General features: G+C 41.2%; 4 protein-coding genes across 17 annotated transcripts; 1 reads left to right on the forward strand and 3 right to left on the reverse strand.

Annotated features, from left to right (window-relative positions):
• Window positions 1-4,170: 4,170 nt before the first annotated feature.
• Window positions 4,171-15,625, reverse strand: LOC119479502 (annexin A4-like). 5 transcript variants are annotated; one of them, XM_037755180.1, is made up of 16 exons: window positions 15,478-15,625; window positions 11,268-11,450; window positions 11,042-11,225; window positions 10,902-10,939; window positions 10,582-10,725; window positions 10,377-10,464; window positions 10,170-10,264; window positions 9,927-10,040; window positions 9,587-9,677; window positions 8,550-8,629; window positions 8,346-8,402; window positions 8,149-8,242; window positions 7,885-7,980; window positions 6,113-6,171; window positions 5,847-5,969; window positions 5,698-5,757 (listed from the first exon to the last, which is right to left on the reverse strand). In XM_037755180.1, exons 2-16 carry the CDS (start codon window positions 11,439-11,441, stop codon window positions 5,698-5,700), a joined length of 1,497 nt encoding a protein of 498 aa, XP_037611108.1. In that variant the 5' UTR covers window positions 11,442-11,450; window positions 15,478-15,625. The 5 variants fall into 5 exon arrangements, with proteins under 5 accessions (XP_037611104.1, XP_037611108.1, XP_037611107.1 ...); XM_037755179.1 differs by having other exon boundaries at window positions 11,042-11,221; window positions 11,264-11,450; XM_037755177.1 differs by having other exon boundaries at window positions 11,042-11,450; window positions 15,478-15,624.
• Window positions 15,626-17,102: 1,477 nt separating this feature from the next.
• Window positions 17,103-33,250, forward strand: LOC119478870 (zinc finger CCHC domain-containing protein 24-like). Its single transcript, XM_037753874.1, has 4 exons — window positions 17,103-17,529; window positions 19,645-19,845; window positions 30,370-30,534; window positions 32,253-33,250. The coding sequence occupies exons 1-4, from the start codon at window positions 17,314-17,316 to the stop codon at window positions 32,364-32,366; spliced, it is 696 nt and encodes a 231-aa protein (XP_037609802.1). The 5' UTR covers window positions 17,103-17,313; the 3' UTR covers window positions 32,367-33,250.
• Window positions 33,251-34,734: 1,484 nt separating this feature from the next.
• ppifb (peptidylprolyl isomerase Fb) lies at window positions 34,735-40,489 on the reverse strand. The gene is made up of 6 exons (XM_037755862.1): window positions 40,202-40,489; window positions 39,473-39,503; window positions 38,324-38,412; window positions 38,125-38,221; window positions 36,761-36,836; window positions 34,735-35,237 (listed from the first exon to the last, which is right to left on the reverse strand). Exons 1-6 carry the CDS (start codon window positions 40,352-40,354, stop codon window positions 35,102-35,104), a joined length of 582 nt encoding a protein of 193 aa, XP_037611790.1. The 5' UTR covers window positions 40,355-40,489; the 3' UTR covers window positions 34,735-35,101.
• Window positions 40,490-41,679: 1,190 nt separating this feature from the next.
• Window positions 41,680-174,772, reverse strand: LOC119479220 (zinc finger MIZ domain-containing protein 1-like). Of its 10 annotated transcripts, none has more exons than XM_037754578.1 (24): window positions 174,623-174,772; window positions 137,350-137,448; window positions 89,538-89,657; window positions 81,386-81,499; window positions 75,689-75,794; window positions 64,520-64,555; window positions 52,483-52,618; window positions 51,948-52,062; window positions 51,590-51,807; window positions 51,255-51,459; window positions 50,690-50,965; window positions 50,424-50,606; window positions 50,198-50,275; window positions 49,928-50,096; window positions 49,683-49,824; window positions 48,149-48,359; window positions 47,776-47,881; window positions 47,518-47,678; window positions 47,357-47,424; window positions 47,183-47,251; window positions 46,852-47,093; window positions 46,594-46,757; window positions 45,789-46,085; window positions 41,680-45,148 (listed from the first exon to the last, which is right to left on the reverse strand). In XM_037754578.1, exons 3-24 carry the CDS (start codon window positions 89,604-89,606, stop codon window positions 45,041-45,043), a joined length of 3,273 nt encoding a protein of 1,090 aa, XP_037610506.1. In that variant the 5' UTR covers window positions 89,607-89,657; window positions 137,350-137,448; window positions 174,623-174,772; the 3' UTR covers window positions 41,680-45,040. The 10 variants fall into 10 exon arrangements, with proteins under 10 accessions (XP_037610506.1, XP_037610504.1, XP_037610505.1 ...); XM_037754576.1 differs by having other exon boundaries at window positions 48,116-48,359; XM_037754577.1 differs by having other exon boundaries at window positions 51,948-52,065.
• Between the last annotated feature and the right edge of the window lie 47,125 nt (window positions 174,773-221,897).

Raw genomic sequence — 221,897 nt, forward strand, 5'->3', positions numbered from 1 at the left:
TGCTTCTCAGAAATACAGTGTTTTCTTTCATTTGGTGAGTCTTGAAAATGGAGCGAACCGTGTTTAGAGTTAAGCAGTTGTATAAATATTACAGCATTACAAACCATGCATTTATTGATTTGGACTTAGCTTCCCAAAGCCTCATCTGTTCAGTGAATCCAGGTATTGATACAGCACTGAACAGATTGTTATCTTTTATTTCATGATTTGATCTCTCATTTCAGAGCAGATTGTATACCTCCAGAACGTATAGCTGCCTGTTCCTCATCTGGATCGTCCCTTGACACATCTGCCCCGCTCTGTGAGCTTTCTTCTGCTCCACATAATCCATCAGATCTCTAAGGAGACCGGCGTCACGTAAGACTGATATCCTTAAGAAGCAAATGATCTAAAAGCAGACAATGGCATCATATAGAAGATTATACATATGTGTGCTTATCTGCAGCCTCAGTGCAGACAGCTGAACTGCAGAGATGCTGAATGCTCGTTCGCCATAACTGCTGACAGTGCTCTCTATTATTAAGGGGCTTCAGTGCCTTTATGAGGATTGTGAGTCTCATCTGGAGCTATAGCGCACACAGGGTCTGGCTTTAAAGCTTAATACGGTACACACTGTGCCTATACATTTTCCCCACTTAAGTTTAGCACAGCTTTAACAATAAGTGGTTATGTAACAACTCAACTAATTTATTTTTCCTGCAGGGGAAATCCATTTGGCGCTCACCAAGAAAACTATAGTTGGAATTATGTAAATTCCTAAAACCATCACACTGGATTGAAATGACACCCTTAAAACCTCAAACTCATGCAGTGAAAGCACAAAGTTGAAGCCATTTATAGAGCAATATGTCACTTGTAGCAGACGGTGTGCTGCTCTTCTTCCGCCGGACGTCTGCAGAGTGCACACACAAATGAAAGGAACAGGTCAGACGGGTTTTATTGTCCTATTTTGTCAAATATCAGAGGATGAGCCTCGAGCCGTGCAGCTCTGCAGCTCTGCAGGCTGGATAGTGATATCTGCTGCTGCATCTCATTATGTGTTGTTCATCTAATCCTCGGGTTTGTAATTTGCTTATATGCACTCATGAAGTTTAAAGCGGGATTACGTCCCTGGCAACCAAATGTCTCCTTACAGTCCATTCCTCATTGGACAGCTGGAGAAAATCCACTGCAAAAATCAACAATTTGGTCAATGCTTACTTTGACTGATTGTCTATGAGACAGTATTAATTATTATTATTATTATTAGAGGCCAGTGATGGGGATGGGGATTAAGGTAAAACATGGACTAATCTCAATAGATCACAAAATTAGATTTTTCATTCAGATTATGGTTAAATCTATTTGTGAAACTCTACACTCTACGTGGGTCAGTGACACTTTGTTCTCCCTCCAGTTGGAGTAAATTAAATACGCCCTCAAAAGGTCGACAGACTCATCCTATAAGAGGTGTCAAACGCATTTGATTTATTTTCAGAACTTTTCTGTAACCCCACCAGATTAGGATTTATAAGATTTAAACTGTCTAATATCAGTTGCATGTGCCAGGACTTTTGGAATTTATCATATATGTATGTAAATTTTGGTGATTTTACAATGTCTTGATGGTCAGTTGGGTTTATTTATTGATCTTTTTTTTTTTTTTGTATAAATTTAATTCAACTTTTTTATTTTAATCAATTTATTTGTTTTTTTTCTTTCTTTTTATTTATTTATTTTATTTATTTATATATTTTAAAGTATTTATTTAGTATTTTTATTTTATTTAGATTTATGTAATTTCTGGGGCTTTTTAATGCCACTACATACTTTATCGCAATAACGCAATTGATCTTTCGGAGGTTGTAGCAGGCTCAGCGAGAAGATACTGTTATCATATGAAACTAAGTAAACCTAAGGAATCCATTGGTACCAACCATGTCATACTAGCTTGTCACGAAGGAGGTTAAACTACGCTCCAAACTTAGGCAAAATTTTGGCGAGGAAAAACTGGCATGGCCATATTCAAAGGGGTTCCTTGACCTCTGACCTCAAGATATGTGAATGAAAATGGGTTCTATGGGTACCCACGAGTCTCCCCTTTACAGACATGCCCACTTTATGATAATCACATGCAGTTTGGGGCAAAGCATAGTCAAGTCAGCACACTGACACACTGACAGCTGTTGTTGCCTGTTGGGCTGCAGTTTGCCATGTTGTGATTTGAGCATATTTTTTATGCTAAATGCAGTACCTGTGAGGATTTCTGGACAATATTTGTCATTGTTTTGTGTTGTTAATTGATTTCCAATAATAAGTATATGCAGACATTTGCATAAAGCAAGCATATTTGCCCACTCCCATTTTGATAAGAGTATTAAATACTTGACAAATCTCCCTTTAAGGTACATTTTGAACAGATAAAAATGTGAGATTAATTTACGATTAATCGTGATTAATCATGGACAGTCGTGCGATTAAGTATTTTTAATCTATTGACAGCCCTAGTAATTTCATTTATATATTTATTTACATCTTTTTTTTAAATCACTGTCTTTCTTGGTTATTGTTATTATTATATCTACAGGGGGAATTTAGGTATCTTTTCATTTTTCCTTCATGTTAGTAGGAGTTTTTTCTTTAAAATTACCATATAAAACAAGAAAATTACTAATAAAACACGGGTCACCTGGCATCCAAGTATTTAAAAACCCTTCAAGTGAAACATACCATTGTTATTGTTTGATTTCTTTTTGTGATATGAGATTAAGAGTCCCATTTTCTTGCGATGAGTCACTCAAAAGTCAAACCAAAATCCTTCATATTGTCATTTATGAGAAGAGAAAGTTCCAGGGCTGTGATGGGAAGTGGCTAATTTAAAGGCAGACCTTCACAGCTCTCATGTATCACTAATACCGATGATGCAGCAAGATGCTATCGATTGACACGACTCCTGTACGCATATGTGTCTGACATCTCCAGTAAGACAGTGCATCCCCTGCATGTGTGTGTGTGTATCTAAGTGTGTATCAAGCCCCTGAAAGGGTGCAGCAAGTCCACATGTAAATAATTAAAGCACTTTTTCTAGAAATCAGGGAAGTGTTCTGTTTTGTCTCTAAAAGTAAAAGCGAACCAAATGGGAGGCCCCCACTGATTTCCTTTTGACCTATATATTTCAGGAGGTATCACGGCAAACAGTCTCGGCTGGAAAGAAAATACACAAATACCGACATCAAATATTCATCCCTCTTTGTCCCCCGGCTGGTGGGGGGCTTTTCATTTTGAGTGTGCATGAGAAGTAGTCAAGTGAGAAAAGGTGTAGAAGAAGTGAAGCCATTTGTCTCCCTCTGAGGCAGCACTTTGAGGACACAACAGAAAGAAGACTTTAGGACATCCGCATCTCCAATATGGACACTATTTATAGCCTTGAGAAAAGCTCTCTGTGCCATATCACTGGAGCTGCAAAGCCAACCTGGACATGTTCTCCCCCCTCTCAGATTATACAGCAAACGACAGAGACTTCACTTATGTAAGCCACATTACTCGCACCTTTAAGCAAAACATGCAGCTTGTGATGCTCTGAGGATGGAAAGGGGGGATGTTGGCGCACTCGTCGTAATACAGACCAAGGTGGTGAAAATGAGGCTGCCTTTGAAATGCAAATTGCTCATTGTGCGCCGGCTCAAAGCAGAAAATCCACAGTAAATTTTTCATGCAAAACACATGATCCCGTTTCACAAAGACAATCCAGATATGCTAAAATGTGTTTTTTTTTAATGAAATGAGAAGTGGCTTTTTGTAAGTCTCAGACTATCACATGGCAACATGTTAGAAAACTAAAAAAGCATCCATTGAATTTCAATCATTATCATGTTACAGGGATGGTTGCAAAGTAGAGTTAGTAGTGCAATAGATATTCAGTTCAAAGCCAAACTCTCAGGCAGCAGACACTTCATGTGAATCAAGAGCCCTCTACTGGCAGTAAAATATGGAGTTATAGGAGTGCCATAAAAAAAAGAATACATCTGTAAAAGAATTAGAAAATAAATGTGGAAACATAGAGCGGAATAAAAAAAAAAGAATAAGTAAATGTGGAAATATAAAGACAAATAACAAAATATAAAAGAACAATTATAAGGATTTTCATTTATTTGTTCATTTATTTTGTATATATTTATATATTTTAAAATATATATATTTATCTAATTTTTGCATATAAATTGCTCTTTTTTTCTGAAAAAACAAAAGATGTATTTATTTTTATTTAATATTATTTATTTATTTTTATCCCTTTACTTTTCCCTATTGCTTTTGCTATTCGTTGAAGGGCCAAGCTGTCAATCAACGAGCTTTGGGCGGGACTTCCTGTTCAGATTGAGTTGTCAATTCATGCGCACATATACTCTATCTTATATTTTAAAAAAAACAGTAATTTGTATGCAATGAATAAATAAATGTTTTTAAATATTTAAATAAATATATACGGAAATAAATTAACAAATAAAAATGCTTTCTTTAATTTATATTTTATTATTTATCTTTATATTTCCATTTATTTATTTATTCTTTTATTTATTCCTCTTTATATTTCCATTCATATTTTTATTTTCTTATTCTTTTACAGATTTATACTTTTTTAATGGCACTATGATTCCACAGTAAAACATACAAACTAGTAAAAGACACTATGAAAATACAATTAAACAAAATATTGAGACCTACACAACGTACTGATTACATTTCTGCAGCCGTGCAAGTATGATTATAGATTGTTTGCAAGATAAACCACAGTGAAACATCGACGGCAGCCCCGACAAAAAGGCACAAAATGATCTGTCTTTCGGCTTTGGCTTTTCAGCATTCGGGAGAAAAAAGGCAACGTTGTCTCTGTCAATATTGAGCAATGACGACATTTCAAGAACAACACACTCTAGTTTTGTAAAGCTGATATAAAGTGAAAAGCTAATTTGCATAGACTTGCAAGCAGGAGTAAAACTCCGGTTAGTTTACATGAACACTTTAAAGATAGAGGAGATGCCTTTTTGCAGATTGTTATTTCCTACATTCAAAAATAAACTGGAATTTAATTGTGGCCAGTTTAATAAGCATTAAATGATCATATAGTATATATTAACTTGAACACAATTGAAATGCTTGGCGGGGAGGTAAACTTTACCTCAGCAACACAGAAATAATGCATGTAAAAAGTAATAATGTGCTAAATATTTCCTTGTATATGTAGTTTTTTTGTATATTAGATAATTGAGACACTCGCCTTGTTCTGCAACTTTACTGTTTCTGAAACTTCCAAATAAGGTTTTCTTTAATTATAATTACAATTTAGCAGTTTATTGGACATTTTGAATACTATTCTATAATATAGTTAGTATAGTTATATAATATAGTTCATTTCTTAATCACGTATTAGACTTTCAAAAACACGCTTTTGGCTTTAGGACTCCACCTTTTACCTAATAATGACAAAACCATCTAATGCATCTTTAAAAAAAAAAAAATCTTCTTCATATTAATTTACTATTTGGCAATCATCTACTACAAGACAGTGGCAAAAAAATAATCTATTATGACACTGAAGACAATACAAAAGTATTAATGACTAACTTCATCTGCATGCATCAGAGGTGATATATGGTCCTATAACATTGTTTCAGTGTGGACATACATTTTGTCCTTATTAAGGGTGATCTTCCTCTCCTTTTAGTCGTTACCTCCGCACAGCTTCATCAGCAGCTTCTTGTAATCCCCAGAGGTATCACCCTGAGAAACGAAGCAAAACCAACATGAATTTGTATCCTATAAAAAGGGAAAACTGTGACTGTCATCATAACAGTGTTCGTGGGACTTACTGAGATGTGGGTGTACAGTGATTTCCCATAAGCCTGCACATACGCCTGTCTGATGTCCAACATGTCTATCTCAGAGCGAGACACCATGATGCGGATGAGAGTCGTGTCCATGGTCCCTGCTCCCTGTCAACACATCACAACGAGACACTTTTCATTGACTGCAGCAGTGAAATCTTCTCCTCCGTCTCACTACGACGACGTCAGAGAAGGAAGCAGTCGGTTTGTGATAATTAGAATAAAATGTGATGATAGACGACAAAGTGTACCTGCATGGACTTGTGGAGCCTTTCTGCAAAGTAGGCAGGGGTGTTCCTGATGCATTTCACTAGAAAAAAAAAGGAGCAGATGTAAACAGATGAGTCTTGTGTGAATCTGCAAAACCAGACAAACGTTCCACTTTTGTTTTACTAAGGGGACAAGATACAAGAGACACTATCCCCTTTAACACTGCCTGTTCAAGGTGGGAATGTTGCGCCGACATGCCGCCTCGTTGTTCTATATGAAAGGTACGGAGACGGAATGGAGGGACAGAGTCAGCTCGGCTCTGTGACTACCTACGCTGCTGAGCCGGTAGCGGTGGTAGTCACAGAGCTAAGCCGATGTCTGTGTGAAAGGGACAGCCGGCACGGAGGGACTACAGGCACACTCACTAGACACCGACGCTACTGTGTTCAACATCATGCCCCTTTTGTTCCTGCGACGCCGGCGTGCTATCTAAAATCACACACCGGGCAGGATTATGCCGCCGTTGTTTCGTTCAGTGTGAAAAAGCAAAGCCGGTGTTACAGTGAATCTTCTTTGCTGAGCCTCTGTGTGAAATGGGCTATTGTAAAGAGGTAAATGAAAAGACAAGAAGAGTGAAAAGCTGATTGCTTGCTGCTGACCGCATTAGACACTAACGTTTAAATTAATACAGCCGAATAATAAGGGGTGAAAGATGCATTGCTATATTATAATTCATGTGTATTTATGTTATTGCCTCTGCCAAAAGATTTTATTCCTCAGCCTTATTTTTTAGTTAGCAACATATTTGCAAAAACTTTTTCCACAATTTCTGACATTTAAAATTTTTGTACCACTCCAACTACACTTTTTCATCCACTCTTCACTACATTTAAATAGTTGTATGCTTGTTTTCAGGTTCATACTTGTATTTTGAGTTTCTACTAGAACATGTTTACATGCTTTAATGTTCAAAAAACACTTTACTTTTCTCAAACCGGCTGTGCTGCAGCACCTCTTTTCACCCTCTGTCTGAAACACTCTGAGCTCTGTTTGTATTGTGACCGGTTAATCATACCAAACTCTTTGGACTCTGTTCCAGTTTCGCTCTAACTGGCTTTGTTTGAGGGCGTGCCAAACTAGCCGCTAGGCAGGTATTATGCAAACATGTTACTTGGTGTCATCACCACGTTAAGGAAGAAAAGGCGGGACTTCAAGCGAGGCGTTTCAGGCAGTTCAGGAGCAGTGTTTCTGTGGCATTGACTTTGGGCTTTGTAACTTTACAGACCTTTTACATGCACAAAAAAACTATATAACACACTACAGGAAAGGGAAAAAGCACCAAAGCTTAATAGGTCCTCTATAAGACAACATATCTGGCTGAACCCCAACATTTATTTTAAGACATTCAAGACTGGTTTCCTGTAATTGGGTGCCAAATTATTTTAGGTGTGAACTATTTGAAATAAAGTGAATGCATTGCGCAACTGCAACCAAATCTTTTGGTATCTCATCTGCAACATGATAAACTCAAATGGCTGCAACTCTGTGGTTTTTAATCTGACTATGATCTGATTTTATAAAGCCCCCCAAATTGTCTATCAATAACTGTTCAACTGATCAATCATTAAGTGTTAAAAAGGTATTTAGGTCAAACAGCAGCCTGTTTGCATCAGCAAGATATTTTTAGTCTATCCAGGAAAGCCTTCCCAAACAAACATCTTGACGAGTGACTTCAATATATACTTAAAGCTTCAACATGTTTTCTGAAAAGCCACTCTGGTTGAGGTTTGGAAAATAGACCCAAAAGACGTACCCACAGCCACCATGCCAGACTCCACATTGCCAGACATTTCCCTGCAGATGCTCTTCTCAATGTCTCTCCCACACATCTGCTGGTACTCCTGGAAGACTAGTGAAGACAAGAATCACAGGCGAGACAGTTACAGTCATAATATTTGAAAGCATATGTGAAAAATGTGTATTAAAAAGGTCAAAACATGTGCGGTTATGACACTGGAGAAGCAGAAGTCATGTGGTGAACTTCAATAACGGAAGGGAAAGGAAATAAAGTACACACCTGTCCGAAGGTGAGGCCTGCTGCGAGCGCACAGGATGGCATTAAACTGAGACTCATCAGTTCCTACTTTATTCTCCCCAGCAGCATACAATTTCTGTCGCCCACACAGAGACACACAAATTAAAAGAGGAACATGATCAGACTTGCTAATTACTTTCCAAGAGTGTTACCACAGCAAACCAACTTAAAACCAGTACCTGTGCGTCCTGTTTGGCCAGGGCGACGTCAACAGTCTCTCTTTCATCACGATTTCCCTAGACAGAGTAAAGCATGTTGTGTTCATTAATAAATACACATTACGTGGGCGGAGTACAATGGCTGAGTCAACACTTTAAAGTTCAGCTGAAATCTGTTTTGAGAGAGCTCATTAGGGAAACAGGTGTTTAAGGTGCAGCAGCTACCTGACAGAGAGAGACCAGGAGTCTGCGGAAGTGACCGGAGGTGTCGCTGCTGATGGCGTCCTCCAGGCTCTTCCCGTAATCTGAAAGGAAGGTGTGGCTTTTTTTAGGAAAATACATTCATTTGCATCATATTTACATTTTGTTTAGACACCACTCTTCCACAATCTATTTTCCAAGTGCAAATAAAAGAGTAGTTGCACTACCTAAACTCAAAACACTATAACTTTCAAACCTAGATGAGTTGCAGTTTTTTTTTTAATACTAGAATGACTAACACTAGACCATCAGTAATTTGACAATGGATGACTCAAGCCCCGACAGGCAGCAACAGCTGTCAGTGTGTCAGTGTGCTGACTTGACTATGATTCGCCCCAAACTGCATGGGATTATAATAAAGTGGGTGTGTCTGTAAAGGAGAGACTCGTGGAAACCCATAGAACCAATTTTCATTCACATATCTTGAGGTCAGAGGTCAAGGGACCCCTTTCATGCAAGTTTTCCTTGCCAAAATTTAGTGCAAGTTTGGAGCATTTTTTGGCCTCCTTCACGACAAGCTACTATGACATGGTTGGTACCAAATCACCAAATCACCAAATCATTCTATTATTAAAAAACTGTACCATGGTTGGCTTTCCAATACTAAATATATACATATATTTGCATAAAGCAAACATATTTACCCCCCTCCCATGTAGATAAGAGTATGAACTACTTGACAAATCTCCCTTTAAGGTACATTTTGAACAGATACAAAATTTGTGATTAACTATGGACAATCATGCGATTAAGTATTTTAATCGATTTACAGCCCTAGTAATTTCATTTATATATTTACTTACTTTTTTTTGTTTTAATCTCTGTCTTTCTTGGTTATTGTTATTATTATTTCCATGGGGGAATTTTAAGTATCTTTTCATTTTCATTCTTTGTGTTAGTAGTTTTCTTCAAAATTACCATGTAAAACAAGAAAATTACCAGAAAATGACATATACATACTGTATATACAGTATATATATTAAGACAAGAACTCAACTCACCAGCTTTGTAGATTCTGGTGATTTCATGAATATCTGCATTGGAGCGTGATGAAAGAATCTCAATCAGACAGGCTTCATCAGTTCCTGCACCCTGTGAAAACATAGAAAAGCCTCAGTAAGTCATTCAAAGACACACCTGCTTCATAGAGTAGAAATGGTGAACAGTCAAAGGTCATCAGCCATGACTCAAGTCCCAACTCGTCTGGCCTTCACTTGTTTTTCGAGAATTTTTTTTTTTTGCTCTTATTTTCCTGTTATTACATGATGAGCCACAGAATGCGGTTTGGACTACAAAACCAAAATTGAAACATCTGCTGAGACAACAAGTCGAGCTTCCAACCTTTATAGCCTCTCTGCATTCAGATGCATCAAACTGTGCAGGGCTCTTCATCATAGCAAGAACCAGTTTCTCAAAGTTTCCAGTGAGCTCAGACTTCAGATCGTGGAATAAATCCTAAGAGGGAAAAACACAAAACGGAAAATCATGAGAGCGAGGTCGGCATAGATATACTGTAGTTGCAATTACGGAATGAATCTCAACTGTAAAAAACAAACAAAAGAACCTGTAACAAAATATTAGTACCTTTCCATAAGTTGTTTTATAGCCTGCTACCATTGGAACCCTCTGCTTGTTGGTACGACTTCCCAGAAGCTCAATGATGGCGTTCTCATCAGTGCCTGTACCAAAATATTTTTCAGAATGAATATATGATGTGTTTTTCAACATCAATATTGAAAAACAATACTTTTGGGGGGGTTTAGCATATTCAAATGAACTACATTTACTGACCAAAACCCTTCATAGCTTTTCGCAGAACCTCAACATCCCTCAGTGGATCAGCCCCTGGAAAGTCTTTCAAAGAACCCCTGTAGCCTTTCTAGAAAATAGATAAATAAAAAAACATTAGATGATAAAATACAGCAGAGTTACAAAGGTGTTTTAGCTGATATGTATAGCTCAGAAGTCCTAGGGATGTAGACACATGGCATCTTACATGAACAGCCGGTGCATGCTGGTTGGACGGAACTCCACTTCCATATCCAGGCATGGAGGGGTTAGTCGCGGGGGCTCCGGGGTAACTTGGCATGGGCTGGCCTGGAGCGGGGCCCCCTGGGTATCCCTGCTGAGCCCCTCCTGGCTGCAAACAGAGGACAGCTGTAAGTTCTAAGACCACGGCAACAAACTTACTTCATATAGAGCAAATAAGGTTTAAGTAGGAGATAAGGTGATTTAATCAAACAAGAGATTTAGCTGAAGTCAGTCCATATGTTATTAGTCATGTGACACTGCAGAGTGAGATAAGAATGTATGTACCGCTCCCTGGCCTCCTGGTGCTGCACCCCAGCCTCCACCTGCAAAGGAAATATTGACATAACACTCAGGATGCAATTCATTTTAAAGAACAAATCTGATATACTGCAAGTGAATCCTCACAACTCCTCTTGGAGTCTCACCTCCTCCTGCAGGCATGGAGGGATAGCCTCCTGCTCCGGACTGTGCTTGGTATCCTCCTGCCTGAGGGAAGCCTCCAGCTGGGGCAGGGTAGCCACCGGCCTGGGCAGGGTAGCCACCGGCCTGGGGAGGGTAACCGCCTGCCTGTGGGGGGTATCCGCCTGCTTGAGGTGGGTATCCGCCTTGCTGGGGGGGGTATCCGCCTTGCTGTGGGGGGTAACCACCTGCCTGTGGGGGGTAGCCGCCTTGCTGTGGTGGGTAGCCGCCTTGCTGTGGTGGGTAGCCACCTTGCTGTGGGGGGTAGCCACCTTGCTGCGGGGGGTAGCCGCCTTGTTGAGGTGGGTAGCCGCCTTGTTGAGGTGGGTATCCACCGGACTGAGGAGGGTATCCTGGGTAGCTCATCTTCACAACCTGGAGGTGACATGAAGTTGTGGCTTGTTACTGTGATGTATGAGGGCCATCATAAAGCTCTTTTTAGACCACAACACCGTTTCCAGGAACCTTCTCAAATAGGGGTGTCAAACATACAGCCCGAGGGCCAGAACAGCCCCGCCAAAGGGTCCAATCTGGCCCACTGGATGACTTTGAAAAGTGTGAAAAGTTATTAATTCCATAATTCTTTTCAATAAAATACAATGCTGTTCCTATTTGTCCATTGGGGGTTGCATTGTCTTAACAAGATTAGCAGGCCCTTATAGATCCCACGTGTTTACGTACAGGCTACGTGACACAACACTGTCAAGCGTAGCCTACTATTCATGCAGGAGCCGATGGTAGAAAATGTCTTTGTCAAAAAGGTGAAAAGTGGACACAGAGTGTCAGCTTTTCCAAAAATAAAAATTGACCAGTTCCTATTTCTTCACAGAGTTAAAGGGGAAGCCAGTGTGCTTGGTGTGTTCACAGCACCTTTCAGTGCTCAGGGAATGCAGTATAATATTTGGCGCCACTATCAGACTCATCATGACTCATCATGGGAAAATAAAAGAACTAGCAAGTTTGAGGAAACAGCAGTCTGTTTTTAGTCTTAGCTGTGACATCTCAGGCTTTTCATCATCTGTTTTGTTAATGGATTGTTCATTATTTAAAGTTTTCAGAATGAACTTGTATTTCTTTACACTAAAAGAAAGGGAAAATTAGGAAATGTTGTTATTTATAGGCTGTTATGCAATGGTTTTACTGGTCTGAGCCACTTGAGATCGAATTGAGCTGTATGTGGCCCATGAACTAAAATTAGTTTGACACTCCTGTTCTAAAAGGATCACAAGATGGGTTTTTTTTATCGATGTAGTTCCTAATTTGATCAGTTTTCTGATGTGGTAACACAGACATGAACGTTTAGTTCCTGGAGTAGTTACCCAACTATTTGGTCAAAAAGACCAACCTACAAACACTGAACTGGGAACTATCCAGTATCAGTAAAAATACCATTAATAATCCATCTACCCAACCCCTGACCTTGCACCTGTTTGGTGTCATATATAATAAAATGCTCTACCCTCCACCCACAACTTCTTTAAGTTAATAAATAAGCTGCAACTTGAGACAAGGGCCTCACTTCAGGCTTGTAAATTATATTCCACAAGTCATATGACCACATCTCTCCATTATGACGACAGAAACTCACCACTTCCATCTGCCTATATCCCTAACATATGATGTCTCAAGATGACACAAGAGCATGCTCATTGTTTTTGACAGAGATCAAGTTTCCATTTCCCTTTTCTCAATAACACCAAAGCAAACACTGTATAATGAGCAGTTGCTGTTGGAATTACACAACTGTTTAGGTGACTCCACGTCATCTCGTAACCAAGCAAAATACTAATTAAGTCTGTCAACTAGAATGAGCTTTAATCCAGCAGACTGTAAATACTCTTGGTTTACATGCACACTGTGGTACACAATGAGACCAACAGGCTGTGCAGGACCAGTTTTGTCCTTACAGTGTAAAAGGTACCTGAAGGTCACAAATAGTCCACTGTTTGGCTCTATAAACACGACTTATTTACAGCCAAACGATGAGCTATTGAGTTTAGTTTTGCTAAAAATGTAGATTTAGTTATTCTGAGTTAAAAAATGCACCATTTGGTTCTTTAGACGGACACAAACACACTGTGTCAGAGGTGACTTCGGGAAGGGCGTCTGATTGTTGATACAGTACTTCCTTCCTTTGGGACTCCTGTATGCACGGGATGAGGCTTTTATGTGTTATCGTAAATACCAGTATTTCCACCACACTACACATTTACGACCCAAGGATGGGATATATATGAGTATAGACATATATGTCTATGTATAGGAGTATCATATGAGTTATGATATGACATAAGAATCATTCCAGCAGTTAAAGACATTTTAGTAACAATTTAGTATTTTGGTCGTTGTATTTGTTTTTTTATTATTATTATTTCATTTCATTTTTTCATTTCAAAATTTATTTCGACATGTAGAATACAAAAAAAAAGAAAAGAAAAAAATAAAGAAAAAGAATGATCATACCAACAAGTGGACTGTCAGAAACAAGTAGTATTTAAATACAATGAAAAGCCTAAGAAAAATAATTTGTCAATACTTGATTTACATATTCGAAAAGGAGTGAGAAGAAGTATAAACTTATTTAATCCCACCCCTTCTCTCCATAAGTCAATTATTAATTATTAACCAGCTTCCTTATTGAGCCATACATATACTCTAATTAAATTTTCTTAAATTTGTCTAACTATAATTATTATTATTTATAATTATTCTAACTATAATTATTACCTTTTATCTCTGTCATAGAGAAATATAAATTAATTACTGATATAATTATCCTTGTTAAAATATAAATATATAATATATTTTATAATATATATATATTTTATAATATATATAAATATATATTATTAAGAACGAGTATGGGCTTTTAATGATGTCCGTTACAGACTTCTTGATTTTTCTAAAGCAAATTAGCAACAAATATATTGCTACTATCATTCCAGTAGTTAAAGACATCTAACAATTTTGTATTTTGTTAAGATAAGATAAGATATTCCTTTATTAGTCCCGCATGGGGAAATTTGCAGTGTACAGCAGCAAAGGGGATAGTGCAAAAAACAAGATGCATCAGCTAAAAAAAGTGTAACAAAATAGGAACCATTGAAATAGAGGGAAGTATAAAAATAGGAGCAGTATATACAGTGTTGAAAATAAACAGACTTTTAACAAAATTGCAAAAGTGAGAATGAAATGAAATGAAATGAATGAATGAATGAATGAAATTCCACCTGAAAACATCAGGTTATTGTCAGTTTTTTTGGTGTGTAAGTTGTATTTATTTGCTTTTTTTAAAAATTATTATTAAGAACAAGTATGGGCTTTTTAATGATGTCCAAGAAACTTCTTGATTTCTAAAGCAAACTAGCAATAAATTGTTATAACCTATTGTTCATAATGTTTACACAGTAGCCTATGTGCATGTTTCACTTCCTGCTTATTTTAAGAAGCACACTTGAAACATCTAACAATTTAGTATTTTGTTCGTTTGTATTTGTTTTTTTATTATGATTTCATTTCATTTTTTAAAATACAAAAAAAAAAAAATAGGAGCAGTATATATAGTATTGACAAAAAACAGATTATTAACAAAATTGCACAAGTGGAAAAATGATATTGCACACTGAGAATGAAATGAAATGAATAATATAATATAATATAATGATATTTCTTTATTATTAAGAAATAGTATAGGCTTTTTAATTATGTCCTTTACAGATTTCTTGATTTTTCTAAAGCAAATTAGCAAATAAATTGTTATAGCCTACTGTTCATAATGTTTACACAGTTTGCACAGTTTCACTTCCTCCTTATTTTTACGAAGCGTACTTGAAAGCAGCAGCAAAAATCCCCACAAAAATCAGCTATCAGAGGATTAGCTGCACACAGGCCTGTGTTTTCCTCAACTAGACCAACTAACATTAGCTGTAACGCTAAAAATAACATTTCACAGTACTCCTTTATCTGTCAGTAACACATTTATACACGCCCATAATGCTACGCTAATGTGAAACAGCACGCCAACACATCTTTGATGAGAGTTTGTACCAGCCCTGCTGCGGTCCTTTAACGTTACATAATACTCCCAAACGAGTAAAGCGGCTTTAACATTAAGCATCCAGTGTAAACACATACAGGGAGGGGGCAATTAGATAGTTAGTTAGATACAGCTGAAATTAGAGGTTAAAAAGTATAAGTGCGCCATTTTGTGTCTTTTAAAATGAAGAAACGTTGTTGTTGAGCAACGTTTTATACAGCTCAACCTCTAATTTCCTACATTCCACACCAAGATAACAGACAGGATACGATGCATTCAAGTACTTTGTTGACTAAAACGCAGTAAGACTCATATTTAACAGGTATTTACAGTCCAAAACTAAAAGATTTAGGGTTATATACTTACTTATCGGCTATACGGACTTCTTGTCCAAGAAGGGAAGAGCAGAGAGAGAGAGAGAGAGAGTAGCCCCGCCGGATAGTGGGTGGGTCCTCTCAGCATTGTTTCCGTCCTGCAGCAACAACCTTTGCTCCGTTATTAGGATATAAAGCCTGATGACGTCAGCGGGCCGTTAAGGTGTCATTGTCACCACAGAGAAGACACTGAGGTGTTTGTCATGACGTTATTAGATTTGTTTCCATGGTGATACCACAAGGCACGACATTGTGGACAATTACTGCACAATTTTGTTTACAAAAAATATTTTAAATACCTAGATTTTTATATTATATTTTTATATTATATTATATATTATATATTATAATATTTTCAAATATTTAATGTGTTAATATGCAGTTGTTCCTGATATTTGATTTATTTTAAAACACTCAGTATAAACAATAAAACACTAGATGGCAGCAGTCTACTTGTGGTCAAGAAGAGCATGGGCAGGCTGCAGCCTTGTGATTGTCAGTGTTGACATCCTCAGTATAACCCCTTTTGTTATTTAATTTAATTTAATTTAATTTATTTAATTTTAATTTAATTTATTTAATTTATTTAATTTATTTAATTTATTTTATTTTATTTTATTTTATTTTATTTTATTTCATATGATGAATCTTAAATCTAATAAGGGAAACACCCATGTCTTTCTCCCTTTACCTCTACTCAATGTAATTTATCAATGCAATCAAAACAAAAACAAAATAATAATAAAAAAACAACCTTAATTTTCCTTAAAAACACAATATTGTGCATACAATTTTGGCAATACAATCTATACAATAATCTATACAATAGACCGAGAAGTGTCAGAAAAAAACTGTACATTTTACAAGTAAATTGCACCATATATATATATATATATATATATACAATATACATATATATAAGTACAATAAGTAATAAGTAAATATATAAAGTAATATATATTTACTTATTACTTATTATACTTATTGTACTTATTCTAAGTACTTATTTACTTAAATATTTTATATAAATATGTGTATATGTTATGTATATATCTATGTGTGTGTGTGTATATATATATATATACACACACACACACACACACACACACACATAGATTATTAAATCATAATTATTGATGCATTATTGTGTTCAGCACTTTAATTTTGCCGCTGGTAAAGGTGGAGCTCATTTTAAGTACTTTACTGCTGGGTAACCTAACCTGTGATAATACCTCATGATGTATTAGTTATTTCATTTTTTTTTTCATTTTCTATTAATAATCTGTAAAGTATACTGTATAGTAACAAAAGCTGTCAAATAAATGTAATGGAGTAAAAGCATAAAGTAACATAAAATACTCAAGTAAAGTACAAGTACCTCATAATTGTACTCATAATTATAATTGTACTTGAGTAAATGTACATTCCAACACTGGGAATAACTAATTAAAAAAATAAATCTATATATCATTTTCACTTTTTCCCTTCCCCTAGTTTGAGATCATACTGTACAATGAGTGTCCCCTCTCAGCTGGTACACTGGAGCTAAACATGTGAATAAAAGTGCAGCAGAAAGATGCAAACTCATGTTGCATGGACCTCCTATAAGCTGTGACGCAGCAGCAGAGAGAGACTCCTGCAGCTGCTTCACTGCTTCCACACTGGAACTGGCATTCAGGCTTGTGCTCTTCATGCTTCCACACTGCGTCCTCCTGTCCGGTTACCGGGGTCCTGCAGGACTCCCCAGGTGAACACAAGGATCACACCCATCCAGCAGGAGCAAAAAGGGGGATGACTGAAAGAAGCTGTGCAAAACAAAAAAGCCAATATGATGTCTGCTATGGAGACTGGTGCTCCTGCAGTGTACCAACCTGCACAGCTGCTCAACTGGGTCTACATGTCTCTGCAAGACACCCAGAGCAGCACTTTTGATGCGTTCAAAGCCGAGTCGGACACTTCTCCTCAGGACTTGAACATCTCCAAGCGAAGTGCAGCTGATCTGAGCGCCAACTATCTCAACAACTTCTTCCATCTGAGGAGTGAGGTATATGTCATAGTAATGATGATTAACATGTTGCATGGCATAGTTTAGAAACTTTCTTCCACTCATTCACTGACTTTTATGTTTGTTTGTGTGCACTGTTAAGAATTTCCCAGTAAAATAATAACAGTAAAGAAGTGGCAGCCTTTATGTTACTGTAAAATTAACATTATTATACTGTCGCTGAAATTTACAGCTTTGTACTGTTAATGAAAAATACAGTTTGAACTTTTTTTTTATTTATTAATTTCACAGTATTTTACAGTTAATTTACTGTTTAAAGATACATTATATAGCTGTTTTTCAACCATCTTTTACATTATCTTCCTGTTTTGTTTTAATGCACTATTTAGGTTGTATTTTTTACATACATTTTAATAAACATTATTTTTTGCCTAGATGAATAGACTTAGGAATAGTCACACTAAATACAATTAAAGGCACTTGTTAGGAAAAAGGCTATAATAGACTTGTTGACACTTTTCCCAAAAATGTCTGTCTATAGCTGGCTACAAGCACAGAATGCAAACCATAACAACATGTGAGTGAAGAACAATAAAGCTAATTCACTGTTTTTACAATCATGTACAATGTACAAGCCTCACATGTGCAGATCAGGTCCCAGAATACAAAAAATACTGCATGAAACTGTTACTGATGATACTTTAGACAGTTGATCAGCAGTAAAGTGCTGTTTTTTAAGAAATTATAGTTCAGTTAAATGAGCGTAATTTAACAAGTTTTCTTTTGTATTAACAATAAAGCACTGTTTTTAGCAATAACAGGTTAATACTGTTGAAATCCTGCTGTAAATTAACAGCAATTGTTTACAGTGTGTCGTCTTCATTATGTGGTCTGACAGGATGTAGTGTTTTGTTCTCTGTTTGTTGGTCATGATAACTTCTATCACTGTTTTCTCCTAGTGTGCAAGAGCCCATAGACACGAGTGTTTGCTTTCAGCACTGCAGGTGACCACCGTTTTACCTGAGTGTGTGAAAATCATAGACTCTGAACCATAGAGTGTACAAAAAGAGACTTAATCAATATACAACACAGACATAAAACATAAAAAAAACATGACCTTTTACACAGTATTTTTCAGTGTGTGTTTGTCTTGGCTGCTGTGTGACAATAACATTGAAATTAAGCAATCAAAAATGATGTTTCATTGACCGAATGCCACCTTTTTGGGTGTTTTGAGGCTTGCAGGTGACGTCTGAGGGTAAAAATAAAGAGTCAAAATGAGAGGGGAAATTGTCCAGGACTGCATTGTGTACATGCATGTAAAAAAAAAAAACTCTCTCCAAAGATGAATATTATGCACACAGGTTATTTTTGTTGCCCATACTGTAAACCTCACCTGCATGCCTGCATTGGGTCGCACTCTGGTGAGTGGGTAGGACATGAATATGTGTTTTGTACCCTGGTATAGTGCCTGAGTGTGTTCAGAATGTTTCTGGTGTCAGTGTGCAGCTGCAGGGGGAATGGCAGGTTGAGAAAGACCTCTCACAAGGATTTTTAAAAAATGTTCAGAGTTCACCCTGGCTGGCCTCTGCCTGGTCAGAGGAGTGTGCTGTGTTCACTCAGTGGGGCAATTTTAAAACTGACCCATTTAGGAAAAGTAGGAAAAATTGACTAAAAAAATAGTTTTTGGTTAAAATATTGGCATAAAAAATCACTTTCTGAAACAAGTAACTGCACACAAGCCACAAACATGCAGCGGTTTGATGTCTCATGCTGAACATCACCAGTGCAATGTACATGTGCATCTGATCACAATTCTGTGTCTGTGATGCCTTCAGAGTAAACAACCAGTGTCTGCAGACTGCTCTTCATGTCTCCCTCCCTGCGGTGCCATAGCGCCCGTCTCCTCCAGAGACACAATGATGCTGATTGTTGCCTGCCAATAGTACAAGTTGGGAAAAACGCACGACAAAGGCATTTTGTTCCGATGAGGAAATGGACACTATTGGCCCACAGTGTAAATGCAGTAAAAAGGCAGCACATCTGCAGAATTGGAAATAAAGTCGGCTACTGTCAGAGGCACAAAACAGGAGAATCAATCAGGGTGATGGACTGACATTGCCTCACAACAATACTCTTCTTTTTCTCTGACAGGCCTTGAACAACAATTTCTACAAGAGCTCCTCGCCCTACGGGTCCCTCAACAATATCGTGGACGGACTGAGCTCTCTGGCGGACCATTTCTCAGACCTCTCCCTGTCCCCAGAGTCACGCAAACCCAGCAAAAGGCCGCCACCCAACTACCTGTGCCACCTTTGCTTCAACAAAGGCCACTACATCAAAGATTGCCCTCAGGTGAGCCAGCCAGTGATGCTCAGTCAGGTGCAGAGGTGTGATTCTCGCTTCAAATCCACAAACTTCCTCCTAGTTGTAGGACTACTTTCACCCCATTAAATAATAATGGTGTTAAAACTATAAATTCCAAGTGAGAATATGATGTTTGTACTCTTTTTTCCCAGTGTGAAATAGATTCCTCAGCACATATTTGCGTTAGATGTACCACCACAGGTTGGTAATGAGCAGCAGATGCCAGATTGGATCTGGGGAGCAGGCCCTTAATGAAAGATGATAGGTTTCTTTGTGGAACTAGGCACGACCTCTACTCCAAACACAAGAGAAATATTACCACTGCTTTATGCGCAGCTGCGGTTCCCCATTGATCATGTTCAGAGGGAAATGCCTGACATTTGTTAGGTGGAAATAATAAAATGGGAATAATCACATGACTGATGGACAGGATGTGTCCAACAAGTGAGGTATGGACAAAAAGTAGAAATTCAAAAAAGCTGGTAAACTTTGACAGGTCAATTATATGAAGAAGTCTTGTGAAGTATAATTGCTTCCTTTTGTGAGGCAAACAGAGGATTGGTTAGCGTGAAAGCAACATCCATAGATAATAATACTGAGTGATCTTCTAGCAATTTAACTCTTTTCTATAAGTTCCAGTTTTTGTCATTTGTGCCAGAGGTCTTAAGACATACTATCCTAATTAATATGTCAGAAAAGAGAGTCAAACGTCACAATAAGGGAGTAACATCTAGAACACAAGACATTGTTAGTGCAAGAGATCAATTAATTATCTATAACATTCAAAATATTCCATTTAAAACACAGGTATGATTTTGGGAGATACACTCTTTTTGCTTTCTTGCTGAGAGTTAAATGAGAAGATTGAGATTGAAGATTAGTTTAGCATAAAGACTGGAAACAGCTAGTCTGGCTCTGTTCAAAGACCCCCCCTAACCCCCACAAAACCCAGTACGGCGGATTGTGTTACCTTTGAACAGAGCTATGTTAGCTGTTTCCAACTGTTTCAAGTCTTTATGCTAAGCTAAGCTACAAAGCTATTGACTGTAGAGACGTGAGTGGTGTCAATCGTCTCATCTAACTCCCTGCAAGCAATTGAATAAGTCTATATCGCAAAAGATTCCTTTAACAAGGAAGAACAAGGAGCAAAAAGTCTGTCTATCAGCTCACATCTGTTCTGGCCATGGATGGATTACACACAGGCCCAGGGGCCCAAAGTGTCAGGGGCCCCCCTTCACCTGCAAAATGTCACTCGAAGAGACACGTACCAACCAAGACCTACTGAAGGAGGCTGGGACACGGGCGTTGCGATTGGCTCAATTTGACCAGATTTTACTGCGCATGTGATACACCCCAAAGATATGACGCATTGATGATGAGTGACCCAGCCTCTTTCAATAGGCCTTGGTACCAACCAGGAAGAGAAGCAAAATTACCACAAAGAAACATAAAAAGACTACAAAAGAGACACAAAGTAACTGCAAAGAGACACTAAATAACTACAAATAGGGGCAAAACAATCACAAAGACACACAAACGACCACAATATAACCACAAAGACTCACTAAACAACTACAAAGAGACACAAAACAACCACAAAGAGACACAAAACAGCCACAAAGAGACACAAAACAGCCACAAAGACTCACACAGCACCCACAAAAAGACACAAAACAACCACAAAGAGACACAAAACAACTACAGAGACACAAAAAGACCACAGAGAGACAAAGTGGCCACAGAGAGACAAAAAACAACCACAAAGAGACACAAAACAGCCACAAAGAGACACAAAACAGCCACAAAGAGACACAAAACAACCACAAAGTGACACCTAACAACCATAAAGTGACACAAAACAACTACAGAGACACGTAAAGAGCACACAGGGACAAAGTGGCCACAAAGAGAGACAAAAAGAGCACACAGAGACAAAGTTGCCAAAAAAGAGACACAAAACAGCCACAAATCATCACAAAACAACCGCAAAGAGACACAAAATGACCACAAAGACTGTCTGTCTGAAGTCTGTGTCTTGCTCCAATGTAGGAAAGACGATGGGGCCTTTTGACATTTTGATCACTTTCTCCCTTAGCCTCGTCTCTGAGAGCTTGTCACCTCCATCACTGCCAACACAGAGGAGGTTGGTGCAGATCAGCAGTGAAAACAGATAGTTGGGGAATGTGAGGAATGTAGGGAAAATAATTTGCAGTGAGCTTATAGCTCATTTTCACATCTGTGCACACCTGGACTAACGCAGCGGCAGAAAGCGTGTGCTACTGTCGGTTCGTCAGGTTCATGTCTAAAAAAATGTTGGAAAGAAGCCTTACAACCAACACACTGACACTTAGCTTTGAGTATATATCAGTGTTTATGTATAACCTGACCAGAAGGGAAACTGTTCATCCTTTTAGCACAGCATGTTTCTTTCAAATGGAGAACAGAGAGGCATAAATCAAAGCATTGCAAAATCACTTGTTCAAAAGCTGTTTTTCATGGAGTGGCATAAAACGTCTTATTAGCCGTTTCTTTGGACTGTTTGTTGCGGGCTTCCATAGCTGACTGGTTTGCACTGGAGCTGCGGCGGACAGGAATCAAAGAATGTCACGGCTCAGTAAGATGAGAGAAGAAGCACACAGGAAGTGGGTGTGCGGGGCCTTTAACAGCCTCTCTCTGGGTGGAGTGGGGCCCATGTCAACTCTAAAAGTCTGCTGCTTTGATAAAGAAACACATGGTACCTCAGTGGAGGCCTTAGGTGATGAAAAATAATGTGCCAGTTAAGGTGGAGCCCATGCGTTTGAGCTGCAGCCTCACTGAAAGGTATTAGATATGCTATCCACGTTGTGCTCGGCATGTAAGTGGCAAACATCCTGTTGACAGCGTGAGCGGAGAGTTGGGTTACGTGCTTCACCAGAGGGTTAAGACGTCTAAGGATTACCCTGAGATATTTACGATTCTTCTTCACAGCCACGCCCCTTAAAATGTGCAAAATCTGGAAACCATTTCTGCTGGCTGGCTCTCTGCCACTCGCGCTCTGCTTCAGAAAGATGATGTCAGATTTTATCATGTGTTGCTAATATTTCAGACCCGTAGCGGTGATTACGGAGCCGTTGTCATGACAAAAGGCCTCTTCAGTTCTTCCCGAAGCTGTAACTAATGAACAAAACTGCTTTTTGTTCTTGTTGGCTGGAATCTGAGGCATTTTTAGCACTTTTGATGTCTTACTATGTGTCGGGTTACAGAAAAAACTCTTTGATTCCAACTTGCCATAGTGTCATCATGTGAAAATCATCTCTCTGTACAGTTTTGATTGCAAAAACTGTTTCTATTTTAGACCAAATTTGTTACAGGTTTAACACCTTTCACCCCTTAACCCGGGGTCACAACATTTTAATGACCCCTTGCCAATTAAGTAGCTGAGCCCGGTTACTGTAAAGAGAGTACACTAGTGACAGTGTGCTGACAGTACATGGGGTGTATGGTGGGAAGAGCCTGAGCTAAATAAGGAGAGCATTGTTTCTCCAGAGGGGCTGTGGAACCAGAGGTCAGGAAGTCAGGCTGTATTGTTCGCTCAGCTCTGCTTGGCTGCAGTCATCTCCGTCCCTCTCTGTCTCTGTCTGTGCAGAGGAGCGGCTGTCGGTCGGACACTCGTTTAAAGGGCCAGCGAGCGGCTGCCCAGAGATGTGTGCATCCACAATGTGTTTTTGGAAACAGTGGGTAGCACAGGAAGTGGGTGTATGTCCCTACAGTTAGTGTTTAATCAGGTTTGAATGGAAGGAAAACGTCTGCTTTGATAATTACTTTGGAAAGAGGGACTTTTGATAGAAGGGAGCTCTTGATTTATATTTGGTCTTTGAAGGCTGGAACAGATATTTTTAGTTCATCCTATAATTCAATGTCCTTACAGTAACTCTATTTTGTTGCTTATCATTAAAGGAAAAGTTCTCGTTTTTACACTTCTATTTTGTACGAATTAAACAGACAAAATAGGTCGACAAAGTGTTAATTTTTGAGCTTTGGAATGAGTCCAGATAGCTGTTTCCAGTCTTTGTGCTAAGCTAAACTAGCTGGCTGCTGGCATTAGCTTCAAATTTAGCATATCATTAAAGGAAAAGTTCAACATTTTCCCTAAAATAGCAATTTGTCGTTTTTTTACACTTCTTTTTTCTGTACGGATTAAACAGACAAGATACAAAGTGTTAATTTGTGAGCTTTGGAAGGAGTCCAGCAAGCTGTTAAAATAGATATTTGCGTCTTTACACTCTCTATTTTTTGTAGCCTACGGATTAAACAGACAAAATACAAAGTGTAAATTTGTTAGTTTTGTACGGAGTCAGGCTAGTTGTTTCCCCCTGTTTCCAGTCTTTGTACTAAGCTAATCTAGCTGGCTGCTGGCAGTATAGTTTCATATTTAGTGTATCATTTAAGGAAAAGTTTTCCTATTACTAGCAATTTGTCATTTTTACATTTCTTTTTTTGCGCGAATTAAACATATAAGATACAAAGTGTTCATTTTTGAGCTTTGGAAGGAGTCCAGCAAGCTGTTAAAATAGATACTTGCGTCTTTACACTCTCTATTTTTTGTAGCCTACGGATTAAACAGACAAAATACAAAGTGTAAATTTGTTAGTTTTGTACGGAGTCAGGCTAGTTGTTTCCCCCTGTTTCCAGTCTTTGAGCTAGCTGGCTGCTGGGAGTAGCTTCAAATTTAGCGTATCATTAAAGGAAAAGTTCAACATTTTGGGAAATACGGATATTCACCTTCTTGCCGAGAGTTAGATGAGAAGATTGATACCGCTCTCATATCAGTCTGTTAAACATTAAGCAACATAAAGACTGGAAACAGGGAAACATCTAGCCTGGATCTGTCCAAAAGTACCAGCACCTCTAAAGCTGACATAACACCCTATATCTTGTATGTTTAATCCATAGTAAAAGTTTAGAACGTGTTTTTCTGCTGATATCTTGGTTCAAATACTGATAAAGACATTAGGGTTGTTTTGTGGCGGAGCAATATAGTTCATCGCCGAGTGTGTAACTGGTGAATCTCAAGCAACACTGTCTGATTCCTGTTGCTTTGGTCCTTTTGTTTTCATTGCTGATAAAACGTCTTATCTGTCCTCAGTAGGCTGTCTGTTGCTTTTGGCCGGATCATCTGCTGAGGAGGATGAGCGAGATAGAGGAAACCCTGGTATGTGGGGCAGATAGACTCCTGCTGATAAACTAGTGGCTGTCATCTACTCTAAGGCCAATGAACATATAGGAAAAGAATGCTGTGTAGAGCTCAGTCTGTATGTGGCTGCGTGTTTTCAGGATAAATCACTTTTGTTGCCGGAGGATTGTGTCATCGTGGGTTACAGAGGTGAAGGAAAGGGAAATGAGGGTGAAATGTTAAGTTTCCCTCTCTGTGGCTCTAAATATACTTCACATCTTTAGCTATACGTTATCATTTGGCAGTACTATACCAAATTTGGGGATTTGAGTTGTTATCAAATCCTGTTTATGGCCCTAAAAAGATGCGGATGAGCCCTGCTGTTGAAGTTACTCATGGACTATTAGGGAGGATTAATGCCAGAAAGTTTTTTGAAGGATTTATATCCTTAAAGGGCGGGTCCATCTGCGTTCTTTTCTGTTTTTTTCCAATGGAAACGCCACTCAGACGTTAGCAAATAGCAGTGAAATATAGGTTACCAAAGTAAGCTAATCATAGCGAACCAGTAAGGTTATGAATAATCAGAACGCTAGCACTAGCTGAGTCAATGTTAACTGTTTGGAAATAACTAAAAGGGTTAGATCGGATTTTTAGAAGTGGGGTTGTGTGTGTACTCCCGCGTTGTGCGAGGTAAAATTACTGTTTTTGTGAATGGAGTCTGGTGGCTTTGAAGAGAGCAATACAACGAGGCAAAGCGGGTGTGAACGGGAGCAGCAGAAAAACATATTTTTACATACGTACTTCTACAAAAATGTTAATGTTCGGGTTTGAATACATAAGGAACACCACTGGGAAGCTACAGAATTAAATAAAAACTTAAACCAAAATAATGGACCCACACTTTAATAGACTCCATTTCAAACTTATTGCTAGCAAGTAGTCTATATTTGGTTAAGTATGGGGTGGTATGAAGGTAGATAGCGATTTGCTCTTTAACAGATGCTGTGAAATGCTGTCAGGCCTCCTGTACAACAACTTCAAGATGTGACTGCAGAGTAGTATGCTCATGATAATAAAATCAAACTGTTGGCTTGTTAGCCTAACGAGACCCACATTCATACGATTTTGCCTTCATGAATCTTGCTCAGCTGTGTTTAGACGTGAAGTTGGGAATATTGTGCTGTTGCATTTCTTGTTTGTCTGCCAGCCCACCTGCCCCTGTCAATCACCCTTTGTGAAACATAACGCCAGTTTACAGCTGTGCATGTCGTCAACTTGCCCACAGCCAGGAATCGAGCTCAGTCACACTCTGGACGCGTATTGGTCGATAATCCTCCCTCTGTGAAAGCAGCACTGTGTGCGTGATATAGATGCTGAGGGGAATAATGTCTGTGAATATGTGTGTGGAAATCATTCTGCTAGTTTAAAGGCTCTGCGTGCTCTGAACAATAATGGGATTGATGCAAATTTAAAATCTGGAGAGCTATGTAGGAAAATAGAAAACCAATCATTTGCTGTTTGGCCTCCAGTTGTTTCTATCTAATCATATTTGTTTTGGAGAGGGGGACGGTTAATCCATTCAGTATTTCAGATGTGCAAGATTTGCAGAAAGGCTGCGTGGAAGGATTACAGCTTCATATACAGGAACTGTGACTTCACTGTCATCATTATCTAATATGTCTGTCAAAGTAATACTTCAGATAAAGATACATGGGTTGGATTTCCTGAGTATTTTCAGTTATGACAACTGTGACATATAATCCAAGGGGCATTTTTCTAATGTATTCTGAATACTTTCTGCATTATATTTGAAGTATATCATCAGGCAAACATAGTAGTATATGTCACATCATGACAAAGACTTCTGAGTCTCTTACCTTTAAAAGTATCTACACCATAGTCTACTTTGAAATCAACAGATGCTTAACAAAGTAAACATATTTTAATCATACTTGGATGTAGGACAACAACTATTATTCAAAATGACGTCTTCAAATAGCTTGTTTTGTCCGACCATCACTTCAAAACCCAACAGATATGTATGTTGCAATGATATAAAACAGAGAAAAGCAGTAAATCCTTATCTTGTAAAAGCAGGAGCCAGAGAATATTTGGCATTTCTGCCTCATAAATAACTAGTAATTAACGTATTATTGTTGTTTTTTTTCCCCACACTTTGTTTATTGGATTTTGCATGAACATATAATGGCGTCATAAAAGTGTAAAGATATACATTCCCCTTATACAAACACATCGTAAAAAGTGACACCAAAACAGCTTACAAGAAAACTAAATTAACGCAACCATAAACAGATAAGAAATACAAAATACTCTTTAGATACTCTTTAAGTGAAAAAGGAAAGTCATCCATTTGTTGCTTTAAACCCTCCCGGAGATAATTAATTTCACAAGATAATGAAAAGTATCACTTGCGTCGACACAGGAGTCTTTAAAACATAGGAGACCTATTGCTGTGGGTTTCAGTCCGGGCAGTAATGTGTTGTTTTGCTTTGGTAACAGCTGGTCTTCTCCCCGGTGATGTGGGGGACTGATACAAATTAAACCCAGCGAGGGAGAGAGAGCACTGCGGGTTTGTTAGTGTGGAGTAATTGACCACATGGTATCCAATAGGCTTGGTGTTGCTGTGTTCTCCAGGATGAGTGTCTCATGGGGCTGTGGAAGTGGGGGAGAGAGTGAATGAGGAGGAGGAGGAGGGGGGATTTGGAGTAGTCCATTGTTTATCCTGATGGTTTCCAGATGATGGCAGAGGGAGGCAGCCAACCTCCTGGGCCTCTCTCACCAGGCTGCAAGGATCTGGGCCAAGCTTATCTGCTGCAGCCTTTAAAATCTGGCTTTACATCGCTCTGCGCACTCTGGGGATGATTTAAGTTACACAACTGGAGTTATGGCTTTTGGATTGGGATGAGTTGTAATGCACATAATAAATGAATTCAACATCTATTTATCTTAGAACAAAACACTTTCTCACATACGGTTTCAGGCTGAAAAGGTTCTTCCGTCAAATATGAAAAATCTGTTTAGGGAGAAAATGGGCGGTTGATTCTCTTTACTGTGTGAAAACAGAAGGGGGGCCAAAAATGGAAAATGGTAGTTAAAAAACAATCTATTTACCAAGTTTAAAACATCTTCATGATTTTAGCCATGCTAGCAGCGTGGCTTCGGGGATGACATTCGTGGTCCTCACCCATCATACATTCTGATGACTTTTCTTCCTTATGTTGGCGGTACCAAGAGGTTCCCACCATGGATGTATAAAGAGAACTGAATACAGCGTTGGTGGAGGGCTCCCGTTCATTCCTATGACAGTTGCTCAGTGGCGCATGAAGCCAAAATGGCTCGACTGCTGAGTGATAAAGTAAAGTATCTTCCGCATCCATTGGGCCCATCACAATATCAGATTTTCACCACACGATTATTGTGGCCAAAAAAATTCACAATAACCATGTTATCGCGATATATCTATAGAAAATAATAATAAAAAAAGAAATGCTATCAATCCCTTTTTTTCACTTTATTGTGCGCTTTTTTTTTTTGGCAAATGAATTACACTAAAAATATCACTAGGGAGGTGGAGAGAGTCTGTAACTATAACTGTTTATATGAAATGATTTAAGAGGCGATGGATTATTTAAACAATATTATCATATACTTATTAACATCAATATTTCATCCTTAAATATCACAAATATTATTGTAAATACCGGTAAATCGAGAAACGTCTAGATCAAATACTTGCAAAACTAATAACATTACCGGCAACCTCAGCTGCTCTTTGTCTTTAGTGCTAATTAGCAAATGTTAGCATGTTGACACACTAAACTATGATGATGAACATGGTAAACATTACAGTGTCTTAGTTCAAATTATATTTATTTAAACCCAAATGCATCTTCAAGGCAGACAATGAAAACTATTCTTAGGTGTGTTAAATGAACTGGTTGTGTCACGAGTGCAGAAGGCTTGATGATAGATTTGTGCATTTTTCTGCATTCACTCAAACTTTCCTGCTTTCCATAAGAGCATCCAGTCACCGTCGGGTCACGAGTGTGAGTTTCATTTGTCGGTTGTCAGTGCCACATCTTTGATGGGACCGGTGGAAACTCGGGACTGTGCCATGCCCTTTGCTGCCCTGTGGGCTCCAGACTTTAGGTAGAGTTTGTTTTGCTTGTTCTGCAGAATGAAAGCTGTTTCCTCCCTCAGGAAGATGATGCTCCGTCTGCTCTCCCTGTATAGGCGCTTGGGAAACGGGGCTGCCATCAAAAGTGACCTCCCACAGTGCCTCATGGTGGCTAAATGATGCAAACACAGGCCTCAAAATTGCTTCACAGTCAGGGACTTGACTGCTGGAACCTTAAACATATTTTGTTAAACACACGTCGTCTTGGAAATGAATAAAATGATCCGTAAGACGTTTTTGAACCTGACATATGTTCCTGCTGTGAAATCAAAACACCATTTGACGTTTAGCTCCTCTGGTGGTGCGGATTCAGTCTTAATTTGGTCTTGCCCTACTTTGCTGCAGAGGTGCTTTTTAATTTAAACCAGTCTTGTCGATATGATTTCGTTGTGATGGGTTTAGGATTTTGTCATGTTATACAAGTGCAGAGTTCATCTGGGTTTTATTTCCTCTCCGCTAAGATCTTTGTGTCGTGATTGGTGGGTCGGAGCCAGCTGGGAGGGATGACTGAGAGCTTGAGGTATTTGTCCTATAGCGGGGAGGCCTCTCCCATTGGTCCCCCCACAGGCCGGGGCCTCCTTTATGGTCCCTCGGGAACACAGCTGGAGGGAGGCAGTTCATTTCTAATGGGAAAGCTGAGACTCCTTATTTTCTGTCCAACAAATAACTTAAACATTACAATATATTCCAACTTCCCAAATCTTCTGTTTTTCTTCTAAAGCACACAAGGGGTCTTCTAGATTCTTACACTTTCTATAGTTCAGATAAGATAAGAAAGGTCCCTTTGAAATGTATAAGGCTCACTCTTCCAGGACCGCATTAATCAAGCATCAAAGCAAGTGAGCTCTTTAACTTGCATTGACAGAAACCATAAATAATCATCTCATTCCTGAGACAAAACCACTCCATAAAGTCAACTCTCTTGACCACCAACAGGGCTGCTATCACTTCCCGTTCTAATCACGCAGAGCTTTGAGTTGGCTGCCGTCCAAAGAAACCAAATAGGCCTCCTCCAGTCGAAGGTGGTGAGAGGCAAAAGCCAAAATGTTTGCAAAGCTGTCGACATTTATGCGTTGAGAAACGTCTCATTTTTAAGCTGCAGTAAGCTTCAAGTGGGCTGCAGACAAGGTCAGTAATGTAGGAATTGTGTGTTTCTTTTCAGGCTCGACCCAAAGGTGAAGGCCTGACCCCGTATCAGGGAAAGAAGAGGTGTTTCGGTGAATATAAATGCCCTAAATGCAAGAGGAAGTGGATGAGCGGGAACTCCTGGGCCAACATGGGACAAGAATGTATCAAGTGCCACATCAACGTTTACCCTCATAAGCAGGTAACAGCAAATCCCAACTACACACAGAAGATATCAGCAAACTAGGACCGCTTGTTCGTACATACTCAAAGTTTGGAACGGACCCTACTCGCTATTTTCAGTTGCATTCTCACAGAGGAAACACTGCTTCGCTGCACACAACATGGCAGAAAACCAATTTCTAACTGCACGTTGTTAAAGTATATTTCCTTGTAGTTTGACCCTTGAGGCCAAGAGCTGCTTTATGTTTTCTCCATGGCCCAAACTAACCAGTTTAAGTGTAGAAATCAAATCCTGTGTAACTGTAGAACAGCAATACTGTTGCAGGTTAAACATTTTCAACTGCAAAAATACCCGAACATGCATTTATATATAGTTATAGTCATAACATTTGATTTTTATCTCTTTCGTATGATAATACTAGACTGAAACGTTCAACCTAAAACTTCTACTTCTGCCAAGGTTAACTCTGTCGGTCCCATTTGTCTGTTTGTTATTTAGATAGCAGGATATCTTTAACACATGTGTGACCTGATTTCAGGGAAGTTTGCTGGAAAGTTAATCCATGGGCCAAAAGAACAAGTGGTTCGTTTTTGGTGTAAATAGTGCCACCATGTGTCACTTTATAAACAACTTTAGAAACCATGAGTTTTAAGGGTAAACATTTATGTTTTGATATTTCATACCATTTTCCTATAATTGTTGCCAAATTATTGTAAGCGTGGCTTATTTGATATAAACTCCATAACTATTGAACAAACTGAGATGACACATGCAAATATCAGCTCTGAGTAATGCTGCAAAATGTCATGGCATATCATCCAAAGGTGATTTTTTCTCCAGTCAACCAACCACCATGATTGTCCCTGATGCAGATTATAAATGGCAAAACAATACTATACAATCTAATCAAAATTGAATTATTAACCAAATAATAATTCAAAGGTAGTTAGAATTAGAATTCGGAGGATTGTGCAGCTTTGGTACTCTCTGTGTTTTCTAGTTTGTTGCACAATCTGTGACTCTAGCTGTAGCCAAGTATTGAGGACATGAGTCTAAATTCCCCTTACTTTTTTATGAGTAGCCATAAAGATATATGCCAATAATATAATTCAGTTGGAAAAACACAATATCACTTTATTTTATTGAAATTAGATTATATGTACTTGTTTTTTGTGCCAGAAATAGACACATTTTGAATATAGAGTCCACAAAAAAATATTTAAAGGAGACATATCATGCTCATTTTCAGGGTCATACTTGTATTTTGGGTTTCTACTTGAACGTGTTTACATGTTTTAATGTTCAAAAAACACATTATTTTTCCTCATACTGTCTGTCTGAATATACCTGTATTCACCCTCTGTCTGAAACGCTCCGTTTAAGCGCCTCTCTCTTAAAGACCCCCTCCTGAAAAAGCCCAGTCTGCTCTGATTGGCTGACAGGGTTGTCTTATTTCACAGTTTGTGGGTTGGTAGGCACTCCAGATACCCAAATGTATGTACACAAGCACTGAAAAAAGTGAGTTTTTCATGCTATGTCCCCTTTACATGAAATACCATATATAATTTATGTGTAATTATAGAACGTAAACTCCACCACAAGTCATTATAACCCATAAATACCCAGAAACAACCCTTAGGAAGCCAAGGTTATGTCCTCACTGTTGTTTCTGGGAATTTAAGGGTTATACTAACAGCTCTTTCTGTGATGAGTAATTCTCTGTTTCTTTGTTCCAGCGACCTCTGGAGAAACCGGACGGGTTAGACGTATCAGACCAGAGCAAGGAGCATCCACAACATCTGTGTGAGAAATGCAAAGTCCTCGGCTACTACTGCCGCCGTGTGCAATAACACACTCTACTCGTTGCCTTACGTATTCTTCCAAAGCTTTGAAAAAAAGGGAGTTATATTTGAATTACTAAAATACACGATAATTAACTTTATTGTACTGTAATGCATCTAACAGTTTATTCTCTTTGGCACTGTGACTCTCAGTATAAGAGGATCATTTTTCTAAAGTATCCCTCAGCGGAGACGAGTTCTTTGCATCTGCTGGGTTCTTGTAACTTACTCAGTTATTCATTATGTGAATATTCATTTTGAAAGTCTTAACTATGAATCTTACCGACTGTGAATTAAGAAACTTTAGCTCTGTGTCTGTCTTCACTCGCGTCCACAACATGTTGGAACAAAAGAGAAGTTTCCAGATGAAGATTCTCTTTTACATGTTTGTATATTCCAGAAAATAACTTAAATGCAATGATGTTTTCTGTATAAAATATGCAACAAGTCTTTACTAAGAAGGATATACAGCATTAGTGTGTATCTGCATTATTATTGTCTGTATTATCAGTACTGGAGGGTACATAATGTTTGGATATATTTTTAAGCCATTACTGTTTTGTTGATTATTACACTTTGTGAAGGAATATATTAGCCAACTAACATTTATTCTTTATAAGTATGTGCCTGTATATCTGAAGACACCTTTTAGGAAGTTTGTCATTACAACTTTTAAACCAATGCAATATGATAGAAACATTTTGTTTCCTGAGAATTTTAATAAGTTACAGCACAATTATATTTTGGCACCCAGTGCCAAGAAAGACTCACCGAAGTGCTTTTTTATGGGTCAGAGGTCATAATGTATGGAGTCAGAGGAGTGCCATGAAAAAAAGTAAATCTGTAAAAAAAAAAAAAAAAAAAAAAAAAGTGTAAATCTAAAAAGAAATAAATAAAAGAATATATAAATGCGAAAATATTAAGACATATAAAAAATAAAGAATTATAGGCATTTTCATATTTATTTCTGTATATATTTATTTATACTTTTTTTAAAAAATATGTATTTATTTATTTATTGCATATAAATTACTCTTTTAAAAAAAATGTAAATAGAGTATTTGACTGGAATTGACGACTCAGCCTGGAAAGGAAGGCTCGCCCAAAGCCAGTTGATTGATAGTTTGGCCCTTCAAGGAATAGCAAAAGCAATAGGGAAAAGAATAAGGAAAAGTAAAGGGATAAAAATAAATAAATTACATTATATAAAAATAAATACATTTTTTTGTAAATACACAGAAAGAGTCATTTATATGCAAAAAAATTATGTTTTTTAAAAATATATATAAATATATACAGAAATAAATGTGGAAATAAATGAAAATGCTTATAATTGTACTTTTATATTTTATTTGTCCACATTTATTTATTATTTTATTTATTCATCTTTATATTTCCACATTCTTTTACAAATGTATTATTTTTTATGGCACAACTCCATAGTAATGTCTCATATGTAACATGAGGCAAAAAAGGAGTACAAATGTGAAAGTACCAAAGATCGTGAAGGATTAAGTGGAAGGTTGCATGTGCATGTTGCTTTAGAGGCTTTTTGTATTCCAATGAAATTGTGATAAATGAATATGGAGCAGAAATACACTCTGACTTTGTTTAAGATGTGTGAAACACCATTTAATGTGCCTTAGTTTGAGTGACCCATGATCTCTTAAAATGTTTTTGTATTAAAATGTATTTGAAAGTGTTTCTGATTCTGTTCTGCAAAATATTGTTTTTGTCTCTATTAACAATATAAGATCGTTTTTAACATATCCATGTGTGGATTTGGGGGGTATGTGATGGGAAAGTCCACCTGGGGCTGTATAGCCGTCAACTGATAAAAATCTAACTCCGTCTTCAACATTAACTGATCCAGATGTTACACATTTTTATCTCCCCACAACATAAGAACAACAGAATCTCCATCTCTTAATATTTTTTCCAGCATCTGGTAAAATTTACTTATGGCAAAGCAACATCAGATTTGGCTCCATCAGACTCTCATATACCATCGCTGGCAGAACCTTCAGTCAAACGCCATGCGGTGAATCCAAGCTGACCCCCCCTCCTCCCACACACCAAAAGAAACATTTCCCTATGCAGAAGCAATTAGCTCTGACATTTTAGACCTTAATTCTTCTGGACAGATGTCAGCAGAATAAATACTTAGAGGAATAAGATCATTAGTCAACTGAGGCTGATGAGGAAAACAGAAGACACTGATCTCATCCCCCAGCTGGTGATAAAACATTCGCCTTCCCCCCAATAAACGGACACACCTTCGACTCGAAACAGTTGTTAAAGTGAAAGTTTTTAAAAGCATTTTTGTAATACTTTGACATCTGAGGTCATGTAGTATAAAAAAATGGCATGAACAAGCTCATATTTAGAAAAACAATGACTTTATTTTTTCAAATAATGCCTCTTTTCTACACCAGTTTCACTATATGTTCATGTATTAATATCTCTTCAAATACAATAGAACCCGTAATTTTGTGTTGTATAATACAAGTTCACATTTTATACCATACCAGTTAAGTTAGTTGCTAACTGAACTAATAGTATCTGTAGTGGCATGATGTAATCCAGTTTAAAAACGTTAACTGAACACATTGTGGCTCATACAGTATCTATTGCCAGCAAAGAGAGGTAGCCCTCTCTGTGCCATGGTGACTGAAGACAGAGCTTCTTTCACTCGGATCCTCACATTGAAATTACAGCAGGAGATGAGACTACGACCGTGTCCACTACTCTAGCTCTCCGCAGTCTGTGACAGTGATCCTCTTGGAGGTTCGCCCAGACTGCGAACCGTAAGTCTCCACTTTCTTGACCACGTCCAATCCCTCCTTCACGCTGCCAAAGACAACATGCTTGCCATCCAGCCTACATGAAGAAAGAAGAAGAAGAGGTTTGTTATCACTGCCCCGGACTGTGAGACAATCCAGGATGCACCCAGTGGGGTTTGACTGGTGGGTGATGCCACTATTTCTGCAATAATTCTGCTATTTTAGGCCGTCATTCAAATCCTCACAAATCATGTTTCGTGTCAAAACATTACAAGAAATCACAGCTTTCACCAAGAATTTTTATTCTCAGCAGGGTGGAAAAAACCCCTCTGAAACAGCATTTTAACAATAACCGGACATTACTAAATACACATTTCAAAAAGCTGCAATAACAGAAGCCTTCCAAAGGCAGCAGCATTTTAAGGTTGGATGGTATGCCAAAGCTCTTCAACTATTTTAGAAATAGTGTATATTTATTTAAAGACACTTTTTTTGTGTAGCTGAGGTGAACGAGGAGCTACTGACACACCACAACTACTTGTTGATACCTGGACTATAAAGAGTGTGGTGGTGAATTGGAGTGATTTTATGTTTAGATCCTGGCGAAGCAACAATACTCAACATGAAATATATACAAATGCTGGTCTCTTTGTCCATGGTGTGTGGGACTCAAACTCACATTTTACTAAATGTCTCAAAGTGTGCGGTGTCCAAACTGCACACTGCCACCACAAGCACCCACAGAATTTAGGCAAAATGGTTATGTTTTTTTTCTTTTATTTCCCTAATTATGAAGTCATTTAAAGTTTAAAAGGGGCAGAATCACACATTTCTCATGATCTGTACGTTAAAGGTGCTAAATTCAAGATCCAGGGCATTAATATAGCAGTAAACAACTGTTTGTTATGTAATGATATAGAGGAGTAATGTCTACCTGAGCAGAGAATGAAGTCTCTCTCCCCCTGTGTGTGTTGTAATCTAAGCTTCTCTGTGCTTTGTTGACATAGCCGGGCCGGCCGCGCGTGCTTTTAGTGCATGTGAGCGTGCCCCACTGGCTCGCTCACAGTCGCCGCCGCTCTGCACTGCTCTCACACGGCGGTTACAGCTGATAACAGCGCCCGTGGCCTAGCACCCACCCTTCCGGCTCCCCCTCAGGTAAACACTATTCGCTCCGTCAGCACCTTCCACTTTGTTAGCACCGTTAGCTCTGAGCCACCGGCTCAGCTGTCGCCAAGTCAAGAGCCGTGCGGAGGCATATAGAAATGCTCCCGATCTTGCATTTAGCACCTTTAAGTCACCGTAAAAGTTTAAAAAGGGCCAGGAACGCACACAATTCTCATGATCTGTACTTTAAAAAGGCAAATCTATAGATGCTTTTACACTTGTAGTGTTCAGTTAAATTCTTGAAAATGTGAACTAAAAGTTGTTTTGTGAAACTCACACTGTAAAATATGTAAAAAGTATTGATGTGGCGGTTTTTGTTCAGTTTTGCATCACTTTTCCAGACAGCTAATGATCAGAGCTCTGTACAGATGTAAGACTTTAAATAAGGCCATTAACAATGAAATGTAATAGAATAACTACAGTAGCATCAACCCTTATAATCTGTCAGAAACGTACCATTCTGTTTTACTGGTGCAGATGAAGAACTGGGATCCGTTGGTGTTGGCTCCAGCGTTGGCCATAGACAAGATGCCTACAATGCAGCAAATTAAAACGTTACTATGTTTTAAAACACGTCATGCATTTAGCTTAAAAGTAACAGAAAATGCATGCAGAGCTCACCGTCACATGAGCTACAAATAAACTCGATGTTGAGTCACAGTTGAGGAAAAACAACGGATCAATATGATTCATGGTTCACTTCTTACATACATACACAAATTCAAACCTCATGGCCACAGAAGACATTTTGACATGTCACAGTAGGGAAAACACAGCCGTAAATAATACAATGAATGATTCAGGGTCCTGGTATTCTGCATGCTGGCTCACTGGGACACTTTAATAGAAAAAGAGCCATTGTTAATGTTATTGCTGTGCTTGACCTATTATGACAAGTCAAAATGTTTGTTGTGAAAAAGGCACATTGAGGGAAACAAATTTCATCATCATCTAAAACTTCAGTAAATTAATTTATAACAGATCCCACAATAACTATTTGCATAATGCTGCCACCTGGTGGTGAAAATGAGTAACACAACCTATGTTACAAAGAGGAACAGTATGTACTATGTTCATTTACATTAAATTAATTCATTCTAAACATTTAAGTCGACATGTAATTTATTTAATACACTTAATATGTTCCTCGTCTTTGTTTTTTTTTGGCTCAGGACAATTCTAATATATTTATTTTTCAGTAGGGCTGCAACAAACTATTATTTTCATTTGTTGATTAATCTGTCGATTATTTTCTCGATTAATCGATTAGTTGTTTGGTCTATAAAATGTCAGAAAATGGTGAAAAGTGTCCATCAAGCCCAAGATGACGTTCCTCAAATGTCTTGTTTTGTCCACAACTCAAAGATACACAGTTTATGGTCATAGAGGAGTGAAGAAACCAGAAAATATTCATATTTAAGAAGCTGCAATCCGAGAATTTTAACTTTTGTTTTCTTAAAAAAAATGACTCAAACCAATTAATCGATTATCAAAATAGTTGGTAATTGATTTAATAGTTGAAAACTAATCGGTTAATTGCTGCAGCTCTATTTATCACTCTAGTTTCCAACTTTACTGTAGAGAAGACTTCCTGAAAAACGCCAGCTTATCTATCTGCCACAAATACTGCAGCTTCTCGAGTGTGACGTTTGATGCATTTGCACTGTCCTGTGTAGTGTCACACTGCCCCGTGTATCCCACTGTGCTGTTAAATCTCATTATACTCTGTAGTGATCTAGTCGACTATCTTAATCCTGCAGTTTGTGCAGCCCTGTGCTTTCTGTTGCATTATAGGAAATACTGAGTTATGAGATGATTACCAGGTCCAGTGTGCTTCAGCTTGAAGTTCTCATCAGGAAACTTCCATCCATAGATAGACTTCCCTCCAGTTCCGTTGTGGTTAGTGAAGTCTCCACCCTGAAGAAAAAAAAATAACAAATCACTGTCATCGCACTGGAGAACAGCTGTAATGCCGGATAACAAAAGAGATGCTAAAGAAAAAAAATAGAAAAGACCTACCTGGCACATGAAGTTAGGGATCACCCTGTGGAAAATTGATCCCTTGTAACCAAAGCCCTGCTCGCCCGTGCACAGCGCTCTGAAGTTCTCTACGAGAAAGATTTATGTCAGATTCTCTCTCTTACAATCCACACAGGTCAGCAACTTCCTCAAGTATTTTGCAGAAACACTAATCGATCCCAGCAAAAGATGATATTTGAATGTGCGACTGACTCCCTCTTATTTAAAAATGATCAACTAACTAGTCATTTCTTGTAGTGTCCATAACCCTGGGTATATTGAACATCTGGTGAGATTCTAAATGAACTTCTGTTTGCATCATTTAGCCACCGTCAAAGTCCTGCATTCAAAACTCTACTTAAGTAAAAGTATGTCAGTATTATCTTGTGTTTCTACGTGCTGTGCCGAGGGGTTTGGAGCGTGTTGAGTAATCCAGGGAGTTTTCTGTGGAGCGCATAATCGAGGTTGAGATCATCGATGACGCCCAAAGCCGAAACACATTTGAGAAATTATTCCTCTGCTCGGTTAAACCACTGCCACTTTCCAGTTTAAGAACATTAATATTGCCCCTTCTGCCATTATTATGAGACAATTATTGTCCAAAGGATTAATTTACTGGTACACACATTTGATGCATTACTCACAAGACAATTATAGTTTATTATACAGTTATGTTATATGATGATAATATAGGCTACTTACAAGAAAATACACCCTATATTAATATAAATGAGATGTGATTATTTGTCATTATTCCTGAGCCTTTACTGGTGCAAAATACAACAGCCCATATCACAGATCACATGGTTGAGATCATCTGTTATATATCTGCCTGTTTTACACTCTTTGACCAACAGGTGGGTTTTTGTGCACATGAAGCCTCGAATAATGAATTTGCATGAAGCTTCATCTCACCATCACTGGTATTATCAGCAAATCAAAGTACTCAATATGCAGAAAAATGAATCTTTAAATCTTGTGTTTACCAGATGTGCTCATAAGTTCCTTGGAAATGAATCATTCAGTATAAAAAAAATGACTGACTAAGAGGTGGAAGCCCTTCTACAAATGAAATGTGGTGTAGTGGAGTGGAAGTGTGAAGTTGCATAACATGGAGATATTCAATTAAAATGCATAACATGTACTTACCTGCAGTCTTTGGCACAACTTCAGCATTGAGCTAGAAAAGAAGAAAAAAAAGCCTCAGGGTCAAATGTTGTTCAGCTTGTTCTCTCTATACAGCCATGATAAGGACAAAGGACACATTTTAGGTGTTTAGCTGCAGTCGTTTTCGTACTCATTCAAAATGAATTATCTAATTATCTTTTGATATGTTTAGATATATTTTCTTTTCTTCTGTACTGTTTTTTGTATGTATTTCATTGTTTTTATTGGATTGTTTTCCACTGTTTGGTTAGGTTTTCCTGCACATTTTGTGTACTTCTAACTGTTGTTGTATTTTTTAAATTATGTTGGTTTAGATCTTTCTTTCTTTTTTGTTATAGTTTTTTCTCTCCTGGGGTTAGGGGGAGGTCATTTGTATAAGCCTGTGGCTTCTTGACCTTTCCTGACACATTTCTTTTTCTTTTTTCTCATTGACTTGATTTTGTGCAGTTTTATATATATGTGCAAATAAATACATAAATAAAAATAAATTAGAAAAATACAAATAATGTTAGTTAAATCATGCCCAGAGTACTTTTTTTTTTTTTTTTTTTTCATTGACTGGATTTTGTGCAGTATTATATATATGTGCAAATAAATAAATAAACAAATAAAAATTAAAAAATTAAAAAATTAAAAATTAAAAGCAAACATTACCAAACAGAGAGAGTAAAAAGCCACATGTGTGTTAGTTAGTAGTGGTTAGTGTCTCACCTCGAAGGTGACTCTGCCGAGCGGCTGGTTGTCTGCAGAGAGGTCAAAGTAAACGGTGGGGTTCTTGTTGGCCGCCGCCGGGCCGCTGCTGTACATGCGGGCGGCGGTGAACGCCAGAGAACATAACTTTATCCGGTTGGATATGATCAACATTGTTTTAAAGGCTAATGCAGCTCCAGGTAGTTCGCTATGGTCGGCAATGAGCAAGTGTCACGCTTGTCACGCTGACATAATGTGCGTGAGAAGGAGGAGAGGAAGTTTTTCTCACACAACCGGAAGTACTCCGAGCGCCGCCGGTTGAAATCTCGCGAGATTTTAAACGTAATCATGTGTCACTAGTGCAAAACGGGGCTTTTTTTATTTACATAATTAATTTGTTTAATATCTTAGTAAAATATTATATCCATAAAATGATATGGCTTAAAAGAATACCCTCATTTTATATTTTTAAAGATACTGATTTTAAAATATATCTGACTACGATTGAAAACTTAAAATTCTAAATTGACAAAAACTATTATTATTAATAGTATACTATTATTATTATTATATATATTATATATTATATAATAATAGTATATGTTTATATTATATATAGTATATTATTATAATTTTCTATATTACATTATTATATACTATTATTATATACTATTACTGGATTATTTAGACATTTCAAATTTATTCCATTTGTTTAACAGACCCTGATTTTTTTTGTTATTCATCTTTTCCTTTCCTTACATTTTATTTGCTGTATAATTTATTTTATTTTTTTATTATTTTTATACTGTGAAATATATAATATATAATTTTGTAATGAAAAATCTGACCATGTTTATGTAACTACTAAATTGAACTTTCTAAATAAAGTACGGAAAATAAATGATTTAGATTTTTTAAAATATCATCAACATATAAGTACATGGCAAAAACATATATATATATATATATATATATATATATATAAGTATATATATATATATATATATATATATATATATATATGAATGTTTTAATAAAATATAATAAAATAAAAAGGTGTCACAAAATCAAATTAAACATAATTTAATGAGTGTAAATGGAGTTTTTTGTATGTAATAGCAGACCTCTAGGTTGGGAACCACTGGACTAAACTTGCTAACTGTATAAAGTAGTATAAACTAGCTCCACCTCCTGCAGCTACACAGTTAACTTCTGCTCAAACATCAATGCATCAGTATTAACAATAAAATGTATTATAATAGTCATATAATAACTGCTGAACTCCTCAAAGTCATTCCAATGATCAGGTTTACTTGTCTCCCTTATTATGTTGTGTTAATTAACGTGGGCTCATATAATTTCCACATACATTCAAGCTGGCCTTTAGCTATATTAATAAAAATGTGATAGCCATAATTTACACCTTCTGCTTGCATAAACAACCCGTGGGTGCTAGGCAGGTGTGTAATCCTCAGACAAAAGACAAGACCACAGCGACATACAGGTATCATCTGAATACATATTTATTAGATAAATATTAGGTTGTCACATCATCTAACTACATACAGTTCTGCAAGACTAAAAATCACAATTAGTTCCTTTTATTTTCTGACCAGTTTAGAATATGAAATGATTGTACATACAATGTACACAATAGAGACAATGGCCACATTGCATGAATCACCTTAGATTGTAGCATTTTTCCAACTGCTCATGATATCAAAAAATTGTACAAACTATGGATTTGGTTACAATCTTCTGGACCCGTCCCTCCCACCATCTTCCTCCCACGATTTTCTTTGTAACCTTGTTTTTTCTCTTTTTATTTTTTAGCTTTAGCACCTCAGAGTATGCAGGTGACAGACTAGAACATTTAGGCTAAATATTACATGTAAAACATAGCTGTCCCAGTTCCCCTATAACAAAAGAGGTGAAAGTATATTACAGAGGGGGAACAAAAAATGCCGGAGAGATACCCACAGACACTAACTAACAAGTTTTTCCATATTCAGCCACTTCCAGTAGAGGGGTTGCAAGCTTTTTATTATTCTGAAGAAACAATGCACATTCCCAGGGAAAATGAATACATTTCTGTTCACATGTCTCTATATTCATTTACATATATACAGGCATCCTTGGGACGTTTGATCTAGCCTTGCCCTCGACATCTTTTCCAGGCCAGAATGATGAACGCGCCCTTCCTCTCTGTATTTTTTTTAATTTTTATTTATTTTTTTAAAACAACTTCCCCCACAGAAATGGCCCTTTATTGTGATTGTGCAACTACAGATTTTTGGGGTGCTGTCTTGTACACCGAATTGGCTCAAAAATATGAAATGATGACCACGGAGATTGATCGAAAGTTTCAATTCAGATCGTGAAAATATGAAAATGTGGCAGTGTAAAGAGGGATTATTTGATGTCTCTTTGTGACATAAATATGAAACAACATGTCAGTGTGCTGAACTGGAACAAATAATATTTCTTTTAAAAATGACGTTTAAAATTATGTTTACATAAAACCAGGGTGGTTAAATCAGCACAATGCTACAGTTGAAAGAAATTGGATTTCTAGCCTTACAGATTAATAAGAAAACCAGTACAAAATAATTTACCAAAAAACAAAAAAAGGGGATAAAAATGTATATGGTCTCGTGCTTTTTTAAAAAAGCCACATTTTTCTATAACAAAAATATAAACAATATCATGGATTTCTTTAAAATATGGTTGTGATATATCTTTAAAATACCACTGTGTATTGACAATTAGCAACAATTATGATATTCACATAGCTCACTAATTACACTGAAAGCCAGCTGATACCACATCTTTTTAAAAACCGTTACTGTTCAGTATCACTGATGAAATGTTAACATAAATTCAACGTTTTTCAATCAATAAACATCCGAGCGTGAAAGAAAATATTGCGTCAAACGTGTCAAAACTGAAATGATGCTACACAATCACTGTGAGCTGATGCTGGGAAGAGAGGGGGACACATAAAAAGGTGACACCTGTCAATAAACGACAGGTTTGCAACAGAGTGCACTGGGAGGAAAGTGACTAGAAAGCACGGCGACCTGCAGGAAATAGCTTATGAGACATTTGGACTGTCCTCCCCATGACGAGGACGCGAGACAGCCGTCTGTATGCTGGTTACAAACAAAGTCAGTGGTTAGATGGGAGTCTGGGAGCGTATATGTTGTTAGGTCGGACGACTAATGATCAAAAAGGACAAACATTATCAAGATGATACAAAAATATTCACAATGATATTTACAGTACAATAGCATTTCTTAAAAAATAATACATTTGCATACTGAACAGCACTCTCCTCAAAAAAGTGAAACTGAAAACAAACGTGGCAAAAAAAGGTCTGCAACAATACTGCTTTTTAAAAACCACTTCTTGAACAGCAGTGATGGATAAACTGTATTTTTCCTCCCCCTATATCTTTGAAATCAATATTTCCTCCCATCACACTAATAGAAACACACACACACACACACACACAGTCTCACACACACACACACACACACACTCGCAGTCTCACACAGGACCAAGCAAACACAAACCTCTCCGTTCTCATCCCTCCAACTTTGGTGAGCAGTTTCCCCCAAAAAGATTTACGGATAGTTTAATTATGCAGCGACACAAAAAATAAGAAAACAAAACATAATACAGTATATCCAGCAAATACATGATAAATGTATCGCTGATATCGGCATTATCCCTTCAATGTTAGTGTTAAATAAATCATACTAAATCTGACAGAAACAAACAATAAAAAGAGCCGTGGGAACAGCAACTGATAAAAACCACACTATCTTCTTTTTTCGTTTTTTTACCACTTGGAACAGCACTAGACAAGGGCTTGGCACACATGCACTTTGTAGACTACTTTAACAGCACATCATTTAACAGGGAGAGAGATGCAACGTTGCAAAAACGCCCGACACGAGCGACACCGCAGAGCAAACGGCGTGGAAGGGAGTCGTAGCAGGAAGCAATAAACGCAGCGGGATCTTTACAGGATCTCTTATATTGTACCTTTAAAATCGCTCCTCTGCACAGGAGAACTATATAGTGTGTAGAAGCACAGGTATGCTGTATAAACTTGTTTTAGTGGGGCCAAAATCTTCGTTCAAGCAGTCAACCCTCAGAGGACTGTAGAAGCAGGATATCTCTTTTTGACAAAAATATGTATGTATCACAATCGTAGACAAAGTGGAAGCCGATCATTCCCAAAAAATCTTTGAGCAAAAAATTATTTAAAAAACATTTTGTCAAGGACAGACATACGCTGATCTGATCTTGTTTTTTCTTTTTCTCAAAGACAGATTTTTCCTTTTTGCATTGCCAAAATCTCTTGTGCTTTTAAATGATGTGTGGTGGGACAGAAACAGTGCGGCTAACCGGAACCAGTCAGGGAATGGAGCTGTGACACCAGGAAGCTGTGGCCTCTCAGTTTGGAATAACAATATGGACGTAGCGCAACACTGGCCAGATAGCGCAGGGTTTTTTTTATACAGTGAATTCCTTTTTTTTCTTCTCAAAAAGGAAACAAAACATGAATAAAAAATGCTACAACACGTTCCTAAATGTGCACACATAACACCTGTGTGTGGCGTAAAAAAAACAACTGAGTATAGCTGCACAGTTCAAAAAGTATCGCCGCGCCGCGTCTTGGGAGTTTGAACCTCTTTCAGTCAATCTGTGCTGGCCGATGAAAACTGTACAAGAGGAAGAAGAGAAAGGGAGTGCATCTTTGTGTTTATCAAGTACTGAGCGACCGCCCCCGGGTTCTCGGGGGGGAAACTGCAGGCAGTCAGAAAAGTTCATGGTGTGTCTGAATTTGCCTCAGTTGTTTTCGAAGAGCGATAGAAGGTCGTCGTTGCTATTGCTGGGGAGGTCTGGCGGATCCAGGTACGACAACAGCTCGTCTGGGTTGGCGAGCTCTGGAAGAAGCTGCAAAAGAAAAGAGGAATGATCTGGTTAGTGAAGTGAACACAGATTATTTAAAGGTCCCATATTATAAAAAAGTGAGATTTTCAAGTTTTTTTTTATTATAAAGCAGGCTTAAGTCCTATATAAATACTGTGAAAGTATCGAAACACTCAATCCACAGGGAAATACACACAGCTCGCATTCAGAAACACTGCATTTGAAACAAGCTGTCAGGATTTCTGCCCATTTGTGATGTCACGAAAATACAATATTTAGACCCTTGACACAATTATAAACTTAAACATTCTAAATGTGTCCCAGTTTATTCCTGGTTGCAGTGTATGTGAATGTCGTCAGCTGACAGGAAGTACACATGGACCCAAGCTGTTGCCTAGCAACGCAATTCTGTTGCAATTCCGTTGCAATTCCGTTGCAATTCCGTCAAAATGCGCTAAAACGGAGCGTTTCAGACAGAGAGTATATACAGGCATATTCAGGTCAACAGTATGAGGCAAATAAAGGATTTTTTGAACATTACAGCATGTAAACATGTTCTAGTAGAAACACAAAATACGTATGAATAAGTATGAACCTGAAAATGAGCATAATATGGGACCTTTAAGATCACTTTTAAATCATTCTGCTGTGTGTCAGGACTCACGTCTAATGATGGCTCGGGCATGTCCGACCCCGCTTGGCTGTCCAAGCTGCTGGAGGGGTTGAAGGATAGGTCGCCGTGGGGATGGTTGTTGGGGCCGGGCGGTTGTTGCTGTTGTTGTTGTTGCTGTTGCTGCTGTTGTTGTTGCTGCTGCTGCTGAGGAGGCGGTGCTTGTCGTGACGGCTGAGGAGGCCCGCTGTGGTGTAGCTGCTGCTGCCCTGATTGGCTCCCAGGGTGCGGAGATGGGTGTAAGCTCTGCAGAGGACCGTGCAACTGGTCGTTGCCTGCAGAGTGAGGTATCTGTAGAGAAACGGGGGAAATCTTCAGACTAACTAATACTTATTTTAATTAAGGATGAATCTGTCTTAATGGATTAATCAGAAAATAGAGAAAAAGGCCCATCACAATCATGATGACATCTTGAAATTACTTGTTTTGTGAGTGAATACAAACTCGGGACAAAAAATAGATAGAGCTGAAGCTAAGCCTTTGCTTTCAAATGTCTCCTTATAGCCATAAAATCTATTTTAGGGTTATTTCCTATCATCACTCTGCATGGTAGTTCACTTGAAACTTATATTTTCAGGTGTCTCAGTGTGCTTCTTTGGTGTATATCCTCTGCTCTCACCTGCCCAAATGAAGCTAACTGAGGAAGTAAACACTCAAACCTGATTTATAAAGCACACTTAGAAATAGTTCAACGGATAAACAAGAAAGCAAAACAGAGAGAAACAGTGAAATATGCAGAAAAAAATGTGATAGAAAGACAAAGAGAGGCTGAAATGCAGAGTTGATAAAGTCAACTCACTGAGTCAGGCATGTTGTGTGAGAGTGGCTTGTCTTGGGACATCAGGCTGTTGGGTATGTCCGGTGGGTGAGACAGCTGGGGACCGTGCATGAAGTCATTCATCGACGTACCGCCAGGGGTGCCGTGAGGGAAGTCAAAGTTCCCGTGCCCCTGGTAACTGTTGCCTATATTGCACACAAAATAAAAGCAGTAAATACATTTTATGCTCCTTTTGTAGTGTGACTGAGGTATAATGACTTTGTATGTTTTGCATCCTACCTTGGTTGCCGTATTCGCTGTTGCCCCCTTGCTGCGACGATAACAACGGGTACGGCGACGGTCCGGGGCCGAGCTGAGCTATCATCTCCATCACATTGGGCATGATCATCTGGCTGGGGCTCATAGTCTTAAACCTCTTGGCGAGCGGTCCATCTGGATCCTCCTTGATGTGGATATCAGATTTAATAGCCACCGGCCGCCAACTACACGTCGGGTCAATGGTCACCTCCTCAAACTCCGAGCTGGTGAAATGCAGATGAAATTGTTAAGATACAAGAAAATAATGAAGACAAATACATTATATTTATTGCGTTACAAATTTCCAACTTACTTTTGAATGGCGTTCAAAATTCCCCACATGTACTGGTCCACTTCGAGTCCTTCTAACAATGCTGTTTTACTGGGAAGAGAAGAGAGACGGGGCTTAAAATGCTGACTACGTAGATTACAGTCAAAACTATAGACAGGGCAAATACTGTTATGTATTCAAGCTGGATGAACTTACTTGCATACAGGACATCGCCAAGTCCCCCGCTCACAGTTGAGTTGTAAATATGATTCCAAATCAAAACACTGAAAGAGAAAGAAAATAAAAATCACATTTGTTATACACTATTTTCCCTGAAAGGAATCAGAATTTTTGACTCTCGGTGCGTTTGTTTGTACCTGAACGTGTTTGCAGTCGTGTCCTCTTGCTGGAAGCTGTATTCGCCGGAAGGTGATTGGACATTTGAGGGAAACCTTAATGGCCGTCTGCTCCACGCCGTCCTCTCCGTTGAGCGTCTGGTTCCCCGACGACGCCGCTACGCTGCTGAAGTTCCTCTTAACTTTTGAGGCAGGAGGAGGAGAAATGTAGTGTGTAAGCAAGGACTCTGATCAGGATATTAGGGTGCAAAATGTGACTGTGTTGTTCTGTATATATACCTTTGGTGATGCAGTGCTCTGCAGGCAGTAGCCTCTTCTTCAGTAAGCCCTGGAGGACGGAGCGAACTGAGGGCCTGTGGACGAGCTGCAGCACAAACAAGTGCGACTGCAAGAGGAAACATCAAAGTCACTATCACAAACATCCTCAGAAGGGCGTATTAGTTTCAACATGTGTATCCACAGGAATAAAAAGATCTGACAGATCATATTGTTATTTTGTTCCAAGCTTTAGCATTAAATATCATCTGCAGGTAGATTTTTTTTTTTTATGTCTGACTTTTATTTATCTGGCATCTACTTTTTTTGTGTCTGGATTTGCATAAACCTCTTAACCTTTCACCTTTTTGTTAGTTCTGCAGATTTGTGTACTCACACAGCAGCAGGCCGTGACTGTGATCTGGATCGTGTTCCTTCCCGGCTGGCATACGTGTTTCAAGTGCAGGGGTTTGTGGGAGGTCTTGTTGTCGCCTCGCTCGATGGTGAGCGGCGTGGCGTTTACGCTGACTTGCACCGACGCCGGCCAGTTGGTGTTCATCTGACGGTCTTCGTGGTGGTAGCACTTAAACTGCAGCTCCAGGTCCGATCTGAACAGACAAGCGAAGAAAAGAATCCTCATTGATTCGCTCCAGACGGGAGAGTGAGAGCGGAGTAAAGGGAATTACAATAATCTAAATCAGAGGAAATTAATGCTGAATGACCTTCTCCACGTTAGCTGGGAATAGTAGTGGTTTGATTCTTTTTTTTTTATAATTCTCCGCCAGACATGAGTGCACAACCTTTTCAATCTGCTTGCCAAAGGTTAAGAGGAATTGAAGAATACCCATTGGTTCTTTACTCTTATATGAAGCTTAATGTCCCTGTTGACTGAGAATCAAATGATCACAGAGGCTAAAAAGAAGAATTCAAGAAAATTAGATTCTTGAAACCTTTATCCGTCTGTTCTAACTGTTGTTGTGCTGTTTTGGGGTTACGGCAGGCCTGGAAGATCAGGCTGTGCAAGATAATAATAGTCATACTAGGGTTGCTCGATTATGGCAAAAATCCTAATCACAATTATTTGGTCAATATTGAGAACACAATTATTTAACATGATTACTCATCGACTTTGGAAACCTCACACATATAGAAAGAACTTTTTGTAGCCTACATTTTAAAATGAAATGCATCAATCTGGTGCACTTTGAGGGCAAAATTAAGAGGTGAGGTCTATTAAGAGCTTTGTTCTCTTGTAAACAATTTAATTATAAACACACTGGTTGTATAGATATGAATGGTGATGACACGAAAAAATAAGTCACAGCCAAAAAGCATGGTAAACAAGACGGGGTCCGTGTTTCAGGACGAAAGCGAAAGCGCACCGCTGTAAAGGAAAGGGGTGTGCTGGATATATAAAACAAGACGAAACGAGAGCGTCATTACAAAATGGAATAATAATAATAGTTTTATGATGATTATCTTTCTTTTATAACCGTTTTGAAGCCAAAATTGTAATTTTAATTTGATTAATTGCACAGTACTAAGTCATAGGATGAAGGTATACTGTATATTTGTATTAAGAATACTCCTGCAATATGTATTGAGTCTTCTCTCTTCCTTAACTCAGCCAAGTAATCTATTGAGTGTCCTTTTTCGATTTTGCTTTATTGAACTACCTTATCAGCCCTATGAACACTGTGGGACAAATTCAACATTGTGTGGCATTCACTTCACCATCTAGACTAGTTTTCAAGACTATCCCTACTCAAAACTTGTAGAATATCTTTTGTTATTTGACACACAACCTTTTTAAATGAAATGACACCGAATAATAATCAACAGTAATATTCAGGGCGGTAAGGGACTTGGATAATGGTCTAAAAAAGGTTGAGAACCACTGCTGTATGTTGATTCAGTGCATGATGTCTTACCTCCACATGAGCGTCTGGTGTACGGAGGGCCGTAAGTGGAAGACGTGGTTGCTGACAGCCAGGTTATGCTCTAGCCTGAAGGGCTCCAGGACGACCCCGTCCCGCACTGGAAACGTCAGGCGCAGCTCCTCGTTGTGGTTGGCTACAAGGGGTTGAAGAAGAGCCACGGTCAGATAAATCATGAACTTTAAAAGGAATAATTCACCGTTAAGATATCTTCATTGGACTTTTTTCCAGTTACTAACCTGGAGGGGGAGGGAGAGCGGTGATATTTGGTTTGATGTCAGGAGGGAAGGGTGGCTTCACGTCCTGGTTTGGCGACAGGTATGGAGGGATGTTACTTCCTGGGGTCATCGGAGGGGTGGGGTTGCCTGGCACTGGGGAGTGAGGGTAGTTACCCACCGGTCTGGGCGGCTATATGGAAGAAAATCACTAAGTAAATCAAATGTTCATGGGACTAAAAACAGCACAACAAAGAGAAAGATAATGTGATGAAACAAAAGTGGTGGACTTACCCCATTCATGTTACCCTGGCTGTACTGATATCCACTCCCAGAGAAGTTATTTGTTTGGCCATTAAAAGGTGGTTCTTGCTGCAATGTGATTAAAAACAAACTCAAAATGAGTTTTTGCACCAAATTAACCTCTATTATTTGAACCAAAAAAGCTTGCTAAATGTTTTTTGGTATGATATCATGCAAATAATCATCACATTTTTGGTGAATAGCAGTATTACTGCACCTTGTAGTACTGGCCCATGGCACCACTGGGTGGCGGGTATTGGCCCTGCAGCTGCTGTCCTGGCATCCTCTGGCCCGGGTAGTTGGGGGACGGGAGCGGCCTCGAGGGGTTGGGTGTGGGGTACGGCCCCTGCTGGTTAGGGAACTGGCCGTTTGGTCCATACTGCTGCCCACCATAGCTTGGCTGTGGATGACAAACATATATTCCAACATACAGCAAACAAGCTAAACCTTGAAAGTGAAAGTGTTGATTTCACATCCACTCACCTCCCCCGGGTACGGCCTTTTCATGCCCTGCATCCCCATGCCCTGAGGCCGGGGCCCTGCGTAGCCTTGCTGGGGCATCCTCTGGCCGTGGGCCCCGAAAGGCGCCATGCCTGGGCCTCTGGGCTGGTTCATTCCCATGGGGGGCCCGCTCATGCTTGACGCATTCATGCCAGTGCCCATGTTCCCAGGGATGGACGGAGGGCCGCGGGGTCCTGGCTGGTTCATGAACTGGCTGTTGTACGCCTGGTTTGGTCCCATCTGGAAAGAGGAACTCATCTGGAAGACAACATGGGTCCAATCAACCATCGAGTTGACAGTCAATGTGGCAAATTTTGCAAGTGAAAAGAGTCTATTAAAAGTCACAAAAGAAGAAAAATATGTGCGCCTGTTAGCTTTTGTTAAAGCTAAATGTGCCATTTGGCTCCATTACTACTTCAGCTAATTACTCACCCTTAACATTGATTTAACCTTGTTCACCAATAACCTTAAATCAACTCCTCTCAGCTTCCTGTTCTCGTACTACTGCTAGTATTGAAAGGCAGAGTCAGTGTTTGTTTTATCCTACCGGTCCGTATTGGTTCATGTCCTTGTTCTGGGTTTCCTGCTGCAGGGCAGCTACTGTCGCTGTGGCAGTGGCGGTTGCTGTGGCGGCGGCGGCAGCAACTGCGGCGGCGGCGGCAGCAGCGGCAGGCTGGGTGAAGTCCGACTGAGGGCGGGAGTGTTGAGGGATGCCCATTCCTCCAGGTCCAGCGTTCGGCCCTCCAGGGTAACTACGACAAAGAGACAATATAGGAAATGACCTCATGCCGGAGGAGTGTGACCATTTCAACTGTCAGAATTACTTCTTAGGAAGCAATTTTAATCATCATAACAACCGGTATTAATCCAACATCCACTTACTTGCCACCAAAGCCTCCTCCACCGGGGTAGTTGGGTCGTCCGTACATGCCCTGCTGCATGTAGGCCTGGTTGGAGTTGCCCTTGTTGGGGAACTGCTGCTGAGGACCGGGGAACTGAGGAGAGTTCATCCCTTGGTTGTTACCAGACATACCCGAGCCCATAGGGTTGCCTCCAGGGTTCATGGGATTGTTGTTGTTCACCATGGGATTCCCCAACACCTGTTGAACGAAGACAAACAGAGAGATATACACGCGTAAATGTAGGAGGCTTTAACATAAAGACAGTAGCACTTTAAAACTACAGAAATGCGATCCTATCAGAAACACTTCTCCTCTGTCGTACAGGTACGGGATCTCACCTGGCTCTGCGACGTGTTGGTCACGCCCCAGACGGTAGTCACCACCGACAACGAACCTGGAGGCTGATTGGTGTTCTGTTGCCAGGGAACCGAGTCGTATGGAAAAGACCCATCTCTGCTGAGGGCGGATAAAAACACATTGAGTCGACAAATCAAAATGTGCCCTGCGTCACTGCACAAATATTTGCCCGGCACAATAGCACAGTCATAGTAAGTATATTTGCATTTGCTGAACGATAGGGACAGAAAGTTTTTATTGTCAGGATTACACAATATAAGCATGTTCTTCCTCTCGAAATGCACAAACACTGCGTTGTAATTATTAACTACATGTACTCGGGGCTGTGAGGTGCTTTTTGTCCCTATTGACTGTGCTACAAGCAGTTAGTCTGGCCACTGATCCATAAGGAACACCGGGCTTCATGTGGAGAGGAAGGGCTTTCCCCGAGGGCCCGGTCTGTCTGTTCACACACCCGACACACACATAAACACGCCTCGCGCACAAGCCAAAAAGCGCAGCAGTGCGAACACTGACCCGTGCGAGAGGCCGGGCTTCATGGAGCTCATGGGGGGCTGCATGGGCACTTTTCCCGGAGGCTCGTTCTGCCTGTTCTTCTGGTGACGGAGGAGGAGGAGGCGTCCCAGCTCTTCGCACCACGAGGACAGGAGAGCTGGAGAGAGAGCGAGAGAGCAGAGGAATGAGTGAGAATCGGTGGACTCCTGTGAGAAATAACTGCAGAGGTTAACAGCCCTCTACTGCAAGCGCTGCAAAAACAACCCCTGCAAAAACTGATTATGTGAGGAGAGGAGGGCAGACGAAACAAAAAACAGAAGCTTCTGGGAAAAAAGCAATGGCCTGACTGACAAAATGATGTGTAAGGTCTTTGTGCAAAATACACCAAATCAAGGAGTCCTGTCTGTGCAACGGGCTTCCAAAACAAGAATAGCTGTACAGTCTGTAAGGCCACGTAGCTCTGCAACAACATGAAACATTTAAGCATCCTATTAGATGAGAAAAATAAGAAATGTTACTGAAAACATTTAAAACAAATTTTAAAATGTGAGGACAATTCTCTGCTGGGTAAAAGTAAGATTTCAGTATTATTTTTTTAGTTTTTAGTTTGTTTATATGAACTGTTGAAGGGTCATTTTTAGTTTAGTTTAGTCAAATAAGAACTTTTATTCTGCTCATTGACTACTTTATGTTTAATGGACTTTAAGAATGAAGCTTTCCACATATTCAGAGGAGGTTAAATGTAGTACTTATATCCGTGCTCGCAGCAAATTACACATTATCTTCTGTTGTGTTCATCACCGTTCAATTATTCAATTAAATCCACCACCATTTACTGGAAAAAACAACGTGAAGACTCTGTATGGAGGATGAATGCAAACACTGAAGAGAGATACATAACCTTCATGAAAGTGACATTATAGAGGAACTTCTACAGATGAATCAAACTGAATAAAAGAACAGTAAATGCATTTGCTTGTACACTTTTGTGCCACTTTATCCGACTGAATGACTGATTCCTGCTCTTCTTTTAATAGTTAATTGCTCTATAAATAATAATTATTCTATAATGTCTTGCAGTCTTTTAAAGTTGGTCGTTGTATCCACTCATGTGCACTGCCACTCTCTTCAGGCTAATCTAATGGATAAAGGAATCCATTGGTACCAACCATGTCATACTAGCTAAACGCGAATGAGGTTAAATAACGCTCCAAACTTGCGCTACAATTTTGGCGAGGAAAAACTGTCATGGCCATCTTCAAAGGGGTCCCTTGACCTCTGACCTCCAGATATGTGAATGAAAATGTGTTCTATGGGTACCCACGAGTCTCCCCTTTACGGACATGCCCACTTTATAATAATCACATGCAGTTTCGAGGCAAACATAGTCAAGTCAGCACACTGACACACTGACAGCTGTTGTTGCCTGTTGGGCTTGAGTTTGCCATGTTATGATTTGAGCATATTTTTGATGCTAAATGCAGTACCTGTGAGGGTTTCTGGACAATATTTCTCATTGTTTTGTGTTGGTAATTGATTTACAATAATAAATATGTACATATGTTTGCATAAAGCAAGCATATTTGCCCACTCCCTTGTTGATAAGAGTATTAAATCTCCCTTTAAGGTACATTTTGAACAGATAAAAATGTGCGATTAATCATGATTAACTGTGGACAATCATGAGATTAATCGCGACAAAATATTTTAATTAATTGCCAGCCCTAGTAAGAAACAAAAGGAGGCACCTTTATGTTGCAATATAAAAGATCAGCTTCAAATCCAGCATGTCACTGCAGCTCTCGGCCACTAGAGTTCACTCTGAGCCTGCAGATAGACTCCAACCCTTCCCTCCTCTCCACCTTCCTACCTACCTACCTACTGCTCGGTTAGGTAGCCACCACAGAGCGTGTTTGATCGAATCATATGCTTCTCATCTGCAGTGCATGTTTTTGTACTGTGCCAACTACAAAAGACTCACTTTTCCTTATTCTCTCCCTGCACTCCTTCTTGCCTCTCTCTGCGGCGTCAGAAGGAGAAAAGGGAATGTGGATTCAATCAAAGAGCAGGGGCAGCCACCTCCTCTTATGATTCACAGCACTTCTAGGCTGACTAAGGAGCGAGGGAGGACGAGGAGGAGGAGGGGGGGAGGAGGGTGAAACAGAGCGCTTGGTGATTTCAGCAAAAAAAGCCACGTCAATATGACAGCAGACAACGCAGGCTGTCCTCGCAGGCAGATCCACCCTGCTGCCACATGCAAGGACGGGCCGCCACAGCGCATATTACACAGAGAGGGAGAGAGGGAGAGATAAAAAAAAAAAAAAGGTTGAGTGAGTCAGTGAGAGAGGAGGCATCAGGCTAATGGGGCTGATGGGAGGGAGGAACAAACAAAAGCTTCTGACTCCCATCACAAACATGGCAACCCAGAGATTTGCCCACACATGAGTGCTTGCAAACACATAAGGAGAGACGCCACATTATAAGACGAGATGTCCTCTGAATTTTTTCTGAGAGGACAAAACAGAATCTCAGCGTCGACACACACACACACACCTCTCTCCTCTCCTCTCTCCGAGCATCGCACCCCCAAAAGGCACGTCCTCTCCTTTCATTCGAACACTGAGCACACCAGCCTCGCTCTGTGTAAAGATGAGGGCTGGAATACAAAAGACATGTACAGATGGTGCCAGCAGTCTCTCTCCTCTTCCCTCTCCCCTCCCTCCCGTGCTCCTTTAAAAAGCAGCACGGGGCTCAGACGCAGAGGAGGCAGCTGGGTTTTTCCTCCTTCCCCACCCGCTCATGCTCCCTCTCTCTTTCCCTCCTCCTCCTTCCTGCCTCCTGTTCTTGGCGAGGCAGGTGCCAGGAGACAGGCTGTGCTGTTCCTCCTGAGGATTGATCTGACTTTACTGTGCTTTGGGTTGACAGGAAAAGGGGCCTCTCAGGTGCTCTCTCTCCTCCTGAAAACATCACACTCACAGGTAGATTTTTGTAGGTTAGTTTTGATTAAATATCACCGGGGTCCAAGTGCGGCTAATAGGTTTACGAGTTTCACATCTATGCAGTGTTTTCAGCAGCAAACCCTCCCTCTCTCCTCCAGAACCCCCTTCTGATGGAGAGGAGTTTTCAATTCAAGGGCCTGGCGACCAGCCAGCATGTTACAGCTCAATTAGGTCCCATTATTCTCTTCCAACAAGGGGTAACTTGCACTTCTTCTATGTTGATAAACATGTCTCCGCAATTTATCCCATAACTGTGGCACCGTGAGGCCGTCTGGCTGAGGAGGACGGTATCCTCGCTTCACACCGAGGCTGACATCAACAGCCGCAGGACAAAAACAACAACAGCGCTGAGCCTCGCAGCGAAAATGACAATCCATATCTAAAGGAAAAAAGAGGAAAAAAGAGGAGAAGCAGCGCTGCCACTTAAAGAGGAATTATTCTACCCCACCGTTAGATAAAGAGCTTATCGCCACACAAAATTATCACCTCCGCTGAGCACCAACCTGTTTAAAAGGAGAGGCTCTCTGTCATTGACTCATAGGATAAACTTCAGGTTTCATATGACAGGAGGAGGAACAGCCAACTCTGTTACTCTTCACATTCTCTCCCTCCTCCTCCTTCACCCAAGCATCTCTCAGGACAGTGCGGATGATGAACAAAAGGATTACTGTTTTTCTTCTCCTCTCCTCCCACAGACGGTCCTTCAATAGACTCATCTGTTTCCCTCCCTGAGAAGAGCCAAATCTGGAGATAATCGTCTCAGGTGTAGCTCTTCCAAGTGGCTATTCTGGAGTGAATCAAACTGCCGTTTGGTGCTTACAGAGCATCTTTTTTGTTGTTGCTCTGTTTACATTGGTCTCCCTGGCGGCTATGGGTCTCTGTCTTCCATAAGGAGAGGAGCCTATGCTGTTTGCCTTGTAGATGGTCCCAGGGGCCCGGGCCGAGTCTGAGCCGTATTGATATTCTGGTGCTCAGCTGCGCAGCCTGATGGTCAGCCACGGCGAAGGGCGGTAAAACGCGTCTGCTGGGACTAGATGGGTGGTTCGGTGGCTGGGCCCTGCAGCCTCCAGCTTTCCACCGTCTCTCTCTGTCATAAAGCCCCGGGGAGACATGACAAACGACACGGACTGCATCCCTGACAGTTGTTCAATGCTCTTTCCAATGATAATGCTCCCCCCACCCTGACTTTCACCACACACTCAGACAGGAGGCGCAGAGATAAACTGTGCTGATTAAATACCTTGATTCTGCCTCCTTTTGCTCTACCAAAAAGAAAAAACGCCTCTAGATTAAAGGGTCAGTTCACCCAAATTACACGCTGTCTAGCCATTGTGGTTCGCCCAAGTTTCTGTCTCTACCCAGATACAATGGAAGTGAACAGAATTTCATTGGTGCTGCTCAAAATTCAATTTATTAAAGACAAAAATCAAGGAATGTGTCTTTCCAGAAACAAAGTCATTTTTACTAAAATTTAAACAGTTTTGTTGAACAGTCTTCAATGGAGCTACAGCCTGTGCGTAGGCTCCGTAGCCGACATGCACCTCCTCAAAAATGTAACTACATGGCGTAAACATATCCTTATACAACGTATGACGTATAACATCCAGCAACACGTGTCAATTTACGCTTGTTTCATGCAAACGGTCTTCACAGGAAACAACTCAGTTAGGTTTAGGAAAAGATCGTGGGTTAAAGTAACTCAGGAAGTGGCGTAACTTAAAGAAACAGTGTGTGACAATTAGGTGGATCTATTGGCAGAAATGGAATATAATATTAATAAGTATGTTTTCTTTAGTGTTTAATCTAAGAATGATTGTGTTTTCGTTACCTTAGAATGAGCCGTTTTTATCCAGTAGTCCACCATGTTTCTACAGTAGTCCAGAACGGAAAAAAAACAAACACTGTTAACTTTTCCTGCTTGGGCCGGAGTCGATAACGTTACTCGCTCCCGTTGCCGCCGCTCTCTCTCTCTCTTCTTCACAACTCACTTCCCACGTACACACACTCTACGCACTGGCTCTGCTCCAAATGGCTCTATGAGCCTTTCACGTTTTCTTGACGGCCACCGTAGCTCTCCAACACACAGGAGAGGCTTCAGTTGGTTGCAATCTCTACACCTCACCGCTAGATATCGCCAGAACCTACACACTGGACCTTTAAGTACGGAAGTTATGTGACAAATAAATCAACGTTGACTTCTGGTTTCACACGGGGTACGAACACCGGTCTCCTGGGCAAAAGTAAGGTGTTTTTCGACCCACCCATCTACCTCAACCTCCTCCCTACGCACCGTTTGTCGCTCTTTATACTTCCTGGTTCACAATTACGTGGAATACATACAAATTGATTTGGTGGATTATATACGAATTCCAGTGCATTACTTTTCGTAGGTATAGCTATGAACGGTGTATGAGAACAGCAAGAACTGTGACTGGTCACTTTGGGCTGCTTGTGTGTTCAAGTTTCTGATGCCGGTAAAGATAGTTGAGAGTGAATACAACATGAAGCAAGTTGAAAGAAAAGGCTCAGCAGTCTTTTTAGTCAAGAAACAAGGCAGACGTTCCCAACGTCACTCATAACACAGTAACTGAAAGAATGTAAACACAGTGACAGTAAGCTTCGCTAAGAAATATTCGAAGGTATCTGCTGCGCAACTCAGCAGGCTAACAGGTTCTTCTGTCCATCGTTCTCCATCTCCTCCAGTTTCAGTGCACGCTGCCGCACTACTGTACACACATTCACCTCTACACACAACAAACAGCGATATCCGTCTGAGAATAACTAATAATAATTAATGTTGAATATGAATAATGTTGTGGGACTATTCCTTATTTCATGGGCTATTATAATAAAGAAACGAACAAAAACGAAGCATTCAAATACTGATTCAGAGGCCGATTACCATGGTAACGGTCGAAGCTTTGAATGGTCAGCTCTAGGCTTATTAACGATAAATCTGTCTACTGTTGCAGTGGAGCAGCAGTATAAATCAAAACACATACTCCAGCTATCGACAGTTATCACCCTCGCATCACCTATAAATCCATCTTACCAAAGGAATGATCCCTATAAAAACTGTTGACAACATGTTCCATTCACCTCCATTGTATCATAGGGTGGAGGCAGAAGTAAAATAAACGTGTTTTTGTAACTTGGGTGACCCTTTAAAACAGCAGCAAACCCCACCACGATGAACAGTGACTACCAGGTGCTGCACGAGCAACCTGTGGGAGAGGATAACCCCACAAACATGACATAAATGGCTTCTATTAAAAAGGTTGCTGCCTCCTCCAAAACAATTTTTCTCTACTCTTCATCTTGTTTCCTGTCCTCCCTCCCTCTTTCCCTGCGTTTTCCTGGCAGGGTGGACTGTGGGGGAGGCAGCAGGTGAGGCAGATGCCAAGACCCCCCTCCCTCTCTGCTCGGTATCTAATAGACACCTGCTCCCTTGTCAACCCTGGACTCCCACCTGGCGTCGTCCCACTTGGTCACGAACGTCCACACAAACATCCAGTCGTCACATCACACTTCCTCACTTATTCCCACACTAACCATAAGTCCAATCTTTTCGCTATAAACCTGTCGGAGAGAATCACAACCCCCAAACGGCTTGTTTGAAGACATTTAGCCAGAAGGGCTGAAAGGAGAACAAAGACCACGAGCAAACTAACAAGAACGGCTCTAGTGGGCTGCACTCTTTAGTTTCTGAGGGAGCTCTATTCACATTCAGTTCCTCCCTCCCTTCTCTCTCCCTCTCTCTCTCTGCCCAGAAAGGTTTGAATGGACACAAGCCTCCTGCAGGCCAAAGTCAATTAAAATAAGAGAGAGTCTAGGGAGCCCTAGTATCCCTGGTTACTGAGAGCGCCCAAGAGGCCATGCAAAACAGCCATGTTTAGTTTCAGCCAAAGAATTCCTCGCTTATAGGCTTTCCCGGAACTGTAAAATTCTGGGATTTACCTCGTAATATACGGAAAACTGCACGAATAAGTGGTTGCTATGACATTGCTTACACCCGGTTGCCAAACTATAAACTACCGGCTGGATCGTAAATCATCTCGCTCTCTCGCCTCGCGGCACTCCACGCCACAGAGCCACGGATGCCCGCCTGGCAGCCATCAAACCTCTCTTTTGTCTTCTCACAGATGCCACCAATTATTCATCAATGCCAATTTGATAATGAAATGGAAGCGACTCATCCATCATGTGGTCTTTTTGAAGAGCGGGGTATAACAGGTTACGCACCTGTCAACCCGTGACAACCCATGAGTTAGATCGAATCTCACAGGTGGATCGCCTTTAAACACATATTTTACCTCTCCGGTCACCCTCTCAGCTCCGCAACACTTCGGCGCACGGAAGCGAGCGCGAACTCGTAAAAAGCCGAGTCTGTAAACTGACTTCATTAGCTCAGTTACTTAAGACTTTAATTTCAGGGTGAGTGATGTTTTCAGAAAGCTGATGGAGGATGTGTGAAGTGGGAACATGTGAATGTCATGGCTGCCATGTGGCATCAAAATGTGACATATTTCCCCTGAGGTCCCCCTTAAACATATGCAGTCAAGGAGCTGTTTCATTAAGTGAAAATGAGCTGCAAGACAAATTAAAGAAAAAAACATAATGACAGTGAGTGTGCAGCTGTGGAAAAGTATGAGGAAGCAGCTACATATTGTGGATTGAAAGCGCTAATGGTTATAAAACAGCCCGTCTATATAGGCCAGACAACCGCCTCCTGTCTGCACCTCATCTTTGTCTGCTGCCTTTTTTTTTTCTTGCATTATTTCCTCTCTCTCTCTCTCTCTCTCTCTCTCTCTCTGGGAAGTCAGTGATGTTGGAGTCTTGTCAATGAGTACTTAGGCCCGTTGCCTCATGGGGAGCCAGACTTGCTGGCTAGGTTTTATGGCCCATTTCAGAGCTGCCCCGGCTTAAATACAGCCTCCTGCTGGCCACATGGCCGCAATGTCGTGCCATGTCCATCCGGCGAAGGGAACGTGGGGAGGGGGGGACGCTTGGATTCGTGCCAAAAAGGTTTTAGTGAGGCCACAAGCATGTGTGGCCATGTGGAGGCCAAGCGGCATGAGGAGAAGAAGAAAATGCGGCAGATTTCTGGGTTGCTGTGTTTTGACATCCTGCGTTCTTTGTCGCAACATCAAAAACCTCACTGACCGATAGAAAAGCTGTCCCTTATTCCTCTTAACTTCCCACTCCTGCTGTCGTAAGAACTCAGTATCCAGCTTTTTCGAGGCAAATTTCTATCTATTTACATGTAAAAAATGCAGGATTTCTAAATAAAAATGTCAACAATAAGACATGTCTTCAAAGCTACCAGACTCCATTCACAAAAACAGTAATTTTACCTCGCAGAACACGTGAGTTGTTGGTCTACCGCTACATCGATCGGTTAGTTTGTTTGTGTTATTGTGTGATGTTTAAATCTGAACTAACGTGGCGTCCACATTGCTTAACTTCCGTGCCGGTAATCCATATTCCGTCCATCAGAAAATGCAAATAAAAATGTCAACAATAAAACAATTAAATAAAATCTGTGTTCACAGATTCAAGATAAAGATTATAGTGTGTATCTATAAAGAAATCCACTTGGCTCTAACTGAACTGGAACATGATACAATACGCGCCACGATCTCAAGATGATTTATGCAGATCTCATCGCTCTGACTGGTCATGGTTACACACAAACCAAACCTTCGCCTAAGCAGGCCAGTGTTTTAAATGATAATCTCTTCTGGCACATGCAACAAATCTCTTCATTAAAAACAGGGCACGCCATTCAGGGTCCCAGTAAAGCACGGAGGTGGAAATCTATAGCGTTCCTTCGCCCCCTGGTGAGAATTAATTCCTTGTGCATTAAAGCCAAACCAACATTCAATCTTCAATCTGTTACTGTGTGTCGCTGCAGTAAGCTGATTGGGAGCAAACCTACATCCGTATGTCTTAATTCAGGAGCTAAAATCTGTCCACAGTGTGTTAAAAGTGTCTGAGGTCAAGTTTCCTCAAACAGCCATAACAGTGGTTTTGCATGTTTTAAAACGTTTACTAAAAATCATATTTATACTTAACAGCTAACCATTTTGCAAAGCATGCTATTGTGTTTTGGTGTATTTCAGTTTCATGCAACCGTTCATTTAATTTTGTACCGTATGAAAATAAACTCTATAAAAGAGACTCTATAAACTTGCTGGAGTTGTGTAACACATCACAGCAAACATCAAGTGAGCTTTCTTTGTCACATTATCATAGCGTTGAAATGCAATTAAAGTGCAGCTTTTATTGAAAAGTTGGGACTGTATTACCACGTAGTCGAGTAATTTGATGACTTTATCACAAAATCTGTTTTGTCTTTGACTTGCAGCTCGACTTGGACTTTAACACCAGCGACTCATGACTTTACTTGTACTTGAGCCTTTTGACTCGAAAAGACCTTCCGTCCAAGTGCAAAGCTTAAAAAAGGATGTTAATTAAAAAGTATGCCATGAATCAATTCTACTTTTTTATGATAAAGTTCAGTCGCACTTGTTTTAAAAAAATAAATAAAAACAAAATACAAAGTTTAGAAAGCATTCATGATTTTTGTAAATTGAATATATTATTATTCTGTTGTTAAAATTACATTATATTTGGTTAAGAGCGCATTATGACTTGTTTCGGACTCAAAACTCAAAGTTTAGGACTTGGGACTTGAGTGCAAAGACTTGAGACTTGGTCCCACCTCTGATCATTTCCTCATTTTTAATTTTCAAGTTTTACTAATTTTCTTGTTTTCTGTTGCTTTTCTGGAGGTTTTAAAAGTGCAATATGAATACACTTTATTATGTGATTAATATGATTTACTGTTAATTACTCAACCAAAGTCCCAAGAGTTCGCTGTTAACTGATTTTCATACTGTGCAGAAATGAGTGGAAATTAATGGAAATAATATTACAAAAAATCAGTACAGCATGCGTTTGAAAACAGTCAGCAAAAAATATCATGCATACATGATTTGTAAATAAGGAGCTAAAACTTGCAAAAAATACTGCCTTTAAAAAAGGGAAAAAGCACTTTTATTGACTAGTAAAAGATGAAGCTAAATCTTTGTGTGACACAAGACAATCACGTTTTGCTTGGATAAGACAAATCTTCACTAAACCCAACTAACTGACGACCCTTTCACCTGACACACTGCCCAGTGAGGCCGACTGTGTTTTTAAGCGTGTACTTCTGCAGCAGATTATCAGATGAGCAGACCCGCAAAGAAGCTGCTTACAGGAGCCAGACTGTTTCCCCGAGCAACAGGCTGCTATTATCGAAGGCCCGGCCTTAAGCCCTCGTCCACAATGATACTAATTAGGCACGGAGCAGATGTGCCCGGGCTAGTGCCCACCTCGGGGTGCTGGGCAGGGCCGGCGGTGTCGCGGCGGCATACACTGGTGGCTGATTCACCTGCGACCTTTTCACAGTGGGCCTGGGGTCAGGGCCTCCCTTTAGAGGTACAGTAGGAGCCGACACTGGAGGAGCCTGGGTCGGGTCCCGGCACCCCTCCAGGCTCATTAGAGTCATCCATATGTGCAACAGAGGAGCATTTGGATAAAAAGCTTCCTCGTGATAAACACTCGGGGCAAATGGAAACAATGAAACTCAAACCGTATCCATTTTAAACAAACCTTTCTGTACATATAGTACATATGGCCTCAGGCATGATTTAAAAAATCACTACATTTGGCAAATAATGTGCATTTTTTATTGTCACATATTCATCCAATTGCTTCAAATTGAATTCTTGCATTTCTATTAATATTTTAATAATTTTAAAATACATTTTATACTGCAATAAATAATGAATTTCACACTGTAGTTGTCTTTTTTAAAATGTTTTTTTTTTTCAGTTTCATTTTATACATTCTTATTGTCTAAGTTAAGTTTCTGGTATTTTGTCCACATACAAATAATCATATACACATAATACCATTTCATTTTGCCCTTCTATATGTGTCCCAGTACCAAGTATAGCAATTTTGGATTTTTATTTTATTTTTGTTTTGACTTTTCCGATTTAATTTTAGTTTTGGTTCATTTTCAGAGTGTTTTTGCTAGTTTTCGTTTAGTTTCAGTTTTTATATATTTAGTTTTATATAAGTTTTAGTTTGTTTTTGTTAGCGCCAGGTATGTTTCAGAAGTATGTAGCTACATATAGATACAAAATACATGGTTGGAGAACTGTGTAGAAATGGCCATAATGTAAAATTGTTGCGCTACTTTAGTGAAGCATTTGCGTTCAGTTTCTGTGGTTCAATGTTACGAGACTTGATGGAAATTCATGCTGTCTCCTTTTTTTGGTAGTGATATATTATAGCTAAAAAACTAAAACTGAAGTGAATTTACGTTCATTTTTATTTTATTTTTGTTCGTTTTTTAAGGTGCTATCGTTTCAGTTTAGTTTTAATTTTTCTTAAAGGATATAGTTTTTATTTATTTTCAGTTCACTAATAATACGTTTCTGCTTATTTACTGCTTATTTTACTATAATAACCCTGCCCAGTACAGAAATGCTGTTGCACACGTTTACTGTATCTAACATCTAATTTGCTATATTCTCCTTTATGCTTGTTGTCCCAGTTTCCTTAGAGCAATCATTAAAGTTTCATGACATTATTCTGATGTAAAAGCTCTGTTCACAACTCTTACTAACCAAAGTGTGTAGTGTGTTTAATTAACATACAAACCACCAGAAAGAACAAGGCATAAACTTAGGTTGTTAATGGCTTCAATGAACAGCCGAGAACACAAGTGTGAACTGTGAACGCAGGCAGGATGATAAAAACAACATGTGTGACATGCTTCATACTGTAAAACTCCGACAGACAACACAACAGCAGCCATGGAGCTTTTTCTAAATGAACCAACCAAAAAAAAAAAGAAGAAAAAAGCACATCTGATGTCATTCCACGTACAGTATGTCGACACGGCCCAGTGTGAGGACATAATGTAAGGACTGTGGTGATGAGGATGGTTGGTTGGATTCAGCCAATGTGCATGAGTTTCCTGTGCGACAAACAGTAAGTACCTGAGTCAGACTGACACCTCCTGCAGCAGTTGGTTTCTGTAGGGTTCAAATTTTACATTTTACTGGACTTTACACACATGTCTAAGATATTCAGTAAATGACAAGACATTTGATTAATGAGTCGCTCCCTTATTCAAACACAAACCTATGAGGTGACGGAGTCATTGACCTACTAAGGAGAGGAGAGAATGATTGAACATACTATACTTCAAATGAGAAAAAATTATGGACGGAATTGCAAAAAAATGTAAATTAATCATCTGCGTTCTTTTTCATTCCCACTAAAAGCAGTGACGTTACGTGCATAAGTTTGGAAATAACTAAAAATGGTTAGTTTAGATTTTTTGGACTGGGGTTGTATGTATACTCCCCGCGGTCTGTTAGGTAAAACTACTGTTTTTGTGAATGTAGTCTGGTGGCTTTGAATAGAGCGATATAACGACTTCAGTTCCCCGTCGGAAAAGGTCCGTCTGACCATCCACAGCCGCTTTACCTCGCCATCAGACGGCCATTTCCGACGGGGAACTGAAGCCGTTATATCGCTCTCTTCAAAGCCACCAGACTCCATTCACAAAAACAATAATTTTACCTCACAGATCACGGGAGTTGCTGCCTCGATCGGTTAGTTTGTTTGTGCTATTGTGTGACTTTTGGATCTGAACTAAGTAGTACATTGCTTAGCTTCTGTGCCGGTACGCCTCAAAGTTACTGTATGTAACGTTAATACACTGACTATAAGGATGTATATATACTGTACATGTAGCATCGTCATTATGCAGAAACCTATGTGAGGTTACGTGGAAAAACGTTTTTAGAAGAGCTTTGGAGCATTTTGACAATAAAACATACTTTAATCAAATTTTAATGTTCGGATTTGAATACATAAGGAACACCACTGGAAAGCTACAGAATGATATAAACCTAAAAAAAAAAAAAAATAATATCATTATTATTATTATTAGTTATTGTTTTCCCCGGTGATACATCTAATCACCATATCTGCTAATCAATGAGCCTACTCTTCTCTATTAGTATTGATTGAATACGTAGCTCTTTATCCGAGCAGTTAAAGAGGTTTGATCCGAATTAGACAATGATTTATAAGTATTGTTTGTGTGTGCAGGGGGGGTTGTGGATTGTGCCATAGACGTGTGGAAGAGGAATTATTGATGCAGTTTAAATCTCCGCTGTTCACCTATATAGAGGTCGATAAAGGTCATAGATTACTAAATGCCTCTTTAATGGGCGGATTTAGCGTCGGCCAAGCCTCATTTTCTGGTTCTTCACCGGTTAAGGACGCAGTTCTCTCTTATCTGACTCCTTAAAGCATCTTTTCACTGCTTTCTGAACAACATTACTCACTCACTCTGCTGTAGATACCGATCAGGTTAAGAGTTGACACCTGATCCACACCAAATGTACGACTACTCTCCACCTATGGGATTGATCATAAATCAAGATCAAATAACAGTGCACCCACTGGAGTCTGCTTCTGGTCGCTGTTGTTTGTTCTTTACAGGACTTACAGTGAGAATAACAAGTAGGCGGATGCGCTTGTGTTCCCCGAGGAGGAAACTCTACCTACGGTTACGCCTGGCATTTCAATGCAACTTAAAAACTCTGAGTATCAAAATTCTCCAAGATCACATCACACTTTGTCCCATTTTTGTGACGAATAAGTACAGGTAAGACAAATATATGACTATTTATTTCACCAAAAGTTGTTGTGCTTTCACCAAACATCACTGGTTTTCCAAACTAACCTCCACTGAAACAAACTATCTGGAGTTCATTGACCTAAAATAATCATAATTCACAATCCACTACACTGATTGGCTGGTACTATTGCTGCCACCTTCTTCTTCTGATCGATGGATGATTCAATATCAAAAGTGATCAAAATCCTATTTGGGGTTTGATTGGATGATCACACATCCTGTAATTACTTAAGGCTGGATGTTCTTTCATTAAAACCCCCATGTAAACAGCCTGCATGATCTGCAAATACACAAATAGTATCAACTGCTTCTGCATGCAAATTGCTGTTATTTGGATTTGTGACTTTATCGCAGAAAAAAAAACTTCAAAGAAGAAGGTCAGCGTAATTTCACACCTCGGTGAAATCGTACAGAGAACAAGAGATTCATCGGAGCTGACAAAACAACAGTAATGAATAGTTGGGACGTGTGGAGTGCTGTGCAGCTATAGCCAGACGTCTCTTTAACAACACCGCCTGTTGCAAAACCTCTCTTGTCTTAGCATGTTGGGAGCTGTCCCACACACACATTTTAGGGGGAAAAAAGAATTGAATAATTGCCCAAACCAGGACTTTACTGTTCAGCTGAACAAAACCCGTCTTAGTGGAGAGAAAAGCAAAGTGAACAATAAAGAAACCAACATGCCAACAAACATGTAATGCTCAAGTTAAGTCAAGAGGAGAAAGAAATGACACCTGAGTGTCTCTCTTAAAGGGTAACTTCAGTATTTTTCATCCTATTTTCCCATGTTTTTGTGTCTAACTGACTAATAGGAACAACAATTTCGGAAATTGGTCCAGTATTGAGGGAGAACGCTGCAACTGTCAATGTAATCTTATTGGGGCAAGCTGGCACCATCATTTACGTCCACTAAAAGCGCTGTTTTTTGCCATGACAGGTTCAGATTGTTATCGAAGTGTCTGACATTATGGAAAGAGTCTCGCTCAAGGAGTCTCGTTCTGAAATCTGCCGAGGTGACGTGTTGCTGGAAGACGACGGTAGAATAGTGGAATACATCCACAGTGGAAACGCGAGTGCCAGTCGGGCAGAGTTTGTTGTGTTGGAGTACAGAAAGCGTAGCTTAGTGTTATCTAAAAGATTTTCAATGTCATGGCTGAATATTTAAATGATTTCCACAATGTGAATGAGGTCTTTGAATTTGATGGCCGCCTGTATTTATTTGAGCCAGAGTATACGGATATTCAGATTTCAAGACTTCTCCTGAGAATTGGACACAATAACAAACAGACCTGATCAAGCGAAAGGTAAGAAAACGGTTTATTTCTCTGTAGGGTCCTTTCCATAATGTTGTCAGACACTTATAATAACAATCTGAGCCCATCAGTGGCAAAAACAAGCACTTTTAGTGAACGTAACGTTACATTGACGCTGCACACTTGACCTCGCAGCTTCTTTCCTGGCTGCCGGTTACAGCGTTATCTCTCAACACTGGACCAATTTCAGAAATTGTTGTTCCCATTAGTCAATTAGACACAAGATTGAAAATGAGATTTGATGAACTATTCCTTTAAGTTGAACAGGTGCATTAGCATCTCAATGCAGTATAAACCTGTTGCTCCTCTTTAAAAAAAGGTGCACCACCAGACACGATTAGACCGTGATAAGCACCGAATCACTGATCTGATACCAGTGAATTACTACACATGGGAGGGAATCTGTGCGTGAGCCCCGGCTGGTTGTGCTGTGTGGCACGGAGAGAGAGCGAGGGGAGTGGGTGTGATAAACTGCCAAGAGTCTCGCGGAAAACGCCGCCTCAAGTAGGTCAGCGCGACTCAGAGAGAGAGAGATAATCAAGGCCATTTTGACCCCTTCTGTGTGAGCTGTAAGTGGGTCAAACGCAGCAGTCAGCTGTTGCAACTCTATCACGCGGGGCGCTGCGAGGCACTCGTCATACTGTCAGACCCCATTCCGTTAGTTCAAGTCGTGGCAGGGTGCCCGCCTGCCCTGCACCCACACCACCGCCGACGCAGGAATCAAATCTGCTGGGGTGAAATATTGTGAAGTTACTCTGAGCATCAGCAGCACATCCACCTTCCCTTCTTCTTGTCACTGAATGCACCCCCCCCCCCAACTGCAAACACAACCCTCTTTAACTGTTGTCTCCTCCTTTTGACAGCTCACAGCTTTGCAGCTCTGTCCTATTCACAGCCACCCCCCCTCCGCCTCCCTCTCTATGTCTAAAATGCCACCCGCATTTCAACCAGACTAACTCCGGCAGTGTCCCTGCTCATTTCTCACTCTTCGCTGCACAGAGAAAAAGAGGAACTCATGTGTCTAGAAACACTTCTGAGCACAAATCTGCAACAGCAGAACAAAGGCGATACAGGGCAGCCTTAATCTCTGCACTACTGAAGCCAGCAGCTATTTTAAAGCTCTTTCTCTGTGTCTCTCTATCCCTCCCACCTTCCTCTCCTCTCTCTCTAACATTCTTCCTCTCCCCTACCCTTCCTCCTTCCTTCTTCTCCCCCCCCCACACGTTTCCCTCGGTGTCTCAGGGCAGCAGCTCCTCTCTCTGTTTTCCTCTCCTCTCTCCTCTGCGTGTCCAGTGACTGACTGCACAATACACATCAATTATTCATGGCTGCTCTCTCTCTCTCTCTGCGTTTTCGCCGGCAAAAACCAATCACAGATGGAGTCATTGCTAATGGGCTCCTGCTGTACTTGCCACCGGCTTCTTTGCACTCAAGCAACAAATACCCCAGAGACAATGAGAGGGGGAAAACAGGGATAAGCTGTAAAAAAAAAAGAAGAGAAAAAAAGAGGAAACTTCATACGAGGAGAAGGAGGAGGAGGACACAAGAAGAAAGGTACAAATAATTTAGCAAAATTAGGCAGCAGTAAAGGGTTAAAGAGAGAGAGGGAGGGGCAGGGGTAGAGGGGGAGACACAAGAGGGGAGAGAGGGGTTGGGTGGGGGGGAGGACAGGCAGAGAGGGAGAGAGAGAGAGAGAGAGAGAAATGCTTATCTCCTCACCTCGGATGTATGCAGCAGTTATTGATGTATCTTCTTTTTCTGTCTAGTGATCCATTGCTTGCTCTCCCAATACACACATCACACAGAAGCAGCCACAGCCACTTCGCCAGAAGGGAGAGAGAGGGGAGGGTAGGAGGGGAGGGGAAGGGATGGAGGGAGGGAGGAGAGGAGAGGAGGAGAGGGAAAAAAATGCAGGCAGCTCACATTTCAAACCTGCAAAGGGGGGTGGTGCCTAATGTGCTAGACAGCCTGTATCTTGGCCCGAGTCCAGTAAAAAGAAGCCTCAATCAATTCATTTAAAGCAGCGTTTTGTTGCGAGGGAGACGCCCGAAAAGTGGCAATAGAGACGGCTCAGGTGGGTACATTAAGCGGTGATTTCAGCAAACCTTGTCTTTTGCATACAGTCGACTTAATCCATCAAACTGGTCATTGTAATTAAGGGGCATGGAGGACCAGAGGAGGAGGAGGAGGAGGAGGAGGAGGATGGGTATTGTGGCTTCCTGATGCACTCAGAGAGGGAGGGGCCAATTAGACCACATTTGTCTTTCAGCACACATGAGCTTTTTGGATAAATAATTACACACATATAAAACATGTAAACTGTTTCTGGATTGTTCATCTGCAAATAAAAACACTCGCCAGCATGCGAGTCGATTCAGGTGTTAACTGATCTGCAGCTAAAACACAATAATGTGCATTTAATTAGAGACACAAAATACAAAGTCAATTAATTCTAATATGCAAAAACATCCCATTTTGTTGCGCCGCACATTACAGACAAAGCCATATGGAGCGGCTGAAGATGCTACCAATCACCTGCTGCTGCTGCCACGGACATAATAACTGCAGAGAAGGACAGAGGAGCTCAACAGCTCTTATCTCTGGTCTGTGTTTGCTCTTCTGGTATTTACTATCAGCTAAGTGCACGGCAGGTGACTTACAGCCCTGAACCCTTACTGCAAGTCAACACATCCATCATAGCTGGCCGGGAGGACTTCACAAACAGTGATCATAGAGTGTAAAACACACTGATGGTCCAAAGTGGACACACAGTGTGGATTTATAGCTTCTGTGACACTCGTGTCATATATAATAAGCCTTTAACCTCGTAAACTCTGACGTCCTGGCTCCGTCTTTACAAACTGGTGCAGCTGAGCTTTTTTCAAATCCATGTAACTGTTTTGTTTTTTTGTTCTAGTGGAGACCCAGAAGTTTCCAAAGATACCAAATGTATTGCAGTGAATTTTTTGAGAAATGTGTATACAATAATGCAAAAATACATCTAGAATATCTCCATTTGATGCAATGGTGCAGCCATAAATACATGGCATCTTGAGTTTTAATAAAGTAACTTGTAGCTAGGGTTAAAGGTTATTTGTATCTCGATAATGATATATATTACAATATAGGTAATTTCATATCTCGATAATGATATACATATATCACGATATAGGTTATTTTGTCTCTCGATAAAGATATATATCACAATATAGGTTATTTTGTATCTTGATAACGATATATATCACGATATATATCATTTTGTATCTCGATAACGATATATATATCACGATATAGCATGTTTTCTGGTAATCGAATAAATAAATAATCTATGTACGGAGTATTTTCTCATTTAATTAAGAACTTAAGTGCAAAATAAACAACAGTTTTAAGTGAAATTATAGAGAAAAAAAACTATGACTATCTTTATATGCATGCACAGAATTACAGAGTAATCAGATGAAGACAACAATTTGATTTATCTACACTGGGCTAAGCAGAAGTCTTAATCAATTCAGATTTTCGGAGAAATTTGAGTCAGTATGTGCTTCTTATTATCAATTAAGACGACATAATAATAATAGCCGACACCAGTTGAGGAACCACGTCTGCCTCACCATCATCTGAAATAAAACTTCCATAAATGGAAAATAAGTTCCTAAATGTGCATTTAAATCTGATTAACTAAACGTTGTTTATTCCTCAGATACAACTCCACTGCTGCTGACAGTCAAACAAGCTCTCGGCCACCAACAATGTGTTATTCTCTATTTAGGAAAAGCCGCAGCTAAACTATATGTTGAAGCACACCGGGCAGAGAGACGGACAGAAAGCTAAAAAACAACATTTTGGTGTGGGAAGCTCCGGGAAGAGAAATTACAGCCCTTCAGGCCCCGTGTTTGTGTGTATCTGACCTCTGTATTGTGTGTAGAATCTTCTCCACAGCTCAATGACAACTTGGTGTTCAGCACCACTTCAGTGGAACGCCGATGTACGATCGGCACTTCAAACTGTAGTTTATTTACGTTAGATCTGCACTCACGCGAACGAGAGAATTCAACCACTTCAAGTATAAAAGCTTGATGGCACACTTGATTTATCTTAACCTTAACCGACTTGCTTTGAAATGAGAATTACTACCATGAAGATAATGTTCCTCCTTCCATTCAGTCTTCACTCCAAACACTTTTATACTTTGCCAAAAACTCTTTAATGAAAATAAAGATTAAAAAAAAAAAAGTATATTAAACCACTTACTTAATAGTGTAAATCTACTCCTAATACCTCTGTCTACTCTGCACATACAACACCTGTGGCACGTCTCCTGCATGTCGTACATATTTTAAAGCCCTCTTGAGTGATTTTACACATATACATGGAGTTTACTTTACTTGGCTAACTGTTATGATGGATATTCTAGATAGATTTACAGATTTCTATGGTATGAATCAGTTGGTCACACTGCCTAAAGTTGATCTACAACTGCAAACAAACACAACATCCCCTCCTACATGACCATAGGTCCCACTTATAGACTGCATTTTGGCCATAAGTGACATGAGAGGGCGGAGCTAAGTGCAACCGAACGCTGAATAAGACATTTTTAGGCGACCAAAATGTTACAATTAACTTTCATGAACTAAAAACACACTGAGACGAAAACACGGACAAAACCCAGACCAGACAACGCCGTGGTAGCGTCCTGTCAATCACAAGGTGGCCACGCCCTAACGCATCCCATGCTTTATGGTGTATTTGACTCTAAATGGGACCATCATTTACTAAATGAACATCATGCTGTATTGAAGAAGACTTGAAACTAGGGATTGAGACCATAAACTCATGTTTACAATGTTTACTGAGGTAACAAATCAAGTGAGAAGTAGGGTCATTTCTATACAATCTTTCTATACAATCAGACTTCTTTTTGCAACCAGAGGAGTCGCCCCCTGCTGGCTATTAGAAAGAATGCAAGTTTAAGGCACGTCCTCATTGGCTTCACTTTTCACCATAAAAACTCCCACAATCAAACCAACTCAACAAGATGAAACCAAGGATAAAAACTCTGCTGCTGAGATGTTTTTTTGTTTTTCAACATGCTGACGCTGTTAACTACAACCCACGATGTCTTCTGATCAAACTTGTGTAAAACAAGCATAGAGACAAACCGAAACCTGAAAGAGCGAGAGCCGAAGCCCAACTAATTATCTGCTGAATAGCTGGTTTACCAGGCGTTTGTTACATGAGAGAATGAAGAGAAAAACTTCTTCGACTGGTCCCCCCTCTCTTATAAGTCGGTGCCTCCTTTCACTCGGAGGAATTCCAAGAGCTTGCTGAGGCGCAAACGATTGGGAATGTGCCACTCTGACCCTCTTGGAAGGAAAAAAAAAAATCGTGATTAAGCGTTTTTGTCGAACCAGACTGAACCGTCCTGCAGTGGACGGTGTGACACTGATGAAAGAGGCCTACTTGTAATGTACCCTGTGATGGAGAGAGAGGCCCTGATGAGTTTATCCACGCCGAGCTAGTGATCTCCCTGCTTTTGATGTCGACAGCCACGGCTCCACGTGCGTGGCTTCGCCCTGCGGTAAGACAGTCCCAAGTAATCACAGATTAATAGAGCAGGCTAATCTCATTCACAAAGAGGTCACTACTAGCAGACAGACGCCCCTCCCCCCAGCTCGGCCCGAGCAGTGTGGGCCGCTTGCAAAAAGGACTACAACTGGCCGATCCCCCTGAGTACATCCACTAAATCACACTGTGTGTCGAGTCAACTTATAAACCTCTCAGGTACATATGCTAACTGATGAAATCAATAGGAGCTGATAATGAACTTTTCCTCAGGCGAGAAGATACATAAAGCTGGTGTCATTAAGATAAAGGTCTATTTTTGCCCTTCCAAGCTTTTTCTTACAAAGAAATTAACAAACTAATGTGTTAAACTGTTGGAGGCATTTCATGATGAATACATGTGTCAAAGCTACAACCTGTTTCAGCTCCAAGTTGACTGTGAACATTGATTTCCTACCGCTCCGCCCTCCCCTCAGCGTAATTTCCTCCTCAATTTTCTCCCCATGTTCGGGAGAGGAATTCAGATGACATAACAGAAAATGTAACAGCGCGACCGCGGCCGAGTGTGTCAGAGCCAAGACGAGTTAGGCCTGGTTAAAATGGAACACCAAATCTGATTTACTTATTAGCGCTCAGCCATTGACCTAATGTCCTCCGTGGCAGGCAGCCCCCGCCGGTAACGACCACAGATCTTGCTCCCCTCCCGCCCACTTTTAACATAGATTTTCAGAGCAGATTACAACATGCACACGATGTGACCGAGCAGGCCAGTGGGTTATGAGAGTAAGATCTGGCTTCAAATGCTCCCTGGACACTTTTTTCTGAATTTTCCTTTTGAGAAAACCCGCTGGCTTTGTTAGCAGAAGATAAGGAACAAACATGAGGTGGAACATTTTCAAGCCGTCTGTATCCAGAACAATAAAAAAAGCTTGTTATGCAACAAATGGTTGTATATTTATGATTTAGCTGAGAAATTAAAAAAAACTTGGACCGCATCCAGGAAAACTGTCAGATTTGGCTAATTTAATTATCGCCAAAAGAACATCATGCACTGAAGCTGTATTCAATTAGACAGAAAATTCACGTCATCTTATGTCTTGTCTGCTTTTGCTTTGCAGATTTGCTCCTCGGTGAACACTAACTCGTCTGTCTCTGGTGCTGGATGGCTGACCTGCCGCCATCCTGGCCCCCATCATGTGACTCGCTCCCTTCCCCCGTCACTCGGCAACGGCCCCGCGGGCTGCTGGGGAGTGGGTCCTGCCCCTGGGGCCCTGTGGGGAGTGTTGTTTAAGGGCTTTCTCTCCGCCTTTACAACCTCCTCGACTGGGGCCTCCACTCTAAAGAGCTTCTGGGAGCTTTCTCCTCAGTGCTTTCCATTGACTCTCTCTCTCTCTCTACAGGCCTCTCAACATATCCATGCATACACAGGTACATGATTGTCCATGAAATGCACTTTGGGATGCTGCCTAGACTGGAGTACTTGCCTGTTTCCAAATGACTACTGTTGCAGGAAATTATTCAGACAGAGAATCAATTGGCAATCTTATCTAAGCCCATAAATTAGGGCCTGAGATTTGATTTAGCATTAAGTAGAATTAGAACATTTGGCAGTACGAGTTAATTGCAGGCAGAGAATGATTCCCCTCTCGTGGCCTACATAAGAGTGACACTGCATGATTTGAAGCCTCGTATTACCACATATGAAACCACGGACGCCGTAAATCAGAAACGGCAACACACAAGTGAAAATTCAAACAATATGTGGCCCTGACTTTCATGTCTTAGTCGACTTAAGATCAGCGAGAGAGGCCGAGCGCACAGAAGCGACTGCACAATCCTCATAACCCAAGACAGGTGGAAACCACAAATCAAAAAAAAAAAACTGTAAAGGAGCACAAAATATTCCTGTTATCTTCCGAGCCGCTGACAGCCGATACATCTTCATTCCCGTCGTGCTCCAGCGTGCCTTTTTCGCCAGCTTGATAACAACATTTAGCAGTATACATCTGTCCCAATAATCCATCACTGCACCAAGATGACGGTGCTGTGTGAAAACAGGAACTCATCGTCACTGATAAAGTAGTTTTTTGTCTCGTGTGACAAATTGAGTATTCTGCTGAACGCACTCTGTCTTAAAACTCCAGAGAAGAAACCAAATCGGGCTGTAGTTCTCCATGTTGTGGACAAGTTTGGATGTGAGATGCGACATGAGGAAGTCAAAGTTTATGAAGATATTAGAGGGCAAAAGAAAAGGGATTTTGAATCACTATTTTTGCTCATTTTGTATCATGCAGAGAGCCTTAAAATAATCTAAGATCATCATTTGTCTCTTTTAATCTTTGCAAGATCCCGATAATCAACTAAAAAGACATGAATTAAACATACCAGAGAGCCTTTAGAGTACTGTTTCTGGTGCTTTTCTGGAGTATCAGGATCTTTAAACAGTCTAGCAGCGATGGGTGGGTATCATGAAATGCTGCCAAGAATGCAGACAGGCAGGAACTTTGAGCTCAAACAGGCCAGCATGGCCAGATGGCCCGAGACGGCGGTTGAGAAAACTCTGGTCTTACCTGCTGATTTTGGAGTGAACTTGTCCCTGTTGGCAGCGCACACGGCCAGGAGCCGGTAGCCCAGGTCCAAGTCATAGCCCTGCTGTGCTGCTACGCGGCTGACCACCTGAAACACGACGACAGCATGCGGACAATGTCACATATTCTGTTCTGTTGTGGTGTGAGGTTCATTCCAGGGTCTTTGAAAGATAAAGCATTTTCTTACAGATAGATATGTTATTTCTAGGAAAACACTAGCACACGTCTGACATGACATAAATATTTTTTTGCACTTTTTTGGTCAAAAATAAAGACAAGAGGTCAATTTTTTATTTGTTGTTAACTGAAGACTTGCTTTTATTTCAAACCGACAGCAAAAACATTCAGGTTTTTGTAAGATTTATCAACTCAATTGATATTTTTATCCTCCTATACTACTCTATCCTGTTCTATCTTTATTCCATAAAGGAAGTCACAAAATTCGACATTTCGACAATCAGCTGGTGCACCCGATTTTACCGTTTTCAGGCCATTAAATAGGCGTTATCGCTCGCTATAAGCCTCATAGATGTGGGTCAGTTGGGGCCTACTACGCCTACTACGTCATAAGAGTGAAAGTGAAACTTAAAGGCAAAATGTTCTAAAACGTAAAACTACTTGAAACATTACTTTATGAACAAAAACAAAAACAACTTCTTTAGGTTTAAGCAACAAAACTACAACTTCTTTAGGTTTAGGCAACAAAACCACTTGGTTAAGTTTGGGGGACAACATTGTGTTTTGGCTTAAAATAACTACGTACAGTATGTTTCATGTTGTCTATGAGTTTCATGCTGTCTATACTACAGAGCCTCACGGTTGCTAGAGGTTGCTGTCGTCTTCTTTTATTCCTTCTTTCAGTGATCGACCATGTGAATAGATGACAAAACCTACTAGTGGGTGTAGCAGGGCCCTACTGACCAATATCTATGAGGCTGATAAATCTAATTGGCTGGCAAAGACATGTAGAAAGTGCTCAAAAATTGCATACCTCTTCCAAGGCTGCACTATCCTTTAAATGTGTTATTTTAGTTTCAGAACAAAAAATGTTTAATCTGCATTTAAATACACAGTGACGAACCATTGTGGGATAAATGTGCCTGATTTTATTCATTCAAATGCAGAAGTTGATGATTTCTTCTAATCCCATGGCTAAAGTTTTTTACCAGATTTAATTGATATTTGCTAAATACTTTTTGAAATATCTTGCTAACTAAAACAAGCCATAATACAAAATACAAATAAACAGGAATGTATACATAATCTCTTTGACCAAAGTGATAATATTGCTCTGAAATGAGTATTAAATTCACATTTTAAAAGGTACATCATTGCAGCCGTAGATGACGTAAGAAAAACACATTGAATACAGGCCCATCCTGGTGGTTAAACTCATCAAAGGAGTTCACATTTTGTCTTCACCAGATTCTCGCTGTTACATAAGAGTGAAGTTCGGCAGCATCAAAGATCCACCTCAACTTAAAGCATAAAGTCACGACACGTTTATCAGTTCCATATGAGTTGGTGGACAAAATGTGGCCTCCGGTGCCGCGATGCCCACTGAGAGGAAACATTAAGAGAAACATCCACATGCCACAGGAGGTGATGTAAATCACCCTTATGTGGCGCATGTTGCTTTGATTTACCATCGCCATTATCAGCTCAAAGAGACCCGCTCGAGACGTTAAGACTTCTAAGACACACTAAGGCCTGTGTGGACCAACGTGCCTCACTAGAGACAGATTCTCCTCCCTGCCTGGTTTTCATAGCCTCGATCCCAAGTTCAAGACGAGCCCTGAGGTATAACACAGCTGAACGCTGCTCCCTGCACCGTATCATTATCTCCTGTAAGTATAGTCTTGACGTGACACCAAAACAGAGCATGTATATCTGGCCTTTATTTATAGGAATCTCCCATTAAGAAGAAGATATACGAGTGTAGGCAGCCTAATTAGAATCTAAACTTGTGAGGGACATTTTGCTATAAATGGTAATTCTAGTGTAAGAAGCTACAAGTAGTTCTAATTTCAGGACTTAAATTGTACATAGTCAGTGGAGTTGTGGTGGTGGATTGTTTACCAAAAGTCAGTCAAATTTTAAACTGTATGCTTTGTGTAACTCTGTGTACAAGAAATGATTTAATTCTTCATGCCTTAGAATGAAGTCGCCATTAAAAACGGGGAACCTGTTTTCCCATGTTTTTTGTGTCTAACTGACTAATAGAAATAACAATTTCTGAAACTGGTCCAGTATCGAAGGAGAGCGCTGCAGACGGCAGCCGCTCACAGGCTGCTATATGGTTCTATTGGGGCAAGCTGGCACCGTCATTTACGTCCACTAAAAGTGCTTGTTTCTGCCATGACAGGCAATGATTGTTATTATAAGTGTCTGATGACATTATGGAAAGAATCTCGCTCAAGGAGAAGTTTCGTTCTGAAATCTGGCGAGGTAACGTGTTGCCGGAAGACAACGGTGGAGTACGGAAAGTGTAGCTTAGTGTTATCTAAAAGATTTTCAATGTCATGGTTGAATATTTAGATGATTTCAACAATATGAATGAGGTCTTTGAATTCGTATTTGCACCAGAGTATATGGATATTTCACAAGACTTCTCCTTGAGCGGGGAACAGACCGGATCAAGTGAAAGGTAAGAAAAAGGTTTTATGTCTCTGTAAGGTCCTTTCTATAATGTTGTCAGATACTGATAATACCAACCTGAGCCTGTCATTGGTAAAACCAAGCACTTTTATTGGATGTGACATTACATTGATGCTGCTCACTTGCCCTCGCAGCTTACTTTGTGGTTGCTGGTTACAGCGTTATCCCTCAATACTGGACCAGTTTCAAAAACTGTTGTCCCCATTAGTCACTTAGACACAAAAACATAGGAAAATAGATTGAAAAATGCCGAAGTCACCCTTTAAGCTCCCTTTTTCTTTGAAATGTTTTCATTTTTGAAGTCAGTTATGTTCAAGACATCTTGCTTATCCCACTGACAGACTGCTGTTTGGCACCGTAGCAAATTTCTCACAATATTTAGCTGTTTGTAGGAGATGACATCACCTGTCTGACATCACTAAACGCCGACGCTGAGGCAGCAGTGAGATAGAAAACATGCAGGCAACAGGGTGAAGTGTTTTACCATTACAGTCTGAGACCGGGTAATTTCACAATCACATCAGATTCTCTGTGCTCCCTCCCAGTGTGGTTCACGCTAAGGTCTATACAACCCATAAACTAAAAGGAAAAAGCCTTGAGATTTTCACGGCAGGAAACAAATTGAATTGGCGAAATGGAGGGAAAGGCACCTGCTGCTGCACATTAAAGCGGTAACACAAACAATCACTTGAATGGAGGGATGTGTCAGAGCGGTTTCACTGTGGTGCTCGAGTACAAATCTCTCGGGTTCCTCCGCTCGCTGTAGCCACGCTCCCTCGACGGGGTTACAAATTGCACCCAACAGGAGCTATATGTATCTCTTATCTACTGCTGGAGGCGGTATGGAAATGAGCATGTTAAAGCACAGAATGGCCCAAGGTGACAGGTGAGTGACACATCCACAGTCCGTCCATTGTTCTACCTGACTGTCTGTTCTGTCTCCTGGCCCAAAATATCCAGAGGACAGACAGTCATCTCTTCATTTAGGAACACTCCTGTCTGCATTGACACGGAATAATTCAGGAGAGGTTTTTATTGAGGAAATACTCTTGAACAGTTTATAGTTTACTCCTTTGTGGCTTGATGGCTGTGTATTTAAGCATAGTTTGGTTGATAAAACACAGATCTGTTTTCCCTTTGAATGTTCAATATGTTTCAAATACTATTTAGCCCAAAAACATATATATATAAATGGACAGCTTCCATTTCTTGCAACAGCATTTAGCGGTTTATCTTTGCTGCACGGAACGGTAACACATTCTGCGTCTATAATGCATTATAAACATACTTATAATGCGTTATAATCTTCCTATAGTACTGTATAATTATAGTTATAAGCACTCATAAATATTCATGATGCTTAATAACAATAATTATAACACATTATAAAGCATTTTATAATGACTTATAAGGTCAAGTATCATAATACTTCATAATTGCTGGTCACTCACTGACATTTTAGATTTAATTATCTTTTTTTCCACTTTTCTTTAAAGCAAATAATGACCACTTAAAGTGACTTATAACCAGCTTGTAATGCATTATATTCCACTTATACTACATTACTTTACTTAAAGCAAACAATGACCAATTGGAGTAAGTTATAATCACATTGTAACAGTGATTATAAAATGCATAATGAGAAGATTATAATGAATTACAACTATGAGAATTATAATTCAAACACTTTCATCCTTGTAAAAAAAAGTCAGTGAGTGACCAGTATTATGATACTTGTCATTATGTCATTATGAAATGCTTCATAATGTGTTATGTTTATTATTATAAAGCATAATGAATATTTACGAGTGCTTATAACTTTAACTATACAGTGCTACAAGCAGATTATAAAGCATTATAAGTATGTTTATCATGAATATTTACGAGTGTTTATAACTACAACTATACAGTGCTATAACAGATTATAACAAATTATGAGTATGTTTATTATGAATATTTACGAGTGTTTATTACTATAACTATACAGTCCTATAAGCAAATTATAACACATTATAAGTATGTTTATTATGAATATTTATGAGTTTTTATAACTTTAACTACACAGTGCTATAAACAGATTATAACACATTATAAGTATGTTTATTATGAATATTTATGAGTGCTTATAACTATGATTATACAGTGCTATAAGCAGATTACAAGGCACTAAAGTATGTTTCTAATGCATTATGGGCGTCATAGAAAGTGTTACCCACTTAATGAGCTATATTTGCTAACATTGGTTATTGCTAGCAAAAAAACAGAAGCTGTGTATTTAGCTGTATTGGACAGTGGAGCACTGATTTGAGAGTTTCTATGGACTTATTTGTTTTTCATTGGAAACTATTGTAACTGCTGTAAATCCAAGCGCCACAAAGGATGAAGCTGCAAACTTTTCAGAGCCACCTTTTAAGCCTACAGAGGCTGAGTGATTTTTGGTGGAGTGTTCCCTTTAATATAGATTGAACATGAGAGAGAGACTAATGGATTCTTCAGGCTACAAGTGTATATTTACTTCTTTCAACAGTTTAGTGTAGGATTGTGATTACATCAAATTACTCTGATGCATTTCAGCCAAAATCATTCTTTGTTTACAGTATACGTCTCTAAACAGTCAAGTCTTTTTTTTCAAATGTCATGGGATACTAATTTTTCAATTAATCAAAAGCCCCTAGGCATTTAGGCCGGGGAATTAAAGGCTTTGTAACTGTAGTTCCCTATAAGCACTGATTGCTTTGTGGTTTGAGGACGTTATTGCTCTCCTTTTCCTGTTCCAGTGTGCCGATTTCATGAGCCACGGCACAAACTGTAACTGAAGTCACTGAGAGGTGACTGAATCTCACTAGTTTCTACAGGGCGAAATACTTTTTATTTTCCAGTGACCTCGGTGGAGATCAGCCAGCTAAACATTAGTTCCCCCGTAACCCTGAGGGAGTCGTGGAAAGAGCCAATGCAGCATTTGTTTTAGCGGCCCCCTTTTTCATTGTCCTTGAACCTTCGAGTATGAGACTGGCAACTTACCGTTAGGCATCCCATCAGGCTTTGCTCGAAGGGGCGCTGGAAGGCTCGGGGGTCGCCACACCAGTCCAGCAACTCGGTCGCTGCTGTTTGGAAATTTGCTGGATTTTGTAAGTGCTGGAGGGGAAAAAAGGGAAAGATTGGGAATATGTTAGAGTCCAAGAACATTCAAAGGTCACTAGGAAACAGAATAGAGATGTTTTCTATATTAAATAAAACTAATAGAGATATCACCATAAAACGTCCTGTTTTTATTACTTCCATTGAGACAATTATTTTTTGTATTACAAGTTTTCTGAAAATTTTTGTTTAAATATGCAAATGAGGCACAATCTTATTACCTCCGCCAAGGACGAAGGCCTAGGAAGGAGGTTATGTTTTCACCGGCTTTGGTTTGTTGGTTTATTTGTTTTTTTGTTGGTTTGTCCATTTGGAGGATAACTCAAAAAGTCCGCAACGGATTTGAATGAAAGTTTTCAGAGGGGTGAGGTGTGGAACAATGAACAATCCATTCGATTTTGGTGGCGATCCGGTCATGGTCCGGCTTCGGGAATTTTTTTAGCGACGTACATGAAACCTGCCTTAGCGGAGGACTGCGCTCACCGAGTGCACTTCTAGTTAAATATGTGCTAATTTGCATACATTTCCAACATAAATCTGAACACTGGATAAAGCCAAGTTTAAAATTATTGTTTTATATTTTTAAAATATTAGAGTCAAAGGTTTTTACAGAGAAAATTTGGGATATCTCTTTGTATCACTCCATGAACAGCTATAAAAATCAATGTTTGCTATTTTTTTTAAGGGATAAAATGTTCTATAAATCAGGCTATGAATGATATATGAACAAACCCCACTGTAAAAACTTTCAGAATATGGATAGGAATAAAACTGGAAAGTTTGGTGTATGCAAGTGCTACTGAAGTTTTTGGCCCAGAGTGAGAAAAAACGTCCTTTAAAGATATGTATTGTAGAATTCAATACATTTTGAAGACACCACAGGTGAATTGCGTAAAAACTTTAAGTTTCCTGAAATGTTAGGTTTAAATATGCAAATGAGGCATTATCTAATGCAAGCTTTTGGTGAATTTAGGATAAATCTACAGACACAAATCGACAAAGTAGTAAAATAAACACTTAAATGTGTATTTTGGATGTTTTCTTTCCACTAGTCTGAAAAAAAGACATGTTATAGAAGTAAAATAGCCCAAAATCTCAAAATTGAACAGTGCATGAAAAAATGAATTTGCCTTTAATGTCTTGTTACTCATTATTGGTGGATAATATTGATCAGTATGGTAAGACACGATGAGAAGGCACTGAATACACACTGGATACATACTGGTCCTGGCCTGCTTAAATGATTATAGTACATTATAGTCATTATAGCTATTAAACACTAATCCTAATACGGCATAAACTATGCCATATTAGTTTGCTCCCTCCCTGAACCCCGGATATGAGATGGAAAATGGACGGATGCATCGTGAGAGAGTGTCACCAAAACAAAGGCCACGCCAATAACATGATGAATAATTTAAAAGCACTCAGAGTGGCTTAAAAAGAAGACAGTATTTTTACGACCACATTTCCCAAAATTGATCTTATTACACTTTGTGTTGTATAGATTTAAAGTATTAATGCACACAGGGCTGAAGCAGTACGTCCCCATAAGAGTCACGCTTCCTCTTTGCTCTCCCCAGGTTTCTGTAACGCCGCCTCGCCACTCTGAGTGCAATAAATCTCCCTGTACGGCCGCATGAATAGCCTAGGAAGCCCTTATTTCACCAGCCGGCCCCCGAGCTGTGCTGTGACTTTATCTGACAACAGGCTCCTTGACCTACAGGTACCCCTTTATGGCATTCATTCCCCCAACTGGAGCCAGCAGCTCACTCACTAACCCTGTTGTCCGTTTCGCTTTAAAGCGGCAAAAGGAAACTGAAAAATGGACCTCTCACTGTTGGTCATTTCTCCCCTAAAAGCTTTCAAACCTCAATATGAATCACTTTCTACATAGAAGACACACATGCACCTCCACTCTGCAGTCGCCTTTTGGACGGATAACATGCACAAGCCTTTGCATTGCACTTGTACAAAACCGGGAACAAATGGACTCCCACTCCACGGCATCAAAGGTAAATAGAGAGGTTTGTCAGCTTAAAGCGAATGGCTGCCTTCTTAACAATGCGCTTTGATTTCACTGTCGGGGAGAGAAAGGAGAAGAGGAAGTGACAGCAGCGGTATAGTCACTACCTCGCAGTGCTTTTTTCTTGTTTGCTCTTTAGGGGGCAGCAGAGGTCAGGATTTGATAAGGCATGCTTTCATATCAATTTACAAAGCCGCCGTTTGACAAGGGCCGGATGAAACCAGTCTTGTTTATTTCATGTTCTGTCCGTTCCCCCCGCTCGCCCTACATGTCTTTGTTTTGGGAGACTAAGACGACACGTGGCGGGCGCTGCTGAGCATGTAAATTCTACCAGTGGATAAAGTCTCCTGGAGAAACATCCACAGATGCTAAATTTAGATGAGTCTGGAAGCTAGACAACACACGCAATCAGCGCACCAAGGATGGAAAGGGGGAGGAGGGAGGATATGTAGAGGGGAGGGTAAAAACACACCACCAACACTTGGGCTTGAAGTGATTACTGTTCTTTGCACTCAGAACAATTGGTCCCACCAGTGTGGCTGTCACATGGAGAGCTTGGCACTGCCACGCCACAGATGTTCCCCTTACTCCGGCCAAAACCCACCAATCAAACCTAAACTAGTGGCCAAAAGACCCCTCGCTCCCCCCCCCACCCCTCTATCCTCGTCCCCTGGGTGAGAATGATCCTCCAACGTTTACACTCCAGTAAAAGCTCGGCTCAGTTCGAGGGGAAACAAAGACGGACGGGACTCGCGGCGTCCTGAGAATACAGCTTTCTACAATCATCCTCTGTTGTCACGTCTGGAAACGACTTGATCTCCACATCTGCAGCTAAACTGAATGTGACAGCGCACGCGAAAACTGGCAAAGACTCCCTTCCCCTTTTCAAAATCACAGCTTTTTGGATATGTTGTTATTCAGCGACGCCCCAGAGCACTGAAAACATATTAATGGAGACAATTAACCCTGGAAAGAACACAGTGGCAGACAAAAACAGCTGCATAGCCAGTGCAGCAGCAGCAGCAGCGGCAGCACAGAGAGGGCTGTCTTCCAGTTTATCTTGAAATATTGACGCTTACAGTTTTGAGGAAGTGCCCCTGCAGCGCGAGGAGAGTTCATAGTTTCCGCCAAACCCCTGTACTGTACGAATCACTGAGTGGAGAGACTGACAGCGAGCTGGCTTCCCCACAGCGAGAGAGAGGAAAAATACTGCCTCTGAAATAGATACCAGCAGTATCACGGAGCCCATCTTCCCCCAAAGTGTTCACAACGGTGCAATTCTAGGACGCGGGAGGAAAACAAACTGCCACTGAGAAACTGTGTGTTCGGCGGTGAAATCAGATAACTGGTTTTATGTATCTGTTTTTAAACATCCTCGTTCTGTTTGGAGGTTAAACAAGCGAACATATTTATTTTGCTGTTAAAAGTTAGAGATATGGTCCCTTGAGGTATTTAGCATCGCATGCACACATCGTAAGGAAACAAACACGATATGTATAGTTTACCTTTTCCATATATCAACGTAAACGTATCAGGGAAGCAACTAATAATTCAGTATTGATTAATATTGCAGATTATTTGATTAATTAAGCTTTTAAATGTCCAAAAATAGTGAAAATTGGCCATCGCAACTCCCGTCTTTTCACCCTGCTTACCTACTTTTTTAACACCGATGTCAAACAAAGCAGAAGTAAATGACACAACAAATTTGCTAAGTTTAAAGGGATAGTTTAAGTGTCAGTGTATTACGGATTAGTCAGTGTATTACCTACAGTAGTTGACGGTTGGCACGCCCCAGTTTGGAGAAGCAGACAGGAATACCGACATGAAAGCAAAGCAATGTACTGCTGTGGACGGGGCCGGCAGCAAAACGCATTTTAGCCACCTAAAAGAAAGGCTCACCTAAACAAATCAATATCAGTTTAAGTGTACGCTATATTTAGAATATTTTCGGCGGTTTACCTTGCCATCAGACAGCTATACAGTCTATGTTTCCGACGGGGAACTGAAGTCGTTATCTATGCTCTCGCCAAAGCCACCAGACTCCGTTGACAAAAACAGTAATTTTACCTCCCAGAACACAGGGGTTGCTGGTCTAGCACTGCCTCAATCGGACGGACTAGCAACCCCCTGTGTTCTGCGGGGTAAAATTACAGGTTTTTTTCAATGGAGTCTGGTGGCTTAGGCAAGAGCAATGGCTTCAGTTCCTCGTGGAAAGGGCTGTCTGATGGCAAGTTAAACCGCCGAAGATATTCTAAATATAGTGTACACTTAAACTGATATTGATTTTTTTTAGGTAAGTCTTTCTTTTAGGTGGTTAAAATACCCAGTTTTGCTGCCGGCCCTGTCCACAGCAGTACATTGCTTTGCTTCTATGTCTGTTTCTCTAAACAGGGGACATGCCGATCGTCATCCACTGTAGGTAATACACTGACTATGGATAAGTATCTCATACAACCCCACTTCAAAACACTCGAACTATCCCTTTAAGTACCAAAATCCGTGTATTGGGGTGAAAATAAACCATGTTTTGAAAGTTTATGAACCGCTTAGTTAAGTTATTGTTTATAAATCACATTATTGCAATTTCACAACAGGACGGCAATTTAAAAATTACCAGCGTAATGATTTCTGATTTAACTTTCAACCCATGATTCAATCAGGCTGACAGATTCCAATTTCCTCTACTTTATCATCACGCTCTGCAGTAATTTATCATTTGAGCAACAAAATCAATTTGTTCCCCTGTCCGCTGCACTGGCTGGGAGCATTCAGACAGACATGTCACATCTTCCCAGAAAACAACAACACAATGGAGGAGGCTTCATTTATATTCCCGCTAAGCGTCCGCATTGCCTTCCGAGATGCCAAATTTCAGCATGTGCACACTTTCAATTAAAGCAAACAGCTGGATTGGTTTACAATATTTCCTTAATTATTTTAATGGCTTGGATATTGGACAATGGGGAGCAGGGGGAGAAGATAGTGAGTTAATTGTTCTGATCTCCCCCGATGATCATCTTTGTGTGCGGGGAGGAGAATAGACGGCCGGCTGAATGGGCTCACTGCTAGTCTAATTGGCAGGACATAAATGGTATTTATTATGTGGGCCTTCCAAACCCTGATTGTCTGCGGCACAAAGCTGCCTCTATTAGCAGGGTGCTGGCTCTTACTGGTTGGTTTGAAATGACCCGGCGCTTAACCATTTATTAGACGGACTGGAGGCCTCCTTGTATGCCATGGATCTCTCTAATTGGCATGTTTACCCAATGTGCCGCTTCCCCCGGCCGCTAACATCGGGACGTGTTTGTTTAAATTTTTGCCTCGTGGGGGTTAATACATTTAACCCCGCAACATTTGAATTACACTTTTGTGTTAAGACGGATTCAAATCCCTTTTCCTGTTCTTCCTTTACAGAATAATTCATTAGCACAGTGCTTTAATAGAATCCAATTTCACCTCCTATACAACTAAAGAAGGAGGGGATATTGAATATTTAATGCCCTGCTGTGAAGAAGGTAACCAGTCTGGAGACGAAGAGTGTTTACCTCTCTCTACCTTATTACTTAAGGACATCAAAGCTTGGCTCTGCACATAGGGGCTTCCCTCTGTTTGCTCCCTAAACACTCGCCCCGTCTTGCTATCTGCCTCACCTCGTCTCTTTCTCAGTAATAGCTGGGAACTCCCCGCCGAGGGTAGAAAACAATTTGCCACGTCCACACTTAAGTGCAATCCCCATACGTTGTCCCAAAGGCCCTCTGATGCACTTTTCAGGAGGTGGACCTCAGCGCACAGAGAGCCCAGAAACAAAACGGGCCGTCAGTTGAGAGAAGAGATCAAAGGGAGAGAGCCCCGTAGCCCGGGGTTACGCAAGTATGTCTGTTTCATTCTGCCAGAGATTCGTCCCGCAGTAAACGGAGGGGAGAGGAGAACAAAAGGACTTGCTGGGAGTCAGCGGTGGTGGAGGGAGAAAAGGAGGGTGATGATGGGGGAGGGAGGGGAGCCTCCGCTCTTTGACCTCAGTCAGTAACCTGAGTCACACCACAGTCCTGATAGGACGACCCAACAGATTAGTCACTTTACTGGGGCCAGACGGGAAGACTAGTAGGGACAAGACTGATTGAGAGTGTGTGTACATGTGTGTACAGGCACAGACTTAGAAAAGGAAAGGCTGTTAGCTTCTCACTTTCCTACGAGCCAAACATAAAGAGAAAACCCACAGATATGGAAATGAAACATCCGTCCATATCTCTGCAATTTCAACTTGTGTCAGTTACTAAGATATAGGGCTGTCAGTCGATTAAAATAGTTAATCACGATTAATCACAAATTAATCGCACATTTTTTTATCTGTTCAAAATGTACCTTAAAGGGAGATTTGTCAAGTATTTAATACTCTTATCAACATGGGAGAGGGCAAATATGCTGCTTTATGCAAATGTATGTATATATTTATTATTGGAAATCAATTAACAACACAAAACAATGATAAATATTGTCCAGAAACCCTCACAGGTACTGCATTTAGCATGAAATAATATGCTCAAATCATAACATGGCAAACTGCAGCCCAACAGGCAACAACAGTTGTCAGTGTGTCAGTGTGCTGACTTCACTATGACTTGCCCCAAACTGCATGTGATTATCATAAAGTGGGCATGTCTGTCAAGGGGAGACTCGCGGGTACCCATAGAACCTATTTTCGTTCACATATCTTGAGGTCAGAGGTCAAAGGACCCCTTTGAAAAATGGCCATGCCAGTTTTTCCTCGCCAAAATTAAGCGTAAGTTTGGAGCGTTATTTAGTATCCTTCACGACAAGCTAGTATGACATGGTTGGTACCAACGGATTCCTGATTAATTAATTCGGTAATTCATATCTCTTTTTTTTCAGGAGTGATAAACTAGAGCTAAAAAACGAAAACTAAAATTAATTTACCTTCATTTTATTTCGTTTTTTACCCAGGCAATACACTTTCAGTTTATTTTTTCTTAAAGGATGTAGTTTTTATTTAGTTTATTTTCATTTTAGCTTCAGTTTTAGTTTACTATAACAACCCTGCATCAAGCATCCACCTGTAGCCTCTGATTCTACCTTCTCCTTGAGGGGAAGTTATTACCGTCGCTCCCCGCTGTGCTGAGCTTCCTCGTGGGGGATGACGAGGTCAGAGCCCAGATGCCAAATATCAACGCTGTAGATAATCTATGTTTACACAATAATACGTCCCGCGGCCGGCTGAAATTAAGTAGAAGTAGCAATACCACAGTGTATTTTTAACAAGTGCTGCAATTAAGTATTAAAGTAGAATATTTTTAGACTAGTTTGTAAGCCTGGAAGCAGAACTTTTGATATTGTGTCAGACTTTCACCAATATGTCATATTGTCACTGTCAAGGGAAACCTTGAATATCTAGTTTTAGGATTTTCCGTGCTCTCGTTTCAGAAAATTCCTTAACAAATTCTCCTGCTTAAACTCTTTAAAATGTAAAAATGCTTCATTATCAAGTAGGGTTGTTAATCGCGATTAATCACATGATTATACACGATTAATCGCGGGTTGGATCTTAGGTTTTCTAGTTTCATATGATACCTAACTTTAAAACTGAGCCCGGTACAACCTCCGAAAGATCGATTGCGGCAATGTGTTAAAGAAATTAGTGGCGTTAAAACAAATTTGCGTTAACACGTTATTATCGCGCTAACTTTGACAGCCCTACTATCAAGATAAAACAGTCATTTTTCCAATGTTTTAATATGAAAACTGAATGTACTAACAACCACAGCCATTAGATTAATGTAACGGAGGAATATGTAAATGTAGGAGTAAAGGTAGGAAGTTTCCCCAAAATAGAAATGCTAAAATAAAGTACCAGTACCTCAAGATTTTACTCAACAATATTTACGTAAATGTACTTTGTTACTTCCCACCTGTATCACATGTAATTGGTAGCATAAATGTGCCTTATGTGTCAAACCCTCACATGATGTAAATCAAACAGCTGACACTCACCTGTTTGATACACAGCAGACGATCATTTGTCTGCTGTATGTGTCTGTCCATCGACGGTATCGAGTTCATGTTGATTGTCCCTCTTCGGCCTCTATCTGCCAGCCATTAAACTGGAGCGCTCTGCAAACAGAAAACACAGAACACGTGTTAAAGATCGCCTCTTCACAGGGAAGCTGCCAATCCCATCACCACCAGGATATTGCAGTTCAGTGTGTACCTATGTGTGTGTGTGTGATGCTGTGAACTGAGCAGGGAGATATTGATTTGGCAGGTGACAAGCACCTCAGAGAGCCCAGAGGATGACATTCCTCTCAGCTCCTGTGACACCCTTAACAAGCCCTGGCAGTTGCCCCCGAACGCTTCGGAGAGGACACACTGGATGGCTCAGAGAGGATGTCTGACCATGTTTAGAGCACCTCGGGGGCGAAAATGAACAGAGGTGGAGGGACACACAGAGAAAACTGCATGAAAGCCTTCCATCCCGGCCTGTGAGAACATTAACTTGGCATGTGGCTCTCTGTTTACATTACTTAGTCATTATGTAATCTTTGGTTAACAATTATCTGTACCCTGGGCCCAGACATGCTCTACATTTCATTTCTCCCCCCCTCCTCCTCCTCCTCCTCCTCCTCTTCCTCCCACCGCTCTCCAGCTACATAAGAGTTCCTCTAACAAAACCCCTTACAGCGCACTATTGATTTTGGAGCAGCAGCTTATATGGAAAACCTCTTTCTCGCTCCCTTTTCTTTTTTTTTTTTTTTCCAGAGGAATAATTTTTCACAGAAGGCAAACAATGGAGCTGCAATCTGACACGCTACATAACATTATCACAAGTTAAAAAGTATTACAAGCTACATTAAAGGTTATCAATTTTGCCCGCTGGGGTCTAATTTAATGTTGCATTCGGCATCAAATAAACATCACACTGTCGGCTATAACCCATAGTGACCTGCAGCTTTGAGTGGATTAACAAGCACATATATGGGTGGTGGAGAGCTCCATCTTCACTTCCATCCTCTCCCTCCCTTCACTCCTCCTTTATCTCAACCCATCTCGATCTTTCCTTCTTGCTATTGCGGGGACATCTCTTCCTGCGGCGCATCATCTCTCACTCAAACACTCGCCCCCCCCATCACTCAGACCCCTCCCGCCCCCCACGCCATCTTTCTCCATTACCATCACACACTGAGAAATTTCACTGCACAAAGTACCGGTGAGATGAGGGAGAGGGAGAGGAGGCAGCATGCTGCACCATACTGATAATGCTCACTTAGGGGTCTCTAGCTGGATTTAACGGCAGGGCCAGTAATCTACTCCACTAGACAGCTAAAGAGCTTTTATGCTACCTATTGGAGCTGCTCATGCCTGTACTTGAGAGGAGAGAAGGGCACACCAGTGCATTCCTCTCCATAAATTAGAAAGCTCATAAAAAAAGAGAGAGACATCCGAAGAGTTTTTCCATTCCGACTCTCTTCGCGAGATGGAAAGTATTTGTTTGTTGACATTTTTGAAGTCGCACATAGACGGAGAGTTGAGACCGGAGGAAGGTCTGGGCTCACTAGTTGAACACCTTTGTGACTTTGGTAGGATTTTAGGGGGTAAATGTGGCAATTTGAAGGCATTTGTGAATCAGGAGTCAATAAACCTGATTCCAGATATTCTATCTTCAATAAGAGCTGCAACTATTAATCAATTAATAAACTATTAAAATTAATCACCAACTCTTTTGATAATCGATTAATCGGTTTAAGTCATTTTCTAAGAAAAAAAAAAGTCTAAATTCTCTGATTCCAGCTTCTTAAATGTGAATAATTTCTGGTTTCTTTACTCCTCTATGACAGTAAACTGAATATCTTTGAGTTGTGGACAAAACAAGACATTTGAAGACGTCATCTTAGGTTTCGGGTGACACTGATCGACATTTTTCTCTATTTTCTGACATTTTATAGACCAAACAATTTATCGATTAATTGACAAAATCAAATAATCATTATAGTTGCAGCCCTACTAATAAGACATATCCTGATTTCAAGAGACTATCTGGGTAAAAAGGTTAAATAAATAATCTTAACATGTATCAACACCACCATTACTAGCATATAATCAATGAAAACATTCACTCAAGAGGAAAAAGCTGATATATGTTCATGCTCTGACATCCTTCACACACCCCTCTAGTGTTTGCTGCTATAACGCTCCCCTCAGTCCCCTCTCTCTCTCTCTCTCCGTGCCAGCTGATAGTGAGCTGATCCCTGGACCATCGTGCCCCTCAGCCACCAGCAGGTGTCTCCCTGGCCCTTCAAAGGCCCGTCTAGTGGTACAAAGAAGGCGGAGCGGTGTTGCTTTAAGCCTTTACAAGCTCTACAAATCCTCAGCTGCTGCTTCCTAACAGGGCCCACTCAGCCCCGGCACTGCCTGTCTGACCTTGTGGTTATTGATGAGCGAGTCGACCTGCTCTCTCCGTCTCTCTCCACCCTCCTGCCCTTCCCTTCGCTCTCTCTCTCTCTCGCGCTCTTTCTCCTCTCCATGTCATCCCTCTTAGCTCCAACAGTGAGTTAAAATGAGGGGAAAGAAAGAGGCTGGGCTGCCATTCACCACCCCTGCTTTTTCCCCTGTTAAACACACATTGTAATGATACTTCTGACCTCCCCGCTAAAGCCCGCGTCCACATATTTACATTTATTTTCTTCCCATGATAATTTTTATGAGATGACAGCGTTGTGGGGAGTAATTTAATTTTCAGACTTGTTCTAATTAAACACTATTCCTTTGTTATATCTTTAATGACTAACAAGAGGCAAATTAAAGATTAAACCCGCGATGCTGAGGAGATATGACAACAGATGCAATTATGAGGCTTCACCCTATTTACAGGCTTTTTTTTTCAATCTTACAGATGTTATCATTCAGTTAGTTACCCCAGAAAACGTGTGTGAGAGGGAAAATCGGTGCGTTGATTTACTAAATTGCGCGGCAGGCGTTACACAACAAGTTGAGGGCTGCGGATTCCTGCACAACAAAAGGCACATGGGGAGGTGGGATGGAGAGTGGGAGGGGAGGAGGGAGACCCGCTTTCCTTCCCTATTCAAGCGGGAGCTAAAATATATGTATTGAGTGGGAGCTGTAATAAAACGAAACGGGTGAGGAGATGCAGGCTGGGAACAAATATGAAAGGCAGTGGAGGATGGCGGCAAGGTGATGGAGCACCACCGGAGGATTGGATGAAATTATCTCTTTATAATCAGGGGGCTTCTGCATGGCTGCCTCCTCCATTGCCCAGTGACAGATGAGGCCTACCTCTTCAAATGGGCTTTTTCACAGCCCACCTCTAGGGTAAAACAATGTTTTTCTTCCCCTCCTTATACCACCACTTTAAAAGCTTTGTTTCCACACGGCACCCCGCGGAGGATCGGGATCGTCTCCCGTCAGGCACGGTCCATGTTTGTCTCATTACGTGATCATGTTACATAAGTGTACCTTGAAAAAAAGGGGGCTGCGGATTTAATTTGATGACAAAACTGCGCGACGGGGAGTGGAAAAGACGGTGACGCTAAACAATGTTGAACGAAGACACTAAAGCAGAACATTATCTCCGGGTAAGTAAGAGGGATTGCTTTTTGAACTGTCACAATCTAAACATTATTCCAGACACCCAAAACCCCAACCCCGCGCATCTTCAAAGAGAGTTTCTAGCCTGTTAATGTAACGTAGACGAGTTGTGCGCCTCTGCTCTGCAGGATGAAAACAGTCTGAGGGGGAGAGGAGTAGACAATGATTAGCTTTATCCCGCCATCACGGCAGAACAAATGGATCACGAACCCTCGCCGCTTTACACAGTCTCTCAGCTGAGCTGTCAAGGCACAGGGAAGTGGTAAACAGATTTAATTTATTCATATAAATGGCTTGTGAACCAAAACAGTCAGGCTACTCAGGGGCCGGGCACGGTGCTGCTAAAAGGATACTTCCACTTTATTACAAATTGCATCTTATTTGTGTAGTTGTGGCCATTGGTTATGATAATATTGTGCTCACCAAAGTAATTGCTAAGATCTGGGAACATGGTGCTACAGCAAGAAATGAGACAGGTTGTAAACAAGACAACTCTTTAGCCAGATTATCTAAAGGCGCTTTCACAGGCTAACATTTAGTCAGTTTTAATCAAATTTTGGAGCGGTTCAACGCCTGCTGCCTTATGTTTGGGTGGTTATGAACGCAGTAATCGTACTCTGGTGCGGACCGAAACACCCAGTCCAAGAGTGCTTGTGAGACGTGGCCTCGGTGACCGTTACAAAGCGAAGTGCGGTTCGATTGCAGTGAGAACATAATCCGACTCAATTGCAGGAAGTGAACCAAAACGCAGGGAATTACAGGCTGACAGCGCTGGCATTTGTTGAGATGGACACAGGTAAACGACAGGTTAACATGAGTGGGAGAGGACTGACCGGGACTTCTGCAGAAGGCTGATGTTTGCTTGACATCTGGGCCAAAGAGAACACACAGAATATGCAAAATAAAGTCATGTTTATAAAGTCATTCGGGATAAACTGGAGATGGGATTCGCACGCAGTAGATCAGTGCTGAGTCAAAGTGAAAACACTTCAACAGCAATATTTCAAAGTCTGCGATTCCCTGCATAGAAGAGGCAGCTCTTGAGATGACGTACACACCCCTCTGCAAATTAATATATTTATTTGGTCCGCTTTAATTTGTGCACTGTGAAACCGAACCAGACTAAACAGAAAACGAACTGAAAGTATCAATTTTGCTCTGATTTGGACTAGCCAAACAGACTATAGCTTGTGAAAGCGCCCTAAAATACTTTATTTGGAGGTAAAATCAACAGTAAATGTTCACGTAATGTGGGTAATATCACCTGACAGCAGGTTAACTGCCATGTTTCAAACACAGGAACCTTCCTCCGAAACTAGGAACCTTTGGAGGAACTCATTGCGTTTCAACCACAGGGACCAGGGACTAAATTAAGTTACGGGGACATTTTTCAAGGGGCTTTTTCCAGGGCCTGGTCGGGGGGTAATACTTTCTGAAAGTACTGGAACTTTCAGGGTTGAGTTTGCAGGGATGATCGTTGCTTTTTCATACGTCAGTGGACTAATCTTCACGTCTTTAGACTGCTATGGAAACGCAGACAACAATGGGCTGAAAGAACCTTTTCAGTTCCTTGACAAGTAGTCCTGGGACTAAAATTACCAGGAACTTCTTGGTGGAAACGGGGCTAATGTGAAGACAGCCTCCTGTCGTCAAACTCTGCACATACATCACTCTGCACAAATATCCAAGTGAAGAAACAATAAGCTAAAAACATTTTTGAGAGGAGGGCGACTTTAATTAAACCGAACGTACGCTTTTAAGGAGACGCAGGTGCAGTGTTTGAATAAAGACACATTACCCGCCTCAAGAGGGAATCGGCCGAAGTCTCGTACACAGGCAGAGTCGGAGGGTGGCTGCAGGAGTGGAAAGACAGCAAGTCACGCTGGCCACCGTCCCGACCACACACACACACACACACAGATCTTCTCACCTTCCCTTGAGTGCTGGACCGGCATCATGATACCATAACAACACCCTCAGTCACTCCTAATGTGCTTTACAACAACACTACAGGCAGGGTGTTACACCTCCGCAGAGCTGTGTGAAACACCCCCATCAACCAACCAACACACACACACACACACACAGTGATACACACACACCTCACTAATCGAAAGTACTGCTGACACTATTAAAACGGAACAAGGTGGCCTAAGCGGAGGAATCAGCATCACTCTCGCACCTCATGGGGACACGTTGAGACGTGCTGCTCAAGGTGATCGCGTCCCCGCGTGTCGTCTATTGTAGGTGAATTAGGCAATAAAGGGCTAATCTGCGCCATCATTGACTAGGGCTCGGCTGTTTGCAGCACTTGCTTAAGGGCGATAAAGATGAGGGAGGAGGAGGAGGAGGAGGAGGAGGAAGCATCTCTTCACCCTCATGATTTTAATGAGCTTTGATTCCCAGATATGTCTTGTTTTCTTCCGACTGTCGGCCGAGGCCGGCGTGAAAGCTCCCCTTTAATTATCTCAACATTGTAGAGACGCCGTTTTCCCGCTCCGAGGGGAGGGGTGTTTAGTTTGGAGAGGGCAGCTCTAGGACTCCAGGTGTCTGCCTGGTTCTCTGCCTGGTAAGTGGCCAGGCAGGCAGCGAGGACAAAGCTGTGTTTGTTCGACGGAGGAAAAAGCAGAGAGGATGGAAATGTGTACGAATCGGCGCCGCTTCCATTGTTGCCTTACAGAATGTGCCATAATCCTCGGCAGGCTCCATCCAGAGCTGGCACGGAGGATAATGTGAGCTGCCTCCTGCCTGTCCCACCTCCCTGCTCTACCTCCCCTCCCCTCAGCCCTTCTCCATCACCTCCTCCTCCTCCTCCTCTTCCTCCCTTCCCCCCGTTTCTCTGCTGCACACACATATGGACACTCGAGTGCACACACACACTCTCACACCTCCCCACATGGCTCCTTAACAGGCTTGGGAATGGATTTCTTTTATTTAATGTGGTTTGGTGTGCAGCTCCAGCGGCAACCGTGAGCAAGGGTGGGCTCACAGTTGTGCCACTCACTCACACACAATCCAAGGAGCCCTGCTGCGTTTGTCGCTGTTCACTGATCTCTCCCTCTTCCCCTCTGTCTTTCTCCATCTCCCTCTCACGCAGACCCACATTCACTCACTCCCTCCCTCCCTCCCTGCCCTCTCACTTTTTCTTTTTTTTCTTTTCATGACAGCTCACATAAGCAAGCCTCCTGGATTCCTGCGGGAGCCCCACGTTCAGTACACAGAGATTGTTCAGCCATCAGGCACATCTGCAGCGTGATTAGAAAAGCAAAGGGAGCATGGTGGTGGGGTGGTTGAGGCCCCCACCATTGCTGCTGCTGCTGCTACACCCCCAGCAGCAGCAGAAGAAGAAAACAGAGGGTTGGGGATCATAGAGGGGCCTAAGCAATATCTCCCGTCTAACCAAGTGTAACATTTCACCAAGTCTCAGAGGCCGATCGCCGCCCGCGATAAAAAAAAAAACAGGACAAAAGCAGATGGGGGCCAGTCTCTCTTCGCCCCCACACACCCGCCCTCCAACTCGCCCGGCTACCAGAGCAAGCAAAAGATGGTCCTAACATGAAGAGCATCGTAGTGGTTTCTCTCCTCTCCTCTTTGCCCTCTACCGCCTCCTCCAAACAGCTACTCTTTTAATTTCCTTCCACCCTTACGCTAATAGCAGGGGAGGAGGGGTCAATTCCCCCGGGGCGCTGGAGGCAACACAGATGAGCCACATGACTGTGTGTCGCCTCCAAAAAATAGCCCCAACAACAACAACAAAAAAAGCAGCTAACAGCTAGCCTCGCTTGCTCTATCAGCCTCGCCGCTATAGCTGCCAAAGCTCCCCTCTCTCCGCTCCGCAATCCTCCAGGAATTTCGGAGGCATGTGATGATGATGAAACCAGCGAGCCAAAGTGTAAACCTGCACTCGCTGTTGCGATATGAGGTTGAATTCGCACTCAATATCTCACAAAGAAAGCCGTCACGACAGGCCCCCTCGAAACACTTTCAAAATTGCCTTTGATTGTGTGAGCACAGAGGGAAAAGTCAAAGAGATTTCCATTTGGGTGAGTGATATTGTTGCCGTGTAGGTGCTGACACGGCTTCAGACAACTTGTGAGTGAGTGTTTTCTCCCCCCTCTCCCTCTCACCACCCTCCCCTTCCTTCCTTTCTCTCTGCTTTCTTTTTTTCTTTGCCAGTCTCCTGGTTTATTATGCATTCAGCTCATGTGTCCCTCCTGTGAGTGGCTGTTCATTTTCCACATACCACGCTTAATCCGGCCAGCTAAAACTTTGAAATAGCGGGAGCCCGCAGACGCAGCCGCTACCCAGGAGGAGCCATTATGAGGTCTGGGAGAGAGAGACTGATAGCGCTGGGGGGAGGAGTGACAGGCGAGCTGCAAGATACATGGGAAGGAATTCAAAGAAGGCTGAGAGCAGAACACGAGGGCGCGCGCGTTTGTGTGTTCGCTGCCTCGGAAAGTGTGTACGCCCGGTGTGCGGGCGGCGGTGATAAGTTAGGGGCAGTTTTGTGTGTGTTTGTTGGCTTGTGTGTGTGTGTGTGTGTGTGTGTTTGATGGGGTTATTGGTGTAGGCAGGGGGATGGAGGACCTCCTTGTCTCCATTGTGCCGGTGACCTTTGGCCTTTTGTGACTTTGAGTGAATGGGAGGAGACGCAGGGAGAGTGAGAGGGAGAGATTTTAAATAGTGCATGAGCTCAACCTGCTCAGACACTGATGGACAGCAGCAACATGAGCTTTCTCTGTTTCACCGAAGAAGCCTGTGAAGACATACCATCAAACTGCCAGCGCTCGTAACGACCCAGCTAACGTCTCTGTTTTAAAATGTCATGAGCAGAGTTTCTGTATCTCCGCTTACCATCATTATCTATTCATCTATCCATTATCATTTTAATCAATCCATTAATTGTTTAATATCTAGCATTACTCGAATAATGTCACAACGACATAAGAAAGAAAACTACTTAAAACCACTCTTTGTGATTTGATCCAGCAGACTTCTAGACTAGATTTTATTCGGTTGACTTCTGGGATGTATTATGTCTTTGTGAAGCATTTCCTGGTTAAATCAAATATATAAAAGCAAGATGATAGAACTTTTCAAGGAAGAAATAACAAAGTCTTCCTCTTAGGAATGAAAACTTTAATTCATAAGCAATAAAATACACCATTGTTGAACTCAATACACTCAGAGGTTTTACTGCTACAGCCTTACTTGGTCTGGTATGACTAGTAGCTTATGGTGGCTAATGTTAGGAAACTTTAGTTCAATGTAGCTGTGTAATAGACGTTAGTGGACGGAGTCAGTTTGCTGATTTAATGACTAACTGCTACTGCTACATTATATTTTAGCTAAGGATGTCAGTTCATTTTGTTTTCAATAGCCCGACACCCGTTAACCGGTAACTAACCCATCATTTTTTAAGAAAAAAACCCGCAAAATGACCTGAAATACAAGAGGTGTTTTCCATTGACTCGATGAGCTTTGACGCCGCATTGCAAAGCGCTATATCCATCCCATCCCATTTTAATGTTTTGTGTTATAAATGTCTTGCCTTTTATTGTATTTTCTGCTAGATTCGCTGAAGTTTATTGCCGCATTTTGATCAGCTCATGGGTATTCGGATTGATCGACCATCGATCGTTATCATCTGATATTCTTTCTAAATAGTTTGATCAGTGGTCTGATAATTTATCGTCTTTCAATGGAATCATAACATGAAGATATCATATATTGCTATATCGTGATACACAATTACGTCGTCTAAATTGATGATAACAAGCATACAAACTAAAATTTCTCTGAAAATATGATAATTTTGCAATTAAGTTCTTAATTAAATGAGAAAATACTTAGTACTTTAGTATTGAATTCACACAGGAGTATACAAAAATAGGCTTTACTATGTGGTTATTTCATATAGACTATTCATTTATTGAACTACCAGAAAACATGCTATATCGTGATATATATCATTATCGATATACGAAATGACCTATATCGTGATAGAAGGCCATTTTGGCCATATCGCCCAGCCGAAATCAGAAGAGCCGATCAGATGACGCGTCCTTTCGGCGCCCATGTTAAATCAGCATATAGACCTTAAATTAACCTCTTAAGACCCACCCTTTTAAAAAAATAAATAAATAAATAACCCTAACCCTAATAGCATCATTCAAAACATTGTTGATCATCATTTACCCCTACCCTTACGCCTAGGCCGCATAGACCATAAATAAACCGATAGACCGGCATGCGTAACTGCTCAAACATGTTCTCAATGGTTAACCATTGACATCCTTATCACGTGATTGTCAATTGTGGCCACCGTAACCAATGTTCAACAAAAGTTATACAGTTTCACTTTAAATGAATGATCTATTATAGAAACAGTGGTCGATATTTCTGTTGATTAACTAATCAATTGACTTTCGACAGATTTCTGTTCCATTGACCTTGACTTTTATCTCCACTCGTTTCATTAACTCGTGTCCAAACTTCCGCAGACCTGCATCCTCTGAAACTGATCCTCTCCTCTCACTCCACAGACCTGCATCGGTATCCTCTAACTGGCATGGCTCATTAAGATCAATTTTTGTTTTATATATATCAGCAGATCGTTTGATAACCTTGCTGAGCGGACTGATCCTGTGTTAACAGCTTGCTCGTATCTGCAGCCATCGGCCCCTCCGGGGAGAAGCCTCTCATTCCACAAATGTGCTCAATTAAAAAGAGCAGAGTGCTTAGAGAGGGGCAGCGAGGGGCCATTCCCTGCGCCTGTTTGATCTGGATTTCCTAATTGGTCAATGACAACACATTACCAGACAGGCGGACGCTTGATCCGCAGAGAGGAGGCTTTTGACTGCAGCGGTTTGGCCTCTCTTCCCTCCCCTTCCCCCCTTTATATACACCACCGTCCTACACGCCCCGTCCGTGACCAGGCAGAGTGTCCGAGTGTGTGTGTATGCAAAAGAGGGTTGGGGGTTAGGTAGAGGTTAGGTAGCACTGGCTGCTGTATTTCAGTCACAAATCCTCCTCATGGAGCCGTGATGAATTCCATGCAACAGACAGACCTCCACCTCCACCTCCACCACCTCGCCACTTGCATTTGCCAGAGATTGCGGGCCGTCATGCTTTGATTGCCATTGTGTAAATGAATCGGGAAGCCTCTCATCTCGCGTGTGGCTGCGAAGAATGCCAATGTGTCTGGGGAGGAAAAGGAGATTCTCTAGGGGAGTAGACTTAGCAGACTCCTCAATCAAACACTGAAGACATTTATTCAATATTTCTTTTTTTTTGAGTGCACATCTTAGCGGAGGCCTTCTGAATTATCTCGTTCAATGTATATCAGATCCCCGATTCCTACTGTGCGGCGCAAGTAGTCTCAGTGATGTAGATCACATGTTTGCAGAACAGTATGTCTCATTTTATATAACCTTACAGCGAGCTAAAAATAACATCAAATGAATATTGAATGCCAGGACAGAGGAGGCGTTATGCAATTCAAGACGAGCGATATAGCAGCCCCGTCCTTTCACACACATAAGTACACAAAATAACATCACATAATCTCTTTCACACATGCTGAAGAAAAAGAAATAGCTTGCACAAATTCTTTATAATGCGAGGAGTTGTTTATTTATGCCATTACGTGTCATCAAATGGAGCTTTAAGCTTATTTGAACACCCAAACTGACATATCACTACTTAAATAAAGCGATGGTGAGCTAAAAGGGCTTATTTCACCATGTCATATTCCTAAAACCTGGAAATGAGTCAGCATTTTAGGACTTTTGGTTCCCTCATATCGAAGTGAAAGGGTTTTCTGAATGGGTTTTTAGTTAGATGCCTGAAATAAGGTCTGCGGTTAACACAAACTGAAGAGATTTTAACGACAACATGAATTTTGAAGCTTTTATATGTCTTGAAAAAGTTGCTCATGCGACCGTGGTGTAGTCCGTTTCTAGCCTAACGTTAGCTTTTTACTTCTGGTGATTGCATTCACATTTCAATCATCATAGAAGTGGTGTTCAGTTGTGAAGATTATCTTGCTGAACAAAACGTGTAAGTATCATAAACTTGTGTTTGTTCCGCAGAGCTTATTTTCTGCAATAATCCAAAAACCCAGTGGAACAATCCAATTGGCTTTTTGTCGAGAGAATCAGAGTGATGCTAACTTCCTGGTTGGCCTATAAAAATACGTCAATCCTGGAGCACTCTATTAGTATATATAGCACCTTTAACATATACATGTATATTAAAGGTGCTATTGATAACAGTGATAACATTAGGCCACTAGATGTCGCATTCGTTTTGGACCCGCCAAAATTTCTAAAAGGACTATTTCAAAATCACAATAATTTTTTTCAGGAAAAGCCATACTCTTATTCGGCACCTTTCTAAAGGCTCTGTGGATATATTATTTTTAAAAATATATTTGTCTACATAAAAATGTAAATCAATAAAACCTTTGAATACATTACTCACATTTGAGAAGCTGAAACCAGCAAACGTTTGACATTTTGACTCGACGAATGACGATTAATGAGCGATTAATACATTTTCAGTCGAACCGACTACTCCACTCATCGACGTTTAAGCGCCCGTTCACCTTCCTATTGAAGAGAGGACTTTTCCATTGTGGATCGATGCCTTGTATAATATCCCTATCTTGTATGTTCATGGGTGTTATTTAGCTACAACCCGTCTCTAGCTGTTGGCAAACAACAGAGCTCCACATCATCCATCAGGGAAGTTGAGGTAGCTTGACAGGTGAACATAAACAATGCTGCCTGCGGTAGCATTTCTAGAAGTGTACGGCACACACACACACACACAGCTAAAGACAAACACATAAACAGACAGACAGAGAGGGGAAGGTGTGAGAGGCAGCTGAGGTAGGGAGAGAGAGAGACGCACTGGATCAGAGAGGAGGAGGAGGAGGAAATGAATGCTGCAAGAAGCGGGAAAAAGGCTGAGAAATTCCGTATCCTCCTGTTTCAGCCCCCGAAAAACTGCTGAACCATCAGCAATTACAGGCTGGCTGGGTCATGAATCTCTCTCTGCAGTGGTCTGCTCTCTCTCGCTCTCTCTGGTGCTGCTGCAGAGGTGTGCGGCCTTTAAGTCACCTGGCCGCCAACGAACACAGAAAAACAACAACGCGAAGCTGGCCGGGCGGCTATTATGAATCCTCCGTGCAAATCCAATTGACACTTTGCATCTCCTTTTTCCATGACTGCAAAGTTTACGCTGTCAGGAGCCGAGCTGATATGCAAAGCGGGTTGTTTTTACAGACGCGCAGGTGAGAGCGATCAGAGCGAAACAGGCTGTCACGGTGATACAGTACAAGCAAGCCGTGGGACAGAGGCGATGGGGAGCACATACGTCAGGACACGGAGTAGAAAGTGCTGAGCATATAATTAGCTAATCCAGTAGAAAAGCACAGATAGGCAGTCACTTAATTAAAATGATTAATTAAGGGCAATAAAAAAACTTCCTTCTTTTCAAAACTGCTGTCTATAATTACAAGTGACTCCCCTCTTCTCTGTGGCAGAGGGCTTCAATATGCGTGAACGTGTTTGTGTGCGCGCACGTGATTGGTGTGTATCTGGACGAGCGGGAGGGAGAGAAGTCAGTTTCTGCGGCTCATTCAGCGTTAGGATCCTCGACTAATGAGATTAGTCAATAATGGATTGAAAGCAAGCAGCCTCCCCTCTCCGACACAATGGCCAGAGAGGCTGCCCTGTCAGCGACACATCCTCCGCTGGTCGATACACACACACACACACGAACACACACACACTTAGAAACACATCCAAACAACAGGGGCCACCTTTTTAACATACAAATTGTGTTATAATATCGAGCGGCGCCTGGTTGAGACAGTGCTACGTGCCTCGCAGGCCGCACACAATTCCCTGGGATTTAAATTCAAATTGGGAATATATCTAGTCTTGATCTACAGAAAAATGGATATTGTAGACGTCACGCCGGGGCCTTTTTGAAAAGCCCTGGATCTCTTTCATCACATGAATGAATGCTTTGTAGAGAACACCAACAAGAGAGCGTCTGAGCTTCAGGAAGGACAAACACGTCTTGAGAGTTTGAGAACTCTTCTCTACTCGGATAAACAAAGACATGAAACGGGCTTTAAGGTCGGCTACAGCACAAACAGAGCTCTTTGCAAGCGTGTGAACAACCTGTTCGGAGGGTAAAGTAAACCTTGCACAAACAAGACGCAGCAAGCTGCCGCTACCTTAATGCATTTACAATAGTGAGTCTTTACATAAAAAGGAGCCTTTTAAAGCATCAGCAAACACCAGAGCTCAATTGCTCACTTGTATTCATGTTGACGATCAGAAATCTGCTGTTGCAACTATTCATACTTGCTCTGAATGACACTTAGTCTTCTTTCTCTCCCTGGGTTTCGTCCGTCAGGCTACATACTGGCTGTCCACTGATCAATGACTGAATTTCAAGGATGCTATGTCATCGAATCCAGCCGAAGGATTGTTCCAATGTCGAGGATCCTTCGAATTCTACCGAGTAATGAGTCCTTCGTTGAGAGGATTTTCAAGGATGCATTGTGTGCATCCTCCGCACTCCTTAAACACCCACAATCCTATGCGCATGATGCATTTCAATAGGGGAAATATGCTTGTAAACTGCTTGTTATTTCACCTCAGCAGTCTGACAAAATCTGTTTCTGAAAAAAAATTTGAGGTAAGAAATGGCCAATCCAGTTGCTGAACCTCTACTAATTTAAAAGTTTGTTCCGACTTTCGTAGCTCAGCGTCAAACTCGCTCAGCGTCAGACTCGCTCAGCGTCAGACTCGTTCAGCGAGGCTGGCAGCGGCAGAGAGTATCAACGGGGTAGCATATTTTCGTATCTAATGTGGAGAATTGAGGTTTTATTTCGACCAAACCAGAGTTGGTGATTGTTAGAACAGTCGAAAGAGCTAACCAAGACAATTCTGATGAGTTTTATTTTGTTTCTTTCGAGTTTGAATGAAGTGTGTTTTACAATCGGTGACGTAAAATTGCTGTGTTTTTCAATGGAGTTTGGTGGCTTTGAGGAAAGCATATTAATTGTATGTTTTGTATGTTTCTAAATTATAACTGTCCAAATACCTGTTGATTTCATTTTATTTTGAATAGGCCTATATGTTTTGATTCTGTGTATATTGTTTTGAAGAATGCAAAATCAATATTCCTACTAGAAATTGTAATGTACTGAATTTCACACTCAGTCTTGCCTAGCCTCTGTAGGGCATGACCTACCGAGGAAGCGTCCTTGACTTTGAGAAACACCCCACAGCCTGAGCAGAAGACCTACAGAAGCTACTCAGGGCTGGGAAAGCACGATAAGACCGTAAATGAGAGAACTATTTTTAGTCAATATTATCTAGCGTTGAGTGCCAGGTCTCTATTAATGACGCTAAATACAGTAAGAGTAAGTGAGACTACTGCATTAGAGTGATGCATGAATATTACAGCAATTTGCATATCATTTCAAATTCTTTTGATAGACCACCATTGTTACGGAAAGCTTGATAATCACTTTCATTGTGGTGTGTCATTTGCTATATAAATGTATATAAATGCAGGAAACAGTATTAACAAAACTCTTGTCTGTAAGTGTTTATGTCAGATCCCAGTCAAGCCAGTAACATCCAGATTGGCTTGTATGGCATTGAGGTTTGTTGGTGTTCCTGTCAGCCAACCTCCCTTGCTAGGGTCAGCACCGCGCTGCCAAAGGTCAACCCCTTGGTAATTTGTTTTACCGCTGCCCAAACACAAGGCGTCGTATCAGGTAAACCAATTATTATCCAACATGAATCGGAGGGCAGAGAGGTCCCACGTGACCACTTCCTCTATTATTAGCGATGTGTCTCTTTCTCTCCGCGAAAAGGCACCTTGTCCCCGAATCCCAGCGTGTCTTTGCTGCCGCTTATCAGCTGCCAAGTGACTCATTTACCTGCAATGTGCAATTCTGTGTGGGATTTAAACGTAATTTAACCTACATTCAGACAAGAAAATGAATTAAGCGCTGCCGTTTCTCTCTCTCTCTCATTCTGCCTCCCTCTTCCTGTCTCAAAAGCATAAACAGCAGTCAAAACGGAGAGCTTTCTCCTGCTTAGTATTCAGCTGTAATTCTCCCGGGTGGACACCATGCTGTGTAGACAATCTGCATTTTGATTGGTGTACACTGGAAGTTTCCGCACGGCTCTTTTAAAAGCGGATGCATTGGAAAACAACACAGAATGGCCGTTTAGAAATGGATTTCGAAGAATATTTAGTAGACGGCGCGGTGGAATAGCAAATAACTTGGTGAGATTTATCTTGTTTCATTAACCAGAGCCGGCGCTGACGCGGGGATATGATGTGAAAGTGATCGTTTGCCGCTCTGCGACTGTGTTGGCCAACATGGAAATGCCAACGATATATAACCCTCTCAGAGAGCCATTTGTACAATCTCACCATTAGGAGCCACTTTGTTCCTGTAGCCCCTCTGGCCTCAAACCAGGCTTCAGCCTCCGATGGCTGTAACCATGGCAACTGCCTTCATTCAACACTTGCAAATAATGAAGACAATGTGTTTTCCATTTAGATGAGCTTTTTTTTTTTTTTAGTGCAAGGAGATATGGAGAGTCCACCCTGACTGTTTCATTAAGGGGGCTTAATAACATGATTCCTTTTGCTGGATGCACTGTACGAGCTGAATCACCGATTAAATTGGTCTGGTGGGACACGAGTCAATACCAGTGTTCAAGATTCAATATTATGTTCAACAACTAAACTTGGAAAAGTTGTTTTTCTTCCTGGCCTCGGCGGACTTGAGTGTTGTTGGGAGAAACATAGAAAAAAAAAACTCGGAGAAGCGCCACGGGCAAATAATTTTAGTATCTTGATCACATAAAGCAAAACAAAAAGTACAAGGAAGGCAAATGAAAAGTTGAAGTGTGGGCAGCCTGTTGATTATATTTGACCTTTTTTTGTGCATTACTCTTATCATTCCTATCAGTAATTATAACATGGTACTCTACTGTGCATAGCGTAGCTGTACAAACTTGTGCTTTGATACTGACAATTTTGGGTGTGTTCACTTTTGTGTTTACTTCCAAATACAGTGATTTGTGTTGCAACCAGGTGGCAACATCTGGTTCTGAAAAGTGAAACCAATGCTGGAGTGCCTTAAACTTGCATTCTTTCTAACAGCCAGCAGGGGGCGACTCCTCTGGTTGCAAAAAGAAGTCTGATTGTATAGAAGTCTATGAGAAAAGGAGCCTACTTCTCACTTGATTTATTACCTCAGTAAACATTGTAAACATGAGTTTATGGTCTCAATCGCTAGTTTCAAGTCTTCTTCAATACAGCATGATGTTCATTTAGTAAATTATGGTCCCATTTAGAGTCAAATAGACATCTAAATAGGCATCTCATGTCACTAACCAAGATGGTGACGGACAAAATGCCGAACTGGAGGCTTCAAAACGGCAGTCCACAAACCAACGGTTGATGTCACGGTGACTACGTGTACTTCTTATATACAGTCTATGGTTACAACTGGTTTCATCATTTGACCACTGTTTACTTTTATGCCCTGTCGAACTTGTTCCCCAGAAATATAATGTTATCATAACAGAAAGAAATGATGGCCAAACAGTGAAAATAAGACCAGAGTTGTAACAAAAGAGAACTATTCTGCTCAAATATTCACTTGTATCATTAGTATCTTAGGTGAAAAAGCTCAAATCCTAACAGGGAATGAAATGCATGTTCATAAATCTGTGCATGTGTGCGAGCGTGTCCAAACACACACACATACTAGTGGAAAGAATGGAAAGAACTCGAGGGGCAGGAGTCTCCTTTCCACTGTTTATAGGGAAAACTCCCTGGAAGCAGAGGCAGCTTTCCAGGCCAAAATTAATTCAAGAGTTTTACAAATCACTAGACAGGAAACATGGCGTTGTTCTCCACTTCCACCTCTTCTCTTTTGCAGCCCAGTAAACATTCTTTTGATTCGCCGTGTTGTTCGCTCACAAGGAGAACACACAAAGCAGATAGTTACTCTAATTCCTTGATGACAAGAGTTTATCTTGCAGGAGTGGAGTGCAGCTTGTTGCCTCGTGTGTTAACACAAAACCCTTTAAGACTATTGACTGGAGGAGCTGCTGTCAATAGCATTCCTATGATTTCTATTCTTGCTGCTGCTGAGCTTTGTGAACCAGCAGTCTGAGGACTCTGTTCTCCCGCTTCACTGACAACAGAGCACTAACCTTTAGAAAAAATATGAAAAAAACAAGGGCACCACAATACCACTTCAGAGCAGGTTTGTTGCTACAACAAACAATGCGGTGAGCTCCGGCGCTCGTGTGCGCAGGGGCCACAGTGCACCGTGATTGATATACAGGAGATAAAACGCTGTTTGACTCCTGAATCCGGCTCCAATCACACGCTCTCTGTGACGCACTCGCCGCACGCTATCTCTGCCACACACGGCCCTCGCTGCTGATAAGCAGGGCTGAAGCAGGCATATCTACCTCTTATGGAAGAGTTTCTTTCTTGAGTAAATAAACTACCTCTAAAGAAATATATCAGGTGCTTACGGGATTTCAGTAGTCTAAGTGGAGACTGACAGCAATACAGAATCCAAATTGTATTGTCATTTTTAGCCTTGAAACAATTAGTGAATTCATTGATTAATCGATAATAGCTTCTCAAATGTGAGGATTTGCTGCTTTTCTCTGTTTTATGTTATTGCAAATTAAAAATTGCTGGGTTTTGGACTGTTGAACAGACAAAAAAAAGCCATTTGAAGACACCTCCTTGGGCTCTTGAAACTTCTGATAGGTATTTTTCACTATCTGTTAACATTTTATAGACTAAACATGACTGATATATTTGGCTTCAGGACATCTCTGACTACATACACGCTGAAAATCAATAGTTTTTACTGTATCAATTTGGAGATTTTCCAAAGAAAAAGATTCTAGAAGTGTTTTATTGGACTTTTTCACATGTACTAATGTTAAAAAAGTTAACAAAAAAACACAATAAATTGAACTATCGAATTGAAACACTTATAAATCTTAATACATACCGAATCGGCACCCAAGTATCGTGAAAGTATATATAAATATAAAGCCTATTTTGTATACTCCTGTGTGAATTAAATTCTTGACAAATGAAAAGTATAGTAGACGTAGTCGTCGACGTAGAGTAGAGTATTTTCTCACTTTAAGAACTTGAGTGCAACATGAACATAAGAGTTTTAAGTGAAATTATTGAGAAAAAATACATAAATATAGACCTAGAATATATTGAAACTATATAGGAAAATATATATGATGGACATTTTTATATTGTTTTGACGATATACAGTATATCATCATATTGCTCAGCCCTATAAACATTAATCAATTAATCCAAATTGACTGATCAAAATTGAAACTTCTTTCTTAGTAGCAGCCCTGGTCCTTTCCTTGAATACTGCAAAATGTAGAAAACCCACTTCAGCATGTAGCCGCTCATTACCTTCTGATTATAAAGCAACACGAGGAGTTTTTTTTAGGATTGGTCCACTTCAGCTCAATACACCACATGTATTTTTAATGAGACAAGCCTTCTTGATAGAGAGGGACTCTGCTGGCATGACTGATGGTGCGTTACATCTCAACTGGGTATTTGAGAAATCTTTTATGCAGGTCCCTTTTATCTTTTGAAGTGATCGCAAATAATGATATTAAATTAGCTTCTAGCCATTTGTGGTCCCGAGGCATTAGAGACATCTCTTATGAAATCATCCGTTCTCATGATGGACGCTGGATTGTTGGACTATAGCGCAGTCTCTCTTCTAGCTGCCTGTAGAGATGTAAGCCACTCATTTGTCACCTTGTAGTGGCACATCTTTATGTGGTCATATGCAGCCACACACACATGCTCGGCTAATGCTTCTTATGGGTCTCAATGTCACTGCTTTGCACACACATACACACACTAAAAGCACAAACACTGTTAAAGCACTTCAGAGTGTCATACAAGAGGACACCATGTAGCTAAAGGTTACAGAAAACACAACAAAAATGAAGACTGCAGGAGAATTTTGATTAATGTTGGACCTCTACCACACACATACACACACATATATATTCCCGAACCACTACCACCACCAGAGAGAGAGGGACAGAGGCTGCAGCGAGCCTGTAAGAGACCACCAGGTGTGACCTATTCATTATTTACCTACAGAGGCAGGCTAGCAGCATCTGCACGCTGTGCACAGCCCTTCCTTTGTAGGAGAGATGTGTCGGGATCAGATGAGAGAGGGCACCTTTGTGGATAGACATCTTTGTTCACACCCCTGCCTGTCTGTCACCCTGTACTGCTCCCCACTCGGACAAACAGACAAAATGCATCCATGGTTTTTCAGCCTGGAATAATGATTCGACGTGTCCAGAGCAGCGTTGGACAGCGACATGTAACAGTTCAGGCTGTTCTCATACACCGTTCGTAGCTATACCTACGAAAGGTAATGCACTGTAATTCATATATATCCCATGAAATCAATTTGTATGTAACCCACGTAATAGTGAACCAGGAAGTATAAAGAGCAACAAACACAGCATAGGGAGGATGTCGGGGTGGATGGTGGGTCAAAAAATCACCGGACTTTTGCCTGTTTGTAGGTTGTGTCTAGAGGGTAAAGCACACATTGCAAAACTCTCGTATGATGGTTAAGGTTAGGCATTGACCTTGAATGGTTAAGGTTTGGTTAGGGAGTCAGCGAGTCTTGCTAGAGTTTTTGCAACATGGGGGTTACCTTAGACACGACTGTATCTGTAACTAAGTAGTTTTGTTGCCTAAACCTAACTAAGTAGTTTTGTTGCCCAAGCCTAACCAAGTATTTCAAGTGTAGTTATTTTAAACCCAAACCATGATCTTTTCCTAAACCTAACCGAGTAGTTTTGTTGCCTAAACCTAACCAAGTTGTTTCCTGTGAAGACGGAAGTTTATTTTGAAAAGACTGTATACATGTAATGAGCAGAAATTGTCACGTGTTGCTAGACATTCGTAGGAAAACGCAAGAAAAATGAGGAATACGTTTTTGTAAGATATCATACGAACCGTTGTATGAGTATACGTTGTGCAGTAATGTGATTACTTTTTTCAGTAACGAGTAGTTCAAATTTAGTAAATACTATTCACAGTAAACTGGGATCTTTCCAGATGGTCACTATGTCAGATTAGGAGATCTGACCTGCTGTGACTTGACCAAGAGACGTGTTACACTACGTTGAGCCGCAACCAATATTAGCTTGTTCACAAGCTGCATGACGTGCAAAGGTCTTTGGGCAGCTCGTGCCAGATAAGGATCATCTATGTCAACTTAGGTGAAAGAAACGCTAGAGGAGGAACTACAGAGTTGTCTATAATTTACATGGAATTTCTTTTAGGGCTGTCCTCGACCAAACACACATACGATTTTGGCGACTAATCTATTAGTTGATTTAATCGACAGATCTGAAAACTGAGCTTCTCCACAAGGAATCACACAAAAACACTACTTTAAATCTTGCGTTTACCAAAGATGTGCTCATAAAATTCCTGGAAATAAGTCATTCAGCATGAAAAAAGCATAAGTCGACTAATCGTCTAAGAGGGGGCAGCCCAATTTCTTTGTAGCTGGCTGGCTCGCCATAGCATGAGCGTGTAACTGAGCTTAGAAACGCCTACGGACGATCATCTCACACAACTTCAGAGCAGAGGGAGCTCAGCAAAGGTTGCTGCCTGTGAGGATGTAGACAGACGACTGAGGATATGAAATGTTGACAGATGGGAAATAAGCCGTATGTCAATAAGAAAACCGCACGAGGGGTTGGGTGGTGGGGTCACCTCATATCAGTGATTACTCACGTACCACGACACTTGAGATAAAAGCCCTTAAGTGGAGCTATTCTTATGTCTTAGGTGAGACCACCTTCCTAAGAATGGTCTATTCTATCTTGTGTAAACTCTATTCTATTCTATTTTCTTTTATCTTCCATATAAGCACAACACTAGTGGAGATAAATTGCTCCTCCACGGACAACTTGGCGCAGGTTCACACACATCAAGGGTCATTACGGCAGCTGACAAAAGCTTTCATTTAATGAATTTGTGTATAAGAGTTCAGCCTCTCCTGGTTCAGACACTGTGTGTGTGTGTGATGGGTTGCAGTGTGTGAAGGAGCCCTGGTTTCATTTCGTCTTGTAACACCCTAATGACTTTATTGTTTCATTCTTATCCAGCCTCCTGAAGGTATTACCATATAAACACCTGTGTTATCAAAGCACCGCAAACAATTTCCTGGATAATTTAACAAAGATGCGATTGTTGATTCGCTATGAGGTGTTGTGACTTATGAGTGTGTGTGTGTGTGTGTGTGTGTGTGTGTGTGTGCATATTTTGAGGTATCTATTTTCTCTGTGTGTTTGTCTGTGTGCGCATCGTTTTGAGGTATCTATTTTCTGTGTGGGTGTTTGTCTCTGAGTGCATTTTGTGTGATATCCATTTGGTTGCTGTGTGTGCGGAGCTTTAAACCTGTCTGGACCTGGCTACAGCTGGCCACTTTGCAGCTCCAATTGTGGAGGAAAATATGTCTGAGTTGCCTTAAATGGAGGCTGTTCTGGTGAAGAGGGGACAGGCCGAATGTTCTGCATTACCATCATGCTTCATGCAATCTGTATCAAAACCCCGGGTGAGGCAGGCAAAAAGGGAACACTTGCATAACGTAGGAAGCCTGATGTTACCCTGCAGAATTGGACCTCTCTACTCTTTTTTTTTTTTTTACCTCCCCCTCCTCCTCCTCTCTGGTTCTCCCTCTTTCTGTCTTTGACTCTCTCTCCCTTCCTCCCTCTTAGTCACAGGGGCTGGATTGTTCTGCCGAGGCTTGGCAGAGGCCGCGGATGGGAAAAGTGCAGGGGAGGCAGCTAACACTTCCTGCCTCCCTGAATCAGAGAGTTAACCTTCACCGAGGGCACAATGGCTCCTCGTTAGCGAAACCACCCCACATGCAGGCAGCCTGTCACCAGCCGTGTTCCCGTTCGCTGACCCCCTTTTCTGTGTGACTCCGTCCTCTCTCGGACTTCATGTCCGACCAATGCTGCGCCTCAGATCTACACAATGGAGGAGGTTAATATACAGTATATCTACAGAAATAACTTGTGGTGTTTTAAGAGAAAGCTTTTTTACTCGTATTTCCATATTTCATATCCAGAAGCTAAAGATCTTTAGTTGCACATTTAAGAACTGCTATTATTCCTCTAGCTATTGAGGTTGGCAGATTCAAAGATATTCAGGAGGAAAAATAGGACCTGGGAGAAGTGGATTGTGGGTCCCATTTTCAGCTGTAGCTACTGTACAATCTGATGTCAGTTATTCATGAAATGGACAAATTGGTGTACAAATGATCAAATACGGAATGATAGTTTGATTTTGATGTATTTAAGTGAGCTGACTTTATCTTAAAAGCTCGGAAAAAAAGGTTGACCCAAATTGGTCTTGTTGATTGACGGGTTTATATTGGAGTTACTTGAAAGCCCGGGGCGTCTCAAAAGTGCCTTGTGCATCGGTATCAGATGCCGAGGGCCGTGACAAAACATCAGCATTTGACGCCCTCGGAGTGAGAACGGGCTGCATGAGCAACACAACCTTCAACAAGCTAGGACGAATACACACTCACCACATTTACCAGAGTGGCAAAGTGACACACGTAACTTTACAATACAACCGCTGCAAAAAACCAAGCATGACTTCATCCCAAAAAAAAAACACTATAAAGACGTGCATTCACGCTTGTGAAAGCGATGGAGAGAAGGAGCGAAAAAGCAAGAGATGACAAAGTGCGAGGCTGAATGAGTCACTACAGTAAAAGGAAAGGATGGAATAGAGTGGAAGTAAATGGTTTCTCCCTTGTTTTCCTCTCATTTTCACTGACAAAAAACACAAGCATGAACAAGGCTAGCCTAGGAGAAAATAAAGCATTGATTTTGCACACTGCCCTCTCTGCTGCAGAGGACTCCGATCAATAGGCTCAAGTAATACTCTGCACAAGTTTAATGCTTGAGCTGTACAGAGGCAGACAAGCGCTTTGTCTGGAAATTATTCCTTTTTTTTTATTGCACCAGCATCACCGTTTGAAAGCAAAAAGCAACTAAATCTGTTTAAAGAAACAAGACGAGGATGACCAAAGCACTACGGTTGGTGGAGGGATCGGCGTAGGCGGTCAAGGGTTCGTCTAAATCAATGGAGGAAGTTACACGTGTTAGCCACTTTGTAGGGTCATCAGGAAAGGAAAGCGAGAGAGAGAAAAGAGAGGGGGAAGGAGGTAGAGTCCGTCGGGAGAGGGGGTCATATTGCCAACCAGGAGTCGACCAGAGAGATGACCTCCAGCTAAGGTTGTGACCTTTGACACAGAGCGCTACCAACGCTGGAGAAACAGACACACTCGCTCTGTATAAACTGAACCAAGATAAGCATCAGAATTCTTTGAAGCAGCGATTGAAAACTACACACAGAAAGCTGGTGCAGGTGATCCGATGCCTTCTGACACTGCAGAGAGCAGGCGGAGGAAATCTGTGAATGACTCTGCTAATGAGGCTGAGCATGAGAGAGGGGGGAATCTGAAGAACTAAAATAAAGCTGTTCCTCCTCTTTACCCCTGCAAAAACTTTCATTTCCTGACTGCTCACTTTCTTCTTTTAAGGTTCCTCCAAAGTCAGCGAGAAAAAACCCCTGCGTCACCTGTAAAACATTAAAAAGCGTTGACCCAGAGATTTGAACACTCATTAAGCGTTTTAAAGTGGAGAATTCTCCGAGATCCCCCTCTCTCAGATGTTTTCCCTCCGTGTCGACCAAATGGTATATCAAGTTCAGGAAATTAGCCAGTTCCTGTTGGGGGAAGAGAGAGAGAGAGCTGCAAGAGGCCAGCGTCAATGCGGCACAGTTTCTTTTACTACGACGCTTCTCAGGCCTCTACTACATCCTCACATAGTATGTTAGTCTGAGAAACCGTATCCATTAAAATCCTGGTAAATGAGGAAAATATCCAGCTCATTGAAATTCAATATCCACTTGTCTGCTTGATTGCAGAATATATACACTTTCGCAGCACAGCAAATTGCATCTCAGACACCGAGACAGAGCAGCGGATCGACATCTCAACACCTTACAAACACACAGATTCCTTCAGGTTGTGCGAATAATATGGCCATTAGGTCATTTAATATCCTCTAGATAAATTGCTGTGGACCCCTGAGACACGACTGCTGTCCACACATCAGGAACCAATCAAAAGGTCCCTCCTGGTCATGGCGAAACACTCTGCCAGGCTCGAAGCAGCAACATTTCCCCGGGGAAATAGAGAAAGGCCAAATAATCAAAGACATCCCGCCACTTCCTGCCCTTAATCGGCGCAGAGCATCTCAACGGGGCCCAGTTCTGGGCCGTGATGAGGTTAAGACGGCTTTGCTCGCTTTAACCGAATTAAACGCGGAGCGAGATTAACGCCGCGGATGACAGTACAAGTTGACCCACTGAGTGGTCGGATGAGTGACAGCACCACCGCCGTCGCCGCTACCAGACTGGGTTTGGCATGTCACACAACTGTGACCCCTGTAGCAGACACACACACACACACACAGTGTGGTTGTAGGTTGAAACCCTAACCCTGCTGTTTCCATCGCACTCTTCAAAAACAGACAACTGGCCCTGCAGCATGTGTTGCAAAAAAAGCTTTCTCATGCATGAATGAGCAAGCGCACACAAAAACAAGTTAATGTGAGAAAATGTAAGTTGTTTACTGGATTTTTATCCATGGAAAATCCTCTCAAAGTCAGAAGTCAGGACGCTGTGGGTAGAGAACTAGCCAGCTGGGCTCCAGAGCGGCTCGAATCTGCACAGTGTCTACTTAAACTCTATTGACCGGCAGCCGTCGAGGCAGACCCTCGCATGCTGCAACTGGAATTAGGTTAGGAGAAGTCATTTGTCTTTTGTGGAGGGAGAGAGCGAGGAAAAAAAAAAAAAACGGATGCTAAAGAGGCCAGATTGAGCAGGAAGGCTGTAAAAGGGGAAGGGGTTCATGCAGACTAACATCTGTGATATTTCTTCACTTCATACTCGTGCTCCCATCCCCCTTGCCTTGGGTGTGCCAAATGCTAAGGTGGGGCTTACAAAAACAGCAAAGAGCGAGGGTAATTTTTGGTTAGCGCAAGTGTTGTGCATGGCCATGTGGTGCCTCGGCTTTTCTTGGAATATAACTCAAACAACATTAGTTATGTCGCTGTTATCAAAGTCTGTCAGAAACTGTGTATTTGACCAAGAAGTCCTAAAAACGTCTTCATGATTCTCAGACAGCCACAAAGCTGAACAGTAGTGAAACAGAGTTAAGATAAAATAAGACATGGAACAAAAAGAAAGGTGGTATAGCTCAGTGCTGAACTATTTTGAAAAGTAAGTAGTAGCTAGCAAGCTACCTGTATTATTTAATTAGTTTCCAACAGTGAAGCTCATTATATAACATGTAATTACACTACTTTCAAAGCTTAGATCTTATAATAAATCGGAGACGTAGTGGTGAATAAATACACTGAAATGGCAGTGTAATATGTGATACAAAGAACAGGATAATTGCTCACTTTCTTGTTATGATTATCATTTTATTCACTTTTTTAAATTGTTGTTTAATAAGTTGTAAAATGTTAATACATTTTATTGTTATTTTATTAATCACCTATTTTATTATATTTAATTTTTATAATTTTATTATATTTTTTTGTTATTTATTAATCACTTATTATATTGTATTTAATTTGTATTATTTTATTCTATTGTTAATTTATTAATCTAGTTTTTACTTCACACTGTTTTACTATTACTGTTATTATAGCTTTTAATTTTATTTGATTACATTTTTATCACTTTATTGTCTAGCGTGCATTGGTCTCAAATTATCACATTGTTAAACTGTTGTTTTACGTTCGTCTTGTCAGTCATTTGTGATGCACTCAGTATAGCACATGTATTAAAGGTGCTACATAAATAAAGTTTGATTGATTGATGTGTGGTGTCTTGACACTGAACCTTCATATTTTAAATTCAAAACATATTTATATGTCATATCTGTACCTACAAATCACAATCATAAAATAAAAAAAAACAATTGTAAATGTACACAAATATTCAAAATTTCTTGTCATACCTACGGTGTAATTAATTCCCTTTAATATTCATTAATATTTGAATTAGAAAATGCAACTAGAAGTAAATATGTCTGGTTGTCTCAAGAGAAACCAGAAAAACATGCTGATTTTCTAAATCACAAAGAATCACAACTGCGAGGCTATAAAAAGGCAGAGAGGCGGAGGGCTATCGGTGATAATTGCTCGCGGATAACCTGTAATTTGGGCTCATTAGGGGGAGCTAACAGGCTAACTAGCGTAGTGTGCTAACAGCTCATCCCTCTCTGGCTTCACTTCACCGCATTGGTTCATTATCTCAGCCTCTTCCCAGGTACACAGCACAACCACAAGCTGCCTCGGCTTGCTCCAACAGATACTTACAGCTTGTTGGGCTTGCCCCACTTCACCTCGGATACATTACACACACACACTCACACACACTCACACACGGGATACAGAAACACAAAGCATCTCTGTGCTCTAATCGAATCACTTGCTTCTTGTTTTCTTACAGTGGGGGTAACAAGGAGTGCAGGCTTTTGCTAATAGGCGGCTAGCAGGGTGCCTGCAATTTTCATCAAGGTGCACTCCAGATTTTTGTGACCTTTTAAACGCTTAAAATGAAAACATGCAGCCAATTTCTCCATTGAAGTAAATGTGAAAGTGAAAACAGCTGTAGACCTCTATAACGTACAGTTATAAGGGCTGATTTTCACATCACCAGACTGCTGCATTGTTAAGTCTTTTAATACTTTAATGATCAGAAACATTTAAGGCATTTTAGGACGTGCTAATGTGCGGATTTGTGGGGGCGCAACCAAACCTCTGGTCTATAAAATGGAACAAATTAGGGCACAATTTCGAAGGTAATGTCTTCTGTGTTTTGTTTTATCCCCAAAAAAAGCAACCAAACACAAAAATATATTAAATTTACAGTGATTTTTAAAAAGAAAATAGCAAATCCTCACTTTTTAGAAGCTGTAACCAACCATGATTAACTGATTATCAGTATTGCTGATGAATTTTCTATCTAATTGATTAATCAGCTAATCATTTCAGCACCACTAATCTGTGCCCAGTAGTGTAATGTTTGTCTGGATGTGGTCCCCCCGACCACCCCTCCTCCTCCATTGACCAGACAGGGACGGCGGCACTGGTCTGCTGAAAAACACACTGCCGTTGCTGCCACCTTGTTCTCGTGTCAGGAAACATTGTTTGTCTGCTGGCTCAGATGGTGCCTCCTGTCTCCAAGATGAGACCACCCCTCCTTTCCCTCCGCCTCATGGTCGGGCCCACCCCAAAAGAGGGGGTTGAATTTAATAAAGGCTCCCTCAGCCACATGCTAAAAAGGTATGCAAATGTGCAGGTCCTTCTGTTTTCTGATGTTTCCCCCCACCCCACCCGTCCAACTGACTGCTCTTCTCTCCGAGCCAAAGCCAAACACAGAGGGAGGGTGTGTGTGAGAGGGAGAGAGAGAGAGAGTTTGGGTGTTTGTTTTTCAGAGGAATGGATTATTTTGTTAGCACCGCTCTTGGGTATTTGATCTGAAAAGCTATTACGATGATTGCGATTAGAATTAATTACATTATGAGCTACAGGAACTGAGAAAAGAAGTGCTTGACGCGCTTCCTCGCGGAATCACACACGCACTCCAATAATTCCTCGAAAAAAGATGAAATTAATAGCGCCGCAAAAATTGGTAACCTCGGGGCCAACGCTAATAAATATAATAATGAAACATATATGTGCTGTAAAAAAACAAAACAATATTGACATCTCCAGCTGTCTGCAGCACCTCCTCCTCCTCTTCCTCCTCCCAGATATCAGTGATCCCTATCTAATACAAAGGGCCCAGCCTTTGCATGGCTACCATGATGACCCGTGTTCATGAGGAGGTGAGAGCTGATCATTTTGTTCCGATGTAGTGAGCCGTGACAGGCAGCAGTGCGGGAAGGAGGACGGGAAGGAGGAGGTGGAGGAGGTGGGGGGGAGGGGGAAGGGAGGAGAGGAAGGCCACAGAGGGACCCACCAGAAGCAGCAGCAGAGAGAGCCAGGCCAGACTGAGGGGACCAGCCTTTCCTGCTGCTTCCTTCCCGTGCTCTTGGCCAGCTGAGCAATCAGGTCACCTCTCTTTTCCCGTGTCGCTTCTGGTCAATTGTTCTCCTCCCTCTCTCTCTCTCTCTCTCTCTCTCTCTCCTCTCTCCTCTTTCTCTCCCTCCTCTCCTCCCAGCGCCACAGCCTGCAGCTGTTGCGGCTGATGTCATTTTTTGATAGGATTTTGTCTGTGCCTGCTTGTTGGTTTCTGCCTCTCTGCCTAAACAAATGCAAACACGGCGAGGGCTCATTTAAACAGGCGCACGCTGAGGATCTTTCATGTGGGACACACGGAGGAGGGGGGGAGGAGGAGGAGGAGGAGTGCGGCGGCGACGCTGCTCTCATGCAAACCCCCGAGATGATATGCAAACTCAGATTTGTTCTTTTGGAGTCCTTCCTGGTGTCATTATGAAAAAAGACGCTCCCATAACGATGCAACAACACAAGAAGCACGCCAGGGAAAGAGATCTCCATTCATGCTAGCACGCTCCCAGTGTTTATTCTTGACCCACTCTTGCCAAGACTAAGGAAGAGAACAGGAAGTACACAAACATGCCCTTTTGACCCTCCTACAACCACCATTCAGAGACTTCAAGCTAAATATAAGCTCATACTGTAAGCAGAGCTGAATCTACATTTACAAAACAATATCAAGGCTTCATCCTGAGGGCGTCTCGGAAAAAAATCCACTGCAGAATCTAATACGGCGCTCGCTTCAAGCTACGACGAGAGACAGAGAGAGGGAGTTGTGGTGATGCTGGCTGACAGTTAATTCCCAGCTTTGAGAAGATTTACTCCAACGTGGTCGTGATGAAAACTCTTTTTTCTCTTCTTTTTTTTTACACGTGTTGCAGGAGAGTTTGCTGGATGTCAGAGACAGATTAGATCACGTCTCGGCTTGTTCAAAAAGACCAGGAATATTTACATTATTGGCTCAAATGGCATCCGAGTGAGTGCATCAAACCCCCATCGAGGACAGAACAGGGCATGCCTGCACATTTGGCACATTCTGGTCTCCATAAACAGAGATGAATGTGATACGAGTCTTTTTTTCCGCCAGTGGTAATGTATCCTAAAATGAGCAATCTCACAAGATTGAACAGATTCTAGAAGCAGCAATCTGTTGAAACTGAGAAAGATAAATAAAGTCTGTATGCATGTGTAGCGCAACTGTTGTCCTGACCTTGAAATAACTGCCACTTATGAAAAGCTGTTTTGGTATGAGAGACACCCGATTATAGCCCATTTCTAGGCCAGCACATAATCAGTGTCCAAGTTTCGAATCAATGACCTACTTCCGAGCACGTACACACACATCCACTGCACATACGCTGCGAGGCAAACTCTCTTTTAACAGCTTAATGTGGAGAAACACGGGAATCAAAATCGCGCCCGACACTTTGTTTTGATCTGACAATTTATCCGAGTGTGGATGTTTAGGAGAAAACACAAATGAGAGCGGCGTGGTTTCATAACAGCAGGCAGAGCGGCGGAGGCCCTCCGCGGAGCTGCTTGTGTTTTTTTGACACTGGCTGGCAGCGATGGGAGGTGGGAGGGGGGCACCGGGGTCACGAGCGTCAGTGCTTTACTAGCGAGAGTAGATCAGATCTGACCTGGATAAAGTGGAGAAGCAGTCAGCGCTGACTTCCACAGCCTCTCTCCCGCGCTGTGAGGAAATGTGAGCGGCGGCTCGGTTGGCGAGGTCAGGACTGCACAGAGAGCAGCCCCAGCATGCCGCTTCTTAATACAGGGTGGGCTATTTACAGAAACGCCCCCCCGCCCGCCTGCCCTGCTCCCCCCAACTTGCCTCTACAACCCCCTCGAGCAGAGATCCACCACCACACACTCCATGCACCATGCACTCATGCAGACAGATGGAGGGAGAGTTTTCAGAGCTCCGTCCTTCTATAACTGGGAAATACTTCCTTCCCCCGACACAACCTTCTGACTTTATTTTTTAAATGAGATGTTATTTGACCCCTGGGTGTAAACACTCAGGATGAGAGGGAGAAGACAGAGAGGCTAAATGTGCCGCTGTCCATACGTACACATGTCGCTGTCATGTGGAACCGCCCCAGACAGGCTGCAGGCTGATGACAAAGACAGACCGGCAGACATGATTTAATGAATGGAGGACACTAGAGTACATGCGCGCATTTGTTTACTGATATGAGGCTTCCCTATTTTAAAAGGCTGGCTACCCCAGAACACAAAAACACAAGATTTTACTGTAATAAGACCATTAAATAGACGTTATCGGTTGCTATAAGCACCATAGATGTGGGTCAATAGGGGCCTACTTTAAAGCAACACGTTCTAACACTGAATAAAACATTACGTTTTGAACACAAACAAAAAGGCTTCTTTAGGTTTAGGCAACAGAACTACAACTTATTTAGGTTTAGGTAAGAAAAACAATTCTCTAAGTACAGCCAACAAAACCACAACTTATTTAGGTTTAGGCAACAAAAACATTTCTTTAGGAGTAGCCAGCAAAACCACAACTTAGTTAGGTTTAGGTAACAAAACTACTTGGTTAGGTTTAGGGAAAAACATCGTATTTTGGCTTAAAATAACTGCGTTTCAAAAGTTAAAGTGAAACGTTAACGCTTGTGAACACAAAGACAACTACACGATGTTGGTTTCAGCCCGGATGCAAACCCCAGCCTCCTGGACACTGTTTATACTACAACGCCTGACTTCCGCTTATGATCCTGTCATAATCACCACGGTCACTAGAGGTCGCAGTCATGTTCTTTTGGTGATCTACCATATGAATAGATGATAAAACCTACTAGTGGGTATAGTAGGCCCCTATTGACCCATATCTATGGTGCTTATAGCAACCGATAACACCTATTTAATAGCCTGATAACAGTCGAATCGGCTGACAAAAAAAAAACATTTTAGGTTTACATTTTTTCCAAATCAATCTCTGAACATTACTCACATGTTCCTGTGTGAAAACAGTTGCTGTAATCATTCCTCCTGTTTATACTGTCCCTTACTAATGCATCTCCAATGGGAGTGATGGAGGACAAAACCCACTGCTGAAGCTAATACGAGGCTTCAGCAGTCTGCATTAAGCAAATCAAGTCTTTCTTAGTTCAATATTCCCCCCTTTGTGTTTCCCCAGACGGTGTTTCCTCGCTGAGCTGCTGCTGCAGAGGGACAGTAAAACAAAGGGAATTTCATACTAAGACTGTAACTTGGCTTTGGAAGATATCCACTTGATTTATTTAACTCAGACTGCTGAAGAAATCTGAACTTATCCTGTAATAGCCATGCAGACAGTTATAGTTTTATTTGCTCAGGTTTTTATACAAACCTGAACTGTTTTCATTGGAACTAGTGAAGAGATAGTCTCTTTGACTGTTAACAATAAGGTCTGTGTATTATCCAGAGCAACCTTGACACCGTTTCCGGAAAGATATCTTGCTGTTGAATTTCATTTTTGTCAGTGAAAAATTCCATTCACCTCCATTGAATTGAGATGGAGGCAATATCTCATAACCTGCATAGAGGTGAGTGTGAAAATGTGTTATATTTCATGTCATTTCTATGTTTCTTTGGTCACTTTACAGAAAGGTATGACAGACATTAGATGAATTCTGCGAGCTGGAAAACATCCACATAATTGCAGGTGTGTGGTGTGTACCTTGGCCTGCTGAACCATCAAGAAGAAGCCTTAAGGCAGTTACATATTTTGACGCGCTACTCCATCTATGTGTGTGGTGTTTGAGCCTGCCGTTTCTCTGGGGAGCATTGATTCGGCATAATGACTTTTGTGGGATAAAAAAAGCCCCTTTTCCACAATGGACAGCCTTGTCTTGTGCCATACTTGTTATCAGGTTTAGACAACACAGGAGAGTGGAGTAATCCTTCCCCTTTTTCTCACAAGTGTTGTCACAGAATCAGGCCCAAAACCCATTATACTGAAATGATATATAAACAAATCAATTTTCAATGTTCATGCATGGTTTCACAAAACTATTCCTGCAGCCCAGAGAAACAGGCACCAAATTAGTTTGGCTGAATTAGTGGAACCGTTTTGGGGGGAAAGTGATGATGTGTTTTTTTTTATCAATGAAAAGGCAGACTGAGTTAACTATTCAACCGCGCTTTATCACTCCAGAATAAATGAATAACTTCCCTTTTTCTCTGAGCAGTGCAGGTCTCCAGCAAGGTTAAATGGGTATATCCTGCTGATGACCCCGTTACCCCCAGTTCAACCATAAACATGACCTGCTTTGGTTCAGCGGAGCAAACTGTACAACTCAGAGGAAACAAGAGGCTGTGTTTTTTCCAGTATTTGGTCTAAATTGTTAGAAAACAGGGGGAAGCTAAAGTAAAGCAAATGATTTAAAACTTATTTGGAAATAACTAAAAAGCAGAGAAATCGTCTGGAAACGAGACAACAGCATTAAGAGCTAGTGTCCTGCCCAGGGCATTGTCGTTTGACAAAGACCTCAAAGCTGTGTTTCGGGTGAAAAAGCAGAACAAATGGGGATTACAATATTTGAGGAAATAGAGCCTTTCAGTTGACCTACATCCCCCACAGAGACTCCAAATTATAATCCCAGCATACATGCTCGGCTATTGAATTTTTAGATTCTGTATCAGCACCATGAAATTGCGTTAGATGGCAACTAAAATGTGTAAAAAAGTAGATTAGTGGCAAGCAGCTCTTAACTCATCTGGAGGTTGAAATGTGGGTTTATGGGCTCTTGATTTTATCTAATTCCAACTTGACAGCTAAACATTTGTGTTTACAGTTTGTACTGTATATCAACTACGACACAAAGCTAAAACAAAGAGAAGAATCCACTTAAAGCAGTGAGCTTTTAAAAAAAAATAGAGCCTGAGACACATTAAATCATTCTTTACCATTTAGCTGCAGCCTCTAAGGTTTTGATTAGAGTACTCATTGAACCCTGCACTTTAACACTCCAAATCAATTAGATGAACCAGTGCGCACACACACACATTTCAAATGGTTAAATCGAATAATGATTTAATGCATGGCCATCCTCTAAGTCCGGCGCAATAATCATACTCGAGCACAAACAACATCCATTAATGGCTTTAGTGACGGTGGCGTAATTGCTTTAAAATATGCTTTTTAGAGTGCTAAATGCATAAGAACGGAGTGGATTCTATGGTTGTAGTTGAAGCGACTGGGTGTACAGTTTCGAGCTTTAACCCTCCTTTAGTGTGTTTATTGTAAATATGTTTCTGGATGAGTGTGAGATTATAAGAAAAGGAGAAGTCACACTTCCTTCTGTTTTTCTTTTCTATTCTAAGTCAGGGGTAACCGCGAGTTGGAAGCAGATTCACACATTTATTCCACTTGCGACAACAACATGTTAAAGAAAAAAGGCAAGCTCAAAAATGTGACTAATGATTCATGAATGTTTGCTTTTGACAAGAATCCTTGCAGGTTTGACCTTATAAACTTAAATGCATTAATCCCTATACATTTTACATTTGCATTTTCTTTTTATTTAACCCTTACTTTATGCTGAAAGTCGGTCACTATATCCTGACAGTAGTGCATGAGACAGGTAATCTGGAAAAAATCATGTGCCTCTGTGTTCTCCGGTGCTCCCAATGGCATCTGCCAGATTTCACAGTCTGGATGAAAACAACCAATCAGAGCTGATCTGGAGTCTGCCATCTCTGAGCAGCTGTCAATCACTCGCAAACTCCAATCAAACCAGGCAGCGCTGATCAAATATGAATCAATATTCTGTTACTGTAATGCCTATTTCTTGCCTAAAATGTTTTCAAAAACATCTTGTAGTGTACTGTTTAGCTGTAAAATGAGAAAGTTGAGATACAGTAAGTTGAGGAAATACCAAGCACCGCCCACCAACCGGAGCACAGCCAATAGGAACACTCAATAGGAATGCTCTCTCTCTGAAATGACCTGTGATTGGTCAAAGATTTGGATTTTTTAAAGCCTGAAAACAGAGCCATGAGGAGGTGCAGAAGTCTAGTTATCTCTCGGAGCACTTGAATACAATATGCAGAAATATTATTATGAAATTTTTGCCAAATTATGCCAAAAACATTCTGCTTAATACAGGTTTAATCAGGAAAGCTTACATGAGATTAAACATCTATTTTTCAAGAATCACTGGCTAAGACAGGCAACAATAACAAAGAGTTACAGACCAACAGAAGCTGCATTATTATGCCTCATTTTTTCATCTTGTTTTATGTTTCATACTAACAGCTTTCACTTACTACCTGTAAATCACTTGCATTGCTATACAAATAAAGATGATCGTTATATATTAGACTAAATAGAAGCCCCTGTGTGTGTGTGTGTGTGTGACACAGGGAGAAAGAAAGGAAGAGAGTGTGTATGTATGTTTACGAAGCTTCAGGAAATGCCAGGACAGACACGCTGAGTCTCCCGCTCTCCAGGCCCATGTGACTGACTGAAAACACACAGGCCAGATTGTTTTGCATGTTTTGCTCGGGGTCACGATTTGGTTATACAGAGAAGAAGAAATATCAAAAGCAGAACATCTGAATCTGACCTGGCTGCCACACTGAGGAGGTGCACGGTCCGGTTTGGCTGCTTATCTCTCATTAAAACTTTTTTGAGCGATCAGCCATCCTGCTTAATTTGCATGATGACTCTGTGCGTTTGTGTCCCCGCAGCGATCCGGCGCAACTAGCCTCCGTTGGCTTCCTGCTCTCATTACATTAGCATAATGCAGATGCAACCAGAGTCGGTAACCTTGCTGTTGCTAAGCACTATTTACAGCAAATACACATAAAGAAAGCTGTGAGAGCTGCAGCGCTTGACAGTTTTTCTTTACTAACCTACTTTCTTGTTATATATCAATGCATCAATATATCTATTTATGCACTGGGTGTATATTATTATTCAAAAAAATATAAGGGAAACATGTTTTCTGACTATTGAAGATTTACTAGATTAGACTGAAATTGTATCTACATGTTTGACACCAGATTTTTCATCATTAAAGGAGTGTGTAACATAGGGGGACTATTGACAGCAATGGAATATAATAGTAGTAAGTATGTTTTCTATAGTGTATAATCACCTGATAATAAAAATCCTGTTTTTGTTACCTTAAAATTAGGCGCTTAACTTAACTTAACTTTTCCTGCTTGGGCCGCAGACAATAATGTAACTCGCTCCCCTCGCCGCCGCCGCTCTCTCTCTCTTGCTTCACCACTCAGTTCCGACATACAGACACACTCTACACACTGGCTCTGCTCCAAATAGCTCTAGAGAGGTTGTGTTTTCGCGTCGCCACCGTTGCTATCCAACACGCTTGGAACATGGGAAAAGCTTCAGTTGGTTGCAATCTCCATACCTCACCGTTACAGATACCGCCAGATCCTACACACTGGACCTTTAAGTCACAAATTCAGAACTACTATCAACATGTCCAGACCATTAATACCGACTCATGTTTCCAATCTCTTTATGCTCTTGTAATTCAGCTATTTTCCTCCACAGATTAAGAAAAGTAATGTGCCTGAAACTGACAGAAACTCTGTCTTCTCTTCAATGAGAGAACAGTTTATTTGCTGTATTTGATCATTAGACAAATAACTAATTTAAAGGATACAACAAAAAATGTTTAGTTGGCTGAATGAGTGGCAAAGTTGTCGAGGATCAAGATGACACCCAGGCCAAAAAATGCACTGTTTCCCCTTTTCCTAACTAACACAAAAACATTTTCAATCCATCCAAGTGCTCTCCCGTCTCGTAAAAGGTCAGTGGAAACCCGACTACTGACTGATCGTTATAAAACTCAGCCTTTCCCCCCCCGAGCTGTAGAAGCTAAACAGCGGTGGCAGAGATGTAAATATTGTGAGGACAAGGCTCTAATCTTTTACCTCTTCATTTCCTCGTATAATAAATATTTAAGGCACATCTCATTATAGGTTCATGGGTGTCAGTTTGAAACAAAATGTTCCAGATTACACAGAATGAGAGATAAGGTGTGTAAGATCCTGGGTGATGAATTTGAGAACAAAAAAAGGATGAAAAAAAAATCTGGATGCTGCCATAAAATGCACCCATCGTTCCCTTTGTGTTTGTACCTGGCACGCAGAGAGCCGCCTGGCTGGACTTTTGTGCGTTTTTCTGCTTTGATAGTCTCACATCGCCATTAATCTCTCACAAAGATGCCATTATAGATGTCATTAAATGTGGTGTCCAGCAAAACGTGCGAGCAGCCAGTCTGAATAATTAATTCCTCCTGTTCGTGCTGCGGGGACTCTTCTGATCACAGCTCAACCCCGGTAACACGCTCTGTTATGATTGGCTAAAGCAAGGTCAGTATCTTAGGAGACCTCGCTCTAATATCCAGCGGCAATTAGTGGCTGCTGTGCGGATGTTGCACATGTTATTATGTGATAGGGGAGCGAGAGGGAGCGCAGGTAGAGATTTAATGTCTCTGAACGCTGTCGCCAAGCAAAAACGGTTTATTGAAGAGCACAAAGGCGAATGGTTACTCAGCGGAGAACACGTGGCGAAACAGAAAACAGTTTCAAAAGGAGGCACAAAAAGCTGTCATAAAAGATAAAGCACTGAAAGAGCACACAGTTCTATCATTATCCTTATTTCTTACAAATATTGACACACAAAACAAACCAAAGCCTCCTCATTCATTTCAATGAGAACACTGCGTCGGCACATTGAAAATGTGACATGAAATGGAGTTTATGCAATTGTTGCCTCGTTTTTTTCTACACACACATTAAATAATGGAAATGAACAAATCTTGCAGCACTTTTGGCGTATCCTTTAAGGGCTGAGGTTTTAATATCATTCTGTATTTTCCGAACATTAAAATTTTGGTCAAAGTATGTATGTTTTAGCGTCAAAATGCTATTTGCCCAAGCCCTTCTAAAAACCTTTTGCCATGTGACCTGGCGTAGGTTTCTGCATGATGACGTTGCTACATGTACAGTATATATACATCCATATAGTTAGTGTATTAACGTTACATACAGTAACTTAGATGGCCGTCGGCACGCTCCCAGTTTGGAGAAGCAGACAATTGGACGCCAAAAGTCACACAATAACACAAACAAAATAACCGATCAATGCAGCCGTAGACCAGCAACTCCCGTGTTCTGTGAGCTAAAATGACTGTTTTTGTGAATGTAGTCTGGTGGCTTTGAAAACACGATATAAAAGCTTCAGTTCCCCGTCAGAAAGGGCTGTCTGATGACAAGGTAAAGCAGTAAAAATAATCTGAATATAGCGTACACTTGACTAAAACACGTTTTTCTGCTCCCTTCGTCCACAGTCGCTCTACCTCGCCATCAGACAGCCTACGGGGAAGTAAAACCATTATACCGCTCTCTTCAATGCCACCAGACTACATTCACAAAAGCAGTAATTTTAACTTGCAGAACGTGGAGTATACATACAACCCCACTTCAAAAAAATCCGAGCTAACCCTTTCAGCTATTTCCAAATTTAGCACAGCTAACTTTGACTCAACTAGTGCTAGCGTTCACATTATTCATAACCTTATTGATTAGCTTTGATTAGCTCACTTTGGTAACCTACGTCACTGCTTTTTGCTAACGGCTGAGTGGATGTTGGACCCACTTTGGGAACCATTGCTAGACAGTAGTACCACTGTCCACTGTTTTGGCATCTGATAAGCTTTCAAATATATTATTCAAACTGGACTGGTTTGAATTGCATCGCTCTAAACGCGTCATAACAGTGAAAGCAGTGTTTGCTGGGAAGCCAGTGAGGGATCATTAGCGAATCGTACAGGTTGAAGGGGGGGGGAACTGTGTGGAGTGGGGGTGAAATGTAGGGTACACGTAAGGTGAAAGGAAGCTGCTAGTATAGCGACCGACTGGCCGTCCACATCCTCCCCAGGACAACAGAAACCACAGTGCGAGGAGGAGGAGGAGGAGGAGGGGTGGGAAACTGACCGCTCCCATTGGAATGAAAAAAAAAAAGGAACAATGCTGAAAAATACACAGTCATAAGAAAAGACCACTGTCTCCATCAAAACACAGAGGCAACAAAGGAGTCAAACAGAAAGTCTCAGCGAAACGTCTGAGCGATGGACACTGAACAAGCTCGGCGTCGACTCTGTATGAGTCAGTCCATTGTGAGGCGCACAACGCACGAGTCGAGTTCCCAGTGAATCAGAGCAGTCAGCTGCCATCCACCACCTCAAGGCACAGGGCCAGTCTAGCACAGGACCGCAGACATGTGACCGGCACTCTCGCACAACCGCCGTTACTGTACTGGGGAACAGAGTGGCTGACAGTGAGCTCTCTTTAAAGCATGTTTGAACAAGTTTTCTCATTCAGATAATATACTGCCATGATATAGGAACAGAGAGGTAGCAGGTGTTTGTAAATCTATAGACGACTGCGACTTGTGATTTACAGTGTGCTGTCAGGAGGGTGCAGTGACATCAATACTGCAGCGGGAGTTAGTCTGAGGCCTCGCTGAGGACACCAAAATATCCCCCCCCCCCCTCCTTCCTCTGACAGCGATACACGTGCAGCTGTCTAAATATTGCTTCTCCCTTCTTCTGCTCTTCATCTCGCCATTCCTCTGCTCCTCTCTCTTCGCCTTTTCTGTCCCTATACGCGAGCTCGCAGCCGTCTGAGTTTGGGAGGGACAACTGTTCCGCCGGCACAACTGGGGGATGTCCACATTTGGTGCTCCGTTGTCATGTCATCAGTCCGGGTGCAGAGGGGGCTGGGAATAACTCGCTATAACCAGCCGCACACCTGTGGTACCAATTATCTCGTTGCTAACCACAATTAGATTATCCCAAATGTAAGTAATATTTCCTACAAGGCACTGCGGCGTCGCTACATCACTGTATGCAATTAAGCTTTTAACGCAATTTATATAAGAAGCAAGACCAAAGCTAATCTCATAAAAAGGACAAACAGAGCCATTAAAAGTCCTCTGCTCTTTACTTCATTACTGGCTCAGCTTGCTCTCCTTATACGCCGAGAGTCCCCAGGTGCATGAATGTTTCATGGCCACCCTGCTGCCTGCTTCCCTCCGCTCAGATTCAGCCTTTTCTCCCTCCTCCCAGAGGAAGCTCCAACTCCGCTGTCAATTGCACTCACTTACACTCTGCTACCGTCATCATCAGCCATTAGTTGGGGTGGTGGTGGTGGTGGGGAGAGGCGGCACATAAGACAGCTGTTTTGCCTTGATGACTCAATCATCCCCTTCAGTGGGATTAGCATCAGTATCATCATCCTCATCATCGCCTTTGATCCCAAAAATTACCAAACAATCTCAAATTGATGACTATCAGCCCGTCTGCCATAAAATTCCTAAGCTTTCAAGAAGATCCGACTTCATTGTGCGACACTCGATCGCGCCGCAGAGCTTAAAGAGATAAAATGGTAATATATTTCATATCAAAAGCCTTCGAAATTTATTTCAGTTTTTAAAGTCACAAAGTGATGCAATACCATACCTGTAAATACTTCTTGAGCTGTGGATCAGTTTCAGATCCTTTTAATGAAGTAAATGTAATTACATCAATTACAAGTAAATGTTAGAGTTTGTGAGTATTTGTAGCTGGTCGAGGTGGAGCTAACTTTAAAGGAATAGTTTGACGTTTTGGGAAATGCACATATTCACATTCTTCTCAAGAGTTAGATGTAAGTAAGATCGATACCAATCTCATATCATCACATTGTCACACTAGCAGTATTTCCATTCAATTGTCGAGCAAATTTTAAGCAAACTTTTGAAATTCCGCAAGAAGAAGTAGAGGTTGCGAAACAAAACTAGTCGGCTTGGCCATCTAACCATCTACGATAAAAAATGGAGAGAGGACTTCAGGAATTAGTTTCAATTAAGCAAGTTTTAATAGTTCTTTCATGTCAGCTAATATTGGCCATGTTTCTTGTTGACTCACTGGATCGAAGACAGGCATTCGCACGTTCACGGGAATATCCGAGAAGACGCCGATAGCGGAAACAGCTGATCAGTTGTGTGAGTTAAATGTCCGCTACGTCAGAATTTATTCGGCAAAGGCGTTTCCATATGTTATGGATGCTAAAACCTTTTTTGCAATTGAGGAAGTTTTGTCGAATTTTTCCGTTTCCATACAGCTTTTCTAATGCAATACTTCAAAATCTGAATAGAAATATGTGAATGGAAACATGGCTACTGTCATTTAATATATTGTTATTGGAGTAATGTTGATTATACACGCTTTAACTACTCTATATACAGTCAAATAGTTCTGTAAACATGCTAACATCTGTAGAGTAACAAGCAGCTATAACTGTCAAATAAAAATAATGGAGAAAAAAAACAACTCTTAAATGTACGAGACAGGAAGCATAAAATAACAAAATGGTAGTGCAAAAACTTAATGAACTTAAATTACAGCGACTGCTAGGATCTGGGCTTCTATTTGTCTGTCTGCTGTAAATAAATGTTCAAACTGAGACCAGCTGATGGGCTAATTCAGGGCTCTGCAGCGCTGCCACCATCATCATTTCATTAGCTTCTACGCAGACATATTACAAATAGAACACTTAGCAGAAGCTGTGTGGCGTCAAGTCAAGCTTGTTGGGTCTTGGTTATATTCTACCAACAAGAATGTACCAGATCTAATGAGACCACAGTGACTGCTCTCACTGACGGAGAGAAATGCAATAATATGGGCAGACGAAAAAGGCTTGTTGATGTGGTCGTATTTCAGAAGAAGCAGCATCGAGGTAGACCATTCACAAGCCAACAGCATCTCAATGCCAAGCGTTCTTAAAACAATTTACGCCATGCCATTAATTAATATGTTGGCTTATGAAGCGTGACATATTCAAGCTATTCATCACAAGCAGGAAATTGACAAGTTATCCGTGGAAGGCATGTCAAAGGGATATCGGCTTTAATTTTGCATCAAAGGGAAGCAAGCGCCACTCCATTTGTTCAATACTCTTCATTTTTTTCTTTGTGGCGTTCTTTGTCTGAGTGGAGCCGGAGCAGATAGCTGACACAAAGACGCGTAAAGGCTGCTCGGAGATTCAGCAGGGGTCACGAAGCAGTGGGGAAGTTCATCTCAGAGCCAAGTGTTGCTTAATGGCTTCCTCCTGCTACACTGTACGTCAACTCAGCCCGTCAGAGCACATCTGTCCCGAGTACACAGACACTTTGTACCGCCGCAGTCACCCTGTCAATCAAACCGGCATGTCACCGACTATCACCAGCGGTTGCATCGACGCTGGTTGGGGGTGCACGTACAAGCATGAGCGGGCATTTGTGTGCGTCTATGGGGAAAGAGGTTGTTGACGCCACCAAGTCTATTTTAAGTCCAGCACACTGAGTTCTGCCTCTGTGTTATGCTGCTCTGTTCCGAGGACAGGCGGCCCGGGTCATCAGCATCAGCGGAGCGCCGGGATAGCTCCGGCTCTGCTCCTTGACCCCGGCCCTCCAGCTCCTTCATCAGTGGGAGAGACTTACAAGATTCCTGGGCGGCAGTTTAAGGGGAGGCTATCTCCAAAAAGGAGGCACTTTCTTGACGGATGCCATGTTCATCCACCTCTTTCTCTCTCCGGTGACTAATGGGCTAATAATTCAGCTGTCACCCTGGCACGTTATCTTGCAGTCTCTCCTGGGAAGTACCACCCCGGAACATCTCCGCCACAGTCTCAGCTCGGAAAAAAAAAAAAGATACGCTTCAAGATTCCCAAAGTTGCTTTTCAGCTATTGTGAAGGGATCAGAGTGGAATTCCACATGAGCGTTAAAGATAAGATAATAGATGGACCTCAAAGAAGATGCAAGAAGGCAACCTGGCTCGATCGCTACCTTGTCATGCCCGGTTACTCAGCTAGTAGTGTACAGGAAAATCCTTTTTCCATTCATCTACTACACGTTATTGATGAACCTCTGAGTTAATAGTTAATTGTTTACTGTTAAGACACCACCAGTTGTTCAATTCATTCCACATTGTATTTTATTGTGGTAAAGTGTTTTGTATTAACTTTGTAGCCACTTTTACACTTTACTATCCAGTTAAGTGAGTTCCTGCATTTCTCAGAATGTTTTTTGGACACTCACATAATATCTGCAGGAATAAAATGCACCAGAAATGCACGTCAAAGTACCTTCCTAATGGTGGGGTTTCTAGTTTTGGATTAGATGTATTTACTCAAGACCATGCTAACATGGTATGGAGTGCAGACAGACAACAAGATGTATGACAAAATAATGCCAAAACAATGGCACATGGCAGGAATGAAGCATAAATTACACAAATTAAAGAAATTCTTAAAGAAAGCTGTCACAAGAAAGGGATGTCACAAGAAATGATATTTAGGTAAAGAGTCGACGCCAAAATTCTGAACACATGACGGTACTCGTTTTTCTTCAGTACCACAGATACCGGGGATCAGGGCTCGAGACGATAGAAAATGTCTCTGATAATGCTACATTATGAACAACAAATCTGTACTGAAAAGCTGTTAGCTGTTAGCAACCGGTGGGCAGCACAGTCCTGCATGGCTAAATAATGTAGTTAACAGCTAACGTACGGAGGTTGCATTGAGTTACATTATGTTGCGTTCAAGCTCTATTCCGTAAAAATGTGCAAAGGTAAATTATAACGTTATCATGATGTGTTCAAATGCAGGCCTTCTCTTGTAAAATTTAGATTTTGACAAGAAACTTGAGGCAGATCATCAGGGATTAATAATAAATTCGTAAAAAAAACAGTATGCAAACGGTAATAAAGGAATGTACTGTGAAGTACATGGTATCGACAGCTAAATTTCTGGTATTGTGACATCCTTACATATAACCTCTGGCTTATGTGACTTTAATAGCAAAATAAACACAGAGGGATGGTTTAAATAGTACTTTGGTACTTTGGTACTCATGGTAGTCCTACCCTAGAAGATAATCATTGCAGAGATTACAGATCTTCTTTTTCCTTTCCTGACACTTTGATGTTCCACTAACTTTGGGGAATCTGTTGTTTATAACTCTGAAGTTACAGATAGCCAGTCTGTAATTTCTGTTTTCACGCAGTAAATACTTAACAAATGGTGTCCTGTCTGTTCTGTTTGCAAATTTCAAAGAAGTTTCTAAACAACTTTTTGTAAAGTTAACTCATCACATACTTTGGAGCTCACAAAACTGATCTTTCAACACCTGTTTCAGGAAACATCTATGTACAGACACTACAATGGCTATCAGTCTAACAGCTTGTCATTCAGACCGCTGGGTGTTCGGGTTGAATGATAAACTCTCACTGCTCCGCCATGTGCTTGTTTAATAAAGTACTTCCACTTGACTCAACACTGGTCAGTGGAACAAGGGAGTTGTGATTGCGTCTGGGTGTGAAGCTGCTGCAGAGCATTAATTTAGCCGAGGTCTATTTGATCAAAACGCCTCTCTGTTATTATATTCAACAGAAATCTCATCAGAACAAGAGTTCACTCCAACAAGTGATAATAATCCTTCTAATAGGCTTGAATGTTTTGAAACTGGAAGTTAAGTGGCTGCTCTCTTTGTTTGCCCGTGCAGGGGAGGTGGACATGTGTGCAGACGGAGGCAGGGGCTCCGAGGCCAGGCCCTCTATCCTTCCTGTTCAGTTACCAGAGGCCTCACACTTATCAGTTCCAGATCTCACAAGAACAGAGAGAAAGAGAGACCACTGACAGGAAGGGGATTTTTTTCCTTCCTTCCTCTTTTTTTTTTTTTTTCCTTTAGCGAGGTTAACAGAATGTCTGCACCCTTCACATTTCACAGAGGAAAGCAATTATTCATTAGGGCTTACACTGGCTGGCGCAACAGAGACAAAAAAGACCAACCTGGCAACCTTCAGACATCAACCAACTGAAATGAAACTGGGTACCAAAGCTGGTAAAGAGCTTGTCGATTAATCGATCGACAAGAAATACCACGCCAACTATTTCCATAATCGTTTATCATCATTCAACCCGGTCTCACAGGAAGGCCTATAAATTGCACGACATTACAAGGACATTCTACGTGTCATGAGGATGCATTTTAGTGTGTCATTTGTACACCACGCAACAAAACTATGGTAGCATCCAACTCACTTAGGTTTATGCAACAAATCCACTTAGTTAGGTTTAGGAAAATCCTCATAGTTGTCCTTAAAATAAGTACGTAAACTAAGTAAAATACATATGGAAAACACGTCACAAACGTCACTAAAAAACACATCATTAACGTAACTAACAAAACACCAAAAGTCGTGTGTTTATTGGAGTCATCCAACTCTCCAAATGGCATGCCAAAATCAAGAAAGGCATTCTCATTGCTAAATGCCTTGCGCATTATCGTGTTCCAGCTTCTCAAATGTGAACATTTTCTGTTTATTTCTGTTTTAGATCATCATTAACAGAATATCTTTTTGGTTTAGTACTGTTGGTCAGACGAAACAAGCATTTGAAGATATCCTTTTTCACTATTTTCTGACATTTTATAGACTGAGCAAATAATCCCCAAAAATAACCGAGACATTAATCAATAAAGAATAACTCACAGCCCTACACGCACTTAATTTCTAGTGATCGTATTTCAACCTCAGAGATCACACTTCTCCAGTCGAGACTGTTGCTATTTCTCTTCACCGCAGCCTCTCCATCAAACTCAGCTAGATTTTCCCTCCGCAAAGGCAACCTTACATCGACAGTGAGAGGAGGAAAATCTGTCATTGAGAGTGAGGGAGAGAGAACTGACTGTGAAGCACTCGTGTCATGTCCCCGTTCGTGTCGTATCCACCCTCGTTGCACTTGCTCTCGCTGTCTACCTCGCCTGACATTTCCACAATAATCACTTTGGTTTATCCCACTCAGCTTTGTGGCGGGCAGATGTTTGTCAGGGCGCCGTATTTCTCAGCGTTCACACTGCTCTGATCAAGATTAACCACTCTTATCTATTCAGTATGTGTGTGTGTGTACTGGATGTCCCAATTCCTAATCCATGAAGCCATAGCTGTATTGTATAATACAGTGGACGAACCAATTACATTCCCTTTCCACCACATAATTCTCCCTTTTAGTTGGAACATACACTGAGCCACATATTGCATAAGGATAAACTGGTGGCTTGCTGGTGAAGAGGATAGCCATGACCTTCCTCTGTGTGTGTGTGTGTGTGTGTACACTTTCAGACTGCATATGGACTCTGCAAAAAAACATAAACACACGCAACATCTCAGCACTTTGTTACTCAGAGCCCCCCCAGGAGCTCCTAATGAAATCAACATGCTCTGCAAGGTGAGCCGACGCTGGCCACACACAAACTGCTGCCATCAAATGTTTACCAAAGACACCGGAGCACGGCGGAGGACAGAGCGTGTCCGAGCAAACAAAGTTGTAGTCTTTAAATCAAGTGTAGTGACAGGGGAGGCAGATATCTGTTTCCACTAACAAGCTTTGTTTAATTCCAGACAAAGCGACATTTAATTAAGAAGGTCCTTACAGAGCCGCAAAGTCTCAGTCATTTAAAAGAATCTGTGCTCTCAAAATTATTTAATTCTTTCACACAAATTAGTCATTTCCTGCTCTCGAATTCACAAAACGTAAAGATTACCCGCGCCTTCTCATGTGTTAGAGGTGGCTATTCGCAGGGCTGGTTGGTGAACTACTGTACCTGGCAAGCTCTATAGCTAACATGTCAGCAACAATAGCTCTCCATGCTTCTTTTTATTTTCTCTCTACTGTGCCGTTTACTCCCCCACAGCATTTTGTTCTCAGGACAATACATCAAATAGTGTTACTGAGATGTCTTCCGAAAAGTTATTCCTATTTTTTAAGGAATTCCCCTACAAATGTCAAGCAACATCAGTCAATTTCCACACGTTACATGCATACAGTGTTTTCAAAATAAACTTCTGTCTTCACAGGAAATAACTTGGTTAGGTTTAGGCAACAAAACTACTTAGTTAGCTTCATGAAAAAAAAATCGTGGTCTGGGATAAAATAACCACAGAAGTGGCGTAGCTTAAGTACGGAAGTTACGTGAACAAATAAATCAACGTTGTCTTCTGGTTTCACACGGGACACGAACAGCGGTCTCCCGGACAAACGTCTGTGTTTTTTTTCACCCTCCCTACGCAGCATTTGTCGCTCTTTATAGGCCTATTTCTTTGTTCACCAATACTTGGATTAAATACGCATTGATTTCGTGGTATATATACAAATTACAGTGCATTACTTTTCGTAGGTATAGCTACGAACGGTGTACGAGAACAACCTGCACTGAGCGAGTTAGCTTGCTAACAATCAGTACGCAAGCTCATTAGCTTGTCCCCTAATGTAACAATACGTTTTTTTTCCCCCCCAACACCTTATTTGAGACCTGTCTCGTAATGGTCTGCAAACCATGATGTTTACACTTCGACAGAGGAGGGTTAAATGAAAGAAGATGGTGCAACAAAGCTAATAATTTACGATGGCTTCCTCCGTTTTGGCTTCATTCCCTTAAAAAGGTCAACACTGTCAAAGGCTTATATTTTGGTCACAACGGTACAAATTTGCTTGTCAAAGTTCACCACAGTTGAACCTGATGTGAAAGATTTACCCCCTTTGAAATGCTAATGGAACATGCCAAGGATACACAGTGGTCAGCTACAGCTATACACACAACTGGTAGCATCACAACTGCATTAAAAAGAGTGTAGAGGACAAACTAAGTGAATGCGACAACCTAATAATATTTGCATAAAGGCAATAAATTCACTGCAAGCACCTCATCACCAAAACACAACTGCTAGCCTGCCGCTAACAACCTGCACCTTCAGTTTCTACTGCGACGGTAACACTAATTTCAAAGCATACATTTCTACTTCACACCTGCTGGGCTCTGCAGGTCCCGCCAAAATAAGAAAAAAACAAGACTCACCTGCGTTGACTTCAATCCTTGATTCTTCACCACGAAGGACCCCCCCACCCATTCACACACCAGGAGGAGAAACACTTCAGCGCCTCACGTCTTCTGCCCCTGAGAGAAATCAGAGGGGGGAAAAAGAAAATACATCAATCACCGCTGCATTATCCACCAATCTCCAAAACACTGAATTATTACATTTGCATTTTTTCTTCCCCCCTGAAAATCAAGCCCACTCGCAAATTCCTTTGGGCTCCATCTGTGCCTTGCTTAACGTGATACACTTCTTCTTCCCGGCACGGATAAGCTCCTTCACGCTCTCGTGCCCATGAAGGACGAATCAAAAGAGCAACCGATGATCAGTATGGTATCATAAACATCCACCACAGAGTAAGCTCGCTGCCGTGGCACACTCACAATTCACTCCCCGATTGACAGATAAGCCTATTAAGACAGGCCTTCACTATAGCTTTGCACTTAGCTCATAGTGCCGCGTATGCCTAGTGACATTCAGACCTTTAAAAATGACCACATTAGTTATTGGTGAAGTTCAAAAAGGTGTGAGGAAACCATTAGATATAAGCCAGTTAAGCACTTAATACAATAACCCAGAAAATAAAGAGGACATTTTATTTAGGGGCCACACAGTTTATCGCCACAAGCAAGTGCAGACTTCATTTTCCTTAGAGAACTAATCATTGTGAGTAGTTGTAATTATTAGCATAATAAGCATGTGTTATCTCTCCATAAAGCATGCGTGCCTCTGCAGACATCTGAGAGAGAATAAGCAAACAAAAAACACTTTGAATATTAACATTTGCAATAATTCCAATACCCAAATGAGTGGCTGACCTCTCTGTGTGAGTGTTGTAACTTTATTTTGAAGTTCCACAAGAACCTTACATGTAAAAGAAAGGAGTCTACTTTGGATGTCGAAAGCTATTATTCAGGACTTCATGAGAGAGTTCAGCTAAATTAAAGTCCTCGACCCCTCTTTGAATGAAGGGTCTAAGTTAAGGTAGTGCTTAAGGATCTTTAAGGTAGCAGGTGAAAGAGTAGAAACAAACTATTGGCCTTTTTCTTTGTTCCTGTTCTGCTCCCAATTTTTCTTAACACTCATTTTCAAGTAGTCAAATGTTGAACTATGACATTTCAAGGAGCTGATTGGGATGCTAGAAGGGAAAGATAGAATAAAAATGTCTTGAGTGTGGAGTGTTAGTACGGGACGAATGCCATTTTTTTCCCCACCCCTCCCTTCCCTCCTTTAAAGCCTATAGCTGTATCCTGTTAGTGTATCGGTTTCACAAAGCGTCTGCTTAGTGACACGCAGCATGTTCGCCATTTCTAGAGCTTCTCCTGAGCCCATGCTTTGGTTGACAGGACGAGGCTAATGCTCCAAATATAAAAACTGTCTACCCACAAGGTGCATTTTCACATTCAGCAGGAGAAGGCGGACCCTTGTGCCTTGCTTTTTTTTTTCTTTTTTCTTTTTTTTTTTAATCATTGGAAGATTTTTCAGGCAGCGTTTCTCCCCTGTTGGAAGTGCCGCTCTCTGAAGAGAGAAAGTGGAGGAGCGCTGGGGGCTCAATGGGTCGAGAGAGGAGGAGGAGGAGGTGGAGGAGGAGGGGTTGACGCTGGGTGCCTCCTTTTTAAAGCCAGATTCTCCCCAGATACCTCCGTGCTATTCATCAACAGCTTTTCCAGGGCTGTGAAAAATCAATGTGCTTTGCACTGCAAACAGTTCATAATGACGGGGGATGGAGGGAAAAAAGCTCAACTGCAACAGAATTGATTTGTTTAAGTACAATAACACGGCTCTGCGGCGCGGCGAGGAGGAGGCTCGGGCCCAGACAAAGACTGACTGGCAGTATGAAACCACAAGCAGTAATTGACAAACTGCTGGCAAAGTGCAAATCTGAAATACAGACGCCTGTTATCTAATTAAAGGAGTTTTTCTCTGAATCACCACCTGACAGAGGAAAATACAGGTTGAGTCTCAAATGACTGCATATCTTCTCTATGTAAACCCCAAATAAAGAGTTTTAAAAAACAGAAAACATTTCGCTGTCATCAGACGATCTGAAAAAATACTCATATGTACAATAAGTTTATTCAGATTAATAGTTCTTTTTTTGCCAGTATTGATTAATAATACTTTTTTTAGGGCTGTCAATCGATTAAATTATTAAATCACGATTAAACTGTTTTTTTATCTGTTCAAAATGTACCTTAAAGGGAGATTTGTCAAGTATTTAATACTCTTATCAACTCCCATAGTGGGCAAATATGCTTGCTTTATGCAAATGTATGTATATATTTATTATTGGAAATCAATTTACAACACAAAACAATGACAAATATTGTCCAGAAACCCTCACAGGTACTGCATTTAGCAAAAGATATGCTCAAATAACATAACATGGCGAACTCAAGCCCAACAGGCAACAACAGCTGTCAGTGTGTCAGTGTGCTGACTTGACTATGACTTGCCCAAAGCTGCATGTGATTATCATAAAGTGGGCATGTCTGTAAAGGGGAGACTCGTGGGTACCCATAGAACCCATTTTCATTCACATATCTTGAGGTCAGAGGTCAAGGGACCACTTTGAAAATGGCCATGCCAGTTTTTCCTTGCCAAAATTTAGCGCAAGTTTGGAGCTTTAACTTATTCTCCTTTGCGACAAGCTAATATGACATGGTTGGTACCAATGTATTCCTTATGTTTTCTAGTTTCATATGATGCCACTATCTTCACTTTGGAACTGAGGCCGCTACAACCTCTGACAGATTGATATCACAAGTTGCGTTGATGCGTTAAAGAAATTAGTGGCGTTAAAACACATTTGCGTTAATGTGTTATTATCGCGTTAACTTTGACAGCCCTACTTATTTTAAACTGAAATGGCAAAATAATTTAGGAAAAATTCATTACCCTCACAAGTTCCCAGAGCTCAAATTAACATCTTTAAGTTGTTTGTTTTGTCTGACCAACCAACCAAACTGTTTAGATATTTAATTTATAAAGATATAAAACAAAAAAAAGCAGCATGTATTCACATTAGAGAAGCTGGAACGAGCAATTCTGCTTGATAAATAACTTAAACGGCTGATTAATATATTTTCCTTGAATCGCAACAGACACAAAAATCTATTCCACATCATATTCACACACACACATATCTGCTCTAATCATGCTTGCAACTCCAACACACACACACAGATAAACACACACACACATTATTTGTAGTTCTGGCAGGGAGTCACGGCATCCCGAGCCAATTCAAAGCACATGCAGAGCGGGTTTGATGTTGCATAAAGCAAAGTCATCACAATGTTTAAAAGATGACACCAGGCTTCACCTAGAAAAAGAATAAACTTTCACAAGGTGAGATTTTTTAAAATCTCCTGATACTGCAAAAAAAAACAGTAGCTGGGAGTAAATTGTGTCAAGACAGGCCGGCACAATAAAACATTTCTCCCTGCCTCTCTTAAGCCGGCCACAGAGGTGCATTTATCATTGTTATTATTCCTTCAGAGAGGCCCTCCCAGGTTTAATTGGGTCCTCATGGAGTCAAAATCCCCGCAGTCGCCACAGCCACCGGCGCTGGACAGGCTCATTCCTTCCTTCCCAGTCAGCAGCAGGTTTTACTGGCTGCGTGAAGAACAGTCGTTCTGTGCAAAGTGGCCGCGAAACCCGCTGGTGAGTCAGACGGGTGGTGGGAACTGGATGCCGCCCGCTAAGCCCGGACAATGGCGGTAGAGGAACACCTGGGGTGAAACTCTCACCTGGCTCTGCTCTCAACGCTGTGGGGAAAAGCTCTCGAGAGCCACAGGCTGTCTGTCCACCCAGCCAGCTCTTTGGAGCCATTATTCCCAGTGGGCCACATTTGCATTTTAACTGGTAAATACAGTAGGTTTTGAATGCGCGTGGATGTGGACAAATGGAACAGGATTAAAGAGGGTTTTTCAGCCTCAATGAAAAAAGGGAAACAATGAGATAAGGTGATAAAAAAGAAGCTCAGAAACATTTAAACACACAGAGCTACTTTGCATTGTTGAATGTGCGGTTTGCTGAGTGAAATTAATAATGGTTATGACCTTTTTTTTTGCAAAAAATATTGCAAAATTTCCTTTTTTTTTTACCACATACCTTTTGACAGTTTTAAAAAGCAGACAAAAGCAGATAAATGTGTGAAAAAAGGAACTATTTTAATCACAAAACTATGCTCTCAGTAATAAATACCATCTCTGGAACTTCTGCCCTCCCATTCACCTCCCTCAACAGCGCTCCACTTCCACTTGGTGTTACATTGAGCACAGAAATCTCGAAGCCTCCTTGAGGCTGCTGCTTCCTGTTGTTGATATGCTCAAGACATGCAAGATCAACCGAGATACGCATCTCTCTGCTTTTCAAAAAAGACACCCGACAAAGACACTTGAAGTCAAAGGAGGAACGCTGGAACAGCAAATGTAGGAATGACAAGCTCGTCGTTTGTAATGATTTTTTCTGCAGAGGAGCAGGTTTTCAAGATAAAAGCAGGATTGTGTAGAAACACGATGGTAATCATCTTCCCCTCGCAGCTAGTGTGTTTACATATACACTAATAACGTGACACTTGCAACCGTCTGTAACACTTTAATTGGGTTATTTTGCTGGAATTACGGTTAAAGGTCGAGTAGTCATCACTCTTTCGAATTATATGTTTTGTATAGACGGGTTGCAACTTCTTATCAATTTCACTATACATGAACATGTTGATTACTGTTTCAATAAATCAATTTGACTGTAAATTTCAATGTAAAGCAGGTCGTAACCACACATGCAAATATTGTCATTGTAATACTGTAAAAACAGCAGTTAAAAACGTTCACTATTCAACTACATTTTGGCCTTGTTTTAACCTAGATGTCTAGAAGTCTTTTGACCTGTGAATCACCAAATTGATGCTTACTGGGATTTATAACACAGCCGGCGATGGTGGAAGAAAAATACTTTCATGTGACTAATAATTGAACACATTAATCAACATTAAAAAATCATTCTGTGTTTTGCGGCGCTCCTAATACTAACATTTCCCACAGACATGAGTGACCCAGTTATTGAATAAATCATGTGAACTTTGCTTGGTGGGGATAGACTGTATATAAGAAGTAGACGTGGTCACCGTGACGTGAAGTCTCGAGTTCTGCATTTTGGCAGTCGCCAACAACATGTACAACCGAACCCTGAATAAGACATCTTTAGGCAACCAAAATGTTTAATAAACTGAAAACACACTGAGAAAGGGTTAAAGTTGTAAGACGAAAACACAGACAACTCCCAGACCGGACAACGCCGTGGTAGCAACGCCCTAAAGCATACCCTGCTTTACGGTCTATTTGACTCTAAATGGGACCATAATTTACAAAATGAACATCATGCTGTATTGAAGAAGAATTGAAACTAGCAATTGAGACCATAAACTCATGTTTACAATGTTTACTGAGGTAATAAATCAAGTGAGAAGTAGGCTCATTCTCTCATAGACTTCTATGCAATCAGACTTCTTTTTGCAACCAGAGGAGTCGCCCCCTGCTGGCTGTTAGAAAGAATGCAAGTTTAAGGCACTTCCGCATTGGCTTGACTTTTCAGACCCGGAGGTTGCCCACTAGTAAGCCCTTTATTGAGTATTTTCTTGTAATTTACAGCTTTAAGGTTATAATGCCGGCATATACTGTACATACTAAACTGTACTGACTGCCAAATCCGGGTTAGCCGAGGAGGGATTGGACGTTTTCCCAACACACACAAGCTACTGGTCTCTGAGGACGTCCGTATGGAGTTATTACATTAGAACGGACTCACATGCAGTTATGGGGCAAAGCCACAAACATCAAGTGTACACACACTGCAGTGAATTGAGTGCTGTAGGGATGATTACAGGTTTAGAGATAATGCTTTTTAGCGTGATACATTTAGAGCGCATGAGACACCAGCTCAGTTAGCTCCCCGGTCCTCACTCTCTACTGATTAACACAAATGCCGGCGCCTTGTTAACCGCCGCTTCTGTAATTATGTGGAGCCTCACACACACACATACACATAACCTATACAGCACACACACTCCAGTGCAACAACAGTGCAGCCGTATACATGTTGTGTGCCACCAGATCAGCATCACAGCAACTACCAATTATGTGTCGTATTCATGCAAATGCAGGTAATTTACTTCCTGCTGTGCACAACTTCCCAGTGTGTTTGCCCTCTGGCATCAGATGTTGGTATCGTGGATCACCTTAACAAGTGAAACACTTAAATGAAGTGATCTCAAAAAGGCTTCTCTTTCAATAGAGAATCATTTTAAAAGGTTAATTTAAAGGTTTATTACAACTTGAGTTTTCAGTAACTCTATGACGGTCATGTCTATAATGCATTATAAACATGCTTTTAATGCGTTATAATATGCTTATAGCACTGTAGCACTTTATATTATCCATAATGGTATATAACAATAATCATAACACATTAAAAAAGCATTTTATAATGACTTTTAAGGTAAAGTATCATAATACTTCATAATTGCTGGTCACTCACTGGCATTGTTTCATTCATTGAATATATATATGAGTGCTTATAACTATACTTATACCATGCTATAAGCATATTATAACACATTTTAAGTATGTTTATAATACATTATAGACATGGCCGTCATAGAAAGTGTTACAGAGTTTTCTCTTCGTAGTTTTGGAAATCACTTCTAACACTGTTACTCACCGAAATGATTGCTAAGATCTGGGAATACAGCGATAACAAAGTCCAACAGAACAAGAAATGAGCAGTCAGACGATCAGACAGGTCGTAAACAAGCCAAAGGTTTAACCAAAGTAACTAAAACTGAAAGTTAGCGCATTCAAAATGTTGATAATCATCTATCATTGCACAGGGAATTGGCGAGCGCACAACTACGGAAAGCATGGAAGGTCAAAGTTGAACCAGGAAGTCAGTCTTGTCATTCAATTAAGAGTTATTGAAGGGGGGGGGAGCTCTTGTAGCTAACTCGTTGTCATTACTGAAAGCAACGACGGCCAAATAAGACACAAGTATGAAAGCAGAATGTCCCTTTAAATACCTGTGTTCTCTATTTCAAAAGGGAGTGAAGTGATGCTTATGAGTCTTACATGAATTGATGGCTTCAATATTATTTCATCTCCTCCCCCTCTCTCTTTCTCTCTCTCTACACTATATCTTGTTTCAAAAGCGAGAGCAGCCCAAGAGGGCGCCTGTGTTTTTATTCCTTTGTTTCCAGTCGTTCCCTATCAGAGCGAGAAGGTGGTAGCAACTCCCACGAGGCGAGATAGAGATAGAGGTGTAGGCTTGCTGGCAGAGCGCTAAAGCAAAGAAACGCTGCACCGTCTGACCACAGACGTATAAAGTGATGCCCCCGTGCCTCCCCCTGTGCTCTGTCCTGCTTCATCTGCAAAGCAAATCTCGTGCCCTGCAGCCAAGAGATTCCTCTTTGGTCACCTGGCTCGGTCTCACCGTTTCACCGGCCCCCGGAGCGGTGGAGGGGTTTACGAGAGGTGAAAGACTTCATAATGTAATGGAGACAAGCGAGAGAGAGAGAGAGAGATAGAGAGGGGGAGATCGTCCTGAGCCAATTGCAAAGGAGAGGTGGGTGTAATGAGGCCTGATCTGTCACAAGAAAGAAACCGCGGTCCTGTATTTGCATTTTCAGCCCCCTTCCTTCATCTCCCTCCCTTATCTTTTCTTCCTCCATCTCGTAATAAGGGAAAAAAGCAATGAGAGGGAAGAAAGGTGGGGAGCGGACATATACACAGAGGAATCCAGGGAGGGGGAAAGAGATCGCATTACTATTGGGAGGGAAAAAATGATTAAAGGCTGAGATGAACACAATCCGCTGGTTCCAGAGGAAAAGAGGAAGGAATTTCCAGAGCCAATAAGCAAAGCATCACAGGGAGACCTGCCTCTCTTCGCTATTCAACCGTGACCATGCCGGCACAAGCACATTTTCTACATCCGCCCTTTTACACTAGCCTATGGCATGTGTGTCTCATGCACACACACAGTCATTAGCGGGGTCTAGGATATTGATCTTTAAAACATTGCTACCTTCTAATTATAGGAAATACTTCAGATTTGACTCAGGAGGAGGAGGAGGAGGAGGAGGAGGAGGTAGTGTTCCTCAGGAATGTGATTGTTGCAGCCAACCAGGTATATAACGGCGTTAAGATGACTCCGTTGCAGAGGACTCTCGAGGCGAAAAGGGAGAGGAGAAAAGAGAAAGAAAAACAGCAACATCAATAATGAAGTGAAGGAGACGGGGGGAAGAAAACAAAGCCGTTCATAACAAATGAGAAAACAGGCAGAGCGTCTCATTGCGAGCGCGCTAACGACAATCAATTAGCAATTGCTCATGATCTTGGGTGCGTCGGAGTATAAGGTGTCTTAATGAGTCCCATTTCCATTAGCTGCTCGACTCGAGAGGCACAAGGAGGAGGCTGCTCCCAACCAGCTCCTCCATCTCAATGCCTAATGACTGCGAGAGTGGATTACTCCATCAATTCCTCGCTTCTCTTTGTTTATCCCCTGCGTAAATAATGGTCAACCATTACAATGCATTAAGCGGGCCACTCTACGCCGAGCGAACGAGAGGGAGAAAGAGGAGCACAAGTGGCTCCGACGGCATCCTCCAGTGATCTCTAGGAAATCGGCTAATACCGGAGAGAGGTGGGGGCAGGAAGGGGGAGCGAGCATCTGATGCTCCACAAAGATCTGGCTGGTTTTTATTAGAGCTGAAACGATTAATCGACTATTTTGATAATCAATTAATAGCTTTTAGTATTTTTTTTAAGAGAAGAGAAGTCCAGATTCTGGAGGTATGGTTGTAGAGTAAATGTGGGAAGAGAAGGAAAGGTCAAGAAGTGCCTTATCTTATGAACACCTCATCAGGTTGCCTTAAAGGGCCAGTTCACCCAAATTAGCAAATACAGCCTTTTTTTCCAATCGCAGGAACCATTCCTGCAACATTTTTGGGGGACGAGCGAATGAAACAACACAGCTTAATTTGCTTAATATTTCCATATGTGCTAAAGCAGAAACAAATAGCCATACACTCAGCAGATCGTTGCTACTTGGAGACCGTCAGTCTGGCCTTTTCAGTGTCTCTCCACCTCACATCACAGTTGCGCATTGTTATCTTGTCAAAGCACAAAGCCATCATTTAAAAGAAATCTGGACTAATTTCCTAATCTTCATGGTTATTGAGATGCTAACAGGAAGGCGCAGATCATTCCTACTTGGAGACAGGAAGTCTGGCCTTTTTCAGTGTCTCTCCACCTCTGCCGGTCTCCTTTATAACATTCAATTAAACATTTGTGCATTGTTATTTTATCATGTGCAAAAATTGGCTCCCAAACAAAGCCATCATTTAAAAATCTGGACTAATTTCCTAATCATCATAGTTATTGAGATGCTAACAGGAAGGCGCAAAAGGGTTTAGATCCTGAGGCTCCTCAGCTCTCTGAAATATTTGTTTAAAGGAACAGTGTGTAGCATTTCGGCGGATCTATTGGCAGAAATGGAATATAATATTCATAACTATGTTTTCATTAGTGTATAATCATTGTTAGCTTAGAATGAGCCCTTCATATCTACATAGGGAGCGGGTTCTCTTCACGGAGTCCGCCGTGTTGCTCCGCCATGTTTCTACCGTAGCCCAGAACAGACAAACCAAACACTGGCTCTAGAGAGAGACTTTCACGTTTTTACGTTACCTGAAGACCACCGTAGTTCTCACGCTTGTGAGAGTGCAGTAACGTGAGCCGCAGTGCCAAATTATATACCGCCAGCTGCCGTCTGACTTCCGTTGCCCCTAAAGTAGTGTTATTATGGTAAGGGTGGCCTCTGATCGAGGCGAACGGCGTTACCACGGTTTTGCACTCGGTGGCTCACGTTACTGCAGTCTCAAAAAGGGAGCGGAGGGGTACAATCTGCAACCACACTGATAGATGCAGCCAATCCTACACACTTTACCTTTAAAAAGGGTCAATAGGAACTATTTCTTCAGTAGAAAGTAGTTCCGGTGTTCACAGCAAGGTGTGTGAATTATCCTAATAGGACATTGTTCATGTAATAAACTATCAGTGACAAAAAAAACGGATGGATTTGAGTCTCACGCCATCAACACCACAGAGACGACTTTATCTATGTCATATGAGAGACTATAATGTACCTCTGTAGTTGCAGTGCTTTCACCCTGGATTGTACAAATCAATATTTCACCCAAGGCTCCATCACTCCCTCTCTATTTCCCTCTCTCTTTCTGGCACTCGCTGGTTTTTCCCTCTTGTGTCACAGCACCGGACAGGATAAAAATTAAACGCATCAGCAGAAAAACACACAAGTGGAAATGATCTCGCCGCCGCAGCCGCGCTCGGGTCATGAATTCAGCTAACTGTGCTTATCACAGGCCGCCGCTATTAGTCTTAATAGCCGCGGTGACAACCCGCCTTGAGAGGAGATGGGCCCTGCTTCTCGAAAGGCTCACCGCAGACAGGTGATTCTCATCTGAGGTCGCTTCATGTGTCATAGTGAAGGAAGGCGACGCTGGCTGGTGGCTTGTTGGAGCAAAACATCAGAAGCCGGCAGGCCATTACAGACACCAGAGCCATATGTTCTCACACGCTCGGCATCAATCAAGGACAAATTAAGAATTCAATCAAATGGTGATCACATTCAAGCTGTTCATAGCAGTTATCTTGAATTATGAGGATGTAAAGACCCTAAATAAACACATAAGCCAGATTCCATACATACTGATAAGTAATATACAGTACATAATCGTAATTCATTGTGCACTCTTTTTGCAGTTAGCAAGCAAAAAAAATCAATGCATTTATCTTCTTTTACATACTAACAGGAACTGAGACAAGATGCACGACCAACAGACGTCAATCAGTGTGTGACTTTCTATTGTTATTGTCAATTTAAAGCTGCACAATTTTATATTATATATTTTATATTAACAATGGAAAAATATATATACAAAATATAATGTGAAGGAGGTCACTCGTAGTGTCAAACCTGCAAAGAGTTATGAAACAACTCTGCAGTTCTTTATAGAGTGTTTTAGCTTTTTTCAGCTCATTGTTTTGGTTAACCTCACTGTTTTGGTTCAGTCTCACCCATAGAAACAGAGTAGGACTAGAATGGACATTCCCATTCAAATCAACATAGCAGGATGGTCAGAGCGGTGGCCACTTTCATGTGTACCGTTGCCATTGCGACTGTTGTAATGGCCTAACTTCAATATGAACTAAACCGATTTACGGCAAGTCGCAGACTCACCGAGGTGAGGTTTTGCGGTAACGACCTAGCTAACTAGCCAGCAATCAGTCTCCGGATCTGCGTCTGCTCTCTTCCCGGCGAGCTGCGAGCTGCGACCACACTTTATGGCCCCACTGACATGTGTTGTCACCATAACAATTAACAACAATCGGCATTTTCTTTTGTACTAGTCACATGGCCGCGGAAAACTGTTCAATGTCCGTTCTTCTCCTACTCTATTTCTATGGTCTAAACTCCCTCAGGCTGCTTGTATTACAAAAAAAAAAGCTCTGATAAACCAACATGCGCTACCTGCCCAGCACCAAAAGACACACAGACAAAGGTAGTGACTAACATAGTGGAGCATCCTTCAGGAGTTGGTTGAGACCAAAACAGAGCTAAAAGGAGAGACAATATTGGACAAATATTCGCTAACTGTTAGAAACGTGACTCCAAATGAATGCTGGATGTGTAAATAAGCAACTGTTTGTCAACGCATTAGCCGTAACAACATTACAACTATTCTGGGATCTTCCTTTTTATGTAAAATACACAGGCTTGTACCTTTCTGTCAAAGAACCAGATGTTTTCTCATGTTGTGTACTGATGATTCAACAGGAACAGTTTCATACCCATCCAAGCCTTGGAAGTGCTCCAACTGCCAGTCACATAACATTATCTATAGTATGGAGAAACTGATCACTTTCACTTCAGTACAGTATGTATTACATTTCTTCTTGTAGAGTCTGTAGCGTCAAGCACAGCTCTGCAGGATTTAATGCAAACACAATCATTTATTTTGCTCAATGCGAGGCCGCTTCATGACTACAGTGTATATAAGAGGGAATATTGCCAGGGCAAAGAAGTGCATGTGGCATATGAGTGAATGTCTTTCTGAGAAAAACGATTTTTCCCTCTGAACTAAAGGTTACTTGCTGTAGCCTGTCGAGGAGCCGTGCTGCGTTGCCATTGAATGCGACACACAGCCTGGCCGGGCTGAAGAGAGGGGGCGGCAGAGTGAAAGTGTTAAGTTAGGTACCTCACAAAGTAAAAACCACATGAAAGAAGCACATACAATCAGCTCACATAAGAGAAGTCGGCCTGCATCAACACGGCTGTCCGACAGGAAAAACCCACTGAACACTCAAAGATCCTCACAGCCCCTTAACATGAAGCCAGACAAACGCAGTTTGGAAAAACAAATGTCAGGACGCCTTTTCAGCCGTGAATGTTTTCCCACGAGCCGGAACAATCCTCAGTCGCTCTCCTCCTCCACAAACGACGGAGCTTGTGACTGGGACCATGTCAACATGTTGCTCTGTTTAGACAGGGGGAGGGAGGAATTACTTTGATCCACTTTGAGGCATGTCTTCCTTTACTGTCAAGAGTCGGTTAGGATTTCTGGAGGGAGAGGAGACGCTTTTGCATCCACTCAGCGGTGAATTTTTTGCCGCTTTGGCACTTGAAGCCCATTTATGATTAACTAATTATGGCAAGTTTGAAAGGATTCAATGTCGTTGTAACTTCCAAAACCACAAAGAGACAGTAGAGGTAGCAGAACCCGTGGCGACCTCTTATCACAGCCGAGATGACACTCTATTTTACAAACATGACAGAGTGCAGAGATACTGGGCAGAACAGCCTGTAGCTGCAGATTTGTGTGTAGAACAATGGGAGCCTGTGCTGATTTCTGGCCTGAACAATGGCAGGATGACATGGAGCCTGACAGACACACACAGAGCAGCAGGATCTACACTGCAGACAGGAGAGGCAGCTTCACAGAGCAGCAACACTGCCAAAAACATATCCTCATCTTCCTTTTTCCTCTTCCAACATCTTTTATGTGTTTTGGCACCTCTGGCAGTCATAACTCAAAAGTGAACAGTCAAACTTTGAGCACCACCATGAGCACGAGCTCGTGGAGTGAAATGAGCCAGTCACTGCCGAACAATTGAGCAGGAGCTAAATAAATCTTAACCGGAAGGTATCACTAGTTTCAATCCAAGTCTGGTGTAAATTTGAACAGACTTTCCAGAATATTGGCAAAAGAAAACGTGAATAAATATGCGTCTCCCCCATCCACTAGCAGATAAGTGAATATTTGGAGTTAGGCACATTAAGATAAAATTGCACACATTGAAATGCGCATAAAAACAGGTGGATGGAAGTGCATAATGATGTACTTTATGGGTCTCAAACTCAAATTGCCTGGGAGCCAGTTGTTGTTGTTGTTTTTTCCAAAAATACATTTTAATAACTACCTAAAATAAACATCTGGGGAAAAAATAAAAATGGGAAAAATAAAAACACAGTTTGTGGGCCAGATTTAAAGGTGCTAAATGCGAGTTTGGGAGCATTTGTATTGCCTCCGCACGGCTCTCAACATGGCGACAGCTGAGCCGGTGGCTTGTAGCTAACGGTGCTAATGGTGCTAACAGCAAAACAATAGCAAAACAGCTGACAGAGCTAACAGTGTTAACCTGAGGGCTTACCGGAGGGTGGGTGTTACGCATCCGCAATGACGCTATTGGTCGGGATGGTGTTATCAACTATAACCGCCGTATGAGAGCAGTGCAGAGCAACGGCCGTGAGCTAGCCAATGGGGCACATGCTCAAACATGCACTAAAAGGCATGCACGCCCGGCAACAAAGCAAGGAGAAGCTCGGATTACAACACACACTGAGGGTGTGACTTCATATTCTGCTCAGGTAGACATTGATCCTCTATATCTTTACATAGCAAATAGTTGTTTGCTGCTATATTAATACTCTGGATATTGTATAAAGCAGCTTTAGTAAAGAAATCAAAACATGGGGGACCTTATGCAATTGCCTCGCGGGCCATATCTGGCCCCTGAGCCAGTAGTTTGAGACCCCTGATGCAGATTGTGTACAATACATAAATCAAAAGTTTTATGACCTGGGTGAATAATAATGTTAGTGGAGAAGGCCAACCATTCAGTGGATTTATTTACAATAAAATAGATATTAAAAATAAGAAAAATAAATATCAAAATTATATTAAAATCAAAATGAATTAAAAATTTAAATAATTAGTAAAAATAAAACATAAATACAGTAAAAATAATAAAAATACCAAGAAAAATGGCAGTGCTAAATACAGGAGGTGATGAAATCTGAGGCGCTCAAAGTGTACTTCATTATTAATGTCCTCAGAGCACGACTTGAAGCAGCTTTGCTTCTCTTATCAATCATTCATCTGCTTTCCATTGAAAACACTCCGATCCTCCAGTGTCAAATCAGGTTTGAAGTGGCTAAAGAACCACCAATCTGCCGTCTTTCCCTAATTAAACGAGTCTGACATGAGACTCAAACACCTGCTCTCAAAGCGATCAACAATGCTCCACTAATGTGGGGATCCCAAGCAATCCGTAACCTGTCAATCATTTAATACACAACACTCAGGTCTCATAAATTAAGAATAGGATGCCAGAACCCATTTGTGCTGGCTCCTGTGCGTGTCCTTGTGTTTTGAAAAACACCTTGACGGTGAAAACTTGAGATTGAATCAGAATGAAATAATAATGTTGATGCTACTTTTATAATAATAAAACAGCCCAAGCTGCCGTCTTCTTCCCATCTTGCATCCCGTCTGAACAGGATCCCATTTCGCTCGACTACAGCAGGCGTTTGGTTAACAGCAAACATAATCAAACTTTGTGGTCTGTCTATCTGTGGAGCAGAATTGAAAGCAGTTCTTTGGTGGCAATCTCCAATTACCTTCTGCGTGCAAGTGTTCACTGCGCTGGAACTTTTCCATTTCATCATTACACTCAAGCTGCCCCCATCCAAAGCCAACCAGCAGCGGCGGCGGCAGCGGCAGCAACACAGCAGACCGTGTCATCCGTGCACCGCGGGGGGATCCTTCCAAGCTGCAGTGAATTCCTCGTTTTGTCTGGGAAAAGATTCATGTCTTTACAAACCGCAGGTGCAGTGAGTTTTTCTTTTTTTTTGTAAACCAACCACAGTGAAAAGGGGGCAGGGCAACACTCGGCTCCCCCTCGGCTATGTTTGTCACAATTACTCGGTAGGTCAACTTTCCCCCAGTCTCATTAAGAGGTAAAACACTGAGGCTAGAAAAGTCGTCTTTTTTCGGAGCCCCGCAGGAAATGTTTCAGTTTGCTTCCGCACGCTCGGAAAGCCACTGATGCAATCGTTCTCCGGCCCTCACAGTGGATTTGGGAAACAAGAATGAGGGATTATTTGATCCAACTCCCATTCAAGAGGCCAATTCAGCCCAACCAATCAATACTAATCAACGGGGAGATGACAGGAGATGAAATTCCCTCTGCTGCGGCCAAACACTCATGTATCAGGACTTAGAGCCGGCGCTCAGGCTTTCTCTGCTCCTCCTCTCACAAATCCAGTGCAGGAAACTAATGGTGCCTTCAAATGAAACTCGTGAGCTCGCGTTTACAACAAGTAAGTAAGTCGTGTACACAATATGCTCGGCCTTCAAGTGGTTAAGTCACGAGAACACCGTTGTTACTGTCTGGAAGCCACAGAGGCTAACAATTTAGCAAGCTAGCAAGCCGGTAGCATGATGCAGTAAATGCAAAGGCAAAATGAAAGAGTTGTGGGCATTGGGAATATCAACATTTTCCTCAGACATATTATAAAATTACGAAGAGAAACAATACATGACTAAAATTACAATAAATTAACTTATCATGCGCCGAAAAATTAACTTCCAAGGCCTCCGCCATTTCTGACAATGTCAACAAACACATCACAACTCGTGAACTCGGAGCTTTCAGAAACTTTCCACTTACAGTGTCGTGAATACCACAAGAGGGGGGTGTTCATATAAACGCTTCTCTTGAACACGACCCCATTTGAAGGCACCATAACTAAGTCCATTTAGGCAAGTATTGTACTAAAGTATGTACTTTACTTGAGTATTTCCATGATATGCTACTTAATCCTTTTAATCCACTACATTTCAGAGGGAAATATTGTACTTTATACTCAAATAAAACGACAGTCAGTCACTTTTCAGGTTAGTAGCTTACATACAAGTCATATGATCATCTTTAAAAAATATGATGCAGTGTTATAGGGTAAACTAACATTAGCCTATAAAATTAGCTCCACTTCGACCTGCTATAACGTTAACATGCTACGTACCACTTTCGAATAAGGAGTACGTAATATATCGATTTTCAATAGATCAGTAATAAGCCACCATTAAGGACAACTTCTGACAAAACTGTATTGTCGTTATTGTCATCATCAAACCAGCAACATGTTAGTCCGTCTCTCTATATTGTCTGACTTTCTGTCTGTGGCTCTCAGCTCTAAGCCCATTGGTTTCTACTGAGGACGTAAAACTTTAAAAACATTATATATAGTTTCACACGGTCGTCGTAACAACTTGCTTATTATCAGTGTTGTGTTTACAGTTTTACAAGTAAAAGTCTTCAGCTCAGAAAAATGCCCTCTGTTACTATTATAGTATATCATTATTACTCATGCATCCCTGTGTAGCAGCATTTTCATTTCTGTTGGTTGAGTTGGAGCAAATCTTAACCATTTATATGAGGCTGCAACAAATTATTATTTTCATTATGGATGAATCTGCTGATTATTTTCTTGATTTAACTATTATATTGTTTGTAAATCGTCCAAAAATAGTGTGAAACACCACACATTTAGGCTACAATCACAATTACCCATGGCCCATTAAACATGACTTAACTGATAGTATATAATGTTGAATAGTTTAATCTATTATAAAACATATTTTACAAGCTCTTCATATGTTTTGTATGTAAAATCTTCATTTGTAAAGTAATTAGTAGCTATGGCTGTAAGTATAAAGTTGAAAGAAAAGATAATACTCAAGTAAAGCACAAGTATCTTAAATTTGTACTTAAAGGTCCAGTGTGTAGGATCTGGTGGTATCTAGCAGTGAGGTGAGGAGATTGCAACCAGCTGAAGCCTCTCCCGTGTGCCAAGCGTGTTGGAGAGCTACGCTGGCCGACATAAAAATGCGAATGGCCGTATCAAGAGCCATTTGGAGCAGTGCCAGTGCTTGGGAAGTGAGTGGTGAAGCAGGAGCGAGTAGCGTTATCGACTCTGGCCCAAGCAGGAAAAGTTAACAGAGTTTGGTTTGTCCGTTCTGGACTATTGTAGAAACATGGCAGAGCAACATGGCAGATTTCGTGGAGAGGGTCTGCCATGTTGCTGATTCAATTCTGATTCAATCTGCCATGTTGCTATGTAGATAGAAACGGCTCATTCTAAGGTAACGAAAACACAACAATTCTTATTATCAAGTTATTATACACTAAAGAAAACATACCTATTAACATTATATTCCCTTTCTGCCAATAGATCCCTCTAATTGTTTCACACTGTTCCTTTAAGTACAGCACTTGAGTAAATGTACTTAGTTACATTCCACCACTGGGCAGTTTTGATTGCAGGACTTAAAGCATTTGTAATGGAGTATTTTAACCGGACCTTAATTCTTCTTCCACCACAGTCCAAATCTCATTGCAACACCCTGCAAATTATTAATCCAGAGCATTAACCATGCTGACAGTGTCACGCTCTGAGAGAGTACAGCCTGAAGAGGGTGTCTTTCATCTGAGCCAAGGAACAACAAAGAGCATGAGCTTTTCATGTTAACACAGGAAACATATATTTAATGAGACAACCACTGCAATCTCCGCAGCCATGCTAAGTGAGTCTGACCCCACACCGCAGCCCGGCCGCGCTGCCAAACAACAGTCACGGCAGTCTAGACGAAGGCCGAGCGGCGACGAGGGCCTCCCGAAAGCTCTTGTAATGCACAAGGAATTTGGTGCGGTTTCCTCGGAGCAGAGGGGAAACGCATGAGTGAGAGCGAAGAGGGAGCGAGATCCCTGCAGAGGTCAGAGCGTGTCCCCGGAGGTGTCGGGGGGAGTAAACGGGCATGACTGCAGAACACGGGGGTTGTACCCACTCTCCTCCCTCCGCCTTAACCTCTCTTCTTCGCAGGGGTGCCTTCACTGACTCGTCCCTGAACGCCTCAGAGCGAGAATCAGCACGGCCTCCCTTGCATGCCACGCAAATTGGAACAGGAAGCGATTGTCAGCTCCAGGCGAAATCACCACCTCGTGAGAAAACAAACGTAAAAAAGTGGCGCGAAAGACGGAAGGAGTTGCATGTCGACAGCTTGTTTGAGGCCGCTGCTAGGTTCTCTGCACGGCTGGCTGAAGGCTGACACCAGTATCAAGGTCCATGAATATTCAGTGACCAAGTACATAAGGCAGATAGCACTTGACATGTTCAACACCCACCTTTGGCACCTTCACCTCTACAAAGCCAACAAGGTGAAGCAGCGGAACAAATATGTTGCTCGTTTGTGGGCGGCAACAATCCCCTCCGCTGATGATGAATTGGATGTTTTTTGAACAAAGAGAATGTGGGCGAGCTACATCAAAATAAGCCGGACTCGGAAAAAACAATCTGATTTCCTCTGCGGGATTCGCTAAACTGCTGTTTTTTTTTTGGAGACTGGCATTAAAATGAAAATATGTAGCGTTATGCCTTGCAATATGCTGACATTAACATTCTTAGAAAAACATGTTTCCCTCAACTATAATCCCTGCTGGTATCAAAATGTTTGCTCTCTAAATATTTACCAACCCAGAGTCACATCTAAAGCCGAACACAGGCACCTTGAGACTTCCCTTTTTTTTTCCAAGTGTTGTGTCCCAAAGGAAACGCAGTGAAAGCACTACAGACTATCTTGCAAGTGAGTAAACTCTCTGAGCACACAACACATTCCTCCAACACCTCAAACAGCTCTGAGGAAGAAAATATATCCGCCACCAACAAACTGCGCTGCTTGAAAATCAGAGTGTCAGAGAGAGACGAGCGGGGATTCATTTGGTTTTTGCAGTTTTTACACAAAAAAGGCAGACAGTAGTAAATGTATTACTGCGACAAGAAAAGCAATGTTAATATTGACACTGTGATATTTATCGCTACACTTATCCACTGGACCTGTCCAGGTAGAGCCATTTAACATCTGCTCAGTATTATAACAGGCGGGGGGGTTACAGGAGGAAAATCTATCTTTTAAGTGTCAAATACAAAAGATGGCTCTGAAAAGTTTGTGCTTTCTTCCTTCAAGGATGTCGCAGTTACAATGGATTTTTCGGATAGCAAGCTACAAACTTTTAAAAGCCACTTTTTAAGCTAAAAGATTGATAATTCAATAGAGCGTAGTGTTCAGGTTCAATTGTGCTTGCATTAGCCGCTGCATCATTCATGCCATTTGACATTTAACCCGAAACTCCTCACTAGAGCTGCAACTACATTATTTTCATTATTTATTTATCTGACGATTATTTTCTTGAATAATGGTTCAGCGTATCCTCACACAGCAGTTCGTATGATATCTTACGAAAAGTTATTACTCATTTTTCGTGTGTTTTCCTGCGAATGTCCAGCAACACGTGCTAATTTCCACTCTTTAGATGCATCCAGCCTTTTCAAAATAAACTTCCATCTTCACAGGAAACAACTTGATTAGGATCAGGCAACAAAACTAGTTAGTTAGGTTTAGGAAAAGATCGACTTGGTTAGCAAAAATTAATGTGTAGTAGTAGTTCTTGTTTTTAATGTAATTTGCCAATAAAATAGTGTCTATGTCAGTACCCTGGTGTGCACTGGAATTTTGATTTCATTTGGTTTATATTAGGGCTGTCAATCGATTAAAATATTTAATCGTGATTAATCACATGATTGTCCATAGTTACTCACAATTGATTGCAAATTAATCGCACATATTTCATCTGTTCAAAATGTACCTTAAAGGGAGATTTGTCAAGTATTTAATACTCTTATCAACATGGAAGTGGGCAAATATGTTTGCTTCATGCAATAAAGTATATATTTATTACTGGAAGTCAATTAACAACACAAAATAATGACATATATTGTCCAGAAACCCTCACAGGTACTGCACTTAGCATAAATAAATATGCTCATATCATAACATGGCAAACTGCAGCCCAACAGGCAACAACAGCTGTCAGTGTGTCAGTGTGCTGACTTGACTATGACTTGCTCCCAAAACTGCATGTGATTATCATAAAGTGGGCATGTCTGTAAAGGGGAGACTCGTGGGTACCCATAGAACCCATTTTCATTCACATATCTTGAGGTCAAAGGTCAAGGGACCCTTTCAAAAAACGTCATCATCGCGTTAACTTTGACAGCCCTAGTTTATATCGACTTGGTTAGGTTTAGGCAACAAAACTACCTAGTTAGGTTTAGGAAAAGATCGTGGTTTGAGTTGAAATAACTCTGGAAGTCGCATAACTTAAGTACGGAATTCACGTGACAAATAAATCAACGTTGACTTCTGGTTTCACACGGGGTACGAACAGCGGTCTCCCGCTGTTTTTTGACCCACCCATCCACCCAGTCATCCTCCCTACGCGTGTATGTCGCTCTTTATCCTTCCTGGTTCACAATTAAATTGATTATGAATTGATTTTGTGGGATATATACAAATTAAAGTGCATTACTTTTCGTTGCTACGAACGGTGTATGAGAACAGCCTGAATTACTTAGTCTATAGAATATCAGAAAACAAATTTAATATACCGATCACAATTCCTTTATCCTAAGGTGACTTCTTCAAAGATAGACATCACGTAAGACTAAGAAAATCCTTTTAAGATTGAATTGAAATTGCTGTACAAACAATATTCTATTTGTTATTATTGTGATATGCCTTTAATGGGGTTGGTTATACAGCTCATACATGATCCACACACGTGCAAACCCATACACTCACAACAATCTGAGCTGTCAATACAATGTGAACACAAAGGGGTCATGGGGAGAGCACTACCCAGCTGTGTCTCTGCAGCCTTAGCAAGCACACAGCTTCCAAATGAACTGAGAGGTTGTATACCACTCAACACACACACATGCACTCTAACCTCCACTTACCACCACCCCCACCCACTGCTCAGTGCTCCCTGCCTCCTGATAAGCTGGTTTGCCAGGCTTTGCCAGCGCCGCTGATAGCTCCGTTTGCACAACCGTTCCATTGTTGCCGTGCAGAGTGGACAACTGCACTTTGGACCTTTCAGCGGGGGAAAGCCTTCTATTTTGTTCCCCTTAAGGGCATCCACTGTGGTTTATCTGCGAGCTGCCAACCACACACACACACTTTAAACACTGCATTAAGGATATCTGAGGGTGGAAAACATAAACAGTAGCCGCTGCGTATCCGGTGCTGCTGCTGCTGCTGTTAAGCACTGTACAGTCAGTTTGCCTGGCAGCTGATTTTTCCGGGAGCTTAAAAAGACTCATAAAAGGCAGCTGAATTATCTGGGTTGCTGGAACCTGATCCACCGCCGGCTGACCTTTTTTTGCGCAAAGCAATATTAAACGTAATAGTCGGGCCGAGTTAAGTGATTGCAATTTATGAGTCCATTTAACTAGATTCAATATTGGATGACAAATGATTACCTTGGTGGAGTAAAGCTTACATACACGAAAATAACCCCCCGCTACGCACAAATACAGAGCTTTATCAAACTTAACAATCAGCTCAGTGTCTGTCTGCTGCGAGTCTGGCTCAGCGGAGGGCTGAGCAGAATTTTAAAAATGTATGGCAAGAGAAGAAGAAGAAGAAGAAGAAGAAGAAGAAGAAGAGGGAGAGGTTGGATATTAAATATCCACACATTTTTTGACTCCATTAAGCTAAAATTGATGTGTATTGAATAGATGTTGCCTCTGAAATCTGGTCAACTGGCCAAATGGATTAAGTGTATCAAATCCATTTTCTCCTGAGTGCATTGAGGAAGTGTCAAAATGAAACATTTTCAATTTAGCCCCCTTAAGGTCGGAGATTTCTTCATCCCCCCGCTGTAGAACAAGCTGCTTACCGTTGCAAAAACACGCCGCAACACATCGCTAAACGTGGCCCGGGCCTTTAAATTAGCCTGACACACACAATCCACACAGAAAAAGAGCGACATGACTTTCAGGCATTCAGCTCGAGACTATAAAGAAACAATGTCGCCTACTTTGCACACTCCTCACTGCTCTCTTTTCAGCCACATCCTCTTGGATTTTATGACTCTTGGTTAAAATGCAACCATTAAATATTCATGTGCGAGGGCTTTCACCCGTGAAGCAGTTTCCCCCCCTCATTCTCTGAGCTTTAGAGAAAGTGAGAAACTTTTCTGATTTTAACTGACAGGAGCTAAATATTAAAAAAAAAAAAAAGCTTTTGAGAGTTAAGCAAACTACTCCTCTCCAATATGTGCTGATACGAGCCTCGCCTTCTTGGCTTTCATCCTCTTGTAGAGTGAATTAACATGACAATGCAAACTGCGGAGATTAATGAAAACAAACACTCGTAGCTCAACAATGACACTATGAAAATTGATGGTTGACAATCACTCCAAAGAGTGTGTGTTTTAGTCGTCATAAACTATATATCGCTCATTAATTTTTCACTTGTTGTCTCGGCTGTTTATTATGCAAAACATTCCCTATCAAGCAGCAAAAGTAATGACACAAATAATTCATACTTTCCCCTCTTAGAACGCTAAAATCTATAATATATAGCGAGTTAGAGCGTCTATAAAAGATTAAGGATGAAATGATGTCTTCAGGTATATAGACAGTAGCATAAATAAGGCTGGATTTCACTGCAGCGAACATTAGGGAAATATCCCAGGCTTTTATTTGCGTTGATGCGATCCGCATACAAATGCAGGCATGCAACATTCAGGGGCTTCTCCAAACAAGCGATTTTCTAGACAAATGAAGCAAACTGCTCAGACATGCCACCCGGTCTTTGTGCCCAAGGTGGCAGAACACATGCATGACAACTCGTAAGTTGATTTAAGTGCCGGAAATTTGCAAAGAGGAGGGGAGGGGGGCGAATAAAACGAAGCCTGACAATGGTGTTGTTGTGTGAGGGCGGTGGAAGTGCGGCGAGCGAGCATGAAAAGTTCATTCATTCTGAACTAATCTTTTTAGTGATTTGGGAGTAGCGATTCGTGCCGCTCGCTAATGAATGAGGGACTGAACTAATCATTAGGATATTTGTGAGTAATATCAGCTGTAGTACAGTCGATCGCTATCTGTGGTTTTGGACACAGCGAGTGTTTGAGGAGCGATCACTCTTTCATCAGAAGTCTGTTTCAGCACTGAGCAGCTGATTGTGATGAATCACTTTTCTTTCTGCCACTCCAGTTTGGAGAACAGAGTCAAACTTTCCATCATCGCCGCTCGTTGCTCGTCTTTGATCCCAGACAAATACGAAAACAAAAAGTGGAGGATGGCTTGTGAAACACGGAGGCTTTTTTCAGAGGCATTCTTCCACTCTTGGAAGGCTGCCCGCTCTTTTGAAAGCGTTTTTTTTTTTTTCCCCCTCTTCAAAGCAAACGCCGGTGACATTACCCATTCTCCTCCCAATTAAAATTTATTGAAAACATCCAGGAAACACTGTACGGCTAATATCATCACAACTAGCTTGTCAAAAACAAACAAATACAGCGATCACAGGGACAAAAAAAAAAAAAGAGGAGCCCTTCCCCCGGCCTTTTGAGTTCATAACCAGCATTTAATCCGCTGTAATGATTTACAATATGACAAGTCAGGCGAAATTTACTGTGACAGATAGAATAGGACCCAACATAAATATAATTACAGCTCACACGATCTTCTCCACCTCCCTCCTCCGAAAGGAGGAGTCTGCCGACGCCACACAAAGAGGACGCATGACACGCCGCCTCGAGTGATTTGCTTTTTCAATTTGCTCCTCAAAACCAGCTGATGCCATAAAAATAATAAAAAACAACAACGAAGCCACACAGTGTCATGGATGGATCAGCGCTCGAGTTAGCATGATCTTGATAGCAGCAGGTATGTTTTCTGATTCAAGGTGGTCTTACTGTGGCACCAAAAACCAAGACGTGCCATTTGACCTTGAACACCGAAGGTCAAGCGAAACCCACAGACAGCAGTGTGTTTCTTTAAGAGACAGCTGCAGCTAATTTGAGAGTGCATTTTAAGGATGGATGCTTTCAAATAGAGCTGAAACGATTATCAGCAGAATCTGCAACTGTTTTTTGTTTGTTCCTTTGTGCCAAATGTGAACATTTGCTGGTTGTCTTAGCCCTCTATTAGAGCAAATTAAATATCATTTAGTTTTGGATTATTGGTCAGGCTAAACAAGACATTTAAAGACATAACATTAGATTCTGGGATGTATATTTTTGCTATTTTATGGACTAAACGATTAATCGCTTAATCATGGAATTAATGGACGGATTAATCGATAAAGTAAGAAAAAAAACTGAGCAAAAACATTAAATCAGTCTGAGTCTTGTAACTGACACTTAAACAACCCGATCTCATGGGAAGGCGTACAAATAGCACAACATTACAAGAACATTCAACATGTCATAACAACGCATTTTAGGCTTTTCACGTGTCATTTGTACGCCATGCACCCCCTAAGTTTAGAGAACAAAACCACTTGTTAGGTTTAGGAATAACGTCATTGTTGGGCTTATAATAAGTACGTAAACTAAGTAAAACGTAACTGAAGTACGGAAAACACGTCACAAACGCCCCTAACATAACTTACAAAATAAAACACCGGTCTCCTGGTTAAAAGTCCTGTGTTTGTTGGACCCATCCACCTCCCCTCCTGCCCGCCATAAGCGGTCTTTCTTACTTTTGATTCTACGTCACTAGCTCTGAGCGTAGCAGTCAGTGCAGACTATATGGCGTACAATTAAGAACGGAGATCTTATTGTACGCTAAATGCCTTGTGCATTATCGTGTCATTCATACACATTTCTGTGCGAACGGGCTGCACTTAAAACATGTGTACAAATCCGCCAGTGAAGTCAGAATATTTCTACCTTTTTACTGTAGAAATTAACACGATTCAAAAAATGTTATGTGATTGTTTGTATCTTGAAAAAAAAAAAAAAGAATAAAAGTGGTTCCTGAAGTTGAATTAAGAAAAATCTTTTTTTTTTAGAAAATACTTGAAAATAGGTTGAAATTATATTAAATGCACTGGCAGATTTTTGCACAAAGGACTTTAAAGGCAGAAATTATTCGCACACATGCTGTTGAAGAAATGTCTTGAAAGTACAGAATCATAAAGATGAGCATAAAAAGTCAAAATAATACAAAGAAAAATGTAAAAGTGATCGTAAACGCCGTGAGATGTGGCAACACTCATAGGGGTAATTCTCCAAAAGAAACCCACAGTGCTCAACCCCCCCGGCCAGGCCAGATTAGGTTTCACATTCCTACCTCACAAACACACACTGGAGAGAGAGGAGACAGAGAGGTGGAATGAGGCACAGACACTTTTGTTGAGACATTTCTGACCTCAGACTATTTCATCTCGCTGACGGTGTTTACACCAGAAGTCAAGCACAAGGAGATCTTCTCTCTTGTTCTTCGTCCAAGATGTGGAGGATCAACTCCTCCCTCCCCTCACACACACCAACACACACCCCTCCACCTCCATCATGCTAATGTAACACACATTAGTGAAACCAGCCGCGCGTTGTGTACGTCCACGATGACACGAAGGATGCTGGGCCCTCGGGGTCGAGCCATCTCTCCCCACATGCCAGGCACATCGCGGGCGCAGCCTCACACCACAGCGTCTGTGACTCAAACATGCCCTCCTTTTTAGAGCAGATGGTCAAAAATAGCGTCCGCCGTCAACATTTTTTGTAAGCCGTGGGACCCGTCGGGCCACACACCGTTTGCCAAGAAGGAGTAGGGGGTGCAATATATGCGAGTGTGTAAAAATAATCTGGTCAGTTACAGCGCCTCTCTGTTTGATACTGACAAAGTGAGAACGCCCTGTTGTTAGAGAGGAGCTTATGCAATCTGCACCTATAAATAGGAGTGTGAAGTGTGCCTGCGTATGTGTCTCGCTGTGTGTTTACATCCAGACAACACAATTAATTAGCATTCATCAGCAGCAGCAGTGGTTGTTGTGATATCTGTGATTACTATTAGTGTGTGAAACAATCTCTTTCAGGAGCCGTCCGCCGAAAGACGTGACGGCCCGCCAGCCGCCGGACGAGGGAACACAAGGAAACAGACAGGACGTGTTTACAGAAGAGTTATTTAAAGTCGCCACTGGGACGGCGTCGCACGTGGCTACGAGCCATCATTTTACACGCTGTGCTGATACACAAACGCACATTTCATATCCTGAATACTCACTCGGAGACACACTCAGACCAGTGTACTTAGCTGTTAACCCTTTGCACCCTGGGCATGTCACATATTATTATGTTCATAATAAGTTAGGCTACTCAGAAATACTCTTATTTGACATGGAAATTGTATTATACATGTTCTAGGTAGGGCTGTCAATCGATTAAAATAGTTAATTGTGATTAATAACAAGTTAATAGCACATTTTTGTATCTGTTCAAAATGTACCTTAAAGGGAGATTTGTCAAGTATTTAACACTCTTATTATCATGCGAGTGGGCAAATATGCTGCTTTATGTCAATGTATGTATATATTTGTTATTGGAAATGAATTAACAACACAAAACAATGACAAATATTGTCCAGAAACCCTCACAGGTACTGCATTTAGCATTAAAAAATATGCTCAAATCATAACATGGCAAACTGCAGCCCAACAGACAACAACAGCTGTCAGTGTGTCAGAGTGCTGACTTGACTATGACTTGCCCCAAACTGCATGTGATTATCATAAAGTGGGCATGTCTGTAAAGGGGAGACTCGTGGGTACCCATAGAACCCATTTTCATTCACATATCTTGAGGTTAGAGGTCAAGGAACCCCTTTGAAAATGGCCATGCCAGTTTCTCCTCGTCAAAATTGAGCGTAAGTTTGGAGCGTTTTTCAATCTCCTTCCCGACAAGCTAGTATAACATGGTTGGTACTAATGGATTCCTCCGGTTTTCTAGTGTCATATGATACCAGTATCTTCACTCTAGCTTTATTAACATGTTAACTTTGACAGCCCTAGTTCTGGGACACTTTTTATGAAGAATTTTGCCGTCCCTATTTTCTTTTTCAGTTTCTTATTTCCGTTTTTTATGAGATATGCTTTGGCACTACAGTTCCCATCAAGCTTTGGGTGATGTAAACAGGAAGTAGGCCTATTATGTTGCCATGGAGACGGCAAATTAGCCGTGGGCTACACATGAGCACAGTTTTTTTATGTCTACGTTTGTTTACATTGTGGCAGATCTGCTTCAGCTACTAGCACTTCCTGTTCTCACTACAGACATCAATCACCTGCATTAAAGGTGCAAGGTTCAATTTATTCATCCATAAAAACATGGAAGCTAAAGTGCTCCCATTCCACATTAACCACTGCTGATTACAAAACGCATACAAATATGGAAAAATCTGACGTTTTTCATACGATTTCAAAGCAGATTTATGGACGTTTATCCAGGAAGGACAACAGAAATCCTGGAGAGAGTGAGACACAGAACAGATCGGGTGCGATTTTTGACCCAAGATGCCTCAATCGGATGCTAAAGGGTTAATGTATTCCACCCCATCCAGTGCTGAGACTCCTGTCATGGTCTTCTTTCACTGCCCACAGCTGTCACGTTAGTGTATCAGCTCCGGTCTGTGATGCATGGCTTGCACCTGGGTAACCGACCGCACACACAGACAGGCAGACAGCGTGTTGGAGTGAAGGCGCGGTGTAAGCTGACACACTACTGCTGTGGGTGTGGTGCTGCTGCTGCTGTCTGCGCTTCATCATCGCTCAGACGGTTTTTGTTTGAGCAGAAGCAAGAAATCTGAACTTCAGTAAACATATGCTGTCACTTTGACCTCTGGGAACTTGTCACGGCAATCATTTTTCACTATTTTTGGACATTTTATAGGCAAGATTACCAAACAAATAATCCAAAAATATAGTTAGAAAATAAGTATTGGTCGTTGTCCTGTAATTCTCACACAGCTACTGTACAAATTAAAGGATCCTGTTGCTTTTTCTGATGAATCACCGCTGCTGTTAAGAAGAGTTTGTATCCCATTCTTAAAGAGGGACCAAACCTGGAACAAAAATGAATGTAGGCATGTGAAGTAAATATGAGGCCTAAATGAAGCGACACTTTTCTCTGTTGTAGCTCTACTTAGGCACAGTTTTACATGAGGAACTCTGAAAAACAGTTTTCTTAATCAGGTTCTTCCTCTTAGTAAGTTTGAACAAAACAAAAGATTGCACTTTTCACAAGTATTTCCATGTCCCAATCACAATTTAACAATAGCAGCTTCATCTACTAAAGTATATTAATTGACACATGGCAGAAAATAGTGAAATATGCATCATTAAATCTTAAAGCCAAAGGTTATGTCTTCAAATAGCTTGCTTTTCACTTAGCCAACAGTCCTTAACCCAAAGATATTCAATGTTATGCGATATAAAACAGAGAAAAGCAGCAAATCCTCACGTTCAAGAGGCTGAAAGAGAATCTGATGAGAGCTGTTGGTGTTATTTTCATATGCCACGTCAATCAAATGTGATCAAATCACATGCCAAGAGTCCTTACAAAGCAGATTTATTATAAATGTAATAATTATTATTACTTTTTGGGGTGTTTAACTGTTATTATACCATGGTCTGGGTGAATACTCAATTCTGATTGGCTGTAGGGTGTCCATTAAGTAAGGCATATTCATTCGGTCATTGTTTATTTCACAACAATGACCGGCTCGCTATACATTATCCCGCTTATTACACGGCTACTTACTTAAGAAATCAATAATCTGATACAAAAACAGTCCGCCGGAGTCCAACATCAGAACTGCGTCCATAGCAACGGTCTGTTATACATAGCAACGGTCTGCTATAAAGAAATAACAGACCGCAGAATGCTGTGATTGACCAATCAGGATGGATTATTCAACAAAGCCGTGTAATAATTCATAATAATGTACACCTAGTAAGTAGTTCCAGTTAAACTGTCGGTTCACTGTTCTAAGTTAATGCGCTGGCTACATTAATTTAATGAAAATTATTATCTTATTTACAACACTGAGTGTAACGTTAGTCCTTCAGGGCCTCATCTTTGCGCGTCAGACGGTTCAAGCCTCCACGTCATCCATTAATTCCTGATAATGGACACCTCGTCAGGCACTATCCCTTATAAATCATGACTAGTGACATACCAAGTGCTATAAAAAGAACATTGTGAACAAAATCCATTTCAAAACTATGTTAAAAAAAGGAGGGTGATCATTTAGAATATGTGAGAATAAAAAGCTATTACGCCCTCTTTACTTTGGGTCATCTCAGGTTTTTGTCACATGCAAAAGGAAAACAGGCAAAATGCAAAAACAATATTTAAATAGAAGCTTCTCGTGTGTCGACAGAGAAACCGTGCAACATGTCGGGGATTTGATCTACTTGTGTTTTACATCTTGATAGCAAACTTGAAAGTGTTTGACATTTGTGTTTGGGGTGGAGTGGAGGGGGTTAGTAGGGGAAGTATATCTGGAGGAAGAGGAGGAGGAGGGGGGGTGCTGCTGCGGAAAGAGATTACCCTCAGACCTTTTCTTTGAGAGCGAGTGAGAGAATGGGGGGGGGACGTTCCCTGTGTATTAGTAAATCCCAGTTAATTTTCCCTGTCAGAGAACAATGAGATATGGACCCCCGCGGGCTCTGTTGAATGTAATTCCACCACTTGCTCAGAATCACCTTCATTACTCATCAGAGGTGTGGATCTCTCTCTCGTTGTGATGCTTCACCAGAGCCCCCTCAGGAGGCTTTCCAGCACCCATTTCTTTTTCTTTCTTTTTTTTTAATAGTGAGATTACACCTCTTGAGACGTTTTCACATTTCCACAGCAGCTGCTAGTTTCTCAGTCTGAAACATGCAACACTATCCCGTGCTGCAACACTTGACAACCCTTCAAGGTCCCCGGGTTTGGACCCTTGTTTAATTTATAGACGCTGCTGAGTCTTTTTGGAGGAGCCGGATGTTATTCATGATTCATAGCCTTTCATTTACACTTAACGCTGCGGCGCTGCGCCGTGACATCATCCGCGTATGTTTTTCACAGCATGTCACATTCAACATGCATGAGTCTGCGACTGCTGGGGGGCATCGAAAGCTCCAATTATATCCGTCGTGGGTTAAGACTCGCAGATTGGATCTATTCACAACCATCATGTCGCTCTCTCTGACTCGCCTGTTTAACTCCCAAACCCTGCTGACGGCAACAAACGCGAACAAAGCATTAGTGCATGTTAATATCTTATTTAAAGGGGACATTTCATGCTCATTTCTAGGTTCATACTTGTGTTTTGGGTTTCTACTAGAACATGTTTACATGCTTTAATGTTCAAAAAACACGTTATTTTTCTCATAATGTCTGTCTGAATATACCTGTATTCACCGTCTGTCTGAAATGCTCCGTTTTAGCACCTGTCTCTTTAAGGGGCGGTATATTCTAATGAGCCTGTGTGACATAGGAAGGGGAGCCAAATCTGAATGGCTTGTTGAATCACATGTTTTCTGATCTATGCAGACCACAAAAAACTGACTGGGTTGTCTTATTTCACAGTTTGTGGGTTGGTAGGCACTCCAGATGTATGATCACAAGCACTGAAAAAGTGAGTTTTTCACGATATGTCCCCTTTAACTTCCATGTCATCCAGATCTTCAAGAAACCTGACATCCACTGTGAGCAGGAAAAAACTTCAACCACAAGAATTCTGCCTGTATTTGAGACTAGGGCTGAAACTAATCATATTATCAGTTAATTTGCTTGATTAACTGTTACTGTCTGGAACATACACAACGTCTCAGAGCCCTCATTGATGTCTTCAAATGTGCTTGTTTTGTCAACATTTATCAATAGTCTAATAAATCCAATGGCATTCAATTCACAGGGAAATACTGTAAAACAAAGAAAGGCAGCAAATCTTCATATTTCAGAGGCCAAAGACTGTTAATTGACCAATTGATTAATTGACTAATTGTTTCAAGCCATCCATATCTTCCAGAACTCTGTCAGTCACTTTGAGCACTAACAACATGGAAACAGACAACTACACCAAAACTAAATTCATGGATATCAACAAAAGAACAAATTTTGGACATGGGAAAATTAACCTTTACAATCAGAGTTCATATGAAAATAATGGAATAAGATCCATCCCAAAGATAGATCTCGTAAAATAACATATTATTTAAATCTAGCCAGAGATTGTAATGTAAAATTGTAAGATTGTAATGTAAGATGTAATACACTTCCCCGATCCCAATCCTTTTTTTCCCTTTTTGGTTGTTTAGTTTTTGGTTTTGGTTGAGTTCTGTGTATCTAATTTAACTTGCATAAACAAGTATACAAATTATTCTATTATATTATTGAAGTAAACAAATGTCTGGAAGATGATTAAAGAAACATTGCAATTAAGTAATAAAAAAAAGAGCCCTAACAACAAAACCTGCTAGAGCTCCAACTATTAGTTAATTAATCCATCAGCCGACTGGCAGAAAATTAATCTTTTCTCTTTTTTTTTAAGCAAAAATGTCAAACATTTGCTGCTTCAAGCGTCCTAGATGTGAAAATTGTGTGCTTTTGTTTGTCATACATGATAGTAAAATGAATATATTTGGGTTTTGCACTGTTGGTGAGACAAAACAAGACATTTGAAAGTGTCACCTTGGGATGTGGGAGCTCATAACGGGCGCTTTTTTTAAAAAAAACATTTTATAGACAAGACGGTTGATCATGAAAAGCGCTGCAGCCTTGAAACCTGCACATAATTGACATTTTAAATAAAGAGGGAATATTCCTGGTGTACCAAGCAGGCGCCAAAAAATACAGCATTTGTACCTATTAATCAGGAGATGTGTGTGTTTTCTGTTCCGGCTAACTTCCCCTCCAGCATGGCTGCAGCTGTAAGAGGAGGCAGGCCTATTGTTTGGACTAACAAGGGGCGCAGAGGTCACTTGCATTTTCACAAGAGCTTTGCCAGAGGGGTTTGGTGGAAGTAGCCGGCACACAACGTCTGTTTGGTGTGGATCTACACTAAAGCTTTTTCTATAAAGTCACATCATTCCCCAGTCTATTATAAAGGGGGATAGATTAGATTAAGTGAGATTATGCAGAGAGGGGCTCCCTAAAAAGAGCAAAAATAACACACTCGGTACTTAGCAGGCGAGTCAACAGTGGGATTAAGCCAGAAGGACACGTTCAAATCCAATGCTAATATGCACAATGGTCATCCGTCCACAGGGCTCAACTTTTTAAGTGGTCTCAAATGTTGTTGCTTCACATTTCACGAGCTGCAGAAATCTGACTTTTATGAGCATATTCTGGTCGTAAAGCTGAAATTAATCTGCAATTTGACAAATCTCAAAACCTCAAATAGGGTTATATTTCGTCTCTCCATCAAACCGTCATCCCTCCTGTCAAGCCCTCGTTCTCTCTCTCTCTGTGTGCGTACAGTTTGTACAATAACAACTCCTATCACCAATGCAACCGAAAATATGCACAAAGTGGTTGCACACTCTAACATGATTAAATGATGTGTGGTCTGGCGTCACTCCCAGCACCTCTCCCATCCCTCGCCTCGCTCTCTATCTCCCTCAAGCACACACACACACACACACACACACACACAGATTCCCTTTCCCTGAGCTGTGTTTTGAAAATAGAAGCTTCATATTAACAGTCAACAGTCAGGCTGACAGGTACAGTCTGGCCACTCTCTCCGTCGTAAAAAGCCCTCGGTAGATATCATGCACAGAGTACACACACACGTTACTGCGGCGCCGTGTCGCCGAGGTGGAGCGTCACAAATCATCGCAAACGCACACATGAGGAATGCAGAATAAAACACGTGGGGAGTATTACTTACTGGAATACAACTATACTGCAGTGTAAAAATACTATATTACAGGTAAAATTACAGACGTGTTGGCAGCGAATCATACTTAAGTAGCTAAATTACTCATTTGAATGCTGTAACTGTTCAAAGTGGAGCTACTTTAAACTACTTTATACTGTTTACTGTTAGGTAATTTAACCTGTGTTTCGAAACCTGGGGTTCAGGACCCATTCAAGGGGTGGCAAGATAAATCTGAGGGGTCACAATATGAATAATGAGATAGGAGAGAAGAAAAAATGTTTTTCTACACAGTTATATTAATCTATTCTGCCTGACTTTTATATCTTTACTTCATTTTCTCATGAAATGTTGGATAGTCTTGCTCAAATTAAAAATAATCTGAGGTTAGAGGGGGAAATCACTCTTTGGCAACTTGTGACAATGGATTGCAAGTACACGTTGCACCTAGAGCTGCAACAATTCATAGATTTATCGATTAGTTGTCAACTATTAAATGAATCGCAAACTATTTTGATAATCGATTAATCGCTTTGAGTAATTTTTTTAAGAAATAAAAGTCTAAATTCTCTGATTCCAGCTCCTTAATTGTGAATATTTTCTGGTTTCTTTACTCTTCTATCACAGTAAACTGAATATCTTTGAGTTGTGGACAAAAGAAGACATTTGAGGACGTCATTTTGGGCTTTGGGAAAAACTGATCATGAGAAATGGTGACTTTTTCACCATTTCCTGACATTTTATAGACCAAACAACTAATAGATTAATCGAGAAAATAATCGACAGATTAATCAACAATAAAAATAATAGTCATTTGCAGCCCTAGGTGCGTAATTTTAAAGGGTTACAAGTCGGTGACACTCACTACAAGGTTTTTGCACTCCAGAAAGTCTTATGGACTGATGTGTGAAAGTACCAAAATCCCGCAAAATCCTGCACACTTGTGACCGCTTTATTAACGTTTTCTGTAAAATTGCACCTTCACAAGTGATCAACGGCGTGCAGAAAGAAAAAAGGTTGGGAAACACTAGTTCAATCAATAACAATGCAACATATTTTATCAAATTATCATCAGTTTTGCATGTTAAATCTTTATCTGCAAAGCAACTAGAGACTATATAGCTCTAAAACAAATGTCAAAACCCACAATATTTCCCTCTGAAATGTGGCGGAGCTGCGGTGTAAAGTAGTACAAAATTTACCCAAAGTGCACCACGAGTTATCCAAAACAATCTCACTGCCAAAGATATTGCAGTATCAAAACAACCCTTTACAATGTTGTGATTGCTCACAAGTAACATATTCATAGGACTGGCTGTTTGACACCAAACTAAACCTCATGATAAAGCTACTACAACTGACACACTTTCCGTGCGCCATGCTTGCCCTGCACTTTATACCTCGCTCATTGAAAATAGCCGTATATCAGCACGGTGATTCATCCCCAGGAGTTTATTCTCTCCAGCAAAGACAACACAAAAAAAAGGACCTTGAGCGAAACCTACACAAACCTCCCACAGGCTCTGACCGCGGCCGGTCGCTTATACTCTCCAGCCTTTTTCTCTCCTGTTGGAGTGCTTCAGAGGAGGGCTCTCTCTCCGTACGCAGGAGCTGCTCGCCGCAAGTGGAATTCCCAAGAAGAATCAATAACATTATGACATTATACGCCGTCTAACAGCGATGTTGGTAAAAAAAAGGCCTGCTAACCATTGGGAGAGGTGCCACGATGCTAACCATTGGGAGAGGTGCCACGATGCAGAAACAGTATTTATCTCATTACTGTTTGGGTGTAAAATGACACTGTGTTTGTGTTTCAGGAATATTTCCGTATGCAGCATACAGATTTCAGAAGGTGAGCGTAGTAGAGACACACAGCGGCTCTCCTCGCAGGCCGGCCGGCGTTCTGCTGGAGGTAATGAGGCCTCTTGTGTGTCCTCCCTGATCTGAGAGTTGAATAATTTCCCATGTGGCACAGCCATTTCCAGCTTCCGCCTTTACTCTCACCTCGTCGGCTGGGTTGGAAAGGCGAGAGCGAAAAACTCCCACCCTGCGCTGAAAAAAACGTGTTGTCAATCCACAGCCACACACACAGACCTCCAGACAAAAAAAAGAGATCTTTTGATTTAAAAATAAAAAATGTCTATTTTTAGGGTTCACTAATCTGTGTCAGAAGCAGTTCTATTCTAGCCTCTCTCTACGAAGCTCCTCACTGGTCACTCAGAGTTAATAAATGGTCTACTCCAGCGCTCCAGACACACGTGCTGGGCTGCAGATCTCCGTTTCAATGTGTCTTTTGTTTGACGGCTGGTGTTTCAACATCCTCGACTTGAATAGAGGAAGGTCAGCCTGGTGGGGTCTAGCCCCATGGTTATTCAGGAGCCCCCCAACCTGGTGGTGGGGGCCCCGCGGAGGGAGGGAGGGGACAGCACAGAAAAAAACCTCCTCCTCTGTCTGACACCATCACTAATCTATGAGGGGAAACCACTGGAAGCTCAATCAGGGTTTAATCACACGTGCTTTGGAAATCAAAGGATCAGGTGCATAAAGATGACAAGTCTGACATCTCCAGACTGTGAAGTGGAGAGAGAAGCCCTGTCAGTTCAGGAGGGCTATTAAACCCAACAAGCCCCTCGGATTTACATGACATGAAATATGTAAACAAGCAAACCGAGGCCGCTCCAAATAAGTGGTGTCGCCACACAAGTTTTTACACGACCCCTCAGCAGCAGCTGGGTCCAAACAGTTTGGGATGCTGCAGCAGCAGAAGCAGCTAAAAACAGCAGAGAATGAACTTTTACCAGCAACATAACAAAAACAGGAAGAGCTCTCCTGGACATCACACCAGCAAAAAGGGACGAGAAACATCTGCACGTGTGTTTTTGTTTGCTTGCTCCCAAACTGGTATTTTCAGAAGCAGACATGTGCATGTGTAAAAAAGCACGCTCTCTTTCTCTTTCATTGACTATATGAGGCTGCTTACTTTCTTTCTTTCCACTTGGCCATGCTTGTTTTGCTTCCTGGACAGATGTACAGCAAAATGGACAGATGTACAGCAAAATGAGCCCTATATATATAGATAGAACAGTGCATGTGTAAAAAAGCACATTCCTTCTCTTTCATTGACTATATGAGGCAGATTATACTTTCTTTCCACTTGGCCATGCTTTTTTTGCTTCCTGGATATATGTACAGCAAAATGAGCCCTATATATATATATATATATATATATATATTTATATACATATATGAGAGAGGCCCCCTTCTCAATCCCAACTGGGTCCATATTCAGACAGCAGGAGGAATTTGGTGGGAGTCAACTTGTTATAAACCTCTTGTGAAGCTGCAGCAGCAAGATAACTAACTCCAATGCATGACACATAAAATACACTGATATTTAATAGTGTGCACATAGAGAAAAAGTTCAGAAATAAACATTTTAACGTGACATTTGATGGAGATGGAGATGCAGATGGAGATTACGCGCAGCAGCAGCAGTACAGAGCGCGCTGTCTTCTTTTGCCATGTCTACTACAGTCATTCTGCAGCATGTATGCATGTATATATATATATATATATATAAATAGCACCACCATGGATAAATAAACCCCACATTTAACAAACCATGTGCACATCAGAAGGTAAAAAAGCAACACACATGCACATAAGATTGATGATTCATTCTGCAAAGCAAAAAAAAAACAGCATCCAGGCTGCTGCTTGCTACCAATGTAGCCTCTCCAAAAAGCACAGACGCTTTGGGAGATCAACGCGGCATCTGTTCCCACAACGAAATGCACAACCTGCTCGGTTCAATCCAAGACAAGCACCGAGCGTGCGCGCGTGGTAGTAAATAAAAAAAAAAAAAGCTTTATTATAAGGTTTATTATAGCAGCGGCTTCCGAACGCGCCGCTCGCTCGGTGCCAGTTTCCAAGTGGTCACTCTCTATTGTTGGGAAACAATCTGAAGCCAAAAGTGGAAACAAAAACCTCCGAGACAAGAGAGAGAGAGCCTCCACACCAACACCAACAAGCAGCAGCGTTTAAGTTTGCGCACTTACTCACCGGGTTATTACGCGGAGAGAGAGAGAAAGTCCTCTGGTTAATGTTGAGGCTCTCTGTTGTGTGTTTTTTAAATATCTTCCCCCTCCTCACGGCCCACTGAGAATGCGCTCAACGTCAGTGGCTGAGTAACTGAATAGACTCGGAGAGAGAGAGCGCAGTAAGTTGAAGTGTCAAATTACATTGGCTATTCTATTACCAAAGGGACCCAGTGCTCGGTGGCTGCTGACAAAATGTGTCGCGGATTTGTTTCCACGCTGGAAGAAGAAGAGAGAGAGAGAGAGTCCCAGGCTGGTACCACTATCAACCACTATGGGTCTGTTTTTTGTGTGGACATTATCTTGATTTGGAGGGGTTTTATGAGGGAGCACACAAAACACTGACAAGTGGTTCCACACATTAAAATGGAAATTTGGGCATGCTAGGTGTTTTATTTGGCATCTCTTTATTAATTAAATTAACTTAACATTGACACATAATGGCTATTTATTGCAATTTAAAAATGAATTATTTATCATATAGTGGCATCCAAGAAATAGTTTTATAAGATTACACGGCTATTTACTAATAGTAGTAGGCAATAATAGTAATAGATAAAAAAATAATGAAGTGTCTTTGAATTTTTAGAAAAGTGCTATATAACTAAATGTATTATTATTATTATTATTATTATTATTATTATTATTATTATTAATACATATTTGTTTAAAAAAGACAAATTTAAAAATGCCATAAAAAATTTAATATATAGTAAAATAGCAATAATAATAAATAATGATATTGTTATTATTATTGTAATAAAACCAAAATATTAGAAATGTAACAATATCATGAAATAGCGATTAATAAAAAATATATATATAAAATAATGAAGTATTTAAAAAAAAATGCCATAAAAATAATAGTAAAGTAATAAAGTAAAATAGCAATAAAAACAAATAATTATATTATTATTATTGTAAAGTAAAAATAACCCAAATATTAGAAATATAACAATATCATGAAATACTTATTAATAAAAAATATAAATATAAAATAATGAAAATGAAAAAAATTAAAAAAAATTAAAAAAATAGAACATACAGTAAAATAGCAATAATAACAAATTATATTATTATTATTATTATTATTATTATTGTAAAATAAAAATCAGCATATTAGAAATATAACGATATCATGAAATACTGATTAATAAAAACATATAAAATAATGATAATAAAAAACTAAAATAATAATTAATAATCATCATCTTAATGAACATTTATTCAAACTAACTCTGATATGTTTATACAATCTGTCAATTTATTTTATCTGAATATAGCCTACTAATATAAAAAACGGCTATAATACATATAGTAGCCTATTAAGCAACAACAAACACGCGCACGCTCTCATACAAGGCGCATTTGACGCATACACACACACTCACGCGCACGCATGCCGTCCCATGATCCTCCTGGACGCCACCCTCCGTGTTTTGCAGGTCGCCGCTCTCTGATGGAAAGCTCTGAATAACAAAGACATGTTTGAGAGCAGCAGCGGCATCAGCAGCAGCAGCAGCAGTCTGAGGCTGAGAGCTGACGTCAAGGAGCCATGACTGTGCCAAGCAGCATCCAGACACACACACACACACACACACACACTGACCTGCTGCTGCCACTGTGGCCTGTTTGGTAGCACCCAATGTCAGAAGCAGGGCTGGACTGGGACAAAAAAATCAGCCCTGGCATTTTGGCCCCATCACTGGTTATCTGTGCTGCTGTGTGTACCACGTTTTGTTGAAGGAAATCCCTTCAAATGTTTTGCATGTTTTGCATACTCTCCAATCTTGAGACCTCAAAAATAGGGAGGATTTCAAAACCATTAAAAAATTTAGAGTTTCAGAGACTTTGTTTTCCTGAATTCTGGTGATTTTAAAGGTCCCATATTATAAAAAAATGCGATTTTCATGTTTTTTTATTATAAAGCAGGCTTAAATCCTATATAAATACTGTGAAAGTATCGAAACACTCAATCCACACGGAAATTCACAAAGTCCGTATTCAGAAACTCTGCATTTGAAACAAGCCGTCAGGATTTCTGCCCATTCGTGATGTCACAAATATACAATATTTAGACTCTTGACACAATTTTAAACGTAAACATTCTAAATGTGTCCCAGTTTATTCCTGGTTGCAGTGTATGTGAATGTCATCAGCTAACAGGACGTAAACATGGACCCAAGCTGTTGACTAGCAATGTTAATGCAATTCTGTTGCAATTCCGTCAAAATGCGCTAAAACGGAGCGTTTCAGACAGAGGGGTAAATACAGGCATATTCAGGTTGACAGTATGAGGAAAATAACGTTTTTTTTTAACATTAAAGCATGTAAACATGTTCTAGTAGAAACACAAAATACAAGTATGAACCTGAAAATGAGCATGATATGTGACCTTTAAAACAAAGAAAATAACACAATAATAAGTACACTTCAACAGCATTTTTATGTTAAACTTCTAATTTTACCTTTAAAGGGACTGTTTGTAACTTTCTAAGCGTATAAATGTACCGGGTCGGGACACATGCGCGCTCGCATATGCGCGCTTGCGTGTGGCCACTGTCTCGTCTCCTCTGCCTGCTTGCCTTCACTCAGACAGCGCGCGCGTTCTCGCGTACTTGCTCCACCTCTAGACGTGAACGCGCGCTCACTCCACACTGCAGAAGAGTTAGTAGCTCTGAGAATATCTAGTGAATGTACAGTGGACGTTTGTGCAGAAATAAATGCTGCAGATTCACCAGACAAACAGAGGTTTTCCGTGTCTTGTGAAGTGACGGGACTCTGCAGAGAGGAACCTTGTCGTCTCGTTACCGACCAGGTGCCGGTGTCTCCCTGTTCACTCCGGCTGCGGGCGGAGGGAGACGAGTTTCTCGCTGCGGAGCCCCGCTGTCTCAGCCTGCGCTGAGGCAGGAGAAGCAAACTCAGTATCAGCAGTGATTCATGGAGAGACCTTCGTCTGGTCAGCTAACATTACTGCCAAGCAGCTGAAATATAGAGAGATATTGTTGTTTCAGCTGACGTGTGTCGCCTCACTGTGTTGAGTGATGCTCGTTCATGTCTATGTAGAGCGAGCACAAGCACGAGCCCGACGCTGACTTTCGTTGGTGTCGTTGGTGTCGTTGGTGTCGCTGTTAAGAAGCATTTCTGAAAGTTACAAATAGTCCCTTTAAATCTCAGCAAAGAAGACAGACATGAACTTTGCATGTGAACATCTAGCATAAACTAATATTCATCAGTTATAATTCTTTTTTTTTTGCCCCTGCTGTCCCTTTTTTAGGATTATACATGCTGTACAGTGCCAGAAACAGGTTAAAAAAAAGTAAATTTGATACAAATTGGGAGAAATACGAATTGTGACCCAGAGAGGTGACCAGGAGAGGGCGATGAAAAATCACACAGAGCGATTGGGCCCAAAAAAAAAGACATACATCGGCCCAAAAGGACGTAGGCCCACCGGGAAAACGCCCGGTATGCCAGATGGCCAGTCCAGCCCTGGTCAGAAGTTAAAAACACACCACCCATGCCTGCTGTGATTGACTCTTCAGAGTCAGGATGTGATTTCAGGGTCAGAGTGGAGTTTTTATACTCTTATAGCAGAAGTCACCACTCCGCTGCTGAGTCCCTCCGAGCTTCTTGATTTCTGCCCTGTGTGTGTGCATCCACCCCAGCTGTCTAAGTTAGGGGGAGGGATACGCTGCCTGGAACAATAGGCGCCATTTGTCCTGCTAAAAGGTGACAGGAAGCATTGATTTCAGCCCGTTCCAAGGCGTGTAAGCTATCCCCAAATTGGCTAATGGTGAACATTTCCCCTCTAACGGAGATTGGAAAATTTTTTAGGGTAATTGTGATTCACAGGAGTTGCATCAGGATGCAGGAGCAAACTTTTGAAAAGCCCCGTCGATTTTATTGAGCCGTTCATTAAATAAAGCAATAAAGCCCTGCGTGTTCAATAGGCGGTTGTTTGCAAGGTGCAACATAAACAGCTTACATCTATACAAAAAGGCTGCTATATTAAAAGATAGTAGGAAACAAACAAAAAATAAAGTTCCTAATGATTTAGTCCAATTAAAGCTAGTCTAACAGCCAAGTTACTTTAGAGTCTGCAGCTGAGGCGAAATCTAATTCTAATAACTAATTTTATGGATGTTTCATATTATATTCAATGCATAACAATAACAGTACAGAACAACTGATAAACTGTACAATTAACCCAAATAGTGAACGCAATAACTGCAGGTAGTAAAACAAGTAATTTGGATGTATTTTGAGCAGCATCAGAGATGAGTTTTCTTGTTATTTGTAGCAACTTTTAATGCAATTCTCTGTCTGTATTTTGTATGTTTTTATTTTTAACAATCATACCTACTTAATAGGCTTCTTTTTTGACATATTCAGTGCTTTCTTCTCCCTGACACTTGGCCATTGTTCTATCAGCTCTTTGGTTGTTTTAACTGCGTACTTTTCTAATGCAGGATGAGGCTGTCTAGCAGAGAGGGAAGGCTCTAATACAGCTTGTGTTCAGGTCTTCACTGTGCCTGTTTATATCTTAAAGGTGCAGTGTGTAGGATTTGGCGGCATCTAGTGGTGTGGTTGCAGATTGCAACCAACAGAATACCCCCTCTGCTCACTCCTCCCTTTCCAAAACCGTGGTAATGCCGTTCATCTCACTCAGAGGTCATCCTTACAATAATAACACTACTTTAGGCGCAACGGAAGTCAGACGGCGGCTGGCGGTACCACGGCTTTGCACTCTGCAGCTAACATTACCACAGTTCGCCATGTAGATATAAACGGCTCATTCTGAGCTAACGAAAACACAACGATTCTTAGTTTCAGGTGATTATACTCTAATGAAAACATAGTTATGAATATTATATTCCATGTCTACTAAAAGATCCCCTGAAAGTTACACACTGGCCCTTTAAATAATAAATCAAACTTTAAAAATAACAATTTAATTAGTTTTCTTTACAAAAATGAGTGAAATGCTGAGATTTAGGTCAACTGTATATTTTTCAAAAAGGTTGTCTTACACCCCTTAAAAATCAAGAAGGCCTCACGACCCCTGGTGGGGGTCGGGACCCCCAGGTTAGGAACCAGCAACGTAGAAGATGGAGTAGTTTAGATCTTTGTACCAAACAGCCAATTTTAAATGCAACAGTTTGGTGCTCTCGCTGACAGGACTTCCTGAATTGTCGCCTATTAAGTAGCTTAAAATAGCTCCCATTCACCAATTTGTCTCAGGCCACTTGAGCTTGTCACACTCAGCTGGAAGAACTACAGGTAATCTTGAGAGGGATTTCTTGTACGGTCAGTGCAGCCAATCAAAATGTGATGAATGTTTCACCTAAAGATGTGAAAAACATTACTTCATTCTCATTACTTTTATCATTTTCTACAGAATAGTAGACCATCATGCTGTAAAACGTTCCCGATAGAGTTCCACTGGGGTGTTTACAAGAGGGATCACCTTGTCTGACCTGCGATCACAGCGTTGTGACACCTTCTCTCTCAAAACGATGATGTGACGTCTGTGACAGACACACTGATCCAAATATAGATGAGGAGTTTTCCTTATCACAACTGGGTCAAGGAGACTGAAATGTTTTTAAAAATGATACGCAAAGCGATGTTCAACAGTGCAGACTCAGTGTGATAAGATTTTACCCAACATGCTTTGCTGCCAGGGGCGTGCTGGTGCGGCGGTTAACACTGTCACACCACAGCAAGACGTACACGGGTTTGATTATCTGTATTTGACCCATGTTGACTTCTCCTGACAACAGTGGTGGATTAGACACCAAAATGATTTAGAGGAGGATGTTACGAATCACTTTTCTTATTTAAGGCTACACTGATTCATATTCCTATAATAACATTGGAAAAAATAAAGGGGTCGCTCGTAGTAATGAACTAAAGCATGATTACACAAGTCAAAGCACTTGTTAAAGAAATGTAAAATATCAACGTGGTAACCCGAGACAGTCTTTAATTTAACATAAACCACAATCTTTCCCCAACATTAACCACAATGTGTTCATAGCCTAAACCTGATCACACACAGGATGCTGGATCCCGAGTGTCTCCCTGTCTATATTTCTCAAAGCATGCTGGGTGATAGCATCCCAATGGAACTTCCTTTCTGTCAGTGTCCATGGCTTGTTACATTTCAGTATATTTCATAAAAGCCCATACTGTCTATTAGTCTAGGTCGTTGGCCAGATGGCGGTCGTGAAGATGAATGGACTGTACAGGGCAGCATCAGTTTTGTTAGTTAGGCACATGGACTAATGAGGCTGCATGATTTTGTGAGTTAAATCTGAAGATCAACTTTTTGTTTAAAGGGACAGTGTGTAGGATTTGGCAGCATCTAGTGGCGTGGTTGCAGATTGCAACCAACTGAGTACCTCTCCGCTCACTCCTCCTTTTCCAAGACTGCGGTAACTTGAGCTGCTTGAGTGCAAAACCGTGGTAACGCCATTCGCCTCACTCTGAAGTCATCCTTACCGTAATCACTAACACTACTTTAGGAGCAATGGAAGTCCGACGGCAGCTTGCGACACCACATTTTACACTCTGCGGCTCACATTACCGCAGGTGTGTCGGAGAACTACGGTGGCTTTCAGGTAACGTAAAAACATGAAAGGCTCTCTCTAGAGCCAATGTTTGGTTTGTCCGTTCTGGGCTACTGTAGAAACATGACGGAGAAACAAGGTGGACTCCGTGAAGAGGACCCGCTCCCTATGTAGATATGAAGGGTTCATTCTAAGCTAACAAAAACACAACGATTCTTTGTTTTCAGGTGATTATACTCTAATGAAAGTATGAATATGATATTCCATTTTTGCCAATAAATCCCCAGAAATGTTACACACTGTTCCTTTAAGACCCAAGTTTCAATTACACAAATATTCTTGCAATTCTTCACTAATACTTTTCTTCACCTGGGATTATATTTGCCACATGGAGACAAAATCTCTCAGAGAATTACAAAACACACCGTCGATGTTGGACCCACGCTCGTCCCGTCGCTCCTTACATAAAAACAGCACAATGTGATCTTTGAAAGTGAAGGCAGGGAGATGTGTCTGTGTTTTCATTTACAGTTCCCACCTGGTTTATGAATGAACAACCGGCGGGCTCCAGAGACCAGCCCACATCCTCCGCAACCAACCAACCAACCGCTGGCTGACTTCCAGTCCAAATGTGTTCACAGTGCACACTTTCCTCTGCCGTTGGACAGAGAGCTCATGCTGCTCGCTGCTATGTCCGAAAATATGGAAAGAGATAGTGTTGGAGTCACGCATCCCCAGGGGTCTACTTACTACGATGTCCAAGAGCTGCGCTGGCATATTTTGCTCCACTTTCTTTCGCTGAAACGTGAAAATGTGACTTAAATTATAGCTGCAGATAACAGCTTTTGTGCTTTCACTTTACCAAGCGCCCCTTAGGTTCATGTGTGTCCCTCCCTGAACATATTGGGGCGGTGTTGTGTTATGGGATTGTGTGCGACCCTTGGTGACAGCACTGCAGACTGAGCAGGAGTCTGGTCAACAAATAGGATTGGGGGGAATCAGCAGGGCAATGAGGAGGAGGAGGAGGAGGAGGAGGAGGACAGGGCTCTGCAAACAGGAGACAACTATTGCACTCCATTTGACAAAAAGACATGAGGGGAATGTGATAAACCCCATTGATTCTCATTACAGCAGGAGAGGCAGACAGAGAGAGAACAGACATACCTAGACAGGTTGCGGTGAAGCCTCCTGATGATTTCCTCCCCTTGTTTTTTTTCTTTCCTTCCGACTTTTTTTGAGCAGCACCAGCAGAAAGCTGGCTGCCGGCACCCCATGCTGCTCTGCTTTTGGGGGGAGCGTAGAGCCAATCAATGTGTGCTCACAAAGGGGGAAGAGCATTCAGAAAGCCAACTGTTCCCTCAGGCCACGGGCAATGAAGAAGTGGGAGAGACAGTGCAGAGAGAGAAGGAAGCGAGGGGGTTGACAACATGTTTCCTCTGCTACGATATACTGAGAGGAATAACATGATCACTTGCAACACTGACATGCAGCAAATATCATACTGACTGGTTCACTGACAGGCACAAATAGGATAATGCTTGTTTAAGAGATGCTGCTAGTGATTAATTTCACTAGCAATTAATCAATTAATTATGTTTTGATTAATAGATTAGTACTTCAGCCAACAGAATCCAAAAATGTTGTAAAAAATGCCAAAGTGGCATTAACAAATTGCAACCAAATGTATAAGAAAATCAGCAGAATGTTTTCTGTCCAATAAGTTGAACATTTAACAAAACATTTGCTTGATTTTCTGTCTTCTAATCAATTAAAGGGGACCTACAGTAATTTAGGCTTGCTCTTCCATAAAGTCGGGGTATTAATAATTGTTTAAAGGTGCAGTGTGTATGATCTGGCGCCATCTAGCGGTGAGGTTGCAGATTGCAACCAACTGAAACTTCTCCCATGTGCCAGGCGTGTAGGACAAGTACGGTAAATAAACAGTTCATTCTGAGGTAACGAAAACACAACGATTCTTAATTTCAGATGATTATACACCAAAGAAAACATACTTATTAATATTGTATTCCATTCCAGCCAATAGATACCCCTAAATATTACACACTGTTCCTTTAATTATTTTCTGCCTACAGACCGACCGATTAATCGACTATTATTTCAACTCATATTCAAAAACATGGAAATATAATTAAGTATAAAACTGAGAAAAGCAACATAATGTTTGGCAATTTTGTTTGAGAAATTGCTTAAATTATTAACTAAATTATTCAATAAAATGAACGTTTTCGGCTATCTCTCCTTCATCAGGCGGTTGTCTGAGGCTGTTTCTGGTGTCTTTATATGCAGTCCACTGATCAGTAATGTGACCTATAGATACATACAAAACATTATCATCAATACCCTTTAAAAAAAATACTATTTTTACTCTCAGTGGATACACAACATTGCAAGAGAGGATCTTAAAAGCAAAGCATGTAATATTACAACCAATCTTTTCAGTGTATTCTTTAGCAAATCTTTAATTTGAACCCATCAATAGGTAAAAAGGTTCAATATCCATTTTTTCAACACAGTATACTCAAATCACCTTATTTTATTTTTCATGACTGATCAATTATTTGTTTAACCTTGTACTCAAAGAGTGTTTTTTTATTTATTTACAGGTGCCGTTCAATTATTTGTTGTCTTTATGGCACAGCGCTGCGCTGTCGGATCATACCTGTATGTGTGGGTTATAGATGTTTTGTCATGCACTGGGAATTATGTATAATTTGCGTCAAACAATCTCTGCGTGGCAGATTGAGCTCACAGTGGGTGTTCCACTTAATAAAATCACTTAGTGTAACAATTCCCACCTTGACACCCCCTCTGTTCCCTCTCAGAGGAAAAGGTGTAGCTATATTGCAGGAAGACTATTTTTTGTTTTCCTTTTATGTATTACCTGACAGGAGGTTAACTAGCTATTTTCCAGCCCCATTATTCTCTTGTAACTCCGGGGCAGAGTGAAAAGTCAATTATAGTCAAAGCATACTGTGTTTGTCAGAATGCCGCGCTTGTGATCTCCGAATCATTCTCTACTAAATGTGAGTGTTTAATTATTAGCAAGACATTATAGGGTTTAATGAGATACCACAGTAAATTGCATTACAGTTTCATAATAAAAACTCACCAAGATGGCAGTTCCTCAACGATATCAGTCCGTCCAGCGCCGTGACATTTAAGTAAGATGCTCTCCTTCTCTTTATCGTGGCGGATGGGTTCCAGCTCCTCAACTGGGAAATGTCACATGTTTTTAAGGTCAGGTTGAATCTCTTCAGTTGTTTTTCATCAAAGGAGCTTGGCTCAGTGATTCCCTCTTGTGATAATTTACTTCTACGACATGATATCAACATACATGATCTGAGATAGCGAAGATCTACTGTGTGATTCACAAGTAGAACCTTGTGATATATCATCAGGCTTCCCTGGATTGCAGTTTCTCTGTATATCTACTTTCTTCTAAACTGGTCAACATCACCCGTCAGTTAGTGATTTCTAACTCTCACCAAACCTCCATAGAGCAGGTGTGAACTTGCTGCAGGTCTTGCTTGTAGAGCAGAGTAATATCTATAGAGTTGTGCCCTTTTCATGAAGATGCAACATGTTGCTTTATTGCATTATGTAGCTAAATCTCCTCTACAATGGATGTCTCTTGTGCTATTGTTGGTGCAAAAAGAAGCAAGGAACTGACACTAAAAGCGTCCGTTTTCCTCTGATGTTAATAGCACTGAAACTGACGGATGTTAGCATCAGAGTTCGTCCAGTTATTCACAGGAACAAAAATCATATAACAACAAATTAGGAAAATGGATATGACGACCATGTTATAGGAGTGCAATGTTAAAGGTACTGTGTGTAGGATTTGGCGGCATCTGGTGGTGTGGTTGCAGATTGCAACCAACTGAGTACCCCTCCGCTCACTCCTCCCTTTCCAAGGTTGCAATAACGTGAGCAGACGAATGCAAAACCGTGGTAACGCCGTTTGCCTCGCTCAGAGGCCGTCCTTAGCATAATAACACTACTTTAGGAGCAACGGAAGTCAGGCAGCGGCTGGCGGTATCACGGTTTTGCACTCTGCGACTCACGTTATTGCAGTTTCACAAGCGTGTCGGAGAACTACGGTGGCATTCAGGTAACGTAAAACCATGAAAGGCTCTCTTTAGAGTCAGTGTTTGGTTTGTCCATTCTGGGCTACTGTAAAAACATGGCAGAGCAACACGGCGGACTCCGGGAAGAGGACCCCCTCCCAATATAGATATGACGGGCTCATTCTAAGCTAACGAAAACTCAACGATTTAGGTGATTATACACTAATGAAAACGTAGATTTTATATTCCATTTCTGCCAATAGATCCCCCGATATGCTACACACTGTTCCTTTAAATTGGTTTTAATTAATACAGAGGATGGGATGTGTAGGTATGGAGGCTTTGGGGTTGTTTAAAGGCACCTTTGAGAGAGCTGGGCTGAGAAATTAAAGTAATAGCTGTCGTAATAGCTGGTGATTAGTAAAGTAATGCAATACATCTTTGAGTGAGTCATATGCAATGAGCAATTGATTACAGTTAACAAATGCTTGCCCAACACTGTGTGCTGTAGATCATTTAGAAATGAACAATAAAGCATTGAGGGTGTTAGACTATATTTCCTGAAGACCACCAAAATCTCTTACATTCCTTCATTTTAATGTATTTTAATGTAAATCCCACAAAGACCCCACAAAATAATCCTAAAGATCATGACCTTGTGTTGGCAGCGATAACCCTGATTCTATTTATTCCTCTTTGACTGGACATTATGTAACAACAAGAGCAAATATAAACGTTACCAAACCATTTGACCTTTTGATGCCCCTTCCTGTGTAATGCTTCCTATTGAACTATTCCTAGAATCAGTCATTGCCATATTAGACAACGGGGGGTTAATAATAGGAAAGGTGCAGCAACTTGTGAAGCCCCATGGAGGGCAGCAGCAGTACCTACTGACACACACATGCAAACACACACACACACTCACACATTTGTACGGACGCCCTCATGACAACATCTACTTCTGCTGCTTCACAGCGGCCCTCATCCACCAGTCTGTTTGGCAGGGGTTGCCGGGCAACAGGCTGCGTAAACACGGCACCTGACATGTCGAAAGAGAGAGCAACCAGGCGCTCAGGCACTTGTCTGCATAGCTCTGTCGACTCCACTAAAAACATGCACTCATCATGCAGAAAATAAAAGCACACTCCTACATGTGTACACAATAGTTTATCCTCTTGGAAATATTAGCATATTTCTGAGTTGCCATACTTTTATGGTGATTTTTAGGCATTTTTTTGGTCTCATTGGAGATGCCATCTGTTAATAAGCATTTAAGTCAGCATAGAGCGGATAAATAAAAGAACAGCGTCTCACAATAAATGGGTGTTTGAATGCAGGGAGTTTATCAGGAGAGTATCTGAATCATAATTTGATTACATCTGCGAGAAAAAATAAACAAACAGGAAACATTTTCAAAAGAATACTTGTAATGACTAGCATATTACTGATTATGACTGTCAAGAATATCAGTAATTTTGTTTTTAAAAAGTACATATACAGTATAATAATGTGCAGTTTAGATAGAATGTGTATTTAAGGCGTTATCCATACTAGTGCTTTCAGTGAGTGGTTCACCGCTGTATTTCCTCCACTGTTTTGATCAGGTCAAATGCTTTCAGCATCAAGGTCAAGGGCAGCTTTATTATCATGTAAACAGTGCCGGATGGAGCGGCAAAATGTTGTATAGCCCCCACATTGTTGCTTTACACTGTATTTCAGATAAGGGTAAGAAATGTACTGTGGCAATAAAAGATGCAGGTTTGAAAATCTCCCCCAAGAAAATGCAATAAAAAACAATCGAATAAAGAATACAAACTATGCCTGCTGTGTTGTGCAGTAGTGTCATATTACAGCATCATGTAAATATTGTGTTGTTCTGCACTGACTGAACATGAAAAAAGGAGTTCTCCAACATCATGCTGGTGAGAGATATTGCACTGTATAACAGAGATCCGTGTTTATTCGTGATTTCAAAGAGGCAACAAGGGAAATAAATATCCAGATAGTTCAGTGTTTGCAGTGCAACGTGGAGAGCAGAGGTGCAATAGTTGAAGTTGAAGAGATGTTTGAGTCTCAGACCTTATTTGTGTTGTTGAGAAGGAGTTCAAATGGAGTTTAGGAGTCTCTCGGCCTGAGGGGAAGAAGCTCAACAGCGGCAGATACTGAACAATATATAGGCTGGTCGTCTCACTGATGTCACTGACTGATGATGGTCTCGCAACTCTTGGTCTTCCATATACCGTGCCAGGTTGTCATGAGGCTAGTTAGGATATTTTTGATTGAAAAGTTTATGAGAACTTGAAGAGGGAATAAGGTCTTCTTAAGGTTTTGTACAGTCATTATGCGTGGGATGTGATTTTAGCATATTTTAAAGGTGCTGTGTGTTGGATTTGGCGAAATCTAGTGGTGAGGTTGCAGATTGCAACCAGTCGAAACTCCTCCTGTGTGCCAAGCGTGTAGGAGAACTATGGTGACTGATCAAACTGATCAAATTCAGGTTTGTGTGGTTTGCTTGTCTTAATAAATGGGCCTATAGATACATAAATTAATTTGATTACCGGTATGTATTGTATGGATAGGACTTCCCACAACCAAGTAGCCTATGCCGGCAGTTATATTTTTAGATACGTCTACTACTGAAGGGTAATGCAGGACCCTTCGTTTTGAACAAAATGAGCATTATGCAATAATCAAATATTTGTTATAGGTCCACAGTAGACGGAGATTCTCGTTCCTTATTTCCGTTTCAGGAAGTTGGCAACCCTACCGTGTTCTGTACCTTCATTGTGCGTTTGATTTTTGTGTCACTGTGGGCAATTCAATTCAAGGAGAGGCCTTCACATTGATCTGTTTCCTACAAAGGACATGAGTTCAGAAACAAGATGGATTTTTATATATCTATTATTTGATGTGACTCCCCCTCTTTAAGAGGATATAGATTTTCTGCCACTGATTCGAGGAGTTAGGTAGGGCTGAAGATCCGTGCCTCTAAAGGTTGCACCCAGTGGATTTTCTTTGCTCGCTTTAGGATCACAGACTAAAAGGTTGCACTGTACTGTATAAACTTTAAGCTGACATTTATCTTTGTGGTAGCACCGGAATCCTGTTTTCCAACACTAAAACATTGTGCTAATGATTTGTTTCGTCTTAGGTGAGCGAGTATATAGCAGCAGGAAAATCTCTCAAATATTCAGCAGGATTTGTCTTCTATGTTTTCCATTACAGCCTGATCAAATTGGATGAGTCCACCATCCCATCTCCACAATATATTCTGCAGCCACAATGTGGACAGCATGCAGCGTTAGCACCATTAGTGTGCTAGACTGTCCACAAATCATCTCCTTAGTCCTTCCATCTGACTCCCTGCATTTGGCCGGCGCTGATAAGGCCCCGCCAAAATGACCGGGGGGTCACAATTTCACCACTGAAGTCGACGGCAGAGATAGACCACTGTGTCCATCAAAGTGTAACTTCAGGCTGTCTCTGCAGTGTTGTCATTTCCCAGGCAGTGGGATGCTTTGAATTAATCTGAAAAACATGGAGTGAGAGATAGCTCCGGCAGTTGTGAGGGCTGAAACTCCTCTTGGCCTCTATTTCTGACACATTGTCAAAATATTCATGAGGTCTAAATGCAGTTTTTTTTATTATAGAGAATTTCACATCTCAATAGAGTGACAGTAGTGATTATTCTGTTTTGACAGAGATTACCTGCAGATTAGTCTGACTCAGCGGATGTAGACTTTGGATATAACGCTAACTCCTGACTAAATGTCATGAATATCTTCATTTAAAATGTGAATAACTGATGCAATGTCTGGTAGATGCTATAGCCATTTATGTTTGAGAGTATGATATACTGTATGTCTGCACATTTCTCGAATATTGCCAATTTTGTGTTTAGTTTTTAATGTTATTTAAAGGTGCAGTGTGTAGGATATGGCGGTATCCAGCGGTGCGGTTGCAGATTGCAACCAGCTGAAACTTCTCCTGTGTGCCAAGCGTGTAGGAGGCCGATGCAAAAACGTCTACGGCTACTGTAGAAGCATGGCGGCCGGCTCTAAGAGGACCCGCTCCATGTGTAGATATAAACGGCTCATTCTAAGCTAACAAAAACACAATGATTCAAATTTTCTGGTGATTATACACTAAAGAAAATATAGTTATTAATATTATATTCCACTTAGGTTTTCTAAACCTAAACAAGCTGTTTTGTTTGTGTTTAAAATGTAACGTTTCATTCAGTTTTCCAACATGTTAGAACGTGTTGCTTTTAAGTTTCGCTTCCTCTTTCACAACGTAGTAGGTGTAGCAGGCACCTACTGACCCACATCTATGAGGCTTATAACGACTGATAAGGCACATTTAATGAGCTTATAACAGTAAAATCAGGTGTATTATTTGCAAACTCTCTCAACAGTGCTGACGTTTGATGTGACGGCGAGCAAGAGAATCTAAAATAGAGGAAGCTATCATGTTAGCTGTGTCTCATAATCCAGTTTTATCTGACATATCTTCGAGCATTAACTGCCCCACAAAAGATGCAGCATCGTGTGGATGGAATTATAAAGGAATTATACTGTAATGTACAGTTATGCTTAGTCTCAGGAAGTTTTGCAGTGATTTGCCTTCCCAGAGTGGAAGATAATATGTTAATGCTGCAGTACGTAATACAGTTTTCTGTTTAAGCACTTAATCATTTCCTCTTAATAAGGGATTATATGTACTCTGTAATAATTCCACCTCAAACATCGCTCTCCAAATCTCATGATTACTTTAACATTAAAAATGACATACAATGTATTAAATTACTTACTTACTTCCAACACTACAGCACACTAAGTTATTGTTAAGATGAGCGCAATTTCAAAGAACAAATTATTACACTATTACAGCATCTGGCATGAAAGGGTTGCAGTGATTTTGCAGAAGTTGCACCAGTCATGAAGGACTAAACTGTAGTAGAGCTCTCTCTCTGTGTGTTTGTGTGTGTTATCATAGAGTCGATCTTCTGTGTATAGAATTGATTTGTAAATACATTCTTGACAATTCCTTTCAAACTCAGTGAAATAAATCCCATTCAGACCAACAAGCTGCTGGCACAGACTTCTGTTTGTCCATGACTAAACAAACAGAGGCTGGAACATTGAATTAGCCTCTGTGTGTGTGTGTGTGTGTGTGTGTGTGTGCGTGTGCGTGCAGCTATTACTGTCATGTGAAGAATTCAGCTGGAAGGGATCTTCTTTTATACACAGTGTCCTTCACCGAGAAGTAAAAAAAGATAATGCAATACTGAATTAATTACGGAAATAAATTATGTTAAAGGGGCAATTCACCAAAATTGCAAAAACAACAACAACTGTTTCTTCAATTAACTCTAGCGGTGTAGCCATGCAGATCGTTTTGGTTAAATTTGGCCTAATAAAATGGAGATGAATGGAACTACTTTCTACCGAGGGAATAGTCCCTGAAAACTGTGAAGTCTGTCTCCAGATGCAACTTCAGAGAGCACATGCAAATAGACAACATCTCTCAAACACTTCGACAACACATGGGCAGCATTTAGAAGTAAAAAATGCTTCAAGTAAATAAAACACAAGTAAATAAAAACATACATTTACTAATCTGACAAAGGCAGAAATCCGGAGACGGGCATCTCAAAATCTGAGCATAAAAAGAAAACGCTATCCACACGGTTAGATACGAACAAGGACTGTATATAAGAAGTGGATGTAGTCACCGTGACATTACCCATTGGTTTGTGGACTGCCGTTTTGAAGCCTTGAGTTCGGCATTTTTGCCGTCGCCATCTTGTTTTTTTGCAACCAGAAGTGACACAAGAGGGTGGAGCTAAGTACAAACAAACGCTGAATTAGACATTTTTAGGCGACCAAAATGTTCCAATTAACTTTCATGAACTGAAAACACACTGTGAAAGGGTTAAAGTTGTAAGACGAAAACACAGACATCTCCCAGACCGGACAACGCCGTGTCCTGTCAATCACAAGGTAGCCACGCCCTAAAACATACCCTGCTTTATGGTCTATTTGACTCTAAATGGGACCATAATTTACTAAATGAACATCATGTTGTATTGAAGAAGAGTTGAAACTAGTGATTGAGACCATAAACTCATGTTTACAATGTGTACTGAGGTAATAAATCAGACTTCTTTTTGCAACCAGAGGAGTCGCCCCCTGCTGGCTATTCGATAGAATGCTAATTTAAGGCTTTTGTTTGTGTTTTATGCTACACATTGTTAGTTTTTTCTTATTTTGTACAATTGTCTTATTTATTTTTGTCTATACGTAACCCATAATCTATTTAATCTTCTTTGATTTGGATATCTGCGTTTTTTTTGTATTGTGTCTTATCTATTCCAAGTATGTACCACATTTAATTTTATTTTAAAGAAAAATTGCAACTTGCACACTTTTCTAATATATAGTATGTCGATGCATGCTTTGCTATTGCATATAGTATGTTATTGTTATTCTATGCTCATAGCTGTCAGTCTATCTATCTATCTATCTATCTATCTATCTACGCGTAGTGTTTTATGACAAACAAAAACAAACCAGTGTGCATAAAACAAAACTTACCGAGCATAAAAAACTGAGACAACAGCAGTTAATTAAAGCGATATTAGCAGAAACATTATGATGAAGTGTCTAAATAACAAGTGTGAACAGCAGAAAGCCACTCATGCTTGAGGTCCAGCAGGACACTTGACTCTACACAAGGACATCCTGAGGGCACTGCGACAACTAAACACACACACACACACACACAGAGACACATATATGCACACACTCACGATGATGCACTGAACCTTAAGACCTTGGAGAAGCTAAACCATCCTCATTTCAGCGTTATGTCGGTGCCAACTGTCAGAGGTGCCTCTTGCTGCTCCATAATGATGATCAAGCGCGTCAATCCGCGAGGCTCTTCTCTTTTTTTCCCCTCTACCGGGTGCCCTGTTTGCCAAATGATAAAAGGCTTTTTATGATCCTACTTTTCTCTTCCTATATGTATTGTTTGACATATGTTGTCCCCTATATTTCACTGACCCCTCCTTGAACCCAACACATCCATTTAATGCAGTGGATAAATGGCGGAGAGCGGGTCCCTGCTCTGGGACCTCTTGGCACTCGGCTCGGTGCTGAAAGAACACTTATCCCCGCTCACCCACATCAAATTCATTTTCTGGCATTGACGCGCGGAGCAGCACCGTGGTCAGATCATTTCGAGTCAAGGTAAACTGCCAATAGTACACGCCATGAAACAAGATGAAACATGAAATATGTTGGCACACAATGAGCGGTGAGTGTGAGTCTCCTTCGCAAATCTTCCCCTCACTTCCTCTCATTTTCTCTCACTCGCAGTCACTTGAGCTTTAGTGGCGCCATAACCCCCCCCCCCCACACACACACATCCCCCCCCCACCTCTCCCAAAAGGCAATTACCATGACAACAGCAGTCAGGATTTGCACCACAGTAATTAGTGCGGTTAAAAAAAAAAGGAGGGAATTATGCATTTTTTGTGTGAATTGATATGACACACATCAGAGTGTAAGGTGCAGCCCTTGGGGGTGAACCTGTAGGGAGGTAAAAATCCAGTAGCACACAAAGAGAAAAGCAGAGATGTATCAGGTCAGTGTATTAAGATCACCATTAATCACTATGATACAGTGGAACCAATGAGTACAGCAGCCACGTCTCTGTGGAAGTGATGTCATGCTCATGTCCGTAGTAAAAAATGATGTTGGAAAAGGGGGCTGCTCCGAGTCTCAGCAGGGCTGCAAAAAAAAATCATAAAACATCATCTGATGAAGAGACTCTTTCTTCAAGTATGTAAACAGCGGCTTGTGGCCCTTGATTCCTCAGCGGGGAGAGGGAGTGGGAGGGCCATTTGTTTTCTTTTTTTCCCCCCCTTCATTCTCGTTGAAATTCCCAGCGTAGCGCATCCTGAATCTCATTGCCCCGGATAGCAGCTTGTTGGAGGTGTGTGCAGGCTCACCTCCAGCCTTGCTCAGCCCGCTGTAATAGATGTGTTTGTTGCTAAGTGGCGGTTGTAATGGGATGCTTGTTTGCCTTGCTCGGTGCACTTTCATCCTTCACTGTAGTGCTAATGCCACGCGGCAATTTGTCTCACGGCTGCGGAGCCTTTTCTGGTGAAGAAAAACAAAGAGTCGGGCGTCATCTTAACGCTCGCACATTTGAATGTACATGTGAGTATTTGCAGTCATTTGCCTCTAATTGGGTGAGCGAAACAAGCCAAATCCCTTTTTCTCGTTTCATGCTGCCTTTGTGCACAAAAGGTGCAGGTTGTTCAGATGGAGAAGGGTCCCCCGTGGGCTGCAGTCCAGTACTGATACACTGCAGTGCTCCATAAATAGAGGAGAGTGAGAGATGGGCAGAGGTGGAGGGAAGGGTAAAGATAGCACCGGGTCTCATCCCACACACTCAGATTGTCGCCGGCCTCAATGAATCATCCAATCGTGGATAATCGTCATCGCCAGTCTCCAAAAAGGAAAAAGTCCCTGCTGCTTTCTCACAAACACTCCACGCAGTCATTCCAAGAGGCCCCTTAATGTCGTGCACAGTTATTGCTGTTGTCAATGCATCATTTATACGTCTGAGTATCTTGGCCTCTACACAGTATGACCCCAGGTCAGCCCGTGGTGTCATGAAATATTCAGCGTATTGCAAAAGCAGAAACGGGCTTCTTTCGTTTTTGGTACGGTGAAGTGGAATCCTCTTTGTTGCAGCATCATTAAAGAGTCTTCCTGGTTTGTATTGTCAGATGCGGCCGCCATACTGGTGCAGTCACTGCAGCAAAGAGAGAGTGTGTGTGTGTGTGTGTGTGTGTGGAAACACTCCACGTTGCCTGTAAGTGACATTTAATTTAATTAGACATAATCATCTGGATGGTGCATTCTTGTGAGTCGCAGACACGACCTGGATATGTGGATTTGTGCGGAGAAATCCGGAGCATTAGGAGAATCTGTAACCTTGTTTGTTCAGGACATGTGCTGTTTGCTCTTCGTATAATACGTGTCCCGATCTCGGGGGAGATGTATTTAGTGTATTTGCACACGATTATCATCATGACAAAAAAATAAATCACATCGGAGCTCATGCAATGTCAAGGAGGCAGCGTGACAATCAAAACGTTCATTTAGCTCAGATTGTAAAGTGTAAACGCCTTCACCTTTTTATCATCTAGTTCCTTTTCTCCCCTGTATAATTACACCAGCTCCCACTATTTCTGTATTTTCTGTCTCTTTTTATTTTACACGTGGTGGCTTGAAACAAAGCCAACGACGAGGCTTAAGTGGATTCCATGCTGTGTTTTGATAACTGGGCAGTGCGAGAGTCCTCACAGTGGACCCTGAGGAGGCTCTGATTTCATGTCATAATGGGACCCAGCTGTCAGAAACAGAAACCAAACTCTTTGTCAACAAGTGTATTTTCACCACAGTATGTCACACCGACGAGCGCTAAATGTACAATTTGTCTAATGGTAAATACATTCGATGATTGGCTTAATTCTAAGTAGGTGTCACTGGGTTACGCATGTAAACAATATTAAGGTAATACTCATTGACATTTCCAGGAAATCACCAATTTACTCATTTCAGCGTCGTCCTTTGCTCTTCTTTCAGTGAAGACTCCAGTTCTGATAAAACTGATGCTATTGCTGCATCGACGCAAACCTCTTCAGGAGCCACCATTGTTTAGTAGAGCGAACAGTTCAGGGTCTCACACACCTAAGCAACGCACGTAGCTGCAGTAGCTCCTCACAGGAGGATGATTGGTCTGTTGTCTGGCGAGCCTGACACAAACACATTACTTGATACAAGATGGATTTTCGTGTGACATGAGATCCCACGATTCTCAAGTGATCTTGTGACGTTGCGAGAATCCAGCTGCCGTGCAATGTTAGATTTAACTACCTTGTATCGGTACAAATGGTCTGGTAGCAAGAACAGGCCGACTACAAGAATACTACAATACCCATGAGCCTCGGCCACCGTAGAAGAAGCCACAACAAATTATCATTCATTCACGTTCAATGTAAGTCCAATTTTCGTTCTTCTTTTAGCTCTGCTTTGGTCTCCACCAACTCCCGAGAAAAAATATTTGTCTTTTTAGCTTGATGTTCCACTATGTTCATCAGATTGCAACTAACTGTGTCCGAGGTAGCATGTAGTAGGTTTATCAGAGCTTTTTTTTTGTGAAAACAGCTGCTTCATACGAGCCTGGAGACTGGCCTCTACAGTAAATGTGCTGTAAAACCAAAAAACAAACGAAAAATGTAATTAGTGAGGCTGTAAGGGCAAACACCAGGGAGAAGTTTGCTCCTGGATGCTTCCTCGGCTTATTTACAGGGATCTGTTGCATGGCAGTGAATCCACACAGCAGGCCTCCACAGGGCATTCACATGAAGCGGACTCAATATCTGAGGTTCACTTGGCGCCACATGCAAATGACGACTTATCTCCAAATGTTGCTGGGAGAGAGCGGAGCAGATGAGGCAAGGTCACAACCCACAGTGGTAATTAATTCTGGCAGTGGTGGGTTGTATGCTCACCAAGGCTGAGAGGTGCCATCCCTCCGGGCTCACATGTGTGGTCAGATACTCCAAGACTATACGCCACAATCTGCAGCGGCGGTTTGGTTGCACCTCTGCAAAGAGCCGAGTAGAATAGCACAAGAGGAATGCATTTCCTTGGGTGACCTCGGTAACAGTAAGAAATGTCGAGGTACAGCTTGACTTGGTGGTTTGCATAATAATAGAGAGAATTTCTGAAGAGCCGGAGTTCATTTTCTCTCTAAAGTTGTGAATTCATCATCATGAAGTAAGTACGGGATGAACTCCTGGATGTGCGCCCAAGGGCACGAGCCAGGATCCGGCGAGAGGAAAGTGTAATCTGCCAGCGCCGACACTGAGCGCTGACCCGCGACCAAGGGCTGATGGGATACAATTTCAATCGACAGGCTCAGTCATTGGTAGGTACGGACCTGAAGCGGTTCAGGTCATATTTCTCTGGCCTTCATTAATTGGTATTTTGACTACAGTCCCCCTCTCTTGTGGTAGACCACCAGTCCACCCACATGAAGTCCTTGAAGTGTGACATTGCAATTACACTCACAGTGACACATGGGAGAAAATCCCAGTCTGCTAATAGAGATCTGGCCGGCCTCTTCCCCTCTCTGCACTGAAAGGAAAAGGGAATTTTCAATAACATGGCCATTTATAGCTGCTACCACATGGCAGAGTGAAGCAGAGAGCAGAAGGAGAACTACTTTTCACTATTGATGGTTGTATAAATGCTAATGGTTTTGGCAATCAATACAGCATTACAGTGCCCCTGGTAAATAGAATTATGATCCGGACACACTGTATAAATGATCACATGATTGATGCGTTAAAGTACTAAAGCAGCACATTATGGCTTGACCGTATATTCTGCACAAAGAAAAGGTCAGTGAAATGGAAAGCAAATAATCAGACCGGGTCAATAATCCTGCTGTAACATCGTATTCGTCAATGGTGATGTCGAGCCTGTTGTTCTAAACCAATAGCATTATTCATTAATCGGCAATGTGTCTCATTTGCATCGGATAGAAGCCTCCGTAATGAAAACACACTTCTTCTGCGATCAGCAAAATGGATGCAGAGCAGTTTGTTCAATGCAAATACCATTGCCATTATTCAAACATGATGCCTACTTATATAGGAAATACAGTGCAGGTGTGGCTGGATATTCTTACATTTTGCTCTACATACTGTAAATACTTTCTCAGGCTGTTCTCATACACTGTTCGTGGCTATACCTATGAAAAACAATGTACTGTAATTTGTATATATCCCATAAAATCAATGCGTATCGTGAACCAGGAAGTATAAAGAGCGACAGACACTGCGTAGGAAGGAAGTCGGGGTGGATGTGGGGACAAAAAAACACTAGACTTTCGCCCAGGAGACGGGTTTTCGTAACCTGTGTGAAACCAGAAGTCATAGTTGATTTATTTGTCATGTAACTTCCGTACTTAAGTTACGCAATTTCCATAGTTATTTTAACCCAAACGTTGACTTTCTTGTCATGTAACTTCCATACTTACTCCATACTAGTTATTTTAACCCAAAACCACGATATTTTCCTCAACCTAACTAAGCAGTTTTGTTGCCTAAACCTAACCAAGTCGATCTTTTCCTAAACCTAACTAAGCAGTTTTTGTTACGTAACTTCCACACTTATGTTACGCCGCTTCCGAAGTTATTTTAACCCAAACCACAATATTTTCCTAAACCTAACTAAGTAGTTTCGTTGACTAAACCTAACCAAGATAGACACGTGCATTACGTGTTGCTGGACATTTGTAGGAAAACACAAAAAATGAGGAATAACCTTTCATAACATATTATACGAACTGTTGTATGAGGAGACGTTGACTTCCTCATGCAAGTAATTAAACACATTTTCTATGAGATATATTCTATTAAATGGTTTGAATATTAAGTATCTCTGTATCTGTAGTGCATGTCACGTCCCTGTGACCATGAGCTGATATAAAACAGATAGAAAGACAGAGTGTGTGTGTGCGTCTCCATAAAAATCAGACTTTGGCTCGGAGGCACAACTTGAATTGCGTGACTAATAATATCTAATGACTGAAAAGATTCTCTCTTATGCAAACTCAGAAGAATTAATTGTATCCTAATTAAGAGAGGTACTGCGGTTCACACACATGAAGGATGTCTCTCATACAATCTGTGCGGTCCAGATAGTAAAGTACTTGTTATTCTCATCATAATATGTCTCCAACGGCAAAATACGCTGTGCAGCGAGATAGCCGAGCCGCAGTCTGCCGATGCTTCCAGTGGGTTGATCTGAATTGATTTACGAGCCATGTAATTTCAAGTGTTCAGGAGTCAAGTGGCCCCCCAACAAGCCCTCCAAATTAAATGACAAAATGGCACTTTTTAACAAAATACAGACATCTATTTTTAGATTTTCTATTTATCTTTTAAACCTTACTGATTAATAGGCCTCTCACCACTTCCTGGTGTTACAGTTAGGACAGTACGCAAAATCTTACCAAGTATATTTGTCTTATTACAAGTCAAAATCACCTAACATGTAACATTTCAGTGAGATATAGGGTCTTGTTTTTAGGCAATGCATCTTGAATATCTTGTTAGAGTGTTTAACAAAAGACTTTAGAGCATTTCAGGCTTATTATAACACACAACACTTCCTAATACTAGTGAAATATAGCACAAAATGCATTTTCCCGGCTAATTCCAAGATATCTTTTTATCTTGAAAGGCCTAAATGTTACATCTTATTTCAAGAAATGTTAGTAAGCGATTTCTCCTTGTTCCATTAGCAGATTTCTTTTACTCATTTTACTTATCACAAGCAAAACAAACTGTATTCATTGTTTTTTCACTTACTTTTGAAGTGGCCTTTTTTTCCTGTCTGTCAGTCACGACTCCACACATCATGTGGAAGCCTATTACCAGCTTAACCCGACCCTACACATTGCAAAGTGACAGAGACAGAAGGTTAGCACAACATCAATAACAGAAAAAAACATCTCAATGACACAAACACTGAAGCCAGAGAGTGAGTTGCAATACATTCATGGTGTGTTAATATTATACTTAGTCATGGCGAGCAAATAATTCAACATTATGCCTTTTTATTTTGTTCATACAGACAAAAATGTTTTTTATTGACCCTGTTTTATAGCTTTCCTTTGGTTATTTCTAGGGGTTACTGGACACATAAATGAGTTGAAGGTCTCACAGTTTCTGTGCTGTGAATAAAGGTTGAAGTGCTCTTGGGCAAAGCGCCTAACACATCAGCAAACCCTCCTTGGATAAACGGTAAATGGATAGCATTTAAATTTGCCTCATTCACACTCACACATTCACCAATGACTGCAAGCTACCGTGCAAGGCACTGGCCTCAACAACGGGAGAAAACTCACACATTTACCTGCTATGTTTCACATTATTTTTCACTTCCAGATGATATGAGCCATTAACATTTTGAGGTGTGACAGTTATAAACAGTGTTCAGGTATTTCAGCTGCTCTTTTTAATCCAAGCTAAGGCATCAATGTGCCAGCCACTCTCTTCCTGTTTTATCTGACTAAATTGTTAGGTACAGTTTTCCAATAATTTGCATGAAAATAAGCAAAGATTAGAGGCACATCTAAAAAATGTACCTGTTTGACAACCCCTCAGATTTATTTTCTCTGTATCTGGACCCCCAGGTTGGGAACACTGGCTCTTTTGTTAGACAAATTTTAGGAGTTGGGCACATTAAGATAAAGATTTGGTGCCGCTAATCCTCCAGTTAAGTGCCATTAAACCATTGCAGAACAAGAGGGCACGACGAGATGATGTAATTAAAAGAGCGCCAGTCGAACCTGAAACGGTAGAAAATGTGTTGGAAATGTATATTCATGTTTGTTTCATGTATCAATGTGATGAAGGTTGCACTCTCCTCATCGCTCCACACAGATGTTTACATCTTCCGCCATTTGACTACAGGGACGTTTAAGTCACATGCTTCTTGTACGGCGTGATTTATTTGCCGAGTCTGTTTCCATTGCACTTAGTTGCATGTCATGTTTATCGATAAACCTACTCTTTTTATGCACTAATGAAAAATGCACCTTGTAGATGGAAAAGAGCAACTTTAACATCCACAATTATCCATTAATCCTTATAAAGGATTTAAGGTTGAATGTCTCTCTTACAGATGGAAATAATATTAAAAATATGCAAGCAATGTCTGTCTCTGCTTTTATTCTATTTTTATCTATTTGTAAGGCAGTTGCTGTAAATAATTAAGTCCACTGCTGAATGGGTTTCTTACACTTTTCTGTTTTTCTTTATTGTCACAACAAATGCAAGACACAAGAGGACCTACGGGACCCCACTAGATCACTTCTCAATACACTCTCATCCCACACAATTTTCCTTCCCTTTTTCCTCAGAAGAGTCATTCCCTCCTGCATCTTGTAAGCTTTTTTTTCTGAGGAGGGGTATAAGGGGACCCCATTTCTCTCCACCTCCTTATCCCTAAATCCGAGCTGGTTTCCATGAGAAACCGGGAGGAATGTGTTTCATTAACATTCTTTGTGGAATGCATATGCACTTCTTGTTCATCAAATCTAAAGCAGCCCGCCGCCTCCCTAATCGAAAGCAGCCCATGACGCCTTTTAAGTGGGGCTCAAGTGTCTTCTAAAGAAGCAGCATGTCCATATGAATGCCACAAATGACCACATGTTTGAGGGTGTGATCCCCTCGCTGGAAAGAAAGGATACAAATCATTTTGGCAAGATTATGGGACAGAAACGACGCGAACGTGTGCCACGATATCAGCTCTGCAGAGGTGATTAACTGATCGCGTCTCCGAATCGAACCTCGGCTGTCATTTTTGTCATGTTGTTTTTATTTTTTTTGGTGTTGTTTTCCTTCACTGTCTTCCATGTTTTAACCCTTATCATTGCCAGAGCAGAGCCAGGGGCCCTTTCCTCGTTTAGAACGGCGAAGGAGCGCAGAGGTCGTGAGGACCTCTATATTGAAGTGACCTCTGGGGTCGGAGCACACACACACATACACACACTTAGATACAGAAAGGAAAAAGGAAAAGGGGTCTCATACAGCTAGCTGTCATCCAAACCCTTGACATGTTTTGAGTTGTGACACGCAGCTCAACAAACATGGATGCTTCGATGACAGGAGAAGGATGAAGCCATCACAGCGCTAGATTTTTTACTCCAAATCCAATTGGCTCATGGGAAATCTCTGCAGTGTGATGGATGCAGTGATGTCTTGTTACTCGGGTGTTGTTGTTTTTTTATCTGTGATGTGATGTATGTAGATAGTTTTGGTGTTATATGTCAAGGTTTTGAGGTATCTGTAAACTTTTTCCACTCTCTCAATGCATTGGAGGTGACTGGAATTTAATTTTAAGGCTTACCCAAACTGTTGACAATGGTGTCTGTGGATTTTTCAGAATAACCATGATATTGTCTCTAAATAGGCGATTTGCAGGCGGGTTTTTCCAAATCCTTAAATAGTTTGCTACTAGCTTATTCGCTTTCTTGGCAAGAGTTACATGAGAGCGGTGTCAAGAAGAGAATCCATTGGTAACCATGTCATACCAGCTTGTCGGGAAGGAGCTTGAATAACGCTCCAAAGTTACGCTAAATTTAAAACTGTCGTGGCCATTTTCAAAGGGGTCCCTTGACCTTTGACCTCAAGATATGTGAATTTTGAGGCTTTTACGTGTCTTAAAAAGGTGGTTGCTAACAAGTGGCTAAATGAGACTACTAAACGTCCATCTTTAGCTTCGTGGTGAGGACGTGACATTGTGCGACCGTGGTGTAGTTTGTTTTTAGCCTAACGTTAGCTTTTTACTTCTGGCGATTGCATTTACGCTTAAAAAATCATTGTGGTGTTCATTTGAGAAGATTATCTTGCTGAACAAAACGTGTAAGTATCATAAATGTTTGTTTGCCACAGAGCTTATTTTCTGCAGTAATTCAAAACCCAACGGAAAAATCCCATTGGCTTTTTGTCGAAGGAATCAGGGCGATGTTGACTTCCGGGTTGGCCTACGAAAATCCCTGCACCACTCTATTGGTTTGGGCTGACAACAGCAATCTGACAAATGCATATCTAAAACCTGAACACATACAACTATCCTAATGTCCAGATACCACCAGAGGTAAAATCTGTCTTTTTGTAATTTGGGTGAAGTGGCCATTTAAGCTCCGTCACCTTTGCGTCAGCCACATCACATCCTTCACCTCTTTATGACGAGGCTTATGACTCAAACATGCGCTCGGTACTCGAGGTAGATGCTGTGACTCAACTGACACGGTGACTACAAGGCACCACCACTTGGCTGCAGGAAACACAAAGCAGATCAAAACAAGCTCTGGTAGGATCTGTGTGGTCTCTTTGTGGCGCGGCGGACGTGGAGAGGCAGCGGGGAGCGAAGGGGGTAGGCCGCTGTGTTTCACCTCCTCGAGAAAATCAGACAGAAAGTCATTGATTTTCCCATGACATACCCAACCCCCCAAAAACACACCCCTTCGGAGTCAGACGGCTGGCGTGGTGAACATGCACACAACATCTCACATACAAACACGCTCCTCAAACCCGGAGCCCTGCCCCCCACCTCGGCCCGGCGACCACCCCCTCTCCTCCTATCTCTCCCTGTCTCTCTCTCTCTCTCTCTCTCTCCCCCTGTCTCATTTATGCCTTTGCGGAGCAGCTGCTGCCCAGAGAACTGAGGGAGCAGCATTCACATCTGAGCACATTAGTCACCAGATGTCACCTTTTGCTGCCAGCCCATCGAACATCCAGGCAGACAATGCCCCATGCATTCTGAACATCTGACTTACGACGCCTCCTACAAAGGGGGCTGGGTGGCGCTCTGGACTCCCAACAGCCACCACGGCTGGTGGAGCTCAAAGCCACGTCGACAGTGACACCTACAGCTTGTCCACGCACAGTTGAAGTGGTGCGTTAATATCAAAGAGATACACAAGCTGATAAGGGGTGATACCTCTCTGCAGAGTGGATTTTAACCTCACGGATCTTCATACCAAACATTTTATTCAGAAATGTGCCAAGAATTTCAAGTGTTTACGTGTTTTTTTCTGCATCCTAAATATGTCTGAGCCGCTCAGAGATTTGAGTCAAGTGCTGCGATGCTTTCTGACAACCCTGATGTTGCCTCCAACACCTGCAACAGATCTGCTGGTGTCACCTTGAGGGTATAAAATCTGTGTTCAGGCTGAGAAACGGCTGTCTGCGCTATACAGACATAAGGAGAACAGACATAAGGACATAAGGAGAAGGCCAAGCAGAAGGTCTCACTCAGAGAAATAAACAGAGGTAGGAGCACACAGAGAAGAATAAAAAAAAAAAGCCCTGAGGCATGAAATGTATGAATTGAACAATTCCATTAACTGGCACATGTACTTCTTTAAGCCTCAGGTTGATGTGAAAGTTTTCTATTTCAAAATATGCATCTCTTTCAATCAGGTCACTCGCACGGTTAAATCATTCATGTCAGTCTGAGAGCTGATGTCACGCTTATATGACTTTAGTGATGTTTTTTTCTTCTTCCTCGCACTCAATAGTTAAAAAGATTGTTTTAAAACAGTGGTTTCCAACCTGGGGGTTGGGACCCTCACGAGAATCACAAGATAAACCCAAGGGGGTCGTGAGACGATTTAAAGAGTACTCCACCAAGCATTGCATTCCTATAATATGGTCGGACACATGACGGAGAGTCTAAAAATGTGGTGATGCAGCAGATCAGAGATATATAAGCAGCAACGGTTGAAGGGACGTTTGAAGAGACGGCTACGGCGTTCGAAAAACATTCCAACTGGTTGCCCTAGTAGTGGAAATCGAATATCACGAAGCAACGTAACTCTTACAACTTCTACTTCTTGCAGAAACCAACCTCGCTCTGAACATTATTTAGGCTAAAATGGGTATCTTAAAATGGCCCGAGATCACTTAATATGGGACGATTTATCATCAGATGAGGAGTTTGCATTACTCAAAATGACTCATTACATCAAAAAAACACATAAACCTGGCTAACTACTTACTGTTGTTGCCAAAATCGGCGCACTTCCCCTCTGATCATATTTTACTTGGCACAACCACAATCTTTACTTGTAGCCTAAACCATACCATAGTAGCCATGCACAGATATTGTAGTGAATATTTCAAAAACGTTGGCTTTGGACATAAAGGAAACCTCGATACTGAAAGCAACACAGGGTTTTGCAGAATCAATAACTATAGAATTTTGTGCCTGGTGATAAGATTGGTTTTCCTGTTCAATGGCTGATTATTAGCGACTTTCCGGATGCGCTCACTTTCAGTTTTACTTGTTTGAGATAATCTGGCTAAACTGTTGGTTTGTTCACAATTTGTGAGATCATCTTAGTGCTCATTTCTCATCCCGTTTAGCAATGCCATTGCATTCTCCGGTCCCAACAATTACTTTGACGAGTACATCGACTACGTTTACATGCACAAAATATACAGTTTTTGGCCCTTATTTAGAAAAAAAGTAATTATTTCTACTAAGCTGTTTACATGGCTAATGAAAATGAATATTCCACTAATATTCCCGTTTACATGCAGCAGTGCATGCTCCGATTAACCGGTGGCGGACTTGTTCGACTGTGTGAACACAGCCTCCCTCTTTCATTTCAGGTTGGCGTTCCAAAAACCTGTTGGTATCCATGTCTTTCATAATGTTTAAAAGTAAGTGTGTTTCTCTTTCCGACCAGAAATGTGGGCTTTTCTTTTAGGCATGCAACTCTGCAAACTGTTGGCTAGCTGGTTTGTGTGCAACGCACAGAGCTGGACAAAAACAGGCAAGAGGCCGTGTGGTGCAAACTGCCGTAAAATCCCCAATTGAGATGCATATTCCAGGTTGTGTCTAGAAGGGAGCCCGCAAACTGCAAAACTTGCAAAAACTCTTGCGAGACTCGCTGCCCTACGACCTATCCTAACATTAACTATTCAAGGTCAATGCCTAACCTTAACTATTCAAGGTCAATGCCTAACCTTAACCATTCGAGGTCAATGCCTAACCTTAACAATCTCACAAGAGTTTCCCCAGTTTGCGGGCTCCATTCTAGCCATTACACATATTCCGAATGTACAGTATACACGTCCAAAGAATGCTCCTAAAACTCAAATAATATCCCACATGTCTTAATTGGAAAATGCTCCATTAGGAATAAGCCTAATTCAGAATATCCAAACGAAATATGTTGAATAATAGTGGAATATTAGTGTGCATGTAAACGTAGTCAATGTTATCATAACTGATAAAAAACGATGGCCTATAAAGAAGTAATGGAAAAATTACTCACTAGGTTTCACAAGCCAAAAAGGTTGGGAACCAAATATGACTATAATGACACAAAAGACACATATCACATTCTGCTTATGACTTCCAACTGCAGTCATATATCCACAGATCGTTGCCCTGGATCAGACAAAACAACAATTTAAGTGCTCTTTTACTCCCATTGTTTATCCTTGTTACGCCTTATCAGCAGAGCGATGCTTCCTCCTCCGTCCTCCCCGCCTCTCCCTCCTTCCTTCTCTCCATATATTAAACGATGGGTGGCACTTTCCCCTCACAGCGCTATCTGCTACGTCGAGTCACCTCCAGACACATTAGCATATTTATCATCAGCTTCACAGACTTCAAAGTCAGTGCTTGCTTCTCAGAGAGATGGGGAAGCGCCACCAGGAAGCCAGGCGCAGATTGCAAAGCACTAGGTGTTCCCCTGGGATCAAATATCCATTTAGGTAAGAGGAGGGGGGAGGCCATAAGCAGAATTCAATTCATTTATTTGCAGTGGTGATGATGTCTTTAGCAGTGACTTTAAATATTTGCTCAGTGCTAACCACAGCTTTCACCACAGTTGTGTGATGTTAACACGCAGCTAATGCTGGAGGCAGCCACTGAGAAGGTTTTACTGGATGTGTAAAGAAGGATGCTGTCAAGAAGATTATTTACATGCCACGCAACATAAGCAAAAATAAACAGATTTTGCATTAAATATTAAATCATAATGCAAATTAATACCCTAAGTGTGCACTATTTTGCACCTATTTCTTGACAAATCCTCTAATCTGTACATCCATGCTGCCAGGAAACTGGATAAACAGTACACTAAATCTTCTGTAAACAACATCAGTCTTACCTGCACTTTGTCCGCCCCTGAACGCAGCTTGGGTCAGGCTGCATTTGTCCTCACTGAGTGCATACATGATGGACAGCTTGTCCCAGTGTGTGGCCGGTGAAACAGCCACTCAGGTTAAACAGAGGTCAGTGAGCAATGGGTTTCCCATTGCATTACTGTGCCGCGTTGCTGTACATGACAAGATTCAAGTTAAAGGACGTATTGACCAGGGGAAGAAGTGATACGGTCAGGTTCAATACACAATACTGTTCAATATTGTCATGAAAAATATAGTATTTATCCTCCCTTTAGGCCTAAAATGTGTTTTTTAAGTGTCAGTAGCTGTTTTTAAAAAAAGATTTTAGTGGAAAATGCTAAAAACAGAATATCTTTAATGAAAAGTTTCTTTTGTATAAGCAGACTTTAAAGCTTCTGAGCACACACACAGGTGTTTTCAGTTAATCTGGCTGATTAGACCTCTGCTCAGGTTGAAGGTGGGCGGAGCTTTGATGGGAGTTTATTACGCCCCAAATCTTTATCTACCAATAAGAATGATAAAGGTGCAGTTTGTCCCGCCCTAACAGGTTCGACAAAGCTAACAGGAGACTCAGGAAGATGTCACTCATTTAGTCTATACACGCCCACACCGTCCTGAGCAGAGGTAATATCAGCCAGATTAACTGAAAACACCTGTGTAGGTGTTCAGAGGCTTTAACTAAACTGAGGAGTAAAAATGTCTAGATGAAAATGTCTCTAACGCTTCTATCTCACCTTCTCCGGTGTGAAGAAGGAGTGTGAGCGCAGAGTACCATGATCAGGAAATCTCTGGCTGATTTTTTGGCAACAACATGAATGAAAACATGAAAGTCTGTCCCCCGAAGTGAGTGAGTGAAGTTGCTTTCCCACTGGATAAAAGAAAACCCACTAACACCCACTAACATCTGACAACAACTCACTGGCTTTTGTCTTTAATGGGAGAGGTTACAACCGGCATTCATTCCCAGGACAAATGACTCGTAGTCACGGGTATTTATCGGCTCCAGTTCCGATCGGCAGTGATGGAAACATGACAGCCGCGCTAATTTTTTATGTCGGCATGGTAGGCCTGGGCTTTAAGGTGACACAAAACAGAAAGGCATACTCGTCAACTTGCAATACAAAAAGGTTGTGTCTAGAAAGTAAGCACCAAATTGTGAAAATCTGCAAACTCGATGCTCGACGACCTACACTAACCTTAACTATTCAAGGTCAATGCCTGACCTTAACTATTCAAGGTCATTGCCTAACCTTAACCATCTCATATCTTCTAGACATGGGAAAGGAGTCCATCGGCTTTTTTAAGCGTGTTTTCCTGGGTCTAAAAAAGCCTGGCATGTACGCGCTAATTTTGGTGGAAAAGGGGCATGAGTGAGTGATGAAGTCACACCATTGGTCGATCAAGGGTTGAGTTTCCCCATCGGTTACTGCTCTTTCAAAACAAATAGGCGCGACATTGTTTCCGCTGTTAACATTTTGCCGCCATTTATTTAACGTTACCTTCACAGCAGAGGCTATACCTATATTTCATGACGACCCGCAGGATTTCGCTGTGCTACTTTTTGCCTTAACCGCGACCTTTGCACGGTGCCTTACCTATGCAGTATAACGATGTAGTCGACACTGACAGGATGCTATTTCTGTCTATTCGTCACATGGCTTACACAAAGCTTACTCTTGTTTTGATCCTTTTTAATGTGCTGCTGACACTTCCTGTGAACCGCCGCTGTGTGAAATGCCTCCTCTTTTTCCTCACACGTTCTCTCTTGATTCTTAAACATACATGCTCTGTTAATAATGTGATTTGAATCATTAATACGCTACATTGTAGGCACCCATTATAATTGGAAAATTAGTTACAGCACAGTGTCTAACCGCTTCCTACAACACTAATGCCATCCCTCTCTCTGTGTCATCTAAACCCTATGCTAATGAGGCCTGGGCACACAACATGCAGGAGGTTGAATATCAATTTAATCAGGCCCTCCCTGCAGGGGCTTTCAGAGAGAAATGACAGCCAAAGTGCATTAGTAATTCTACTGCTGTCACTTCTCATAGCTGCTTACCTTGCAAACAAACTGCTCTAATGGCACCTGCCTGCTGGGCAATTTAGACACTGTAGAGGCAACAGAACATGAAATGGACTGGAGACCACTGACCTAAATAGGAAAGGGCCAACTCTAAACAAGGAGTGGCTGTCTTATCGTTGGAGTGGAAAATATGTGTGCTATGTGTACGGACAATTAAAATACTTCACTACAAGTGTGTCTCCATCGCCGAGACAGCATTTTTAATAGAAATGTGAGAAACAGCTACATCAATCCAAAACAAAAAAAACACCTCTTGATCTGAAATTTATGCCAATTTGTTTGTCATTAAAAGTGTCTTATCCTCACATCCCCACGTTCTTGATTAATATCTACAGATAACAGGCACAAATAAATACTTTTAATACGCAAATGAATAGATAAAAGGAAGAGTTCATTACCTCCACTCATACAATTGAATTGCATTGACATAATCCCCTCTTATTCCTCAAGGGGATGGGGGAGGGAGAGAGCATGATGGGATTGGTGGTGGTGGTGGTGTGTGTGTGCATGTGAGTGTGTGTGTGTGCGTGTGAGTGAGTGTTGGGGGTGGTATGGCTCATTTCAGTGTCAGCCTCCGTGCATCAGCAAGGGGGAAAATATGTCGTTTCTCGCTGCACCCAGTGTAGCAGCCTGTGTTTTCATCCGCTCTGTGTCACTGATGCTACAGAGTGTGTCAGCTGTGAGGCCTGGTTTGAACATGATGGCTGGTGAGCTAGCGCCACCTGTTGTTAATACTCACATACTGACTGGCTGATCTGCTGCAAGTGTATATATGTTGTATTGTATTGTATTTGTCGTACAGTTTCTCCTCCGTGGACTGCGGTGGAAGTCGTCTCCTCCAGCCCGACTGCGTGTTCAATATGCTGCGGCTAGATGCCTCTTAGCAGCCAGACCCCCTTCACATCAATATGTCAAGTCAATAGTGTTGGGTGGTATTGAATGTGTCAGAGAAAAGAACTTCACTGGAGGAGGTGGGTTGGTGGTGGTGGTGGTGGTGGGGTTGGAGGGGGGCGGACGGCATCCAGGTCTCCTCCAGTCGAGCAGATCCATTCCAAGACTGCAGAGAAATACAAGAAATCAAGGCCGGGAGAGAATTTATCAAGAGTATAGATGGGTTAAGTGGTAGCATCAGATCTATAGAGTCTATAGAGTCATCCTCCTGTAGAGGGAAGAACACTAATTGTACTTGTAGTCTGCTTATATATAACGCTTCTGAATAAGACACAAAGCATGACTCTCCGTTCAACCCGGTTTCACGGCAAGGCGTATAAATAGCAAAACATTAAATGGATATTACACGTGTCATGAGTGCACATTTTAGCCTTTTGGCATGTTATTTGTACGCTACGCAAAGTCCACAGTTAGGTTTAGGCAACAAAACCACTAACTTAGGTTTATGCAAGAAGAGCACTTAGCCTAGTTAGGTTTTAGACATGACGTATAGGGCTGCACAATTAATCAATATTTTATCGAAATCACAATATGGCCTACTTTATCTGTTCAAAATGTACCTTAAAGGGAGATTTGTCAAGTATTTAATACTCTTCTCAGCATGGGAGTGGGCACAAATGCTTGCTTTATGCAAATGTATGTATATATTTATTATTAGAAATTAATTGACAACACAAAACAATGACAAATCTTGTCCAGAAACCCTCACAGGTACTGCATTTAGCATAAAAAAATATTATGTATAATATGGCAAACTCAAGCCCAACAGGCAACAACAGCTGTCAGTGTGTCAGTGTGCTGACTTGACTATGACTTGCCCCAAACTGCATGTGATTATCATAAAGTGGGCATGTCTGTAAAGGGGAGACTCGTGGGTACCCATAGAACCCATTTTCATTCACATATCTTGACGTCAGAGGTCAAGGGACTCCTTTGAAAATGGCCATGACAGTTTTTCCTCGCCAAAGTTTAGCCTAGGTTTAGAGCGTTATTTAACCTCCTTGGCGACAAGCTGGTATGACATGGTTGGTACCAATGAATTCCTTAGGTTTTCTAGTTTCATATGATCTGATATCTTCACTCTGGCTTTAAAACTGTGCCTATAGTACAACCTAAAAATTGCAAGTTTCGTTAATGCATTAAAGAAATTAGTGTTGTTAAAACAAATTTGCACTAATGCGTTATAATCGCGATAATTTTGACAGCCCTAAAGAATGATCATTCCCTCTAATAACACAAAATGTGCAGCCCTAATGGCATACAAATGACACGCGGAAATCAAGAGAGGCATTCTTATTGCATACTCAGTGCCTTGTGCATTATCGTGGCATTCAAGGCTGCTCCATTACATGATATACTGTATATATACTGTGCATGATGCACCACAAAACTCTAATTCCCGCTGCCGCACAGCAGCAGAAAGACCTTGTACCTTACAGCAGACCTTTGCACATAGATTTATTTATTGTTGTTCTCTGGTCTTTAACATGGCCAGGACTTCTCTCCCAGGCATTAGGCTACGTAAACCCATAATGAGGAGCAGCCTGGCGTGATTAGTATTGTCTTGGGCACATATTAAACCCTGATAGGACGACACAGAGCAAGACTAAACATTTCCCATCCAGTCATGGCGACTGCTCATTTAACCGTGGCAGATACCGAGGCGAAGGGGGGCGTTTGTTTGAGCAAACGCTCCTGGTTTCATTTCTCCCTTAAGTATGCATGAATATTTAAGGTGCCGCATGCAGTCGATGAGACTACCTGATGGTCTGTTTAACCAAGGCCGGCTGCTTTTTCAGTAGACTCCCCTCTCTCGTCTTTAACTACTACAGCGCCCCAGCGAGAGTCCTCTTGAAAACAATTGATTCATAGTCATCTATCTCATAGCCGAGGGCTGGGTAATCACAGCCAGAGAATCGAATCTACCACACTCGTGTTCCACCAGGGAGAGGAGTCTGTAATGAAATAACCCTCCTCTCTGCCTTAATTGTCTTTTTGGCCAATGGCATACAGATTCAGGAGTTGTTGATTTTTTTTCTCTGGTGGAATTTGGAAAATTATTTAATTAGGACATGTATTATCAAGCTTCTGATTAAACAAGACAAAAAAATGTGAAGCCTTGATATTGTCAATAGCATGAGATAGCCTTCCCAGTGTTGAATATGCTTCTTTAAAAGTTCACTTCACCCAAATTATATAAACACATATTGTCTCCCTTACTTGTGGTATAGGCATGCAAATTGACTGGTATCAAGCCATTAAATAGCCGTTATCAGTCGCCATAAGCACCATAGATGTGGGTCAGTAGGTTCTTTAGGTTTAGTCAACAAAACTACAACTTCTTTAGTTTTAGACAATAAAAACAATAAGTTAAGTTTAGGCAGAAAAAACACTTAGTTAGGTTTAGACGACAAAAACAGTTAGGTTTAGACAACAAAAACACTTAGTTAGGTTTAGGCAACAAAAACACTTAGTTAGGTTTAGGCAACAAAACTACAACTTATTTAGGTTTAGGCAATGAAAACACTTAGGTAGGTTTAGGCAACAAAACTACAACTTCTTTAAGTTTAGGCAATAAAAACACTTAGTTAGGTTTAGGCAAAAAAACTACAACTTCTTTAAGTTTAAGCAATAATAACACTTTGTTAGGTTTAGGCAACAAAACTACAACTATTTAGGTTTAGGCTATAAAAACACTTAGTTGGGTCTAGACAATAAAACTACAACTTCTTTAGGTTTAGGCAATAATAACAGTTAGGTTTAGGCAACAAAACTACAACCTCTGTAGGTTTAGGCAATAAAAAAGGTTAGGTTTAGGCAACAAATCTACAACTTCTTTAGGTTTTGTCAATAAAAACACTTAGTTGGGCTTAGGCAACAAAACTACAACATCTTTGGGTTTAGGCAATAAAACACTTAGTTGGGCTTAGGCAACAAAACTACAACTTCCTTAGGTTCAGGCAATAAAATTGCAACTTCTTTAGGTTCAGGAAACAAAACTACTCCGTTAAGTTTAGGGGAAAACATTTAGTTTTGGCTTAAAATAACTATGTTTCCAAAATGAATTTGTTACATAACGTTTGTGAACACAAAGACAACTACACAGTTGCTAGAGGTTGCTGTTGTGTTCTTACCTTTTTTTTTAGTGATATACCATGTGTATAGATGATAAAACCTATTAGTGGGTGTAGAAGGCCCCTATTGACCCACATCTATGGTGCTTATAGCGATCGATAACGCCTATTTAATGGCCTGATAACAGTCGAATCAGGTGCACAGAGATTTTGAGATATCTGTCTCTGAATATTCTGCCACTGCCCCCAATAAAATAGAGCCAACGGGCTTTTTTAAAAAACTCAACAGCAATGCGTCTTTCCATAAACAACATCTTGGTTACACTGGATAATACACACATCTCACTGCCAACCATTATCACAGGAGTATTTCTTTAGTAGAAACTCATTTCAATGAAGATTTTTAACAGCTAAAAAACACACGTTTTTGTATTTTAGATGACCTGACCCTTTAGATAAATACAAAAAAAACAGGATTATAGGAGAGATGTGCATTAATACACACAGATACACTCGACACACACGCTTTCACACAGCTCTGATCTCTCAGATTGTGCGGTATGCAAATGTTTTGCCATCAACTCAGCCTAGCGGAGAATGACAGGAACATTTGATGCAGCTCGGCTTTTTAGTGGAGTCCCTGCAGAAAGCTATTTTCACAGGATGTTATGTATGCATTTTTCAGACAGATTGCTGCAGGAGACAGGAGCTCAGGAGGGAGGCAAACACGACTGGAATGAAACACAAGCCGTAGTCTGCTGAATGAAGCCAACCGCAATGCTGGGCTGTAAAGAAAGACGCATTCATCTCCCACTTTTTGCAGAGCCAAAAAAACATGTTCAATAAATACATCTTTGCATAAAGCTACGTTAGGATTGCATGTAATGACGGGGAACATTTTCACGTTTTATTCTCATAAGCGTGACTGATTTAGTTGTTTTCATGATGCGACTGCTTATTCACACAAATGAACATGCAATACTTGTTCATTTATTGCATACATTATTCAACCAATTATACAATAAACTGTGAATCACCATGCATCTTTGACTCCTTAATCTGCTACTGTAGTTTATTTGCATAATATAAATGTAAAACCATTACAGGGAGTGTCATGCTATCCCACATGGGATTATACAGTAAGACACATTTACAAAACATCAGTAATATTCACAGTGCATAATTTTCCCCATGCAGAAAAGGTTCAAGCTTCAAGCTGTGCAGATCACACGTTAGAATATAAACTGAATATTAGCAATAATATATACATAAACAAAGAAATCCCAAACACTTGATTGATACCCAATGCTTTCTTCATCAGCTCCCTCCTTTCTCAATACAATCTGCCAATTTCCAAGTCTCACACATTATCATTAATAAACAAAATAGGACATTAAAGGAACAAAACAACACAAATTTCTATTTCACCTACACCACATATACTGAACAAATGTTGCTTTCTTCATCTAAAGCAGCGATTTCCCTGTTTCAAAATAGCATGGCTATCTTTTAAACCTTTATTTATACAGGGTAGATTGGCTGAATAAAATAAACGGGTACAGATCTTGATGTGTCTGCAACTGCAATCTGATCACGAAGAGACGTATCCTTTCTTCAACAGATTGTAAAGAGCTGTATTTAAAGTAAAGGGATCATTTTAAAGCCCCTATGTGTAGGAATTGATCATTTATGACAGTGACTCCTAGTGACACCGTGCCAGGAAGCATCGCATGCTAATACCCCCCGTCATGGATTCGACTCGGAGACAATGTGAATGAAGGGCTGACAACAACACAGACTGTTCATGAAATCAGAATAATTTGAAAGCCTAATTAAATACAAATTATACAAGTCGGAGCTTTAACTTCACAATAAGGATGCAGCTTTGGTTCACTCCAGATCTCAGTTGCTCGGGTCCCATATTGTAAAAAATTAGATGTTTATGGCCTTTTGTGCTATATAAAGGCACAGTCACACATGCACGAATGAACTTAACTTCACCAAAGTTGAACTCCACGCGAATGGGATATTGTGAATTTGCTTCGCCACCGGAGGCAATTGTTTTTTGTGAACGGGACGCATATGTTAATTTCGCTTACGTGTGACAGTGCCTTGCGGCTTGACAGACGTAGCAACAGTAACTAAGGTAGGCCTAATATTATTTAGGCTACAGTACTCTATTATCATCCTCATCAAGTCACCTACTCCTCAGCACAAACTGTCCATCAATCCTCCCACCTCTTATCTCCCATTACTGCTGAAATGACTGCACATTTATGCCCAAGAAATAGCCTCGCAGACAGCCCCGCTATGAATACCTTCACACCTTCATCATGACATCAATAATCGAAAACCATGTCACACACAGGCTACATTGAAATACTTGTATATCCATCCTCTTACATTATGCTGCCATTTATCTGTGGTGGATTAAAGGAGCATGCTTCAAGAAATGTGACTGTTTTCTTGGCTTTCTGCTGCCTTTTCCCTGAAGAGGCCCAGACCCAACCCTGCCATCTGCTGGCTCCATCCAGGTGAACAAAAACTCATACCGGCAGATGACCCAAAGCACCCAGCGCTCCCGCTGCGAGGAAAAGATGTCAGACAATCCTCATCGTCTATAGCAGCTTTGCTCTTTTTTGTCAGGGTTTTAAAAAAACACTTGTATGAGCAATAACAAGTGCTCTTAAATAATCTTGGCATGAAAAAAAGGTTCATTTATGGAGGAGAGAGAGAAAGCAGCAGGGAAAAAACAGAGTGGAGGAGAGAGTGTGGGGAGGGTCGTTGGAGGAGGTTTTCAATGCTTCTGAGAGGTGCCTCATTTTCCAGCACCATCTGTTCCTGGTTTCTGCGAGCTGGAAGCCTCGTTTGTGTCAAACACCTCCCACACGCTACGAGCAGCCAGACACCAACAGCAAGGACTTCATCACCTGTTTCAAACAACTGCACAATGTGACCCGCCGCATCCGTTAACTACTAATCACACTGTGTTTGATGATGTTGTTAACCTGCTGGTTGAGAGGTCCCTTCCCTCAGGCTCCTTACAGAAGTTCCAACCAGCCCTGAGCCACTGCTAATCTGTACTTGGGAGGAGGATGACAATGAAAAAGGTTGATGGAGGAGGAGAGAGGGAGGACCAGACCGGACCTGGAGGCTGGAGTCGACCCTGCGTTCCCCCTCAGGAGGACTGAGAGATAGAGGGAAGACAGAGGCGCATGAACAAGGCCATGCTCCTCCATTTCAATCAGCTGCTGCCGTCTCACATGGCAGCCGAGCATCCGGAGGGGGAGGCGCCGTCATGAATCCTAATTGCTCCCTTTTCACCATATTGCAGGGTGTTTCTATGCAAATCTGTCCAGAGAGGTATCTAGTTTATGCAAGGCCAACTGTATGAACTGGAAATGTGAGCAGGAATCTCGCTCAGACAAAAGCCTTGGTGGGGAGATGCTGGTATTATAATTCATTTGGATAAATTATTCATTTTGCACATGGCTCTCTTGAGTGCAAGGCAAAGCACGGTTTCACACACGTTGCTAATGTTTTGACATGTATGTATTCCACCGCATCGATGGGCACTGGCCTCCAGTTAAGATATATGACTTTAATAAGAGTGACGAAGATGCAAAATAATGAGATGTCTGGGAGGGAGAGCGCAAGGGGTGTCCGCGGAGAGGCAGAGAGAGTGAAACGAGAACATTATTCTTCGACGTGTGGACTTATGTGGCTGTTACAGCACATTCTGCCACATTTGTATACCTTTATGAATACCCAGTGATGCACATTTGCAACTCCTACACGCGTAAGGATGTGTAAAACTACAACTGTGTAAATCTTTACATTTGTTCACAGTCAACATGAGACAATAGGGAGAGTGTGCTGACATGATGAAAATATTTTTTACGTTTAATATTAATCACTGTGTTTATTTCTACAGCAGCACAACATGCACCTAGGGATCAATAAAAGCCATGATCATTTTAAAATTGTCATGGACTTCTCTAAGTGCCAGAGTATTATTTCACTTACTTCAGTATAATGTGAGAATGACAACAGGATATTTGTCAGATCAATAGTCAAGACAAACACACAAGGTTTTTTTTATGTTATTCTAGGTTGAGTTGGGCTTCTTGGAGCTGTAGTGTTAGGGTTGGAGCCATCTTCTCCCATCTATGCTGACCTTAAACCTGAAGTTATTCTCATTATCACAGGGAAGGAGGCAAGGTTGTACCTTTTCTCCACCTTTGTTTAAGCTTAATCTTGCGCCTCTTGCCTCGGGTGTCACTTTTGGTCACCTGCTACATTGTTATGGTCTTTTTAGTACAAAATCTCCTCTTTGTTTGTGTTTCCACAGCATGTTTAGCAGATTTATTGGGAATTTTGCACCAAAAATACGGTAACTTTGGAAGATTGATTTGTCTACCTCAGCCTGCTAGCTTTGGCTGAACTTAAAGGGCAGGTTCATTATTTTATTTTTTATTTTTTTTAGGTTTTTATATCATTCTGTAGCTTCTCAGTGATGTTCCTTATGTATTCAAATCCGAACATTCAAATTTTGGTCAAAATACATATGTTTTAGCGTCAAAATGCTATTTTCCCTAGCCCTTCTAAAAGCTTTTTGCTAGATGGACACCATATTAGTTTGAAAAAAAAATGGATAAGAACGCAGAAGACTGTATTTTTTCTCAGAACTTGGACTGAGGACTGAAGACTGATTTTGTCCACCATCTCTTCCACCAAAACTGCAAGGAAGTGATCTTTTCATGGCCAGTATGGAGGACAGGAACAATTGCAACGCTCAGGAACTCTTTTAACGTGCATATGGGTATATGAGTATTGTTTTAAGACATAAATAAAATAACTGAGGACATATCCTTTAAAAATCAAAAATGCCAAACACGTACTGTTTCCTGCTTCTCAAATAGATATCCATCCTTGGGTCCTTCAAAGTGAATACCTCTACACAGTAGCTCTGTTTCTATTATTTTTAGTCCTATCTGTATGCTAAAATAATCCATAATCTGTGTCTTCTCTTATTATCCAAACAGTTGCATCCATTAAAAAGAGCTCATTGAATAACACCACAAACAGGATGTGCTGATTGATGACCAACCAGATCTCATAGATCAAACATTACTGCTCTTTTGAGACCACCGGTATACAACTCCGTATGCATTGTGCCGATCAATACGAGTTGTGAGGAGAATACAATGAAGCCCATCTCCGTCCCCGCCCTCAGAACATACATACCCATACACACAGAAGCACTCGTGACACGGGGGGCTTTTATTACAAACCCGTCCGTCACAAATGACCATAATCTATACCGTGCTCCCAATGGCTCTCCTGGGAAGCTCCCCTCATTTCATTTTTCATCTCATCCTCTTTCACTTTATTTCCAGTAATTCAAACCCACTAAATCCAAATATGAGGAGACGCGGAGCCCTGCTGTTTTGACAAGTTAAATGACTAAAGGCGATGATGTGCTTCCCAGCCAGTCTGTAAGCAGCACACGTCGCCAGCCACCGCCTCACTGTGTGTGTGGATGTGCATGCCTTTCTCCACGTGCACGGTGCTCCTTATTGCAGCCACCGACCCTCTGCAGCATCTTTTTTGAGGTGAAATTGAAATGGATTGTGTAGCTCAATATTTTATTGACACCAACTTCACAGAATGTTGCTACAGTGACACCGGGGATAATTATTTCACCACAGATTTCTTCCTCTGTACGCATTGCTCTCTCTCTCTCCCTCTCTCTTTCTGCCTTCCTCCGAGCCCTTCCATTCCTGTAGAGAATTAGTTCTGCATAAATTACCCAGTGGAATATTGAATCAGTCTCCAGCCACCAAAGGCGAGTCTGTGTGGCTGATTACCGAGCATGCATGCAGACCAACACACACATGAGCGAGAGGAGGGAGAGGGGCCTCTAAGCGAGGAGCTGACACCATTGCAGAAAACATGATAGGAGGAGGAGGATGAGGAGGAGGAGGAGGAGGAGGAGGAGGAAGGAGGGGGATCAGGCAATCTGGATATGGAGAGCTGTATTAGCCACCCTGGCTACACACTATCTGCTCATTACTTAGTCATTAGCAGGGCCATGGTTTTAAAGGAGGGAGGGATCAATCAATTGTCATGGGTCAATGTTTTGCAGCCCCATTATGAACCTTGGGTGGCTCTGTAAATTAAGCACAGTAATTACTCATGTTAATTACACAAAGATGGTGGTCACATTGATCCACAAATAGGTTTTGCATAATGTAAATGGTATGATGAGTAAACACGGGGCTGCACTTGAGTATTTAAACGGACAATGATGATGAAAGCAGGAGAGCGGCACATTCTCATCTCAACTCGTCACATAATGATGCTTTGTCAGACCCCTCTGCGTCACTTTTTTTCGGTCGCAGCAAACATCGTTTATGTTGTGAATTAAACAAAAACACTTGCTTATGTTCAGGCAATAAAACCACTATAGTTAGGTTTAGGAAGAAACAACATGGTTGGGCTTAAAACTACTACGTTTGTACAGTGAAAATGACACTGAACGTTGTGAACACGGGACACGAACGAACAGCGGTCTCCTGGATGAAAGCTTTGTGTTTGTTGGGTTCATCCACCTCCCATCCCGTCCGCCCTGTGTGTCTCTTTTGCTCTTTAAACTACGTCACCACAGCACTTTCCCTGATCGTTTAATATTGACGCCGATGGGTTTACATTGTAGTTAATGGAAAGCCCGGTGCGTCTCATACCAATGCTTAAAGGTCCTGACACACCAAGCCGCCAGTTGGCCGTCGGACAGTTTGGGGCCATCGGTGAGTGTCTGTCGGCCTAGTTTTTGCGGTGTCCCGCACTGTCAGCTCTAGTCTGCCCGAGTCAGAGGTTTTTCGGGTAAATTCAGCATGTTGAATCTGCGGCGGAGCCCATCGGTGAGAGAGATCACCTGTTCTCTTTAAGCGAATCAATGCACGAGAAGAGAAACGGAAGTAAGGAAAGCAAGCCAAAGAGTAAAGTCAAGAGAAAAACACACAGAAGGCTCTTCTCATCTTTCATCTTCATCTCATCTGATCGTTCCAATACACAAATATTTTCACAAAGACATGAACATCTGGAATGAAGCTAAGTGGTGAGTGAGAGTGGTGTGAAAATGGTCGTGAAATGTCGTTTTATTTCACATATGTATTGTATATCGACAGTCCTCGGTATTCCGATTTCCCTTTTTGAATGACAAACACAGACTACCGCTACCTGCTGGTAGGGAGAGTTATTTCATATCACGCAGGACGTACGTGGTAGTTGGCCGTCGGCTGTAGTCTTTGCAGTGTTTTTGAGTGCAACTTTTTGGCCAAGACAAAGGCGACAAAGGCGACATGAGGCGATGCAACTTGTGGCCTTCGTTGCTTCTTTGATGTCGGGTTGGTGTGTCTGGGCCTTAAGGGTGTCTTGTGCGTCGGTATCTAACGCCGACGGCCGTGACAAAGCGTCAGTATTTGGCGCCCTGGGAATGAAAATGGGATGAGGGGGGAGGAGCATTTCTCTCGGCTCTGAGGGGTTTCTAATCGTTAATTTATTTCGCAGTGAAACCATTAGTTAATCGATTAGTCAATTAACAGAAAAAAATTTATTGATAATTTAATTTCTCATCCCAGCTTCTCAAATGTGAAGACTTTTCTCAGTTTAATTTCACTGTAAATGGCATACTTTTATTTAGGTCAAACAAAACAAGCAATTTGAAGACATCATCTTGGCCTCAGGGAACTTGTGATAGGTATTTCCCACTATTTTCTGGTTTTAATAGACTAAATGATTAGTCAATTAATTGAAAAAAAAAAAATCATCTGGAGATAGCTGCAACTATTAATCTCCAGATTTGGTGGAAATTGACAATGGGTGTCGTCACAAACCCTAAGGGCTTCAGCACATACAAGTGAGCAAAAGGTGAATTTTGCATAATTAATCTGAGAGCATTTCTCTAAATCTAAATATACAGTATCGAGCAGGGACAGTGACCAAATCCCTGGATCCCCAGTCCCGAGAGAGACCCAGTTTTTCCTCAATCTATGATATTCAATTCCTCCACAGGGAGTGTGTGTGTGAGTGTGTGTGTGTGTTTGCTCATGATTGGATGATTAGCCCACTGTATTTCATACATAGTTTATACACAGAGATGCTCAAGAGGCACTTTGAGGGAGGATCACTGAGCTGCCTCTCAAGCTGAAAAACATTGTTAGCAGCAGTCCCTCAAGTGTTTTTGAAGATCATTTCTTATGCTCTTTAAATATATATTTACACAGACCAATACATCTGTATATACCAAAGTTATGTGTCCCCAGATGTATTTACAGAGCCCAAGCTCTTTGGGGATGCGCTGCCTCCTGAGGCGCATTTAGAAAGCCCAGACCATGTTGAATACTATATTAGAGGTTTAATTAGAGGCCCATCGTGATGTAAGTGGCAGCAGAATTAGAAAATGGAAAATCTGATTCAGCCAGGCAATTTTCACTGTCGGTGGTTATCAGTTGACAGGACAATTAATCAGCACAAGCACGTTGTGGAAGGAAATCCTCATCAGGAAGTCATCAGTCGCCATCAGCGCTTCCACGCCACTGCATCAAACAACATAGGTATAACAGGTTTATTCAGTCTCTCTCTATGCACCTCCTATGTCTCTACATTTCCAGCTGTTGGAAATGCATTTGGTGCCATCTAGAGGCAGGACTTCAGACTGTAACACACATGACCCATAGGCCAAGAGGGATGTCTTTTGCATGTGGAAATATTCCTTTGGAAATAGTCCTCATAATGTTATTAGTGCCACTTCACCACTGAATAATGTCCCTTAATGACCAAAATTAAGTTTATTCAAGTGTGCTATTAGTATACTTCTTTTGAACTTAAAATAAGAGGGTATACTTTCAGTTTACTTTTTATGTACTTATCAGAGATACACTTAACAAAAGTATACTGAAGTGTACTTGGCTCATACTGACAAGTATACTTAAAAGTCTAGGTATATTTGGCTTATAGGCCTACTTAATCTTTTGATCAAGATACTGTATACTTAAGAAAAGTATAATTAAGTATTCTTGGCTTATAGGCCTACAGAAAAGAATACTTGGCCTGTAGTTGTGCTTACACTTTGATAGTCTATTAAAGTGTGTGAGGGTTTGTAAAAGGATTTTTTGATATGATTTACTTCAATTCATCAAGTTATTGGATTATCCGAGGCATGCTAGAACAACACATTTAATTTGTATTATTATTATTTATCTCATCACAAATCATCAGGTCAAATATCAAAAGGAGCAAGTTTCTTTATGTAATACATAAATCAATGGCTAAGTAAGTTAAAGTAAGTTATACAAAGTATGAACTAAAAAGCAGAGATGCTCACAAGTCATTTTTTGCAAGTCCAAGTCAAGTTTCAAGTCTTAAAAAAGGAACATATGCACACACGTGCAAAACGTGAGCAACCAAATTTCTCAAAAATGTCAAACTATTTCTTTAAGCGAGACAAGGTTGACAATAAAGTCACATTTGAGTACTAAATACATAAATAATTGCTCATGATATATATTAGAGAGGATTATTTCAGTGCTTTTTCGTTGTAGATGGAAGTTATTCACCAAACCCCATTGGAAATATTACACATTTAGC

The sequence above is a fragment of the Sebastes umbrosus genome, chromosome 20 (assembly GCF_015220745.1).
Source record: "Sebastes umbrosus isolate fSebUmb1 chromosome 20, fSebUmb1.pri, whole genome shotgun sequence".
In the NCBI taxonomy this organism is placed as follows: domain Eukaryota; kingdom Metazoa; phylum Chordata; class Actinopteri; order Perciformes; family Sebastidae; genus Sebastes; species Sebastes umbrosus.

What these genes read in the sequence shown, in the direction of transcription:
- LOC119479502 (XM_037755176.1), bottom strand. Translation starts at nt 11,441, where the DNA reads ATGAGCTACCCAGGATACCCTCCTCAGTCCGGTGGATACCCACCTCAA. An exon ending in AATGCAGAGAGGCTATAAAG is followed by an intron (nt 9,678 to 9,926) that starts GTTGGAAGCTCG and finishes ATGTTTTCACAG; the next exon opens with GGTGCAGGAACTGATGAAGC. An exon ending in GGCTCCACAAGTCCATGCAG is followed by an intron (nt 5,970 to 6,112) that starts GTACACTTTGTC and finishes ATGTGTTGACAG; the next exon opens with GGAGCAGGGACCATGGACAC.
- ppifb (XM_037755862.1), bottom strand. Translation starts at nt 40,354, where the DNA reads ATGTTGATCATATCCAACCGGATAAAGTTATGTTCTCTGGCGTTCACC. An exon ending in GCTGAAGCACACTGGACCTG is followed by an intron (nt 36,837 to 38,124) that starts GTAATCATCTCA and finishes GCTGCATTGTAG; the next exon opens with GCATCTTGTCTATGGCCAAC. An exon ending in TGCACCAGTAAAACAGAATG is followed by an intron (nt 35,238 to 36,760) that starts GTACGTTTCTGA and finishes TTCTTCATGTAG; the next exon opens with GCTGGATGGCAAGCATGTTG.
- LOC119478870 (XM_037753874.1), top strand. Translation starts at nt 17,314, where the DNA reads ATGATGTCTGCTATGGAGACTGGTGCTCCTGCAGTGTACCAACCTGCA. An exon ending in TCTTCCATCTGAGGAGTGAG is followed by an intron (nt 17,530 to 19,644) that starts GTATATGTCATA and finishes TTTCTCTGACAG; the next exon opens with GCCTTGAACAACAATTTCTA. An exon ending in ACGTTTACCCTCATAAGCAG is followed by an intron (nt 30,535 to 32,252) that starts GTAACAGCAAAT and finishes TCTTTGTTCCAG; the next exon opens with CGACCTCTGGAGAAACCGGA.
- LOC119479220 (XM_037754575.1), bottom strand. Translation starts at nt 89,606, where the DNA reads ATGAACTCGATACCGTCGATGGACAGACACATACAGCAGACAAATGAT. An exon ending in GAGGTGTCAGTCTGACTCAG is followed by an intron (nt 52,619 to 64,519) that starts GTACTTACTGTT and finishes CTCTCTCTCCAG; the next exon opens with CTCTCCTGTCCTCGTGGTGC. An exon ending in CGCTCTCCCTCCCCCTCCAG is followed by an intron (nt 49,825 to 49,927) that starts GTTAGTAACTGG and finishes AACCCCTTGTAG; the next exon opens with CCAACCACAACGAGGAGCTG.